Source organism: Eulemur rufifrons, chromosome 30 (assembly GCF_041146395.1).
Source record: "Eulemur rufifrons isolate Redbay chromosome 30, OSU_ERuf_1, whole genome shotgun sequence".
Taxonomy (NCBI): Eukaryota; Metazoa; Chordata; class Mammalia; order Primates; family Lemuridae; genus Eulemur; species Eulemur rufifrons.
The window spans coordinates 142,783,264-143,052,358 of record NC_091012.1 but is presented as its reverse complement, the minus strand read 5'-3'; the positions used below and the strand labels follow the sequence as shown (position 1 = coordinate 143,052,358).

Here is a 269,095-nt window from a genome sequence, read left to right as displayed (position 1 = left end):
AGGAGAAAAAGACATTCTGTAAAAAAGACGTCTGCACTCGAATGTTTATAGCAGCACCATTCACAATTGCAAAGATGTGGAAACAACCCAAGTGCCCATCAACTCATGAGTGGATTAATACAATGTGCTCTATGTACACCATGGAGTTCTACTCAGCCACAAAAACAGTGGTGATCTAGCACCTCTTGTATTATCCTGGATGGAGCTGGAGCCCATTCTACTAAGTGAAGTATCCCAAGAATGGAAAAACAAGCGCCACATGTATCCAGCATCAAACTGGTACTAACTGATCAACACTTAAGCACACATATAGGAGAGAAATTTGAAATTACCCTGACCTAGTAAACTCTTTTTTTTTTTTTTTTCTGAGACAGAGTCTTGCTCTGTTGCCCGGGCTAGAGTGCCGTGCCATCAGCCTAGCTCACAGCAACCTCCACCTCCTGGGCTCAAGCGATCCTCCTGCCTCAGCCTCCCGTGTAGCTGGGACTACAGGCATGCGCCACCATGCCCGGCTAATTTTTTCTATATATTTTTACTTGTCCAGCTAATTTCTTTCTATTTTTTAGTAGCGACGGGGGTCTCGCTCTTGCTCAGACTGATCTCAAACTCCTGAGCTTGAGCGATCCTCCCACCTCGGCCTCCCAGAGTGCTAGGATTACAAACTCTTTAAAAAAAAAAATTAAATGCACTTTCCTAGAATGGGACAATATTTGAAAAGCTGATTATGAGTTATTTTACTCCGCTAACGGAATCATCTCTCCATTGCTCTGCTACCAATTGGCACTTTCATAATGTAGAACCTTTGCAATGCGATCATAACTCAATTTTTTAAATCCTCATAATATAGAGCTTGGGGCAGAATACACTCGACCAAAGTGAGATTCTTTGCTCTCGTCCATTTTCCCTGGTGTCTATGTTTTCTTTATGTTACTAGTTTGCCTCAGCATTTAGGAATTTTTGTTTTCCTGGGATTTATGCCCGAAAAGCTCCATTCTTCTCACAGCACGTCCAGCTCTTTCAGCCAGTACCCGGCGGAGAGTGTCTGCAGCCGTCCGAGTGGGATTGTCCGAGTGGGATTGTCTGAGTGGGATTGTCCGAGTGGGATTGTTCGAGCCGGGTTCAGGCAGAGCCCGCCTTTGTCCCACGGGATCCTGCCTCTGGCTGCATTTAGATCTACGCTTTCCTTCCAGTTCCAATTTCCACAATGCGTTGTTTCCCCTTTGGAGCATTAACATTTTCTTTTTCAAGTCAGCTTTTTATGTTTGATATTTTTCCAAACAGCAGAGACTGCCGCGCACACAGCTCAGAACTCAGCTTCCCTCCGGATAAATACTGGACCTGGGACTAGACAAGGTGCAGGTGTGTGGCTTCTTCCGACTTATTGTCACACTCAGGGAATTTGTTGATTTATTTTTTTCTGCTTACGTCCTCGTGAGATGTAAAAGCCGGAAGTCACAATGAATTCAGTTCAGCCCACGTATCACCATCACCATTTGTTCTTCTCGGCCGTGTCCTCCCTACGGTCTGATGTCAACGGAAAAGGAGCCAAACTCTGTAAGATTATTTAAAGAGGTTTATTCTGAACCAAATTGGAGGACCACGACCTGGAGCCACGCCCAGGAAGCCTTGAGGAAGTGAACTGGCCATGGCTGGGTCACAGTTTGGTTTTATGCATTTCAGGGAGACAGGGGTCACAGGGAAAGTCATACATCAATACGTGGGAGGTGGACATTGGTTTGGCCCGAAAAGGTGGGACATCTCAAAGCAGGGGGCTTACAGGTTACAGGTGGGTTTAAAGATTCTTTGACTTGTAACTGGTTTAAAGACATGAAGCTTTATCTACAGGCTTGGAATGTTTTAAGATAAGGAAGTTTTTTAATGAGAGACAAGCTACTGGCCATATGTTTGTTGTGTAAACTGAGGACCTGCAGGTGTGACTGGCACAGCCTCAGCCTGTCGGTGAGTCACAAAGGATGTCCCCAAGAAGGGAGGGGCGGGATGGGGCAGGTCTGACCTCCTCCCTCATAGCCAGCAACTCAGTTTTAGGGCATCCCCTTGGCCAGAAGGAGCCCATTCAGTCACCTGGGGGGGGAGGGGAGCCTTCAGATTTTACTCTAGTTCACGCTGATAAGGCTGCCTCTCTAGCTCCGGGCTGCAGGGAAAAAAAAAAAATCAAAGACAAGGAAAATTAAACAATAATAATTATTTATTGGGCTTTAAGACACAGCCGTTTAAAAAAAGTTACCGAAAGATATAGCACGCTTATCCCATTTCCGTGACAACTATAACACAGAATAATGGTGACGGTTGCCCCAAAGGGTTGGTGTTGGCGGCTTCTCCGTAAACGCTGCAGGGAGATTTTTAGGCAGCAGAGGGGTGAGAGCATCTTCTGGTGGGCACAGGCTTCGAGGTGGCCGCTCCTCACCCTCACTTCCTAGGAGTCACGTCTTTGCAGAATTCCCTTCCACCCATGCCGGTCAGGACCTTGGACTTGTGCCAAACCAGTAAAATACAGCAGAGTTAACGGGATGTCCATGCCGTGGTGATGTCGGCAACGTCTGCGATTTCCAGCTCGCTGGCCAACCCACCCCTCTGCTGGCTCTGACGTTGCGAGCCCCAGACAACAGCCAGGGAGGACCCGAGGGTTTCGGTCTGAAAAGCCACGAGGAATCGGTTTCTGCCAACACCCCTGGGAGTGTGGAATCAGACCTTTCCATATTCTCAGAGGAGACCCCAGGCCTGCCCGAGCCCGTGAGAGACCCCGACGGAGGAACCTGCCCAGCTCACCCAGAGTCCTGAGTCACAGGAACTGTGAGATAATGAAGAAGTTTTGTTTATGCCAACAAATTCTGGACCAATTTGTTACACAGCTATGGATAACCAATGCAAAAGCAGAGGAACTTGGAGCAGAGATGGGTTTTGAAAAGAATGTCTGGTTCTTTTATTGTATATTTTTCTGTTTGTTTTTAAAGAGATTGACTCTCCCTCTGTCACCCAGACTGGAGTGCAGTGGCGTCATCACAGCTCACTGCAGCCTCCAACTCCTGGGCTCAAGTGAGCCTCCTGCCTCAGCCTCCCGAGTAGCTGGGACTACAGGTTTGCACCACTACACCTTGTAAGGTTTTAAGACCGGAGTCTAGGGGAGGGGCGGCACAGCTGAAAGTTAAAGCACCCTCCTGGGTTTCGGCACCAAATGTAAGGTTTTTTGGAGTGGCTGGCACCAGAGAAAGAAAGACGAGCAGAGTTGAGAGGGATAAGTAAAGAGGCTTTATTGGGGCGCTTCCGGGTGGGGGTAACGGGTCCCTGAGAGAGGGACCCAGGCAAGCTTCACGGGACCCACAGGACCCAGAGAAGCTGCCCCACCCAGAAGTCTGAGTGGGTTTATATAGGTTTTTAGGGCTGGGGGATGGGAGTTTCTCCGGAGGGAAGGTTTCGGCAGGAAGAGTGAGGAATTTCTTTGTTTCAGCTTTAGGGTGGGTATTGAGGAATAGGAGGGGCTTCTTCTTTTTCCATTAGGGAGTGGAGGGGTGTCCGCCAGCAGCCTTACACACCTGGCTAATTTTTTCTTTTTATTTTTTGTAGAGATGGGGTCTTGCTATGCTGCCCAGGCTGGCTTCAAACATCTGACCTCAAGTGATTCTCCCACCTCGGCTCCCCAAAGTGCTGGGATTACAGGCGTGAGTCACCTTGCTTGGCTTACTGTGTATCAGTAGAGGTCACTATAATGTGTTGGGGTGTCTGGTGTCTTATATTAAATTACGTGGCCCTAAAAAGTTCACTGCTGTACTCTCAGCTAGACTAAATCCTCCCAGAAGAGCAAAGGTTTCTCCAAGCGACCCTTGTATGCCACCAGAGGCCCACTTTGTGGGCCGCCATGCCTTATCACAAGCTAGTCAGGAGAGCTGTGCTCCAATGTGTAACATGAGACTTTAAATCAATCCCATTCTTGTTTCCTCCGTGTCTGCCTTTTAAAGCCAGGCTCCCGAAATCTCGCCTCCCTCTGGACTGCAGCCACGTGGTCTCCAGCAGACATGGCGGGAGATGCCAGCGTCAGCGAATGTCCCTGTCCTGTTGTAATGGAGCTCGCTGCCCGCGGCAGAGAGCCTGCCTGTGCCCCGCCTGCGCCCCACCTGCGCCCCACCGGCCTCTCTCACCTTCCTGCCTGGCAGACACACATCCCTCTGGAGCAGGAAGACTAACTTTCTCACCTCATTAACACTCGCGGGTGTTGTTTTGTTGTTGGCTGTGGTTGCTCAGAATAGGTGGTCTATTTTGCAAGTGGAAAAATACCATAGACACAGAGACACACACATACTCGTGGGAAAGTGCTTTAGCCATAGCTGCAGAAACATTCAGAGGTGTCAGCACGAACAGTTCCGGCCACCTGAGTCCAAATATAGCTCTTCCTATAACTCCAGAACTCAGCAAACCCCAGTCCTCTCCAGCTCGGGACACGGGCTGGGAACTCAGCTATCTTCGGGGTCGTCTGGGTCCACGCAAACTCTGTGCAGGCCCAGCAAGCAGGGGGGTCTAGTTTATTTATTAAATTAATTAATTAATTAATTTTTAAATTTCAGAGTATTACAGGGGTGCAGACACTTTGGTTAGATAAATTGCCTTTGCACCGTCTGACAAGCATGCCCACCCCCCAGACAGCACGCACCACACACATTACGTGTGGATTTACCCACCCCCTCCCACCCCCTCCCATGTGCCCGACAGCCAATGAATGTTATCACTCTATGTGCACTTAAGTGTTGATCTATTAATTCCAATTTGCTTGTGAGTACATGTGGTGCTTATTTTTCCATTCTTATGACATTTCACTGAGTAGAATGGGTTCCAACTCTATCCAGGAGAGCATAAGAGATTCTGTATCCCCATTATTTCTTATAGCTGAGTAATACTCCATGATATACATATACCACATTTTACTAATCCACTCATGTGTTGATGGGCATTTGCGTTGTGTCCACATCTTTGTGACTGTGAATTGTGCTGCTATAAACATTCGGGTGCAGGTGTCTTTTTTATAAAATGTCTTTTATTCTTTTGGGTAGATGCCCAATAATGGGATTGCTGGATCAAATGGTAGGTCTGCTTGTATATGTTTAAGGTATCTCCACATTGCTTTCCACAGGGGTTGTACTAGTTTGCAGTCCCACCAGCAGTGTATGAGTGTTCCTGTCTCTCCGCATCCACACCAACATTTATTGTTTTGGGACTTTTTGATAAAGGCCATTCTCACTGGAGTTAAGTGATATCTCATTGTGGTTTTGATTTGCATTTCCCTGATGATTAGAGATGTTGAGCATTTTTTCATATGTTTATTGGCCATTCTTCTGTCTTCTTTTGAAAAATTTCTATTCATGTCCTTTGCCCAATTTTTGATAGGGTTGTTTGATTTTTTCTTGCTGATTTTCCTGAGTTCTAAATACGTTCTAGTTATCAGTCCTTTATCAGATGTGTAGCATGTGAAAATTTTTTCCCATTCTATAGGTTGTCTATTTACTCTCGTGGTAGTTTCTTTGGCTGTGTAGAAGCTTTTTAATTTGATCAGATCCCATTTATTTATTTTTGCTGTTGCTGTGATTGCCTTTGGGGTCTTCTTCATAAATTCTTTGCCTAGGCTAATGTCTATAAGAGTCTTTCCTACATTTTCTTCTAGAATTCTAATCGTTTCACACCTAAGGTTTAAGTCTGTTATCCAGCGTGATTTGATTTTTGTGAGAGGTGAAAGCTGTGGGTCCTGTTTCAGTCTTCTACATGTGGCTATCCAGTTCTCCCAGCACCATTTATTGAATAAGAATTCTTGTCCCCACAGTATGTTTTTGTCTGCTTTGTCAAAGATTAGATGGCTATATGAGGATGGTTTTATATCTGGATTTTCTGTTCTGTTCCACTGGTCTGTGTCCCTGCACTTGTGCCAATAACATGCAGTTTTAATAACCACAGCCTTGTAGTATAGTTTGAAGTCTGGTAAATTAATACCTCCCATTTCATTTTTATTGCTTAAAATTGCTTTTGCTAAACGGGGTCTTCTCTGGTTCCATACAAAGTGTAAAATTACTTTTTCTATATCTGTGAAAAATGATGTTGGTAATTTAATAGAGATTGCATTGAATCTGTAGATCACTTTGGGTAGTATAGACATTTAAACAATGTTGCTTATTCTGATCCATGAGCATGATATGGTTTTCCACCTATTTACATGCTCTGCGATTTCCTTCCTCAGTGTTTCATGGTTCTCCCTGTAGAGGTCTTTTACCTCCTTAGTTAAATGTATTCCTAGGTACTTTATTTTCTTTGTTGCTATTGTGAAGGGTATTGAGTCTTTGATTTGGTTCTCAGTATGACTGTTATTGGCATATATGAATGCCTCTGATTTGTGTGTATTGATTTTGTATCCTGAGACTCTACTGAATTCATTTATCAGTTCTAGGAGTCTCTTGGTTGAATCCTTGGGGCTTTCTAGATATAATATCATGTCATCAGCAAAGAGTGAGAGTTTGATCTCTTCTGTCCCCATTTGGACACCCTTGATTCTGCTCTCTTGCCTGATAGCTCTCACAGGGACTTCCAGCACTATGTCAAATAGCAGTGGGAACAGTGGGCAGCCTTGTCTGGTTCCAGTTCTAAGTGGGAATGCTTTCAGTTTTTCCCCATTCAGTATGATGTTGGCTGTGGGTTTGTCATATATGGCTTGTATCATTTTTAGATAGGCCCCGTCTCTATGCCTATTTTGTTAAGCGTTCTTATCATAAAGAGTGTTGAATTTTGTCAAATCCTTTTTCTGCGTCTATTGAGAGGATCATATGGTCTTTGTTTTTGCTTCTATTTATGTGGTGAATTACATTTATAGATTTGCATATGTTGAACCATCCCTGCATCTCTGGGATGAAGCCCACTTGGTCGTGATGGATTATTTTCTTGGTGAGCATCTGGATTCGATTTGCTAGGATTTTGTTGAGAATTTTTGCATCTATATTCATGAGGAATATTGGTCTATAGTTTTCTATTTTTGTAGGACCCAGCACTTTTGACGCTAAAGGCAGAAAAGCCCCAAGGGTGGGTCCCCCTGGAGGGTGTGGGCAGAGAAATATTTACTACTTGAATTATGTACAAGAAAGCACAGCCCTTCCTTCGGATAACTTTCATCATTGAAGTAACAGGCGGTTAAGTACAGGAGGCTCTGGGGGCTTCTAAATCCACACTCAGGTCCTAGAAATGATGTAGTCGCCAAACACATTCCTTTATTTTCTCCTCCACACCACGATATTCCCGAAAGCGACGTGCAAACGATGCTGAACTCCCCGGAGCACCTCCTCCCTCGGTGAGTAATTAAATTCGGGGACTTATCACACGCTCTGAAGGTTTTAGACTTCAGCCAAGGCAAAACTGCGATAATTAGTTTTCTAATCATTTTCCTTGTCGGGACCTATCTACAACGGCAATTAGCGGGGATCGGGCGGCGCACCCAGTGATGTGGACACCGTCCAGGTAATTGAGGAGGGAGATCCGTGTTCCCCAGGAACGTGACAAAGTCCAGGAATGAGCTGGCAGTCTGGCATCGAGGTGCCCAGACACGCCAGCCCTAAGGCATCCTGGGAAACTGGAGATATTTCTCAAAACATGAAAACCACAGTGCTGAAAAGCACCTTCGCTATTGCAGCTGGAAGTGTGGCCCCTGGAAATACCACCTGGGGCGGGGGGACAGTGTGTGACCCCCGTCTGCACCTGTTGAAGCAGATTCTCTGGTGAATAGTGTCCCTGGGTGACTCCCACGCACAAAAGTATCTGAAAAGGGAGGCTCTGGAAGGATATATGTTCTGACCTGTCACGGTGTTTAGAAGATACCCATTTCTCTCCTCCTGTGGCCGTAGCCAGTCACCACCGTGTAGTGGCACAAAACAACACACATCTATTCTCTTACGGTTACGCAGTTCGGAAGGTTAAATCAGTATCGCTGGGCTGAAATCCAGGTGTTCTCGATGCTGGTTTGTTCCACGGGCTCCGGGGGAGAATCTATCTCCCCACTTTCTCCAGGTTCTGGCGGCCACACACGTTCCTCCTCCTCAAAGCCAGCAGCACAATGTCGTCCCTCCTCTGGGGTCTCTGTCCCTGTCTTCACCTCTCCTTCTCTGACTGTGAACTTCCTGCTTCTCTTTCTGCTATGAGGATGGTGCTATGTCATCAGGATGCCCAGGTAATCCGGGGCCACGCACGGCTCTCGAGATCCCTACCTTACACAACCGTGAAATTCCCACTGCCATGGAAGGTCACGTGGTCACAGACTCCAGGAATTAGGGTGAGGACATCTGTGGGACATTATTCTGTCTACCACATGGGATTAGGAGGTGGACATCTTTGGGGACATTATTTTGTCTATCACGTGGGATTAGGAGGTGGACATCTTTGAGGGGACATCATTCTTCCCACCACTAGGGGAATGAATGTTTGGTTAAGGGTCAGGGGACACAGAGCATGTGATCCCAGCTCCACCATCACACTGGACAAAGGACCTCACCTCTTGGTCTCCTACATCTGGATTGTGGGCGTGATCCACCCTGCCTCCCATCCATGATATTCTACCTTAGTTACCTGAACAGACTAAGACACTCGGCCATGTAAAATTGCTTCATAACGTCCTTAAGCTATGGCAGCAATGGCCAGACATCTCTGACTTAACTGGAAATTACAAAAATGGTCCAAAAAGTTTGATGCATCCTTCCCTGGCTCTCAGGAGCAAAGCCTTTATTTTGACCTGTCTGTCTGTCAATCTTTTCTCATTTTCAAGTCACACAGTGAACCATCTTTCTCCCTAGTATGTATTGCAATGGTAGCTTCATTAATACCCGCAGGAAGCTGGTCTTAATAAGAGAGAGTTGAGCCAGTGTGGAAGAGATTCAAGTTGGAGACAGGATGGCATTCGAAAATTCTTTCCCGAAAACAGATTATCCTCTTAAAGATACATTTCTCTGATTTATGGGAGGCAAACATCATGCACAGCATGGAATCATATTTCCCACATTGCCTCTTAGAATAGAAAGTCTATAAATTGGTGGGTCCAACAAAACAGAACTCCCAGGGCCCCAGACCAAAGTAAACAAGCCAAACTCAACCCCATCTAGCTTGGGCTCCATAGCTGTGTTCATTTATCACATCACTTATGTCTAAATTAGATTTTTTTTTTTTTCTTCCAGGGACCCAATGACTACTTAATTTATGTACCAACCAAAACGTTAAGGCTTTAATCCCAGTGAATTCCATTTCAGGTGCCAATGTTATGACACATGCAAGATATTGGAGATTGGGTGATGCATTCAGTCTAGGATGGGAGACTCAGGTTGTGGCTGGCGGGGAAAAGGGTTTAGGTCACCGGACTGCTGCATCCAAAGCTGGGTCTGCCACTGGGCTTAGAGCTTATAAGTTGCACATCTCTGTGTGCTGAGACTCTAGTTGGTGGGAATAGTCTCAGGTGGATTTATTAAAAGGGTGGTTGAGAATGACGTACATAACAATTACATCCAGTCTTTGCAAATGACCAAGGTGTAGTGGCCGTGGCGTACATCGCCTAACCTTTTCCTCGCCCAACATTGAAAGGGCTTCCTGTAGCAAGTCTTAGTTTAGGTCCTTCTAGAACATCATTCGGAGTTGAGGTTAGGCTAATTTTTTCTTCCTTTTATTTATTTATTTTTTTCTTTGAGACAGAGTCTCACTATGTTGCCTGGGCTAGAGTGCCGTGGCGTCATCATACTGCAAGCTCCAACTCCTGGGCTCAAGTGAACCTCCTGCCTCAGCCTCCTGAGTAGCTGGGACTACAGGCGTGTGCCGCCATGCCCGGCTAATTTTTCTATTTTTAGTAGAGACAGGGTCTCACTCTTGCTCAGGTTTGTCTTGAACTTCTGACCTGAAGCGATCCTCCTGCCTCGGCCTCCCAGAGTGCCGGGATTACAGGTGTCAGCCACTGCACCCAGCCTAGGCTAATTTATTTCAAGCCCAAGATCAAAAACAGCTGGGTTACCACTTTGCCGTGAGTGCTCGAGTTTGACCTCTTGATCTTCAAGTGACACAGATTCTGTCTTTGTATCTGTGCCTTTATTCACTCTTCTCCAAGATCCGCAAGGTGGTTTTGGGCAGGGAAGATAATGATGGCTTTGGGTTGGGCTTTGAATCTCTGCCTGTGTGTCATCATAACACGCTTCTACCTCACTTTGTGTTCTGTTTCCGGGTTCACTGTGCCCCCTGGGCTGCCTTGTCCGGGAATTCCCTGGAGATCTGTTACAAGGCAGGCTTCATCTCAGCAGGTTTGAGTAGGGCATGAGATTCTGCCTGTCTAGCTTTCCGGCAATGCTGTTGTTGTTGACCTGTGGACCACACCTTCTGCCTCAGCCACACAGGTGGGCGTCTATGTAAATGCACTGCAGAAAACACCTGGGGGTCTCTCTGTTGGCTTAACTCAGTATTTAGGGCTGGAACCTGGGATGGCCACGTCCCTGCAACTGCTCAGGCGCAGGTAATTTTGTTAGGGTGGAACGCTTAGTAGGTGCTCCCGGGCAGGCAGAGAAAGATTTCTCATGCAGAGATTAGGATATGTAAAAGTAAAAATTTATTTTATCTTCTTAGAGGAGAGAGAGAGAGAGAGTGAAAGAGAGAGTGGAAAGTGGTGGGGGAGGAGAGCGGGGAGACGTGGGGACAAAGAGCAAAAGTCAGAAAACAGTGATTGTATGGAGTAATTAGCAGGCAGCTGCCAGAGGTCAGGCTGTCCATCTTTCTTGTTTTCTCTGCCCCTGGAGACTTGGTTATTTCCCAAACCTAGTCAGGCTTATCCTGGGGAGTGTAATTTTGCCCCTGAGATATGATCTGGGGCAGGAAAACTGAGGTCTGGAATTTACCCCCCTGCTGTCCTTCCTGGGGCTTTTCTGGAAAACTCTGAGGCTGCAAAACAAATTCTAAAAGCAGTTTCTGGAGAAGGAAAGAGAAAGATTTACATTTCCTTCTTGTCTGTTGGGCTCTTTTCAGATGTCTGTGAAACAGCGTCTCTGCAGGGTGCCTGCCAGCTGCGGAGAGCAGAGGGTAGGGAGAGCTCGTGATGGATCTTTAGGTGTTATTAGGAAATTGCGGGATTAGGTGTTTTCCTGTTCTTTCAGCAAGGACGGCTCTCTCACATTTATCACAAGGAAGGGGAGGTGAGCACCCCAGAGGGGTCAGCTCCAACGCATCGCGACTACAAGAGACGACAGCAAGACTGGCTTCCAGGCCATACCGCGCTCTGCTGTGGCTCCTGCCTGTGTGCCGTGTATCCCTGAAGCAGAGGTGGCTTATCTGACCACGGGCAGATTAGACCAATCAAACCAGGGGGAAAAGTTATAAATGTGGTTTACTAAATGACAGGGGAAAGGAGGAGGAGCTCTTGTGAAGTCCACAAACCAATCAGCTGTGAGTGCTTTGTCGTGGAAACAGCAAATCTATTCTGCCTCCTGCAAGGGGCATTTGCCCAGAGGGTCTAGGGGCTCAGCTTTCTAAAGTGAAGTCTGGAGGTCAGTGCTTGCCGAGGCTAGAAGGTGACACTGGGATTACCTAGCATCTAGGTGTTAAAACATCACCTTTCATGTCTTTGCTGTATCTGTCTGCCTCAGTGGAATGCAAGACATAATTTCCACCAGGACAATGAGCTAGTTAAACATATGTAACTAGCACCGGTCAAAAATGCATGAAGATGGACATCCTAACTGCAAAGATACTAATAGAAAGACCTATTTTATTTTTAGAAAACACACCAGATCTTCTTCCAGGCACTGTGAAATGAACACTGTTTATAAAGCACTCCAGCCCCAGTGGAACATTTGTCAACACTGGAGTATAAAATTTATTTCTTTATTTTCCAAATTTCTAGCGCAGAAATGTGTTACGATGGTTGGAAACTGGATTGAGATTAAACAGTGAGTAATAGTTAGCATTGCAACCTGCCGTTTCCAATTTCCTGAACCATCAGGAGAACACAGGGCTTCTCTTTAGCATTATTTATGAACCATAACTTCTGCATCAATATTACAATTACACGTGGCCAGCATTTGATATATAAAGTCATGAAAACTCTTTGGAATCCAACTGGGTTTTCTTTTCTTTTCTTTTTTTTTTTTTCCTCTTCTCCCTTCTGGAACAAATAGCTAAGCAGAGAAAGGGATCCATGCACATTTCACAGAATACGTTTTCCGATCTCTCTGCATGTTGAGCTTGGTTTTCCATCCAGGGGAAGATGATTCCCCCAATGAAATGGAGAGCACAGATCTCTCTCAACCAACTTGTTCTCTTCCTTTGAATTTATTCCTTAGTAAGAAAGAATAGCCCTGTCAAGATTCTGCGGAATGATCCAGACTAAATCAATGCATTCATTCATGGGTGCATTCATTTATCTAATGAATACAGATTACCTAGACTGTGTCTGATATTGAAGTAGTCCTGCATATACACAGGTGCAAACATTTGATCTCAGAAAGTAGTAGTTGGACGGATGGATGGATGGATGGATAAATGGGTAGATGAGTAAGTGGATGAATACATAGTTGAATAGGTAGTTGGGTTGATGAATGAATTAATGGATGATGGTTGGATGGATGAGGGATGGGTGGATGGATGGATGAGTACATAGATAGTTGGATAGTTGCTTAGATGGATTGATGGATGGACAGACAATTGGATAGATGGTTGGATGGATAAGAGATGAGTGAATGGATGGATGAGTGCATAGATAGTTGGATAGTTGGTTAGATGGATTGATGGATGGATGGATGAGGGATGAGTAGATGGATGGATGAGTACATAGATAGTTGAATAGTTGCTTAGATGGATTGATGGGTGGACAGACAATTGGATAGATGGTTGGATGGATAAGAGATGAGTGAATGGATGGAGAGTGCATAGATAGTTGGATAGTTGGTTAGATGGATTGATGGATGGATGGATGAGGGATGAGTGGATGGATAGATGGGTGCATAGATAGTTGGATAGTTGGTTAGATGGGTTGATGAATGGATGGACAGTTGGATAGATGGTTGGATGGAGGGATGGATGGATAGACAATTGGATAGACGGTTGTATGGATAAGAGATGAGTGAATGGATGGATGAGTGCATAGATAGTTGGATATTTGGTTATATGGATTGATGGATGGATGGTTGGATGAGGGATAAATGAATGGATGGATGGGTGCATAGATAGTTGGATATTTGGTTAGGTGGATTGATGGATGGATAGATGGTTGGATGGAGGGATGGATGGATAGAAAGTTGAATAGATGGTTGGATGGAGGGATGGAGAGGTGGATGGATGGATAGATAGATAGTTGGAGAGATGGCTGGTTGGACGGATCATGGATGGACAAGTAGAGCAATGGTTGGATAGATAGTTACATAGATGGCTGAATGGCCAGATGGAAGATTCCCAACTCCATGGCTTAATGCCAACTCTTCTCCATCCTTCATGCTGTTTGCTGGTCCCAGGGGGGTGCAAAATGGGGTGGTCCCATGAAGTGGTCACAAGCTGGTGTGCTGTTCTCGGCAGCCCCAGGTATGAGCTGGGTTATCTTGGGCATGTGACTCAACCTCTCTGTTCCTCAGTTATCATATCTTTAAAGCAGAGCCAGCCATAGTGCCTCGCTCTCAGGATTATGTGAGAAAATCTGGGTCTCAATGGCATGGTGAGAGTTGAACAGATGATACTACAATTTAGAGAGTTATCACACAACATGGCTCTTCAAGTGTACTTGAAGATATTCTTCTTCAGTAGCTTAAAAGTTAGGTCAGGTCATTTCCCAACCGCAAACCTTGTCAACTTGTGTATCGTCTTAAAGGAAAGCGATCTCACTTTTAAATTTATGCCTCTGCCTACAAGAAGACGTGGGAGCCTGACGTTATCTGGAATAAGACGTGTCATAAAAACACAGGGAAAACGGGAAAGATAAATAACTGTACAACACGCAAGAAGAATAATGAATTATCCCTGCTCAGACCGATGAAAAAAACAAACCAAACTGCAAGTGAGGGGTGTGAGCAGTGGATACCATGTAGGTTCACAGCGTTGCTGAGGATGAGATGAAATTATGTCGAGCCTGGGGGCACCGAATGTTACACTGTGTCGAGATATATTTTTATTTAACGTGTTACAGCACAGCCCATGCTAGGTGCAAATGTTGATGCCTGAATCCATGCTTTGCTTTCCTCTCTTAGAACGGATTCCCGAAAATGAATCCCTCTGCTCTGTCACTTCCAAAGTGGAGAGTGTGTTAGCGTGTTCCCCTTCCATGTTCCCACAACTCACTCAGCTTTTGCAAAAAGGACTTGATCTTACACATTTTCTTCCTCGATGACCAGTATGGACACCGATCGATTATTAACCATGATCACTTTAACACTTTCTCTGTGCTTTGGTCCTTTCTGAAAATGTTGGCAAGAATTACTGGGTACACCATAGCCAAGGGGTGTGCAGCCCCCAAAGCGGGGCGTGTGTCATCATGGCTACTTGTGGATGAGATAATGTCTCAGCAAAGCCGCGATGACCCACACAGGACGTGGTGTAGGTACGAACTTGAGCATTTTTTCATTCCTGCCCTGAGATTAACCATCTTCCCACCTCATCCCAGATGCTGTAGAAAATCCACCTTCAACCTCTAACCGAGTCTTTTTAATTAAGAGAAAAAAAACCTCTGCCATTCAGATTTTTACACAAGGCTTTTTCTTTTTTTTTTTTTTTTCTTTTTAACATAAGATTTTAAAGAGGAGTGTAAGTTCTTATCTTGTTAGCTAGCAGTCGAGGGTAAACTTGCAGCTGTGACTTAATTAGACAACCCTGCCCGCTTCATTCAACACGGTTCACACGTGTGGTCACACGCATCTGCTTCTTCTAATTTTGTTCCTTGGTGAATTTAAAATATTCGGGGCAATGGTGACGTTATCGGTAGCATGTGTCAAGGGCTCATATGATGCCTGAGTGTTGAACACATTCTCTGTGGGTTAATATATTGATTCCCGTGGTCGTGTAGGGGAGGCAACATGTTATTACTATCTTCATTTTCCAACTTGGGCATCTCAGGGTAACAGAGGCCAAAGTAACTTGCCCGGGGTGTCTGAGCCATCCGAGCCCAAACCTGGAGTTAAGCCAAAACAACCTGATTGCCCCTTTCCCGAGGGAATGTACCCTACACTCAGAACCTTCCAACCCTGAGTCCTCTTGTCAGCAGTGTAGACATGAAACTATCCCTTGGCCAAGCTTAAGAGTGATTTTGAAAAATATAATTAAAATTGTGCTTATTAAATATGACTTTTCCAACTCTGTTCCTTAGAGCTTTCACTCTGTTCTGGGCTGGGATGAATGCTTCTCGCTCTCTCTCTTTTTTTATTTAGAGACAGGGTCTTACACTGTCGCCCAGGCTGGAGTGCAGTGGTGTGATCATAGCTCACTGCAGCCTCAAACTCCTGGGCTCAAGGGATCCTCCTGCCTCAGCCTCCCAAGTAGCTGGGACTATAGATATGCACCACCACGCCTGGCCAATTTTTCTATTTGTAGTAGAGATGGGGTCTCGCTTTTGCTCAGGCTGGTCTGCAACTCCTGGCCTCAAGTGATCCTCCCGCCTCGGCCTCCCAGAGTGCTTGGATCACAGGCGTGAGCCACCACACCTGCCCGAAAGGCTTCTCTGAATCTTACGGCAGGGATGTCTGCCTGGTGGGATGTCTCACAAATCGCATCCCTGTGCTAGGAAAACTGAGACCAGTGTCTTTGGAGCGGAGCGTCCCCCAATGTGGGGCTTGGGTGGTGGGCGGGAACCTGTCTGAGATCCTCTGACAGGTGGCGAGACCGTACCTGGTATAGGAAAATGAACTTGGAATAGCTCTGGTGTTAAAATCACCACTGAATTTTGCCAGTGCTTTTTTGTCATGGTTGTTTTAACAGAAAGTGTCCCCTTTGCACACCTATCTAGACCTTTGCCAGGTGTCTCTCTCTCTCTCTCTCATTCTGCGGACGACACCAGCCTCACGTGATAAACACGTTTTCAGCCTTGCTCATCTGTGGGAGCCGTGAATTCACTGGGCCCCGAGTGCTACTGTGACGGTCCCTTATTTTCTGGGGTTCTGTTTGCCCAAGGAGACCAAGAGCCGTACCCGCGCCACGCGGTTTCAAAAATATTTTATTTTCTGGAATAGCCATAATGTAACAGCTTTGACTTTGCTGCGTCTCCCCACTCGAGGAGGCGGAAGCCGGGACAAGAACAACACGGAGGTGCGGCACATCACACCCGCGACACGGAGGGATGGCGGCGTCGGGGAGGGCGTATAAAATGCTCACCGGGTGCACACGGACGGGACAGGGGTGGTGGGCTGCACTCTGCCGAGGACATTCACGGAGACATAGGCCGTGCGGCGCTACGCGGGGCGCACCTTCGTCTCGTTTCTCCACCCTCCGACGTCCGGCCGAGCGCAGGGAAAACCCAGCTCAGAGTCCTTCCTGGCCGCAGCGCCAGGCGACCCCACTCTCCCAGAGCGCCATGTGATCGAGAAAGTGCCTTACGCGCCGCTTACGGTTCAAAGGTGACTAACGCTAGATTCTTCTTTCTGGAATTGTTTCCTGTTTCACCTGCAAAGTCTCCAGTCTGCATTTTATGGCGCGATCCTTTCCTTCCGAGACACGACCTCGTCTCTCCGCCGCAGACCGGACAGAAATAGTTAGCGCGTGACTTGGCAACGAGGATGACCGGGAATCCCTGGCGCCTCCCCCCTGGAGTGTTTTTTCTCTGCACACGAGAGGGACCCCCTAAAGCACTGGGTGTGGCGTGTGTCGGTGCACGGCGTGGACTGCAGCTGAGAGTCGAGGGGGTCAGGCCCCGGCTGGCACCTGCCTCAACGTGGTATAATCAGAAGCTGATTCGTCCTGTGGTCCTGTCTAGCCGGTGATACGAGTGAACGCTTCCCCCGGGCGGCCCCCCGGGCGTGTGGACCCCTGCGGGTTACAGCTATGCACGCGGGGAGGGCGGATGGGGGCTTCGCGACAGAGTGGGCCAGGCAGGTGGGCGCAGATGGCTGGATGGGACCACAAGGACGCATGGAGGTTACAGATGCCAGCATGGCCCCGGAGGTGACACTGCCCATGAGTCCTGATGGCCCCGTGATGGCTTGGCAACATGAGTGACTGGGGGGGAAGATGGCCTTAATCCCGGGCCAGGCGGTCACCCCACCCTTCACCCGCGAGGTGCAGCGTGGGCGGCATGCCGGGGCCCGGGCGCCAGAGAAGGGCCGCGAGGTGACCTTCAGGGATCCCACCCTCCACGTTGGAAGTCCTGGCCGCGCCGGTGGCCCACGAAGGAGATGTCTTTGCGACTCCGCGGCTTGTACCTGGTGTGCAGGTGAGCAGAAGACTCCACGGCTGCCACAGTTCTTTGTCCAGTCAGGGGCCCTGATTACATGAAAAGAGAAGGGGAAAAAAAATAAAGAGTTAGAGACAAAAAAATTCAACAGGTGAGCGGATGAAAGGCACATCTCATTAACGCCACTGGGATAGCGCCTTGGTTCCAATATCGAGCTTCAATAACAGTGGGTAATGCCAGGACGAGGGCTTGGAAGATGCAGAGTGTGCCGGGACCCCCTCGTAGGACCAGAGAGCACCAGGTGCCAAACAGAGAGCGGCGTGTGCCGAAGGGCGGCGGGAGACAGCCGCAAAGAGTTCCCAGCAGCCAAAGCCGGAAAAACGTTAGCAAGAAAATAACTTAATATTGGATTGTAACCCAAAGCGTAAAGTAAAAACATCCACACCCACAAATGGTCGGATAAACACATACATGCAGGAGGAAGAGAGACAAATGAACCACGCAGAGGAATTCCAAGTCGTTTAGGCAGATCCGCCCCAGTCTAACCGTGAGAAAAACATGTCAGACGAATCCCAGTGGAAGGCCATCCTACGAAATACCCGAGCAGTCCTCCCCGAAACTGTCACGTGGCATGCTGGGGCACAAAGAGGCCATCCCGGAAGAGGAGTGAAATCAAAATAAGATGCACAGTTTGCTTTTTAAAAGGTGTGTGGGGGGGAGGGAGGACGCCTTGACAAAGTGCATCCACGACTAAGGTTTTGCATTCGTGGGGCATTTTTATTCTGTGTATTTCAGAACCAAGTGGAACTCAACATCCATCGGAAGCCTGAGAGGACCCTCAGCGTAGCACGGTGGGAATTCCGGGCTCCAGCCCTCTCGGGCCACCCAGAGTGGTCCAGCCGAGAAACAGAGTCTTTGGTCATGTGCACGTCTGTGCGGGGGGGTGTGGGCACGTCCCGCAGCCAGGTGGGCTCTGGCCAAATAATTCCACATTTAGAAAGCAAGTAGGTGGTTGAGAGTGAAGATGGGAGAATGACTGAGGAGACAAATGTGCGTGGGGTTCCCATAGAGTCGGGGGGAGGGATCCCACCAAACCCAGCAGGAGTGCAAATCCAGGCTCCCCAGACCCCAGTTGGAGGTGGTTCCTCTGAATTGAGACGTGTTGCAGGTGGACAACGCATGCTGGATTTGAACACTTGGTGTGAGAAAAAGGGACGTGTGCTGTCTCACTAATAACTATGTGCAACTCTAAATATACTTGTATATTCATAAGCTATCTCACTAATGACTATGTGCACAATTCTAAATACATTTGTATATTCATAAGCTATCTCACTGATAATTACATATGCAATTCTAAATATATTTGTATATTCATAAGCTATCTAATAACTATATATATAATTCTAAATATATTTGTATATTCATACGCTATCTCACTAATGACTATATATGCAACTCTAAATATACTTGTATATTCATATACTATCTGACTAATAACTATATATACAATTCTAAATATATTTGTATATTCATATGCTATCACACCAATAACTATATACACAATTCTAAATATATTTGTATATTCATAAGCTATCCCACTAATAACTATATATGCAATTCTAACATATTTGTATATTCATAAGCTATCTAATGACTATATATGCAATTCTAAATGTATTTGTATATTCATATACTATCTCACTAATAACTATATATGCAATTCTAAATATATTTGTATATTCATAAGCTATCTAATAACTATGTATGCAATTCTAAATGTATTTGTGTATTCATAAGCTATCTAATAACTATATATGCAATTTTAAATGTATTTGTATATTCATAAGCTATCTCACTAATGACTATATATGCAACTCTAAATATACTTGTATATTCATATACTATCCGAATAATAACTATATATACAATTCTAAATATATTTGTATATTCATATGCTATCTCACTAATAAGTACATGTGCAATTCTAAATGTATTTGTATATTCATAAGCTATCTAATGACTATATATGTAATTCTAAATATATTTGTATATTCATATGTTATCACACTAATAACTATATGCACAATTCTAAATATGTTTATATATTCATAAGCTATCTCACTAATAACTATATATGCAATCCTAAATGTATTTGTATATTCATATACTATCTCACCTAAAAACTATATATGCAACTCTAAATATACTTGTTTATTCATACGCTATCTCACTAATAACTATATATGCAATTCTAAATACATTTGTATATTCATATGAGATTCACTAATAACTATATACACAACTCTAAATATATTTGCATACTCATACATTATCTCACTAATAACTATATATACAATTCTAAATATATATATTCATATGCTATCTCACTAATAACTATACATGCAATTCTAAATACATTTGTATATTTTAAAATATAAATTTTAAATAAATTATATAGGTATATATATTTATGTATATATTTATAAAATATACATATCTATGTATGAGGTTTATGAATTTATGTTTTTATATATATTTTAATAAGGATGGTACATGGCTGGGTTGCAGTGGCTCATGCCTGTAATCCCAGCACTTTGGGAGGCCAAGGTGGGAGGATCACTTGAGGTTCAGGAGTTTGAGAGCATCCTGGGCAATGTAGCAAGACAAAAAAAAAAAAAATAGAAAAATTAGCCAGGCATGGTGGTGTACACCCATAGTCCCAGCTACTTGGGAGGCTGAGGCAGGAGGATCGATCCAGCCCAGGAGTTGGAGGCTGCAGTGAGCTACAATCACACTATTGCATTCCGGCCTGGGTGACAAGAGAGAGATCCTGTCCCCCCCACAAAAAAAGGAACAAATTGTGTTAATTTAGAAATACAAATACAATATAAATGTATAAATGTATTTCTATAAACATAAATAAATATCTATCAATACCTGTTGAAAAGATACTATTTTGATACAGTGATTAAACAAAGTACATTATTGACATTGATTTCACCTTTTTCATTTTACTTCCTTTGTAATATGGTTTTCAGGAAATTTAAAACTTTTTTAGTGGCTCATATTCTTCCTCTGATTATTATTTTGAGACAGGGTCTGACTCTGTCACCCAGGCTAGAGTGCAGTGGTGTCATCGTAGGTCACAGCAACCTCAAACTCTTGGGCTCAGATGATCCTCCTGCCTCAGCCTCCCAAGTAGCTGGGACTACAGGTATGCACCAACAATACGCCTGGCTAATTTTTCTATTTTTAGTAGAGATGGGGTCTTACTCTCGCTCAGGCTGGTTTTGAACTCCTGGCTCAAGCCATCCTCCTGGCACACCTGCCAAAGTGCTGGGATTACAGGCGTGAGCCACTGCACCTGGCCTCATGCTGTATTTTTATTGGATGATCTGACCCTGAAAAAATGCGGCTTCCAGGGAAAACACAAAACAAGGCCCAGACACCTTGGCGGAGCTCCAGGTGTGGCTTTGTCCACATGGCTGTGTCCTCGAGAAGCCCCAGTAGCCCCATGTGATCTGAGAACGGTGGGCCAGGTGGATGCTACTCTCACCCCCACCCCAGTGAGCACCAGGCTCCCCACCTGTGACAGAAAGTGCATGGAGACTCTTCCAAATCAGGATGTTCTGAACAGCTGGGATGGAGGCAGATCCAGGGCGTTTCTTTGCTGGGGCAACTTGGAAGTGACTAGATGGTCGTTCAGAGCTCTTGGGATGAAGCTTATGGGTGCAGGGAATCCCTTGATATTTTTGCAATGTGTATCTACCTACTGAGAAAGACTTTGCTTCATGTGAGTAACTCAGGTTTCCATCTGCCACTTCCTAAATTACTACGGTTGCTAAGAGGCCATCCTTGGGTTTGAGACCCGCACAATACAATGATGGTCACACTCTCCAGCCCCAGGGACCAGCACTGTTTAATTCAGCTTTTGCAAGGAGTCGGAGCCCTCTCAGCTCGAACCATGTGTTCCACGCTTGCAGTAGCCCTTTTCCCCACCGGTAACTCCATAAATCTTATCCTTAACAACGGATGCGTCTCCACACGTCACTGTGTCTTTCCGGGATGCTGACACCCGACAGGCGTGGGGTGATTTGAGAGGCACCAAGAGTGTTCTTTCTGCCCGGCCTTAAAGCGTAGGGGTGCCACATTCCAAAGTTGTCTGTCTCTGGCTTTAGATAAAATATATTGTTTAATTTAAAGATATGTCTAGAAATAAATATATTGCAATACATAAATGCAGATGTTGGTAAATATACAAACATGTCTCATATCTAAATGTAGTGCTCACATGTAAATGCAGATGTTTGTAAATATATAAAGAAATATGTATCATATCTAAATGTAGTGCTCACATATAAATGCAGATATTTGTAAATATATAAAGAAGTATGTATCATATCTAAATGTAGTGCTCACATATAAATGCAGATGTTTGTAAATATATAAAGAAATATGTATCATATCTAAATATAGTGCACATATATAAATGCAGATATTTGTAAATATATAAAGAAATATGTATCATATCTAAATATAGTGCACACGTATAAATGCAGATATTTGTAAATATATAAAGAAATATGTATCATATCTAAATATAGTGCACACGTATAAATGTAGATGTTTGTAAATATATAAAGAAATATGTATCATATCTAAATATAGTGCACACATATAAATGCAGATATTTGTAAATATATAAAGAAATATGTATCATATCTAAATATAGTGCACACATATAAATGCAGATATTTGTAAATATATAAAGAAATATGTATCATATCTAAATATAGTGCACACGTATAAATGCAGATATTTGTAAATATATAAAGAAATATGTATCATATTTAAATATATTGCACACATATAAATGCAGATGTTTGTAAATATATAAAGAAATATGTGACCAGTCGCCGTGGCTCACACCTGTAATCCCAGCACTCTGGGAGGCCGAGGCGGGAGGATCGCTTGAGCCAGGAGTTTCAGACCAGCCTGAGCAAGAGCGAGACCCCGTCTCTACTAAAAATAGACAAATTACCCGGGTGTGGTGGTGCACACTTGTTGTCCCAGCTACTCGGGAGGCTGAGGCAGGAGGATCATCTGAGCCCAGGAGTTGGAGGCTGCAGTGAGCTACAATGACCACTGCACTCTAGCCTGGGTGACAGAGTGAGACCCTGTCTCAAAAAAAAAAAAAAAAAAAAAAAGGCGAAAACGACGGGTTTGTTTTCAGGCCACACTGATCACGTTCAGGCGTGGTGCGGCTTATCTGCACATCTGCAGCTACGAGGAACCTTTATCGACCCTTCCCTTCTTTCTTTCCTCATGCAGCCTCGAGGCAGAATCTTGACAGCTATTAGCGGTGGACTTTGGACAGGTGCCTCACACCTTGGACAGCGTGTCCAGGACAGTGACCGTAGTGTTACCCACCTGCCAGGACTCGTGTGAGCATTAGGACGTGCGCTGTCTCACGGCGGGTTCCCCAGGGGCAGACGTGGGGGCCGGAAGTCAGCGGGGCGGCATTGACAGACCCAGGGAGGGAAGCCCGGTAAGGAAGGAGGAGGGCTCAGGTCGCATCTGCACCTCATGCATGGAAGGTTCTGGGCTGCGAAGTGTGCTGCAGAGTCTTCCACCCTGGGGCATGAACGTGTGTGTTGGTGTGTGTGAGCGTGAGCGTGCTCACGTGCGCGAGCCTGCGCTACCCTGCCTGCCGTGTCCTCCGCCCGGAGCAGAACAGGCAGTTTCTTGCTAGTTCATCTGGAGCCTCCTCTCCCACTGTTCGGAGCTCCCAGCCCCTGAGAAGCCCCTTCCCAGTCCCTCTCGGGTCCCTGCGCCGTGCGTCTGTGGCAGACAGACTTCGAGGTGGGCCTGCCTGGAGTTCCGTGGCACTCAGCCCAGACTTCCCCTACGACGCGGATCAAAATGCACCGTTCCCGTCACCTAACCTTGCCGTCTCTGCGACCTGGCGTTTGCAGCCTCAGAGAGGCATGAACCACGGTCGGCAAATATCGCAGCTGCCGGAAGGTAGCAGGATCCCCGGGGAGGTTTGCTAGATGAGTGTCAGGGGCTCGTTTGTGTCTTTCCCCAAATTCATATGTTGAGACCCTCACCGTCCTTGTGATTGTCTTTACGGAGGTATTTACGTTAAAATGAGGTCATTGATCCAGTAGGACTGGTGTCCCTATAAGCACAGGAGATGGGGACACAGACACGCACAGAGGGACGACCCCCTGAGGACACAGGGAGAAGACGGCGTCTACACGCCCAGGAGAGAGGTCTCAGGAGGAACCAGCCCTGAGACACCTGGATCTGGGGCTTCCAGCCTCCGGGACGGGAGAGAGTAAATGCCTGTGGTTTAAGCCGCCCGGCCTGTGGGACTTTGTTGCATGCAAACTATGTTTTCTCAAATGCCGTTTTTGTTGTTTTCCTCATTTTTCCACTTTCATATGACTTTGCTGCAACTGTCTGGTTTTCCTGAACATTTTCGGGTCAAGGGCTGACTCGTCCAACACATTAACACGGTGCTCTTTGGAACCTGCCACTTTGCCCAGAGTGTCATCATTATGGGATTAACCCCACGGAAGTCGTCAAAATGTAACATTAGCCATAATTACCATCACCCTGATGGAAGACAGGGGTAGGGGAGAGAGAGAGACAGACAATGAGAGAGACAGTGAGAGAGAGAGACAGAGAGATAGAGAGAAGAGAGGGAGAGACAGAAAGACAGAGAGATAGAGAGAGAGAGACAGAGAGAGACAGAGAAACAAAGAGATAGATAGATAGAGAGAGAGATTGATTCTCAGGCCTGGAGTGAGAGGGAGCCAGGCTGTAACCCCGCCGGGCCATGGCTTAGCTCTGTCACAAGGGGCTGTTTGCACAACCTCTCTGAGTGCCACTTTCCCCGTGTAAAAGGGAGACTTTTCAGATTCGATGATGCGCTTGGCTGAGTAATGTCCCCCCTGCCCAAAGATACCAGGTCCTTATTCCTGGAACCCACGAATGTAACCTTATACCAAAAGGGATTTTTAAGATGTGATTCCGTAAAGGGTCTTAAAGGTGGGGAAATGTAACCACAGGGTGGCTATGAGAGGGAGAGGGAGAGGGAGACATCAGAGGAAGACGAGGTGATGTGACAAGAGAAGCACGTGGCCTGGGGACGTGGCCGCCAGCCGGGGAACAGAGGCGGCTTCTGGAAGACAAAAGAGGCCACGCCAGGGTCTCCCTCAGAGCACCCACAAGAAGTGACATTGTCACTTTTCCCTTTTAAGGCTGGTTTCAGACCTCTGGCTCCAGCGTGGCGAGAGGATACATCGTATCACTCTAATGGCGAGAGGATACATCCCATCGCGCTAAGGGCGAGAGGACACATTGTATCACTCTAATGGCGAGAGGATACATCCCATCGCTCTAAGGGCGAGAGGACACACTGTATCGCTCTAATGGCAAGAGGACACATTGTATCGCTCTAAACCACACACGTGCGCTACTTTGTTGCAGCCGGCACAGGAGAGGAACACAGATGGCGGGATGTCACGCACACCTGGCGCAGCCGGCACCCTCTGCAACACCAGAATGCCATCAGGTGGGCAAAAGGAGTGACCAGGCGTTGGCTCATGCCACCTACATTTTTTACAATTTAGTCGTGTGTTTTCTAAGAGCATTGAATGATGTTTCAACCGAACCATCTCAGAGTTGGAGCCGCCGGTCAAATCCGGCTGAGAAGAGCGTGATGCCTCAGGCAGCGGCAACACCTGCAAATGCCCAGACTACAGGGATGAGAGGACCCCGTGAGTCTGGCCACCAAGGGGTTCCGGGCTGTGGGTTCGTGGCGGGGAGTGTGGCTTCCGAATTCCTCCTGCCTGGGGAGGGACCACTGCGGCAGGCGGCCACCGTCCTTCCCAGTGGCCCAATCTTGCTACGTCTTTCAAACCGGGGTGTTTTGTCTTTTGATAAAATATCCCATCGCATTTTCGCAAAGGAACCAGAGTCATTGCTCGTGTACCGCACTGATGTGATTAAAATAGCAAAACTGTAGCAGGTTGAACGTGCTAGCCCGACTGTTGAGTTTACACATCCTGTCTGGTGTTTCATCTTTTGTGTGGCGTCCTCAGTTTGCAAACTCGGGCAGGGGGTACAGTTTTTACTGGGCGAGACTGGTCTGTAGGTTCCCAGACAATGAAGTTTTTGCGGCAGGGGCAGCGACATCCTCCGCGCTGTGCTTGGAGGCCGCTAAATGGCGAATGGAAATGCACAACCGAGGACATGTGACGTGGGAGAAATAAAAGCCATCGTTCTGGGATCTGAGTAACAAGGAAAGCTGACATCCCAGGTGATCTCAAGGTTGGCGTTGGGTTCTCCCTTCTTTTCCTCCCTGTGTGTCCAAAAACAGAGACACAGTTGGGCCAGAAAATAGCTGAGCGAAGTTCCCCCGGCGGCGGGGGAAGCTGCGGAGGGCCAGGGAAATCTAGGCCCCGAAGCAGGTCACCAAGCTGGGACGGAAAGCGGCCTCTTTTGTAGCACACGAGACTAAATAAAACCCTGACACCTGAGGATTAGGCCTAGGGGAATTTTTTTTTTTTATTTCAGCAGAAGAATAATTATTTCCTAAATATAATTCCTTTGGTAAAAGACAGGCTCGACTCATGGCTCTGCACCCTAGAAATATCTGAAAAAAAGAAAGTCGAAGGCAATGAAGAAAAAGAACCCCTGGTCAGGGTAAACATCAGGAGCCTAATCCCTTCTTTAGCAGCGAGATTTTAGGTTGCAGGCAGCATTAGTACCCCAAGCCCTCGCCAATCTGCCTGCAGAAAAACACAAAAAAAATTAAATTAAAAAGCGACAACTGAAACAACAACAAAAAAGGGAAAAGTGTTTCGTTACAGGCACTTCTGCAATAAGGCAAAATATGTGTTTCTGGAAAATCACTGTGCTCTGCAAGAAAAACAAAAGAGGGTGTGCGAAAAACAGAGTTTGGGATCACCATGTTCAAAAACATCATCCTTGACACGTTGCCAAAAAAGATAGCACATGCAATCAGAATGGTAGCACAGTTTTTGCACGTGGGAGATGGTTAGGAAATACGTAAGTTCTAGCAGACCGTGCGGGTGGCCGTTTATCTGAAAAGGGCTCGGAGTCTGTTGGTGGGACGGGGCGTGGGAAGGGTTCCGGCCGGTCAGTTCTTGGGAAGTGGGGGAGGAGGGTTGTGTGAAATCAAAGAGAAAGTTCCGACAACGGATGTGGGTGAGTGTGACTGTCACCACACGCATGAATCCGGGTCCCTGGGAAGGTCTGAGGGGCGTGTGTGTGTGTGAGTGTGTGTGTACGTGAGTGCACTCGGCCCCGGGGCTCTGAGTGTGCACTCAACACAGGCCTCAGTTTGGCTGGGCACAGTTCTCCGTGTTCACGTAGTAATAGTATCTCTCCAAGACGAAACCACACGCAAGCAAACCCAAACACTGCCTCACCCCCCCATTACTCCCTATGGCAATCGCGTGGGAACAGATCGCAGTTGTCAAAACCAGCGTTACAGAAGAACGTGCCGTAAGGCCCCCCACCCCCACCCCCAGTTCAACTTACCGACTTTCCCATTTGGCTGCGGATGTGTTAAAGGTAACTTCCTGCGCTTGCTATAACTTTTCTTCCGTAGAAGAAAACGACGCTCGGGACCCTGCCTTGAATGTTTTTTCGAGCACTGTTTTGGACGCAAGCGTTCCCATAGCTCTTTCTGTTTCACTTTACCCATTTTATTGACATCTGAGGTCTTGGAAGTTTGCACGGAGGGCAGATAACGTCCAGTTTCCACGGTGTTGTAATTGCCACGAGACGGGCTGAAACCGGCATCAGAACACGAGCAGATGAGATAGTAAAGAGACTCTCAGTTGATACGCTCGGTTTTGATGGCCACGATATCGACGCTTCACAAACATGGGGATCACGCAGCAGTGGAGAAGGACAAACTGAGGCCCTGTGTTCAGACGGTAATTAACGAGGAGGCTTCGGGGACGCTTTGCTTTTCTCGTGTCACTCATTGCATCTGTCCATTTTCCTGGGTGATCTTTCGATGAGCATCTTGTGCGGTGCGGGCGGGGCTCACCCGGGACCTAAAGTACCGTGTTCGTGTACACAGCGCCAGGGAGGCCTGCTCGCTGCTCTGCTGAACCGCAGACAGGAGGCGGAGGCAGATGGAACGGCAGGCACAGTCTGGGCAGATGGTGACAGAGAGAAAAATGACATGAAAACAGCCATCGCTCACCCTTGCTGGCCTGGCCCCCGGAACCCCGGCGGACGGCTCTTTCATCACATCCCTGGAGACGGTTTTCACCTCCACAGAAGGAAACAACAGCACATCCCAGTGTTTTCCAGCAAAACTGTAAAATAACCATCAGCCCACGGTAGGCACCCAATAAACGCATATAGGTCTACCTCGTGGGGACTGAAAAACAAGCCTGCCTAGGAGGTGACAGAGGGGACTTTACAAGAACAGATGGCACCTGGCCTGTCCCACGCAGGTGCGTCTGACCTTTCCGCGCCGCAGGGCTGCCCGCTAGCTCAAAGGCGCCGCGCGCGCTTCCGACTATTTTTGGAGCGCTCTCAGAATCGCATCCTCCAAGCGCCTGTCTAGACCTTACCTTAGTCCCGCGCTATTTTGAGCTAAAAGCCATATTTATTAAATTGGCTTCTAAAGTCATCTCTCCAGACTTGGCTCGGAAGGAGGCTTAGGTGTTTCCAAAAATCTTGGCCTCGGCGCGGAAGGCTCCAGGCGGACGGACGCAGCGGCAGCGGCAGCAGCAAGACCCGTGTTGCTTGAAAGACGGTGGGCGCCACGTGCCTCCTCCGAAGGTAGTTCCGGAAAGAAAGCGCCAGTGTTTCGCAGACACCGGCAATGCCTTGAGACCCTCTCCGCGAAGGGGACAAATGCCCTTGTGTGTGTGCGTCCCCTGTGGCTTGTGACATTGACAGTGCAGAACTAAAAGGTCACCCTTCGTTGTCCATTCATGTTTGCTTTGAATTAGCAGTTTGCACGTTGCCAGACCAACTCTGTGTGTGTGTGCACGTGTGTGTGGGGGGCGGGGGGGAGGGAAGAGCTGATGGAAACATGATCTTTTCAGAAATGGAATCACTCAGAAAGCACAGAAGGTGTTTAGACGGTGTCACGGCACCGCTGTTCCCCTAGGATGCATTTTCATAATCTTTTTCTTACAGCCTAATGACCCAGGCCGCTGTGCACACAGCCTCCTCTTCCTCTCTCTCTTGCAACCTGCACAGACTGGGCTACAGCCCGGGCCTCCACCTGGCCCCTGCCAGGTGCATAGCCACGTCTCCCTCCGTAAATTTGATTTAGCTCGACACAGCAGAGCTCGGGATGCCACCGGGCGAATGCACAAGAACCAGGCTGGCCTTTCCTCCTCTGTCAACACCTCGGAGCTTTCTGTCATCTCCCTGCGTGCCTACGTTTGTTTTCTGGAGGCATCTGCAATGCAGGCAAGTTTAACTACGAACATCTGTGGAGTGGGGCCTGAGAAAAGGAGAAATAAAAGGATCTTCATTTCAGGGTGAGGGAGAGGGAGGCATCCGGAGGGCCGGAGAAGCGTTCCCCGGCTCTGTCTTTATTACGTGGAAAATGGCTTTGGGAGCAAGAGTGAGATTTCCCACCCGGCGCTTTTTGACCCCAGACGTCACTCGTCTCGGATTTTTAAAACATTTCCTTCTGCCCAGGAACGTTGTTTCTGGGCGAGGGAGAGTTGGAGAGGTTATGGAAATGACCTCATTGGGTATCGAACCCTGTGACCATGACGCCTTCTTCCTCGTTGACCCTCCGCCCAGCTCGCTCTGCACCTGCCTCGGGGAAGAACACACTGCCTCCTGGCAGACAGCCACCTCTGAGCGCTTCGGAGGCAGCCTGTGTCTTGCCCGCTTAATTGTGAGTTTTAGAAGTTCTCTGTCACCCAACTGACCACGCGCTTCCTTGTAATGGCCACGTATGGCTCCAAGGTACAGTGTCAGGACGTTCTGCCACCTTGACCTCAAGCTTCAGCACGGATCCAATGTGCTCACCCCGTCAACCATTCAAAAGAAGCCGAGGTTTCTAGGGAGCCCTCTTTATACCCTGGGGGACTGTCTGCTAAATTTGGGGAGGATATAGAAGCCACATAGCAAGCTTTGGGGGAGGTCTTTATGCTATACAGCAGGGGCCCCCCACCTATGGTGAGTTGTATGGTTCTTTCATTATATATTACAATGTAGCCATAGTAAAAATAAAGTTCACAATAAATGGAAAGCACTTGAATTATCCGGAAACCATTCCCCACAAGCACCCCATCCCCAATCTGTCGAAAAACTGTCTTCCATGAAAACAGTCCCTGGTGCCAAAAAGGTTGGGGACCCCTGCTATGCAGGATTCAAAGTACGATCCGTTCAGGGCGACTTTTGCACAAGCTTGTCTTTAAGGCAAATGTTTGGTTAGACTCACAAAAATATTCACAGTTTGCAAGCCATAGAGTATATTCAGATGCCGTTATAAAATAAGGGTTTTGCCTTTTACTACTGGGGAAGTCATCAGTAACTTCCAAAATACAGGAACATTCCCTGTTGAATCCACTTTTCTTTCCCATGTTGTCTGACTGATCGTCAATATTCATACAGAAATATGTCCAAAGTTTTAGAAACTGAAACCTGTGTGGGCAGTGTCTAGAAAGATATAGTTAGCAGTTATTCTGCAATCAGCTTAAGAGAACTTTAAAAAGATCATTTTTAAACCCTAATGAGAGCTGAAAATAGAAATGTGATGGGAAGCTTTTGTCGAATGCAAATGGAATGGATGTGAAACTTATACACACACACACACACACACACACACCCCACAAACACATGGGTGCCACGCGGCCACGGCTAAGAGCTTGGTAACAACTGCAGATTGACTTCTTTTCTTGTGATCTCAGGGAAGTTACATAACGTTTTCCTTCCAGCCTCGTTTTTTTTCTCTTCGGCGTAATTGGGATAATCATTATATTCATGCTGCTGTCAGGAGGATAAAATACAATGTAAATAATATCATTTAATTCCATGTCTGGTGCTTAGGGAAACACTTCATAAATATTAGGTATAATTGTTCCTTGCTCAAAAACCTGGGTCTTTCTGGGGTAATCCAACCCACTGGTGTTGGTTGCTTGCTTAGACATTTCTGTCCGCTCATATTCTTAGCAGATTTCTGAGATGATCCTTTTTGCCTGTGCAGGGTTTCCCCTAACTACATGGCAAAGAGGTATCCTTAGGGGATGCCACAGTGTTTTAGTAACTGATAAACTTCCCTTTAGGGATGAAACATCCAGATGGTCACCACGACCTAAAGACCGGCTCGGAGAAGGGCTGACCCTCAGTGAGCACGGCTGGGTCTACAGGGAAACCACGGAGAAGGGTCACGTATGTAGAGAGGAACACACCGGATCCCCGGCCGGGAGTTCCGAATGCCAAGTAGTCGCTGCCACTGACGACACTACCCTGTGACCTTGGCCGCTGTCACCTGCTTTGGTTTCTGTCCCTGAAATGGGGCTGTGGGCACTGCCCCGGCCTCTGCCCGGGGAGAGTGGGGTCGATTCACAGGGAGACGCCGCCCGGGAAGGTCTTTTGCAGATCACAAGGGGACGGTGTGGACATGACTTATTGCGATTTCATTTTGTCTAAGTGGTTCTGCTTCTCCCCTATGTCTATTTGGCGGAAAGGCGCTACCTCTATCACGGGGGGTGGGACGGCGTAGGGAGGAGGCTCCGGTTCCGCCGCACCCGTGTTAATCAGCTGTCCGCTTTGGGCCTTCCGGAACGGCTTGCCATTCGAATTCCCAGTTCCTGCGATTTTTTTTCCCAAATGGTGAGGAGGCTTTCGGCAGACTATTAAGCAGGACAGTTCATTTAATTGTTCCGTAGCGCCAATCCGGAGACGGCTAGGCTCTCATTTAGGGAATGCATTTCTCAGGAAAGGGCATAAACACTGCTACACTGGAATGGGAACGCCAGGTGAGAATAATCAAAGGGAGCCGGCGCTATTATACAAGCGCCGAGACATCAGGAGGTCTGGAGAGGGCCTCAGCTGCCTGGGTTAGGGTGAGCAGGATCAGTTGCTCACGATGAGTGTTGACTGTTTTCATGTCCCTCCCAGACACGCAGGCCTGGGACCGGCCCCCACCTCCCCACGCCTACCTGAGCGCTCGCTCACCTGAGAAAGAGGCTTCCCCTGTAGGTGTCCCGCTTTGCATCTGAGTGCCAATGGGTATGTGTTTGGCATAATTTTGGAACCGCGTGTAGGATGCGGTTGTGTACAAGCCCGGGAGGAGGGGGGTGGGGCATCTTCCTTCCGTGCAGGGGAGCAGTTTTCCAGGCACCACCTTTGCGATTTGGATAAGGAAAGCCTGTCTCCTGTTTGTGTTCCGTCAATGCTGCTTGACGCTGGGAGCACCTGCAGTGCTTCAGGAATAGGGCAGGAATATTTGTCCACGCCACTGTCCGGGAGCCTTTCAGGACGGAGCTGTGCGAACCACAGGCTTTAGGTCCTGGACCCCCGATGGGGTGGGGTGGGGGTGGAGGGCAGACTGGGGAGACGGGCTGGTTGGGGCAAGACATCCTAGGAATGACCGTGACATCTTGGGAGAGATGTCACGTCCCCACCACCCCCAGCTACAGAATTCCCTTAGAACGTTTTTCTACGGAGAACAGGGGTTGGGAGGTGGGGACGGGGGGCGGGGAGGGGGGGCGCTCCACAAATGATTCCTTATTTTCACAAATCACATTGGATGTCTTTAAGACGGGGCTGTCCTCCCCCTCCCCCCTCGCACACTGGCATCTGGGGCTATACAGTCGCCGCTGCAGAATCACTCTCGGTCTCAACCCTGATTTTTAACTACAGAAATAAACAAATAAATAAATAAAGAGAACATAAACACACGCAAAGCCCGAGCATCCCGAATCACACACCGGCTCTCTGGACATTTCCTGGGACCCAGGAGCCTCTGGATTTCGAGTCTTTTTAACCCTCGAGTGACTGGACACTGTTATTCCGAGCACTAAATGAACACAAATTACACCGAACAAGACCAGAGGTTGCCTCCGCCACGACAGCCCCGAACAGCCCTTGTCTGTCCCGGTTATCACAGGCAGGCATCCCAGCAACCGGCAGATGCATAAATTGGCAGCCTATTTAAACTGGGTGTTTTTTTTTTTTTTTTTTTCTCACAGGTTCATTTTCCAGAGAAATATTCAAAGGGAGGAGGCATTTTTCTTGCTAACCAGGCATTTATTTAAGTCACAATTGTTTCACCTTCCCAAACTTGCCTGGCGCGCTTGGTGGAAGAAGGCAAAAGCCCCATTCTTGTCACGTCTGTGTCTCTCGCTTCTGGGCCAGGGGCGAGGACACCTGGGAGGGAAGGTACGCCCCACCTCCCCGAGACTTCTGCTCCCCTGGGGGCGTCTGGAAGCCTGAGAAGGGCAACAGCCTTCCGACCGCTTTGAATTTTGTTTCCAGTTGCTCGCTGGAGGCGTCGCTTTGCGGTGCATGGCACGCGGCCCCTGGCACTACTGCTGCGCCCTGGCCAGTGAGTCCAGCCATAGTGGTTCCCCGGGGGACCTCGGCGTGGGGTCCCCGCCTCCCCAAGCAGAGAGCTGGGGACCTGGCGGCGCCTGGGAGCCCGCGTCCCACTCGGGCACTGGCCGCTGTGCGGGGGGACGGCTGAAGGCGGGAGCGCGTCTTGTCCTCCGACCCAGGGCGCCCAGGGGGTGGGACGGACCTGGAGGGGCACGGCGGGCCTGCGCCCACCCCGCTGCGCGCTCACCTGCCACCTCTCACCACCCCCTTCACCCCCAGGAGAGATCTCGAGCGCAGAGTCGACCCGGGAACAGTCCCACACGCGTCCCGCGCCCTCCCCAAAGTTGTGGCTCCCCACCCTCGCCCTGCAGAGCGGCCCCGGGAGTGCACTCACCCGATCTCCCCAGTCCATTCCTGAAGGTCAAGGCCAGGTGGCGGTGGCGGTGGCGGGCGCGCGGCGGGGCCCGGGGCGGGGGGCACTGGCGCCTAGCTGGGGGGCACCGCGAAGCCGCTCAATCCCCATGCCCGGAGCGGCGCCCCTCGGGCTGGGGGCGCCCTCAGCGTCGCGGCTCCCGGGGGCCGCCGTGCTCAGATGCCGTGGTCGCAGTCCACATCCCGGCAGATGTACCAGAGGATCACGTAGAGGATGAGGAGGATGGCGAAGATGAAGAGGGCCACCAGGATCGCCTTGGTCACCGGCGAGATGAGCGACTGCATGGCCCCGGCGGGGCGCGCAGGCGGGTGGGGGGCGCGCGGGGGCGCGGGGCGCGGCGCTCACGACCCCCGAGCGCGCCCGGAGCCCCGCGCCGGCCCCGCGCCGCATCCGCAGTGCTCCGTGCCAGGGACGGGCGCCCGCGGCTCGGCGGCGGTGGCGGCTCGGCGGCGCTGGCGGCTCGGCGGCGGCGGCGGCGGCGGCCGGCGCGCTCGGGTGCGGGGCGGCTGCGCGCGGGGCTCCGACCGCCCGGCGGCCGCTCCCCGGGGCCCCGCTCCTCGCACTCACCGGGCCCGGCGGCCGCGCGGCTGGGCGGGCGGCGCGGGGGGCGCGGGGGGCGGGAGCGCAGAAGCTGCGGCCATGGGCGAGGACGAGGAGAAGGACGGAGAGCTGGAAGAACCGGGTGAGCCGGGCAAGTCCCCGCAAACTTGGGCGGCGGCGACACAGCGGCCGCGCGGTGACAGGTGGAAGCGCCGGCCCTGCGGGGCGCAGCGCGCAGCCGTCCACGGGCGGCGGGGGGCGCGGAGGCGGCCGTGCGGCGGGAGCGCGGGAAGGCGGCGCGGGGGCGAGCGCGGGGGGAGGGGCTGCGGCGCGCGGCGGGGGTCTTCCGCCCCAGCAGGCAGGGAGGCGGGGGAGGGGAGTCCCCTCGAGCCCCCCGACCCCCTCCCAGCCGTGCCGTTCTAGCCGGCGTCTCTCCACCGCAGCTGTTGGCGTCTCCCCGTCCCTGTCTCGCGTGCCATGCCACCCCCACCCCCTCTTTGGGGGCCCCCTTTCTTTCCTCCTCCCAGCGCCCCTCTTCTGCTCTTGGTGAGCTGCGATGTTATTACAGGAGAATGGGGGGGGGGTCCTGGTTGGAGAGGCCGCCCCTCTTCTCTCTCCTTCTGCGCGCGGAATGGAACAGGGGAGGGGGTTCAGGTTGCGGCGAACTCGTCGCTGCTGCGAGGCAGGAAGGGGCTGGGAGGGGGCTGGGCCCAGGCAGCAGAAGGACTCAAAGCCCTGCTTAGGGTCAGGGCTTACATAAGGGGGAGGGGACACTCCCAGTGCCGTGAGGAAGAAGAGGGGGTGCAGACGTGCTCGGGTGAGGACGCAGGTTTCTGCCCTGCGTAGCGGAAAGTCTCCCCTGCGTGTGTCTCCCACGCTTTGCGGCTGAGCCGTGGGGCCCGGGGTATAGATGTTCTGCCCGTGGAGACGCAAGCCCCCCTTTCCTGCAGGCTGAGCTGTGTTTAGGGCTGACGCCTGGTGGGGACGCTGACACAAAACACCGAAGGTCACAGGAGCCCCAATCCATGTGCAGAGTTCTAAGGAAAGCAGGTGGTCTCCACGTAGCTGGGCGTCTTGACTCTTGACGGCTCCCTCTAAGGGACCGAGTGAGTTGGGGGTGTGGGATGAGGTGTCAGGGTCCGGCGGGGAATCTGTGATATAAGAGAACAAGGACAACCCGGCTCGCGTCACATGCAGGATACAGGCCCAGCACTCGCCGACTCCCGTGGCCCCCAACACCGGTGGCTGGGGCTGGTCCACCGCGCCAGACAGGTGTCCTCCGGTGCGCACAGTGAGGGGTGCCGGGGGAAAGGTGCATAACTGCATGGACCGTGCTGCACCCCAGTCCTGACGCCCCAGTGTTCTGGGAGGAGAAGAGCCCCAAGGTTGGAGAGACGTTGTCTGAGAGCGCAGATCTTTAGGGGCCAGGTGGCCCTGACCTTCAGAGTGAGGGACAAAGGAGAAGATATGACCTGCCCCAGGTGGGAACGGCATCGCCTTGGATGGTCCGGGGTGGATGGTTCCGCTGCTGAGTGCGGAAGCGGGGAGAATGTCCGTTGTGACATCAGGGCATTGTGCTGCTCTAGCCAGGCGGGGTGAATCGGGTGCTAATGCGGTGCTCGAATCCCTGCTCCCCATCCTCCTGCCCAAATGCCTGCTCCCCATCCTCCTGCCCAAATCCCTGCTCCCCATCCTCCTGCCCAGTGCTCCCATCCTAGTCCTGCTCTTCACGTAGGATGACCCAGGCAGGAGGGAGGATGCCCTGTTCCTTCTGAGGCCAGGAGGAAGCCCTGTGTCGGGGTCACTGACCAGGGTGGCTGGCTTTTCTGGAGTCTGCAGTCAGAGAAAGGTGTGGCGTGCAAGAGTGCAAACCAAAGAGAGTCCTTGTCGGTGACCTGACCCAGCCCAGGGGCCAGGCCCTCAGGGGTCTTCTCCTTGCCACTTGAGGGAGAGAGTCAAGTATGTGTGTGCATGCACGTGTGTGTGTGTGCATGTGTGTGTGTGCATGAGAGAGAGAGAGAGAGACAAAGTGCACGCTTGCCGTGAACTGTTGGTGTCACCCATGGAGAAAGAAGTATCTGATTGGCAGTGATGCTGTATTTTTCCCAGGGCTGCAGCTTCTAACTCTGGAATGAACCTGCCTTTCCAGCCTCTAGCTGCTCATCGGCTGAAAGAAGCAGGATAATTGAATTTATACAGTTCTACCTCTCCACGCATGAAGGGTTTCTATTCCTCAAGGGTACACTGAGGAGGAATGCCAAAGTTTCTGTTATTTTTTATTAAACTTAACTTTGTCTTAAAAAAAAAAAAATCTATCAGACATCCACAATCCAGGCAAGAGAGAGAAAGAACATTCAGGTGGGAAGGTAAAGGCAGGTGTCAGAGGAAATGTACCCCAGTTCCTTTCTCACCAAATACAGTTTGATTTTTTTTTGATGTAAGAAGATATGGAACAGAATAAGAGGCCTTGGAAATAAATCCAGACATTTACAGCCAACCGATTTTCATCAAAGGCATTGAGAACTTACTCTGGGGAAAAGACACCCTCGTCGGTAAGTGGTGCTGAGAAAACTGGATACCAGATGGAAATGAACAAAACTGGACCCCATCTCTCACCGTACATGAAAACTCAACCCCAAATGGATTAAAAGCTTAAATGTAAGACCCCAAACAACTATAAAACTATTAAAAAAACCCAAAAAACTATACGGGAAACACTTCAGGACATTGGTCTAGGCAAGAATTTTACGGATACAACTTCAAAGACAGGCAACAAAAACAAAAAATAGACCAATGGGAATATATCAAATGAAAAATCTTCTGCACAGCAAGAAACCAACAGAGAGACTAGACAACCTGTAGAATGAGAGAAGATATCTGCAAACTATTCATTCAGCAAGAGACTGATATCCAGAATATACAAGAAACTCAAGCAACTCAGCAGTAAAAAAAAATAAATAAATAATAAAACTCCACAAAACCAAGTAATCCAATTAAAGATGGTCAGAGTCTCAATAGATATTAAAAAAAAAAGACATACAAATGGCCAATAAGTATATGAAAAAATGCTCCAACTCACTACTCATCAGGGTAAATGCAAATCAAAACCACAATGAGATACTGAATATCATTTCACCCCTGTAAGAATGGCTCTATTCAAAGAGGCAAAAAAAAAAAAATAAATAAAAAAAATAAAAAAAAAAATAAATCACAAATCCTGGTGGGAATCTGGAGAAAAGGAAATTTTATGTACTGTTGGTGGGAATGTAAATTAGTGCAGCCATTATAGGAAACAGTATGGCAGCTTCTCAAAGAACTAAAAATAGAACTACCATATGATCCAGCAACCCCACTGCTGGGCATGTATCCAAAGGAAAGGAAATCAGGATATAGAAGAGACATCTGCACTCCCATGTTTATTGTAGCTCTATTCACCAAAGCCAAGATACAGCATCAAGCCAAGTGTCCATTAACAGATGAATGGATCAAGAAAATGTGGTGTGTACACACAATGGAATATTATGCAGCTGTAAAAAAGATTGACAGCTCATCATTTACAGCAACACGGATGAACCTAGAGGACATTATGTTAAGAGAAATAACTGAGGCACAGAAAGATAAATGTCCCACATCTTCACTCATAAGTGGAAGCTAAAAGTTGAGCCCCTAGATGAAGCGAGTGGAATTGTGATTATTCTTGTATATTCTGGATAATAGGGGAGAGGAGAATGGGGACAGGTTGGTCAAGCAGTACAGAATTGCAGCTACATAGGAGAAATGAGTCCTTGTGCTCCATAGCACTGCAGAGGGAGTTTAGTTAATCATGATTTTTTGCATATTTTTGCACAGTAGAACAGAGGATTTTGAATGCTTCCAGCACAAAGAAATGATAAATGCTGGATATGATAGTGACCCTGATTTGCTTGTTACACATTGTACAGATGTCTCAAAATTTCATTCTGTATCCCCAACACATGCATAGTTCAATATGCATAGTCAACTAAAAAGGGAAAGAATGTGAAATATAAGAAGATGAACTTGATTCCTGGGTTATTTTTCAGATGGCTGTCATAAAGTGTTGGGTTCTGGTTGGTCACATGTTATGCATGTATTTAATGTTTTTTTTTTTTTTTTTTTTTACCTGAAAGAGACTCTCGCTCTGTTGCCCCTGGTAGAATGTCGTGGCATCATCGTAGCTCACTGCAACCTCAAAGTCCTGGGCTCAAGCATCCTCCTGTCTCAGCCTCTTGAGTAGGTGGGACTACAGGTGTGCACCACCACACCCGGCTAATTTTTCTATTTTTAATAAAGATGGAGTCTCGCTCTTGCTTAGGCTGGTCTCTAACTCCTGGCCTCAAGTGATCCTCCCTTCCCAGCCTCCCAGAGTGCTAGGATTATAGGTGCGAGCCACCCCGCCTGGCCTTCACGTATTTAATCTAATTCCTGGAGTAGCCTTAGGGTGAAAGATAAAGTAATGGATAGAAAGGAACCCAGTGAATATTCACCTTCCCTCCCCTTAAAGCTCACAACCTGAACCTTGCTCTGGCCACAAATCCAGTCTGGTTTTTGGTACCTTCTTTTTCTGGGTTGCCTAACCTTGTCCCGACCCCCTTGGTACATGGCCCGGGCTTTCCCAACACTCCTGGGCACATCTAAAACTCTCTCTTTCAAGTCTTTTACTCAACAATCACATCTCATTTCGATTTGGTAGAATTGTTGCTGCTGCTGTTTAAACCTCCTGTCAGGTACACGTAGTTTATTTTCCTCATCCCTGAGTTACTTCGTGAACTCAATACTGCGTGGGAAGGGAATGTTTCGGTGGATACACTCTCCCTTGAGTGAATTAGTTTAGAATCAGATAAATGGTTGCTTCCTAAATCCAAACTCATCAGCTACAGACTATTCTTTCTGTGGATGTCTGGACGTTGTTCGGTCCCGGAGCTGGAGGGCTGCACAGTGGGATGGCCATCATCTATTGATCCTCTATTAGTGATCAGGGCTTCTGCTTTTGAAGCTGTGTGGCTGTGACCAAAGCATTTTATTATTGCTGAGCAGGCAATGGAAATGGAACACACAGCTCAGATCACTCAGGGTCATTTGAACTTGGGAAAGTCGGCGTAGATACACTGACGAACTATTTCTGCTTTGGTGCCGTTTCGAAACTACAAGTTTACAACCCATGAGAGGATTGTAAAGTTGGTTGAGCGAATGCAATGAGTGTTAAAAAAAAAAAAAAAAAAAAAATCAGTGGATTTTAAAATACCAGAAGGCAGTGCACACGCTAAGCCGAAGTGTGGACTTAGGAAGCCTGTGTATCGTTTGTGGGTGAGTGCATGCATGCACGAACACGTGAGCTCATTGGTGACATAAATATGGTGCATGCATTGGTGACATAAATATGTGTCGTGGCATTTGAAAAACATGATGTTGTGCAGCTGAGGCTGAAGCACAAAAGCCCATTCACTGGGGTTTGGATGGAAGAGTAAAAACACATTTTTTTTTTTTTTTTGATCAAGCAAAATGATCTAAGAATATTTCTAATGAGAGTAGACACTGGGTAAGCCCGGTGGGTTGGTTTTCATTTTAGCTCAGGGCATCATGGACAAACTCTTGGACAAGGGGACCCCACGGCCCCTGGGGCAGGCAGCTGAGGCTGGGCAAGGTCTCCCAATGAGCAAACCGCTCCGGGGTGATTAGGAGACGAGGGAAAAAGATTCCATCATTTCTGAATGTCCGGTGCAGTATCTGTGTGAAGAAGAGCCAGTCCTGGTCAGCCCCTTGGGGAATTTGGTGCGGACGCCGGGTGGACAGGCATCTCTGGGGCAGTCTATTGGAGAATTGTGTGCATTTTCTTGAATGTGCTGTGCACTTTCAGGGTGTTCTTGGAGGACATTGGGATGGGTCCAGCCTTCCATAGAGAAGATGGAACAGCTTTGCTGACAGTTTTTGGACGGCGTCTGTCTCTGGCTTGACTCGATTGCCTGAAGTAATTAAATCGCCATTGCCTCTCCCTGTTTCACTTGGAAGGCTAAAACCTAGATTTTTTTTTTTTTTTTTTTAATCAGAGGAAACGTGCCCAAATCCTTCGAGATGTTTGGGCTCCTTGGGAAGATCGCAGAGCTTGGCGCCCGGACCTGCCTCTTGGATCCAGCGTTCAAAGTGGCCCGGCCTCGGGTAGATGCTCCAGTTACCAACGTCCACGGCGCCGCTTTCCCGAAACTCGATTTGTAAACCAAATCAGGTCTGCTACCTGAATCCGGGGTCAGGTGGGATGTGTCTAGGTGTGTTCGTGGGCGGCGGTGAAGGTGGCACGGTCGTGGTGAAATTGTGGTTATTTTTCTGCTTGATAACGTTTTCCAAATTTGTTTTTAGCGAGGGCGACGCTACACGTTGAGTTGGACGAATACAGACTCGCTACGTTGTTTGGGAGAAAAATAAAACTAATGCTAAAAGCCAACAGAAGGCAGTGAACGAAAGGTGATGTTTCCATAGTAGCTGAATGTCACCTGGAGGTTCAAATAGCGTTTCATCTTCACGGCTCCTGATTCTCTTTCCTCTGCCACCTCTGTTGTCTCTGGGAGATGTCTTTTTACTATCTGTGCAAATTGTTTCCGAGATGACATGGGGCAGCGCTGTGTAAAATAGCTAATATTTCTCTGATACATGCTAGTAAACTTAAACTAATATTTTAGATGTGTAGCGCTTTTATCCAAGAACAGAAGGAACGCTAGAAAGACTTCTATTTAAAGGGAAGCAGAGGTAACCCATCTGCCTTTTAGAAAATGGGGCTCTTTTATGGGGAATCATCCCTCAAGTTCTTAGGTAACTGCTTTGCACCGAAAGACCGAGTCATTCAGAGTATTTGAAAAGTAGGAATATTAACAAATGTGCAGAGCTAATGGCAAGTTCAGACTTAACTGCATTTTTTTTTTCCTCTACTTTATTCCAGCAAGTGTAGGCTGGTGAAAAAACTAGAGAAACTATAGGACAAGGAATATTTTATTTTTTAAAATAGCAGAGAAGGGGCCGGTCAACCGTAGCTTCAGGATCATGAAAACTCCTAAACAGATGCCAACAAACTCTCATGGTGTGATTGGAACAATTATATATTTCCAGATGACTTTTTTTAAAAAAAAGGTGACTTTTTTTTAAAAAAAGTCACCTTTTTTAAAAAAAGGTGACTTTTTTTAAAAAAAAATTTTAAGCTTTGTTTTCTTTTTTATTTGGTTCATGGGGGGAAAACATGGAAATCAACACATCTGGGGAAAATAAAGTTGGCCACAAATTCTCAGTAAGGTTTTAAAATTTTGCCATCAAGTCTCTTTGTTAACTGCTGGCTTGAGAAAGTTTTGTTAAGGGCTGTAGGTTGTTTTCTGATGTGGCGGGTTCTTTAAATTCACACGTCAAATAAGTTAACATTTCTTCCTGCCTCCACGTCTTGGACGTGGAAGGAAAAGGTTGAGTGATTTCTTTGTGCGGCATTTGGAATGTAGAAAACGCTTTGGCTGATTCGAGCAAAACTGTGTAACATACACTGTTGTCATCTGGCCACACACCGGGGTGCCCGGTATAATCTGATGCTGAGACGTCCCGCTTCCTAATCCCGGGTGTCCTGCCGGTTGAATTTATATTCGCAATGAATGATTTTATAACGGGTGTGTACTAATGATATTTTATTTATCAGGCTACCGTGTGGAGAATGTGGAATTTGTTATAATTTGCCTGCAAATGTGTAGCTTGTCAATCACCATCTGACGTGAACAATGTCAGGACATGTAGAGAACCAGCTTCAATCTGTATTTTACGTATCAGCTTTGCCCTCTAACAGGTGGATGTCCTGGCCGCCCCACCACCGAGTGGGCGCCTGATAAAAATTGATGCTCTGTGTCTGAATTGTGGAAAGGAGAGGAAGAAATCTCTAATTCCAGGAGGGTTCACGTTTGTTTTTTTTAATATAGTGATTATTCAGGATGGCTCTGCAACTTGCATAAAAATGCTAAGATAGAGAAGTTAAAGGTGTCCACATTTGTGGTCAACCCCACGCCCGTCCAACATACCAGGGGGACACGCAGGTACCCCAAGAGGACCCTGTGGTTTGTCAGTTGGGTATTCACTAAGCAATTTCTGCTGTTTGTAAGGATCATACGCGTTGATGTAGGAGTTGCCGCGTGGCCGACCTCTGTGACTATCAGAGCAATGTAAGGTGAGGTGAGACTGTCCAGTGGGGGAAAACGGGGGCCCAGGTGGGATGTTTGGGTGAAAACAGGCAATCTCAGTTAGTCCCTAACCCTTTCCCGGTGTTTCCCGTGTGTTGAAACATTTTACATAAAGCCTTGCAGGTGGGTATGGACCGTGCCCCCTTTTCACAAGAGCTAGTGAGGGCAGCAGATATTAAAATCACCTGGAGAGGGTTGGAACCCATTCTATTAAGTGAAGTATCCCAAGAATGGAAAAATAAGCACCACATGTGCTCACCAGCAAATTGGTTTCCCTGATCATCACCTAACTGCACATTTGGGAATAACACCAATTGGGTGTCGGACAGAGGTGGGGGCTGGGGCGAGGGGATGGGTATATACCTACATGATGAGTGCGATGCACACTGTCTGGGGAATGGAGACGCTTGAAACTCAGACTCGGGGGGATGGGGGAGGCATGGGCAATATACATAACCTGAACTTTTGTGCCCCCACAATAAGCTGAAATAAAAAAAAATCACCTGTAGGATGTGACCACCCCCCGCCCCCATCCACTGCTGGGGGGTGGGGTGGGGGATGGAGAACGGCAGAGAGAATTCGGTGTTAATAGAGGAAGGAATATGTTCTGTCTCCGAAAAGCTTCAAGATGTGGGTCAGACACAAACGTGGTGTTTGAAACGTCCTCGTTCTCTGACACACATCTTAAATTTTCAAGCATAAAGAGCGCGATGCGGGTGCTCCCTGGGAGAATCCAAACCCTCATTATCGCAGAGAGTTTCGTATCGTCCGCGATCAGCACGCTGAGATGTTTATTCTTTCCTTACCCCGTACTGTTTGTGGGGTGCCTGCGTCCCAGGGTGTCTGCTGGGTGGTTTGGGAGACCGTAGCTTGTTTCCCTGGACGGGTGGGGGAGATCCCCTGGGCTGCTTCTGCAGGACCATCGCACCTGGGTTTGGAGGGGCAGGAGCGCTCAGGTTGGCGCTGTCTTCCAGGTGAGGGTCCTGTTTGCAGCCCGCGCCAACCTTGATTCAGCTCACACTTATGTCATCGCGCCACCTACCGGCCGTGACGGGTACTTCGGTCTTCAATAGCGGTGGCCGCTGTGTCTGGCGGGGAAGACCCAGCGGAGGTGCGCGTGCACCTGTGGCCCTGCACGTGCGTGCCGTGCACCCCGGCCACCTGTCACTCTCCAAAGGTCTGACAAGAGTGCAAACGAGGACATGCTCCCTGGAGATTGCAGAGTGTCAAAGGTGGTTCGTTCTGGGACAGTTTTCAGCGTGGAAGTTTTTCTAATTAAGTGCACTGTTTGGTGCTGTTCCATCTTGCAAGGACAGGCAGGGAAGGAGGCATGGGAAGGAGGGAAAGGAAGATGAAAAGGGGAAAGGAGAGAGAGAGAGAAGGATAGAGAAGTTAATTTCCCCCCCAAACTGAGAACAGCATCACTGCACCAGAGCGGACAGGTCCAGGCTGCCTGCTGTATTAGTCAATGAGCAATGACCTCCAGTAACACATATAAGCCTGGGAATTTCAGTAGTGTATCCTATTAAGTGATCGTCTCTCAGTTGCCAATAATTCGGACCAGGAACTGAGGATCCCCGACTAGGTGGCCGGAGCCCAGTGGGGACAGCCCCTAGTCCTGGGGAAAGGAGATGGGAATTTTGCATGCACACCTGGCTGACTCGGCCGCACCTGCCCCGGCAGGCTGGACTTTAGGCCCGTGGGTTCCCAGACGTGGCACAGATTCCTGCATCTCAAGAGCATCCAGGGATGCTGGCAGCAGGTGCAGGCGGAGCCGCAGGGGGATGGGGTGTGACTCGAGCTCTCAGCGCTGACCGTCACGGACCAATTTTTCAAATCACCTGAAAATAGAGCGTGACCCAAATTCTGGCGGGACTCTAGGGAGAGCGGGGAACCACAGTAATAGCCACGATTATACTTCCCGGCGCGGCGGAGTGTGAGAGTCACATTTAAGTCGGCTGAAATTGAAATTTAAAAGGGACAGACAGGTAACAGTTTGGTGGTTCCTCAAAAGGTTGAACACAGGCAAACCATGTGGCCTAGCCCTTCTGCCTCTGGGTATACACGCAAGAGAAAACACACAAACACCCGAAAACTTGCACATTTGCACACATGGTGTGCGATAGCGACACTATTTGCAACAGCCCCAAGGTAGAGATAACCAAAGTGTCCGTCCACAGATGAATGGATTTCAAAGAAATGTGCTATATCTGTGCAATGAAGTATTATTCGGGCACAAGAAGGAATGAAGCCGTAACGTGTGCTACAATGTGGGTGAATGTTGAAAACATACCCTAAGAATGTAGTCACAAAAGACCACATGTTATACGATTCCATTCTTAGGAAATGTTCCACATAGGTAAATCCACACAGACGGTCGTCAGGGGCCTGCTGGAGGGAGAAGGAGAAATGGGAAGAAATGCTCAATGGCTACAAAGTTTCTTTTTAGATTGTGAATGTTGCATAAGTCTGTACATATCCTGAGAAGCATCGAATTGTACACTTAAAACAGGTTGAGTTTATGGTATGCACATTATGTCTCAATAAAGTTGTTGATGAAAAATTGCAGATCAGTGATGGTTTTTGTGTACCCGACCTGGGTGAGAACCGACCCGCCCACCACCCGTGGGAAGCATAGCAGGGGGCCAGCTGCAGCCTTTGGGGTCTGGATGACATTTCTTATGTAACCGACTCAGTTTCTCATCTTTCCAAGTAAAGGAAGCTTAATAGCTCCTCCTCCTTTAGCTTTGAAGGATCTTTTCTGAGAGGCTACAGTCAGTCTTAGTTTTTATTCAGCACGATTGTATTTTATGTAGACAAGGTCGTACCTCCAAGAGGCTGTGCCTCGATGGTTGATGTGTCTAGTAACTTAACCAACCATCACCCTCTTCACACTTCCGTGGGATCCATGTCCCCACTGGTGGACGTGGGGCTTTGTTTCTGCTCGGTGTGTCTCCTTCACCCCGAAAGTGGGATTCGGATAGACAGCAAGGCAGCCCAGAGGGCACCCCGTGTCCACGGCCGGCTGGTAAGGAGTGAGCAGGAGGGAATGGAATTCAGGACACATCTGTCTTTCAGACCTGGAGGGAGCTCAGACACATTCATGGTCACTCTTACCGTGCAGATGAGAAATCTGAGCTCCAGGAAAACACAGTGCCTTGTGCAGGGTCTTGGTCTGTCTGGCGATGGGCTCGCGCCTGAGTTCTTTGACTGCTCATGCTGGTGTTGCGCAAAGGACCAGGTTATGGTCACAGCGTGCTCTTGGACAACTGTTGGCAAAGAGCATCACCTCTTCCACTGGTGTTGTAGCGAGTGAACTGGTGCCCGTGTCAAAATGCCAAATGTGTTCCCAGTCTCCCTGCCGCTTGGCTCTCAGTGGGCCTCCAAAACCGCTGCAAGTGAGAGACCACTGCACCAGCCGATTCTCACCCAGAATAACCTGCCCCGACCACAGCACCACGCACGCTGAGCATGACGTTCAGCAGGTAGAACAAGGCTCCGTGCCAATGACAGCAACGTGGGAGAAATCACTAACAACTTAAAAATCTTAAAATTGGGTTTACCCTGAGGGAAAAAAAAACATACATTTTTTTTCAGAATGTTGCTGCTCTGATGCATTGAGCAGAACTGCTGATGTATTTTTCAAGAAAGCGTTTTCATGGGGGAGAAATAAACTCATTGGTGATATTCGGAAGATCATAAATGGGGAAGTATTTGCAATTATGATTATAAAGTGGCATTTAGAGTGTAGTCACACTGACAGCGGAAGTTAATTAATAATGGCTATTATGACCATGAATTCAGTATCTTTGTGGTCATAAAGATAAACTCATAAAGTTATCAGCTATAAGAAATAATGGTGATATAGAATGTCTTATGTTCTCCTGGGTAGAGTTGGAGCCCATTCTACTAAGTGAAGTATCCCAAGGATGGACAAATAAGCACCACATGGACTCACCAGCAAATTGGTTTCACTGATCATGCATCACCTAAGAGCACATTTAGGAATAACACTAATCAGGTGTCGGGCAGATGTGGGTGGGGGAGGGGATGGGTGTATACATACATAATGAGTGCGATGCGCACTGTCCAGGGGATGGACACGCTTGACGCTCTGACTTGGGGGGTGGGGGCGCATGGGCAATATACGTAACCTAAACATTTGTACCCCCATAATATGCTGAAATTTTAAAAAAAGTATATTTTGGGTACCACCAAAAGAAAAAAAGATAAAGTTATCATAAAGATAACTCCAAGAGGTGCACATTCCAAGAACATTGTAACTACACATCTGAATCCTGGGAGGTAGGTAGAGGACTTAGACAACCATGAAGTTGATGTGCTTTGGAATCAGAACTCAAATTCAATTTTCAGGCTGTGCAACCCTGGGAAGGTCCCTCACATTCGTGGCCACAAAGTGGAGAGGAGGGACCTACTTTGTAGGGTTGAAATGAAAATAAAATAAGATCATATAAAAAGCTCAGTACCTGGTGCTTAATAACAACTCTGTAAGTGTTAGCTGTTGTTACTATTTAGATATAATTGTTCCCATAAGAAATAATAAAAGAATGGCATAATAATAGGTTTGATTCTGGCTCCCTGGCAAAAGCAATCATAATGGGTTTGATGGTGGCTCCCTAAATTAACACATGTCTATGTCTTGATGCTTAGAACTTGTGAATATTATCTTAGGTGGCAAAAGAGTGACCATAATTTTATAAGGCAAAAGACATGATTGAGTGAAGTATTTTTTTTTTCTTCTTCTTTTTTTATTTCAGAGTATCACAGGGGTGCAAACATTTTGGTTACATAAATTGCTTTTGTACTGTCGGACCAGCCTGTCCACCCCCCAGAGAATGTGCACCACACCCATTAGCTGTGAATTTACCCATCCCCTCCTCCCACTCTCACCTGCCCGACACCTGACAAATATTATTTCCATATGTGCACATGAGTGTTGATCAATTAGTACCAATTTGATGGTGAGTCCATGTGGTGCTTGTTTTTCCATTCTTGGGATACTTCACTTAGTAGAATGGGCTCCAGCTCCATCCAGGATAATACAATAGGTAATTCAGCTTTTTTGTGGCTGAGTAGAACTCCATGGTATACATAGACCACATTTTATTAATCCACTCATGGATTGTTGGGCACCTGGGTTGTTTCCACCTCTTTGCAATTGTGAATTGCGCTTCTATAAACATTCAGGTGCAGTAAGTGGAGGATCTTGAACGGGGATTATCTTTGGGTTTTCCAAATGGACCTAAATGCAATCACATGTATCATTATGAAAGAGGGGATGTTGAGAGAAACACAAAACTGTGAGAATAAATGTCTGTTTTTATAAGCCACCCAATTTATTGTACTTTGTTCCAGCAGCTAAGGAAATCCCTGCAGTGGTTGTGAATCTCATCCTTCTGGAAGCTGGTTCCATGGAAATTTTGGCCATTTCAGGGCCAACCTCTTGCAGTGTTTCCACTTGTTCCTGGAGAGAGTAAGCCCAGTGGTCCTCATTTGTTTGGTTGTGTTACTGCCCAAGTGGGTCTTGTTGCCCACAGCACAGAGAAAAGCCAGAATATGGAGACAGCAGGGGTTGCAGGGAGAAAGAATTTAATATCTCGGGGCACCAAGTGAGGAGCTAGGAGAGATTTATTTCTCAAGTCCATCTCCCTGAGAATTTGGAGTCTAGGGCTTTTAGGGATGGTTCGGTGGGAGTTAGGGAATCGGTAGTGCTGTTTGGTTGGGTTGGGGGTGAAATCGTGGGGTATAAAAATTGTCTTTTCTTTGCTGAGTCGGTTCCTGAGTGGGAGTCCCAAGACCAGGTGAGTCAGTTCCATGGTAGGGGCCGCTGCTCTGGGCGGGTCAGCCATTCCACTGGAATGCGGAGACTGGAAGACATCTCAAAGACGAGCCTTACATGTCACAGGGGTGGTGTTATCTATGGGAGCAATGAAGAAAGCTAAGAATCTTTATGGCCAGCAGCTTTGTGACTCCTGAGTCATAAGCAATTACAGGAAAGCCAGCTAGGGGACAAGGGCTGGTTATTTTTATAGCTATGCCTACACCTTTGCAGAGCTCACGCCCCCACCACATTCTCCCCTTGTGGCCCTTTATTTATTTTAGAAAGCGCAGTTTCAGCTGTTTGCATCCTTGTTCAACCCTGTCTTGATCCATCTCCTGGCCGGCATAGAAAGTGAGAAGGTAGCTCTTCCACCCTCAGCTTAGAATATGAGTCCTGGGTCAAGAGAAGTCATTTCTTAGTGGCCTCAAAGGAACTGCAGGGAGCCTGTAGGACATTTCCAAGCATGGAAAAGATCCTATGATCCAATTTACTCCAAGCCTCTGATGCCATCAGACAAGTACCTAACAACACAAGAAAGACTATCTCTGCCAATTATAAGTGGTGTTTCTTTCCTCAGATAACACACGGTTTTCTCTCTAATTGCAAGGTCATGTCCACTTGTCCTTCTGGTACTCCTGGCTACAACTCTCTTTCCCACCATGCTTGGAATTTAGAGTCTGCACTTGGTTTCCACATCCTTTTAGGCTTCCCAAAAAAATCCATTGGAATTCAGGGATCCTCTTAGCATATTCCTAAAATGATAGGGTTCTTCACGTGCCCTGCTGTTGGGTCACCTACCTTGCTTGGTGACATTGCTTGGTTCCTGACTCCGCTCCTTGTAGGTTTTGGATTGCACATCTTTGGGCCTTTTGTGCTTGCTTTTCTTCTGTTTCGGAAGAGCTGCAGTTGTGCTCTTGTAACTCTCTTCTTCCTCTGCTTCCTCCTCTACCAAGAGAGGCCACTACCCCTGACAGTTTCTGGTAGGATCTTCCATCACCACAACCTCTCTCGGCATTCTGACCTTCTCTGTCAAAAGACAAGTCCTGACTTTCATGTTTCTAGAAGATGCAAGTGTTAGAGTCTTTCTTTGTGCTGTAGAGGCAGAAGAATCCTTTTCTCTCCACCCTTTCTGGGTTCTTAGCTTGTACGCTGCATAACAAAAGACAAGAGAGGAAAACAACAAATGCAGAAGGCTATGAACATGCATACCTTGTGTATCCATGGGAGATAGCAGGAAAAAAATGGGCAAATCTCAGAGAGGGCACGTAGAATTCAAGCTTAAATGCCATTTCCGGTTGAGACAGAGAAATAAGAGTATGGAGGAAACCAGGTAAGGGGAGATGACCAGAAAAATCAGGGTGACAAGGGTGAGGTTTGTGGTGCATAGTTTAGTGAGCTCCTTCTTCATTGATAAGAGTGTCTGTGATTTAAGAGTCCTCCTTCTCTTGCTGGTACAGAGCTGGAGACATCCTTACAAATGCAAATTTCCTTTATAGGTGTAAATGTCTTACAACAAGGTAACTTCTTACTCTAAAGTGAAGCTCTTCCTGTGTCTGCTGTTTCTCCAAATAATCAGCTCAAAGGAATCCTTATGGCAGGGGCGTATTTTGGGGTGATATAGCTTGTTCTCCTACATGCTTTCAGAGATGCCCATTCTCTTGAAGTGGCAAATTCCTACAGACTCCATTGTAAAGCAAGGACATAAAGCAAATATTCTGTCCTTTCCAGTTTCAAATAAGAGTCCTGAGCAGGACATTGAAGAAAAACCACGTTTTGGTCCACACTTTTCGTAGTCCTGAAATATTCTGATTTTATTGTGAATATTGGTCACCAGATGCACTTGCCTGTTTCTTACAAAAATTAAGAGAAATGACAATCTCTCTCTGTTTAGCAAACCATTTTGAGCATCTGAGCTGAAAGAACTGCCTTAAGTATATCTTCAAAAGAATCATACGCGCACACATTTGTTTCCCGTGGAGAGACATGTAAATATTTATGTGTGCTAGGCTTTGCGAACGTTTAAATGCTGCTGGGGTTTGTTTTTCTTAAGGCTCCTCAGTCGCGTTGAGTGTGTCAAGGCGATGAGAAATACCCTCTTCCATAACTTATGTATGCTAAATACATTATCCCAGCTCCCATTCAGGGGCTCTCAGATAAAAATGCAAAATGGTGCTTTAATCTCTTCCTCTATTATTTTCCCACAAGTGTAACTTAGGGCATGGAGGCTGACTCACGGAAAATGTGAAGATTGGGTTCTACAAGGACAGTGATGATGCAGGCTGAACAGAGCTCACCACACTCCAGGCACTCTGTCGTTGGCGTCTGTCTGTATGACTTACAGTGTGATGTACCGGGCTTCCCAGAACTTAATTTACAACTAACCTTTACAATTTTTTTTTTTTTTCTGCAAACACAGAAAGTCTACATTGCAAGCGGCTGATTTGGGGGCAGAGTTAACTAGCAGACCAGCCGTCAGCCAGAGTTTGCGGAGAACTGCCTGGAACTCGAGCTCAAGGGGTGTGGGCGACCTTCCCACACGCAGAGTGAGTGCACTCAATGGAGAAACACGCTGCGTGTGCAAACTTCCTTCTTAGTCATGCAGTCATGGTGCCCCGTAGGGAAGACACTGCCAGTGTGACTTTTTAGTCATCCAACGCCTATGAAAAGTGGCTTCCCGTCAGACCTTTCCAGAAGACAGGTGTCTTAATTGTGCTTCTCCCAGAAGCGTGAAGGATTCACATGCAAAGGGTTTATGTGTGTGTGTCTGGGGGTGGGGGGGGGGGTGTGGGGTTGGTCTCAGAAAGCACCAGGAAGGTGTCAACGGAAAAGAACCCAAACTCTGTAAAATAATTTAAAGAGGTTTATTCTGAGCTGAATATGTGTGACGGTGGCCCAGAGCCACGCCCAAGAAGCCTTGAGCAAGTGGACTGGCCGTGGCTGGCTCACAGTTTGGTTTCACACATTTCAGAGAGGCAGAGGTTACAGGTAAAGCCATAAATCAATATATGGAAGGTGGACATAGGTTTGGTCTGAAAAAGTGGCACATCTCAAAGCGGGGGACTTACAGGTTATAGGTGGGTTTAAAGACTCTGACTTGTAATTGATTAAAAAAATGAAGCTTTGTCTAAAGGCTTGGGATGTTTTAAGATAAGGAAATCTGTTAATCAGAGACAAGCTACTGGCCATGTATTTGTTGTGTGAATTGAGGACGGGCAGGTGTGTCTTGCATAACCTCGGGCCTGTCAGTGAGTCACAAAGGATGTCTCCAAGAAGGGAAGGGCGTGATGAGTCCTGTCTGACCTCCCTTCTCATGGCCAGTAACTCAGCTTTAGGGCATTTCTGAGGTCACGTTGGCCAAGAGGAAGTCCATTAAATCAGCTTGGGGGCCTTCAGATTTTATTTTAGTTCACAAAGCGATGGGGAAGGAAAACAAGGAATGGAAGATATGATCAAGCCAGTGATCCCAGTGGGGTCCTGAGACTCAGAATCACCCCACACACAAGGCAAGAGAGCTGGGGTCTTCTTCTGTCATTTCCCAACAGATATTACCTGAGGCTGCTTCTGTGATGGGGGTATGCAGATGAGGGGTGTCTGCTGATTGCCCTGCACTTCTGGCCGGCTGCATGGGTGGTGTTTCAGGAATGGGATATGTAAGCAAAGTGACATAAAGAAGGAGCCAAGAAACCAAAGAATGAGGTGGACAAATTCAGTTTGTTGGTAGAAGGTTATTTAATGGGGGACTTGTGGATGGAAGCATGGTCTTGGGTGGCAGCAAGACAGATAGGTAGATCTCCACACCACTGCCCGCTCGACCCAGGGCTTAGATACCATAGACACGGTGTACACATGCTCTATATGGGATGTGCAGGATACGTTGAAGTTGACCTCCCATAAAAAGATAAGAATGTCATAACATATGTCATTGCCTGTAATTTGTACAGTAACCTCAAGTTTGTTTTGACCAAAGAACAGGATTTATGGTAAGTACCTGCTCTTACACAAGAAGCAGTAGATAAAGTAGAAATCTTAGAGGTATGAACGAAAATAAAACCTGGTATTTAACAGGCACACACCACTGCTGCCCAAGGGGGTGTTTCAACATGGACTTTGGGACCCAAGCTGGCAATGCTGCCCCCAGAACTCAAGTTCCCCTAAAGCCCCAAGACTCCCCCATGGCTTCCCAAGAAGCTCCCACAGGCTCACTGGATACCTGAGATGTAGCCATTGCAGGGTGGATTTCAGCCTGTGGGGACCCAGTAACCCTCCTCTAATATTTGCCAACAGGGACCGGATGGGTGATTGGTACTGGTGAATGGATGCTGGTTGTTCTTGGCTACCTGCTCATGGGTCACGGGAGTGGGAGGGCTGAGATTGTCCTGGGACCTGGGGAAGTGCAAGGAGGCTTTCAAGGTTTCAGCACAGGGTTGGGTCAGACCTCTATAATGAAAGGAAGGAGATTTTATTCTATTCTTTTCTTTCTTTCTTTCCCTTCCTTCCTTATATTCTTCCTTCTTCCTTCCCTCCCTCCCTTCATTCTTTCTCTCCTTCCTTCATCCTTTTCCATCCATTCCTCCCTGCCTCTCTCCCTTTCTTCCTGTTCCTCTGGTCTTTGAGAAAACAACCTTTCAAATTACCTTGTCAGTGCACCGAGACACAACTGTGGCACATGAATGCTCTGGGTTGTACAGTGTCCTTCCAAAATTCATGTCCTTCTTGAATCTCAGAATATAACCTTATATGAAAATAGGATCATTACAGATGTAATTACATTATGATGAGGTCATAATGAAGTAGGGTAGGATTTCATCCAATCACTGGTTTTCTTATAAGAAGAGGAGAAGACACAAACACAGAGGAGAAGGCCACATGAAGATGAAGGCAGAGAATGGAGAGATGTGACCTCAAGCCAAGGAACACCAGGAGGCATCAGAAGTTTGAGAGAGACCTGGAACAGATTTTACCTCTGAGCTTCCTGAAGAAATCAACCCTGCCAACACCTTGATTTCAGACTTCTGGTCTCCAGGACTGTAGGAGAGTACATTTCTGTCCTTCTAAGCCACCAATTTGTGATAATTTGTCATGGTAGCCACAGGAAATTAATATAATGATCTATCAATAATACTTACTCAGATAAATGAACAAAGTATTTGAAATTAGGAGTGTCTCAGATATCCCAAGTCACACGTGTGAAGGACAATTTGGTTTACACCAAATATTACAAGCCCTTCTCTACCTTTCTCCCACAGGGTTTTTCTTTGTGGAAGACATTGAAATGTTCCCAGTCTTAGTGTGTGACAGCTGTGTCTTCTGGTGAGGAAAGTAGACCACGCTCACCAACCCTACTATGGTTTGTCTTCTCCAAAACTCAAGATAAAGTTTGATTTTTATTGTGTTGGTGTTGGGAGGTGAGGCTTTTATGATAAGAGGGATTAATGCTTTTCTGACAAGAATGGGTGAGCTATCTCAGGAGTCCATCCCCTTTTCTCTCTTGCGTGCATGCCCTCTCTCCCCTTCCACTTTCAGGCCATATTATTAAGCAGCAGGAAACCCTCGCCAGATGCAGCCACCCGACCTTGGACTTCCCAGCCCCTAGAACCATGAGTTTGAAAACACCTCAATTTTTTATAAATTACTCAGTCTGTCGTATTCTGTTATAGCAACAGAAAACAGACTAAGACACATCATCTCCTGATACTGACCAAGATTCCACCCTGCCACAGGGGCCTGGTCTGCTCCCTACACAGCCCCAAGGGAGGGAGCAGTCTCCTCTTTGTTAAATATGGCCACAGTTGGAAACAGAGGAAGGCAGGAGAAGCCATAAACTAAATACTGAACTGAATTTCCTTTAGACAGCAGATTAGTGTTTCTCTGGTGGGTGTTCCCAGAAATTTTAAAACATTCTTTGGTAGAAAGCCTCCAAGAGTGATGCAGTTGACCACACAACCTCCCCATCTGTTAAATCCCATCTTCCTTGTCCTCAAATTCTGGCTTCCTTGCATTGCTTTTCCTAGCTGCTGATGGGGTTCAGGTAACATTATCCCCAAAGTGTGTCACCATAGCATCAGAGAAAACAACAAAAGCAGGAAGGTCATTCTCACCTTGCTCTCATTCTCCACTGAGGCAGGTCATAAAACCTAGGAAGGACTCTCTGACCTTCCCAAAACGCAGGCCATAAGACCCTCACTTGAGAGGTGACTTCCTTGTACCCAGAGGGAAGGCATGTCCTTATCTCTGAAAGCACAGGACATAGAGAAGAATCTGAACACACAAACCTTGCTAATTTCCCCCAATTCATTCCCATTAGATAATACCACCTTTGACTAAACACACTTCTCCACAACTGTCCACTCTTCAGCAAACCTAAGCATAAAAAATACCCAGTTTCCACATTTCTTTGCATCTTTATTTCTTTATGAAGGTGGCTGTGTCACATGAAACTTAAATATTAATACACATGTATGCTTTTCTCTTACTAATATGTCTTTTGTTATAGGGACCTCAGCCATGAACCTAGCGATGAATGAGAGAACATATTTCTTTTTCTCCGATACATTGCCATTAGGACAGGCCTTAGGGAGCACTGTGGGTTGCTAATTTGTTTCAAGTTCTCCATCTTTAGAATGACCCACAACAGAGCTCATCTTTGAGGCACACTGAAGCTTCATCGTGTGAATAGGTTTAGACAGAATGATATTTGAAAGGCTCAGCTGCTGAAAGGGAAGGATAACAGTGTCTCATATGATCGGGTTTTTTAAATGAACTTAAATCAGTGATGTTTCATTTGACCTGGTCCAAGCCAATATGAAATTCCATCTTTTCTCTTTACAGGGGAGCTTTGCAGAAAGGTTGGCCCCTGACTCTCTGAAGATGCATGTGGGAGATGTTTCTCCTGAATCTACAGACTCAGAGGCAGAATCTGTGGAATTTTACTGTTTCTGGAAACAATTCTAGTGTTTTGAGCCTCCCCCCAAAAGAAACCTTGCATAAAGAAAATGTGTCTAAACAAATCTGGTAGAGTGTATCCTTTTCTTGTTCCTCTCTGATAGTTTTTTTTTAGCCTACAAACATGGCAACACTGGAACCCTAGCAGCAAGTTTTATTTTTTAACTGCTTTGTTCTCTTTTATCTATTCTTGTCCTACTTCTGCTCATTATCCCCAACCATCTTCCACTAATAATGTGAATATATGATCTCTAAACCTGAATACTAGTCTCAGACCAAGCATCACTAGCGGCAAAGATTCTCAAACACTCTAGCTTGAGTTTCTGCATCGGTCACATGGGTGAATGAATGTTACCCACCTGGCCTACCCAGATGGGTGGTTGCAAAAATGTACCATAAACTGGACCTACATTAGGGATTTCCACCATTTTAGGTATAAACTAGTAAAAGGCCACTATATCTTAAATGTATTTTTCTCTGCCCCCAGTTCCTGTAACACTCTTCCCCAAACACTTGTAAATAGGGTTGCCAGCAGAGTCTTGTGTTCTAATACTTGGTTTCTGACCCTGTGTCTACAATTTCCCTATGAACCAGGAAGTGCCACAATTGTCCCTATAAATCAGGAAGTGTTGCAATGTCCCTACAACCCAAGAAGTGCAACAACCTTCCAGGAAGTTCAATTTCCATCTCTATGAACCATAGAGATAGAGCTCCTAAGACTTTGTAATTTTCTGAGTGATAGGAGCATCTGACACTGAGTTCTTAAATCCTTTAGAATGTCCTTGGTGATATGGAAAATTTTGATCTGATTAGCCAACTCTTGGCAGACTCCCACATGGTCACCAGAAAGACTAAGTCATGATTGGAACTTTCAATCCTACTCCCCCATCCTCCAGGAAGGAGAGGGGGGCTGGAAATTGAGTCAATAATTGATCATAAGTATGTGATGAAGCATCCATTAAAAATCACTAAAATACAGGGTTCAGAGCACCTCTGGGTGGGTGCACACTGGCACGTGCTGGGAGGCTGGTGCATCCCACCTTCACAGGGACAGAAGCTTCTGCACTCTAGACCCTTCCCGACATCACCATATGTAGCTCTTCATCTGTTTAGTTGGACCCTTTAAAATACCCTTTGTAATATAGTAAATCAGCAATAGCAAACAAACTGGTTTCCTGAGTCCTGTGAGCCACTCCAGAAGATTACTGAACTGAAGGAGGGAGTGAAGGGGTCCTCTGATTTGTAGCCAAGTTGAACAGAAGTTGTGGGGAAGCTGAGGACCTATTACTTGCAGTTGGGGTCTGAGGTGTGGCCAGTCTTGTGGGACTGAGCCCTTGACCTGTGGAATTTTTGCTCACTCTAGGTAGTGTCTGAATTGAACTGAATTGCAGTACACCAGCTAGTATGGCAGGATTGGCCAGTGTCAAAATAGAATCCACCCTTCTGGTCACAGATGTCTTGAGAGTGCATATAGGAAAAAAAAAAAAAAAAAACAACAGTTTACCCTATACCTCTGGTGTCAGAAGTGAAGTCTTGAGAGTGGTGTGAGTGTAAAAGAAAAAATAGTTTATTTTTCTCCTTATACATTAGGTCAGCAAGTTTGCATTAATCAATGCAAGAAAAAAGAAACAAGTAGCCCCTGACAACCATAAATTGGCCTAAGTCACACAGCTAGGCCTTGGGGTTTTCTGTTGGACATAAAAAATGTCACAGAATGCCAACATTGGACAAAGCCACTCTGACAGTGCTGAAGTGAAGAGTCCTTCCTACACAGGCTGGTTCTCAATTTCTTTCAGCTCAAAGTAATCAATGTGCCAAAGTAGAATATTTTGAGGTGACACATTCTGATCTACAGTCGTAGTTCAGGGTGGCATGTCCTGAACCCCATCAATTGGAAGGCTATAGAACATGTCAGTTCATAGAGATGGATATTGAACTTCCTGGGTCATGGGAAGGTTGTAGCACTTCCTGGTTCATAGAAAGTTGGTAGCACTTCCTGGTTCATAGAGATGGCAATTGAACTTCCTGGGTCATTGGAAGGTTGTGGCACTTCCGGTTCGCTGGAGTGTTGTAGAACTTGCTGGTTCAGAGACACATTATAGCAATCTCTGGTTCATAGTGATGTCTGTGGCATGTCCCAGTGCATTGGGAGGTAGTAGTCCTTCCTTGTTCTCAGGGAGAATTGTAGCACTCTTTGATTCTCAGGGATGGTTTTGACACTTCCCGTTTCATAAGATGGTATAGCCTGTCTTACACATTTTCATTCCAGTATTAGTGCGTTGTTTTTCTATTGACTCTTAAAAAATTGCTTTATTGAGATATAATTCACATACCATGTAATTCACCCATTTAAAGTATATAGTTCAATGGCTTTTAGTATGTTCGTAGAGTTGTGCATCCATACACACAATTTTAGAACATTTTCATTACCCACCCCTCCAAAAAAAAAAAAAAACAAAACCCAGCATCCTTTATCCAACACCCTTAATCCTGCTGTTGTTCTAGCCCTTGGCAACCACTCACTAACCTACTCCCTGTACCCACGGATATGCCTATTATGGGCATGTCAAATAAACTACAACATGTGGGTTTTGTGTCTGGCGTCTTTCACTCGGCATAACATTTTTGAGGTTCATTCATGTTGCACCGTGTATCAAAATTTCGTTCCTTTTGATGGCTGAATGATATTCTGTTGTATGGATATGCCACATTTTGCTTACCTATGCATGTGTTGATGGGCATGAGGTTGTTTCCATCATTTGACTACTATGAATAATGCCACTGTTAACGTTTGTACATACATACCTGTTTGAGTACCTGTATTCAGTTCTTTGAGCTATATACCTAGGAGTGGAATGGCTGGGCTATATGGTAACTATGTGTTTAGCCATTTGGGGAACTGCCAATGTTCTTCAAAGCAAATGCATCATAGTACCTTCCCACCAATGATTTACAAATGTTTCAATTTCCTCCCATCCTCGCCAACACTAGTCATTGTCTGCCTTTTTGATTAGAACCATCCTAGTGTGTGTTATGTGGTACCTGTGGTTTTGACTTGCATTTCCCTGATGACTATATCTGCATATTCGATTTGTAAAGAAAAGGTTAATTTTAATGTGAAAACGAAGACACTGTCAACAATTCATTCATGTTATATATGTATGCTTGTATGTATATATTCACATATATCTTTAAAAAACATAGACCCATGATATTTTCCCTAGAATTAGGGCAAGTTAAAATTTTGGCTGTTATAGTCAAGATCCAAGGCAGATAGTTGAAGTCTGATTTCTAATTTGTGGTTAAAAAAAAAAAAAAAAACCTACTAAGAACATTGCATTCTTTTCATCATGCCAGCTTTTTGGAGCTGTGCTTTGAACTGAATTTTGTATAGCTTTTTACTGTATCCCTTTTTAAACGTTTGAAGAAGCCCACCTTTCCTTGGTGCACAGCAAGTGGCCAAGAAATACACGTCACCTGCTAAGGCCAGCTCTCCAAGGGCCCTGGATGCCTGTGGAAGCATGTGAAAAAGTGAAATTGGAAAATACAAACCTTCAGAGTTGGAAATTTTCTCCTAATGTTACCAATCCAAGTATAGTCAGCCAGATCAAAAGTGCCTCTAATACTAGCAGACGTCCATCCTTATTTTATGGATGTGTAGAAGGTAGCAATCTATTCCACACTTTTTTCTGCCTTATTGAAACATTTTAGGAAGGTAAATCTCTACATCGATGACAGCTTTAAATATTTATTATAATTAGTCCTCTGAACAAACAAAGAATCATTACGCATAAGGAACATAAAAAGGGAATCTTATTCTCTATTTGGTTATGTTTCTCATAAATATTTTCTCAGGGGTATAAGATGTTCTCTTTTATATTAAAAAATATAAAGCACCTCTTGACTTCTCATTAGCCTGAGAAAATATCGTGGAGATTTTCATTCCATAAAAAATGCATACTTTCAAGAGACACTGAGCAGAGACAGCACAGTGACTAAGCGTGCTTCTGGCTGGTATGACTGGCTAATGATTGGATTTTATTTTTAAATTATTAAAATGATATGTTTAATACATGGTAAAATTCATATTCAGCATTAACTTCAGGGCATGTTAGAATTTGGGCTGGCTTAGTCATCTCTACTCTTGAAGAAAGCAATTAAATAGGATCCCCGGGCAGGGCTCACTGGAAAACAGAGATCTCACAGGGCTTCCTTGCTCCATCACCCTTGAGTTGGACTTCAGTTGTCACCTTTCAAGGATGAAAAGATGGAGAGGATGTTGAGCTAAAGACCATACAGTCACTTAAGCCATTTAAAAATCTGCTTCTAAGCAATCTCTGTTGTTCCTTTCCATCTCTGCCCTTAGGAACCTTCTTCCATCTGGTCCTCACTTACTGAGTCATTTTGACTTTTAAGTTGAGGTCAAATCTCTCCATCAGAACTGTCGGTTTTTATCAAAGAAACAAAGTCCTTCCTCCTTTGGGTCTTTGACCCTCTTTCTTGGTGTAATACCATTTTTCTGATTGTCACCTGCTGGAAACCACTTGAAGTTTTCTCCCAGAAAGTTTGTGAATTAATGTCATCCATGTTTTTTGTGGTCAATAAATTAATAAATGCAGATAGATAGGTAGACAGATATAGATAAGTGATAGATACATAGAAACATAGAATAAGATAGATAAATAACAGACATGGATGAATGGATAGAGGAATGGATGCTAGATACATAGATAGCTACATATGGGGGTGGATGGATGGATGGATGGTTAGATGGATAGATGGATGGATGGATGTGTGGATGGATGGATGAATGGATGGATGGATGGATGGGTGGATGGATGGAAGGTTGGATGGATGGAGGGTTAGATGGATGGATGAATGGATGGATGGATGGATGGGTGGATGGATGGAGGGTTAGATGGATGGATGAATGGATGGATGGATAGATGGATGGATGGATGGATGGAGGGTTAGATGGATGGATGAATGGATGGATAGATGGATGATAGATACATAGATAGGTACATAGAGGGGTGGATGGATGGATAGATAGATACACAATAGATTGATGGATAGATAAAAAGTGGTTAAAACTAAAATTAACTACAAGCCGTAGGTGCACAGAGGAGTGTATGAAATTAAGCTTCTTCTTTGGTCAATGTCTGAACTATGAGTCAGCTATTTCCTTGGCTAAATTTGAGCCTTATACAGCCTAGTTTTTTTTTCTCAGTGGGTAAAAATTCCTGTAGTGTGTATAAAACCATCCAGCCATGTGATAATTCTTCCCATTGTTGTTGAGGTAAAACAAAGAATTTTGTAAAATGGTCTCTCTCCCACCCTCCCCATGCCAGTAGAAAGCACAAGTATGTTTTACCATGGTTATTCACAAAGTCTCTGTTGCAGGAAGTTGTAAATTTTTGTGTGCACACACATATACACACCTATATGCACTCTATACATGTACACATCTATATGCACTCACACACACATATATACACACACAAACACATACACATAAATAATACATGCAGAAACACACATGCACATAAATACATATATACAGACACAAATACACATACACACAGACACACATGCACACAAACACACATGCATACAAACATGCATGCACAAATAAACAGAAAGACACATACACACACAGGTATACATTCACATACACACATATACACTGATGCATACAAAGATACACTCATACCTACCACACACAAATATATATACACATATACACAGACATACATACCAAACACACACATGCACACAGATGTACACACACACTCATGTGTATACGTGCACACAGACGTATACGTGCACACACAACTTCAGAGTCACTGGAATTTTATTACTGGGTGTCAGAGTCAACCATACAGGCCCTGAGGCAGTCACTCTTAGACCAAAATCAAAGGGGACACAAATTTAATAAAAATACCCAAGTCTCGAGAACCAGGTGATCTGGGGAAAGAGGCAACCCTTTAAGGACAGCGGATCGGAGTGACTGTCACCATTAATTTAAAATTTGGGCAGATATGGAACTTGATTTCCTGGAGCCCACGGTGTGTGGCTAATGCCTGTTCCTTAACGTCCACCTCGCCAGGGTGGATCTGCTGCGCTGGGGTGTGTGGTGGCCCCGGGAGCACAAACATAAATGTGGAGACACGTGCCCTTGGACATCAGTGTTTTGGACAATTCATCCGACCCCGCCGAGCAAGTGCTTTGGGATCAGCCCCTATAGGAAAAAATATTCCTTCCTATAAGATGCAAATGCAACAATTATTAATAATTGCTCGTGTGCGTGTGTGTGTGTGTGCGTGTGTGTGTGTGTATGTTCATATCAGGAATTCTCTGACTTTCTCACTGGGAGACACTAAAAAATCTTCCTTGATTTATGAAGGGAAAATGCAGCTGTTCACTGAGAAAGTCGCAGGTGTCACCATGTACCGGTCAGACACTGTGAAATGTTCTTAGGAGACGCCACTCAAGCCGCCGAGACCGTGACTGTTGCATTGTACTAGGCATCCCTTGCTGATGAAGTTCTACCCGCAGAGCCATTGTGAGGTTGGACATTTTGTTGAATGTTATCACAGTCCCGGGGACGGGGACGCTTTTTCCTGACTCAAGTTCGGGTCACTTCTCTAGGTTTACCGGCTGGGTGCAGCAGAGAGGGAACCCGTGTCTCCCTGCCCCCCCCCCCCCCCCCCCCCCCGCATCCTCTAATTAAATTGGCAACACAGTGGTTCCCCAGTCAGGCAGTGTTTTCTTCTTGGCTCAAGAATGAGCTCTTTCTTAGTATCCTGTAGGTCACATGATACCCCGCCAATTTTATTTATTTAAACTCTCCTCATGTGAAAGATCCCATTTTGGGAGAGTTAAACATCCCAGTTTGCGGAAGGAGGAGATGCCGTATTAAAGGAATACCCTGGGAATTGCACAGAGAAAGGAGATTGCGGGTCAGAGACTGCAAACTAGCGATGCCTCTTATGACGCTGGTCACTCGTGGGCGTGATTAGCAGAAAAGCCACACAGACCCCGGGACACGTTGTCTTACGTGGGGTTCCCCGCAGCAGCCTCTGACATGAGAATTCCACACGTCACCTTGAACCAGATGCATTAAAACAATGGAAGTTCACGCTGTCACAGTTAGTTGGTTGGAGCCCAGGAGTGTGAGACGCAGGTGTCTCGGGGCCGCGCTCCCTCCGCAGGCTCCAGGGGAGGCTCCTTCCTGCCTCTTTCAGCTCCTGGGGGCTCCAGGCGTCCCTGGGCTTGTGGCCGCGTCACTCCAGTCTCTGCCTCCGTCTCCACGTGGCTTCTCCTCTGTGTCTGCATCTTCCCTCTGTCTCTTACGGGGACACCTGTCATTGGGTTTAGAGTCCACCCTAATCCAGGATGGTGTCATCTTGAGATCCTTCACTGAATTGTGTCTGCTAAAATAAACATCGGACACGCAGAAGGCAGAGAGTTGCAGGGGGAGGGATGAGAAATTACCTTTTGGGTACAATGTACCTGACACAGGTGGTGCAAACACTGAAAGCCCAGACTTTACCACTATACAATTTATCCATGTATTAAGAAACCACTTGTGCCTCCTAAATTTATTGAAATTAAAAAAAAAAAAAAGGAAACCTAATAAATGCATGGAGACATAAAGCTAAAAAAAAATTCTGATGTGAATCTCTGAGTGCCATCTGACGTCACGTGAAACCGGACTGGAAGCCCAACTGCGTAGGCGCCATTGTCCATCCCGGCTGCTGCTGCAGGTGCTTGGAGACTCCCGCGAGCTGGGAGACTCAGTTCGCCCCTCACAGGCTACCGCAGGCTCCTCACGAACCCGGAATGCCCCGGCCGTCCCACCCTCTCAAAAGGAAGGAGCGGAGCATGGAACGGGAAAGCCGCAGGGTGCCTGCGCGGCGGGGCTCAGCTCCGACACTTCAGTCACTCCTGCAAGGCTGAGAGTGATTCTGCAAACTCGCACACACTGCCCCTGGCCATTCTCAGCCCTGCTTGCTTGACGGACTCACCCCAGGAGCTTTAAAAGTGTGGAAGCCTGGGTTACACCCGTGCCCTGGGAGTCTGGTGTATTTTGTCTCTGCCCAGCACTGCCCACAAGTGGTGTCGCCTCTCCACCTAATCCCCAGGCATGGCGTGGATGAAATTTGGGAATGACAGTCTGATTATAATTAGTACCCGGAGACAATTGAAATCTGGGCTTAATGGGGACCCAGTACAATAGGATTATATATTTGGCTAGCAATGGAGCACACACACGACATCTTCTTTTATTGTTAAGCCCATACATCATGGCTCCTATGTTCGTCCTGCTCATGGACCTTGTACAAATGCCCTTTGAAATAGAGTAGAGGGAGTTTTATCAACACATGAGTGGATTAATAAAACGTGGTCTATGTACACCATGGAGTTCTACTCAGCCACAAAAACAATGGTGATCTAGCACCTCTTGTATTATCCTGGATAGAGCTGGAGCCCATTCTACTAAGTGAAGTATCACGAGAATGGAAAAACAAGCACCACATGGACTCACCATCAAATTGGTATTAACTGATCAACACTTAAGTTCACATACGGTAGTAACATTCATCGCGTGTCAGGCAGGTGGAGGGGGAGGAGGGGATGGGTATATTCACACCTAATGGGTGTGGTGCTCATTGTCTGGCAGATGGACACACTTGAAGCTCTACCTCGGGTGGGGCAAAGGCAATATGTGTAACCTGAACATTTGTAAGCTCGTAATATGCTGAAATAAAAATATATATGTACATAAAGCAAAAAATAAATAAATAAAAATAAAATAAAATAGAGGGAGCCTTATTCCGAGTGGGCAGATGAGGAAGAACACGTTGAGAAGGTGGGTGTATTCATTTCTTTTTTGCTGCTAGCACAGATCGGCAAAGCTGAAAACAACACACGTTTATCATCTTACATTTCTGGAGGTCGGAAGTCTGAAACGGATGTCATTGGGTTAAAATCAAGGTGTTTCCAGGTGACCCTGTTTGGAGTCTCTGGGGGAGCCCATTCCTTGCCTTTTCAGGCTTCGAGAAGCCACCTGCCCTCTATGGTTGAGAGGTCCTTGTCCCATCTTGAAAGAGCATCACTCTCTCTTCCATCCTCGCAGGGTCTTTGTCTGTGGTCAAATCTCCCTCTGCTGCCCTCTTAGAAGACATTTGTGATTCTGCTGTGGTTTTATGGATAATGCAAAATCATCTCCCCGTCTGGAGGTCCTTAACTTACTCCCACCTGCCAAGTTCCCTTTGTGGTAGGAGGTGACACACTCACAGGTTCCAAGGGTCAGGACGTGGGGTTTGACTAGTTGACGGGAGGCGGAGGGAGGGTTGTCTCCCTGGAGGGGCTGGGTCCCCAAGGACTGAATTGCTGCAACAGGTGGTCACAGTGTTAGGCTGGGACGAGGAGGAAGGGGGGAACAGGCGCTGTGTCTAGGGGTGTCCACTGAGGGGCAGGTGGCTCTAGGAAATGCTCTGTCTACAACAGGAAGAACATGTTGACCAGAGGGGGCTTCCAAGGGAGAACAGATGACAAGTCCAGGGGGCTTCCAAGGACTGAACAGATGTCTGGTCTATGACACGGGGTCTCCAAGGACTGGCCAACCGGAAAGAGGCAGAAAGGCCATACGTGGAGATGTGACCAGGGCCACAAATGAGGGTCTTTGGAGCATGTGTACAAGCAAGGTGACAGCGTCCTCTAGTGACCTACCCTTATTGATATACTAAAAATCACACCCACCAGTGCCATGACAGTTTACAAATACCATGGCAACCCCAGAAATGGCCGTACAAGGTTAAAAAGGGGGAGGGTTCCCAGTGTCAAGAATTCTCTGTTCCTTTCCAAGACAAACCATGAATATTCCACCCCCCACTTAACATAAAATTAGGGGATCAGCATAAAAGGGAAAATCTTGTTAAACTCAGGGTCTCCACTCGCGGGGGTTGACCTGTCCCTTCTCCGGAATGTTCTGCGCATTAGTAAATTTGGGTACTTTGCCTGCTTGCATGCGCTTGGTCTGCTCATTCGCTCTGTCCACGAGATGCCGGTCACCGGTCTTCAGTCCTGGGGACCGAGAACCGGGAACACGGGGACCTGACGTCTGGTCCCCACACCTGACAACAGGACATTGGTGATTCCCACGAGCACGGGTTTAGCACAAGTAAGGGGAACCCTTGGGGAACCCCACTCAAGGGTCATGCATTTGGGGAGAGGCGCTGAGAGCTTCCAACCAGGAGAGGGCACTGTGTCCTTACGGAGAGGGTTGCGTCTGTCCTAGGAGACAGGATGGCGTCTAAAAGCAACTCACACTCGCGGAGAAGTTTTCAAACCTGGAGGAGGTGGAGAGAAGTGACGATACCCCCGGTTTCCTTGCAAGGGCAAATCCAAACGTGTTTTTCATTCTCCTTTGACTGCAATCTTGTGGGTCTCCTCGTCGGCTATACAGAGCGCAGAGCTTTAATAACGGGAGAATGAACGTTGCACTTCATTGCTCCAGCGGACAATGACATTAGCAGCGGCTGCAGGAGTAGGAGCAGCAGCAGCGTAGAGATCCAGAGCCAGGATCTGAGAGATGTGTGGCTGGGAGGCAGGAGGGAGCTCTCTGGGAGTGAGTGGAGAGGGCACCAGGGTCTATGAGCTTGGAAAATAGGGATGGCCCCTGGGGACACGCACAGGGACAGGTTCAAGGCTGGGGACTGACTGTGGCCTCCCTCTGTTCCCCTGCATACCACCCCATGACACACGTTCCGTTTCCCTCCTCGCTGAGCCCAAGAGGCAGCCTCAGCTCCATTGACCACAGGCCCTTTGCATGTGCTGCCTTCGCTACACGAATCTCCCCTCTGAGCCCTTCTTGTGCTATCACCCGTCTTCATCCTTCAGCTGTCAGCTCAACTGTCACCTCCCCCTCTCTGCCCCTGCCGGACACCCAGGTGTCCACTTTGGAAGCATCTAGAAGCCCTGCCTATTCATCATTGCTCTTATCACGGCACCGCTTTTAGACTTTCATACCCTGTGGGTGATTTTGTTAAACGTCTGCTTTATGCACCAGACCCTGAGCAACACAAGAGTGGGTGTCTGACCAGGGTCTGTGTGTCTGTGTATCTGCAGGCCGGGTTGGGTCCCTGGACAGTCAGGGGTGCCCTAAGCTGGACTCGCACACATAGGTGAACCTGTGCCCTGGGCGTGAGCTTGCTCTCATGGCCACATGGGTTGGCTTCGTTATTTCTTGTCAGCTAGGATGCCTTCCCCGCATGTCTCTGCGGAGCCAACACCCCCCGTCACCGCCTCATTTGGCTCCGAGAATCCTGACCGCAGGAACTAATAGTGGTGCTGATAGCTGAAGAGTGACCAGACACTCCAGAGTGTCAAGTCCAGACCGTTATCCCGGTCCTCTGACTCCTTGCTTGGAAAAATCACCAGCAGGGCCAACGTGGCAGAGTATCCCAAGGCAGGGAGCACTTTCACATGAGCAGCTCTTTAGGGTAGAACAAACTGGGTCTGTCTCTGCTAGTGGAGAGAGACAGAGAGACCGACTCACTCACTCACTCTCTGAATTCTCAGATGGTTTCCTTTCATTAGCCCAGTCCGGGGCAGGGCTCTTGGCAGGTGTAGGATGTTACCAAATGATCAACAGGTGTCCTCAGTTCCATCTGCTTATAAGAGCTCCCTCCCTGGAAGCCCACCTGGGGAGGTAAACCACAGAGCAGATTCAAGTTAATGCCATCATAACTGCCCTTAGGTTACTCCAGGCCACTTTCTAAATCCTATCATGCCTGGGCTGGGGGATTCCAGGGTTGATAAAGCATCCCCTCCTTCCCCAGGTGTAGCAGTTGCTCGGGATGGGATTAAGGGTGGGGCAACGCCAAAGGGAGTGCCCACCTTGATCCTTTTTCCCAGGTGGAGCAACCACTCGAGACAGCACCAAAGCAGGGAGCCCTTGTCCCTGGAAGACCCAGAGACCCTAACTAGCTACCTAACACAAGGACACTCGGAGAAGGTGGAAGCTACTGTGGGCATGTCCGTCCATCTGATTTACCACAGTATAAGTGATACTCTAAGTCCTGTTAGTGCAACTGTCAGAAATACCCATCACGGTTGAGGAAATCCTGCAAAATCTTAAATTATCAGATGAGGTCTGCTGCTTGTGTATGTGATGTACCAGCTGAGGGTTTCGTCCCTATTAAAACTGTTTAAATCCTGTATTTATCGCATGCAGGTATGGGCAGGTAGGGGCATATGTAGCTTGTTATTGTTGGTGCAAGGAGCCAATGATTGTCTCCAATATAGCATGTTTTGTCAACTCACGCACAGCTTCTCAATTCAGTTCCAGGTGAGTGGGAGATTTCTGCGGATGTTTTTCATGGTAAATCAGTTGGTTTACACCTTGTCTGGCTTCTTCTTCCTTTCTCTTCCCAGGAGCCCAGCACCTTGGTGCAGGTCCCTTTACCAGGCCCTACTGCCCACCAGGAAATGGACACGTCAGCGGCCTCAACCTGCACATCCACGGCTGGGAATAAGTCTTACCACAGATTGCTCTGTGGCCTCCTGTGGGGCAGGAATAAAAATTTATTACAGCAACCCCTTTGCGTGGCAGAGCCCTTGCTAGAAGGCAGGTGCTTTGCAAGTACTTCCTTAAAATCCACACCAAACCTCACAGGAAGAATGATCGCTCACACGCTACAGGTAAGGGACTTTAAAATCAGATCGGTCACCTATTCACCAAAGCACTTCTAACAAACAGCAAAGGTGAGGATTCGCATGCCAGAATTTTCCTCCTCAGTCTATGCTAGCAACCTGAACACAGCCCTGATATCCTGAGGGTGAGTTAGCCTCGGTTTCCCTTCCCGAAATCCCAGGAAGTAGCACATTGGAATTATTCAGGTCCAAAATAGGGGCGAGGAAGGGCAAACAGACAAACAAACAGAAGGTGGTCTGGAACGCTCGATAAGGCAGAGAGGTCTTACAAAATTATCTGGTTCTTTCAAGTAGAACTCGGACTGGGCTCTGTTTTCTAGATATGATTTGGCACAGTGGAAAACAGTACTTGAATCTTTAGAAGATGCAATATGTAATTTTGCAGGGCAGAGAAATGGCTTCAATCCATTTTCAGATAATAGTTATTAATAACTCACAAGGACCCAGGTCTTAATCTGTTCTGGGCTCTGAGTTAAGGGCTTTCCAAAAGTTCATTCCTGCAGTTTCTCCTAACACCCTTGTGCAGAGACCAGCAATATAGAGACTCTGTGGCCCCGAGTCCTCAAAGGAATGAGACACCAAGGAAAGCTCCTTGGAACACCTCCACAGATCTGCCCAATTCAGTGGCCCAAAGTTCCCCATCCTGCTGTTGGGACTCTGCCACCTGAAGTCATGATCATCTGGCTGCACGGCTGTGCAAGGGTGATGGCACACATGGGCTCATGGCTACCTGGATGTCTGGAGATGTCTAAGGATCCATGTGCAGGGACTGAGGGATAGTGGGAAAGAGGAGGGAGGAATGGGTAGATGGAGGAATAGATAAATGGATGAAGACATGGTTGGATGAATGGATGGATTAATGGATAGGTGGATGGGTGGATGGATGGATCGGTAAGTGAGTGAATGGATGGGTGGATGGATGGGTGGATGGGTGGATGAATGAGTGGATGGGTGAAAGGGTGGATGGAAGGACGGGTGGATAGATGGATGAATGGATGGGTAAATGGTTGGATGGATGGATAGATTGATGAATGAATGGGTAGATGGATGGACAGATGGATGGATAAATGGATGGGTGGATGGATGGATGGATGGGTGGATGCCTAGATGAATGGATGGGTGGATGAATGGATGGATGAGTGAATGGATGGGTGGATGGGTGGATGGATGAGTAGATGCGTGGATGGATGAATGGATGGGTAAATGGTTGGATGGATGGATAGATTGATAAATGAATGGGTAGATGGATGGACAGATGGATGGATAAATGGATGGGTGGATGGATGGATGGATGGATGGGGAGATGCCTAGATGAATGGATGGGTGGATGAATGGATGGATGAGTAGATGCGTGGATGGATGGATGGATGGGTGGAAGGGTGTATGGAAGCATGGGCAGATAGATGGATGAGTGAATGGGTAGATGGATGAACAGATGGGAGGATAAGTGGATGGGTGGATGGATGGTTGGGTGGATGAATTGATGGATGAATGAATGGGTAGCTGGATGGGTGGAAGAATGCACAGATGTGTAGATAGCGGGAGGATAGAAATATAGATAGATGCATGGGTGACTACAAAGAGAGAGGTAGGTTTATGAAAATGAAAGTCAGAATTTCTCTCTTTAGGTCAGCAGGGGAAAATCAAATTTCCACCCCTGGAGCCATCTTTCACTGCAGTCAGGGTGGGGTCCTCCTCCTTATCTCCCGATGTCCAGGCAAAAGCCAAGTGCAGGTGCAGACTTCTCAGCAGGAGCTCGGGCTGCCTCCCATTCTGGGTTACCTTGGCCAAACCTCTGCCCCGTCCTGGGCCTCCCTCACCGCCTTTGTCAGACTGTGGCCCTGAGGCTTCTCCTTCTCTGAGCGTGTGGTTCCCTGTGGTCCAATGAGCCTTCCAGCGAGGCCCTTCCTCTCTCTCCTTTGCTCCTCTGTCCACACTCCAGATCCCAGTTTGGGCTCAAGTTTCCTCCGTTGGGCCCCTTTGTGGAATAGCCCACACCCCACAAATGCCTTTACTCTTCATTCCATTCCCTCCTCCCTGCCAAGCAAGCCACCCCTGTGGGCAGCGGCCACTTCCCGACACAGGGATGCTTGTTCTGGGCACCCCAAGTAGGCGCTGTCTCCTGAGTGGGAACCAGCTTGGCACAGCTGACCGCAGGGCATTTTTTCAAAGAGCCATTGAAATTCTCAGTCTTTTACATCCTGTCTGCAGACACATTTACACATTCCCTCTGCCCCACCGGGCATTTCTCCCTGCCTTTCTGGTTGGGGGTTGGGAGAAGCTGTCTGTGCTGCCCACGGGGTGTACAGAGATGTCTGCTCCATGAAAGGAGAGGTCAGAGGCTTCGGGTGTCTCTTAGAAGCCAGGTACTTGGCACTGGGGGCTATGGCCAGCTGATTTTTGGAAGGATCCCAACGGAGGATGATGAGGAACTAGCCTGAAGCCCTCCCCGGAAACAGATGCCAACACCGTGCTTCTTGCACAGCCTGCAGAGCTGAGAGCCAAATAAACCTCTCTTCTCTATAAATTCTCCAGCCTCGGGTATTCCTTTATAGCAGCACAAATGGACCAAGACACTAACATAATGCAGATTAATAATGATCTCACAGGGTGTATCCTCGCTGTCGGACTCACCTGCTTTGCTATTTCAGCTGTGATCGATGTACCACTTGTCGAAGTGATGGTAAAAGGGTGATAAAACATAAATTGCTAATGAAGGGGGTCTTTAACTGTGGAGTCTCTCTTGTTAACATCCAAAATAGCCTTTTTTTCCAGAGGAACCGTGCACACCCCAGGTGGCAGATTCTACAAGTGCCCTTTGAGTAGTTTCGATTTCAGTTTACCAAGACGGAAAAATAAATTCAACTGTCTGGCAATAGTTCGGTATTTCAAGTTCTTATAATGTTACCAAAAAAATAATTTTATTTATTTATTTATTTTAAAGGCTGGTCAAGTGAACTAAAAAATAACTTAATGCAAAAAAACAAAAACAAAACAAAACAAAACAAACAAAAAAACCCAAAAAATAAAACAAAACAAAACAAAACAAAACAAAAAAACCCAAGCCCTGCTTTTCTACAGACCAGAATTCTAAGCAACTTTTAAAACCCCCATGACTGGAATGGTGATAATTATTTTAAAAAAGAAAGAGGATAATAATGTGTGACCGGGATGTGAAGAAATCTGAATGTTTCATACATTGCTGGTGGGAGGACAGAATGGTGCAGCCAATGTGGGAAATAGTTTGATGGTTCCTTAGAAAACCAAATGTACAATTACCATGTGATCCAGCCATCCTACTGCTAGGTAGATACCTAAAGATATAAAATTTCCAGAGAGAAATTTGTGCACGGAGTTTCACAGCAGTGCTATCCAAAATCCCCCAAAGGTGTCAGAAACCCAAATCTCCATCTGCCAGTGTAGAGCAAAAGGTAATGTGGTCTCTCCCCACAATGGGATATTACTTAGCCACCAAAAGGAACCCAGCACTGACATGCTACCGATGGAAGACCCTTAATCCTTGGTGAAAAAGACAGACATAAAGAGACACACACTCTGTGATTCCATTTCCATGAAATGTCCAGAACAGGCCAATCCATACAGACAGAAAGCAGATTAGGAGCTACCAAAGCCTGGGGAAGGCGGGAATGTGGGCTGATGACTTAGAAGGCATAGAGTTTCCCTTTGGGGTGGAGAGAATGTTCTGGAACGAGACGGTGGTGGTGGTTTTGCACAACATTGTGAATGTACTAAACGCCCCTGAATTGTTCATTTTCAAATGGTGAAAAGGAGGACTTTTATGTTATGGGTGTTTTACACGGGGGAATCTCAGTTGCCAAGTCAGGTGTGTGCTAGACTGAGTCCTCACAGGGCTGTGCCTTTAACTGGTAACACGCCTGGGGCAGGCTGTTTGCTCAGGGGACATTGACCTTTGACCTTGGCCTACACCTGCTGGACTGGCCACGCCCACTGTCTTCACTCTGCTGGCGCGCAGCGGTCCCCAGGGCTCCGGAACAGTCTGTGGGTTCTTGCCGTTTTCTGCTTCCCCGGAAGTGTCTCCAGGGAATCAGCTCTGACCAGAAGTCCGGGCCACCTCTCCCAAGTACAAACAGCCCTTCCACCTGTCGCCTTTGGACCTACCCGAGAGCAAGTTCCAGACCCACCCCGGGGAGCCAGGAGACGGCTGAGCCCCAAGCCAATGCCGGCTGCTATCAGCTCCTCCCAGCTCAAAGTCCTCTGAAATGCCGCTCCCTGGTCTGACTCTGCAAGGACAGACAGGCTGGGATCTGGTGCAGTTTCGTCCTGGGGCCGCTCTCTCTCCCCGTACAATACCCACCAACTAAAATCTGATGGGACAAGTCAACCCACCACGACCACCTCACATCTTTACCTGGGCCAGCCGGCCCCCCAAGGCTGAGTCTCGGTGTGTGGCTTCCACGGCGGTGTTGAGACCCAGCTCGGCCACCTGGTGCAGAGAGAGGACAGGACACAGGTGCTGGGTGCGTCCTGGGGGTGCCGTCCCCAGGAGGGGACAGTGGCTGGGCACCAAGTCGACTCCCTTCCCTCTGCACCGACGCAGAAACATCAGTACGACTCGGAGATGCTCGTTGCAAGCATGTGTCACCTGAAGGGGACGTTGGCTCCACACCCCATCCTCCCTGACTCCCCCTCCCAGCTCTGCAATGGGGGAAGATGCCGAAAATGTCCAGAGCCAGCGAACATAGAGGAATGGAGAGAAGAGATGGTGTAGGAGTTGAGAGAGAGGGAGGAGGAGGAGGGGTGAGAGGAGGATGAAGGATGACGGAGAACGATGAACGGAGGGGAAGTGAGGGAGGGGACACACCCGTTTCTCCCCAGATCCCCCGACTCTAATTTGCACTTTCTGAGAGTTGCCTGGGGGCCGCCCCTGAGTGGTGAGGTTGAGCCCGAATGGGAGGGCAGGAGTCTTCTGACGTCTGCAGAAGCTGTCCTGTTGGCTGCGTGATCACCCACCCTCACGACTCAAGGAGGAGGGTGGGAAGGTGGCCGGACCACCAACCAGGGTGAGTCCGGAAGACAGAAGATTTGCACAGACAACTGCAATGGTGCCTGCTGGCGTCAGAACCCAGAGGGGATTTTTGCTGGAATTTCCAAGAGACCGGGAGCGTGAGTGGAGATGTTTGGACGGACATCGATCTTGCAGAAATGGGTTTTGGCGGAGAGCCACGTGGCCGGCCACAGAGGGGAATTCATTCATTCCCTCATGCATTCACTCAACGAACGCAAAGTAGACACTCTCTAACTTGAATTCCCCTTCCTCGAGGGATAAATTGGAGAGGGTTGAGCTGGAGGAATTTGGAGTTGACTCAACAACGAAGCTTCCCCAAAAGGCTCCGGTGTGTCCTAGTTCCTGTGCCAAAGTCTGTGTGTGGTGCCTGCTGTCTTGGTGGAGATCACGTTGCTCTTTAGGCATTGGCAAGACGGTGCAGGGACCACATGGACACGTGTTGCTCGTAATCATTTTCCGCACAGAATGACCTACACATATTTCTGCCACGCGCCCTCTCCCGGGGCCCGACTGTGATTCCCATGGGCCTGGAGACACAAAACCAACCGTGATGCCATTGCCGACATCTTTGCGATTGATTTTATTTCAATTCTGTCTATTCATGTGCGTGGGGTCGGCACTCAACTGAGGAAGGCAGCCAAGTTCAGCTGCACCAATGATTCTGAGATCGGGTGAATTATGTCACCGTCGGTGACAAAGAGCTTTTGCAGAAAGACTCTGTTGAGCTCTGAAGGAACCCGGGTCCCCGCTGAGCTGTGCCGATGAGTCTGAGAGAGGCGTGAAATCCCAGAGGCGTGACTCCACGCAGAACGCGTTGTCACCTTGCTTTTACATGGAGGGTACAGCAATTCATACGTCGTCTGAGAGACATTTCCATCGAATCCAACCAAGTGTCCCCAGACAGGACAGGTGTGCGTTCAAATCGAGCCTGAATTCTGAAAGAAACACAGTGAAAGATCACCTTGCACTCCGTAAATGTGCTTAACGATTATTTGTTGATGAAAAATAAAATAACACTTACGTAAATAAAAGAGGGAAAAGGAAAAACAAGAACCAAAGGGAACATTTCAGAAACCAGTTTAAGGTGTAATTTCTTGTGAATCATCTCTGCTCTAAGTACCGTGTTGAAAGGGTGTCTCAGAAGAACAGAGGTGATGACACCTTCCCGCTTCTTTTTACCCGATGTTTGGGGTCTTGTTTTTTGCATTGATATTTGGGGAAAGCCCAGAGATCTATAAATAAAATTCAGGGGGTTCTATGAACTTGGATCGAACAAAGTTTACATCTCTACACCCATTTTTTTCTTTTCTTTTCTTTTCTTTTGTTTTAGACAGGGTCTCACTGTGTCCCCCAGGTTAGAGTGCAGTGGTGTCGTCATAGCTCACTGCAACCTCAACCTCCAACTCCTGGGCTCAAGTGATCCTCCTGCCTCAGCCTCCCAAGTAGCTGGGACTACAGGTGTCACCACCACACCCAGCTAATTTTTCTACTTTAGTAGACACGGGGTCTCGCTGTTGCTCAGGCTGGTCTCGAACTGCTGGCCTCAAGCGATCCTCCTATCTCGGCCTCCCAGAGTGCTGGGATTACAGGCGTGAGCCACCGTGTCTGGCCAAGTTGGCTCACTTTGAACTGAAATTTAGCATTTTTTTTTAAATGGATGTAGGCAACAGTGTCTGCCTCGTGTGTGGATTTGTCACCCACCGGAGTCACAGAGATTTTCACGTCACTGTAGAGGAGTTGCTGATGTTTTGAAAGATCCTATCTACCCGTCACCATTTCAGAGTTACAGCGTCCGTGAGACCTGCCTCCAGTGAGATGCCTTTTTTTTTTTTTTTTTGAGACAGAGTCTCACTCTGTTGCCCAGGCTAGAGTGAGTGCCGTGGCGTCAGCCTAGCTCACAGCAACCTCAAACTCCTGAGCTCAAGCGATCCTCCTGTCTCAGCCTCCCGAGTAGCTGGGACTACAGGCATGTGCCACCATGCCCGGCTAATTTTTTCTATATATATTTTTAGCTGTCCATATAATTTCTTTCTATTTTTAGTAGAGGTGGGGTCTCGCTCTTGCTCAGGCTGGTCTCGAACTCCTGAGCTCAAACGATCCGCCCACCTCGGCCTCCCAGAGTGCTAGGATTACAGGCGTGAGCCACCGCGCCCGGCCGTGAGATGCCTTAATTTAATGAATCTCTAAATGCGTCACTGCTTTTACAGGACATGAAATAAAACAATGATGCAGCCATTGCCCAGGTGAAGGAAACCGCTTCCGACAGCCGGGACTGCTCGTTCAGATTTTAAAAAGTCCTCTTTGCAGTTGGATTTTCAGCTCAGTTCATCCGGTGGAACTTGTTTGTCTGACTTTCGGAGGAGGAATAAACGTGGCGCTCTCTTGGCTGTAGAATTGTTTGTAAAATACCAGATTGATTTCCGACAGTAGATGGATCTTACATTGGGGCAGAATCACATGGCTTTGGTGGTAATAGCGTAAATTAACTTGGGCACACGTGAAAATTTGCAACTCTTTCTATATTCACTGAAAAGGGAAGGGCATTGGGGGTATAGTATGCTTCCTCGGCAATTTCTATATACCTCTCTTTTATTCTGAAATCCACTTCTACTTCCCAGTCTGGGAGAGTCATCAACGTGCCTCTGTCTCAAAGTTGGAGCTAGTCCAGAACCTTCCCGGCAGCTGCACACGACTGGGTTTGTTCCAGGCCTGACTTGAAGGGCTGACTGAAATGGATCGAAAACGGAATTGTTTTTACGAAGAGCTACTTTTCCCAGGAGCAAATACGGACGTGAAGTGTTTGGAACCCTGCTCTCCAATGGGCCGCTTTTGAGACATCAGACGTCTGCCAAACTTCTCCGGTTCTGCTTTGCATAGAATCGCCGTCAGGATCAAGAGATGTTCTCCCTTCCCTGTGACTCGCAAAGAAATTACAGGCAGAACCAGAACCAGACGATGAGACGCACAGGAACCTGTCCCGAACACATTGAGCCTCCTCTCCATTCAGGGTTCCGTTTTTGTTTTGTTTTGTTTTGTTTTTCCAAAGCCAGTCCCCGAGAACTGGCAGAGAGACAGGAATGCAGTGCTGAGCTTGATTTGCAGAAAGAGTCTCTGCCAGGAACGTCAGCATTTCACCTTTTGGAAGCATCTTTGCTCTTTGTCATTAATTTGGGGGCTGCAAATGCAACGACGATTTTCTTTATTTTGAGGATGGTCCAACGTTCTCCATTTTTCTCAGTCACTGTGGGCGTTGGGGAACGTGGCCAAGCTCATCTTTGTCTATGGAGGGAGGCCGGCAGTGGCCTGTTTTGGGGGGACACGACGGTTAGGGTTAGGGTAAGAAGACAGCATCTTCTTGTTGCTGTGGTTTGCATCCTTCTGCTCGTGCCCGAATGCTAGCCTCCGTGCTGGGGTGCAGAGCTCTGCAGGTGACTCCAGAGCTCCCCTGCGCTGAGAAGCATTGGGCTTCCCGTCTGGGCAGGAAATCAGGGTCCTGTTACTGCAGACAGGGAGGCAGCTCTGGGTGTCCGGAATACGTGTTTGCAATTCACTCTCTTCTCCTGGTGGCTTTGGTCACAGAGCGGTGCCTGAGAAGAAAGGGGACTCTAGTACAATCGAGTTTCAGGGACAGAGGCTGAGCCCAGCACACGAAGGAGGAACACAAACCGCCTCCGGGAGCAGAACGGCTGCAAATAGCCACACAGGACACACCCAATCACCAGTGACCAGTTCCTCAAACAGGAGTTCCTCAAACAGAATAAAAATACATACGTAAATAAAAGGGGTTTCTGTGAGCTCAGAACCGATTCCACAGCTCTTTGATCGATGGCGACGTCGGTGAATTACTCTTTGCAGGGACGGTGTCCGGGAGGCGTCCCTCGTCCGGGCAGTCACTGGAGAGCGAGCTGTGAGCTCATCCGTCTTTGGAGAACCCCGCCGAGGCTGGAGATGCCAACAGGTGGTGCTGGCCGGGGCCACGTGGGGAGGGCTGGTGACATGAGTCCTGAGCAGGTGACGTTAGCAAGTGTCATCTAAGGGATGAGATCAGGGAGGAGGAAGAGGTGGGTTTGTGTTTCAGAGAGTTCTCTCTGCGGGGGCCCAGGCTGGGGTTGAAGTTCAGGTTGCCGTGATGTGTCCAGAAAGCCAATGATGGGGGAAGAGAAAGTGTGAAGGTGACAAGGACAGCCTCCATCAGCCAGCTCGTTCGCAGGGGTGTGCCAGGCCCCAACCGGCCAACAAAGCCATAGCCCTAAGGAAGCTCATACCCCAGCCTGCGACAAGTGCATGAGCAGGTGCAGCTGGATACATGGCCCCGAGACACCTGCCCAGGTGGGGTCTGCATCTATAGGCGTCACCTAACACAGGCTCTGCCAACAGGTCAGCCGAGGCTTGCGGGGCTGGTGTCATGGAAACCGATTTCAGATGGTCCACACCTGAGACTGTTCCAAGCGTGGCTGGAGGGGGTGGTTTCTAACTCGGAGGCGGGACAACTGAATGATGGTGATGACTATTCGTGAGGGATCTGCCCCAGTTCCCAAACACCTCCCACCGGTGCCCCCCACCCACTGGGGGGGGTGGGGATCAAATTTCAACACGGGGCTTGGAGGGACAACATCCAAACCATAGCGATCCCCATGTGGGTGTGTGGTCCCTGGACTGGCAACTTCAGCATCCTCTGAAGATTCAGAAAGGCTCGACTGCACAACAAATGCAATGTGCTTGAATCATCCCGAAAGCATACCCAACCCTACCCACCTCCCCTCATCCGTGGAAAAACTGTCTTCTATGAAACTGGTCCCTGGTGCCAAAACGTTGGGGACCCGTGACATAGAGGCTGGAGAAAGGAAAGAAGAGAGGAATATTCTCTTGCATATGCATCCTGAGGGAAGCATTGCAGACCATCCCTTCTATGCAAAACGGAGACCCCAGGTTTGCCACCGTGGTGTTTGCTCGATGCGTGGTGCTGACGTCATTTGGGCGTTTGGCCTCCAAATCTCACGTGGGAACTTGATCTGTGGGGTCGCAAGTGGGGCCTTCTGGGGGGTGTTTGCTTCGGTTGGAAGGTCCCTGCAGCCCTCGCCGAAAGCAGATGCACCTTCTTGTACAGTCTGTAGAAACGTGAGCCAAATAAACCTCTTTTCTTTCTAAATTACCCGGTCTCAGGTATTCCTTGATAGCAACGCAAAATGCGCTAGCACGGTGCCGGTGGTCCCGTACCTGACCGACTTTCTTTCCATCGGAGCTATGGGCGTGAAGATGCGGAACAGCGCTCAGTTCTGAAGTGCGTCTTGTGTGTTCGAGGAACGTGTATGTACACGTAGGAACCGCTGCTTCCCACGGTGGCTGTGCTGGGCAGAGTAGTGAATAGAGGTAACTCAAGGTGGACTCGTCCCCATTGTAAAGTGCAAGTTAAAACCTCAGTGAGATGCCACGTGACACCTGCTGGGATGGCCAGCATCCAACAGGCACAACCTAACGGGTGTCGGCGAGAGTGTGGGGAAGAGGGCAGCCACGGGCAGGTTGGTCGAAACGTAGACTGATACACTCTCTACAGAAATCAGTATCGGAGTTCCTCAAAACGTTCAAAAAAGAGTTCCCTTATGATCCAGCGATCCCACTATGGGGTATGTATCTAAAGGAAATGAAATTGGTACGTGGAAGAGAAAACTGCACACCATGCTCATGACAGCACCATTCAAGATATGGAAACAACCTAAGTGTCCATCCGCGGATGGATGGATAAAGAACACGTGGTTTATCTGCACAATAAAACACCATTCAGCCTTGAAAAGGAAGAAAACACTGTCCTCTAGGACAACGTTGGTAAACCTCAGAGGACATTGTATTAAGTGACATAAGCCAGGCACGGAAAGACAAATACCCCATGATGTCAATTATAGGGGGAATCTTAAAAAGTTGAACTCACAGAAGCAGAGACTGGAATGGTGGGTACCATGGCCCAGGGTTTGGGGGACCAGAGAGATATTGGTCAAAGCATCAGTCCCCAACCTTTTTGGAACAATGGACCATTTTCATGGAAGACAAGTTTTCCATGACGGTGGGTTGGGGGGGATGGTTTTGGGAACTATTCAAGCACATTACATATATTGTTGCATTTCATTTCTGTTATTATTACATTGTAACATATAATGAAATCATTATACAACTCACCATATAGGTCAGGGACCCCTGGGTCAAAGAATGTAAAATTTCGATGAGACTTCAGGAATAGGTTCGAGAGCTGTAATGTTGGACCTGGTGACTGAATCTAATACCAACATATCTTGTACTTGAAAATCACAAAGAGGGTAGACTTTAAGTGTTTTAACCACAAAAACAATAAGTATGTGAGGGATTACATGCGTTAATTAGATTGATTTGGCCATTCCTTACAGATACATATTCCAAAACATCATGTTGTTGTACACCATAAATATACACAACTTTTATTTGTCAATTAAAAAAAAGAAGAAGAATGCCTCTCCTCATTGTGGTGGGCCCAGGCTAAATGTACACAGGAATGTCTCTTCAAAGCATCCCCTGCAAAGGCAAATAGCTTTTAAGATGTAAATTTGATAGCTGTCCTAAAACTTTTCAGTTCTGTCATAGTTTTTTAAAAAACTCCACAGCACAGCAGTCAACCTCGCTCACGTCTGCACCTCATTCTTTGTCTGAGCCAAATTTAGAACAGCAAGAAGGAAGGTCTGCGGAGTCCGTGGAAAACAAAAACAGCGGAAGCAAAACCCGGTGGGGAAACCCCTGCTCCAGGCAGCCTGGGGCAACGGCTTTGGTGACAGCGCCGGCCATCAGAAGTGGCCTCGACATTCCGAGACAGTGTGGGTGTGTTTTATCTGCTTCTTCTTGTAGCTTCACTGCCTGACGCGTTTGTTTTCCAGGAGTCCTGGAGCATCGAAACCAAGCCCTGCACTGTTTGCCGGGGAGGACGGACCTCACGGCATCAGCCTGTCGGAGAAGGACGCTTCCGCCGTAAAGATCAATGCACGTTTTAACACCATGTTTAGGGGACAAGAAAAACAAAAAAAAAAACACGGCGGTTTTCCCTGAGAAGCACTTACTGGTTTTATGATTTGGAAGTGGACTTTTTATGTTTTAGGGTTTATGCAGATGGGATGTCTGGTGGGGCCGTAGGATTTGAAGCTGGGGGGAGGGGGAAGGTAGCATGTGCCGGCCACGTTTTTCTCTACTTTATATACCTCTTTGCGTTCAGGAGAGCCACAGCCTCGTGGGAGAGGAAGAGAATGAGGCTGTGATGAGGGTTTGTCGCTCTGGGGCTGAGAAAGGCTGTCATCGCTCACCCCACAACATCATGGTTCTACGAGCAAGGAACAGAGCAGATGTCTTCATTCGAGTTCCTTCGATGCAGACCCTAAAATGTGACCTCCAGCAAAGCGATTTATTAAGAGAGTGAGGAAAGGGCCCAGGAGGAGGGGAGAAGCCAGGGGCTGTGGTCTGAAGTTTGTGTCCCTCCAAATTCCTAGGTTGAAATCCTCACCCCCCCCCAAGGTGATGGTGTCAGGAGGCGGAGCCTTTGGGAGCAGATGAGGTCCTGAGGGTGGAGCCTCACGGATGGGATCAGGGTCCTCATAAAAGGGACCCCAGAGAGCTCCCTCGCCCCTTCCACCACGTGAGGACACAGCGAGAAGGCGCCATCTATGAACCAGGAAGTGAGTCCCCACCAGACACAGCCTCTGCCACGCCGGGATCCTGGACTTCCAGCCTCCAGAGCTGGGAGCAATAAACGTCTGTTGTTTATAAGCCACCCAGTCTGTGGTGTTTTGTTACAGCAGCTCAAATGGACGAAGGCACCAGGCAACCATTCAAGTTCAGGCAAAGTCACAATCTCAGCCTTTGTCGGTGGGGACCCGTGGGGTGTGAGTCACACCCTGAGTTCATGAGACCCTCCCAGGCAGCTGCACCATTAGCTGATAGCTAAGGGCTGCCCGTCGGGGTCTCAAGCTCTCTGGCATGTCCAACTCTCTGCCCGTGTGGACTCGGTGGTTCCAGTGTGGCCGTGGTCTGGAGAGAGTCACAGGTCCGGCAAAGCAGGCTCCCACCGGGAAGACGGGCGCTCGGCAACGGGAGAGAGATTGGAGGGCAACCGGGCGGCTTCGGGGGAACCTCAGCAATTTTAAATTTGCTCTCCTGGAGTGACGAGAGAACCAGCTGGAAGGGTTTCCACTGCTCTGAGCATCAGTTTCCGAAAATGTTCACGACGATGGCAGCTGATTTCTTGCAGCTCAGGGCTGGGCCGGCGTCTTGCACTCAAAGCCACAGAGCAAAGACGTCAGGCATCCTACGCCGCCTGCTTTCTGTTGCGACAGATTCGCCTCCTCTGTTTCAGCGCTAGGACAACCCCAGGCCCCACGCAAACGAATGGGCATGGCTGTGTCCCTTTAAAACTTCACGCTGGGGCATTGAAATTTGAATTTAATATCGTATTCATGTCGTGAAATATCATTCTTCATTGGATTTTTCTTTTCCACCATTTAAAGACGTGAACATTCTTTGTCACTCACGGGCGGCACAGAGTGAGGTGGTGGGGTGGGATCCACGTGCGGGTCCCCGTTGGCCGACCCCTGGCATAGTGAGCAGCCCACTCTCAAGCGCACAGCCCTGCCTCGGTGTCCCTGATGGGCTCGTGCACTCAGATGTTACGTGGGCAGCCTGCTTTGGGTCGCTCATCGAGCTCAGCGCTTGCCGGGCACGAGGAAGACAACGTCGGCGAAGACACACAAACAGCAGTTCACCAGGGTATTGGGGAGGGGGAAAAATTCTCCTCCTCGTCTGAAGGTTCAGGGAAAATCACTAACCTGATGCGGATTGATTAATAGGAGAAAATGCAGAGGAAACTATTGGGTGTGTTTGCACGGGAGGCTTTAGAATGAAGTGGAGTTCGGAAGCTGATACACAGACACAACCTCAAGGTTCCGGAAAGAACGTGGGCTAAGCGTGCCCAGAAACAGGCTACGGTGGTAAATCGGATGCTAGTGGCCAGAAGGGACCGGTTATGGGGGAGAGGGAACAAGGGGCGTGGCTAGCAAGGGTGGTCTTGTCACATAGTTCAGGGTCTCCAACCTACGGCGGGTTGTATAATTGTTTCATTATATGTTACAATGTAATAAAAATGGAAATAAAGTACACAATAAATGTAATGCGCTTGTATCCTCCCGAAACCATCCTCCTGCCCCTCCCCCGCTGCGTGGAAAATTTGTCTTCCATAATTCTGGTCCCTGGTGCCACAAAGGCTGGGGACGGCCGAGATAGACGAACCTTCCCAGCTAGCAGCCATCACAGAGAATAGACGGTAAATGTCTCTTTTCAGACCTTGAAAGGTGTCAGACTCTCTGCACATTTCCTAGATCTGGGTGAGGGAAGCCCTGGCGGTTTGAATGCAGATTCTTCCCAGATCTGCAGAGGCCAACCTCCCCACCAAAGACAGCCTTGCAGGCACACTACAAAATCTGTCAACGAAATGTGTCCTGGGGGAAAATATCTTGATTTCCTTCACTCTGCTCATATTAAGTTTATGAGTTTCCTGAGCAGCTGGGACTACAGGTGTCACAACCATGCTGGACTAGTTTTTCTGTTTTTAGTAGAGACAGGGTCTCGCTCTTGCTCAGGCTGGTCTCGAACTCCTGAGCTCAAATGATCCTCCCACTTCAGCCTCCCAGAGTGCTAGGATTACAGGCGTGAGCCACCGCGCCCGGCCTTGATTTTCTTTCTAAATGTCAGTTTCTCGGTGGGTGACAGAGTGGGTTGCCTGGGTGACTCTTACAGCATCCAAGTTTTCACGAGTTCAGAAACCATCAGGGGACCTTGCTCAAATGCCAACTCTGATTGGATCTGGGACGTGGGGCCTGGGATTCTGCATGTCCACTAAGCACCCAGGGGACACTGATGCTCCCACTCAGGGGACCACATCTTGGAGACCACAGCTGCGAAGACAGCAGGGGAGGCCAGGTGGACGAGGGTCTGAACGTGGTCCACATTCAGGGAGGCTGGGAGAATAAGTTAAAAACATTGCACTTTGGGAGGCTGAGGCAGGAGGATCTCTTGAGCCCAGGAGTTCGAGACCAGCCTGGGCAGCATAGCGAGACCCCATCTCTACAACACAGAAAAATTAGCTGGCTGTGGTGGGCATGCGCCTATAATCCTGGCACTTTGGGAGGCCATGGTGGGAGGATCGCTTGAGGACAGGAGTTCGAGACCAGCCTGGGCAGCATAGCAAGACCCCATGTTTACAATACAGAAAAATTAGCTGGGTGTGGTGGGCATGTGCCTATAATCCTAGCACTTTGGGAGGCCAAGGTGGGAGGATCCTTGAGGACAGGTGTTTGAGACCTGCCTGGACAATATGTCGAGACCTCATCTCTAAAAAAAATTAAAAAATTAGCCAGGCATCATGGTGCACATCTGTAGTCATAGCTACTCAGGAGGCTGAGGCAGGAGGATGGCTTGAGTCCAGGAGGCTGCAGTGAGCTATGATGATGCCACTGCACTTCAGCCTGGGTGACAGAGCAAGACCCTATCTCAGAAAAAAGGGGAGGAGGTTAAATGATGGAGTCACCCTCCAAGAGCGATAAGAAATGGCTTTTCTGTTTCTTTTCATTCCTACTTTCCAGTGAGCTGGCCCCTAGTGGACACCATGCCGCTGTTGGCCTGTACACATTGTATTCATGTTAAGGAAGAATTGCAAAAACAAAATAAAATAAAATAAGTTCATCATGTCTGCTTGCTTTTGCCATCACTATAAATAAAGAAAATCTAGCATTTCCCCTGACTTTGCAACTGTGTTCTTCCAAGGAGTGTAACAGATGTGTGTCCCCCTTGTGGGATTTCACTGGTGGCCAACAGGCCTGCTGTGAAGTATGAAGGACACGTGATCTGTTATGTAATTGGGAGACCAAATGCGTTCCAGACGCAGAGTGACTCACAGCGGTATGAGGGCATGGCTTTTAAAATCGAATGGGTCATTAGAAAAGAAAACTTAACACAGATGTCGGTTCAAACAACAATGTATCTTGAGTAAAAGTTGCCTTTGCTTAGGAGACTTTTTAAAGTCGTTAAGTGGTTCAAAGGTTTTTCAACCTTCTTGTGTGATATGCCTCTGAGTGTTTTCAGCAGGGAGGGTCTCGAGAAACAAAAAGGAATTTCCAAGGCAGAAAAGAAAGCCTCCCGGAGTCATGGTATTCCCCATGCGCGATGATTAACAAACGTTTCCCAACCGTTGGTCCGTCAAGAATATTAAACCAGTAAACTGTGCTGTCCCAGGAGATGGCGAACCTCCTGTTTTAAATGAAATATTGAAAAACAGATTACAGGGCCAAGTCACAGGGGTGACATAGAAGGAATTTCATGAGTGGGGGTTCAATGATCCCTTAAAAAGAAATAGCACGAAAACCTGCTGTGATACAGATGTTTATGTGCCCTTAAGATTCATATATTGGAATCTTCACCGCCAAGGTGATGGTGTTGGGAGGTGGGGCTTTGGGAGGTGACGAGGTCACGAGGGTGGAGCCTCACGGATGGGATCAGTGTCCTCATAAAAGGGACCCCAGAGAGCTCCCTCGCCCCTTCCACCCTGTGAGGACACAGTGAGAAGGCGCCATGTATGAACCAGGAAGTGAGTCCCCACCAGACACAGCCTCTGCCACGCCGGGATCTTGGACTTCCAGCCTCCAGGGCTGGAAACATAAAACGTCGATGACATCTGTCCCCAGGCTTCCCTGGGGAGCTCAGGTCACAGTGACATAGGGACTGGGAGACGTCTCTCCGGAGGTGGATGGAGATGACACAGTCCTCGGGCGGCCATGGGAGCCATTGCTTTGGACAGAAGAACACGCTTGGCTTCTAGAGCTCGCAGTGGCCAGCGTGGTATTTTCAGAGACCAATTTTGTGGTTTGATTTGGCTGCAGCGTCCCAATCCTTACCCTCCCACCGTATTGGTTTTCTGTTGCTGCTTAGAAAATTATGACAGACTCAGCATCTTAAAAGTGATGCATGTTTATTTTCTTGCTGTTTCTGTGGGCCAAAGGTCCAAGCAGGGCTCAGCCGGGTGCTCTGCCTCGGGGTCTCAGCAGGCTGCAATGTGGGTGTCAGCTGGGGCTGTGTTCTTGTCAGAGGCTCCACTGGGGCAAAACCCACTTCCAAGCTTCTGGGGGTGGTTGGTGGGATTCGTTTTCTTGCAGCTGCAGGAGGGAGGCTTCCGTGTGTTGCTGGAAGAAGTTTTCAGCTCCTAGAAGTGACCTAGAGTTTTTTGTTGTGCGGGGATTCTGCAACACAGTCAGGTATTTCATGACAGATTGCTTCTTCAAAGCCAGAGAGAGAGATAGAGAGAGAGAGAGAGACACTAGAATGTTTCTGCTAATAAAACGTTTTCTGTCTCAATCAGCTCAAGCTTCTATAACAGAATACCAAACACTGAGTGGCTTATACACAGCAGGCATTTATTTCTCCCAGTCCTGGAGGCTGGAAGTCCAAGATCCCGGCGTGGCAGAGGCTGTGTCTGGTGGGGACTCCCTTCCTGGTTCATAGATGGCGCCTTCTCGCTGTGTCCTCACGTGGTGGAAGGGGCGAGGGAGCTCTCTGGGGTCCCTTTTATAAGGACAATGACCCCACCCATGAGGCTCCACCCTCAGGACCTCATCACCTCCCCAAAGACTTACTTCCTAATATCAACACCTTGAGAGCTAGGGCTTCAACATATGAATTTGGCGAGCACAGAGACCTTTAGCCCTCGACGATTCCTTATATAATGTAATGTCCTGTAATCATGGACGTGACATCTCATCAATTTTGCCACATTTGCGTGGTTAGAAGCAAGTGCCAAGTCCTGCACACACCAAAACAGAGGCAGTCATACAAAGATATGAATACTTCAGCATCCCAGAAATTCTGTGCGTGCCCAGTATCCTTTTCATAAACTCTGTGGGACTTTCCTGTTTGCCTTTACAAAATCATCCAGAATTCTACTCCGCTGCTCACACCTAAGACACTTGATTGACGGAGCACAGTCTTGAGCAGAATGACTCAAAGCAACGAGTGATGTGGTTCCCTCCCTCCTGCCTGTGACTCACCAGTGAGTCCCGCCCTCCTGCACCCAAGTGACAATGGGCGGAAAAAGGCGGGTGCGGAGAGGATACCATTAAGAACAAAGGCTGAGACTCGTTTTCACCGGACAGAATATTAGAATGTGTGGAGTCCCCCCGGCATCATTTTCCTGGGGCTCTCGTAGCAAGTGAGCGCACACCGGGTGGCTCAAAACTGGGGCTCATTCTCTCCGGGTTGTGGAAGAAAAGGGCTGAAATGAAGGTGCAGGCAGGGTGGGCTCCTTCTGGGGGCTCTAAGAGAGGATCTGTTCCACGCTGCAGCCCCCTGTCTTCTCATGTGGCCTCGGGGACCACCTGTACCTTCGGGCGTCTTGGAGAACCTCGCCTGAATCCGTATCTCCTCATTGTCAACCACCTGGTCACCCCCACCTCCGTCACCTTCCATGCCTACGTCAGTCCGGCTCTTCCATCCCGTCAGCCCCTACCTCATCACCGTCCACACACACCCCCTCCAGCTCCACCTGCCGTCCCTAAACTCTACTCCATTCGTCTCTGGGTGCTCACCGCCAGGGGCGCTTCATTGCTTGGCTTCCTGGGCAACATCACATGCTTCCCTCCCTTGTGTCTCATCTCATGAGTCAGGATTGTCCTGTCTCTTGTCCACTGTGCACGCTCCAAGGCAGCGAGGTGCTGGTGTGCCGATGGCAGGGCGTGCGTCGGCACGGGAGTGGCCGAGGGTTCGCCGCTTCCTCTTCCTCCTCGGCATGCCCCAGTCAGGACGACCCGTCTGTGTCCTTTGAGTAAAAGTGTCTGCCATTTTGGTCACACAAATGGTGAAGGTGCTTTGATAAGGCGACATGTCGGCGCCTTAGAGATCTCTGACTGTCAGGTCCAGAGTCCACCCACACTAAAGATAAACTGCTGTTTGTTTCTACCTTGTTCATCACCGGGGTGTGAGAAACGTTGGCGGAAATTGAGTGTGATTCACGGAACAGAAGGCAGAGGAAAGAAATGGCAAAAAAAAAAAAAAAAAAATGAGAACTATTTATACATGAACTGTGTCTCATCTATCTATCTATCTATCTATCATCTATCCATCCATCCATCTATCTATCCAACTATCTCTCTACCCATCTATCTATCTATCCATTTATCTATGTATCTATCTATCAATCATCTATCTATCCATCATCCATCTACCCATCCATCCATCTAACCATCTGTCTATCTATCCATCTATCTATCTATCTATGTATCTATCCATCCATCTATCCATCTATTGTATCTATCTATCTATCTATGTATCTATGCACCTATCCATCCATCCACCCATCTATCCATCTATTCTTTCTATTTATCTATCTATCCATCCATTCATCCATCTATCCATCCATCCATCTACCTATTTATCTATCTGTCTTCTATCTATCTATGCATCATCTATCTCTGTTTACCCATTAATCTATCATGAATATATTCTTGTATCTATTTCTATCAATTATATCTATCTATTATCTATCCATCCATTTATCTATCTACTGATCATCTATCTATCCATCTATCTACATCTGTCTACCTGTCAATGCATCCATCAATCTGTCTCTATTTAGCTGTCTTTATTTGTAGCACATATTTGTACTTACATATGGCATGTATCAGACACATATACACACATACATGTAAGCATGTGTGTTTGAGCATATACACACACACACACACACACACACACACACATTTTAGGGAAGGGAACCCCTGACTCGATTGGTGCACATCTGGGCGCTGACCAGACCTGGGACTGCCGTGTCCTTCCCCCATGTCAGGCTGAGTCCCAGGCTGTGGCTGGAGGCTGCAGGGAGGGCTCCTCGCAGCCAAGGCCGTCCCGGTCACGCGGTGTCTCTTAGTGGAGTTGGCCTTGGTGCGTTCCCTGCCAGTCCTCTCCACGCATCACGGTGAACAACCTCACAATCCTGAAGCGGCCTCGGCATCTAGAATTAAAGCCAGATGAGCCACACTCACTGGCCATTGCTTTGTAGCACTGCTGAAGAATGAGGTTATTTTTTTACTCGTCATCTTTTCCATTCAGTGGCATTTAAACAGGGAAAATGTTACAGTTCCGCCTGCCAGACATTTCCTGTGACTTTTGGCTGCAATATTTTTCTTCTTGTGCCTTTTCTCTCCTCCTCCTTTTCTTTCCCTCCCTACCGTCTCTTTATATTAAGAAAAACAATATTTTAGATAGAAAGACTATTTCAAACAGATGTATACATTAAAACAAAAAAAGCTCAATTTTCTAAGAGTAGCTTGTGCTACACTGATGCCAACGCACAGAAGCAAAAAGCGATTTCTGTCAATGGTCACAATGAGAGATAAAGTTGCACCTTTGCATGTGAAAACTCCAGGCTCCTTGAAAACTGTGCAAATGTTGAAACCTCTGGTGAAGAACACAGCCCCCCAGACTCATCTCTGTCTGTGCTCATGTGCTTTTTTGGAAATAACTCGGAATGAGGTAACTCGGAATGAGGTCTGTTCTCTGTTGGAGTTATGTTTTATCCATTCACATACTTGTTTTTTCTTACCCCATATATCCCAAGACACATTCAAGAAAGGTTTCAGAAGAAACAGTCTTAGTTTGTTTAAACAAATAGCGATATTCTAGGAATCTGGGCTAGAAATTAATGCTTTTTACAGTTGCCTATTTTCAAGAGTTGAATTTTCCTGGCCCAGGATAGCTCATTGGAGGAAAACCCAGTTTGGGGAACTTTCCAGCATTTGTCCTGTGACTGTCAAGGCTGCCCAGCCCTTGCCCCGTGACCTGGCATGGATGGTCTTTGTGATGAGTCTCTAGCCTTGGGCTGTACGTCCTTTTCCCAACCGGCCACACCCACCCCCTGCCCCGGCCGGGGGTCTGTAGGGACCACATCAGAGGCTCCTGGGCTTCTGAACAACGTTGCCCAGTCTTGTGGGGGGAAGTGAGATGGGGCCAAAGACCTGTATTGGAGTAAGGTCCCCCCAAATTTGTGTCTGCCAGGAATCTCAGAATGTCACCTTATGTGGAAATAGGGTCTTTGCAGATGCAATTAAGTGAAGGATCTTGAGATGACATCATTGTGCATTAGGTGGGCCCTAAATGCAGTGACAGTGTCCTCCTAAGGGACAGCAGAGGAGACACAGACGCAGAGAAGAAGCCACGTGGAGACGGAGGCAGAGGCTGGAGTGACGCGGCCACAAGCCCAGGGACGCCTGGAGCCCCCAGGAGCTGGAAGAGGCAGGAAGGAGCCTCCCCTGGAGCCTGCGGAGGGAGCGCGGCCCCGAGACACCTGTGTCTCACACTCCTGGGCTCCGGGACTGGGAGAGGATAAATCTCTGTTGTTTTAGGTCCCCAGTTTAGGGTCATTTGTTATGGCAGCCCCAGGACACTCATATAGACCCCTGGTCCCTTCTGGGACCCTCAGGTTGTGGCACGAGCTCCCCGGGCCACAGCTCCTGACTCTGAGCCCAGGCCCCGTCAGCTGCTCCAGCTCAGCTCTCAACAGCCCAAGAAGCAGCCTGGGGTCTGGGGGCGTCCACATCCGGCTTCCCCATCCCTGGGTAGCTCCATGCAGCCCTGCGTACCTGGACGCCGACGGATGGAATCATTTGCTCCCTGCAGTCTGGGCTGGTCTCTTGTCCTTCCAGGCCTGCGTTCGTTCATTTCTCAAACACTCCCTGGTGCAGGCCGGTTTTGTGGGGCCATTTTACGTCCACCTTCATCTGTGTGACCCAATAAACAAACCGCACCTGGCAGCTTAAAGCAACCCCAGGGAATGTATGTCCTTCTCCCCATTCAAGGCAATGCGGCATGTGTACATCATGAAGCACTGCTCAGCCACAAGAAACAATGGAGATCTAGCACCTCTTGTATTATCCTGGATGGAGCTGGAGCCCATTCTACTAAGTGAAGTGTCACAAGAATGGAAAAACAAGCACCACATGGACTCACCATCAAATTGGTATTAATTGATCAACACTTATGGAGATAACACTCATCGGAAATCAATCAGGTGGGAGGGGGAGGAGGGGATGGGTATATTCACACCTAACGGGTACGATGCACACTGTCTGGGGGATGGACACACTTACAACTTTGACTCGATGGTACAAAAGCAATTTATGTAATCAAAACTTTTGTACCTCCATAATATTCTGAAATTTAAGAAAATAATAAATTTCTCTATATAAAGAAAAAAATCCCTGGACACGAGGCACAGGTTTTCCGGTGATGTGTGATTTGGAGCAGCAAGACCCTTCAGCATAAACCTACAAGGGCTCCTGAACCCCTGGCATGGAAGACTTGGCATGGTGAACATTCTAGACATTGGGTAGGTATTTCTCCCAGACTTTAGTCTAGAATTGCTATTCCATAAAGTTTTTTGGATTCGCTGATTAATTATAAGTCTGTTCGTGTGTGTTGGAGACGGCAAAGAGGTGTAGAATTCAAGCTGCTCGAACTGACGACAACTTATGAAGGTCTGGGGTCTTGTTAAAAGAAATGTGGCAATGTTGGTGCCCTGGTTTAGATGTTGTTCTCCAGCATGATGTAAAACAGCGGTCCCCAACCTTTTCAGCAGCAGGGACCATTTTCGTGGAAGAAAATTTTTCCACAGACTGGGGCTGGTTTGGGGATGATTCAAGTGCATTCCATTTATGGTGCACTGTTTTCTATTATTATTGCATTGTAATATATAATGAAACAATATATAATGAAATGTATACATTGTAATATACAATGAAACAATATATAATGAAATTTATACACTGTAATAAACCACGAAACAATGTGTAATGAAATGTATACACTGTAATATACAATGAAACAATGCGTAATGAAACGTATACACTGTAATATACAACAAAACAATGTATAATGAAACGTATACACTGTAATATACAACAAAACAATGTATAATGAAACGTATACACTGTAATATATAATAAAACAATGTATAATGAAACGTATACATTGTAGTATAATGAAACATATACAGTGCAATATATACCGAAACAATGTATACATTGTAATATGTAAGGAAACAATGTATAATGAAATGCATACACTGTAATATATAATGAACCGATATATAATGAAATGTATACATTGTAATATATAATGAAACAACTCACCATAGATTGGGTGCCCCTGATGTAAAATGAAGCTGAATATATATAATGAAACATACACACTGTAATAAACAACAAAACAATGTGTAATGAAATGTATACACTGTAATATACAATGAAACAATGTATAATGAGACATACACATTGTAGTATAATGAAACATATACATTGTAATATATAAGGAAACAATGTATAATGAAATGTATACATTGTAATATATAAGGAAACGATATATAATGAAATGCATACATTGTAATATATAATGAAACAACTCATCATAGGTTGGGCGCCCCTGATGTAAAATGAAGCTGAATTAAGGGTACCTGGGGCTCTAGATACTGACCTTGCATTCATGCAACTTCCAGGGAGTCTATAATTATTTAAAAATGCAAGGTAAAAAAAAAACAATCACAATTTGTAAAAATCATACTGGAAACAGTTGGGAAAAGGGGCATATCTTACATTTCTTGCTACGTTTCTTGCTACATTCCGAAATCTAAAATTCCTTTCTGAATTGTGAAATAACCATGTCCGGAACCAAAAAGGATCCCATCTCCATCTCCGAAGCAGACTTCCAAGGACTCCCCGCCAACGGAATTTTATTGTGCCAAGTGGCAAAACCTCCTAGCTTCTTTGAAATCAGGGTTAATCGTTTACTAGAATCCATCATGAGATTAAAGGGATGGGTGTGTAGAATGCACACACACACACACGTGCATTGATCGAAGTGCTGTTTATCTATTTGCGCACGAACAGCACATGCAAGTAGGATGTCCAGGTGTCAGCGATCTGGACCCAGAGTGGAAGATACAGGTTCAAAAATGACCTCTGTCTATTTCCATTTACGAGTCCCTTGCCTTGGGTTTGCTTCCTTGTTTTTTATAACAGGGATGGTAAGAAGGCCCCCCTGAGAGGAAGAGGAAGGGTGGAGGGTGTGCAGCGCGTTGTGAATGTGGCGGGCTACACTGAGCAAGCCTAAGACGCTCGTGCAACAGAAGGAAGGAAATGAGTGGTTTATCACCCAAGCGGCTCCTCGCTGGACCCTGTTGTACTCCTGACTGCTCATACGTGACGAACCAAGGCCAACCTGGGGGCTGCTTCTCCAGTCTTGGAAGAAGATTTAAGACCAACCACAGAACAGTCGGTTTCACGTCCGTCTGCAAGACATGATGAAATATGGAAATAAAAGCCACAGAGACGGTTCACGGTGCTGAGCCCAGCGCATGTGTGCACTTCCCTTTCTCCAGACATTTAGAGACAACTGCAGACTCCCGGAGGACGGCTTTATCTCATGTTCCTTAAGGTGCCCAGAGCAGCCTTGAGGACTTTGTAAATTCTCATTAAGGTCTGTTTGGGGAAGAAGCAGCAAGGGTTTGGGCAGTGTACACACCCGTCAGCTGTTTCTTTTTTTTTCTTTTTAGCACTGGGGAATATGTATTAAAGCACAGATTATGAAATACAAGTATACAAGACATGTCCTTGTTATATAAACATAAGGGCGTGTAAGGTATGGTGTCCATGAAGACAAAGGATACCTGAAGGAAAAGGTAAGTCACCCACACAGTTTTATATGCCACATGTCAATGACTCATACAGACAAAGGTGAAATAATCACATAGTACCGGGCTTGTCAGGAGAGTCCTAGGGAAGGGCTGGGACTTGTGTTGACCTTGGTCAGAAACCTGCATCCTCTACCACAGGGACTGAAGACGGACAGTGTGACACATGGGCAAAGAGAATAAACGTTTGAACATGTAGTACAGAATGTAACCAGTTTGAACATGTAGTACAGAATGTAACCAGTTTGAACATGTAGTACAGAATGTAACCAGTTTGAACATGTAGTACAGAATGTAACCAGTAGAATAGTTACACTGACACAGAAGGTTTTCTTCTAACATCAAACAGCATCTCACACTTGCTCTCATAATTTTATTTCTCTTTTTTTTTTCCCATTTTAAAATTTCAGGGTATTACAGGGGTACACGTGTTTTAGGGACATGAATTGCTTTTGTGCCATTTGAATCAAAGTTATAAGTGTGCCCATTCTCCAGACAGTGTGCATTGTACCTGTTAGGTGTGAATTTACCCCTCCCCTCCTCCCCCTCCCACCTGCTTGGTTTCCATTGAATGTTACTTCCATATGTGCTCATACGTGTTGATCAGTTAGTACCAATTTGATGGTGAGCACATGACGTGCTTGTTTTTCCATTCTTGTGATACTTCACTTAGAAGAACGGGCTCCAGCTCCATCCAGGATAACACAAGAGGTGCTAGATCACCATTGTTTTTGTGGCTGAGTAGAACTCCATGGTGTACATAGACCACATTGTATTCATCCACCCATGGATTGGTGGGCACTTGGGTTGTTTCCACATCTTTGCCATTGTGAATTGTGCTGCTATAAACATTTGAACCAAATGCCTTTTAAAATATTAATTCTACACTGCATGTTAATATATCCTAGGTTTTTTTTTTTTTTTTCTTCACTGAAAAGGATGGTCCCTAGTTTGATCCGGATGAGAAACCACCCCAAAGCGGGATGGTTTAAAACAATAGCCCATCAGTTCACTCATGACTGAGCGGCTGGGCTGTTCGGGCTTGGCCCGGCGAGGCAGCTCTGCTGTCAGATGGACTCAGTCATGACTCAGTGGTCAGCGGCCGGGCGGCCGGGGAAGGGTTGGTTTGGATGACTAAGCCGGGGCAGCCTGGCTGGGCTCTGGTGATCTCTCGGCCTTTAGCGGGACGGCCCGGATATGTGCACACACGGCGCTCAGGCAGGTTTCCAAGACGGGGCCGGAGTGCAAACAGAGTCTAAAGGCACAAGCTCAGCAACGTTGACGTTACGTCCACTGTATTCCACCGGCCAGAGCAAGGGACAGCCCCGGCGAAGATTTCAGGAGCAGATACAGGATTCCACCTGTTAAGCAGGGAACTTACCTTGGCCACGGTGCAAACAATCTTTATATCATACAGGGAGCCCTAAAACACACCCGATGCCTGAAAACGGCGCCGTCCAACCTCGCAGGGGAGGGCCCCAACAGCTACGGTGACATCAGCTCTGTCTAGCGTAAGCTTCACCCTTCAGAGTTTCTAAGGGAGACAGGTGGTGACATGTGCATCAGCGAATCCTCCCGAATGGGAGCTTTCGAATAATGGATTTGGGCTTGTTTAACGCGAAACTTGTGGGACCCCAGAGACGAGGAAGATGCTACAAAAGTGTCTGAGACCAGAGACGGTGTGGGAGGGTCGCCACACTCCCTGAGCCCTCAGAGGGAAACCTTTGCGGGTGGGGGACAGTTCTACTGTGTTTCCTGAGACGCTTGCTAAACTCCTACTGCCCACGAGGCACGTCAGAGCGAAACACCTGCTCTCGTAGCTGACTCACGACTCACAGGGTAGAAGGATCTTCTCAGCAACACTGTCCTCCTGGTGCTAACCAGCTAGAACCCCAGCTGTGACATGCACCACGCCCTGCCTCACTGCTTTGGCAAGTTCTAAAAAAAATCTAGAATAACTGGCAGTGCCGTGCGGGAATTTTATTTTCTGGGACAAGAAGAAAATATTCTAAAATGCCAGAAAGATGGGAGAAAAAAACTACAGGGTCTTTATGGTCTCACACTCTTTGATTTGCTTATAAAAATAACTCTGATCTGAACAATAGTAGTAATAAATTCTCGTCTTCCAGAAGTCTTGGTGACTGGTCTCCTCCCGTCCATCCCGACAAGCAGATCTCTGCTTAACGCTCTGGGAATCTCTCTGGACAGGCACAGGCACCTTGCAGATTCTGCCCTGTTCCTCTTGGCCTCCGAGTGGCTGCGTGTATTCATCAGGGTTCCCCAGGGAAACAGAAACAATAGGCCATTTGCAAGAAGGCTGATGAGGAGAGATCGGCTCGTGTGATTCTACAGGCTGGGGAGTCTGACGATCTGCAATGGGAAAGTTGGAGACCCAGGAGGGCCAACGTGGGAGGGCAGGAGAGGATGGATGTCTCAGTCCAGGAGAGGCAGCAAACTTTCTTTCTGTCCACTTTTCTGTTCTTTTCAGGCCGTCATTGGATTCTGTGATGCCCACCCACGTTGGTGAGAACAATCTCTCTACTCAGTCTGCATATTCACATGGGAATCTCTTCTGACGCTTTCATGGACACTCCCAGAAAGTGTGTGTTACCAGCTACACGGGCAACCCTCAGCCTGGTCAAGTTAACACAGAAAACTAACCAACACTCCACACTAATTCACCCTGCAGAGCCAGCTTTCTGAACCGGATCTCCGCCTGCCGTGGTCCCCCTTAGATTCTTTCTGGGGTTCCCCGTGGCCTTGGGCATTAAGTGGGCTGTACCTGGTAAGACACGCAAGGTTGGTCCCCGTCTGGTGCCAGGTTACCTACCCAGGGTCCCCTCCTAAACCTCTTCCTACTCATGCATGTCCTGGCTGTATTCCCACCACCTCTGTGTCTTTGCTCATGCAGAGTGTCCTGCTCATACCCTGGAATGCATCTCTGTACATTCTTGGTCCAGAAAACTCCTACATGCTCTACAAAACCCAGCTGCAATGCAGTCTTTAGAGAAACATTTCTGAATCATCCAACATGGTCTTTACGTTTCTCCCCTTCCCTCCCATAGCATGTGATATGTTCATCGTCAGAAGAACACATCACATGGTATAAAATATATCAATTTTTTGCTAACCCTCAATGGACCTGTTGGGCTATTTGATGAGAAGAAAAGGAACTTTGCATGCTCTTTGCATGCTCAGCAACTGGGATAAAATCTGCAATGCTCTCTTGACTAAATAAATATTTACTGGATAAAGGAACGTAATTTTCACATGGTTTTATGTTACGGTGCTTAAATACGCTTGAGCCAGCTCTGTGGCTATGATGCCTATATTGTAGTGAGAATAGATTATATTTCCCCAAAATGGCCACAGTGATACATACGTCTTTCCCACACTCTCTTCCAAAGCTTTGCCATTCTTCATCAAGATTCTTCATCCTTTGAAACTGGGCTAGTATCTCCGACTGCTTTGGAGAACGACCTCTTGCAGAGGGGATACCGTGTGATTTGGAAGCTGGCATAGAAAGCCACCATGACTTTCACCTGATTATCTCTCTCTCCTTTTGACATTCTTCTTTCAGATCCAGCCGCCATGCTGTGAGGAAGCCCAAGCTGTCCACACAGAGGGGCCATGTGTAGGTGTTCTGCATACGGTCTCACCAACCCAATCAGCTATGGCTGATTTTGTGAGTCCGCAACCTGTACAGCTGAATTGGTGCTCAGAAGGGGACCCCATGCTTGGTTTAATATTCTGATGCCGCCATCTTGAAATTCTTAATAAAGTGTGGGCAAAGGGACCCCATATTTTCATTCTGCAGTGGTCCCCATAGATTATATGCCTGATCTAGGTCTCAGTCAGCAGCCAACCTCAAACATCAGAAATGTGAGTGGGCAAGCCTTCAGCGACTTCAGCCCCCAGATTTCTGGCAAAGCACAAGAAACATTGGCTAAGCCCCATGCACAGAACAGATTTATGAGCAAAATACGTGCAGTGACTCTCTGAAAACACTGAGTTTTGGGGTAGTTTGTTACACACAGTAATTGAAACAATTGCTCCTTTTATAATTCAAATGTATGTTAGCTTTTGCCATGGGCCATTTTCACATGTATACATGTATTGTGTGTGTGTGTGTGTGTGTGTGTGCATGTTTAGGCAAAAGACAAGAGAATTAGGAGCTCCGTTATCGCATAGACTTTTGTGGCAAGCTCCCTCTTGCTTTGCATACATTCAGTTGAGCAGTCAAGCTTCCGAAGTGCCCAGTGAAAATGTCAGGCTCTCAGCCAGGTACTGAGATATTAAAAGCAAAACTGAGACGGATCACAGCCTACTGGGTGACTCGGATAAACACACATCAACAGGCATGAATTGAAACAGCTCTTCCACCACGCTCTGTGTTTCGGGACACCCTGGGACGAGTCGTTCTGATTCAACGCCATGAGCATCGCGGCCAATCTGTGTCACCAACGAGTTGCAACCTCAGGTCTTGGATCCTGTTCTAACTGCCCACGTAGTTCTCACCCACAAGCTTGTTTGTCCATCTCAGCAGACTTAGAGGCAGACAGGATTCAGGTTTCAAATGCAGGATTCTGGGAAGTGGACTCTGTCTTGACTCTGAGCCAGACGAAGGGTGAGCTCTATCAACAAAGTAGCTGTTTGTGTCTTATACGCAGCTTCCCTGCGCCTTAATTTCTGCAGAAGACCCAACCTCGGTTATAGTTACAAGGAAAATAAAAGACACACACACAAAGCCCACACATCCATTTGGCCAAATTAAGTAAATTGGCTTTTTAAAAATGGTTTGGACCACTGACCGGCACAAACCGTGAAGTTGCCAATGCATCAACTCCGGGCTACAACACACTCTTTTTTTTTTCCCCCCTTAGGGAACTTTTATTTATTGCATTGCAAATTTCCAAGCCTTGGACAGAATTTCTCTTTATCGGAGGCTGCTGCAAACTCACTGAGGAAAATGCCAGTGGTTTAGAGACGGTCAGGAAGGAATGTGGGACACATGGCCTGGACGCAGAGTCGCAGAGTTCTTGGTTTTAATCCCAGCCCATCGCTGAGGAGTTCTATGGCCCTGGGCCATCTCCTCAGCAGCAGAGGTGGGTTCATGAGTTCAAAGTTTCCCAATGTGTGTATACTTGGGACGTTATATTAATGACACAATACAAAATGGCAGGTAAGGGACTTACTTGTTTGTTCATCCATTTCTCCACTGCACTTACCCACACACCCACCCCTCCATCCATCCATCCATTCACTCCACCATCTGTCCATCCATTCATCCATATATCCATCCATCTATTCATCTGTCAACCTATCCATCCATCCATTTATCCATTTATCCAACTACCCACCTGTCCATCCATTCATCTACCCACCCACCCATCCATCCATTCATCCATCTACCCATCTGTCAATCCATTCATCCACCCAGCCATCTGTCCATCCATTTATCCATCCATCTATTCATCTGTCTACCTATCCATCCATCCATTTATCCATTTATCCAACTACCCATCTGTCCATCCATTCATCCACTCAACCATCTGTCCATCCATCCATCCATCCATTCATCCACTCCACTATCTTGTCAATCCATTCATTCATCCATCCATTCATCCACCCAGCCATCTGTCCATCCATTCATCCATTTATCCATCTATCTAGTTGTCTGTCCACCTATTTATCCATTCATCCAACCACCCATCTATCCATTTATCCACCTACTCATCCATACATTTATCTATCCATCCATCCACCCATGCATTCATCTATCCATCCACCCACTCATCCATCCATCTTTCCATCCATCCATCCATCCATCCACCTACCCACCCATCCATCCATTCATTTACATATACATGCACCCATCTATATCTTTATCCATCCATCCATCCAGTTAGCCCTCAGTTCGTCCACCTATCTTTCCACCCATCTGTCCATCCACCCTTCCACTGACTCAGGAACTTTCATTTGAGCCTCTGTACAACCAGGACTATGTGTGGTCCTAATACACATCTTAACTGTTCGGGGTGCCCACAAGGACCTCACAGTAGGTCTCTACCATAAATTGGGCCCTAGTAATGGAGAGCAGAAATAAAAGTGATTTAAGTAAGACTGAAACAGACCTCACTTTAGAAAAAGGTGAGATGAAAACTTACTCCTCTGTCCCATAAAGGGAGTCAAGAGAGTCAGTCTGAAGCTGGTACAGCCTCACCAGCCACCCTGGCTCCTTTGCTCCCTATATACTACCATTGTTAGAGTGTGCAGAGTGTGGCCTCTGGCCTCTAGCCTCCAGGTGGCCTCCTGCTCCAAGCTAGCTGCTGCAACTCCAGACATCACCTCATTATTCCAAGCAGGTAAAAGATAAAGCAGGGAAAGATAAAAGTGGTCTTTGGCAGGCATCTGTCTCCTTTTGTAAGGAACTTCTCAGAAGTTTCACCTGCTAACTTTTGCTTATGTTCATGTTATCAACCAGAACTTAGTCTTTTTGGTCACATCTACCTACATAGGAGACTGAGCATATAGCGTTTTAGCTGGCACATTGCTGACATCTATAGCATCAAGGTCGCTTGCTATGAAATAAAGAAGAAAGGACACAGGGTGGGCAATGTTTAGTCTTACAGGTGCATGAGATGGATGGATGGATGGATGGATGGACAGATGGGTGGATGGACAGGGGTGTATATGGAAATGCTATATTGGGCTGACATAACAAAACACCACAGACTGGTGGCTTACACAGCAGAAATTTATTTTCTCACGGTGCTGGAACCTGGGGTGTCCCAGATTAATGTCCTGTTGATTCAGTTCCTGCTGATGGCTCTCTTCCGAGCTTGCTGTGCCTTCAATGGCAGAGAGAGAGAGAGAAAACTCTCTGGCATCTCCTGTTACAAGGGTACTAATTCTTTTCGATCAGGGTTCTACCCACATGACCTCATTTAACCTTAATCATGACCATATTGAAAATATAGTCAGGGCTTCAATGTAACGATTTTGGAGGTGGACACAACTCCGTGAATAGCATGTATGTATGTGTGTGCATGTGTGTGTGTCTGTGTATTCTTGAGTGACAAAGAAAATGATAAGAACCTTCATTATCTAAATGCTTAGCCTTTTGTAGGGAGCTAATTTCTGTGTTGCATGCATTCAATTGAGTCACGAAGCTTCTAAGAGGTTGCCTGTCTGCGTTGGGCTCTCAACCACGTGCCCAGATGAGATTGCTCAGCAGCTTACTGGGAGCCGCAGGTAAACACAGATAAACAGAAATAAATAAATGCAAATCAAGGGCTCGTAGGCATAAACTCTTGCTGCTCTGAGAAGCTCAGCCATGGTCGTGAGAGTTCACGGTTGTGTCCCACGGTGCATATGCTCGGAGAGCTTTGTTGAACGAGCCAGTGCACGAAGGAATCCCCGAGAAGCAAACATCCAAGGAACCCGGGGAGACAGGCTGGGGGAGATCGTGCAGGAGCTGAGCAGGTGGGGACACACACGGGGAAAACACATGGGGTGGGCTTTGCCCTGGAGGATGCAGCTGCCAAAATGTCTGGTGCTGGACAGCCCTGAACGTCAAAACCTCAAGCTTGGAAAAAGGCACCAGAGTTAACCTTGACTCCAGGTAACACTGCACCAGAGATATACGCACACATCAGACTGCAAGTCTATCAACTTTGACTGTGACTATCCAAGAAGAAGAGTCTAGACATTTTGAGGAAGTCTGATGCCTGTGATTTGGGGTGACCAGGGGGCTGAGAACACCCAGCCACCTACCTGTGCCTCTCTTCATCCACTTACCCATCCACTGCACTCCTCTCTGAGTGGCGTTTGCAAGATTTTGCCACAGTGAAGTTACTCCTTTCCCCCCCTTTTTTAATACCATCACATGCTTTTTGGAAGACATGGGGAGTTGTGTTCCTTGTCCTTGAGAGCTGCAGTATAGACATTAACTACTTGGGATTATTCCGCATGGGACATTTGTACCTTTTTTGTATGTATTTATTTAAACAATGTTCTGGATGCGTAGAGCTGGTTGTGCAGTCAAAGCCACCAGCCTTTTTCCATGGGGCTGTCCCCCTGTATTGCTTTTGGTCACTGCTCGAGCTGTGGTGACCTCTCCTGTCTCCCAATGGTTTTCCCAGAACACACGGCCAGCACATCTCGGAATGCCAGCCCTTCCAAGAGTGCATCACGCAGGGAAAGCTATGCTCCGGCTCCTTGGTCTGGCTTCCAACTACTTTTTTGGAAGGTTATTGGGCGCCGTCTCACCTTCTGCACTCAAAGTCTAGCCCTGGGCACAGGTGAAATTCTTCCTTCCTGCTCGAGAGCTGTCTCTGAGCTTTAGTGGTTGAATCTATGAACTTGATACAACCCATGATATCTCTCTATTTCCCTGGGGGCTTTTTGGTCTCCTCATGCTCTTAGCTCCTCTCAGTCAAGGTCCGGTGGGGTAAGGGGAGGTGGGGAAGGAAAAAAAAACATATAAAGTGATTTTTTGGGGGTGCAAAAATGCTTTTTTTTGGTGAAAAGGTTATTTTTTTAAAAATCAAAATGTATATTTCTTGTTCTATCAATACTGATATTAAGACACAGTTCTTGGCTAAACCTTAATAGGTATCATTTCACCGGCTGATTAGAACCTGCTTAGGTGAAAGGGAACCTGACCATGCTTTCCTGGGTGTGCAGGAGCCAGGGGGGTCTGTTGGGGAACAGGGTCTACCTCTGCCTGTCGGCAAGGCCTCACCTGCACAGGTGGCCTGTGCACGCCTCAACCTGGAGGGGCCTGTGGAGACATCCTACAGCTCCAGCTGCAGATGTAACCCCCGTGTCCTGTGGGGTCCTCACCCCTGTGTGTCAGGGGCTAAACTGTGCCCTCCAAGTTCATATATCGAAGCCCTGACCCCCAGGACCTCAGACTGGGGCTGTGTTTGGAGACGGGTCTTCAAAGAGGTGATTCAGGTAAACTGAGGCACTGGGGTGGGCCTTGACCCAACAGGACCGGTGTCCTTATAAGCAGAGGAGAGGAGGACACAGACGCACACAGAGGGACAACCCCGTGAGGACACAGGGAGAAGACGGCGTCTACACGCCCAGGAGAGAGGCCTCAGGGGGAACCAGCCCTGAGACACCTGGATCTGGGGCTTCCAGCCTCCAGGATGTGAGAGGATAAACATCTGTGGTTTAAGTCCCAGTGTGTGGGGCTTGGCCACGGCAGGGCACAGTTGACTACACCGTGGGACGTAGGACAAGAGGAAGTGACGGTGCTCCTCACTGATGGCAGCTTGGTCAGCACTGACCACGGTGCAGGAATCTCTGGGAGGCAACGACAGCCTGGCCGGGGCCTCGGTTCCAGCTCCAAGACTCTGATTTTCTTCCCCACCAACCCCTTCCCTTCATGGCTGAAAGGAGACGCCACCCTGACTCCCCCACACTGGAGGGAATTGTAGGGTCCCAGCTGCAGAGAGCAGAGCCAAGTCAAAACCCGCCAAAGATAACCCAGGGAGAGAACAAGAGATTGTGCCGTCCCACGGAGAAATCAGGACACAGCCGCTTCCCCCAAATGGCACAACGCAGAGAACAACAGCCAAGAAGAACGAGCAATGTGGACCCCAAACAAGCGGGAGGCACAGGGGAGACCCTCCTCCTTGGCCCCGGAACAGACTCCCCCAAATCATTACTGAGAAAGAGGGAGGAAGGGGTGGGGCAGCTTCCCCGGGAAGAGGAACAGGACAGTGAGCGTCATGGAACTCGGAAAGGATTCCAGGGTTTCTCTCCAGGTGTCTTTTCCACCCCTCATCGGGAGTGGTGACCATGTCTCCCCACTCCCCGGGACTTCCCTCTCTGTTCCTGGAGTCCCATGCTCTGGGTTGGGAAGTTGGTTTTTCACGCCTGCTCCGGGCTCTGCAGTTGTGCATTTAGACACATTTCCCAGGTCAGTAAACAAAGCCCCGCCGGCAAGAACCAACAGGTCCTCCCTGGAAAGTGGGAGGAGACAGACACCAGTCTGTAAGGGTGCACGTGTGTGTGTGTGTGTGTGTGTGTATGTGTGTGTATGAGCACGCATGCACAAAGAATATACTCATATGCTGTCTGTGCACGGAGTATACATATATAAGCGGTTTGCAGAGCTCACTATGAATAGTCCAAAGTGAGATGGATTAATCCTTAAAAACAAGAGAGAGTGAGGGTCCCAGCCAAGACTATGGGTGACCAAGGGTTAGGCAGAAACACACACAATTACCACTTGGGGCCACTGAGAATGGCCAGACTTGGGTCATTTCCTGAGGTCCCACTGGTAAAACGCTCAGAAAGGAAGGAACTGCCCCAGCGCTGAATTTGACACCACTTCCCTCACCCTAGTGCTCGGCCTTAAAAGATGCTTCCTACGGCATTTGGATACGACGCAGGAGGCTTTGCAATTAATTTAATTTTCATTCTGGAAGTTAGAGCTCCTTGAAGCCGGTTTTGAAGTGTCTGCAGAATATTATGGAAATTAGTATTTTGAGCCAAGGGAAGGTAGCACTTAAAAAAAAAAAAAGAAAAAAGGCCAGAAGGCATCCAAATGAATTAGGAACAGAAGTCTTCCAAATGCCTCTCTGCATGAAAATAAATAAAGAAGCCTCAAAGCCTGGCATCTGGAGAGCGATGATGCAGTTATTACGGCTGATGGTAGCAACCTGTGCCCTCCGTGATGAAATGCACCCAGACTCCAGACTCTTCTGGAACATTACGGACGCGCAGTGCAGGGAAGGTTCAGCTGCAGTGCGGACCAACTTGAGAGGCAGGAGAGGAGACAGGTAGGGCCTTTCTTTTGGAGCTAATAGAAAGGAACTGAGACATTCACAGGGAGGGAGCGGGCTTTGGAGTTTGAGTTGGCACGAAGCCCCTGGTTTCTGCGCTTTCTGCTTCATCCTAGGCTGACTTACCTCACGGTGCCAAAGTGGCTGCAGCAGCTCCACCATCCCCTTAGCCCACAAGAGGAGCCCCTGAGGTCGCCCTGTTTGCCCTCACATTCTAGGGTCCACGCATTCTATGGGCCCCAACCCAAGACTGCAGCCAGGGATAAAGAAAGTGCTCACTGGCAGAGAATCAGAGGGAAGGAAACACATAGGGGAAGGGGCCAAGGCTGAGCAGGCAACCGAGGTTAACCACAAGAGTGAACCCCTCCAAGGCAGTGTTTCCATGAAAAACGGTTGCATTATCCTCGTGCTTCTGAAGCGCAGTTGTGCTGCTGGGCTTCTGCTGGCCAAGACAAGGAAAAAGCCTCCTCCTGCATTCAGGTGTGCGTGGTCAGACTGCTGCCTTAGTAAGACAGACATCATTCAGATGGCTGAGGGGGGCGCTGGGGGGCAGGGGAGCACGGCCAGCCCCTTGGGTGTGGCCTCTGTCTGTCCCAGGGGCGCAGGTGGCCTGTGGGGGTTGGGGGTGGGGGAAGAAGAAGACAGGTGTTGGCTGGCAGGGGTAGGAATTGCCCAACAGATAGGTTGGGGTGTGGGGTGCAGAACACAGGAATATTCAGGGATGTTTATCAGGCTGTAACCAGGCTGAAACGCTGTTCCACTACCCTGGAGGCAAATGGATAGAATTTTAGGCTAATATGCGTGAACTAAAATAAAATTTTAAGGCTCAGCCCCCGCCCCCCACTGGCTGATTAAATGGACCCCCTTGTGGCCAAAGGAATATCCTAAAACTAAACCGCCTGCCACGAGGAAGGAGGTCAGACCTGCCTCATCAAGCCCCCCTCCCTTCCTGGGGACATCCTCTGTAACCCATTGACAGCCCTAAGGGTGTACAAGACACACCTGCAGGTCCTCGGTTTACACAACAAATTCACGTCCGGTGGCTCATCTCTGATAGACACCTCCTGTGTTAAAACATTCCAAGCCTTTAGACAAAGCTTCACGTCTTTAACCAATTACAAGCCACAGAATCTTTCAACCCACCTATAACCTATAAGCCCCTGCTTCCAGATGTCCCACCTTTTCGGGCCAAACCAATGTCTGCCTCCCACGTATTGATTTATGACTTTATCTATAACCCCTGTCTCCCTGAAATGTATAAAACCAAACTCTGACCTAGCCACGGCCAGTCCACTTGCTCAAGGCTTCCTGGGCGTCGCTCCGGGTCATGGTCCTCAACTTTGGCGCAGAGTAAATCTCTTTAAAATTATTTTACAGAGTTTGGCTTTTTTTTTTTTTTCCTCCGTTGACATATGTTAATACAAAATATAGTGCAGTCAGGGGCAAAGGACAGCTGTACCGCAGCTGTGGCCAGGGGTGGGGGCGGGGGTCTAGAATCAGAGCCCACTAGGGGGCGAGTCGCCCAAGGACCCGGACCAGGGGGGGCCTGGCGCCCGGATAGGGGTGGGCGGTGTGTCCCTGGTGTCCCCACTGTGACCACGAGTCCCCACTCGCCCCCACCCTGGCCCCAGGGCCTGCAGGGAGAAGCTGCCTCGGGAGGGGCAGGTCCTTGGTCCGGTGCAGATGGGAGGTCCGCGCCGGCCGGGCCTCAAAGCCCCCCAGCCGGTTAGCAGCGCGGAGGGGCCCCCACTTTTCCGAGACGGGGAAGTTTCATTGGATCCCCGTTAGAGGTGGAGAGGGGTTTCTAGGGGCGGACGGGGAGGGGCCCACAGCTTTCCTGGAAGCGAAGCGGTTTCACTTCTGGACAGGTAGGGGCCGCCTTGGGGGTCTGTAGAGAGGGGGGGCCCACACTTTCCCGAGAATGTTGGGGGGTTTCACTTTGCTCCCTGTTGGCGCCGCCCTGGGGGACCCGTGAGGGCCGAGTGGGGAGGGCGGCCTACACTTTCCCGAGAAGGGAGGGGGTTTCCGTCGCTCGCCGCCTGCGCCGCCCGCCGGGGCGACCCGGGTCCCGCCGGGCTCCCGCGTTCCGAGCTCCCGGAGGCCGCGCGGGGCGGGGACGGCCGCGGGCGCGCGGGCGCAGCAGGGGCGGGGCCGCACCTCCCCCGCCGCCGCCCCCAGCCCCGGCTCCGCCCCGCCCGGTGGGGGGGTTTGTCCCGCCGCCGCCGCCCGCGCGCACCACTCTGGGGACTGTCCCTCCGTGACACCGCGCGCACCATGGCGCGCTGGGCCGCCCTCGCGCTGCTGCTCCTCGGCCTGCTTGGCGCTCTGGTGGCCGCCCCGGGTGAGCCGATGACCGGGCCGGGTTGTGTGGGTGGGGCGGGGGCAAAAGGGGCTCGCGGGCCGGGCCTGGGGATCCGCGTCCGGACGCGCGCGCCGGGAGCGCGGGGGGCGCACCGCCGCGGGGAGGCAATGGCGCGCCGGGGACCCCGGGCTCTGCTGCCCGCGGCTCCGGCGGGACGCGCTGTGCCTGCGGGTGGCCAACGCCCCGCGGAGGCGGCCCTGCTCTCCTCCAACTGTCTTCCTGGGCCGGCTTGGACGCATTCCAGACTGGAACTGTCAGCGTTTGTGCCGATCGTCACAAACTTTTAAAGTAGGAGAGGCCTGGAGGACAGGTGGCCTCCGACCACCGCTGTCCCCAACTCTGGTGACTTTCTTTCGGTTCTCCGCCCCCTCGCTGCTCCCCTCACCTCCCGATGTCCGCCCCACTCCCAGGGATCCAGGACCTCGGTCTTTGTTAGGCGCGCGCGGGCCGCCCGGAGCCGCGCCCTGCGTCCCCGGCCTAAATTTGGAATCGCTGCGAGCCGGCGGGGAGGGGAAAGAAAAGTTAGAAAAACACTCGGGGCCTTGAAAACGTTCAAAAACTACTTGGCGCGTCCGTGCCACGGGTATGCGGGGCGCCAGGCCCGAGTCAACGCAGACGCGGTACAGAGAGGCGTGTTCGTAACCGACTGTCAGTCAGCGTGGTGCGGTGGCGAATTCGGAAAACGCAGCGGGGGGGGGGGGGTATCAAGAGAAGGAAAATCCCCCGTCACCCCCACACGCCCCATGGCGAACCCGGACTATTTATTTCTGGTGGTTACTACAACTGTGTTTTTAAAGGAACAAACAAAACAAAACAAAACAAAAAACCCCCAGCTGCGTGTGGTATGTTCTGTTACTTTTTCCACTGACGGATGCAATTTTTGCTCCTTAATATGGGCAGGGTGTTAAGCCGGCTGCCGGGCAGCGGGTGGTCTCAGATCTGGCCTTATTGGGGGGCGGAGTAGGCATGAGGAGCGCGCACGCCCAGCTCTGGGGAGGGCGGACAAGGCCCGGTTTGGGGCCCTTCAATTTCCTGCTCGTGTTAATAGTCTCGGGTTCAGCCCAGAGCTTCGGTTAGGAGCCTGGCCCTGTATTTTTTTTTTTTTTTTTTTCAGGGAGGATTTGCACACTTTTAAAACGTGTTCCTGGAATCTTAGAAATTGGTACACGATGGAGAAAACGAAGTGTGCTCCCTGGGAAAACCTTGGAGGAATTTATAGCCGTGGGGGAGGGCCCACATGGGGCTTCCTGTCTCCCCTTTCCTTCCTAAATGTCCTTCCTTCTCTCTCTGGCCAGCTGCCACCTGGACTTCATTTCCTCCTAGGGGTTCCCCTGTAGGCTTATGTCACTGGCATTTGTTCCGGTGACACCTGCCGAAAGGGTTGTCCATGTGTCTGCCTGGTTGTGCGTTCATGCATCCTTCGTGCATTTATTTCTTCCTGTAGACCTACTGTGTGCCTGGCGCCAGAGAAACACATTCGAGGTGGCTGTGGTCTCCCAAGGCTTTAGTCTCTTGGGGAAGGGGGACAGGATACAGGGCAGGGAGCACCATCACTGTGCCCTCACCAAAGAGCTCAGGGAGCGCCCGGTGGTAACTCTTGGTGAACGTGAGGGCCCCCGGCTGGGGTTTGAAAGTCTGGGATTTCCGATTTGTAGGCAGGCCTGGGGTTCCACCTCACTGGGGAGGGGGACTTGGACCGGCCCCAAACAAGCCACTTCACTATTTTTAAACCCACAGCAGCCTTAGCCTGGCTGGAGCCGCCTGATCTGGGCACAGGCCGTGCCGAGGACTGCAGCATTGTGGATGTGTTCAGTCGGCTGGCACCGTGGCTGCGTCCGGGGGTGCGTGGGGCGGGGTGGCTTTACCAGGGAAGTTTACTTTCCTATAGACTCTGCCTGTGTTTGCCTCCGTTTCTATTCTAGCTACAAAAGCTCCTTGAGTCCTGCATGGGCCTTTCACTCTAGTGCCAACAGCACTGGCCTGATTTCAGAATTTTGGGGACCCAGGGCCCTGTGTTCACAGGTATGTTCAGAAATTCCTGTGGGTGCAGGTGTGGCGTAGTGCGGGCTGGAGGCAGAGAGGGTGGCGGCCAAACACACTGTCGCTCCACATCCTATACGGCGCAGCATGTCCCCACCCCAAGCAAGGACTTAGTCTGGTTCCAAATGCCAACAGCGTGAAGGGTGGAAAACCCCGAGTCTTTGGTATTTGTAGAGGCTGCGCTGATTCAGCCCTCTTGTTCCTGTTAGCAGAATCCCGTCCCGCACTGCAAAGCAGCACAGATTCGTGGAGTCTTGAGAAACGGCTGCAGGGTGCTGGCGCCAGGGTTGTGCACTTAGCCACGGGCAAAGGCGGTGTTGGCCCGCCAGGCAGCGGCCTGTGTTCTCTGGAAAACTCCAAACACCTACACGAACTGACATCTGTTGAATACCAGGTCTCTCCGGGATTCCCTTGCCCCCAAACGTGGGCTTGATTTATTTATTTTTTTCAGTTTCTTGATAGCTGTGGTCTCCTGCCCTCCGTGGGTGTCTGTGAAAGTTGTTGGTAGCCATTTCTGCCGACAGGGCGCAGGAAGTGGGTTTTATTGTTCCAGCCTGTTTGGCTCTGATAAAAGTTAATTGCTTTTCATTGAACTGCTTGCTTTGGCTCTTTCTCTTTTCTTTGTTTATCAAGCGTTAACACCTGGTGACATTAAAATACATGACTTTGTTTGTTTGTATATTTGCAAAGCACTTTCTTCCTGAAGATTATATATTCCTGGTTGCATGTTGTAATTTAGAAAGAAATGCAGCTAATGGAATATTTTCACCCGTTCCTCGTTTAGGAATCGTGATGGGATTTGGGGGATACTGTCTGGAATTTTTTTCTGACTCAGATATGTGTTTCCCTGATGGAGGGAGACTTTCCTACCACCCTCAGGAAGCTCACAGGATTTAATTCTGCTGAGATTTTTTTTTTTTTTTTCCAATCACACTTTTAGGGGAAAAGAATCACATGTTATTTGTGATGTGTAGACGTGGTCAAGAAATAACGCTGAGGTGTCTTTGGGAGTGTTGAGGAGGAGAAATATATATATATATTTTTTCTCAACTCTCTGGAGGTTTTAGTTTGCGGGGCTCCCTGTAACCAAAGACAGAAGAACACAGGAAAACAGAGGGAAGTGTATTAACATGTGTATTTTACATACACAGGGTGGGCACCCGGAGAGTGAGTAGTTCTCAAGCAAGAAGTGGCTTGGAATTCCACCTTCTTGAGTATCTACAACAAAAAGCAGGCCATGTTTAGAGAAGTGATAAGATAAAAGAAAAGGACTTTGAATCTCCAAGGGAGGCTAGGCAGGCAGGCGAAGGTAATTATATAGCAGACAAAGGCTGGTTAGTGACACTGGCTGATATAACACCCTCTGGGACCATCTCCAGGCCCTTAAAGTCCAGAGCTGCCTCCACTGGTTAACCTTCGCTGGGCGGCGTGGTTGCAAAATAGTAACTAACCAAAATTTCTCTTTGTGTCTGTGTAACTAATAGTGTCTTCTCACATCTCTGGGGACCAGAAGGGCTTCCTCTGCTCGAATTTCCTGTTGGGTGCTCTCTGCCTGGGTCTGTGCCAGTGTGGGGCGATGGCTGGGTTGGGCGCTAGAGTGACTCAGTGTACCCGGCATTCCTCCTCCGCTCTCACTAGTCGCGCCATTAAAACTTCCCCTGGACGGGAAACCAGAAACTTCCTTTTTATTCTGTTTCCCCTGAGTTAGATTCAAACCAGTGTTGCTCAAAGGGGCTGTGGATTTAGCGTGCGGCGGGCAGCGTGGAAAACAAGAAAACGGGGTAGATGAGAGCAGGAAGCAGCCGCAGTTTGCAAGAAGGCCTTGCTCAGTAACCATCGTCGGGCTGAGCTTTTGTTCTGTCCCCGCTGCCTGGTGGGGCTGCGAGGTAGAAAATGTGTTTATTGCTGTGTGTGGCAGTTGGACGAGCCCGAAAGCCGTGAAAACCCCTTACGATCACGACGTGGCTTTTCCAACTTCAAGTGACATCATGCACCTTAAGGTGACAGATCACCTGCTCATCTTTGGAGAGAAAAATCACTGCTACAAGAGTGCTTTTTTTTTTTTTTTTAATTTCCAAATAGCAATTAAGTTTCATTGGTTAACAGTCCTTCTTGAGGAGGGAGTGGACGTGCCGGGCCAGAGCTGTTGCATTCCAGAGAGTGCCAGGCATTACTCATCCGAGATAACTAACGCAGCCCCAGAACCTTGAAGATTCTGTTTGTTTCTCCTCTTCCCAGCGATGATCTAATTGCACCCTGCAAAGCATTGATCCGGGAGGAGGGGACACCGCCCGGAAAATGCGTGCATTTCAGAAACACGGTGGACCTGAGCAGCCTGTGGACAGAGGATAAACACATGAGGTTGTGTTTAGGGCAGATGGACTTGAAGGCATGTAGATTTTAGAAATAAATACTGCCGGCACCCAGATATCGCCGGTCAGCTTCTCTTGCTGCTGGCGGCAGTTGTCTTCCTCGGGGAGACATGGGCTTGGTTGTAATTATGAGATAACACGGTGCTTTTTTTTGACATAGTCAGGACAGAATGTATCTCACCGGATGAAGGGACACACACCGTGGGGACAATTGTCAGGGGTTTAAGGCGGGGTGGTTGGACTAGGAAGGGTTTGGGTCTGAGTGTGCAGGAGATGCGTATGAACAGCTGTGTTCCCCGGGGACCCCAAGAGACAGCGATGACAGTGGAGCCCGCTGTGTTCAGGTCTTCGCTCAGGACGGGATGGCATCTTGTCAACAGACACGGCCGAGAGCTGCCACAGCCTGTCTCCGCTGGTCTCCCGTTGGACACGTGTGTTGCCTCGTTGCTCTAGCAAGTGGCTGGACGCAGGTCATGAGCGGATCGCCGGGCAGGCGCCGGGTTTCAGATTCTACGTTCCAGCAAGAGGAGGAGCTGGTGCAGAGCCAGGCGGGGAAATTGGGAGGTAGGAATGGCAGGGAGGAAGATTAGCCTCAGCTGGGGTGTGATTTGCAGGAGCAAAGCTTCTCTAACCGCTTCCTGAGGACCTGGACCTCCTCCCCCAAGTCTCTCCCCAGGCTCAGCTTAGGTCGGAAATCACTCATTGAGCATCCATGGCATCTGGCATGCTCCCCATCCTAAACATCTCATGATTTTTCTCTTTAGGCCACATCTCCCCTCCTTTATTTCTATCTTTTATGATAGGACCGTTTTTCCAGGACTCTCAAACCGAAGCGTCACCTTCCACTCCTGCCAGCTCCTTCTTCTCACGTCTGATCCATTAATAAGTTGTGTTAATTTCCCCAAATCATTCTCAACCCCGGCTGCTTTCTGCATTTCAGCTTTGTTTTTTTGAGATCCATGCCCCCACCGTGGGCAGCTGTCCCAGACGAATGCAAGAGCCCTGAACTGGAACTCCTTGGGGCATTTTGGGGAGGCCCAGAGACCCCCTTTCTCTGTCTAAGATTATTTTTTTTTTAATGCAGAAGAGAAAATACATAAAATTGCAAAGGAAACGAATTATATTACCGGAGCCCAGGCTAAAACCACACCACGATCAGCACTGCCCATCCGCCCTTTGTTCCTGATTCCCGGATGATGGTTCCAAACACACAACTGGTCCAGTGACCCTTCCGAGGGTCTGAGCTGCAGCCCCACTGCAGGGTCCCCCGGGAGCTTGGAAACATCACACCTGCCCAGGTTCACCTGCACACTCTGGTTTATAGCGCTAGGGGCTGCATCTGCATCAGGGCTTTAAGAAGCCCCCGAGAAGGTCTTCATGTGTGGCGGGGTGTCAAGCGTCATTGAACTTTGGATTCACCAGACTTTCTGTTCTTGTTTCCCCCTCCCTGGGCTTTCCCACGACTCCTTCACTGAACGTTCATGTCTGTGCCGTGGATACGTCTTGCAGGGGGAGCTCCTTCTGTTATCGGCTGAACCTTAAGATCTTTCTTTGATAGATGGAGATGCTGAGCTTGGAGACAACAGGGGCTTACAGCGCCCATGGAGTCAGCTCAGGGGACGATGCGGGTGGTGACAGGTCCTGTTGCTGGGGTGTCGGGGCTGCTGGGGCTGCTGGGCTCAGGGGTTGGCAGCTGCACGTGTAGGTAGCACAGAGCTCTCCAAGTGTGGCCTTGTGGAGCCCGAGGGGTGGCTGACTTCACCACTAGGGTGGCGTGCTGCGGAGGGAGATGTCCTCTATCAGCAACAGTCAGCTCGATAGGGAAGAGGAGTCCCCTGAGTCCTGGCTGTGAACTTGTCTCAGAGCCGTCCCTGAGGCCTCTCCACATCCTCACTGTTTCCATGTTCCAGTTGTCCATGTGTCCTCCCGTCCAAGTAAGCACCCACTCATGCACCCATCCACCCACCCACCCATCCACCCATCCTTCTATTAGTTCATTCACCCAGTCATCCATCCATCCATCCACCCACCCATCCACCCATCCATCCATTAGTTCATCCACCCACTCATCCATCATCCATCCATCCATCCGTTAGTTCATTCACCCACTCATCCATCCATCCACCCATCTACCCACCCACCCGTCCACTCATCCTTCTATTGGTTCATTCACCCTGTCATCCATCCACCCACCCACCCATCCACTCATCCTTCCATTAGTTTATTCACCCACTAATCCATCCATCCATCTGCCCACCCACCCAGCCAACCATTAGTTCATACACACACTCATCTATCCATCCATTCATCCATCCATCCATCCCCCCACTCACCCACTCATCCACCCACATACCCACCCACCCACTCACCCATCCATCCATCCATTAGTTCATTCACCCACTCATCCATCCACCCACCCACCCACCTAGCTATCCATTCATTCAATTCATCCACCCACTCATCCATCCATCTATCCATGTATCCACCCACCCACTCCTCACTGTTTCATGCTCTGGTTGTCCGTGCATCCTCCCATCCAAGTAACCACTCACTCGTCCATCTATCCATCCACCCACCCACCCATCCGTCCATTAGTTCATTCACCCACTCATCCATCTACCCATCCATCCACCCACCCATCCATCCACTCATCCATCCACCCACCCATCAATTTCTCCATCCATCCATCCATCTATTCATTGACCTATCCATTCTCCTTTCCATCCATCCACCCATCATCCATCCATCCACCCACCCCCCATCCATTCACTGGTTCATCCACCCACCCCCCATCCACCTATCCATCCATCCATCAATCCATCTACCCATCCATCCATCCACCTATCGCCTGACCTGGCCACTAGCTCTCTCATGCACCCCTTCAGCCAGCATAGGTTGAATTTGAGAGGTATCTGTGTTCTCTGTGCTGTTTTGGGGGGCACAAAAAAGACATACCTGGTCCCTGTCCTCTATTCTCTGCCGGGGAAGTAACAACCAGCGCATCACTTTTGCCATACAGGCGCCATTGTGGATGAAAGTCCTGGATGCTCAGTGGGTAGAGGGCAGAGACCACACTCCCCCAGAGTCTCAAAAAGGGCCTCACACAGGAGGGGTCCTCCCTGGGGCCCTGAGGTTCCATGAGTGAGCAGAGGAAGCCGGATGTAGAAGAGAGGGGAGGGTGTCGGCTGGTGGAGGAGCAGGGGTCGCTGCGGTTCATTTCGGGCTGCAGCAGCTGCGGGGGCCAGGGGATGGGCAGCCCGGTTAGCACTGAGGAGCAGTGTGGATTTAAACTCCTGAAGGGTTTCGCTCCCATGGCTGCACAGTGACACAGGGCTACAGAAGACCCCTCTGTGCTCGGCAGCAGGGAGAACGGGTGGGCGGGGCCCAGGCTGTCGCAGAGCTGGGCAAGTCAGCAGGGAAGGGAAGAGGAGAGAGACAAGCTGGGTTAAGGAGAATTAAGGGAGTAACAATCTACAGCGTGGGCCTGCAGAGTCGGCCATGCATTTGCATCAAAATGAGTCAAAAACATGTATTCGATAAGGTGTCTTTAAACAGTAACCCACATAAAAAAAAAAACTTATGCAGGTGATTGGTTGATGAAACGGTGAGCAGAGGCTCTTAGAAGCAGCGGTTCAGTATTCACTAATTCAGTATTCACTAATTCAGTATTCACTAATTCAGTGTTCGCTAATTCAGTATTCACTAATTCAGTGTTCGCTAATTCAGTGTTCCTGGAGACTTTATAGAATGTAACTACTTTGAATAAAGGAGACTGTAATTAATAAACAGAGCTGTTAAGTATGGGTTTTTTGTTTTGTTTTGTTTTTGTTTTTGTTTTCTTTTGTGGGTATGCTTAACACTAGAGATGCCTGGGCCCTACCTCCAGAGTTTCTGATTTAACTGGCCTGGGTGTCGGGACTTATGAAAATCCCGAGGGTGAGTCTTAATCTGCTGCTGGAGTTCAGAGCGGGGGTCTGTAGCCACACTTCTCAAACCGTGATGTGCTTACCAATCGCCTTTTGTAATGTTTGTGAAGTGCTTCGGGCTGGGCAGGGAGAGGTGATGATGGAGGGCTTCCTGGAGGCGGGGACTTTCTCCCAGGGTTTTGAGGGATGAATAGGAGTTTTCTACGCTTGGAAAGAAAGGATAAGCATTCATGGCCAGGTAGAGGATCCAAGCAGAGGGCTGAGGAACGCAGAGAGGCCCAAACTCTGTGACCCCAAGTCAATACTTTGGACATTTTTGGGCATGCACAGAACAGCAAAAAAACTGAGTTGCCCAATAGCACATATTCTCAGCTGCCATCTTGTTTGACTCATGCTGTACACAAGAGTCCTTGTCGAGGTCCATTGAGTGCTCTGCTTTTTTGCATTTTTGTACTTTGTGTTAGTGATTTCACTGTTTCAAAGGGCCTCACACATAGTGCTGAAGGTTTGATGCATCTTAGTCAGAAAATACCCATGTTCGATGAACTTTGCCTGGGTATGAGTTATATAGCATTATTGTCTTCAAGTTAATGTGAATGAGTCAAAAATATGCATTCTATAAGGTGTCTTTCAGCAGTAACCCACATATAACAAGCGTATGTAGGTGATTGGTGGATGAAACTGTGCCCAGCAGCTCTGGAAACCTAACCTTGTATTTCCCTAGGAGCAGAGGTTCAATAGTCACTAATTCAGGTATTCACTAATCCAGTATTTGCTAATTCAGTGTTCCCGGAGATTTTATGGAACCTAACTACTTTGTTATGTAGAGACTGTAATTAACAAACAGAGCTGTTAAGTGTGGATTTTTTTTTTGGTTTTCTTTGTTTGTTTGTTTGTTTTTGGCCTTGGCATTGTTTTACAGAGACACACAGGCCTTCATGAGCTGCTAACGTTGGGACCGTCTGAGGGGTCATTTTGTGCAAGCCCAAATCTGCCACACAGCGAGCAGTTTGGAAGGAGCTCAGCTGGGGAGCCTGGCTGGAAGTGAGTCCCCGGAGCCAGGTCCTGGGGTTTGCATATGCATTACTACTCCTGGGGGAGGCGTGATGACTGTTTTCCTGTAGAAAGCGGGTTGGGACCAGCCCCTGCACGCAGCAGCAGGGAGGGGAACAGGGAACAGGAAGTCCTGGGCAGCTCTGCCCCGGCATCCTCTGAGCATCGAAATTCTTCAATTCTGCCTTGCGTCAGCACAGTTAACATCACCCTGCAGCTTGTTAAAAATGTAGGCTAGGCCGGGCGCGGTGGCTCACGCCTGTAATCCTAGCACTCTGGGAGGCCGAGGTGGGCAGATCGTTTGAGCTCAGGAGTTCGAGACCAGCCTGAGCAAGAGTGAGACCCCATCTCTACTAAAAATAGAAAGAAATTATATGGACAGCTAAAAATATATATAGAAAAAATTAGCCGGGCATGGTGGCGCATGCCTGTAGTCCCAGCTACTCGGGAGGCTGAGGCAGGAGGATCGCTTGAGCTCAGGAGTTTGAGGTTGCTGTGAGCTAGGCTGACGCCACGGCACTCACTCTAGCCTGGGCAACAGAGTGAGACTCTGTCTCAAAAAAAAAAATAAATAAATAAAAAATAAAAAAAAAAAATGTAGGCTCTCGGGCCCCGCCCCAGACCCCAGAATCAGAGCCTTAGGGGCTGAGCCCCAAAAATGTGTTTCCACGAGCCCCTCGGGATGTGTGAGGCCTGCCGAGCCCAGCGCACTCGGTCACTCCATTCTCAGGGCTCCTCCAAAGCTTGGCGTAGGTCCAGGGAGGATGTTCCCAGAGTTAGAGCACAAGAAAGAAAAAAAAAAAGAAAGAAAGAAAATTTGCCCCTCATCATCACCAAATGCATTGTGAAGTTACTCAAAAGAGCCAGGTATGAATACATCATCTCTGCACCATAGCGCTGTCGTCCCGGTTAGGATGAAGCTGAGATGCCTCCGTGCACCTAAAGCCCCATCAGATGAGGGTTAGTTTAACAACCTGCATGTGAGTTTGAAGCTAAGCAGACAGAATAGCGTGCAACTGTCGCCGTCACTGCAAAGCCCATTCGGGTCCACGGTAGACGAGCAAAGACTCTTTCGAGAGCCTGGTGGCCGCCGCCCGTTAATTTCGAAGCTACTCATGGGGTCAACAGACTACGTTGGCTTCAGCAGTTACATTTCACGTCTAGGGTGTTCTGTTAACTTAGGCTTCCTTGGCCTTGCGTATAATCTAGCAAATTGTAGTTTCTGCACCAAATTATTCAGCAGGTGATGATGCATTTGCTTGTTTATGCAAAGCCAGCTGGACCCAGGACTAGAGCATTTCTGAAACTATTATGATGCTAAAGATCTAGAAGCTGGGTTTTTTTTTTTTTTTTTAGAGAAATTATTTATGTTTTTAATCGACAGACACAAATTGTACATACTTCGGGTGTGCCACCTGATGGTTTGATCCCCGTCCCCCTTGGGGAATGGTTTTGAACTTAGGCGTTATCTCACAGGCTTATGGTTTTGGGGCTGTGTGTGGTGAAAACCCTTCCGCGTTGACTCTCCTGGCGACAATGTATCCGAGCATGTGACACATTGTTGTTTAACTGCAATCATCGTGTTGTGCAATGGATCTCCTCAGCCCACTCCTCCTGCCTAAGTGAAACTTTGTATCCCGTTGGGGATCGACATCTGCCCGGTTGTTAAATTACACATCTTGAAAAAGAGGAAATACATATCTGAAGCAATTCATTTTTAGGGGCAGAAAAATAAGAGCCTTTAAAATATTTACATAAAATGAAATAAATCTTCAGAGCCCTCCACACGGGAGAGCTTCGGGCCCCACGTCCACTGTTGCGGTCCTGGGCTCTCTTTGTATTTACCGGTGTCTCTCTGTTGGGGACCCCACCTGAGCCCCCTACAAACCTCGAATGCAAGGTTTCAGGGCAGGCCGTGCACCTGACTTTTTGTCCCCCACATCCCTTTGCCTGGTGTCCAAGGACTCAGTCCGCATGGAGCAGGGAGCACACGCGTGTCTCCTCAGCCTCCTCCGGGTTGGTTTCCGTGATGTCCTGAAACTTTGTGTTTTTAGTGGGGTTTGAAAAAAGGCTCGGAAAACCAGCAGGAGCAGGTGAGGAAGTGACAAGCTGTGAGCAGATGTCCCTACACCTTGCAATGATGCCTGCGTGGGACGTCCCCGCTCTGCCATTGACAAGCAGGGACAGTGAGGCCAGTCGTGGGGCCTCTGTTTCTCCCCCTGCCTTAATGAAATGTCAAGATCAACTTGATTATTAATATCTAGAACTCTCCAGGCACATGTAATAGAAATCACTCCGTAAACGACACCGCTGGCTACTGTTATTACTATGCAATTATACGTTAATGTCATTATGAAATTCTGAGAGTCTGAGGAATCTTCCACCTGCCTCATTTTTATTTTCGTGTGAAACCCCCGTGAGCTGTCACGATGGCATTTCAGGGAACTCAGATTCCGGCTCTCGCTGCGTGTCACGGTTGAGTGTGTTGGTGACAGGCTCAGTGCCGTGTGCGCCTTTCCCAGGAGCTCAGCCTCCCCATGTGGCCGTCAGGAATCCCCTCCTGGTACTCATCTTGTTGTTCAAGCTGCCCGGCCGCTGTGAATAGGAAAACGCTGTTTGAATCAGAAGAAAGTATCTTGTGCGGGTGACTCACGCCGGCCGTCCCTCTGTCCTTGTCCGGATGAGTCAGCGTCCTGTCCCCGAAACATCTGGAGCTCGTTTGGGCGGGTTGGAAACCGCAGAGGTGGTGGGGGCTGCTGCCGAGGGCGTGGTCTCTTTGCAAGTTTGCAGGAAGCTGGACGTGGAGCGTGTGCAATGCAGGCACCCACCATGGGCACCCGAGTCCTCCGCCAGGCTGCTCCTTCCTGTGGGCGCAGTTGCAGCCCCTGAAGTGCAGGGTTTGAAGGTGTTTTCTCACCAGCTGTCAGCCCCACGTGGCAGACCCAGGAGCAAAGAGGGATGGATGGGTTCCGCTGGGAGCCCGTGCGTCCCCTGCCCACCAGCTCAGGGAGTGTGATGCATTGGAAACAGTCGTGGCATGGGAATGCAGCAGTGGATTGCATTAGGAGATGAGTCGATTCATTTAGAGAGATCGGTTTACTGACAGCCGTGAGCATTCATTGGGTTTGCTTCCCCAGGGGGCCCCCCGGCATGATGCATTTTCACGCCTCTGCACACACCCAGCAGATTCACCCCAGTGGTGTCTGCAGCCCAGAAAGCCGCAGGGAGTCAACGCCCGATGGTGGGTAGATTAAGGGCGTCCACCTCTGTGTGAAACCGAGAGCCGCCACCTCCCCTGCCTCCTTGCTTGGTGTGGGGCGGAGTTTGGGGAGCAGCCCTAGGTATTAGCCACCTGGATTTTGTAGTCACCCGAGAAGCAAGCGAACGGTGAGAGTTGGGTATGGAGTCCAGGCAGGAGGAGTCTTTGGAGGCAGGGGACGGACAGAGAGATGGCGTCTGAGGTTGAAGGCCCCAAGGTTGGATCAGTGCAGCTGAAACAGCTTGGGGATGTCGCTCATGTGGTTTCCTCATCCCTTGGGGATCCTGGAGTGAGGCCAGCACGGAGGTAAGGCAGGAAGATGAGCTCTCAGTGCAGGGGCGAGGGGCGAGGGGCGTTCTCCAGGGGTCGGAGCTGGGGGCTGAGGGGGGACAGCCATGCAGTGGCTGGAGGGTCTGTGCCCTCCTCTCCTTCTCGGTTTGTGGAACGGACGTTACGACGAGCTTTGGCCCTTGTCAAAGTCCGTGTGGCCTCTGGGAGGGCAGGGGGGGGGCGGGGTGAGGAGGAAGCTTCTCTGGGAGACCTGGTTCTAGGTCGGCGGCTGTGACCAGGATGGGAAGTCAGGTGGAAGAGAAGTGGGTGGGTGGCTCTAGGGTGGTGGAGGAGGCGGGGAAGGACAGGCTGGGCTGGTGGAAGTGGCCGGCCCTGGACACGGTGCTAGAGATCAGACAGACACATGTGCACACATATACATGCACACAGGCAATGCACACATGTGCACACACATATACACATTCATACAATGCACGCGCACATGTACACACATGAACACATGCAATGCACACGTATATACACATTCATGCAGAATACTAACATACATGCACACAGACATGAACTCATGCAGTGCACACAGGCACACATACATATTCATTCAGCACACATGCATACACATAGGCACACATACACGTTCATGCAATGCACATGCACAGATGTATGCACACACATGCAGACACACGAGCACATGCATGCAATGCATACACACATGCGCATTTGCACACATATGCATACCTACAGTGTTCATGCATGCACACATGCATATATATGAACGCATGCAATGCACACATAGGCACACACATACACATTCATGCGATGCACACAGACATGTATGCATGCACACACCTGTGAACACATGAGCACATGCATGAATATGCAGGCAATGTGTACATACATGCACATTTGCACACATGAGCACATCTGCACATGCACACAGTCAGCGCATTGGAAACGTCCATCCCGGCCACGTTTCGTGGCTGGCATCCAAAGAGCATGGGTGCAGCTGATGAAGCCAGTGGCTGCCCACAAAGCAGCGTGGACCCAAAGCTGCAGGGCAGGGGGAGGGAGTGAGCACACCTGGGTGGGCAGAGGCCCCCTCTGGGGTCCGGGGCTGGAGGCAGGAACTGAGGCAGAGCTGGGAGAGCGCTCTTTGGAAGGAGTGCACCCGGTGTTGGACGGCTTCCACCTGGTGGAGGTGTCCAGGTCACACTGTGTTTTCCCGTGTTCTGTGACTTTGCACCTGAGATGCCCTTTCCATGGAGATACAGGCCCGTCCTGGTGCTTGGGCTGCGTGGTCCACGTCGAGCAGGTGGGAGAGTGGAGGGAGGGTGAAGGGGGCCCCTTCCTCACGCCAGAGCCCTCGTGGCTTCTGCTGGGAGCTTGGGGGAGTCAGAGAAGGAGACAACACCCCTGTGTTGGAAAATGCATCTCGCCTGCTTTCCTGTTTTCACAGTATTTCCTGAATCTGGGGAGGGATGAGTCACTTTCAAGGGACCATTCTGTTTTGCTTTGTTTTGTTTCGTTGCTTGGGTGATTGCCTCTGTGATCCTCTTCTCTTTATGAGGGTGAAAGTACAGAAATTAGAAGGGTTACATGTAAAAAGAAAAAAAAAAATCCCTGCATTTACTTTCACACGTGTGGGTTGTTTTGTGGCTGCTGGGTTTTCTATTTAGCCTTCACGGCTTCTTACGAAGTCCTGCTTGTTTCCTGAAGAGTCCAGTACGCACTTGGGGATTTCACCGACTCTTTGTGCTGGGGAACTTTGCTTTGATTTGCCAGAAATGTCCCTAAGGTTTAAAAGTTGTCCCTGTGGCTGAGGGAGGTGACCTCTGAGAGAGCTCCCAAGCCCCATCCCTTCCAGGGATCAGAGTGTTGTAGGAATTGAAGCAGGTGTGGGTCGATTCGGTCTCTGCCTGGGTATCTGTCCAACAGGTGTGAGCTCAGTGTGTCGAGGAGATGCCTGCACGCTTGTTTATTGCAACACTATTCACAGTAGCCAAGATAGGCGTCAACCTGTGTCCATGGGCAGGTGGATGGGTAACACAAATGCGTTACATGCACACAGTGGAGTACTATTCGGCCGTAAAAAAAAGAATGAAATCCTGTCATTTGCAACAACATAGATGAAGCAGAGAACATGATGCCAAGTGACACAAGCCAGGCACAGAAAGACATATTCTGCATGATCTCCCTTCCCTGTGGAGTCTGACAAAGTCAAAGTTGCAGAAGCAGAGGGTAGGAGGAGGTGACCAGGGCGTGGGGAAGATGGGCAGGTGTCGGTCCGAGGACATGAAAGTTCGGTTAGACAGGAGGAGTAAGTGCAAGAGGTGTTGTGTGCTCATGGTGAGTGTGGTTAGCAGCCTTGTGTTGCACGCTGCAACACGGCTAAGAGGGTCGATTTTAAGTGTTTGCACCACAAACAAATATGTGGGGGGGGGGGAAGGAAATAAAGAAAAAAAATAATAAAACCTCCAAAAGTACAGCTACCGATTTCTATGTATGTATGTCCCTGTGTGCATGCATGTGCCCGGTGGGGTGTTCAGAATCAATTCCATCCCCACCTGCAACCCCACAGAAATCTTCCACGTGCTGGGGGAAGAGTTGTAATTGGATCTGTTCTGTCCGGCCTGCGTTTGGGTGTAGAAACAGCCGTTTCAGGGCTCTGAGGTTGTGAAAACAGCCCCACGGTGGTTGCTGGGGTGGGGTCCCACAAAGGACCCCCACACAGAGACACACACACACCCCTACACCCACACATATGCACGTACAAAATGTACCTACACACAAAGCATACCTACACGCAAAACATGCCTACACACATCTGCACATAAAACATACCTACACATGCACACACAGAGCCACGAATACATATGCCTACACATCGGCACACACAGTCCCAAGCATACCTACATGCATGCACACATACATATGTGCATGTGCCTTCCTACATACGTGCACAGTTTGCACACGCACACACAGCAGCATAGCCCTGCCCGCCAGACATCCCATAGGAGTGAACACATTCCAGTGCCCACATGGTTCCTGCGGGGTCTTTGTGGAGCCCTAACCCCCCAGCACTTCCTGAGACCTGCGGGGCACAGTGTTCCCTTTGGTTTCTCGGAACCGAGATGCTGACTTTGAGCGATTATCTTCCCGACCCTCCCTAACGCTCCCTGCAGCCAACCACACCGTCCCAGCCGACTCCTCCAAGATCGCCTTTATTTTGCGTTCCTTCAATCCGTTGGAGACAGCCACACGGAAATTGTTTTAATTTAAAAATGTAGACACGGGATAGGAAAATCAGTAATCGATAACGACAGTTTCCTCATTCTCTGGGATCCCACGAGATTTTGTTTTTTAAAAACAATTATGTGAGGCTGGGCACGGTGGCTCACGCCTGTCATCCCAGCACTCTGGAAGGCCGAGGTGGGTGGATCGCTCGAGGTCAGGAGTTCGAGACCAGCCTGAGCAAGAGCGAGACCCCCGTCTCTACTAAAAATAGAAAGAAATTATCTGGCCAACTAAAAATATATATAGAAAAAATTAGCCAGGTGTGGTGGTGCATGTCTGTAGTCCCAGCTACTCGGGAGGCTGAGGCAGGAGGATCGCTTGAGCCCAGGAGTTTGAGGTTGCTGTGAGCGAGGCTGACGCCACGGCACTCTAGCCCGGGTGACAGAGTGAGACTCTGTCTCAAAAATAAATAAATAAATAAATAAAAACAATTATGTGTTTTTCTAGGCTGTATGGTGTTTCTATAAGAGGTATATTTTGGTTTGTAATTACAGAAGAGTTGCTAAGAAAAAGGAAGTTTTATTCCACATGGGTTTTTTTTTTTCTCCAATATATATTGGAAATTCTTATTAATCTGTTTTGAAAGATCTGCTTTTTCAGAACAAGGCACGTACCAAATGATCGTGTTTTCCCTCATTTTTAATTTCTACTAAACTCGAAGGTCAGCATTTATTTAAAACGTAGGCTAACGTCGTCTTACTTTCAGGCACGCAAGTGAATCTTTAGGATGAGAAGAGAAATCACAGCACATTATAAATGTTTTAAAGCCGCTCTTTTAAATCCCACAGATATCACAAACTCAGAAAAATATCATACCATTTTTTTATTCTTCATAATTCTCCAATTTACCTTCACCTTTCCTTATTTCTAATCTGACTCTCTTTTTTCCCTCTCAGGTGAAGATTTCGACTTGTCTGATGCCCTCGGTGGTAAGCAATGATATCATTTTTTAAACTACCATAAGTATGTTATCGTCACGCAGTTGATACCGACACGCCTGAGATGTTTTGGGTTCGGTTCCACAGTAAGACAGGAAAGCGAGTCTCACACCGTTCGTTTTTGGTTTCCCAGTGCATAGAAAAGTTATGTTTTCAATTTACTATTGTCTGTTAAGTATGAGGTAGCATTATGTCTAAGAAAGCAAAATGCATGCGTTCATTACTTAAAAGATATTCTGTTGCTAAAAAGTGCTGCACATGGTGTTGGGAGAAATGGTGCCCATAGACTCGCTGGACACGAGGTTGCTACAAACCTTCAATCTGCAAAGAAACATAGTATCTGGGAAGCGCAGTAAATCAAACTGCAATAGGATGAGGTATGTCTGTGTACTGAAGCACGCGTCATTATGGTCACCGGGCTAATCTATGGTGCCGTCGTCGTTAGGGTAAATCAACCCTCCCCAGTGGAATAATTCACATTTGTGCCAGGCGCTTGGGGAAGGTGCTGATGGGGTGAACACGCCCCAGTTCGTGGAGGGATGACTCCATGTCCCCACGCCGCACCCCCCCTCCTGCCTTCCCGCCTGTCTCCCTCCCCTCAGCCAAAGCTCATGCTGAAATTCCGTCTTATTCCGGCTTAGGATCACCTTCCCCTTGTGATTTTTTTTCCTACGGCTACCACAATAAGGCACCAGTAACGGGGTGACTTAAACCACAGAGATTCACCCTCCCTGAGTCCCGGAGCCCAGGAGTGTGAGACGCAGGTGTCTCGGGGCCGCGCTCCCTCCACAGGCTCCAGGGGAGGCTCCTTCCTGCCTCTTCCGGCTCCTGGGGGCTCCAGGCGTCCCTGGGCTTGTGGCCGCGTCACTCTAGTCTCTGCCTCCATCTCCACGTGGCTTCTCCTCTGCGTCTGTGTCCCCTCTGCTGTCTCTTAGGAGGACACCTGTCATTGGGTTTAGGGACCTCCCTCATCCAGGATGGTCTCATCTAAAGATCTTTCACTAATTGCATCTGCAAAGACCCTATTTCCAAATAATGTCCCATATTGAGGTTCCGGGTGGATGTGGGTTTTGGAGGGACGCTCTTCAACTCAGGAACCCTTTCTTAATTATTTCTTTAACTCAGTGAAGGAGATAATCTTTTCCCCAACCATCTACCCCGTCTTGGCCAGTGGGAACAGGCGCTTCCTGTCGTGGGAGGCGTCCTTGGTCTGGCACTGTCAGCCTGGTTGGCTTCCATTCCCAGAGAGGGCATCTCAGGAGGGTCTTGGGGAGTCAGGAATGTGTTTCACATAAGAAAGATGAACCCCATTTCTGCCGTGGGTCCATCATCCCTCCTCATGCCTGGATCTCGGGCTCTCCACATTCAGTTTTTGTGCTAAACCTCCCGTTCTCCTGGCTTCATGGTGGATCTTTGACTCCTAGCCCCATTCGGCGTCAGGGGGTGGGGAAGGGGTTCCGGGTCTCACTGAAGACCCCGGGCCCTGTGCCTGTTGCTGTGGATCCTTCTGGGCTGAAGAGTCGTCCTACACACCTCGCCCAGCGTCCGGGCTGGGGAGGACAAATGATGCTGAAAACATTCTCCAGCTATTTCTAAGGAAATGCAACATCCTTAACAAGTAAAGAGGGTTGGGGCTCTTTCCCCAGCTGAGGGTCTTCCTGACAGAATTGTCTTTCTTCTTTAGATAATGGAGAGAAGAAACCCACTCCGCCCCCGAAAAAGCCCAGTTCTGGTAAGAAGCAAATGCTCCTGCTATGCAAAGAGAGAGAGAGGAAATCACGGGTGCCTGACAGCAGGGCAGGGCTCAGACGCCTAGACGGGAAAGATGAGTCATTTGAAGGCTCTGGGTCTGCTCGGGTTAACCTTTGAACTGTGTCGTGATGGTGACAGTCTCCTGCTGGGACCCCTGGGAGAGAATTGGTTGCTGATGCTTCTGGGGTCTTTTGACAACATCTCTGTGTCCTTTTACTGTGACGGTCTGAGCTGGTCTGGCTTGGGATGTTCACTCCCTGGGAGGGAAAATGTTCAGGGCTCCCCAAATAACCCGTGGGTGGCGCGTATCTCAGCCCGAGGACATGCGTGCCATGTGCTCTGGTGCCACCCCTGCAAATAAAAGTCAGGAATAAGGGACAAATCGCGGAATCCCCCAAGCATCACACCAGTTGGCGTATAGACTCACAGAGCAAAAGTGGTGGCCAAAGTGACGTCATCACTGTCTTATCTCAACATGGTCTGATTTTTTTTTTTTTTTTTTTAAACCTCTAACAGCTCTGTTGAGTTATTGGTCTTCCTCGGTAGGGTTTCAGCTCAGATCGCAGTTTTCTGTCCCTCCCTCTTAGGGTCTACCCCGGAGAGATCGTCGGGGACTTCTTGGCAGGGAATGAAGACAACACAGGATGTGGCATGCGGTGTTTTCTCTGTCCGTTTGCAAGGTCCTTTCCCCGTTCGCTCGGAACTTTAGTAGTAACGATGCCTTTCCCTCCTCTAGGGGACGATTTCAACTTAGAGGATGCCCTGGGTGGTGGAGGACACAGTGAGTAACTCCTTTAAATCTCCTGTATTGCTGCCTTGCCAACACCGAATTATTAGCTGTGACTGAACTGTGATCATTTCAAAGAGACTTATCTCTTGGGAATGGTGACTGGGGCCCATTTTTGCTGTGGAAACCGAGGGAATAGGTATATTGTTGCTGGTTGGTTGGTTTTGTGTGTGTGTGTGTTTTTTTTTTTTTTTTTTGTCGTTATTGTTTGGTTTTTGGATTTTTTGTTTTTTTTTCTCCAGCCTGCTTGCTTTTGCTTTTAAAACTCTCACAGTCTTTGGAATGATGTCAGGCAATTGGGACTACCCTTGCCCGGGACTGGCTTCCTAGGCAGGTGGGATCTGAAATCACGCAGGGCTCCCTGCTTACAAGGAGACCGTATCCGTTTAGTACAAGTTGCTGCCTCCCGGGAAATTCTTCATACAGTTTGAACAGCGGGTCCTGCATTTGCATTTCGCGTGGGGCATTCTGGGAATTCTGTAGCTGCTGTGCACACCTGCTTTGCTTTCTATGGGAAAGTGCTTGAAGTTAAGGGCTGTAGCTGGAGGGTGATGGGAAGACGTTGGCGGGAGGCTGCATGGACGGCTGTCCCTTCCGTGACAAAAGATGATCCCCAATTCCTGACGGTGCAGTAAACTGCCTGTGCGCAAACGAATGTTTCATTCTCTTTACTGCAAAATACTCACAATTGCAATTCTCATCTTTTGACAAACAGATGACCCGGCACCACCTAACCCACCCAAGCCCAGGCCGAATCCGAACCCCAACCAACCCGGTTCCAGCGGTAAGAGCCTCCAAGCCCAACCCCCCACCCTGTGGGTTCTTTGTAGGTTGTTCTTTGTACAATCATGTCCTTGTCAGCCTAGAGGAGGTGATTTCAGATTGGCATTGCTCACTGCTCACCCCCTGTGTAGGTAGTTCCAGCGTTTGGGTACCTGGAAAAACGGAACATTCAAAAATGTTTTGGGTTTGGATTTGCTGATTCTACTTCCAAGGTTTTATGGAACTTCTAAATAAACCGAATATGAGATTTTTGAATAATAGACTTGATAGGGAGGAAAATATCTGCTTGTGTATTCCCTGCAGAGAAGCTGGTGCTTTTTTTTTTTTTTTTTTTTTTTTTTTACCTTTTTTGCCCTTGACTATTTAAATCAGCTTTTCCCACACATCACATTTGAATCTTTTACAATTCTGCAAGTTTTTTCCTTGGGATTTCATTTCTCAATGTGCCTGTTTTGTCTTGGCAATTTTTTAAAAAATTTCTTTAAATGTATTTTTAAAGTGTTTTTCCCGTTTTATTTATTTCTCCGAATACATTTTTATGTTCACTGTTTTTGTGTTTATTTCTATAATATATGGAGGATTTTTGTACACTCTTCCTGACTGCCCATTTAATGATAAATCCCTATTAAATTTCAATTGTTTTCGCTTCCTTTCTTAGCTTTTCAAAGAAGACAGTGATGCTATTTGCAAATGATTTTTTAAAATTTCCTGTTTTTCCATTTATACTTTGTCTTTGCAGTTTTTTTTTTTTTTTTTTGTTTTTTTTTTTTGTTGAGACAGAGTCTCACTTTGTTGCCCAGGCTAGAGTGAGTGCCGTGGCGTCAGCTTAGCTCACAGCAACCTCAGACTCCTCGGCTTAAGCGATCCTACTGCCTCAGCCTCCCGAGTAGCTGGGACTACAGGCATGCGCCACTATGCCCGGCTAATTTTTTTTTTTTTTCTATATAGATTTTTAGTTGTCCATATAATGTCTTTCTATTTTTAGTAGAGACGGGGTCTCGCTCAGGCTGGTCTCGAACTCCTGACCTTGAGCAATCCACCCGCCTCGGCCTCCCAGAGTGCTAGGATTACAGGCGTGAGCCACCGCGCCCGGCCCAGTTTGTTTTTTTATTTAAAAAAATTTCGGATTTTTGCATTGCTTTTGCTAGAAAACCCAGGACAACTTCAAATCGCATGAAGAGAACAGAAATTTTTCAAGCCTGACTTTAAGGCAAAAGCCCCAAAAGATTCACCTTTCAATAAGACATTGCCTTTTTTTTTTTTTTTTAAAGGCAGCTATTATTTCAGGAAGCATCTCACTATTCTAGTTTACTTTTTTTTCCTAAACAGGAATAAACATTAAGTTTCTTCAGGTGCATGAATCATCCATAGAGATGGCCCTTTTCTTTTAACTCGTGCGTGAGACAATTTATACTGAAAGATGCCTTTATATAAAATATGTCCTTGCACTCATGGAGTAAACTCTAGTCATAGTAGGTTTTCATAAACCGATGGATTAAAATTGATATGCATCAGTTAGCTACTGCTGTGTAACAAACCATCTGCAAATCCAGTGGCTTCATACTTTTTTAAAAAATTATTCTTAATGAGTCTAGGGTGGCTCAGATGAAATGCGATCTTTCCTGTGTCAGTGGTCAGCTGGTGGGTCTTCCGGGGTTGGGTTGTCTGGGGTGGTCTTTGCTGGGATGACGGGGGTCTTCCGCAAGTGTCTGTTCCATCTGTCTACCGGCTTAAGGCGGCATGTTCTCACAGGGCAAGAGCTCAGCCCCGACAGAAGCTGTGTTGAAATATGATTTGTATCACATTTTCTCATATCGCAGCAGCAAACTAAGTCACCTGGCTGGGTCTGGAGTCGAGGGGTGGTCAGAACATTCCACCCCCAACAGGCAGGTGAAAAATTAGGGTTGTTGGTGCAATGACTTTGCACCAGGTAGTATTTTATTTAGGATTGTTGTATTATATTTACCAGAAAGAAGGATTGGTGTGAATTTTCCATTTCTTTTAGTGTTATCTTTGTCAGGTTTAGTATTAATGGTAGGAGGGGTTTTTTTTGTTTTTTTTTTTTGTAAAACTAATTTTAAGAGATTTGAACTAGAATGGCAATGAATTGCAATTGTATTTCTGAAAGATTCCTGAAGTGGTACCCTTGTTGGGTCCTTTTAGATCTGCTTTGGAGTCTAACGTTGTTGCTTATTTTGTTTTGTTTTTCACTCTAAGACAACGAGGCCCTCCCAGAAAGTTCCAATATGACAGGTGACACTGTGTTTTCCTTTCCATAGGTGACATTTCAGATCATGATCTTGATCATGGACTTCCAGGCAGAGATGACACAGGTACCCCCATCCTCTGTTTCTGCTTGTGACTCCATCTTGTAACGTCCACTTGCTCTGCACAAGCACAGCAGGGTCTGTGAAATCACAGACAGATGTTTGCAAATCTCCTGGGAGCTGTGTGATTTGCTGATGTGAAAAGCAAAGCTTGCCCCGTAGAGGCTCGGTCCCTGGGAGCCGAGGTCAGGGCAGGGGGGGGTCTGCCCTCCTTCCCCGTGGGGTGAGGGGCGGGAGGCCGGCGCTTCTCGGCTCTCTCCTCACCCACCCACTCACCTTTTTCCCCTGTGGATTATGAGGTTTATTTTATATTATTTAATGCATGTAGATATCAAAGCCCTGAGAATGAAGTGGTGTGACTTGACCAAGGGACCCTAGCTGGCAACATGAAAATTGAAAAATGGAGTTTCTATCCCGTCTATATAATTTTAGATCGGAGTACTGCTCAAACAAGTATATAAATACAAACAATAAGTATATATCAAAATATATACTCATAATGAGACTATATCATACACAGTAGTTACTTATGCTATATGTAGATATATGTTTACTATATAGTTGAATAATATTCCTCTATAGCTGTGTGACATGCAGCCCATATACTGTAACAGGCAGGACCCCAGCTCTACAGCTGTGTGACATGCACCCCATATAGTGTAACAGGCAGCAGCCCAGCTCTATAGCTGTGTGACATGCACCCCATATAGTGTAACAGGCAGCAGCCCAGCTCTATAGCTGTGTGACATGCACCCCATATAGTGTAACAGGCAGCAGCCCAGATCTATCGCTGTGTAACATGCACCCCATATACTGTAACAGGCAGGACCCCAGCTCTATAGCTGTGTAACATGCAGCCCATATAGTGTAACAGGCAGCAGCCCAGCTCTATAGCTGTGTAACATGCACCCCATATAGTGTAACAGGCAGCACCCCAGCTCTATAGCTGTGTAACATACACCCCATATAGTGTAACAGGCAGCAGCCCAGCTCTATAGCTGTGTAACATGCACCCCATATAGTGTAACAGGCAGCACCCCAGCTCTATAGCTGTGTAACATACACCCCATATAGTGTAACAGGCAGCACCCCAGCTCTGTAGCTGTGTAACATGCACCCCATATAGTGTAACAGGCGGCAGCCCAGCTCTGTAGCTGTGTGACATGCACCCCATATAGTGTAACAGGCAGCAGCCCAGCTCTATAGCTGTGTGACATACACCCCATATAGTGTAACAGGCAGCACCCCAGCTCTATAGCTGTGTAACATGCACCCCATATAGTGTAACAGGCAGCAGCCCAGCTCTATAGCTGTGTGACATGCACCCCATATAGTGTAACAGGCAGCAGCCCAGCTCTATAGCTGTGTGACATGCACCCCATATAGTGTAACAGGCAGCACCCCAGCTCTGTAACTGTGTAACATGCACCCCATATAGTGTAACAGGCAGCAGCCCAGCTCTATAGCTGTGTGACATGCACCCCATATAGTGTAACAGGCAGCAGCCCAGCTCTATAGCTGTGTAACATGCACCCCATATAGTGTAACAGGCAGCACCCCAGCTCTATAGCTGTGTAACATGCACCCCATATAGTGTAACAGGCAGCAGCCCAGCTATGTAGCTGTGTGACATGCACCCCATATAGTGTAACAGGCAGCAGCCCAGCTCTGTAGCTGTGTGACATGCACCCCATATAGTGTAACAGGCAGCAGCCCAGCTCTATAGCTGTGTGACATGCACCCCATATAGTGTAACAGGCGGCAGCCCAGCTCTGTAGCTGTGTGACATGCACCCCATATAGTGTAACAGGCAGCAGCCCAGCTCTGTAGCTGTGTGACATGCACCCCATATAGTGTAACAGGCAGCACCCCAGCTCTGTAGCTGTGTAACATGCACCCCATATAGTGTAACAGGCAGCAGCCCAGCTCTATAGCTGTGTGACATGCACCGCATATAGTGTAACAGGCAGCAGTCCAGCTCTATAGCTGTGTGACATACACCCCATATAGTGTAACAGGCAGCACCCCAGCTCTATAGCTGTGTGACATGCACCCCATATAGTGTAACAGGCAGCAGCCCAGCTCTATAGCTGTGTAACATGCACCCCATAGAGTGTAACAGGCAGCAGCCCAGCTCTGTAGCTGTGTAACATGCACCCCATATAGTGTAACAGGCAGCAGCCCAGCTCTATAGCTGTGTGACATGCACCCCATATAGTGTAACAGGCAGCAGCCCAGCTCTATAGCTGTGTGACATGCACCCCATATAGTGTAACAGGCAGCACCCCAGCTCTATAGCTGTGTGACATGCAGCCCATATAGTGTAACAGGCAGCAGCCCAGCTCTATAGCTGTGTGACATGCACCCCATATAGTGTAACAGGCAGCAGCCCAGCTCTGTAGCTGTGTAACATGCACCCCATATAGTGTAACAGGCAGCACCCCAGCTCTATAGCTGTGTAACATGCACCCCATATAGTGTAACAGGCAGCAACCCAGCTCTATAGCTGTGTGACATGCACCCCATATAGTGTAACAGGCAGCAGCCCAGCTCTATAGCTGTGTGACATGCACCGCATATAGTGTAACAGGCAGCACCCCAGCTCTGTAGCTGTGTAACATGCACCGCATATAGTGTAACAGGCAGCACCCCAGCTCTGTAGCTGTGTGACATGCACCCCATATAGTGTAACAGGCAGCAGCCCAGCTCTATAGCTGTGTGACATGCACCCCATATAGTGTAACAGGCAGCAGCCCAGCTCTATAGCTGTGTGACATGCACCCCATATAGTGTAACAGGCAGCAGCCCAGCTCTATAGCTGTGTGACATGCACCCCATATAGTGTAACAGGCAGCACCCCAGCTCTGTAGCTGTGTAACATGCACCCCATATAGTGTAACAGGCAGCAGCCCAGGTCTATAGCTGTGTGACATGCACCCCATATAGTGTAACAGGCAGCAGCCCAGCTCTGTAGCTGTGTGACATGCACCCCATATAGTGTAACAGGCAGCACCCCAGCTCTGTAGCTGTGTAACATGCACCCCATATAGTGTAACAGGCGGTAGCCCAGCTCTATAGCTGTGTAACATGCACCCCATATAGTGTAACAGGCAGCACCCCAGCTCTATAGCTGTGTGACATGCACCCCATATAGTGTAACAGGCAGCAGCCCAGCTCTATAGCTGTGTAACATGCACCCCATATAGTGTAACAGGCAGCACCCCAGCTCTGTAGCTGTGTGACATGCACCCCATATAGTGTAACAGGCAGCAGCCCAGCTCTATAGCTGTGTGACATGCACCCGATATAGTGTAACAGGCAGCACCCCAGCTCTGTAGCTGTGTAACATGCACCCCATATAGTGTAACAGGCAGCACCCCAGCTCTATAGCTGTGTAACATGCACCCCATATAGTGTAACAGGCAGCACCCCAGCTCTGTAGCTGTGTAACATACACCCCATATAGTGTAACAGGCAGTAGCCCAGCTCTATAGCTGTGTGACATGCACCCCATATAGTGTAACAGGCAGCAGTCCAGCTCTGTAGCTGTGTGACATGCACCCCATATAGTGTAACAGGCAGCAGCCCAGCTCTGTAGCTGTGTAACATGCACCCCATATAGTGTAACAGGCAGCAGCCCAGCTCTATAGCTGTGTGACATGCACCCCATATAGTGTAAGAGGCGGCAGCCCAGCTCTATAGCTGTGTAACATGCACCCCATATAGTGTAACAGGCAGCAGCCCAGCTCTATAGCTGTGTAACATGCACCCCATATAGTGTAACAGGCAGCAGCCCAGCTCTGTAGCTGTGTAACATGCACCCCATATAGTGTAACAGGCAGCAGCCCAGCTCTGTAGCTGTGTAACATGCACCCCATATAGTGTAACAGGCAGCACCCCAGCTCTTTAGCTGTGTAACATGCACCCCATATAGTGTAACAGGCAGCAGCCCAGCTCTGTAGCTGTGTAACATACACCCCATATAGTGTAACAGGCAGCACCCCAGCTCTGTAGCTGTGTGACATGCAGCCCATATAGTGTAACAGGCAGCAGCCCAGCTCTATAGCTGTGTGACATGCACCCCATATAGTGTAACAGGCAGCAGCCCAGCTCTATAGCTGTGTGACATGTACCCCATATAGTGTAACAGGCAGCAGCCCAGCTCTGTAGCTGTGTAACATGCACCCCATATAGTGTAACAGGCAGCAGCCCAGCTCTGTAGCTGTGTAACATGCACCCCATATAGTGTAACAGGCAGCAGCCCAGCTCTATAGCTGTGTAACATGCACCGCATATAGTGTAACAGGCAGCACCCCAGCTCTGTAGCTGTGTAACATGCACCGCATATAGTGTAACAGGCAGCACCCCAGCTCTGTAGCTGTGTAACATGCACCCCATATAGTGTAACAGGCAGCAGCCCAGCTCTGTAGCTGTGTAACATGCACCCCATATAGTGTAACAGGCAGCACCCCAGCTCTTTAGCTGTGTAACATGCACCCCATATAGTGTAACAGGCAGCAGCCCAGCTCTGTAGCTGTGTAACATACACCCCATATAGTGTAACAGGCAGCACCCCAGCTCTGTAGCTGTGTGACATGCAGCCCATATAGTGTAACAGGCAGCAGCCCAGCTCTATAGCTGTGTGACATGCACCCCATATAGTGTAACAGGCAGCAGCCCAGCTCTATAGCTGTGTGACATGTACCCCATATAGTGTAACAGGCAGCAGCCCAGCTCTGTAGCTGTGTAACATGCACCCCATATAGTGTAACAGGCAGCACCCCAGCTCTGTAGCTGTGTAACATGCACCCCATATAGTGTAACAGGCAGCAGCCCAGCTCTATAGCTGTGTAACATGCACCGCATATAGTGTAACAGGCAGCACCCCAGCTCTGTAGCTGTGTAACATGCACCGCATATAGTGTAACAGGCAGCACCCCAGCTCTGTAGCTGTGTAACATGCAGCCCATATAGTGTAACAGGCAGCAGCCCAGCTCTATAGCTGTGTGACATGCACCCCATATAGTGTAACAGGCAGCAGCCCAGCTCTGTAGCTGTGTAACATGCACCCCATATAGTGTAACAGGCAGCACCCCAGCTCTATAGCTGTGTAACATGCACCCCATATAGTGTAACAGGGAGCAACCCAGCTCTATAGCTGTGTGACATGCACCCCATATAGTGTAACAGGCAGCAGCCCAGCTCTATAGCTGTGTGACATGCACCGCATATAGTGTAACAGGCAGCACCCCAGCTCTGTAGCTGTGTAACATGCACCGCATATAGTGTAACAGGCAGCACCCCAGCTCTGTAGCTGTGTGACATGCACCCCATATAGTGTAACAGGCAGCAGCCCAGCTCTATAGCTGTGTGACATGCACCCCATATAGTGTAACAGGCAGCAGCCCAGCTCTATAGCTGTGTGACATGCACCCCATATAGTGTAACAGGCAGCAGCCCAGCTCTATAGCTGTGTGACATGCACCCCATATAGTGTAACAGGCAGCACCCCAGCTCTGTAGCTGTGTAACATGCACCCCATATAGTGTAACAGGCAGCAGCCCAGGTCTATAGCTGTGTGACATGCACCCCATATAGTGTAACAGGCAGCAGCCCAGCTCTATAGCTGTGTGACATGCACCCGATATAGTGTAACAGGCAGCACCCCAGCTCTGTAGCTGTGTAACATGCACCCCATATAGTGTAACAGGCAGCACCCCAGCTCTATAGCTGTGTAACATGCACCCCATATAGTGTAACAGGCAGCACCCCAGCTCTGTAGCTGTGTAACATACACCCCATATAGTGTAACAGGCAGTAGCCCAGCTCTATAGCTGTGTGACATGCACCCCATATAGTGTAACAGGCAGCAGTCCAGCTCTGTAGCTGTGTGACATGCACCCCATATAGTGTAACAGGCAGCAGCCCAGCTCTGTAGCTGTGTAACATGCACCCCATATAGTGTAACAGGCAGCAGCCCAGCTCTATAGCTGTGTGACATGCACCCCATATAGTGTAAGAGGCGGCAGCCCAGCTCTATAGCTGTGTAACATGCACCCCATATAGTGTAACAGGCAGCAGCCCAGCTCTATAGCTGTGTAACATGCACCCCATATAGTGTAACAGGCAGCAGCCCAGCTCTGTAGCTGTGTAACATGCACCCCATATAGTGTAACAGGCAGCAGCCCAGCTCTGTAGCTGTGTAACATGCACCCCATATAGTGTAACAGGCAGCACCCCAGCTCTTTAGCTGTGTAACATGCACCCCATATAGTGTAACAGGCAGCAGCCCAGCTCTGTAGCTGTGTAACATACACCCCATATAGTGTAACAGGCAGCACCCCAGCTCTGTAGCTGTGTGACATGCAGCCCATATAGTGTAACAGGCAGCAGCCCAGCTCTATAGCTGTGTGACATGCACCCCATATAGTGTAACAGGCAGCAGCCCAGCTCTATAGCTGTGTGACATGTACCCCATATAGTGTAACAGGCAGCAGCCCAGCTCTGTAGCTGTGTAACATGCACCCCATATAGTGTAACAGGCAGGAGCCCAGCTCTGTAGCTGTGTAACATGCACCCCATATAGTGTAACAGGCAGCAGCCCAGCTCTATAGCTGTGTAACATGCACCGCATATAGTGTAACAGGCAGCACCCCAGCTCTGTAGCTGTGTAACATGCACCGCATATAGTGTAACAGGCAGCACCCCAGCTCTCTAGCTGTGTAACATGCACCCCATATAGTGTAACAGGCAGCAGCCCAGCTCTGTAGCTGTGTAACATGCACCCCATATAGTGTAACAGGCAGCACCCCAGCTCTTTAGCTGTGTAACATGCACCCCATATAGTGTAACAGGCAGCAGCCCAGCTCTGTAGCTGTGTAACATACACCCCATATAGTGTAACAGGCAGCACCCCAGCTCTGTAGCTGTGTGACATGCAGCCCATATAGTGTAACAGGCAGCAGCCCAGCTCTATAGCTGTGTGACATGCACCCCATATAGTGTAACAGGCAGCAGCCCAGCTCTATAGCTGTGTGACATGTACCCCATATAGTGTAACAGGCAGCAGCCCAGCTCTGTAGCTGTGTAACATGCACCCCATATAGTGTAACAGGCAGCAGCCCAGCTCTGTAGCTGTGTAACATGCACCCCATATAGTGTAACAGGCAGCAGCCCAGCTCTATAGCTGTGTAACATGCACCGCATATAGTGTAACAGGCAGCACCCCAGCTCTGTAGCTGTGTAACATGCACCGCATATAGTGTAACAGGCAGCACCCCAGCTCTGTAGCTGTGTAACATGCAGCCCATATAGTGTAACAGGCAGCAGCCCAGCTCTATAGCTGTGTGACATGCACCCCATATAGTGTAACAGGCAGCAGCCCAGCTCTGTAGCTGTGTAACATGCACCCCATATAGTGTAACAGGCAGCACCCCAGCTCTATAGCTGTGTAACATGCACCCCATATAGTGTAACAGGCAGCAACCCAGCTCTATAGCTGTGTGACATGCACCCCATATAGTGTAACAGGCAGCAGCCCAGCTCTATAGCTGTGTGACATGCACCGCATATAGTGTAACAGGCAGCACCCCAGCTCTGTAGCTGTGTAACATGCACCGCATATAGTGTAACAGGCAGCACCCCAGCTCTGTAGCTGTGTGACATGCACCCCATATAGTGTAACAGGCAGCAGCCCAGCTCTATAGCTGTGTGACATGCACCCCATATAGTGTAACAGGCAGCAGCCCAGCTCTATAGCTGTGTGACATGCACCCCATATAGTGTAACAGGCAGCAGCCCAGCTCTATAGCTGTGTGACATGCACCCCATATAGTGTAACAGGCAGCACCCCAGCTCTGTAGCTGTGTAACATGCACCCCATATAGTGTAACAGGCAGCAGCCCAGGTCTATAGCTGTGTGACATGCACCCCATATAGTGTAACAGGCAGCAGCCCAGCTCTGTAGCTGTGTGACATGCACCCCATATAGTGTAACAGGCAGCACCCCAGCTCTGTAGCTGTGTAACATGCACCCCATATAGTGTAACAGGCGGTAGCCCAGCTCTATAGCTGTGTAACATGCACCCCATATAGTGTAACAGGCAGCACCCCAGCTCTATAGCTGTGTGACATGCACCCCATATAGTGTAACAGGCAGCAGCCCAGCTCTATAGCTGTGTAACATGCACCCCATATAGTGTAACAGGCAGCACCCCAGCTCTGTAGCTGTGTGACATGCACCCCATATAGTGTAACAGGCAGCAGCCCAGCTCTATAGCTGTGTGACATGCACCCGATATAGTGTAACAGGCAGCACCCCAGCTCTGTAGCTGTGTAACATGCACCCCATATAGTGTAACAGGCAGCACCCCAGCTCTATAGCTGTGTAACATGCACCCCATATAGTGTAACAGGCAGCACCCCAGCTCTGTAGCTGTGTAACATACACCCCATATAGTGTAACAGGCAGTAGCCCAGCTCTATAGCTGTGTGACATGCACCCCATATAGTGTAACAGGCAGCAGTCCAGCTCTGTAGCTGTGTGACATGCACCCCATATAGTGTAACAGGCAGCAGCCCAGCTCTGTAGCTGTGTAACATGCACCCCATATAGTGTAACAGGCAGCAGCCCAGCTCTATAGCTGTGTGACATGCACCCCATATAGTGTAAGAGGCGGCAGCCCAGCTCTATAGCTGTGTAACATGCACCCCATATAGTGTAACAGGCAGCAGCCCAGCTCTATAGCTGTGTAACATGCACCCCATATAGTGTAACAGGCAGCAGCCCAGCTCTGTAGCTGTGTAACATGCACCCCATATAGTGTAACAGGCAGCAGCCCAGCTCTGTAGCTGTGTAACATGCACCCCATATAGTGTAACAGGCAGCACCCCAGCTCTTTAGCTGTGTAACATGCACCCCATATAGTGTAACAGGCAGCAGCCCAGCTCTGTAGCTGTGTAACATACACCCCATATAGTGTAACAGGCAGCACCCCAGCTCTGTAGCTGTGTGACATGCAGCCCATATAGTGTAACAGGCAGCAGCCCAGCTCTATAGCTGTGTGACATGCACCCCATATAGTGTAACAGGCAGCAGCCCAGCTCTATAGCTGTGTGACATGTACCCCATATAGTGTAACAGGCAGCAGCCCAGCTCTGTAGCTGTGTAACATGCACCCCATATAGTGTAACAGGCAGCAGCCCAGCTCTGTAGCTGTGTAACATGCACCCCATATAGTGTAACAGGCAGCAGCCCAGCTCTATAGCTGTGTAACATGCACCGCATATAGTGTAACAGGCAGCACCCCAGCTCTGTAGCTGTGTAACATGCACCGCATATAGTGTAACAGGCAGCACCCCAGCTCTGTAGCTGTGTAACATGCACCCCATATAGTGTAACAGGCAGCAGCCCAGCTCTGTAGCTGTGTAACATGCACCCCATATAGTGTAACAGGCAGCACCCCAGCTCTTTAGCTGTGTAACATGCACCCCATATAGTGTAACAGGCAGCAGCCCAGCTCTGTAGCTGTGTAACATACACCCCATATAGTGTAACAGGCAGCACCCCAGCTCTGTAGCTGTGTGACATGCAGCCCATATAGTGTAACAGGCAGCAGCCCAGCTCTATAGCTGTGTGACATGCACCCCATATAGTGTAACAGGCAGCAGCCCAGCTCTATAGCTGTGTGACATGTACCCCATATAGTGTAACAGGCAGCAGCCCAGCTCTGTAGCTGTGTAACATGCACCCCATATAGTGTAACAGGCAGCAGCCCAGCTCTGTAGCTGTGTAACATGCACCCCATATAGTGTAACAGGCAGCAGCCCAGCTCTATAGCTGTGTAACATGCACCGCATATAGTGTAACAGGCAGCACCCCAGCTCTGTAGCTGTGTAACATGCACCGCATATAGTGTAACAGGCAGCACCCCAGCTCTGTAGCTGTGTAACATGCACCCCATATAGTGTAACAGGCAGCAGCCCAGCTCTATAGCTGTGTGACATGCACCCCATATAGTGTAACAGGCAGCACCCCAGCTCTATAGCTGTGTGACATGCACCCCATATAGTGTAACAGGCAGCAGCCCAGCTCTATAGCTGTGTGACATGCACCCCATATAGTGTAACAGGCAGCACCCCAGCTCTGTAGCTGTGTAACATGCACCCCATATAGTGTAACAGGCAGCAGCCCAGCTCTATAGCTGTGTGACATGCACCCCATATAGTGTAACAGGCGGCAGCCCAGCTCTGTAGCTGTGTGACATGCACCCCATATAGTGTAACAGGCAGCACCCCAGCTCTGTAGCTGTGTAACATGCACCCCATATAGTGTAACAGGCAGCAGCCCAGCTCTATAGCTGTGTGACATGCACCCCATATAGTGTAACAGGCAGCAGCCCAGCTCTATAGCTGTGTGACATGCACCCCATATAGTGTAACAGGCAGCAGCCCAGCTCTGTAGCTGTGTGACATGCACCCCATATAGTGTAACAGGCAGTAGCCCAGCTCTATAGCTGTGTGACATGCACCCCATATAGTGTAAGAGGCGGCAGCCCAGCTCTATAGCTGTGTAACATGCACCCCATATAGTGTAACAGGCAGCAGCCCAGCTCTATAGCTGTGTAACATGCACCCCATATAGTGTAACAGGCAGCAGCCCAGCTCTGTAGCTGTGTAACATGCACCCCGTATAGTGTAACAGGCTGCACCCCAGCTCTGTAGCTGTGTAACATGCACCCCATATAGTGTAACAGGCAGCAGCCCAGCTCTATAGCTGTGTGACATGCACCGCATATAGTGTAACAGGCAGCACCCCAGCTCTGTAGCTGTGTAACATGCACCCCATATAGTGTAACAGGCAGCACCCCAGCTCTGTAGCTTTGTAACATGCACCCCATATAGTGTAACAGGCAGCAGCCCAGCTCTATAGCTGTGTGACATGCACCCCATATAGTGTAACAGGCAGCACCCCAGCTCTGTAGCTGTGTAACATGCACCGCATATAGTGTAACAGGCAGCACCCCAGCTCTGTAGCTGTGTAACATGCACCCCATATAGTGTAACAGGCAGCAGCCCAGCTCTATAGCTGTGTGACATGCACCCCATATAGTGTAACAGGCAGCAGCCCAGCTCTATAGCTGTGTGACATGCACCCCATATAGTGTAACAGGCAGCAGCCCAGCTCTGTAGCTGTGTGACATGCACCCCATATAGTGTAACAGGCAGTAGCCCAGCTCTATAGCTGTGTGACATGCACCCCATATAGTGTAACAGGCAGCAGCCCAGCTCTATAGCTGTGTAACATGCACCCCATATAGTGTAACAGGCAGCAGTCCAGCTCTATAGCTGTGTGACATGCACCCCATATAGTGTAACAGGCAGCAGTCCAGCTCTATAGCTGTGTGACATGCAGCCCATATAGTGTAACAGGCAGCAGTCCAGCTCTATAGCTGTGTGACATGCACCCCATATAGTGTAACAGGCAGCAGTCCAGCTCTATAGCTGTGTGACATGCACCCCATATAGTGTAACAGGCAGCAGCCCAGCTCTATAGCTGTGTGACATGCACCCCGTATAGTGTAACAGGCAGCAGCCCAGCTCTGTAGCTGTGTAACATGCACCCCATATAGTGTAACAGGCAGCAGCCCAGCTCTATAGCTGTGTAACATACACCCCATATAGTGTAACAGGAAGCAGCCCAGCTCTGTAGCTGTGTAACATGCACCCTATATAGTGTAACAGGCAGCAGCCCAGCTCTATAGCTGTGTAACATACACCCCATATAGTGTAACAGGCAGCAGCCCAGCTCTATAGCTGTGTGACATGCACCCCATATAGTGTAACAGGCAGCAGTCCAGCTCTGTAGCTGTGTGACATGCACCCCATATAGTGTAACAGGCAGCAGCCCAGCTCTGTAGCTGTGTAACATGCACCCCATATAGTGTAACAGGCAGCAGCCCAGCTCTATAGCTGTGTAACATGCACCCCATATAGTGTAACAGGCAGCAGCCCAGCTCTATAGCTGTGTGACATGTACCCCATATAATGTAACAGGCAGCAGCCCAGCTCTGTAGCTGTGTAACATGCACCCCATATAGTGTAACAGGCAGCAGCCCAGCTCTATAGCTGTGTAACATGCACCTCATATAGTGTAACAGGCAGCAGTCCAGCTCTATAGCTGTGTGACATACACCCCATATAGTGTAACAGGCAGCACCCCAGCTCTGTAGCTGTGTAACATGCACCCCATATAGTGTAACAGGCAGCAGCCCAGCTCTATAGCTGTGTAACATGCACCCCATATAGTGTAACAGGCAGCAGCCCAGCTCTATAGCTGTGTAACATGCACCCCATATAGTGTAACAGGCAGCACCCCAGCTCTGTAGCTGTGTAACATGCAGCCCATATAGTGTAACAGGCAGCAGCCCAGCTCTATAGCTGTGTAACATGAGGTGCCTGTGTGGACACAGTGTAACGATACACAGAAGCTGACTGTTGATGTTAAGGAAACAACCTAAAGGCTCTGAGATGTCTACAGCTTACTGAGGACTGGACCTGGTTGTTGAAAAATCGTTTGATTATTATACAAGCATTGGCTTTACACCATGTATAAACCTCTATCGATAGTGGGTTTTGGTGTGAAATTTTAAAAAAGGCAAAGGTGGTTTTGACGCTGCCTCTCTTAGCCTTGGAGGAAGTCTGAGAAAAGGATACACCCAGCGGTGACCACCGGCAGGAGAGTGGCAGAGAGGACAGGACGTGTGTGGGATCCCTCTGTAGCTATCGGCAGGGTCTGCAGGGGGCTCCAGGGTCCCAGCTGGGATTCCACCCCTGTCCTCCCAGAGGGGACAGACTCCCTGGGTCTCCTGCCCACTTTGGGAGGCTGGTCTGAGCTGGGAGCTGAGCCTTGTTTCCCTGTGAATTGGACCCACACAGAGGGGGCGGTCCCCGCTCGATAATTGCATAGGAGCCCTCAGTAGCAAAGTGACCTCCTCGGTTCTGTGGCCATTCTGCGAAGGTGGCTCCGTAAGCCCGGCTCCCAGGGAGTTCAAACTTGCCGTGAATTTTTCCTTTACCGAGAATCTTCCTGGTGCAACTTGTCATCCGGTCTTGCTTTTTCTCTTGCAGGAGGTGGTGGTGGCGGTGGTGGTGGAAGCCACAGGAATGAGGAGGAACAGGGTACGTGCCATCTGGTGTCTGCTGTCTTGTTGGCCACCTGCCCAGAGCCCCCACTGGTGATGACTGATGGATTGATAATGATTGATCAGTGATGGTTGGAGGTGTCAATGTGGACACCCTCCCTGGGTTCCAAGAGTCCGTGTGCTCTTGACATCAAAGTGCCAGTGATTCATCTCGTTTTTTTCCTTTTTGTAGGAACAAGAAAATAGTGATTTAAAAAATTCTCTTAAAAATTAAAAGAAACCAGGAGAGAGAAAGACAGAGAGACGGAGATGAGAGAGAGAAAGAGGAAGGAAAAGAATGAGACGAGAAGGGCAAGGACGGTAGCTGCGTATTTTAGTATCTCGTGTCCCTAAAATTTGCAAGGACTCTGCTTCTAGCAGAATCCCTGCTTCTAAAGCAACTCCCTTAACAAAGGAGTTTCTTTTATTGTTATCTATTTTTCTTTCAGATTCTTGCATGCATACAAATGTTTCGGTTACCTGGATTGCTTTTGTACTGCTGGAGTCAGAGTTATAAATGCGATATTTCTTTGGCCAGAGATTTGAATACCTATTTGCTGTTTTAGTGAGTGTCAAAACGTGGATTCCTAAAATGTGTGATGCGTGTTCACGGACAAAGAAACATGACCAGCCTCCCCATGTTTTATGTATTTATTATTTTGTGGATGCAGTTCTTGGCTTTTTAAGCTTTCTCGGAAGGAAGTAATAATGTGCCGGTCGTCCTCACCTAGGACGGCGTGGTCATTTGAAAGTCTATACCGTAAGAAAATGTGTGTCCGGCACGATTATTTAGAGCTGTCGTTCTTGGACTTCCCATATAGAGTTCATGTTTAATAAATCCCTTTGTCAGGGAGGGATGGTTAGGTTCTGGCAATTGTGTCCTCGATTTTACGAGTATGTCAGTAGATGACGTTTCTTCCACGATGAATGTAGAAAATCAAGTCCATGTATATTGCAGACAGTGTCATCGGAGCAGGGGTATTTAAGAGAGAGAGAGGTTTCTTTTGCCTCCACCCCATAGGGGTATTTTTGTTCCGTGCACCCTGCAAAGCTGGGTGTCCACAGGAAAGCCAGCCCATCTGGGGAGGGTGTGGTCGGAAGGCTGAATATTCACCGGGTGTGGCTTGGACATGAGGACCCCGGCAAACTGGTTTCCTTTCTGGGTGTCACTTCTAGGGGTTAGTTCTGGGAATGCCACGTGGTTGGCCTTTCTGGTCGTGCACAGGGTCTCGAGCTGTGCCCGGGAGGAAGCGCGTGCAGCTCAGGGGAGCCGGCTATGGTGGTCGAGGCCTCTTGCTGCTTCCCCGGGGTGGGACGTGGGCTGAGGCCGCACAGCTGGAACCTCTCCGGGACCGTCCTGTGTGCTCCTGCGGGGGCAACTCCTCATACCTGCCCTTAGATTTCGAGCTCTGTCTTTCTCTCTCTCTTTGTTTCTGTGTTGCTTCTGCTAAGTTTCTCCTCTTCCCTGGCTGCCTGCCACGTCCATGCAGCCGGACACATGCTGGGAGACCTTCCGTTACTTTTCCCTGGAATTGTGCAATGCCCGGGGTCCTCCCCTTGGAAAACAGGGGACCTTGATGATCTCAAACCGATCGTCTCTGTCCGCCGCCTGCCCCGCGGGTGTCTCAGTGTTGATGTCCTGTGCTTTCCCCCTGCAGCGGACACCCCCGGCGTGATCCCTGGGATCGTGGGGGCCGTGGTGGTCGCCGTGGCCGGAGCCATCTCCAGCTTCATTGCGTATCAGAAGAAGAAGCTATGCTTCAAAGAGAACGGTAAGGAAGGCGCTTCTCCTGGGGGGCGTGGCTGGCTTGAAAACGGCGCTGCGTTGAAAAGGCAGGCTGGCGCGTGACACGTGCACGGTGGCTGGTGGCCCCTTGAGTCGCTCAGGCTCTGGCATCAGAGCGCCTGGCTCCAGACCTGGCGCTGCTCCGCCTTGTGTTCTGTCGTGTGGACGTTTGCGAGTGACTCAGCGCCCCAGTGCTCGGATGTCGTGTCTAGAATGTAACAAACGGGTGGTGCCAACGCTGAAGAATTGTGAGGGCCGGAGGTGGCCGGGTGGGGAGAGCCTCCCCGGGTCCCCCCAGAAAGCAGGAATGTCAGATGCATTCACTGTGACGGTTTATTCATGGTGTGTCAGATGCATTCACCGTACAGTTTATTCATACTTATGCACAATCCCCGCCGCACACGTCATCGTGAGGGTGGCAGCCACGCCGAGCTTTGCTGCGGTATCTTCTCCAATCCAACCCGGGAGAGAGTTAAAACCAAAACCGAGCACGGCCGACTCTCTGTGTGCTAGAACCAAACACCCACAGGTGCCCGGGGACCCAGGAACGTCCTCGGATGGGATGTAGCGTTGAAAAGGGAATTTGGAGGATGACACACTCCATCCTCCACCGATATCCCAGCTCTGCCACCGGGCTTTTGGGGACCTCAGTCCTGAAAGGTCCCTGAATTATTTACAACTTGCTCTGACGTCTGTAAGTCCTGCTCTTTTGAACACAGCTAAGGTTCGTGCATCTCTGCAATGTCCCATTTAGGGCTTCCCTTCTCTGAGGCATGAGTAACCGGCGTGGTTTGCAGAGCTCTCACCCAGCCTGGCCTTGGAGGAGCCTCCCTGGGGCTCCCAAGTTGCCGGGTGTCTGAACATGTCACCCTACCTGTGACTTTAAGTCCTTATTCATACTTGGTCCACTGACCTCACATTCCCCTCGCCCCCACACAAAGCGTTGCTTTCCTGGGAGATTTAAATAGATGCTGGTGGAGACGCAGTTAGACGGTAGGGGTGGAGTTTACCCTAAATCTTCCATCATTGCAGAATTTGACATCAGCAGACATTATTTATAGCTTGAAATTGAGCGTCCTAAACAACTTTGGAATCCAGAGCTGGGGTTTACATCCCTCCTCTTGCTGCGGAGTTTCCTGCGGCACACGGGCCTCCCACCTGGCAGGTGCTCGGGACATGGTGGTTGGGTGATCACATGATCAGCGTTGAGCGGTGCTCACAGAGACAGATGCCCGCGTCCAAGGAGATGCCCAAGAAAGACCTGCAGGTAGAACCAAGGGGGAAAAACAACACAAAACACCTTTTCCCATCCCATTTTTTATTTTCCTGAGGCCGTTTAACTCCCAGCATGGCATGCAACGGGGAGAGGAGGAAGACCTGTCTGTCAGGAAGGGATGCACAATGTTTTAGGTATTTTATTTAAAACTCTCTAGGTCTTTTTAGACTCCCAGGCAATGTTGAGTGATCTCTAATGAAAGAGAAGTCTCAGCCCTATAATTTCCTGAGAGTCTCTGGGGTCGACCCACATTGCATTCTGGAGTCGCAAAGCATTTTTATCCCTTCGTACGTGGGATTTGTGAACCCGTAGGATCTGGGGGTGCTACTCGATATTCATCTCCCGAGACAAAGTTGCAAGAGCGCCCGCGAGTCTTAGCGGACTTGGCTTTGTCAAAACTTTGGAAATAGAATTGGGAAAAGGGAAAGCAGACAATGGCTGTATATTTTATCTCTTCCCGGCACTGGGGTTGGTCTTGGGTTTGCAGTATTCTCTGCCTCCATTGCAGGGGGTGCGGGGGTGGGCATGAAACAGGAGAGCTCTCACTCGTTGGCAATAGTTTCCTTACATTGTTTCAAAAAATAAACACATCTTTCCTGAAGAATTAGCTTAGGGAGGTCCAGGATTCAACTCGTGCTACTGAAGAGGTTGTCTACAATCTTTTATTCTTCTGAGGCCAAATTAACAGAAGGTCCAACTTTAAATCTCAGTTTGCCTTCTAGTGTTCACGGCATTCGTTGTCTAGATCTTCTGTAAAGGCACAACGTGAAAAGGACAAACAAATAAACTAACATAAAATAAGAAATAAATAAAATAAAATATAAAAATATATTATAATTATCATTTAATTTAATTATATATTGCTCATGCACAAAATATTTAATTTAATTATACATTACATCTGAGATATTTAATTTAATTGTATATTATTTACATAAAAAACATAGAGCATATTAATATAATTATGATATATAAATAAATTAGGTAAATAAATAAAATGAAATAAACAAAATAAAAATATAAAAATATTATAATTATCTTATTTATATATAAAATATTTAATTTAATTATATATTATTTATATATAAAATATATAACATATTAATATAATTATGATATACAATACAATAAATTAAATTAATCAATCAAATGGCATAAACAAAATAAAATATGATTATAATTATTTTATTTATATATTATTTATATAATTAATTATAATCAATAACTATATTAATAATTAATTTATTGATTAATAATTATGTAACATAAAATGTAAATTATGAATATATGTGATGTATAATTATAATGAATATGTAAATATATAATTATAGTAATTGTAATATATAAATACAATTGTAACAAAATTATAATATGGACATGATTATACATGATATATAATATAATTAAATATAATTAGTAACTATAACATGTAAATAAAATTACAATATATAAATTAAATAACGTAATAAAATAAATGAATTTATTTTAAAAATAAATAAAATGAATACAATAACATCAAATAAATAAAATATAATAAAGTAAAGTAAAAGAAAATAAAATGTTAGCAGGCTGGCACTTCAGATTTGCGTAATTAGGCACTTTGGTCTGCAGCCATCTAAACGCCGGATGCTAACGCAGAAGGAAAACCAGGCGTTATCCTGCAAACACCAAGAACCCAACTCTTTTAAAAGAGCTTCTCTCTGCCACTCCTCTCACGCACATTTGGGTTTTTACACCCGTGATGGGTGTCAGAGAGTTGGACGGTTTGTCTCAGCGCCGTGGCTTCCTGAGCAGCGATGGCACTGACACGTGGGACCGCAGCGTGGGGGACACAAAGGTGTCAGAGCCCCGGCGTGTGCGTGGGCTGCTGCACGGGGCCGACTTCTGTCACCGTGATTTTAACACGTGCAAACCCAGAGGTCTCTCTCGGTGAGCTTGGAGAGTTCACGGGAAGGATGTGTGTGCCGCACGCCACCGTCCCTGAGCAAACCGTGCACAGTGTCGGGGAACCCTCACTCTGCAAGAGCAGCCGTGTGTATGTATGGAGAGAGCCTGGTTTTCCAGGCCTAGGTCGTTGTGTTGAAATTTGTGGTGTCTGTTAAGTTTGCATCAAAATTAGTCTCGGGCAGGTGGGTGGGGGCAGGCGAGGGTCTCCAGCACGAGGGGCCTTGATCCAACGCCTCCTGTCTCGCCGAGCGTTTGCTGAAAAGCTCTCAGGGTGCCGTGTTGAGCTCACGCACTAACATCCGTGGCGCAGTGCACAGCTCTGGCTCTCGCTTCTGCAGGGGGATTTGTGGCGCCGGAGCTGTCCTTGGTTTCCACCCATGTGTTGCGCGGGGGCCTGTCTCGGCGGCTGCTCCCGTGGGCTCAGGGGCGGCGTCTTGTGTGTGTGTGTGTGTGTGTGTGTGTGTGTGTGTTGGCTTCAAGGAAGTACATTGGGCCACTAACTACATGGAGCTTTGGGTTGTCTGCACTTGGTGTCAACCGTGGTGTGACCTTCTGCGTGTGGTGGCAGATCCTTGTGCTCTCGGACCCACGGCCGGCTGTGAACCAGGGTCCTGGGCTGACTGCAGGTTTCAGGTTTAGGTGGCTGACTCATTCATGCTCCTTCTCCTCCCTCCTTCCCTTCTTCCCTCCTTACTTCCCTCCCTCCTTCCTTCCCTCCCTCTTTTCCTCCCTCCTTCCTTCCTTGCCTCCCTCCCTCCATCCTTCCCTCCTTCCTTCCTTCCTTCCCTCCTTCCTTCTCCTCCCTCCTTCCCTTCTTCCTTCCCTCCTTCCTTCCCTCCTTCCTTCCCTCCCTCCTTCCCTCCTTCCTTCCTTCCTTCCTTCCCTCCCTCCTTCCCTCCCTCCTTCCTTCCTTCCCTCTTTCCTTCCTTCCCTCTCTCCTTCCCTCCTTCCTTCCTTCCTTCCCTCCCTCCTTCCCTCCTTCCTTCCTTCCTTCCTTCTCCTCCCTCCTTCCCTCCTTCCTTCCTTCCCTCCTTCCTTCCTTCCTTCCCTCCTTCCCTCCCTCCTTCCCTCCTTCCTTCCTTCCTTCCCTCCCTCCTTCCCTCCCTCCTTCCTTCCCTCCCTCCTTCCTTCCTTCCCTCCCTCCTTCCCTCCCTCCTTCCTTCCTTCCCTCCCTCCTTCCCTCCCTCCTTCCCTCCCTCCTTCCCTTCCCTCCCTCCTTCCCTCCCTCCTTCCCTCCCTCCTTCCCTCCCTCCTTCCTTCCTTCTCTCCCTCCTTCCCTCCTTCCTTCCTTCCCTCCTTCCTTCCTTCCTTCCCTCCCTCCTGCCCTCCCTCCTTCCTTCCTTCCTTCTCTCCCTCCTTCCCTCCATCCTGCCCTCGTTCCCTCCCTCCTTCCCTCCCTCCTTCCCTCCCTCCTTCCTTCCCTCTCTCCTTCCTTCCCTCCCTCCTTCCTTCCCTCCTTCCCTCCCTCCTTCCCTCCCTCCTTCCCTCCTTCCCTCCCTCCCTCCTTCCTTCCTTCCCTCCCTCCTGCCCTCCCTCCTTCCTTCCTTCCTTCTCTCCCTCCTTCCCTCCATCCTGCCCTCGTTCCCTCCCTCCTTCCCTCCCTCCTTCCCTCCTTCCTTCCTTCCCTCCTTCCTTCCCTCCTTCCTTCCTTCCCTCCTTCCTGCCCTCCTTCCTTCCTTCCCTCCCTCCTTCCCTCCCTCCTTCCCTCCTTCCTGCCCTCCCTCCTTCCTTCCTCCCTCCTTCCCTCCTTCCTTCCCTCCTTCCTTCCCTCCTACCCTCCCTCTTTCCCTCGTTCCCTCCCTCCTTCCCTCCCTCCTTCCTTCCCTCCCTCCTTCCCTCCTTCCTTCCTTCCTTCCCTCCCTCCTTCCCTCCTTCCTTCCTTCCCTCCCTCCTTCCTTCCCTCCCTCCTTCCTTCCGTCCCTCCTTCCCTCCTTCCTTCCTTCCCTCCCTCCTTCCCTCCTTCCTTCCTTCCCTCCCTCCTTCCTTCCCTCCTTCCTTCCTTCCCTCCTTCCTTCCTTCCCTCCTTCCTTCCTTCCCTCCCTCCTTCCTTCCTTCCCTCCCTCCTTCCCTCCTTCCTTCCTTCCCTCCCTCCCTCCTTCCTTCCCTCCTTCCCTCCCCCCTTCCCTCTGCTTCCCCTGCCGCCCCCCCTGTCCGAGCCCCGTCTCTCCCTGTGCGCCCTGAGCATGGCTTTCTAACCCTCCCCGCCGCTGCCCGGGGCCCCCGCACACACACATCCAAAGCGGACCTGTCCCAAGTTCACTTTTTCATTACTGTTTTCCTTCTCTTTTTCAACCCTGCGTTCCAGATGCCTAGAAGACCTAGGGGTGAGCGGAGAGCCCTGTGCGTGCCGAGAGCGTCCCGACCGCTAACCGTTTATCTCCCAAGACGCAGCCCCTGCACCTGCCGCTGGCCCCCCTCCTGCTGGCGGGCACCACCGGGACGCGGTCCCCTCGCCGCACACGCCTCGCCTCCAGTCCCGCGTGCCTTGGCCCTCCTCGGTGCACGGAGGCTCCTTACATTAAATCATGTTACATTGCGTTATAGCACCGCACAGCTGGCCTCGGAAAATGCAGAGAAATGCAGACGTTTTCTTGTAAACTGAAATGCAACATAAAGAAACAGGCTGGGCAGCCTCCCTGTATTAATGACGTTTGTCCGCACGGACTCCATCCCTGACCAGGGCACGAGCCCCAAGGCCACCTCTCCCCTGGGCGTCCTGGGGCACGCCCGACCTCACGAGGGTGTCGCCTTCCGGGACAGGAAGGTGGAAAGACAGACCCCCCGCTGGGATGCATGCTGCATTTCTCAGTCCTTTCCGGAGAGCAGCAGGTCTCCGCTCTGCCTCTCAGCTCTTGGTGCAAATAGTTACGCGCCTCCGTTCGCGGGGGAAATATAGACGTAGAAGTGTAGGAATAGCCCCGGGTCTCAGGATCTGCTCACTGTAAGGTCTGCTCGGAACGGGTGGGTGGTCAGATGTTCCTCACACCTGAGCAAGGAGTCCCGGGTCCTCCTGACATGTGAGCCTCACACCTTCCCCTCCTGCCCTTCCCAGGGCCAGCGTCCTGCTCTTGGGCACAGTCCTCTTTCTTTAACTTCTCTTGTTTCCTATTTTTTTTTCTTATTTCTTTATTCTTAGTTCTTTTCCTTATTGCTTCCTTTTTTCCTTATTTCTTTTCTTTCTTTTACTTTTCTTTTATCTTTTTCTTATTTCTTTATTCTTATTTTACTTCTTTCTTTTTTTTTCTTTTTTTCTTATTTCTTTTCTTTCTTTTACTTTTCTTATTTGGCCTTATTTCTTTTCTTTTGTTATTTCTTTTACTTGTTTCATTTTTCTCATTTTTTCTTATTTCTTTTTTTTTTGTGCCCTTGCCTTTTTCTTATTTCTTGTCTTCCTTTTTTCTGTCTTTCATTTATTTTTTCTTTGTTCTTATTCCTTTTACTTATTATTTTTTCTTATTTCTTTTACTTTTCTCATTTTTTTCTTATTTATTTTTCTTTATGCTTATTTCCTCTACGTATTACTTATTCATTTTTTCTTATTTCTTTTCTTTTCTTTTCTTTCTTTCTTTCTTTTTTTTTTTTTTTTTAGGCAGAGTCTCGCTCTGCTGCCCGGGCTAGAGTGCTCTGGCGTTAGCCTAGCTCATAGCAACCTCAAACTCCTGGGCTCAAGCGATCCTCCTGCCTCAGCCTCCCGAGTAGCTGGGACTAAAGTCATATGCCACCATGCCCGGCTAATTTTGTCTCTATATTTTTAATTGTCCAGCTAGTTTCTTTTTATTTTTTAGTAGAGACGGGGTCTCGCTCTTGCTCAGGCTGGTCTCAAACTCTTGAGCTCAAATGATCCTCCCACCTCGGCCTCCCAGAGTGCTAGGATTACAGGCGTGAGCCACCATGCCCGGCTCATTTTTTCTTATTTCTTTCCTTTCTTTTTTATTTCTTTTACTTTTCTTATTTCTTATTTTTCTTTTTTCTTTATTATTTCTTTTACTTGTTGCATCTTTTTTTTTCTTACGTCTTTCCTTTTTTATTTCTTTTACTTTTCTTTTTTGTTACTTTCTCTTTTGGTTCTTATTCCCTTTAGTTTTCTTATTTCCACCTCTAGCAGAAATGAAGCATAACCTCTCTGGCGGCGGGGTGGCGGTTCGGGTTAGGACAGGCAATTTCATCGTGACTAGAGCCCTAAACACGGTCCCCTGGGGGGGGAGGGTCCCCTCTCCTTCCCTCAGAGCTCACTGTCAAGTATCTTTCTCTTTGAAGGATGTGTCTGAAGGTTTCTCAGTTCTGACCCAAAGAAGCCTGTTCCCAGCAATCCCAGGACTACGTCTGAGTCGAACCCGTGTGTGTGTGTGTGTGTGTGTGTGTGCGCGTCCCGAAACGTCAGCCCTAACTCTGCTCAAAGAGCAGAGGCTGCTGGTCAGTGGTCCCCAGGTGTGGGCTACAGATTGGTCCCAAGTGCCTGTTACACAAATGTGTGTGTGTGTGTGTGTGTGTGTCTGTGTGTTCACGGAGTGCAGACACCCGTTCCAGCCCCCATGGCTTTGCTGGACTGTTCCAACAGCTACAGATGCTTATTGCCCTTTAAAAAATCCCTGAGAATTGCTTTAAGTTGGATTCTGAGACTCGGTGCGCTGGGACCTGTAAGTTTTGATGGCAGGGTGACCCAGGGGTTGGGGGGTGGATGGTGCATCCCAAGGAACCCGTTCTCCTCCTGAGGGGTCCAGGGTGTTGGAACTCTTGCCCCAACTAGTTTTGCTCTTGTGATACTTTCTTGTTTTCTGTGGACTTTTTTTCTCCCACTTTAAAAGTAGCCAGATTTTTTTTTATAATGTTTCATAGCATTAAGAGTAAAAATAGTATCTTTTTGCCTTTTTATTTTAGGCAGTTGCTTCCCCTGCGCACCACCCCCCCCTTTGGTAGGAATATATTCTTTCACCTCTGAAATGAATGCAGATTTCAACTTTCTTACCCGTGTTTACAGTCTTCTGCCCGCAGGACAAATGACATCTGTGATTGACATTTTCACAGACCTTTCTGAACACTCTCCTCTTTAGATAGTTCTCTCTCTCTCTCTTTCTTTTTTTTAAAAATCTTACAACCGTGGCGTCTTCACGCAGACGTTATGCAGTGGTCGGGGGGAGAGCGGTTTCCAATCACGGAATTCGTTTAGTGCACATTTCGTGCGACTGTACCATGCACACATACGCGTTTTTCGAACCATAGACGGCCGAGGTTTTACACATATGAAAGTCTCGGGAGCAGGCAATGAATCACCACCAATTCCACGAGCGTGTGCTGGTTCCTTTCGTGTCGCCAGCCTGCAGCTCACGGGCTCCTTCCTAACCACGCTGGAAAGAAATAAATGTATTTTATCTGTGCATCTCCTATGCGTTTTGAATTCTGTTGGCTCAGGCTGTGTGTCGGAAGAAAAGCTACTCCCACCGCATTTGGGGAGATCACTGTGTTTGCATCCAGGGCATGTTTGAAAAATTGTAAAAGAGAAATGTGGAAATAAAAACAAGATACGACGTGGGGCAGGGGCGGGGGGATGCTGGGTGAACAAGCCCACCAGGCTACACGACGGCCCCTTGGTCCTCCTGTCCCCCGATGACCAGGGCAGCCCTTAGTGGTCTCAAACTCCACCCCCTCCTCCAACCCCACTTTCTGGGCAAGATGCTGGATTCAGGGTGGAAGAGGGGAAAAAATATCCCTTTTCAGTTCTAGGCGCTGAAAAGATGCTAATCTGCAGAGATTCCGTTCATGTATTGTTATTATTTATTTTTTGATGAGTTTGGGGGGCAGACAGACAGAAGTCAGCATCTTGTGTTCACAGATGAAGCATCTTTATTAACAGGGGGGTCTCCGCGTGTACGAATGTCCGTGTTTAAGGAGAAGAAAGCAACTGTTAAAATAAAGAGAAAGAAAACTGGATTCTCCTAATACCTGGGCCACGTGTGGAAAAATGCCAGCCAAGTCCTCACTTGTGACCGACCGTTGGGACAGCGTTAGATAGACATGGTGTCCCCAGAGGGTCTTGGGTTTCAGGATTGAGACCTCTGGTCCCAGAGCTAGGAGCGTCATCCTTAGGAACCCCCGAATGTGTTTCACGGAGGGTGATCTCTGCCGTACTGAGTCTCTCTGCGTCTTTTTTTTCTCGTTTCCAGCGGAGCAAGGCGAGGTCGACCTGCAGAACCATCGGAACACCAACGCAGAGCCGGCCGGTAAGGACGGGGTGGACGGGGGGAGGGCTTCCATTGTCTTCCTTTCACCCGCACACCCTGCGTTAGGGTTCGCGTTAGGGTTAGCATTAAGGGTTAAGGGTTAGGGGTAGCGTTAAGGGTTAAGGGTTAGGGTTACTAAGAATGTCTTGCCCACACCCTCAAGTGTAGTTTTCTGGCGTTAAACATGTCCCTTTATGTCTTGTTGCTTTTGAGGGGATTCCTTTAGGAGACAACATATAAACTCCCCGGGGCTTGGGTCTTCAAACAAGACCTAAATATGCCTACGTCTCTCTTGAACACAATATTGATTAAAAACTGCGTTTCTTTATTTGTTTTATTTATTTGCAAGGTGGAAACCTACTCGAGTCCCCAAGAGAGGAAACATGTATTTAATAGGACAGCTGTGTTGCACCCCGATGGGTTTTTAGTGAAATGTTCAAAACTATTTTGAACTCTAAAAAAAAAATAGACTTATACGGAAACTCTAGTTGAGTGCCACTTTCAAACAGGGAAAGATGTTTAAAACGAGTGATTGTCTTCAATCTAGGAGGGAGATTTTTTTAACCTTTATCACATTGCATTGTGAAGGTGTCTGGCTTCATGGCCAACATGCTGGTATTTATCTATGGATGGGGTCCTGTCTCCTCAAAGGTTTGGTCTTCCCGGCACCAAATTTCGAGGCAAAATCTCATTGTCCTTAATTCTCTTGTCCAAAGCCCACCTTCTCCCTCCAAAATAGTTTTAGGGCTGTCACGCAAAATAAAGTTCTAAAACGTAACGTGAATGAAGCAGAAAATCTCAGGCCCACCTTGCTGTCAATTAATTTTAAAAATCACATTATTCCATTTAGAAAATTTATTCTGACATTCAGTCAATTGTAGATATTTGTTAGTGTCTCCGAGAAGTCTTTAATAGAAAGCGCCTTCTGTTTGTTTTCTTTCCCGGTTTCCTGCGGTAACCATTTTTTTCTAGCTGGGTACAGGATCATTCAGGGAAATTTACTGAGTTGGTTGTTTTAGATTTCGGGTTTTGCTTTTTCGGCAGTGAGTTTTGAGCTCCGTTATCTTGTACAGAAATAGAGCGCCCGCACTCCTGCAGTGTTTAAGAAGCGTGTCCGTGTGTCTGTTTGGGGAACCAGGAATGACTTTCGTTTCTCTCTGCTGTTGACAGTTCAACGCACTCTTTTAGAGAAATAGAAGATGATCGTCCGCGAAAGCAGCCCAGCCGTGCGAAACAGGATCCTAACACCTGCCCGAGGCTCCTCCCAGAAAAAACACCTGCCGGCGGGCAGAGATAGTGAGGCCTTCTGTAGATTCTCCGTGTTAACCTTGAGATGCGCTTTGCCTCTTGCCTCCGGGCAGGTGATGTTTACTAACGATGAGTTTTACATCCCAGTGGGGACTTGTGCCGCATTCTCCACGGCTCTTGGGGTGGGGAGGGGTTCCCGTGTGATGTGAAAACCTGACCGTGACCGAGTCCCCCCCGCAATTCAAATATCAGCCCCACCGAGGTACCCCGACCCCGAACTCTGAGCCGTTCACAGACCACGCGTACCTTGAACACGTCCGAAACTTCCATGACAGCGTTCACCTTTTATTTTTTTATTAAATATAAGGGAAGCCTTCCATCGCTTTTCCTGAAGATCTCTTGCATTTGTGAGGAGATATATATATTTTTTTCACATCAGGCTAATAAAAAGAAATTTAGAAACCACATATTTTTTTTTTTACGTAAATGCTTTGCCCCGGCATGGATTTTAAAGAAGGCTGCAGAAATTAGCGGGAAGGGCTCTAAGTTCCCTTTCCTGGGGCTCGAAGACAAATTATCAACCTAAGTGCTAGTTCTTTATTTCTGAGATTTTTGTTTTGGGCCCTTTTTTATTTTATTTTTTTACATCTGTCTTGCCACGTGGGGACAGATACTCCTCTACATCTAGATACTCTGTTCTATCCAGATACTCTGTTCCATCCAGATATTCCCTGTATCCAGATACTGCCCATATCCAGATACTCTCCTCCATCCAGATACTCTCCTCCATCCAGATACTCTCCTCCATCCAGATACTCTCCTCCATTCAGATACTCCCCATATCCAGATACTCCCTGTATCCGGACATGCCTCTGCATCCAGGTTCTCCCTGGATTCTCTCCAGCACCCAGATACTCCCCCGTGTTCTCTTGGGTTTCATATGGGTCGAATGCCACAAATTTGTTAGCAGTTCGTATAGTCTTTACACGGGTTGAACTATTTTGACATGAGAGCTGGGCTTAACACGGGGGTAAAACTGCTTTGTGGCCGAGGATATCCTCATACACTTTGTGACGGTGTGGAGTCAACTGAAAGAGGATCCTCTCTCTCCCCTGCCATCCATGATGCCGTTTCCCCATTTAGGGCAAGGAATGCCTACCTTGCCGGGCTTCCCCCGCCGGGTGTCTTTCTCTACAAGCTTGGCCGGGGCTCCCACTGCAGTTTGGGCTCATCTTAGAAAGCACGAAAGCCCTGGTATTCCAAATGGGATTGATGCCATTCTTTAACTCACCTCCGCTGAAAAATGAGGACGTCTTCAGTGTGTCCCCCACGCGGCACGGGCGGGCTCACCTAAAGCTCTTAAAATCGTTCTCGGGAGAAAAGCAGTTTCACGGGGACGCTTCATCTCGTCCCTGGTAACGGCGTTAAGAGCTGCCGCCCATTGTGGAAGTGGAGTTTCACGTGAATGTCTCCACACGCAAAGGTAGGGTGTTGCCATATCTCTGTGAGCTCCCGGCACAAATGGCCTCACCTGGGGAAACAGGTGGGGTGGAGGGGTTGGTCACGCATTCCGGGTCTTCCCTGCTTCCGAGCTCAGAAACCTGGGCAGCAAGTTCAGGGATGGGCACCTGACCGGTCCCCAAGACATCCAGGATACAATGCCTTCCCACGCCCCCTGGCATTCTTGAGACCGATGGGCACAGTCACCTGGCTCTTTTTGGCACTGGAGATCTTCCTTCTGACTTTGACACCGCTAAAAACTTTGAGTTTGTGAAAGTAGGTGGGAAAAATGATGGGCACCCTTGGCATTTATTTATCTTATCCATGCATTGCTTATTCGTTCAACAAACACCTGTTGGATGCCACCAGGGGGCCCTTGCACAGTGAGCAACATGTGCCTCCTTACAGAGCTAGAGAATGGGGCCCCTGTCCTCTCAAAGTCATCGCCGAGGATTGTCTTTGAGGTCCGATTCTGCATACCGACTTGCTTTGTATTAACAAAAAGATACATAAAATCTTTAATCATTCTGTGAATAACATCGACATTTTTCTAAGTGCTGTAATTCTATCCACAGAAATGGCTCATTCCTCAAAAAAGCAGAATAGTAAAAACATGGTTTTCTAAGTACGTCAGATTATGGCTCACTTACAAATAAATCTATCCTTTTAAGAAATAAGATGTCAACGAGCCTTATTTCTTAGGGGAGGGGGTGGATGTCTATCTTTGCTGGTCATTTTAATTCCACACGGACATAAAAATAAATAGGTGACTATCAGAAGTGGATGTTTTGAAAAATCGAGTTTAAATGATGTGGCTTGTTGGATCATCAATTATTGCGGCAAAAAACAACTCCTTGTTTCCTCTTTGGGAACTTTTGTATAAAGAAAACAGTCCAGTGGTTCTGAGAGGGAAGGCATAAAGAAATTTATGTGAGAGCTAACAGGAGACAGAACAAAACACTCCATACATTTTTTGCATACTAATGTTACATAGTTTTCCCTACGGTTATTGTTAGTATCAGAGCCCATCTCTAACTTCTTAAAGAAAAAAGTGACCTCCTTCACTATAGGTTTTTTTTGTGACTTATTCCACAAGTATGCACTGAGCTTCCACCTGGGGCAGCGTCGGGGAACAGAAAGATTTCACCGGAAAGTCGTGCATGGGTCCTTAAGGTGTTTAAATGCCATTGCATAGATCTCAGCAAAGGCCTGGCTTCTAATTCTTCCGCATTCTCCAAGACTACACAGAACCTTCTCATCCGTCTTAGGTCCTGTCATCATTATTTTACTTTACCTATTATTTTCAAGTATTCTCATTTTGTCAAATAATTTTTTAAAAAACGATTAGCTTCGTCATTTCCCAAGCGTTAAGTGATGACTTTCTTCCGTCTGTTTTATTGGGATTAATAATTTGCCACCTGCCGTCCCCACAGACACGACTTCTTGAGTTGAACGTTTATCCGTTTATTTTCATTCTTTCGTGTTTAAAACTATAAATGCGCAAGGCTCTAAGTTTTCCTCTGAGCACTGCTCAGAGCATTCCTTCTTTCTAATCACAGTTATTTTCTAATGTTTGGCGTTTCCTGTCAACCCAGCGTTAAAAGGTTTTAAAACGTCTCTGTGATATTTTTGCATAATTCCCTAGTTTTTTAAAATCAATTCCCGATTTTATTGCCATGTTGCGGGAACAGACTCTTGTTTGTCTTGTTTCTGTTTTTTGTTCATTTTTTAACAGTTTCTCGAAGCTCACTTTGAAGTCCGCTTGTGACTTTTGGGAGCGTCCCTTGAGTGCTGAAAAGGAGGTGTATTCTCGCTTTTTAAGGGATCAAGGTTGTGAAAATTAAGATCTGTTTTGCCTCCTCAAACAGCTTTCTCTGCGAATCCCCCACATTTGATCCGTGGAGGTTCGGAGAGGTGATGTCAAATGTTTTCCCCAAAGCGCTTCTGTCTCTGGAGCCTGCGTTTGTTACCGCTGGGCACCCTGCCTCCTCCGACCCCCCCATCCAGCTGTGGCAAAGTGACGTGGCCCCTTCGTGCCCTGGGGTCACTCAGCAAGACAGATGTCACCAGGACTCGGGGGACCACACCGCTTGGATGTCGTCGGCAAACTGCAACGCACCTGTGAGACACACCTACCCCCTGCATGTGTTTGTACAGCCCTCACGCTAAAGATGGGTTTATATGTCTAAATAATTTTTATACATTAAAGAACAGTGATAGTTTGTGATGCATAAAAAGTACGTGAAACTCCGATTTCAACACCCGTAAATAACATGTGCTTGGCACACACAGACACACGGCCACTGGTTTACGTATCGCAGGGGACCCTGTGTGGTTTGCAAAGATGGATGTATTTACTGCCTGGGCTTATACAGAAAAGTTTACCTACTCTCACCTTAGTATCCCTAAAATTCTTTTTTTTTTTTTTTAATTTATTATTTTTATTTACTTATTTATTTTTTTGAGACAGAGTCTTGCTCTGTTGCCCGGGCTAGAGTGCCGTGGCCTCATCACAGCTCACAGCAACCTCAGACTCCTGGACTCAAGCGATCCTCCTGCCTCAGCCTCCCGAGTCACTGGGACTACAGGCATGCGCCACCACGCCCCGCTAATTTTTTTTTCCTCTATGTATTTTTAGCTGTCCAGATCATTTCTTTCTATTTTTAGTAGAGACGGGGTCTTGCTCTTGCTCAGGCTGGTCTCGAACTCCTGACCTTGAGTGATCCTCCCGCCTCGGCCTCCCAGAGTGCTAGGATGACAGGCGTGAGCCACCGCGCCCGGCCCCCTAAAATTCTTAAAACGTGACGGAAATGTTAGCAACTATTTTGCACCTTCATTTGACACGCAAGGATTTTCTGAATTGAAACGTTTTAACCTAACAATTTCTGCTGCTCGAGAAACTGTTTTTTATCTATGGAGGTGAAATTCACATATCCTAAAATTAACCATTTTTTAAACTGAACAGTTCAGGAGCATTTCGTACATCCACAGTGTTGTGTGGCCACCACCTCCATCTGGGTGTGAGACGGTTTCATCCCCACAAAAAGGAGACCTCGCTAAGCTGCCATGGCAAAGTGCCACAATGGGTCACTCAGGGGCTAAAACCGGCGGTCCCCAGCCTTTTTGGCACCAGGGAGTGTTTTCATGGAAGACAATTTTTCCACGGACTGAGAAGGGTTGGGGATGGTTTTGGGATGATTCAAGTGCATTCCATTTATTGTGCACTTTATGTCTGTTATTATTACATTGTAACATGTAATGAAACAATTATACAACTGTTACACATTGGAGACCCCTGGCTTAAACGACAGATGTTCATCCTCTCACAGTTCTGGAAGCTACAAGTCTGAGATCAAAGTGTCGGCACAGCCCACCTCATTCCAGCACGAACTCATTTTTAACTAATCACACCTACAATGACCCCAGTTCCAAATAAAGTTACATTCCAAGGAGGTGGAGGTTAGGACCTCAATATATCTATTTCAGGGGCATAACTTAACCCATAATAACCTTTCCCACCTCCCCATATCCCCTGACAACCACCGGTCTGTTGTCTGTCCCTGCGCATTTGCCTATTTGGGGCATTTTATAGAAAAGGAATCCTACACTGTGCGGTCTTTTGTGTCTGGCTTTTTTTCTTCTTTTTTTTTTTTTACTGGGCATGATATTCTCGAGGTTCATCCCTGTTGTAGCAGGTGTGAGAGCAGCCTTCCTTTTCCTGGTGGGGGAACTTCGAAGGAAGCAACTTTCTAAGACCACCTGCAGCCCTGGGCTGTCCAGTGACACGCACACACACGCACACACACACACACCTGTGTGCCCTGCAACTTCACCCGTCTACAGAACAGCTTTATAAAGATGCTACGCAGTAAACGAATCCAAAATGCCAGACAGACAACATAAATACATGCAGCATTTTCGGGCTCTAAGACCCGTATAAAGAAAAGTTCAAGGTGTGTTTCTCCTTTCGGGTCAGGTGGGCATGAATCCAGTTTCTCCAGGAGGTTTAGCAAACTGCTTTGATAACCAGGACTGTTTTCCCCATTTCTCAGGCATTTATTCCACTTCTCAGAGGAGTTGAAAGCTTTTTGCACATTGGTTATCCTTCCCTACCGTGTTGGGATAGGGGGCTTGGAAGGGTCCACCCATAAGCCGGTGGGGATGAATTAGACGCCATCACTGATCTGTAGTGGGAAAAAATAATAACCGCTGTGAACACAGGATTAGTCAGTGGGCTCAGCTCTCAGGCCCAAACTCCAGGGCCATTTCAACCAGAAGATCCCAATTTTGGTAGTTACGTAAAATGCCTCAGACTTAAATAATACATGTGCTTTCTCTTTGTGGAATCTCTTTCTCTCTCTCTCTCTCTTTTTTTTTTCTTCTTCTTTTTTTATTCTTTCTTTTTTTTGGAGAAAGGACTCAAAATAAAACAGAGGGAAAAAATCTTCCAGAGTCAAACTTAGATGCCACATACAGTTCAGCCCGTCGAGGAGAACTGACAGGTAGTTTGGAAAGGACCTTGGAGTTCATCTCCAATCCTATTCAAGAAGTATAGAATTTTGTCCCAATCCAAATCCTCTCTGGAGGAGAAAAACATAACCAACCACTGAAAAATTATCTGCACATAATTCAGTACAATGGCATTGATGAATAAGATATATCGTGTATATCCTAGCAACACTGACACTCCTATGATAAGTGTCGCTTTGAAGACCGGGTGGGGCTTACTTCTGTGCTAGAAGAAAAATGCTTTTGCAAAGATGTCCACGTCCTAATCCCATGTGGGAGACAGAATAATGTCCCCAAAGATGTCCTCATTCTAATCCCATGTGGTAGACAGAGTAATGTCCCCAAAGATGTCCACGTCCTAATCCCATGTGGCAGACAGAATAATGTCCCCAAAGATGTCCACGTCCTAATCCCATGTGGGAGACAGAATAATGTCCCCAAAGATGTCCACATCCTAATCCCCTGTGCTATAAGAATAATGTCCCCATAGATGGCCACATCCTAATCCCATGTGGTAGACAGAATAATGTCCCCAAAGATGTCCACGTCCTAATCTCTGAAGCCTGTGAATAGGTGACCTTTCATGGCAAAACAGACTTTGTGAATTTGATTGAGCTGAAGATCTTGAGATGTCAAAATGATTCTGGATTATCAGGGAAGCGGTAGAGTGCGCCCCCCACATCCTAGAATATTACACTGCCAGGGGCTGGTTTCACTGTCCGTGTTTGTCTCTTCCCTGCAAACATCTCTTTGTGCTTCATCAATGCACACCTGGCACCCAGCACTTAGATGGCCCGGAAGAGGTGTGCGTGCAATGTTTGTTGAGTGAATGCATGAACTCATTTGATGTTGCACACACAGGAAGCAAAAAACCCCGGAATTTACAAGTCCGGAGCTTCCGACCACCTCCAAGGCGGCTCCGGTGAGAGACACAAAGCGGCAGGTGTCACCCGCGTCTCTTGCTCTGCTGTGGCTACTCACTTTGCTCTGCCACCTAGGAAGATAACTGGCCGTGAGAGGTGCTTTGAAGTCACACTTTGTTGCTTGCCAGAGCGGAAGAGTTCAACTTAGGTCTATACACTGCGCTGTGGGTTAGCCCAGCTCTGAGCACCACGGCCCTATTGCCGCCCTGCAGGGGGCAGCTTAGGAGGGACCACAGGTGAGCAGCATCTTACCTGGCTTTAGGGCTGGTGCCTTTGAACCTGTGGGCTCCCACGCCCACAGTGGGCAGAGCTGCCGAGCGGGTGTGGCGGCTTCCCCAAGCCCGGGGTGCTCGTTGGTGCTCGTTAACTTCTCGGGTTTGCCACCCTCTGTGCGGGTGTGCGTTGGCAGGGGCCGCCCAGGGAGGCTGAGCCGGGGACGTCGCTGGGCGTGCACCCACTTGTCCCACGGGTTCCTGGCGGTGGAGTTTGCAATCCCAGCTTGGGGCCCATTTGTTTTTGGCAGAGAGACGGCTGTTGGGCTCATAGTTTCCGCTGGAAGGCATCGCCTCTGTTCCTTCCAGGCTGGGAGAGCAGAAGTCAACAGCAGGAGGGCGGGGTGGTGGCCGGGTCTCCCAAACCCGCCGGGCTGGGGCCGCGGCCGCTGCGGAGCTGTCGTCAGGGAGCAAAACATGGAGATGCGGTGGGGACTCCCCTGTCTGGCCTTCCTGTGTTTTCTGATGCCCGCGAGAGGTAAGAGGCGTCTGGCTTTGAGGGAGAGAGCTGTGTGGGCGTCGGCTGTACTGCTGTTGCTTTAAAAAATAAACAACTCCTTCCGAAGGAGTTTCTGTAAAGCAGAAGGCTATTAGGAAAGAGACAGAACCATGGATGGCTGAGAGAGGAGAAGAACCGGCGGGTGCCCCAATGTGGGGTCTGGGAATTAGATCCAGAAAGGCAGGAGACCAGCTAACAGCCCCTAGATAGTCGCTGTGTTTTCCAGTTTTGATCTGTGTGTCTCGTGCAATTCAAAAGTGGCCTCTCCTACGCCACGATTATAAGGGAGACTGGGTGTGTGCGGCATTTACATGATGTCTTTCTGATTTTAAAAAGCAGTTCTGATGGTTTCCATATGGTCAAAACAGAGTTGGAAGAACTTCACCCCGTGGGACGGCTTACCGGAGGCTGGGTTTGCCTGGAGGGCAGCGTTGGTTTGGATTTTTAAGACTTTTCCCAAATGTCGTGGCTCCTTCTTGCAAATTAAAATCATCTCGAGTGGCTTATGCTCAAAACTTCCACACGAACTGGCAGGCTTTCTCTGCCGGACTCCCGGGATGGAGGCTTTTGTGCTCCTTGGCAGGACCTCGTTAAGGAACTATAATGAGCTCGTGCAGTGTAGGATTTGTACGGCAATTGCGTTTCTTGGGTCATTTTGATGCTGTGATTTCAGACGAGGGAGTACACAAGGGAATCTTAGGAAGGAAGAGTGTCGCTGCTGGGAGTTAGAAGATTGCATGCAGATGTCTCTGTGGTGGCATTTCCTGTTTATCCCGTTTAAGGACGTGGATGCCATTAATGCAGGAGTGGGTTGTTTGTGGGTGGAGGCGATGTTGGTATAGATTCGGGTGCTCAGAGCTCAGGATCTGCAGTGACACTTTTGTAATATTCTGTGTTTCTTTAGACATCATGGCCCATGCGGTAGCTCCTGTTTGCAGGGAGATATTGGTCCCTAAATTGACCCAGGGTGGAAGTAGCAGATGCAGAAACATTCAGCAGTAAATCTCCCCTCCCAGGAAAGGACTTCCAAGAGCTCATTCTCCTTCGTGTCCATTGCAATCAGAGCCCGAGGTTAACCATATCCCCTTGGGCAAATGCGTAGCACACAGACAGTTCCCAACTTACGATGCGTTGGTTTAGATTTTTCTACTTTATGCTAGTATGAAAAAGAAACGGCATTCTATAAAAAACATATCTGCACTCGAATGTTCATAGCAGCACAATTCACAATTGCAAAGATGTGGAAATAACCCAAGTGCCCATCGATGCATGAGTGGACTAATAAAATGTGGTCTATGTACACCATGGAGTTCTACTCAGCCGCCAAAAACAATGGTGATCTAGCACCTCTTGTATTATCCTGGGTGGGGCTGGCGCCCATTCTACTCAGTGAAGTATCCCAAGAATGGAAAAACAAGCACCACACGTACTCACCATCCAATTGGAACTAATCGATCAACACTTAGGTGCACATATAGTAGTAACATTCATCGGGTGTCGGGCAGGTGGGAGGGGGAGGAGGGGATGGGTAAACTCACACCTAACAGGTGCAATGCACACTGTCTGGGGGATGGGCACAGTACAAAAGCAATTTATGTAACCAAATCGTTTGTATCCCTGTAATATTCTGAAATTTAAAAAAATAGATAAATTTGTGTTAAAAAATAAAATAGAAATGAAAGTATGAAAAAAAAAAGATATGCCTTCAGTAGAAACCATACAACCATCTGGTTTTCATTTTCAGTACAGCAGTCAGGAAATCACATGAGATGCTGAGGACTCTACAATAAAAGAGGCTTGTGTTGGATGCTTGTGCCCATTAGCTAGAAACTAATGCGAGTGCTCTGAGCTGTTTAACGCAGGTGAGGCTAAGCTACGGTGCCTGGTGGGTTAGGTGCGTTCAACGCATTTTCATCTTACGGTATTTGCCACCTGGGAGGGTGGGCGCTCAGCCCCATCATTAAGTCCAAGCGTGTCTTTATTCAACCCTTGATGGATTATTGGATGTCAGGTTCTCTCGGCAAGCTGTTCAGTTCATTGTAAATTTATGGAGACCTTAGTTGTTCGTGTAGCAAACATACTTCACCAGAGAAAAAAATGAGCTGTCATTGGTCGGTGGTCACTACGGGACAGGAGCGCTTCCTACACGCTGTGCACGCGTTAACTTAGCTGGTTCTCACCCATCCTTAGGATGCGGGTGCCATGCTGGACCGGTGTATAGATGGGTAAACTGAGGCACCGACAGGTTCAATCCTGGTGGCCACCCTGGTGGCGAGATGGAGAGACCGGATTCAGAGCCAGGCAGCTGGCTCCGGCGTCTGAGCTGTAGCTGACTTTTTAGCAGCACAGGGTGGGCGACACCATCCCCTTGGACAGAGGAGGGATTTGCGAGGAAAGGCTGGTCTTTCCTCTACCTCTGGGAAGACTTCCGTGAACAGCCTGCTTCAGACTGACTCCTGTCTTCCGAAAGTCAGAACTGTCCCGTCTTCAAGCACCCTAGGCAAGGTTTGAGGAGGGACAAAAAAAAAAAAAAAAAAAAAAAAGTAAAGTCTGCGTCAGGGTGTTCTGTGAAATTAAGATGTACACACAGTGGCTGAGTGTGTCTCACCCGAGTTGCAGGTAATTAATTCAATGTCTGGATGACCCCCTAACATCACCAACCATCCCTGCTGGAGATGGAACAAGTTCACGAGATTCCCAAAACATTCTGCACAGGTGGTGAGATGGTTGCTACACAGGCTTTAAGAACACAGGCTGGGTACAGTGGCTCATGCCTAAAATCCCAGCACTTTGGGAGGCTAAGGTGGGAGGATTGCTTGAGGCCAGAAGTTTGAGGCCAGCCTGGGCAGCATAGCAAGACCCCATCTTTACAAAAAAATAAAAATATTAGCCAGGCGTGGTGGACCTGTAGTCCCAGCTACTCGGGAGGCTGAGGCAGGAGAATCGCTTGAGCCCAGGAGTTTGAGGCAGCTATGAGCTATGATCACACCACTGCACTCCAGCCCCATCTCTAAAAACAGACAAATGAAAAAAACCAACCAAACAAACAAAAGAAAACAGGGCATTGTTGTGGTTAACATCATATAAATCATTATTATAATTATTCAATTATTAGTACAAAATGAGATATAATATTAATATGATTATATTCCTTTAAAAAAACCAGAAGTTTACAGTGTGGTGCCCTGTCTTCGCACTGTATTTAATTAGTATTCACCATCAAATCCAGGCAGGCTTGAAGGAACATGAGCCAGACGCAGGTCCTCTGAAGGCTGATAAAGCCAAGGATGAAAATGCCAAAGGGCTTCATACAAAGTGTGGTTGATTAAGGGGGGGGGGAAAAAAAAAGAAAAAGATGTGGTTTGCTGGAGGAAGTAAGGTGTAGCATTAGATAGGCCAGTAGGGTGACTGCACTTTACAATAATCTATTGTCGACTTCACAATAGCTAAAAGAGAAGATTGGGAACGGTTGTAACGTTTAAAAAAAGATAAATATCTACAGTGGTGAGTGTCCCAAGTACACTGATTTGATCTTTACAAATTATATGCATGTATTAAGTTATCACATGTATGTTGAATCTATGTATACTATACATCAAGTTTAAAAATTAAAAAAAAATTGTATATGTCTACAAGATATACTGGCTCCAACATTCTCTTCCACAAGTACTGTACATTATTCCCTTATCAGACACAACCAGAAATGTGTGTGCATTTGTATAGAACTGCATTTCTGTGTACAGACTAAAAATGAAACAATAAAAACAACAGTCATGTTCTTCATAGGTCTGAGCAGTAGCACATGATGTTTCTGGCACGTCCTTGTTGCATGAAGATAAGTCAGGGGCTATGTCAAGTATTTTTCATGAATTGCTGCACCCAGCTGTCTCAGGCTGTGTGGGCTACTTCTGAGAAGCGCGATGCGGGGAGATTGCGATGCTTGCCTAAGGCGGTGAGCCGGACCGCAGCTGGGCACAGGACTCCAACGCACGCCAGCCTCACCATGCATGTCTCAGCTGAGCTTCTCTTGCTTTTGCCTCCTTCCTCATCCCCCATCTCCCCGCCAAGCATCCTTTGATCTAACAAATTTGTGGGCGTGGAAATAAAGCCACACATGGGTCATTTACCTGCCCGGCAACTTAGTGCAGTGGTTCTTAACCTTTGATGTGCAGGGAATCACCCTGGAGGGAGCTGGCATTAAAAGCACCACCCCGATCTCCACCCTTGGAGATCCTCATGCAGCAGGTGTGGGTGGGGCATTTGGGAGCTCGGAGACCTGCATTTTAGGAAGCACCCCAGCTGGTGCCCAGCTGGAATCAGGGCTCCTTTGAGAGAGGATGACTCTGCGTCCAGGCATCTGGTTTATGGTCAGGCTGAGTCTCATGGATTCTTGCCAAAGGGGTGGTGACTCTGTAGTTCCAGATCCAACCTGTGCCAGCCCAGAGGGATACCCCCTAGGGAGAGATGCTACAGTCCACACATTCTCAACCAGCGATAGTCTTGGTCCCCAGGGACACATGGCGATATCTGTAGTCTTTTGGTTGTCACAATGGGGAGCTTTTGATTGTCACTACTGTCATCAAGTGGGTGGAGCCAGGGATGCTCCTCCACACTGTGCAGTGCACAAGACAGACCCATCGCAAGGAATGAGCCAGCCTCAGATGTTAGATGTCAATGGGGCAAGCTTGAGAAATCCTGCCTTAGCATGAGGGACTGTCTGTCTATACCTGTCCATCTGTCAACTATCTATCTATCTTTCTAGCTCTACCATCATCTATGTATTCATCTATTATCTGTCTGTCCATCATCTACCTATCCATCAATCTATATGATTATCTATTATATTTATTTATCATCTCGCATTTATCTATCATCATCTATCTATATCTACCATTATTTCTCTTATGTATTTAGCTATCATCTATTTATGTATCTATCCATCACCTATCTATTCATCATCTATCTATCAATCATCTATCTATCCATCTTATCAATCAAGAAAGTGATATTTATTTTAAAGAACTGGCTCATGTGATTTTGGGGGCTGGCAAGTCTGAAATCTGTAGAACAGGCCAGCAGGTGGAAACTCAGGTACGATTTCTATGCTTATGTCTTGAAGTAGAATTCCTTCTTCTATGGGAAACTCAGTCTTTGCTCTTAACCCCTTCAACTGATTGGATGAGGCCCAGCCACGTGGCAGAAGCTCATTCCTTTCACTTAAAGTCAACCCATTGTCGATGTTCATCACATCCATGAAATACCTTCTTAGCACCATCCAGACAGGCGTTTGACTGAACAACTGGGTGCCACAGGCTGGCCAAGGGGGCACAGCACATTCACATCACAGTCTACACGGCCTACACAGTTTTCCTTTTGTCACACTGACTGCCCGAGAGGCTGACCTTGTAGGTGATTCAAAGGAAACTGGAGTATTCCAAGCTCTCTCTGCCTTTCTGCTATCATGATTTGTACACCCATCTATCTATATCTACCATTATCTATGTATGTATGTATCACTTATTATTTCTTTATCCATTATCTACTTATCTATCCATCTATCTATCATCCATCTATCCATATATCCATTCATCTATCCATCTATCTATGCATCTGTCCATCTATCCATCCATCCATCCATTTAGTATCCATATATTCATCCATCCATCTATCTGTGCATCCATCCATCTATACATCCATCCATTCATTTAGTATCCATCTATCCATCCATCCATCTATCCATCCATCCATCTATCCATCCATCTATCGGTCCATCTATCTATGCATCCATCCATCTATCCATCCATCCATCCATTTACTATCCATCTATCCATCCATCCATCTATTTAGTATCCATCTATCCATCTATCCATCCATCTATCCATCCATCCATCCATTTAGTATCCATATATCCATCCATCCATCTATCTGTCTATCTATCTGTGCATCCATCCATCTATCCATCCATCCATCCATCCATTCATCTATCCATCCATTCATCTATCCATCTATCTATCTGTGCATCCATCCATCTGTCCATCCATCCATTCATTTAGTATCCATTTATCCATCCATCCATCTATCCATCCATCTATCGGTCCATCTATCTGTGCATCCATCCATCTATCCATCCGTCCATCCATTTAGTATCCATCTATCCATCTGTATATCTATCCATCCATCAATCTATCTATAATCCATCCATCCATCTATCCATCCATCTGTGCATACATCTATCTATCTGTCTGTCTATCTATCCATCCATCTATTCATGTATACATGTATCTATCTATCTATCTATCTATCATCCTCATCATCTATGTACTTCTCTATCATAGATATATAGATGATGGATAGAGAGATGAATGATGGATGACAGGTACATACACAGAGAGACAATTATAGATAGATGGTGGATAGATTACGACAGCATCACCCAGGCCCAGGCACCTGTATCCTCAGAGATATTTCCTTGTTTGTTGCTGATGCAGTGCTTGAGACGGAGCCAGCACTATTAAAATATTTTTGTTGCTACATTTTCCCCATTACCAGGAGGTGCAGCCTTGGAGGGGCTCCCTGTGGGGTGAACACGGCTGCTATGGAAATTGCTCAATATTTGAGAGAGGAGTTCGGTGCGTGCAAAGCACTTTGTTCTTCCTGCAAAGTGAATTCTGCTGAGGGTTCAAATGACCCCCAACAAACAAGAGCATCACCAAGACTTTTTTTTTTTTAATTGTAATTTTTTTATTTTTTTTCATCTTATTGTTATGGGGGATACAGAATTGCAGGTTACATACGTTGCCCATGTACCGCCTTTTCCCCCAAGTCGGAGCTCCAGGCGTGTCCGTTCCCCAGACAGTGTGCGTTGCACCCTTTTTTTTTTAAAAAAAAAAAAGCAAGATAGTGCATTTCACCCAAAGAACATTCTCTTAAAATTAGATAAACACACCCATTTCTTGGTGTGAGTGTGTTATCCATGTTAGAGAATTCAGACATCATCCAGATAAAATGCTGATGTCCCAAGGAGGTGGGTGGGAAACCGGTGGAGAGAGGATGGATGCAGAATGGGGTGGGGGTGGAAATGCAGATTCCTGGGCCCAGTCCCTTTCCTTGAACGGGGGGGATGGAGTGCTTCGGCAGTTCTCCTGTGGTTGTCCTGAGCCTTGAATGTTGGGGAGCCCCTGGCCTAGGGCTGCCTCTCTCCCCACTGCTCTGGTTTTCTGAATCTCCCGGGGAGCGTCCAAAGCCCCCACCCAGACACCAAAAGCAGCCCTGCTGGTTTCTAAGGCTCCGGGCAGAACACCCCAGCAGAGACCCCCTGGCCTCTAGGGAGAGGTGAGACTGAACTCGCCATCTCTGGGGGTCTTGCAGGGCTCCCTTGGGAATCATCAGTGTCCTATGGCTGTTTAAGCCTCATCTGAAGATGGTTTCGATGGTTTCCTTTTGCGAAAGAGCAAAAGCCCCTTCCCCACACAAGATGCCTTGGGGAGTTGGCAAGTGACCATGCCAGGGTACGTCAAGCAAAGAGTGGAACTGCCACTTTTTGGTGTTTCCTGGAGTCTCTCCCAGGGTCCCTCTGGGGCTGGACCAAGTGGCATCGACTTGGAATATGTACAGGCTCCATGCTCAGAGCTCCCCGCTCTGGGTTCAAGGTCTCCGTCTGCCCTTCTGTCTTTGAGAGGCTGCCTGGGGCCCTTCTCTTGTGGCAAGTCTCCGGCCCCCAGTAACCGAGGCTCCTGTTCTCCTGGGATGGAAACCCCTACGGTCCCGGCTGGGCAGGGATTTGGGTCTCCCAGCAGGTGCAAGGAATGAGGATTACTGTCCCCAAGGATTAAGGATGTTTCCCTCGTTCCCATCATGAACTCCTCAAAGCAGGGTCTGTAGACCAGCAGCACCAGCAGCCGCTAGGGACTGGTGGGCAATGCAGGCTCAGGCCCCGCCCAGACCTACATACGGGCTGATTCTTTAGGGTTTGCAAGGCGTTGAGGCAGAAGACCCCAGGCTGACAGACAGCTCTTGTGTGGACCGAGTATGCCACGAGCTTCTTGTCTTCAAACACATCTTCCAAAGGAGCCCCTTCCTTGGCGACTTCCAGAATTGCTACTCAACGTCTGGGTGGCTTTCTGGTGATGACGATTGCTCCTTGCAGAAAGACCTCTGGGTTTCGGAAGCGCTTTCTCTAAACTGTCTCGCCCACCCCTCTCCATAATACTGCGTGTTCGACAGAATTAAGATCATCCCAACTTCGCCAATGCCGAAAGGGAGGCGTAGATTAAGGAAGGGTGTTGCGGAGGGCACGGGCCAGGCAGGTGACGGAGCTGCCATGGAAGTGTCTCTCTAAATTCCCAAACCTGGCCTCTCTCTGCCCCACTCAGCTGTCCAATGTCACTTGCATTGTAGTCACACGTGTCTCATGATTTAAATCTGTTATGAGCTGAGTTATATCTCTGTCCAAATTCATAAGTTGAAGTCCTAAACCCGAGGACCTCAGACTGTGGCTGTGTTTGGAGACAGGTCTTTAAAGAGGTGATTAAGGTAAACTGAGGTCACTAGGGTGGGCCCTGATCCAACAGGATTGGTGTCCTTATAAGCAGAGGAGATGAGGACACAGACACGCACAGAGGGACGACCCCGTGAGGACACAGGGAGAAGACGGCGTCTACATGCCCAGGAGAGAAGACTCAGGTGGGACCAGCCCTGAGACACCTGGATCTGGGACTTCCAGCCTCCAGGACGTGACAGGATAAATGTCAGTGGTTTAAGCTGCCCGGTCTCTGGGGCTCTGTTACGGCCGCCCGAGCTGACTAGTACAGAGTCTCTGAGCTGCGAAGTGAGGTCCACGTGTCTGCGGCCTCGGTGTCCCCTGGGAGCTGATGAGAAGCACCAGGTCTGAGGCAGCCAGACCCGCTGAAGGGCAGTGTCGTGTCACCGTGTCCTGGGGCTTCCACGTGCACAGCTCACTTTGGGAAACACCGCCATGGCCTCCTTGGATGGGCTGTGGCATTTTTCTCAAGATTGAACGCCCCCAGAGATGTCCTGCTTCCTGTGATGAGTGACCGTCCCCTGCTACCTTGTGACGAAACGCTTCTCCTGCTGGTGACACCATCCACTCTGGTGTGCAGAGGGCTGCCACCTGCCACTCCACAATCCAGTCACTGGGAAGCCAAGCCCTGGGACAACGGGGTTGACCTTCTGGTATGGGGCGTCCCGGAGTCCCTGGATGGTCACGTTGAGGTTTGGAAGATGAGACTCCAGCTCTCTCTCTCTTTTTTTTTTTTATTTTTTTTTGAGACAGAGTCTCACTGTGTTGCCCAGGCTAGAGTGAGTGCCGTGGCGTCAGCCTCGCTCACAGCAACCTCAATCTCCTGAGCTCAAGGGATCCTCCTGTCTCAGCCTCCCGAGTAGCTGGGACTACAGGCATGCACCACCATGCCCGGCTAATTTTTTCTATATATATTTTTAGCTGTCCATATAATTTCTTTCTATTTTTAGTAGAGATGGGGTCTCGCTCTTGCTCAGGCTGGTCTCGAACTCCTGAGCTCAAACGATCCGCCCACCTCGGCCTCCCAGAGTGCTAGGATTACAGGCGTGAGCCACCTCGCCCGGCCTCCAGCTCTCTCTTGAGTAGGGTTTTCTGTCCTGCTGGAAACAGAAACTTCATGTGAAATTAGAAAACACGATGAATTTCATCTTACAGATGCTCCCGGAGGAGGAAGTGGAACCCCGCCACCCACAAACCGAGACCCGCCGGGAACAAGACTCCCATTAGAGCATGCGCCTCCTTTTCACTTCTTTTAGTCTCATTTTATTTTCTTATTTTTTAATTTAATTAATTTATTAATTTATTTTGAGACAGAGTCTCATTCTGTCACCCAGGCTGCAGTGCCGTGGTGTCATCACAGCTCACAGCAGCCTCAAACTCCTGGGCTCAGGCGATCCTCCTGCCTCAGCCTCCTGAGGAGCTGGGACTACAGGTGTGAGACACTGCGCCTGGCCTTATTTTATTTTTTTAGAGACAGGGTCTTCCTTTGTTGCCCTAGGTGGAATGCAATACTGTCATCATAGCTCACAGCAGCCTCAAACTCCTGAGCTGAAGCGATCCTCCCGCCTCAGCCTCCCAGGTAGCTGGGACTACAGGCATGTACCACCACACCTGGCTAATTTTTTTTTTTTTTTTTTTTTTTTTAGTTTTTGTAGAGATGGGGTCTTGCTATGTTGCCCTGGCTGGTCCCGAACTCCTCAGGCTCCCAAAGCACTGGGATTCCAGGCATGAGCCACTGTCCCCAGCCTGGGCCATCATACACTTTCTGTACATATTTTTTTAAAACAGTTGAACTAGAGTCCAAGAGGAACGTTAGGATTTTCTTGAAGGCTGTCAAGATCTGCTCCCCTTGGGGTCTCTGCGCTCGGTACAATCCCAGAGCCGTGTCCTCAGCGGGATTCCTGCAGGGTGAAAGAGTCACGTAGACTTAAACCTCGCAAAGTGGCTTTCGCGGCAGCAGCTGACCCCGAAGGGTTGGTTTACAGGAACCCACACTGCAGAGGAAACCGGTAAAATCCTCTGTAAAGAAAGGGAGAGGAGGTGCCTTCCAGGGCAGCTGTTTCTCGAGAGAACACAGATAAGAGGATATCGGTCTGACCAGTAAAACAGGAGCATGTCTGCATTTAATCGTGGAGTTCCGTGTCCTGGGATGGACGTGGTAGATTCAAGGCAGCGGTGTCTAAATTCTGCTGTGATCGCTGGAGTTGGGGGTCAGGTATTTAGATAGTCTCTGCGTCTTGTCTTTTCTTCTTCTCTCTCTCTCTTTTTTTTTTTTTCCTCTTTCTTTTCAGAGCCTGCCCGGGGCTGACTTTCTCCTTTAGAAAGAAGCAAATAACTCAGGGGGAAGTGGGTTTCTTCCTCGCATCTCTTTGGCAGGGTAGTAGAACCAGGTGTGAGGCGATTGTCACCAATCAGCACTGACTTTCGCGTTGGTTGTGTGCTGATTATTCTAATTATGCTGCCATTCTTCGTTTTGCAAAACTGCCGCGTGTCCTATTGACTTAGGGGTCTGATAGATGCATGGAATTTAAAAAGAAAAATCTCCAATAGGAACCGTCTTTAAATCTTGCAGGGATGGAATTCAAACCCAGGAGGAGTTCGATCACTGCAGGCTACAGAATTCCTTTAAGTGCTGCTTAATGTTGCATTTTTCTTAAGACCCCTGAGGACAGCTTTTGGGGAGGTGGGGGGGCTCACGTATGAGGCTTAACCCTCCCACTCACAGACACGAGCCATTTAAACCCACTTCCCCCGGATGCCAGCAAGGGACAATCCCTGACGCTTCCAGAACTAAATAAAGTTGCTTTCTTCGCGGGGCTTTAGAGATGCCATAACACGAGGCTTTGATTAAAAGCCGCTGAGCTTGCAAAGAAAAAGCAAAACACATTGGAAACAGGTCTCGCGTGTGGATGCCCTGTTTTATGTCCTCGGTGGATGAGAAGCCCAGGGCAAGCAATCATCTCACAAACACCCCTCGGCTCTGAGATCGGGGTGCCAGGATTAGCACTGTGGTCTCTCAGCCCCGGCTACCCGCTTACAGCGCAGGGACACCTGCTGGCTGCTGGGCCTGCCGTGGCTCCTCGGCAGAGGAGAGGGGACCCCGCCCCGGCCATTTCCTGCCCTGCCTGCAGGACTGGAGCTGGCTGAGCTCCCGGCCGCGTGACGCTGGCTGGAGTCCTGGGTGAGATGGCCACCGCCCCGCGTGTGTGAGTCATGCTTGCTGCAATCCCTGCCTGGCCTGCAAACCCTGAACCCAAGCAAAGCATGCGAGCACTGGGCTCCACTGGCTCTGTGCCACACTCCCCAATTCCTGGTGTCCCCCAGGATCACCTAAGTGACTCAAGGCTGAAGGAGGCTGTGGGGGCAGCTGGCCTGTGGCTGCAGGCTGAGGTCAGCAGTCAGGGCTGCTGCCCAGCGTCACTGTGCAATGGCGTTTCCGGAAGGCCGGGTCGGGGAGACACAGCCCCCACACGGAGGCCTTCGGTTATCTGGGGCAATGCCTGGGAGTGGCCGGGCGGGCGCACAGGTCGGAGGAGATGTCACCGTGGTTGCTCGTGACATGGCTGGGATCTGTGGAGGTGCACGGTAGAGAAAGTCACCTGTCAACTGTGCAGGGAGGCTGGCATCTGAGTTCCTGACATGGGTGCGTAGCTGAGACAGATGTTTCTCGACTAGAACCGGTGTCCCTGGGAGACAGAGAGAGACGTCTCGGGAATGCAGGAGGCTGAGGCCGCCTCCCGTTCCGTCCTGAGCAGGCTGGACCATGGTGGCTGGAGCGGCAAGGTGGGACCTGGTGTTCTCTTTGAAGACGTGCCCACAGGGGACCCTGGCTGCAGAGAGGGTGGAACAAAAGGGACGTGGGGCCTGCCAGAGTTGACAGAAATGAGAAACGGCTCTCTAGGGTTCGACCTCCAATTGCACCAACAGCCAGTGTCTCGGTGCAGCCTGGGCTCAGTCCTGCTTCCCTCTGGTGTTGGTCACTTTGTCCCAGCTCGGGGGGCTCCTGCCTGGGGTTGGACCTTCTCCTCTGCAGAGGCCCTGGCTTGACCTCGGAAAGCAGCCCCCAGAGCCTGTGTAGGTGGCACCCTGGTGGAGGCCACACCAGGGGCTGTGCAAACCCACACTGGAGTCCTATAAAGCCCCCGGAGCAGACGACACCCAGGCGGACATTCATCCATTGGGAGGAGAAGCAGCTCTGAAGGCTCACCCGACTCTCGCTGAGGATGCCCAGGGGTCTGAGTGCAAATTCTGACTCCGCCCTGCCTTGCCCTAGACCTCCCGGAACCTCAGGCTCCTCCTCTGGGAAATATGTGTGTGAGGAATACCGGCGTCCCTGTGGTGGGCGGAAGGATGGGATGCTCAGGTACCTGGCGTTGCAGGGATGCCAATGTTCTCTGCGCTCTGCTACTCAGACAATTGGGCTAACTGCTTTTGGACCTGTCAGGGATCTCGGCTTATGGACACAGCCTTGTTTTGGTTGTTTGTTTTGTTTTGAGACAGGATCTTGCTGTGTCACCGGGCTAGAGTACAGTGGTGTCATTATAGCTCACTGCAGCCTCCAACTCCTGGCCTCGGGTGATCCTCCTGCCTCAGCCTCCCGAGTAGCTGGGACTACAGGTGCATGCCACCACACCAGGCTAATTTTTGTATTTTTTTGTAGAGATGGGGTCTCGCTCCTGCGAGAAAAATTGCATCCTCTTAATTTTTCTGTTTTAGTAGAGACGGGGTCTGGCTCTTGCTCAGGCTGGTCGTGAGCTCCTGAGCTCGAGCAGTCCTCCCGCCTCGGCCTCCCAGAGTGCTGGGATTACAGGTGTGAGCCACCGCGCCCGGCCCCACAGCTTGGTTTTTTGACTGTGTATCTGTCAGGGCAGGTTAGCTGCTGTAACAAACAGCCCCCATATAAGGAAAAGCTTATTTCTTGTGTGTGCTGTGGCCAGCTGGGGTGGCCAAGGTGTGCTGTGCTTTGTGGAGCCTCTAACGGATTCACGACCCTCCCGCTGTTCTGCCCTACCTGCTCCTAGCGACAGCATGTGTGTTCACGTATGGGGAAGTGCTAAGGCCACCAACACGCATAGCCCTGAGCCATGACTGGCACAGTCCAGGGGAGCAGTTGGTACACTTAGAGATGCTTCCTTCCAGGTTCCCTGACCACAGACGATGGGCCGTGCAGCGTGGACAGCCTCGCTCTCCCCTCGTGGTCTGCAAGCCACCGGGAACGTATGGGCATAAGCCCCACAGACGACCTCTATTCCATAAAGTCAAATATACAGACACACAGCACGAAACAGTGTCTACAAGGGGCCAGGTGGGGACAGAGTGATCAAAGTCAAAAGATACAAAGTAGCGGATGTGTAGGACGAACACGTCTGGAGATCTCATAAAAGATATAACTGCAATTAATAATATTGCTTTATATTTGGGATTTTTGCTAAATAGACTGTTGAGTCTTGCTACACACACACAAAAAAATAGATGACAGATATGTTAATTTGTGTCACTATAGTAACCACTTTACTGTCTGTATGTATCTATATAAATTTTGTGAATATGTGTATCAGAACATCATAGCGTATACCTTAAGTAATATACACAATAAAATTTAGTTTTTAACACATTGACTGTCACAGTAGAGAAAAAATAGTTTTCCTTGGGGTCACAGTGTTTTATTACGCAAGTAGAATAAAAACACTGAAAACAAAAAGATCCTTTCTAATCTAATAAAAAAATTGACATTTTTTTTCCTGCTTTCTGCAAGTGAGTTATATGCAATTTGAAAAATAGTTTTTTCGGCTCCCAAGGTGAAGAGATGTGTGAGTTACATATGCTTCGTGAGGCCCCGGGCTCAAAAGTAGCGTGAGTTAAATACAACTCACGTGGCAGTTAGTGTGTTGGAAAGGACCCAAGGAGAACCTTTTTTACAAAGAAAATCTGTAGGCAAAGTGCAGTACAGGGGCAGCATATTTTACTCGGTAGTCTTGCAAAGACATGTGTTATTAACCATGAACTAATCGTGTTCTTCCTTGACGTATATCAGCAAGAAACACAAAGCAAAATTTAATCTTATGCTAATAGAGTCCAAGCATGGCACATCATATTACCTGCCAAGTAGTTTAGGTACTTTATTAGTGAGGGCAGATGAATATAATAAGTTGTATTGAATTAAAAGAAAATTCATTGTGAAAATTTAATCTATGGGACTTGGGGACAGAAATGAGGTAGGCAGGAATATGGTAGAAGTTTCTGGGGTAAGGATAAGGTTCTACGTCTGCAGAGGCATTTGGGTTATGCCAGTGTAAGCACTTGTCAAAACTCAGTGTGTATATGCTGATCTGTGGGTTTGACTGTGCATAAATTTAACTTCAAAAAAACGTAAAGGCCAGACACGCTGGGTCATGCCTGTAATCCGAGCACTCTGGGAGGGGGAGGCAGGGGGATCGCTTGAGGTCAGGAATTCGAGACCAGCCTGAGCAAGAGCGAGGCCCCGTCTCTGCAAAAAAATAGAAAAATTAGCTGGGTGTTGTGGTGTGCACCTGTAGTCCCGGGTACTGGGGAGGTTGAGGCAGGAGGATCATTTGAGCCCTGGAGTTGGAGGCTGCAGTGAGCTACAATGAGGCCACTGCACTCTAGCCTGGGCGACCCAGCGAGAGCTTGTCTAAAGATTAAACTAAACTAAAATAAAAAATAGGAGAAAAGGCGTGGAAATTTATTTCACATGCACACATGGGAGCCTTCGGACCCAAGCTCTCAAGGGGGTGCGGGAGCTTACATACCGTCTTGAAGTTGCAGGAAAAATGTGAGCTCCGAGCATGGCTAAGAAACAGGTGAAGTAGGTAAATCAGGTTTTGGTGACAAGACAGGTTATGGGGGGAGGGACTGGGAGACGTGGCTGGCAAAGGAGCCTTGTCACAGACATGACCCCCCCGCTCCAGGTCTTGTTATGTACGTGAAACCCGCCAGGTAGCAGCCCCCAGAGAGAATTGGTGGTAAATGTCTCTTTTCGAAGTTTTAAATGTGTCGGACTCTCAGTTCCTGTTTCCTAGATCCGGACAAGGGGAGAGCTGGCTGCATTAATATCCATTTTTTAAGAGATGTTAAGTTTTACCCACCCAAGATGCCTTTGCAGGGCCACTTGTGTCTGGTGGTGATGCTCTGGTACCATCTCAAAATATGTCAAAGAAACACATCTTGGCGTAAAATGCTTTGACCTCCTTTGCCATCCATACACGTTTGCAGAACACACGGATTCATGTGTTTCCCGAAACACACTCCTGTTTGGCTTGGTAGCTAGAGGCCGCGGAGATTCTAGAAACACCCTTCCTTCCTTCTGCTCTCTAAGAGAGAGTTGAGCTTTCCACCGTGGTGCGACTAACGCCCTGTTTGCTCCCAACAGGTCAACGAGATTTCGACCTGGCCGATGCCCTCGATGACCCTGGTAAGCGCTGAAATCTTATCGCTAGCAGCATCCGCTTCCGGTTGCTTTGGGGTTGGATCGAGCCCGTATTCGGAATTTCCTGGTGTCGGGGGGTGGGGGGGGGGGTCTCTGTTCGTCCCTGGAGGCGGCCCTCTGCACAGCCTCTACAAGGTCTCAGTGCCAAAGTCCCCTGCGGTGCGGGGCCAGGACTCATTCCTTGTTGGGTCTGTGTCACCCAAGCTCGTGGTCCGGGGATACTCTGGAGGCTTTTGCTTTTTTAAAACTTCAGTGTCTGTGTGTCACTGTCTCATGCCTGGACCGCAGTGTCTGAGCAGATTGCAACGTCCCCTCACAGAGCACGTAGGATGCTCTTCCTCTCACGGGGGACTCCGGCCACCTCTGCTCATGGGGCTGCCGCTTTCTCCTTCAAGTTCACGAACAACCCGAAATCCTACCCTGTCTCTGTTGTCACCACTCCAGGTTCAGTTGGGACCTTTCTGGCTACCCAGAAAGCTGGACATGTGGCTCTTTGGCGCCTGTACAGCCAGGGGTGGCCCCCACCTGTCTGGAACGTTCTCTGCTAACCTATCCACACTGGGGCTGTCCACCTGGCCCTGGGGCACACTTGTTTGGCGTGGCTTTTAACGCTACTTTTCTTTTTTCTGGAAACAAAACAGAGTTCGTGCTCTTATCACTTCACTTTTATTACATTGCCACTGCCTCTTCATTGTTCATTAGGGCGTAAATGGCCTTTTTTTTTTAATTTCAGCTCATTATGGGGGTACAGAAGTTCAGGTTATATATATTGCCCATGCCCCCCCGTCCCCCCGAGTCTGAGCTTCAAGCGTGTCCATTCCCCAGACAGTGCGTATTGCACTCATCATGTAGGTATGCACCCATCCCCTCCCCCCACCCCCACCTCTGTCCGACACCCGATTGGTGTTATTTCCAAATGTGCACTTAGGTGATGATCAGGGAAACCAGTTTGCTGGTGAGTGAAACGTCTGTGCTTATTGAATTTATTGTCTGTTTTTGTTCGCAGAACCCACCAAGAAGCCAAACTCAGGTGAGTGACTCTTTGGCTGGGCCCAGAGGAGGCAATGCCTTTACACGGATGTTTTTGGAGGGATGAGTGAGGATGATTTATAGGGTTATGGGCTGCTTAGTAGACGTTTAAAGCAAATCATCATCGTCAGAGAAATGCAAATTAAAAGCACAATGAGACATGACTTCACACCCGCCAGGGTGGCTATAATCAAAATATGAAAAATGGTAAGTGTTGGAAAGGACACGAATAAATTGGAATTCTTTGGAAATGCAAAAGGGTGCAGCCCCTGTGGAAAATGGTTCGGCAGCTCTTCGAAAAGTTAAAGATGGAATCTCGGTGCGACCAGCCATTCTGGTTCTAGGTGTGTACACAAAAGCACTGAAAACAGGTCTTCCAAGAAAAACTTGCACACAAATTTTCACAGCAGCACTATTTGTTATAGTCAAAACGTGGAAACAACCCAAATGTTCACCAACTGATCAACAGATAAACAAAATGTGGAGTCTACCCAGACGACAGGATATTATTCAGCCTTAAGGACAATTGAATGAAGGGCCGATATTTGCTACAAAGTAGTTGACCCTCAAAAACATGTGGGAGAAGGTACATGCAAAACACCACGCATAGCGTATGTTTCCATTTATGTGGCATTTCAAGAATAGGCAACTCCATTGCCTTTTTGATATCTATTCTTGCTATGGAGGAGTCAGCTTCGAGCCCAGGAGTTATTTCTTTTTATTTAACTTGTAAAGAGTTAACATGTTCCTCCCCAAATAACTAGATGGACATCACATGTTCCCCACCCAGCAGGAGGGCAAGAGGTTCTTACGAGAGCATCACATGTCCGGGCAAACCATGTCCATCCGCCCCTCGAGGGGGATGGGAATTCCAAAGTGTGTTGCTTGCCAGGGGCTGGGGGCAGGGGGGTACCAGGTGTGCATTCAGGGTGATGAAAATGTCCTGGGATTAGATAGAAGTGGTGGTTGTACAACACTGTGAATATACTAAATGCCCCTGAAATGTTCGCTTTAAAATGGTTAATTATATGGGATTCCCACCTCAACTTAATTTTTTTTAAATTTCAGAATATAGGGGGGTACAAAGGCTGTGGCCACATAAATTGCCTTTGCACCACCCCAGTCAGAGCTACAACCTTGACCATCCCCCAGACCGTGTGGACCGCACCCAATAGGTGTGAATTTACCCATCCCATCCTCCCCGCTCCCACCTGCCCAACACCCAATGAATGTTACTACTCTATGTGCACTTAAGTATTGATCAGTTAGTACCAATCTGATGGTGAGTCCACATGGTGCTTGTTTTTCCATCTTGTGATACCTCGCTTAGTAGAATGGGCTCCAGCTCCATCCAGGATAATACAAGAGGCGCTAGATCACCATTGTTTCTTATAGCTGAGTAGAACTCCATGGTGTACATGTACCACATTTTATTAATCCACTCATGGATTGGTGGGCACTTGGGTTGTTTCTGCATCTTTGCAATTGTGAATTATGCTGCTATAAACATTCAGGTACAGATGTCTTTTTTATAGAATGTCTTTTGTTCTTTTGGGTAGATGCCCAGTAATGGGATTGCTGGATCCAATGGCAGTTCTACTTGTAGCTCTGTGAGGTATCTCCATATTGCTTTCCACAGAGGTTGCACTAGTTCGCAGTCCCACCAGCAATTCCTCAGTGCACACCTGAGGTCGATGGTGACCTTCACGTGAATAATTGTTCTCCTGTGTTACATCTGCCATTGGTGGCCAGAGAGCCACAGGATTCTCTCCCGATGACAAGGTCATGGATAAAGTTCATCTTCCTTCTTGTGTGCTCCTTAGAGAAATGGCCGATTCCAGGGCTGGTGGCAGGGTGGGTCCAAGATATACCTGGAATATCTCTTTATGTCGGACAGTAAGGGCGTGCTCCAGAAATGCCTGTGGTCCCAGCTACTTGGGAGGCTGAGGCGGGAGGATCGCTTGACCTCAGGAGTTTGAGATTGCTGTGAGCTGTGATGAGGCCATGGCACTTCAGCCTGGGCAACAGAGCGAGACCGTGTCTCAAAAGTAAGTAAAAAAATAAACAAATAAATAAACAAATTGATTACTAAACAGAGGTCAGGAAGGAGTAGAAAGAAAGAAAAGAAGAAAGAAAAAATAATAAAATAATAGGAATAGAGCATTATGAGTTAGATGTAAAATGATTTAACGAATGTGTTAAAAGACAGAGGTTAGGCACGGCAATTTAAAGTCAGTTATATGCCATTTGCAAGAGAAGCGTTTGAAATGCAATGCCCCAGAGAAGGTGCAAATAATCAGCCAGAAAAAGACGCACAAGGCAAGTGCTCTTGAAGAGAAAGCGGGATCATGGCAGCCACGTCAGACAAATAAGCTTTGAGGTAGCAGCCCCGGCTGCGAAGGAAGAGTTACTACTTAGCAATCAGCCAGCCAGTCGCGGAAGGATGAAGCAATCGCTCCCCCCACCTCCCCACCCCGTGCACCTCAAGTAAGTTGAAAGTGGAAATTGAAAAATCCATGTGTGAGATTTTGAAAAGCCCTTTGCCAGAAATATCAGGGCTGGCAGATGGAAATATCATGAAGAATAAAGATATGAATAACTGAATGAAAAAGCTGATTTAATAGAAATTTATAATCCCTGCACCGACAAAGACAGACTATGCACCACATTTATGCACCCATGGTATGTTAACAAGACTGAGAGTACAAACAGTCCACAGATACCATGTATTTACACAGATACATTGGTTCTATCAACAAAATAGAGAGAAACATACAAATCAAAAAGACATACAGTTGCACAGGATTTGGATGATCAGAATTCTCATTTCATGTCTATCATGTTTGTCCAAGCACAGCCTTCTTGTATTTTAATTCATTTAATGTTGAATTGAAACACAAGAACTAGTATTTTGCAGGAACATTTCTGTCTATGAGGTTTTCTTATCCCTCAGTGTCCCCATCAAAGGTGTACACTATTCTGAATTTTGTGGGGATTATTCCCTTCCTTCCTTGCCTCCTTCCCTCCCTCCATCCTTCCTTCCCTCTTTCCTTCCTCCTTTCTTCCTCCTCCCTTCCTTCCTTTCCTCCTTCCTTTTTTTCTTTCTTTCTCTCTTACGTGTGTGTGCTTAAGCAGTATATTCTTCAATTGTTACTGTTTTGGGCCCCCTTGGCTCAGTAGTACGCACTACCATAGGATAATAGCACAATGTAATAATAAGGACAGCCTGGCATTTGTACAGGAACAGACAAATATTTGAGGGGTAGATCAAATAGAAAGACCCAGAAGCAGCTGTGGACAAATGGGAATCCGGCATGGGGCAGGGGTGGCATTGGATGTCTGCGGAGGAGAGAGACGTTGCTCAGACCAGAGAGGCAGAAGCTGAGGCATCTGTTTGGAGGAAAAAAAAAAAAAAAACAACCAAAAAATGAAAGTGACACAAAATACACAGGAAACTACTTCAGGAAGAGTAACAACATAAATGTCAAAAACAAACGTGAATTTGTTTCTGAACTTGGAGTAGGGAAGAAGTTCCCAAACAAGAACTAAACAGTGTGGACCATGAAAGACTGACAAATTCAATGACATGAAAATCAAGTACATGTGTTCATCCAACATGCACACAAAAGGAAAAACAGAAGTACAAACTAGGAAAGGATATTTGCAGTCTAGAAAAAGAAATGTCATATACACACTAATATTAGTAAAGATGAAAAAAAAATCACAGGATAATTTTAATAGAAGCTGAGACACAAGTCTTTAAAATGTGACAATCATGTATGATAAAATACTTGGCCAAACATAAATAACAGGGAGTATCATTAATGTGATCTAGGGTACCAGAAAAGCAAGCCGGCATACGCAACCGGAATCTCACACACACACACACACACACACACACACAGATAAATTGTATTGACAGGAGGTATTGCCTTTAAAGTCAGTAAGACGACAATGCTCTTGGCTTCGTTGCCTCTGTAGTCAGAACAAAAGAAAGATGAGCTCTAGGAACAGAAGGGAAAACACGGATTTATTCACAGGCTACACGACCGTTTCATCCGAAAGCGAATCTCCAGACACCGTTTGAACTAACAGAGAATTCGGGAATGGTGCAGGATACAACACGCGTGCACAAAAGCCAGTAACATTTCTACACACCCAGACAAACCTATTTCAAAATGTAATTCTAAAAAGAGCCCATTCACGGTTGTAACAAAATCCCTAATGTATGTACTACAAGGTCTAACAAAAGAGCACAAGATCAGTGCGGAAAGTGTTATAAAACTTTACCAGAGATACAAGGGAAGAGCCAACTGCATGGAGGTTCACGAATCCCTAACTCTCGTGCTAACCCAACCCCTAACCCCAACCCTGACCCTCTGCAACCGTGGGGGCATGAACACTATAAACAGGTCAGTTCACAAGTTATAAATTCAATGCACTTCCACCCAAAATCCAAACAATTTTTGATGGAATCTGAGCACTTCTACAATCTGATGGAGGACAAAAATAGTCAAGACATTTTTGAAAATTAAAAAGGAATGTCTATACGTGGGGTGTGATTGCTCTAATAAACACTGAGATTTCTTGTACAGCTCGGAGACAGACACATAGAGCTGTGGCTCGGGAAGCCTTGGAAGTGGATTTTGACTCAACTGTGTCTTGGTGACAGAGAGATGTCATATCTACAAAAAAAAAAAAAAAAATGAGGGAAGAAAGCAATGCCCGTAGGCAGGCCTGGGGCAATTGTCTGTTCTTACAGAACCTCAACCTCATGCCACCCTTAAAAGTAACACCTGAAGGGATTACAAACCCAAATGTAAAAGGGGAACATTTGAATTTTTTTTGGAAAAATAGAGGAAGAATGTCTCATGACCTTAGAGTTATAAGGGTTTTCTTCAATAAGGTACAAAAACCACAACTTTTGAAAATGGATAAATTAGAACATGTCTAAATTTTTTTTAAATAATTATAATATAAAAGTCTTAAGTACAGGGTCTCCGAAGTCAGATTAGCTGCTGGCTACTTGCCAATCATACAACCGGTGAAGGTTGAAAAGACAAATTATGGTTGTCCTTTGATATCCATGTGGCATTGGTTCCAGGATCCGTCAGAGACTGAAATCTGTGGTTGTTCAAGTGTGTAATACAAAATGACTTAGTATCTGCATATAACCTATGCACATCCTCCCATACCGTTTAAATCAAGGCTAGGTTAGTTACAATACTTGATACAATAGAAATGCTATGCAAATAGTTGGTGCATTGTATTGTTCTTATCTGTAGTATTTGTTATTGCCGTGTTACTGTTTATTGCTTGTTTATTTCTTTAATATATTCCAAACTCGGTTGGACACATCTATGTTTGCAGAACCCATAGTTACTGAGGGCCAACGGTGTAGAGAGAGCTCCTACCAAAAAGACAGACAGCTAAGGAAAGGGTGCAGGAGAGGTTCTCTTCCAGGCAGCAGGAAAGACAGGGACTCACACAGTTGGCCGACAGAGCTAAGACAAAAAGTGCTCAAGGTCTCAGGCATTCAAAGAAAGGACAATTTGAACCACAGTTCAAATGTCAACCAATGTAAGCAACTGGGCTTTAGAAAGAAAGAAAGAGAAAAAGAGAGAGAGAGAGAGAGAAAGAAGGAAGGAAGGAAGGAAGGAAGGAGGGAAGGAGGGAGGGAATGAGGGAAGGAGGGAAGGAGAGAGAGGGAAGGAAGGGAAAAGAAGTCCAACTAAATGTCTGGCAATACTGGTAAGGATTTGAGAAAACCCAAGATCTGACCACTTGCCATGGGGATTTATATAACCCGGTGAGAAGACTTGAAGGGACATTTAGGGACATTTGAATATGAGCACGTGTCCCCTGTGACTCTACTTCCAGGACATGCTCAGCAAAAACTCACCTGTGCGCCAGGAGAAAGCAGGGCAAGGTGGTGGCGACGTGGTCTGTAAAAGAAAAAAGGATAAGAAAGGTTCATCAATTAGATCATCTTGGGAGACTCGGACAATGCAGCTGTTGATGCGAATGAATTAGCATCGGTGTGAATATACCCGAAAAACATAACAGGCAGTTTAAAAGAACAGGCAGATTAAAGAAACCTAGCGTAAGACAACATTGACGTCCATTTAAACATGCACCAAAGAAAACTATCTGTTGATTATGGACACATACTTGTGCAGTAAAGTATTTTTTGTAATCATTTAGAGAGTACCCCCTATAAATTAATGATTTGGTCTTTCTCTGGGAAAGAGTTTGGTGAAACAGTGATTACTATTTTGCAAAGAGAAAATAGCTGCAAATAAATTCAAATACAATCTCTGCTTATGAGGGTGCACTGTTTTCCTGATTTTTAGAATTTGAAAGGTAAGCTGGGTGTAATAATTCACGCCTGTAATCCTAGCACTCTGGGAGGCCGAGGTGGGATGATCGCTTGAGGTTAAGAGTTCAAGACCAGCCTGAGCAAGAGTGAGACCCCGTCTCTACTAAAAATAGAAAAATTAGCCGGGTGTAGTGGTGCATGCCTGTAGTCCCAGCTACTCGGGAGGCTGAGGCAGGAGGATCGCAGTTGGAGGCTGCAGTGAGCTATGAGGATGCCACTGCCCTCTACCCAGGATGATAGAGTGACACTCTGTCTCAACATAAATAAATAAGTAAACAAAAATAAAAATGGAAAGCTGATCCTTATTAATGTAAGCTGGTAGTGCCTAAAAGGGTAGGAAGGAGAAGAGTTTAGAGGTGAGAGCACTTTGAAACTACAGTGGAATGTCTGGCACCATCTCAGGTACCAGGGCTATTGGTGAGTTTATCCTGTAACAATTCTCTATAGATTTCTTTCAGGATTATCTGTCAGCCTCAGGGCAGGCAGCTACGCTAGCTTCTTGCCATGGAAACCAGTCTCTAGGAGTAAAAATGGGAGTTTTTTTTTTTTTTTTAAGCTGTAGGTTTTGAGGTTCTAGCAGCGAAGTGATTTTTAGCCAGACGACAGGTCACCTGTTAACACACCTGGAGCCGCAAATGTGAACCAAGTGAAAAAATGATGATCCCATCGACGTGTTTGTTTTGCTGACTGCTCCTAAGTAAGGCAAAGGGCATTTTATTTTCCTAACACAACGATGTCATTTTCCCCACAGATATCTACCCAAAGCCGAAACCCCCACCGTACCACCCGCAGCCCGGGAACCCTGACCACGGTGGAAGTAAGAGCTGAGTCTGAGCCTCTGTCCAAATCCGGTTTGATGACCGACGTTTGCCTTTTATTGGTTGCTTTGGAAATGCTTGTGCCGTAGCTCCGTCGCAGGGAACCCAGGTCCCTTCCCAACCGGTAGGCAGGTAGCAAAAAAGTGGGAGGCACACAAACAATTTCATTTTCCCTTTTCTCTGACACCTGCAACCCACTGCAGTGGCCACAGAGGACGCTGTCCCTTGTCAAATCGGGCGGAGGGACAAGTGATATTTCTGACTCGTTTACAGGACTTCAAATCACGTTGCTTTTCCCGTTCACGAAAAGCCCCTGCGCTGTGCATTTGACGTCATTTCGCCTCAAGTTCTCTATTGTGTCAAAATTGGGCAGACATCCCCTTCCATGCATTTAGTACATTCACCATTTAAAAAAAAATAATAAAAGCAATAAAGTTCTCAGCAATTCAACAGCCCTAAAAGCTTACCATTTGGCCAGATAGAGCATGCATGAAGCTGGCTGAGTCACGAGGGCTTCTGGAAGCTTCTTGCAAGCTCGTTCTGGCTTTGAACTCTGCACAGCCCAACAACATATTATTATGTTCCTCCACGACGCCTCCAGATGGACACAAACTCATCTCCTCCACCAAGGGGTCTTTAAAAATAGAGGCTAAGCCCAGTGGAGATGATGCCTAATTGAACAGCAACACCTGATACTGTCTGCATTAGTTCAGGGACAGGTAAGTCACCAGCTAATCTTTCTTTGTTGTCTGTTGTGCAATATTAACGTCCTGACACCAAAAACAACGTTTTCTGCTAATATTTCCTCCCAGCCTTTTAAAAACAGCTGTTCCCCGGATTGTGGCTTTTGTGCAAAGCATGCCTAGGTATTGCACACGGGAAGTGCTTCTTGCTCTCCTATCCCCGGGACACGCTGGGTTAAGCCCGGTGCTGTGGGCCGTCCTCCCAGAGCATTTGTCAGAACTTATCATAAAGTCCTGGCTGAGTCATCCGAGGCTCTGGGGTGAATCAGGAACCCCAGGGGAAGCCAGGTGGAGAGAGGAGAGGCGCAACCTGGGGGGGTGACCGCCTGGGACTTGGGGGCTGATTTCTGACTCACCCAGATAAGGAGGAACATCAGTGTCCGTGTTCACGCCGTGCTTAAACCCAGCCACGTGATGCCTTTAACGTGCAAGTCGTGAATTATTCATTTACACTGAGCGTGAGACCCTGGAGTATTTGCCGCGGCAGAAGAGCAAACTCAACCGACACACCCCGGGAGGAGGAAACATGAAGCGTCTCAGAAGTGAATTATTGGGACTGCAGTCAACCGGCAGAAATTCCCCCGAAACCATGTGCTTGGCCCAGGCCAGCCCGGGCTCCTGGATGTGGAGGTTGAGAAGGAAGAAAGAAGAGTCCCAGAGAGCAGTCTGAAAAGTCCCTCTGAGATGGTGTTCTGGAACATTCTCTTGGACCACGAAGGCAACCACTGGTGGGCAACCTGGAAGAAGACGTTCCCACAGATGGGATGTTCTGGGTCTTTCTTTGTTCTGTTTCTCTGTCTCCCCGTAGTGACTTGACAGACAGCTGTTGGGTTTGTAGGAAGCCACCATGCTCCCGGCGGACACTCTGGGATGGCTCCGGGCATCCTTGAAACCCGGCGGTCTCGTTCCCGTAGAATTAGATCCAGGGGAACCCGAGGTTCTCTTCCGCCCGTGCCTTCTTGGATTTGGTTGGTTTTTCTTTGGCTTCTATGTATGGAAGCCGCCACAGCACTTTGCAGCCCCGCTGTGTGCTTGGTCTGCGCTGGCCCGTTTGCGAGACCCCAGGGTGGTTCTCCGATTCTCTGGTCTGACACCTGCAGTTCATGGTCAGGTTCTTAGGAAGGTGACGCGGAGAGAGTGTCAGGTGTGGGGACCAGGTGTCAGATCCGTGTTCCCTGATTCTAGGTTCCCAGCACCGAAGAATGGTGACTGGTACCGCGTGGACAGAGCAAATGAGCAGACCAAGCAGATGCAAGCAGGCAAAGCGCCCCAGTTTATTAAAGCATAGAACATTCCAGAGAAGGAACGGGTCAACCCCCACGAGTGGAGGAGACCCTGAGTTTAACAACATTTTCCCTAATTTTATGTTAACTGTGGGGGGGGTGGAATATTCATGGTTTTTCTTGGAAAATGGTGTGGAATTCCTGGAACTGGGAGCCCTCCCCATTTGTAACCTTGTAAGGCAATTTCCGGGGTTGCCATGGTTATTTGTAAACTGTCATGGTGCGGGTGGGTGTGATTTTGACTGTGTTAATGAGGGAAGGTCACTTGAGGACGCTGCACCTTGCTTGTACACACGCTCCAGAGACGCTCTTGTGGCCTTGGTCGTATCTCCACGTTGTGGCCTTTCTGCCTCTTTCCAGTCCTTGGGGACCCCCTGTCGTAGACGAAACATATCTTCCGTCCTGGGGAGCCCCCTAGACACGTCATCTGTTCCTCCTTGGAAGCCCCCTCTGGTCAGCTTGTTCCTCCTGTCGTAGACGGAGCATCTCCTAGAGCCACCTGCCCCTCAGTGGACACCCCTAGACACAGCACCTGTCCCCTTCCTCCTCGTCCCAGCCTAACAAGAGGAACCAGTTCTGTTTGACACAGGCTGTTGTGGGCTAGACTGTGCCTCCCTCCAAATTCATATATTACAGTCCTCACCCCCAGGACCTCACACTGTGACCTCATTTGGAGACGGATCATTACGGAGGTAATTAAGGTAAACTGAGGCACTAGGGTGGGCCCTGATCCAACAGGACCGGTGTCCTTATAAGCAGAGGAGATGAGGACACAGACACGCACAGGGGGACGACCCCGTGAGGACACAGGGAGAAGACGGCGTCTACACGCCCAGGAGAGAGGCCTCAGGAGGAACCAGCCCTGAGACACCTGGATCTGGGACTTCCAGCCTCCAGGACGGGAGAGAATAAACGTTCGTGTTCAAGCTGCCCGGTCTGTGGGACTCTGCTATGCCAGCCTGAAACTCAGGAAGCTGGAGCACTGATGCTAGACCTGGATTTCTAGTGCCCTGAAGAAGGAGTTTAAATCCCTGAAATTTTTTGCCCTGAATGAGAGCAACCTCACTCTTAATGTCATGCAAATGAGCACCTGCCAGGTAGTGTGAGTGCTGGCACCAGGGGTATGAAGTTGGTACAGAAAATACAGTTTCCAGCCGAGACACAGAGGCGCTGGTGTAGGCTGGTGTGTGAAGAGCTTGCGTGGATTCTCTCATCTCTGCTGTTCAAACGGGGCTAAAGGACATCCAAGCTGAGACAGGAGGCACGAGGTGATGCTTTGCCAGATGACAAGTGGCTTCTTCAGACATTTACGGAGCACAGAAAGTCACAGACAGGCAGCAGGAGCAAGATCCGGCAGGGCGAGTAGCGTGTGCTAAGGTCCTGGGGCAGGAAGCTCGTGCGTGCGTGGTGAGCTTCAGGGATGCGTAAAGGTCATTGCGACGCAAGTTTAAAAAAAAATTCTAATGAGAGGGATGTATCCAAGCAAGGTGGAAATAAAACACCCTGTCAAAAGGTCAGGTGCTCTCGTCCGAATATTGGTGACTCAGCTCTGTCAACAGTCCTAGCATTTGCAGTATCCCTAAACGTCGGAACGCGCACGGCAAAGCTTCTGACCTGTTCATTTCAGAGATCTGTGGTCGTCTTGCCGTAAGAACCAGGTGGAGAGATTCCAGGCACAAACATGACAGTGGTTTTTTAAATGTTATGCTTTGAAGGGTTCATGTAAACGTTGGCTATGTAAACTAAAATAAAGTCTTAAGTCTTCCGCCCACTGGCTGGCTGAGTGGCCCCTTCCTGGCCAAGGGGACGCCCTAAAACTGAGTTCCTGGCCATGAGGAGGGAGGTCAGACCTGCCTGTTCGTGCCCCTCCCTTCTTGGGGACATCTTTTGTGACTCACTGACAGGCTGAGGCTGTGCTAGTCACTCCTGCAGGTCCTCAATTCACACAGCAAATATGTGGCCAGTGGCTTGTCTCTGATTAACAGAGCTCCTTATCTTGACTTAAAACATTCCAAGCCTGTAGACAAAGCTTCATGTCTTTAAACCAATTACAAGTCAAAGAATCTTTAAACCCACCTATCACCTGTAAGCCCCCCACTTCGAGATGTCCCACCTTTTCAGGCCAAACCAATGTCCACCTTCCACGTATTGATGTATGACTTTCCCTGTGACCCCTGTCTCTCTAAAATGTATAAAACCAAACTCTGACCCAGCCACAGCCAGTCTACTTGCTCAAGGCTTCCTGGGTGTGGCTCTGGGTCGTGGTCCTCAAATTTGGCTCAGAATAAACCTCCTTAAAATTATTTTACAGAGTTTGACATCTTTTCCATTGACAGCTACGTGATTTAAAGGCTGGACAAAAGCTATGGGAAGTGACTGTAAATAAACAGTTCCATCTTTTTTTGTATTTGGATATTCTTATTTATAGACGGTTCCTACCTGGAAGAAGTCATTATTTTCCTGAAATCACTGTGTTGTTTTCCGACAGATATCTACCCAAGGCCGAAGCCACCCGCTTACCCACAGCCTGGCAATTCTGACCATGGTGGAGGTAATGGGTGTTTAAGATCCATTTCAAAAGTGTTTGGGTGCAATTTATCATTTGATGACTTAAAATTCTAATCTCCGTATGGGTCATGAGAAATCAAGCAGGTGCCGGGGGAGAGGGGATGGGTAAATTCACTCCTAACAGGTGCAATGCACACTGTCTGGGGGATGGGCAAGCTTATAACTTTGACCCAAATGGTACAAAAGCAATTGATATAACCAAAACATGTGTATCCCCATAATATTCTGAAATAAAGGGAAAAAAAAAGTTTAAACATGCGAGTCATTAAAATATGCTGAACCATATGGAATTGCCAATTTTGACTCTTTTTAACCTACAAAAGCAACAATTTCATACGGCTTAAAGAAGTACTTGTTAATACATCCTATTATTAAAATGCGACTCGCCTATTTGTTTAAAATCAATCTATATGTCGCTTATAAGGGACCTACATTTTCTGAAGATGATAAAGATAAAATGAAGGGATGGGTATTGAAGGAAAAAAAATTCTAGTCTCCATGGTGAAAGACCAACTGGTTTTGAAAGGCACAGAGATTGTCCAGTATCCCAGCGAGGTTCAGATATTTTTCTACGTGCCTCGTGGAGGAGAGAGGGGTATGTGAGGTGGGCAGGTAGCTAAGGGCTTGCTAGGGAGGATGGATGGACAGGGAACAGATTGAGCTGTGCATTAACCCGAGAGACACGTGTCACGTTTTAAAGGAATTGGGCCAGGTGTGGCTGCATTCTTGATCTTTCCCTGCAATGTATTGAGATAACAGGGAGACGAATGAAAGTCAGTTGTCCCCTTTGACCTTTGGATCAGGTCAGTGTGGCTTAGGGTTAGGGTGCAGACCGAGGGGAAGCCCCCTGCCATGCTCCGTTGATCTCGAGGGTCCTGCAATTCAAAATATTCTTTCTACCAAGGAGTCATATTTTGGGGTGACATTTCCTAAGCTCCTTCCTTCTCCCCTGTCTGGAACTTTCCTAGAAGTTTCACTTGTTCAACTCCATGGAGAGAGAGACCAGGTTAGTCGTCAAGGAACACGAGACACAAGAACTTAGATTCTTGGAATCTAAGGAACAGATCCAAGCCCATGTGCCCCACATCCCAGGAAACCGTCTCCCCTTATTGGAAATAGGTCCCCATGAATCGGACGGAGAATATTTATCTGTGATGGACACTTACTAAAAGGCAAGATCCACTTCAGAAGTGCTTAGAGGTCATTTACTGTGTGTGACGACTCAAAATTCTAATGTCCGCGGTGAAGGACCAACTGCTTGTGCAGTGCACGGAAATTATTTTGCAAGGACTGGATCAGAACCTGGGCATTCCGTTAAGTCCCTGCCTTTTGCCTTTTATACATTTAGTAACCCCCGTGGTGTGCTTCTCACTCTCAGGGTGACAGAGGTCCCCCTGGATTTCTTAGAGACGTCCAAGGATGAAATGATTCATGTGTGGACGGAACAGGAAAGACAAGAGTCCAGGACTTGATGATGGGTCTCAGGAACCATGAGAAAGAGGTCATCTTGGTTGTCATTCTGGTTCCACATAGCTCGGTCTGAAACACACGCCCCTTGCAAGGCAGGGGCAGGTGAACGCGGCCACCGGCACTTTGTCAGGGCAGCGAAAGATGATTTAGGAAGGGAGGCTGGGAGCCAGCGCTGGTAGATTGTTGAGAAAGCTCTCACAGGGTGGATTCTGAGGGTGTCGGGACACCCCTTCTCGTGGGGGCATCTTTGGTGTGTGGGGAGGAAGCGGGGGGACTCACGTGTTAGCAGGCACTGAGCAGGGAGGAATGCTTGGATGCGTGCAGTATCCATCAGGGAAGGTGCTCTCAAAGGCCCTGAGCAGGGAACAATGCTTGGACACGTGCAGTATCTCTCAGGGATGGTGCTCTCAAAGGCCCTGAGCAGGGAGGAATGCTTGGACGCGTGCAGTATCTATCAGGGAAGGTGTTCTCAAAGGCTCTGAGCAGGGAGGAATGCCTGGACGGCTGCAGTATCTCTCAGGGACGGTGTTCTCAAAGGCCCCGAGCAGGGGGGAATGCTTGGACACGTGCAGTATCTATCAGGGATGGTGCTCTCAAAGGCCCTGAGCAGGGAGGAATGCTTGGACACGTGCAGTATCCATCAGGGACGGTGCTCTCAAAGGCCCTGAGCAGGGAGGAATGCTTGGACATGTACAGTATCTATCAGGGATGGTGCTCTCAAAGGCCCTGAGCAGGGAGGAATGCTTGGACACGTGCAGTATCTATCAGGGATGGTGCTCTCAAAGGCCCTGAGCCCTAGGTGCCTGGGGGGTCCGGGGAAGGAGTGAGGGGCGGTGCATTCCAACTTCAAGGGGGACCCGTCCGGGCGGCGCAAGGATACCAGGTCGTAAGTGTCACCCCAGCTTGGGCTCAGCCCCCAGGAAGGCTTTGAGCAGGAATAACGCCAGGAGACTCACAGACGCCCACAACGTGAGACCCCTCTGCATGTGGTCTGAGCCCGGCACACGCTCCCTGCGGGCACTAGTGACTTGGTTCCCGGTGCCCATGGGCACCCCAGAGAGAGCCCGCTGGTGTCAGAATCCTCTTGTCCATAAACTGCCCAAGTATCCCCGACAGGGACAGGGGCTCGAAGGGGCCCTTTGGGGAGGATGTGTCAGGAGTTACGTGCTCTGCCCGGCAGGTTACTTCAACGACGTGGACCGAGACGACGGACGCTACCCGCCCCGGCCGAAGCCCAAGCCGCCTGCAGGTAGGGCCAGGCTGCTCGGGGACGGACCCCTGGATTTGCCCGGAGAGGGTGGGCGAGAGGACTGAGGTCTCGGGGGAGGGACGCCCAGCCTCGGGGCAACGCCGGCCGTGGTGGACGCGGATGGGGACAGAGGGGGCTCCATGCACTGTCTGTGGGGCTTGGGGTGTGCGCACCTGTGCACCCCGCGAGGTTTACGCGGTGGACGGAACCTGGAAAGAGAACAGATGAAGCTTGGAATTCCACGGCAAAACTGTGGTCGTTTCTGTAGAGACTTGTGTACGTGTGGGCGTGTGTGTATATCAATGTGTGTATAGACGTGTGTTTGTATATGCATGCTGAGAAATCTCTGTGTGTGTATAGAACACATAAACTGCCCTGTGAGTTGTCTTTAACTCATGGCAGTTTTGAGCCCGGGGCCTCGTGAAGCGTATGTAACTCACAGGCCGCGTGAACTGTTTTCCAAGCTGCATATGACTCACACATAGAAAACAATAAAACATAACAAATTTTCATTAAATTAGGATTGTTTTGTTTTTGAAGTGTTTATTCTATTTTTGTAATAAAACACTGTGGCCCCAAGGAAAAACATTTTTTTTTCTAGTGTAACGGTCAATGTGTTGAAACTTTCTATATAGCTTTATATTTATGTGTGTGTGTGTATATATATATATATATACTTTGTAATATATGTGTATACATACATTTATATATGATGCGTAGATTTTTTTTGTGTGTATATCAGCATACACATACCTATGTATATACCTTTGCATGTGTATACATGCAACTTTATGTGTACATATATATGTATTTATATATTTCTTTATATATGTCCATTCCTGCCTTTATATATGCATATATATACCTTTATATATGTGTATATCTTTTGTATAATATGTGTATATACATACTTTTATATATATTGTACTTTTATGTATGGTGTATATGTGTTTATGTTTATATGAATATGTTTCATATATACATATATAAATATGCTTATATATATTTTATGAGTGTATACAAATACATATACCTTTATATATACTTAGGTATATATCTTTATATGCATATATTTCTTTAGGTATGTACCTATCTACCTTTATATATGTATATATCTTTAAACATTTATGTATACATTTATATATGTATATACTTTTGTATGTGTGTATATTTATATATGCACATATGTATGTATCTTTATACATATATATGAATGTATTTATATATATACCTTTATATATGTATATATTTTTATATGTGTATATGCCTGCCTTACATATATACACATGTGTTTCTATCCTGTATATATGTATGCACATATGTCTTTAAATATTTTTATATGTCATTATATATACGTGTATATTATGCATTTATAGATGTATGTGTATTTCTTTGTGTATGTGTGTGTGTGTGTATAAGTCCCTTTATATATAAATGTATGTATACCTTTAGGTATATGCGTGTACATCTACAGCTTTATATCTTTAAATACACAGAGAGACGTATATAATAAACTTTTAACATGAAGTTTTCTCTCCAGTTGGAAGGCGAATGGCTACAGAGAGTCCTTTATAAACAGAGGAAAGCACGGGAAACATGATACAAATGCACGCTTGTTGGGCTGGACGGTGTAACACTCTCAGCCTAATTTCCAAGCATGTGAGGTTCGAGTCTATTCAGTTCCGCAGTTTTATTGCAGACGAGGTGCAGGGCTTGTCCCCAAACCGCACAAAGTGGGGTGATCCGGACAAGCAGATCGTGTCCAGTAATGTTTTCTGAAGTGTTTACTTGCAAAGAATAAATAGCTTTGTGTTAGAGCTTATTACAATAACGATCACTAAAAAACAAACAAAAAGCAACTGGTTCTTAATGAGGAGAAACTGAGAATATGTATGATTGAGGACGAGCTCTGGGGCGTCCTTCTGCCGGGGGAAGTTCTGCCTTGGGCTGGCCTGTCCCGGTGAAGTTTGCTCCGGGGGAGCAGCGTGGGTGCCTTAGTGTGGAGCCATGGGGGTAGATGTTTGTTCCATGAAGGGGAAAATATTTGGATCGAGCTGCAGCTCAGTCCCGGAGGGAGTTTTTCCCACAGGGAGATGGGATGGGGCCACCTTGGCCATCCCATGGGCTGCTCTTTGGGGCTGTCCTGGGGGTGACTTGCTGTCGTCCCAGTGAGCCGGACAGACTGACGCCTGCCGGAACCCCTCAACTGCACCTTCTCTGCCCAACAGGAGGCGGCGGCGGTGGTGGCTACGGTGGTGGCGGCGGCTACGGTGGTGGCGGCGGCTACGGCGGCGGCGGCGGTGGCGGCGGCGGCGGCGGCTACGGTGGTGGCGGTGGCTACCCCAATGATGACAGCTCCGGCAGCTCATACGGTACCCCCAAATTCGGGCACATGGTGGTGGGAGGCCGGGCAGGAGGGGTGGTATTTCCAGGGGTCCTACTTGTCCACCTCGTGCCTTGTACCTGGGGCGTCCGGTGACTGGTCTCTCTGCTGCTGTCTGGTCTTCTGAGAACTGCTCTGAGCTGGGTCGTCCTGTGTCTGTCCCCAAGAGGCCAGGTGCAGCCACACACACACACACACCTTTGCTTAGGTAGAAACCAACAGCAGAGAACCCCAAGGCTAACTAGACAGAGACCACGCAACAAATTGCAAATTCTGCGGGAGTGCAGCTCACTTCCTTCGTTCAGAAAAAAAGTACGTTGGCGATTACGCCCGGAATTAAAGCACAGGAACCACAAACAGGTTCTTCCCTTGGTAGAGACCTTCTCAAATAGACCAGAGCACCTCGAAGCCCTCAGATATCCTCCCGCCCTGGAATCCCTTTCGTTGAGAGCAAACTGTGGATTAAAAAAAGGAACAACAGCCGCCAAACACGCTAAGCATCGATTTTAAACCGTTCTCTTGGTTGTCACGTCTGCCTTTGGTTAAGAGCTTTGACCACCTTCTGTAAACTGAGTCACTGTCTCTTTGGTTCAAACTAGCGTTTGTCCGGAGCGTTTGTGATGCAGGAAGTCCTTTTGCCGACTGTGGCCTCGTTAGTTTTGGTTGCCTCTGACGCGGGTGTTGTCACGAGCTCAGTTTTGCAAAACGCGACACTCACGTGCGCACTTAGAGGGACGGGCATGTGTGGCCCTGCAGGGCAGACAAGCGTCAGGGTGGGAGATAGCTGTTACCCGGCGTCAAGAACTGTGCACGGAGCATGCTACTGTGAGATGTCCCCACGTCCCTGCAGCCCGGCAATGAGGGAACTTTAACCCCGCTCGGGATTCTCTGATAATTCTCCCCCGGCGAGGAGGCTTCCGAGCGTGTTCTTTTGTTCTTTGCAGTATTCATGAGTTAGGAGGAAATGACTCAGTCCAAGGTTTTCTCGGAAGCCCAGATACTCTGCTGTTTTCCCAGGAAATTGGGTTCGCCCTGCTTTTCCTGAAGGGGAAGTGGGGGGGATGTCAGGCTCTTCCGGGTGGATCAAAGCTCACCGGGCAGATGCTGTTGTCTCCCTGGGGCAAAACGGCTGCAAAACCTCACTGCTCACGGGCAGGTTCAGGGGCCAGGGCAGACAGCAGCTGGGCAGAGCTCATCTGCGTCTCAGGGGCCATAGTCCAGATTTGAGGGGCATAGAGGCTCATTTTCAAGTCTGGTTTTTGAAAAGACCATTCTGCTCCTTTCTCTGCTGGGACCCCAGCCGCCTTCCCCGGGGCTGCAGCAAGGTGTGGCCCCGTGAGTCACCCAGCTCCTCCCCAAAGGTGCCAGAACGTGTTTGGCGTGTTCCTGCTGCGTGCAGAGCAGCCGGGGCAGAGGGCTGAGCTCACGTGGCAGAGGAGGGTGGGCCTAAGTCTGTCCTACCGCCTGAAAGGGGTTTCTCCTCTCTCCTTGGTGTGTAGACACCGTCTTCTCCCTGTGTCCTCATGTGGTTGTCCCTCTGTGTGTGTCTGTGTCCTCATCTCCTCTGCTTATTTACTTTTTTTTTTTTTTTTTTTTTTGAGATGGAGTCTCACTCTGTTGCCCTGGGTAGAGTGCAGTGGCGTCATCATTAGCTCACTGCAGCCTCAAACTCCTGGGCTCAAGTGATCCTCCTGCCTCAGCCTCCCGAGTAGCTGGGACTACAGGTGCCACCACCACGCCCAGCTAATTTTTTCTATTTTTAGTAGAGACAGGGTCTCACTCTTGTTTAGGCTGGTCTCCAACTCCTGGCCTCAAGTGATCCTCCCACCTTGGCCTCCTAGAGTGTTAGGATTATATGTGTGAGCCACTGCGCCTGGACTCTAATCTCCTCTTCTTAGAAGGACACCAGTCCTGTTGGATCAGGGCCCACCCTAGTGACCTCAGTTTCCCTTAATCACCTCTTTAAGGACTCATCTCCAAACACAGCCACAGTCTGAGGTGCGGGGATCAGGGCTTCTTTTTTTTTGAGACACAGTCTCGTTCTGTTGCCCAGGCTAGAGTGAGTGCCGTGGCGTCAGCCTCGCTCACAGCAACCTCCAACTCCTGGGCTCAAGCAATCCTCCTGCCTCAGCCTCCCGAGTAGCTGGGACTACAGGCATGCTCCACCATGCCCGGCTAATTTTTTCTATATAGATTTTTAGCTGTCCAAATCATTTCTTTCTATTTTTAGTAGAGACAGGGTCTCACTCTCGCTCAGGCTCAGGGCTTCAATATATCAATTTGAGCAGACATAATTCAGCCCATAATACCCACCATCCCCTTAAAAGAGCCATTTTATGAAATTACTCCTCCATATTTAAATAATACCCACATAAATGATCCCACTTCAGAATCCGCACCAAGTGTTTTATTTTTTCCATCCCAAATCTGTCTTTAAAAATTGCTCTGAGACACGAGAAGGAAGCATAGAGATCTCTCATTTGATTCTTATAGGCTGTAGCCACCACTCATGGCCTGTGTGTCTGTGGGATTCTCTCTCTCTGCCAACACTGGACGTGGTTTCCTTTTGACTTCAGAGGAAATACGTTTGCACGTCTAAGCCAGGCTCCCAGCCCCTCGGGGATGTTCACCTAGCGCACCTGCAAGGCAGCAGCAGTCTCTGTGGGTCACAGGACACCTGTGCTTCCTCCCCGCCATGGGGACGCCCCGTTGGAATCTCTGCAGCCTGTAGGGGGGTCTTGCTTCAGGGTTGCTGACCCGCTGTCCTCTGCGAGGTTATGGAGACCTCCCGCGCGACGTCTTGTGTCTGATGGCCTCCTTTCTGTCCTGCAGGAAGAGGTGGCTATAGACCCAAGTCTCCTTACAGCAATACTTATGGTAAAGGACGTATGTCTCGCACGCTGTGTGAGGGACGGCGCTGCTACCGCAGGGACCTAACACGCTGTGTGGGCGCTGTCGGGAAGCTGGTGCTATTGTCCGTGCATGGGAACTGACTGACCACCCCCTCCCCCATGCGTGTGTCCGTCCGTCGTCAGTGACTTGCATGTCACGCAGCCTTAGTTTCTTGAAAGGAACTATGGCCCATGTGTGTGTGTGTGTGCATCTGTGTCTGCACACAGGTCTGTCTCTGTGTTGGGTGTATATGCCTGTGTGCATGCGTGCACATGTGTGTGGATTTTGCATAATTATGTGCACATGTGGAGTGCTGTGTGCATGTACATGTTTATGTGTGTGCATGTTTGTATGTGTGTGCATGTGGGTTATGCATGTGTGCACATTTGTGCTAGTGTTGCATGTATGTGCATGTTTCCCATGTGTGCATTTGCATGCATACATGTAGCTGTGTGCAGGCACACACGTGTGTGTGTGTGGATTTCCATATGTGTGCATGTGTGCACATGGACTGTGTATATACATGCATGTGAGCAAGTATGCACATAAAACATGGATGCATTTGTGCATGTGTGCACATTTGTATGTGTGTGTATGCATTTACATGTACACATGTGAAGGAGCATGTGTGCATGCATGTCAACATGTGAACGTGCATGTGTGCTCATGTGAGCTTGTGTTGCATGTGTATATTGCATGTGTGTCCACACACATCTGTGTATGTGCCTGTGTTGAACATATGTGTGCATGTATATGAATGTGTGCATTGTGTGTTGCATTTGCATTTACATGTTGCATGTGTGTGAGTGTGCATGTGGGTCTATGCATGCATGTGTTCTTCATGTGCCTGTCTGCCTGTGTGTGCACATGCATGTGCGTGTGTGTTGCATGTGTAAGTGTGCATGCATGCATGCCTGTGAGTATGTGCATGCATGTGTCCTCTTCATGTGGTTGTCTGCCTGTGTGTGCTGCGTGAGTATATGCACATGTGTGTATAATCCCCAACTCTGAAACGAAAGCTGCCTCCCTCCTCCCTGTAGGTCCCCGTGCCCCCGTCCCCGTCAGACGTGGCATGCGCCCGCACATTGCTGCTTCCCTGTGCTGCCTGCCTCTCCTGCCTCCCCAGCGAGAACGCAAATGCTGTGAAAACACAGATTGTGGTGTGCTGTGCTCATCCTCAGGATGCCTGGCAGCAGAAGGCGTTCAGCGAGTCCTGCTCAGTAAACTCACGAATGTGTCCTTTTCCCCTTGCAGGTGGAGACGGACATTCCACTTACGGCAACCCCCAAGGTAATGACTGACTCAGCCGCCCCCACCTTTAGCAAGCGCGTGCTGTGCGCCACTCTGGGGGAGAGGACCGTGCAGGCTTGTCTGATCCCAACCTCACGACTTCCATGGAGCACTTCTAGTGTGTGTGCGTGTAACGAACCTTCTGAATGAGGATGTCTGACGTTCGGGGTAGGATTGACGAGAGTTCAGAGAGAGGGGAGGCAAGGATTGGTTTCCTCTCTAGAAGATGCTGCTGAGCTTTCCGAGTGAGGCTTTGAGTGATGGCTGGGGTCCTCAGACCTCTCCAGGTACCGCAATGACGCTGCTGTCTGTGACCAGCACACAAGGCTGGCCGGGTGAGGAGGCGGTGGAGTCCGCACTTCATACAAGCTTCGTGGGAAAGAGCCTGCCCCATTCACATGTATGTGAAGAATGGATCTGAGGCTGCTAAGACTCCAGGAGACCGGCTTTAAGGACAGTTCATCTGGGAGGGAGATGATCAGACCAGCTGAGTTAAAGTCCAGGCAGGGGAGGTAGACAGAAGAGGTCAGTGTGGAGGGCCAAGCTGATAGTGAGAATTGATCGCACTTGTATTGATTTGTATGGGATGGCACAGAGGAAAGAGGTGTGTATCAGTCAGCTATGCTGCATAACAAAAGACCCTGAAACTTAGTTGCTGGAAACAACAATAATTTATTGCAATCGCAATTGTGTGAGTCATCAATTTGGGCTGAAACCATCCATTCTGATGGCCTCTGAACTCACTTCCTTGTCTGGGGTGAGCTGCAGGTCTGGCCGGCCACGTTGGCGATGTGGGCTGGGTCTTCTCGTGTATCTGAGGCCATAGGTGGGACAGATGAGCTCAGCTTCCTGTGGGCTTTCACGTCCCTGCAGGAGGCCAGGGCAGGATTCTAAGAAGATGAAGACAAGGGTGTCCTGGCTTAGAAATGACACAGCTTCACTTCTGCCACCTTGTGTTGGCCGAAGCCTAGATTCTTAGGATGAAGACGTGGACCCTTCTCTCCATGGGGAATGCCACCAAGCCACACTGCAGAGAGTGTGGACACAGGGAGGGGAAGAATAGAAGGCAATTTCCCCCAGGAGGCAGGGGGAGGCGGCACGGTCAGACGGAGGGCAGATTCTTGTGCTCTGTGACGAGGCTTTTCCACCTGACACGGCAGACTCATCTGTGGTGCAGCCTCACATCCCTCACCTCGGCCACGCCAGGTATTGGCCCAGGTGTTCGACCCAGCCTGACATAAGGCATGCAGTGGAGGCGGCGGGGGGATATTGCAACTGGAAACAATGATTTCATTTCTTCTTCCTTTTCTTGGAAGTTGTGTTATATCAAGGTCTCCCTCCTTGGTTCTTTGTGCAGGGGTCACCAAAGCTTTGTAATAATTTTGCCTTGGAAGTTTCAACGATACATTGTATCTGGTGTGTGCTTGTATCCAAAGCCCCAGCGGGCCTCGGAAAGCAGGTCTACCTGGCAATTTTTTATGGGGAGAAAAAAAAATATATGTGTATATAGATAGATAGATAGATAGGGGATGGGCAAATGTTTCACATCTAAAAGAGTGCAAATCAATCAAATTCAACAAATGAACAAAATGTCAAGTGTCTCTGCTGTGCAAAGCCTTGCCTTGGATGTCCTGGATAGGTAAGATGTGGTTAAGAAGCTTCATATTTTGTGAAAACAGAATCATTTTCTAAAGGTTTTTTTTTTCTTTTTCCTTTTTTCTTTCCTTTCTTTCCTTTCTTTCCTTTCTTTTTTTTTTTTTCTTTGCTCTTTTTCCCTTTTTTCCAGTGGATACAGAGTGGGTGGGGATGTGATGGGGAAGTTATTTTAAACAAACGGGTTTTCCTGCTGGTTGAGTTTTTCTCAGATGAGCTTGCTTTCTTCCAACACCCACAGGCAACATGGTAGCCAGGATTGTGTCTCCCATTGTGTCCGTGGTGGTGGTGACCTTGCTGGGGGCGGCTGCCAGCTACTTCAAGTTAAACAGGAGGAGAAATTGCCTCAGGACCAATGGCAAGTGTTGCTCAAATAATTTTTTCCCCCTAGTTATAAAACCTGATTTAAAAAAAAACCACTTTCTGGTATATTCCACTAGCTATGTTATTTCTGGTTAAGTCCAATATAGATACTTTATGTAATGAGTGATTTTAAATTGGGATTTTAATATGGACACATGGAAGATTGAGAGAAACTAACACATGAGTTTTAACAAAGAATGCTTATCCATTTTACTTATATTTTAACTGTTTCTTTCTGACCTGCAAGATTTGGTTTGGCTGCCAAGGGTCTTAAATTACTAACGTAGACTGGAAGATTATAAGCATGGGGGTTGCATTCGGCTAGCCCAGTATGGTTCTACTTTGTTTTGTTTCTGGTGAAATTGTAACCACAGCTGAGTCAGGAAAAATACCTGGGTGGAACATGAAACTTTTGCACAGTGCTCATTCCTAAAGAAAACTACAAAAGCTCAAAATGATAAGCCTTTGTCTGAATTTAGAGACAAAACCCAGGCACTAGGGAGAAAAGGGAGGTGTGCACCATGGCTTCCCAGCTTAATATGGGGTCTTGGCTCCTGGGTTAGAGCAAAGGATGCCCTAAAGACATTTCTGAAACAATCGTCAGAGAATGGAGAGGATGTTTCATTGAAGACAAACAGTGACTCACATTTTTACCTCATGGTCTCTGGAGGTTTGGTTCTCAGACCACCCATGTCAGAATCTGTGTAGGGTTTGCCAGGGGGAGGCCTCCACCCCACACTTCTGTTATGTCCCTGGGGGAAACCAGAAATGGAAGCCTATTCCCGTCGTCTTTTCTTTAGGACGGGTGTTTGACCTCAAAATCCTAAAACCTGCCCTTGAGCTCCCTCTGCTGGCCAATGGGTGGTACTAACCAGCATCCTTTTGGGGTGAACTTCCGTCTACACAACTCTCCTACCCTGAAAGTTTGGTGGGGGGAGGGGGACTGAGTTTCTGAAAAACAGCCTTAATGCCCTGGCAACATGAGGTATCATGAAAAAGATACCACGTGTTAATTTCAGTGGCATCTGTTTGTAAACATTCGTTAAGCCAGAGCTGGAATGGAGTGAGAGAGAGAGAGAGAGAGAGAGACACACACACACACACACACACACACACGGGTGTCCCCTGGGACAAAATACAAAGGTGGCTTGGTAGGGGGGAAGGGTGCATCGACAAACTCAGTAATTGAGACTAATAATATTTTATTGCAATATTTAAAAAAGAAAATCAATTCAGCAAACTACAGCCTGCAGGCCAGCTGCCTGTTCGTGTAAATTAAACTTTTATTGGAACAGGGGCTGGTTGAGTTTCCAAAACAGGTGGGGTTTCTAAAACGTGGATCATGCCCTCCTAGTTTATCTGAAGTGGAGGCACATTTTTGTTAAAGCCATGTAGTGTGGTGGTGTTTTGTTTTTTTTTTTTTTTTGACAGAGCCTTGCTCTGTTACCCAGGCTAGAGTGCTGTGGCGTCAGCAACCTCAAACTCCTGGTCTCAAGTGATCCTCCTGCCTCAGCCTCCCAAGTAGCTGGGACTACAGGCATGTGCCACCATGCCTGGCTAATTTTTTTCTATATATTTTTAGTTGTCTAGCTAATTTCTTTCTATTTTTTTAGTAGAGACACATCTCGCTCTTGTTCAGGCCTGGTCTCGAACTCCTGACCTTGAGCGATCCTCCCGCCTCGGCCTCCCACAGTGCTAGGATTACAGGCGTGAGCCACCGTGCCCGGCCGTGATGTAGTGTCTTGAAGCTCTTCTGTGCCCTGTGGCTTGTGCCCTGATGCATGCTCTGTATTCTTCCCCCATTATAGTTCAGTGAGAGCTTCACCAAGTGTCTCCAAGCATGGAGTTTATCTTCCCTTCCCTTAAAGTTCCTGAGCTCAGAGGGAGGAAGATGCAGACGGGGTGATACAGCCTTAGAGGAACCTCTTCAAGGTGCAAAATGACCTCTGTGTGCATCCTGGGTCTGTGTCAACTCGCTGATTGTAAAACCTGTCTGCCATCTAGGAAATATGTGCACGGCAGGCCCATGTAGGGTTTGGTGTCTACAGGGGATCAGGGACCCTGTGAACTCAACTCTAGGGTCCCAGGCTCATGTTGAGGGACCCCAGCTGTCTGCCCCCAACCCCAAGCTAGGTTAGGAATGTTATATCTCTCCTAAAGGATGATGTACATGATACCCTGTCTACATCTCAGGAACTGTGGTGCAGTGCACGACCTGTGGAACTATATGCCCAGTGCTGAAGCTTGACCACCTTTTTGGGACACAGTTATGGAAACAGAGGAGACACATAGACGGCAGAAAATGTCTGTCACTTAAAGTGGACATTTGAGCATCATGCTTTGCTTTTATTTTGCAAAATGGAGCAAATAGCATCACCCATTTCAGAGGTTATAAAGACCTATGAGACCATATTTATTAATAAAAAAGTGGTTTAGGCTAAGCATGGTGGCTCACTCCTGTAATCCCAGCACTCTGGGAGGCCAGGCTGAGGCAGGAGGATCACTTGAGGTCAGGAGTTCAAGACCAGCCTGAGCAAGAGCAAGACCCCATCTCTACAAAAAATAGGAAAATTAGCCAGGCATGGTGGCTTGTGCCTGTGGTCCCAGCTACTCTGGAGGCTGAGGCTTGAGCCCAGGAGTTTGAGGTTGCTGTGAGCTGTGATGACGCCACTGCACTCTAGCCTGAGTGACAGAGCAAAACCCTGACTCATAAATAAATAAAAATTAAAATATAAAAATTAAAAAGGGATTCATACAAATATTCATGTTAACCAAAAAGAGAATTACTCAATTCATTTAACATGGTCTAACAGTTAAACAAATGGCAAATCATAAAAAACAAATGTTTTAAAAACTAATATTTTCCCCAGATATGACTTTTTAAGTTGAATTTTTTATATTAACAGATAATAATTATATGTATTCATGGAGCACATAGTGATATTGCAATGTGTATAATTGTACCGTGATCAGATCACGGTAATTAGCATAGCCGTCACCTCAAACATGTATCATTTCTTTGTGTGGGGAACATTCAAGATCCTCCTTCTAAGCTATTTGAAACTATGTAACATTATTGTTAACTGTAGTCATCCTACAGTGGTGTAGAACACTAGACCTTATTCCCCCTATCTAGCTGTAATTTTGTATCCTTTAAGAAATTTCCCTCTTCTCTGTTACCTTTATCCTTCCTAGCCTCTATTATCCTCTGTTGTACTCTTTACTTCTATGAGATAAACATTTTTAGCTTCCAGATATGGCATTTTTAACAGTTGGTTAATACTTGGTTTTTGGTTTTTTTTTTTTTTTTTTTGGTCCTACCTATGACTTTCTGCTTCTAACCTTCCCTTTCAGAACCAGCAAATGTCTGAAGACATCCAGATCCCTTGATCCCTGTGAGAAAAACTCAACCAAGACAAGAACCCCATTTATTCTTGGCATAATCTGCCATCCTGATGCGCGTTCTCTTCTGTGTGAAGTAGGTATGCTGCCTCCCAAAGAATTCCCAATCCCCTGGATGCATTGTGGTCATAAACGTATATCAGACGGCTGGATCTCGTGCTGGAAAAAGATGGCTTGATCTGTCGGTTCATTCGTGTATGTGCACAGAGAAACTCCAGCCCTCTGCCCTGAGCTCTTCAACTACCTCATGGGGCAATGACACGCTCATATCTAACCCTGTTGATGTTGCAAGGCACGGTGGCAGCGGGAAGACACGGCATCTCGGTGGGGGAGGGGATGTCATCAGATTCTGGGAGATGAAGATATTGGAGGTTGCGAAGAAGCTGTGGGCGGAAGAATCTTGCCCTGCACTGAATTCTTCAGGGATGTCAAGAGTGAGCACTGAAGTCCAAAGTGATCGAGCGTTCACCGTTGCAAATGAAGTGAGAATGAATTGTTCCAACACCCACAACACAGTTGGCCCATCCGTTCCGCTTTCCTGAGTCTGCACACACGATTATTGTCACCCACAGAAAATAAGGCTGGCTTTTGACATTTTAAGTGCAAATTTACCGAAGTTAAAAACCATCTAGGGGAAATCAGTCTTGGGATACTTTTTCCTAGGAAATCGTACGGTTTTGCTAGGTTTTTGGAGAAGAGGAGACAGAAATAGTGGTTTTCAGATGTTGAGCCTTGTCATAGTATTTTTAGTCTTTGATGCTCTTTAGGTACCAGTTCCTAAGGCAACGGCTTCCTTCGTTCATACTTTCCTTCGTTCATACTTCTATTCACCAAAGTAGAAAATCTTAAATTCTTAGCCATCTGAAAAGTATGCTAGCTTTTTTGCCTCTTTTTTAGAAATAATTTTGGGGAGAGGGAAAAGGAGGGTTTGGGCATATCGGTATACTTTGGTTTAAGTAAAGGTTAATGTTTATGTAACTTTTAGACTTTGCCCTAAATATCTTAACCAAAGATTAAGACATTTTATTGCACTCTGGAGCTCATATAGACGGAGACAAGAGGAAATCCTAAATATGCATGTTTTGCGCTCACCATTATGAATTGGGGTCTCCAAGGAGAAAAAGTAGAAGTAGAAAATGCTTCCAAGAGCAAACAGAAAAAATCCCTTAAAATTAATAATCCAGATTAGACATCTCAGAATTGCATGTCTCCTATCATGGATTGACCTATCATTTAAGCCATTTGAAAACAGTTTTGTATTTCCTATTTCAATACGTCTGTCCATGACACTTCTCAATCCTTTTAAGAGGTTTCCTGGGAGTGGTGACGCCCAGTGTCGGATTACCATTTTCTGTATAGCAGTTTCAGTCTGAGCTTAAGTGAGTTCTTGTTAACGAGCATGCGTGTTTTTGTGTGCACACACACACTCACACATGCACCTATTCAGGCATACCTAGATGGAATCTAAGCATTTTGTAATGTCTAATCCATCCCATTTTCTGCAACTGCCATAACCCTATTTTTACTCATTTAAAATAAATGTAAAAAGAAACTGGTTTGGGTTGTTCTGTCATGTGTCCTATATTTCACTTATCAAATTTTATGAAACAGTGGTAGTAAGTGGCCCAGAAATCATGAACCTACATAGCTTCGCATGATATCCAATAAATCCCTTTCTATGCTCAAGACAGACAATGACCCTCTAAAACAGGCGTAGTTACAGAATTATGAGCTAAAACTCACCTGGAGGACAAGAGCAAAGCATGTTTAATGTTCAGTATGCTTAAAAATATTTGATACTGTGCAGTTATCGGGGGGTAAGAGGTAAAAAACTAAAAAAAAAAAAGGAAATTAAAAAAATATTTGAATATGATCTCTTAGGGAACCTCTCTTTGAAGGACGATGGGAGCCACTTCTAGGACGTCCTTCCCCTGCTGGAAAGATGAGAAAAGTTGTGATAAAATGCAATTTCCATACATTGTAGAGAAGGAAATGATAACACTGAATGCACAGTGGACCCTGAACAACGTGGATTTGAACTACGCAGTTTCACTTCTATGTGGATTCTCTTTCACCTCTGTCATGCCTGAGACAGAAAACAAACCCCTCCTCTTCCTCCTCAGCCTACTCAACATGAAGATGACGAGGATGAAGACCTTTACGATGGTCCACTTCCACTGAATGAAGAGTAACTACATTTTCCCTTCCTTATGATTTTCTTAATAACATTTTCTGTAGCTTACTTGATTGTAAGAATACAGGATGTAACACACAGAACGTACCAAATACGTGTCAATGGACCGTTGATAGTATCAGTCAGGCTTCCTGCCAACAGTAGGCTATTAGTAGTTAAGATTTGCTGGGGGTTTTAGTTGTTTGTGGATTTTCGACTGTGGGGGTCAGAGCCCCTAACCCCTGCATTGTTCAAGTGTCAACGACATAAGTAAAAAGTCACACTCACCTCCTCTTTGTGGGAACTGGAATTGGATGTGCCTTGTGGGCAATGGATAGACACCTTCATGTTGGACTGGAACAGGAAGGGTAAAGAGGGAGACACCAAGTGTGCGTGGGCTGTATTTTTATTTCTGCTTCCCTGCACAGACTTAAAAATAACATTTTTTTTTTTTTTTTGCCCACATATAAGCCAATATATGCAGGTTGCTCCAGTTGTAGATGGTCATGCCGCTTCACCTTTGACTCCTAAAATTGGAAGATTAAACTACATACGTGTGCACACACACACACACACACACACGCAGATTATTAATATACTGCTATGGGTTGAATTATGTCCCTCAAATTCATATGCTGAAGTCTTAACCCCCAGTATTCCAGAATGTGACCTTATTTGGAAATAGGGTCATTGCAGATGTAACTAGGTAATTAGGATGAGTCATACTGGAGTAGCGTGCATTTCCTAATCAAATGTGCCTGCTGTCCTTATAAGAAGAGGGGGTTTGGATACCCGCGGGCTTACAAGGAGAATGCCATGGCAAGACTGGGGGGATGTTGCCACAAGCCCAGGAGCCACCCCATGCCAGCAGCTAAACCTGAGACAGATCCTCCCCGAGAGCCTTCAGAGGGAGCGTGGCACCGCCCACACCTTGGTTTGGGACTTCCAGCCCCCAGAACTGTGAAACGATAAATCAATTTCTGTTGTTTAGGCAACTCAGTTTGAGATACTTTGCTACGGTAGCCCTGGGAACTAAGATATACATTAATACATGCTGGGTACATGTGTTTTCCTAATTTGAAATAACTGTGAAAGGTGTTTAGCTTTCCCATAGAGGTACTAGTTACCGATGCATCAGTTATAGTTAAACCCTGGGCTCCAAGGCTCAATTCCTGGGTTCACATACTGGTGTCTCTATTTCAGGCTGTGCAACCTTAGGCATGTTGCACAACCTCTCTGAGCCATGGTTATCTAATTTAAAGAAAAAATAAACGACGTTTATCGTAAGCAGATCTGTCTCTCTAAGCTGTGTTGAGGATATATAAGTTAACACGGGAGAAGCATTCCAAGTAGTGTCTGGTAGGCAGTAAGGGCTGCATCGAGGTTGGGAAAAAAAATTAAAATAAGCTTTTCTGTTCATGTGCATAAAATCAAGCTCATTGAAATATATAGGGCATTTCTTAGAACAGGTTCAAAAGTTGAGACCATGAAATCAAAACGGCAGAACGTAACTAAAAACACGGAGCGCTAGAGGACGCAGGCTGTCTGTTCCAAACCCTTCTTCCTGTCTTCATAGCTTCAGTAGTGCTGTACGTGGCTTCTGTAGTTCCCAGTTGAACTACATTTCCCAGCAGCCCTTGCATTAGGTGAAGTCATGTGACTGAGCTCGGGCCAATGGTGAGCCACCTCCATTTCTGAAGTTGTCCGATCCTTTAATCATTTAGCAAAAAATCATCTCACATGAGGTGCACCAAGGCCAGTCTGTCTTGCTTTGGGGGAGGAAATGCTCTGCCCAGATCCAGTGAGTATGATGTAGGAATCTTCGTCCTGTGGTCCTTGCATGGACAAGAAAAAAAAAATGGAAGAAAAATTTAAATTTAAAATGTTGAAGAGGGGCAGTCTGGTTACCTGCAGAATTCCTCAGAGCCCTCTAGCAGCCTCTGGACCTGCCCGCCCCTTTATGTGACCATCAGGGACACTGAAAATCAGGGCTTTTTGAAATTTTTAATTTTAAATTCCTCCCCAATTTGTTTTTCTTCTGATGCAGGTATTTTCATAAGTTATCCAAGTCCCCAAGTCTTCTCATCAAGCCCCCAAACATCATGAACTTTGCCCTCTCAGGATAATTGCTAAAACTCAACAGTTTCCTCTGATTTTCCTGGAAGAATTTTTTGCTTGAATTCTGTAGGCTTCCAGTTCCTCACGTACTTCTTTTCATCTGTGTTGGAAAGATTCTTTGAGGGATTTTTTCTTTTTCCCCCAGGGTAGATTAACCTTAAATTTAATATTCGGTGACCATTCATCATATTGGAGGGAGGTTGATTTACGAATAACTTTATGTTTCTGGTGATATTTTGGAATTTGACTTGTAAGTTGGTTGGTTGTTTGCTTTTTTTCCTGACTGCAGTAAAACATGCTCATTTTGGAGACTTTTTATATAATCTGTTTGTGCATCTGTTATTTTACACTCTGGAGTGTAGATTTGGTGGCTTTTTCTTCCAGAGATTTTAAAGACCCATTCACTTTATTAACTACAGGAATCAGTTTCTTCAAACCTCCTTTTGGCCGGGTGCGGTGGCTCACACCTGTAATCCTAGCACTCTGGGAGGCCGAGGTGGGTGGATCGCTCGAGGTCAGGAGTTCGAGACCAGCCTGAGCAAGAGCGAGACTCCGTCTCTACTAAAAATAGAAAGAGATTATCTGGCCAACTAAAAATATATATAGAAAAAGTTAGCTGGGCATGGTGGCACATGCCTTTAGTCCCAGCTACTCAGGAGGCTGAAGCAGGAGGATTGCTTAAGCCCAGGAGTTTGAGGTTGCTGTGAGCTAGGCTGACGCCACAGCACTCACTCTAGCCCAGGCAACAAAAACAAGACTCTGTCTCAAAAAAAAAAAAAAAAAAACCAACCAACCAAACAAAAAAACTCCTTCTGATGTATTTCCTAGGGAGTCTCTCTCTTCTGATGCATTTGTCTTGAATTCCAAGGTTGCACCATCTATATCATCTTCTCCAAGAACACCAGCCCGATCTCTGTCCTCAACAAGTGTTTTGTAACATTTTTTGTTTGTCTGTTCATTAATTCACACACCCTCCTTTGCATCTTTTACCTTGCTGTGAAAGCAGATTTTTGCCTCCCTGAAAATGGGAATTTTCCTCCTCACAATCATCTTTTATTGTCTTCTTACGTGAGACAACCATTCGTCAATCTTAAAGGTCTTTCTATTTTACGCATTGACAGATGTCACCTTGACATGTCTTGTGACCCGGCTAACGGATTTCAGATATCAACTATTTCAAAATAATGATGGGACCTTTCTCAATCATGCACAGATGTGGCTCTGCTCATTTTAACTGTCCTTCTCGAGGATTCAAATTCTAAAGTCGTCAGCAGCGAGCCATGCAATTCTTTCCACCAAAAGCGTGAAATGGTTTTCCGTATATGTTAATCTACGCTTGAATTTCTTTCTTTTCAGTTAAGCTCCTTCGGATGGTCAGAAGTGTCAGTTGAGCGAGTCATTTGAAGTTAATGACTAACCTTGGAAAATTGGTGGCTTGGGCATCAATTTCAAGAAAATTACTCAGTTCTTCGTTTTGCTCATAAACTTGTGATGAGACGCTAGTTTTGGAAAGCTGTCCTGCTTTGGTACGAATGGAAGAAGGCTAGATTCTGACTTTACTTTCTACCAGGAAGCTGAACACAGGCACGCACGGGAAGCTTGGCTTTGCTGAAATTCACCATTCTGACATCGGACTCAGACCTAGAGCGGATTTTTAATGCCATCTGATAGATCTAAAATACATCTCCCAAGGGTACCATGCAAAAGTGGCATTTTTCTGTCTCTTTGACCTCTTTGGTCCAAATCACAGGGTTGACAGTTTTCCTACAGATGGATACAGTGAGGGCTTCCAGGTATAAAAAGACATTCGGGTCCAGGTGACAATGGCTTAATGAGTCCACTGATGTCACTAGACACACGTTTTGCATGTGGACTTGTTAAAGAGTTCAGATTATTATTATTGTATTTTTTTTTTTCTGTGCAGAAGGCATGTTTTGTGGTAAGGGCTACGGATTTTATTTCATTTGATAACTTTTCCATGCAAAGGAGACCTTCAGGCTGTAGAGGAAAGAATTATTAGGGTGCACAAGTCCAAATGGCAAAATAGTTCCTTAGATTAGCTAATAAGGGCTCTTAGGGTATCTTGTAGTTCGAATGACTTTCAAGCTTTAATCACTAAGTTTTATATGTAAAGGGAAAGTATATATTTTTATTCTGTATGTATTCATATATACATATATATATATATATATGTATGTAGGTGTAGCTCCTGTTTCAAAAAATATATAGTACGTAAGAACTGTGAGGCCTTAGAGTTTCAGCAATTTCTTTTTTTCAATATATATAAATCTCAGGTCTATAGTCTTAAAAATCTTTTAAAATAAACTGCACAAAAATTTCACAACATCCAGTATTCAGAATAAAAAAGCGGGAGTACTGGATATTAATTTTCACTAAATTTAATAATTAAAGTACTAAAAAAATTTACAACAGAGTGATAATACTAAAATTTACCTATCCTCAAGAATCTCTTAAAGCTAGATTTTTGTAACACTGGACGAGCCTACAAACTTTTTAAGATTGATGACTTTAAATTAAATTGTCTTCCATTTCACTTGATTTTAGAAATAAACAGTTTACACTTTGAAAACAAACAATAATTTGTTACTTCACCCAGACAACGATAAATAAATTGATCAAAATGTAGCAATTTAGAAAGTTAATGAAATAAGTGATGTTGTACTTAGGAAGACCCAATGGCAGTGAGAGTAACGGTGATAATAATATTTACTTATTTCTTTTATTTCAGTAGGAAAATATTTAAAGTAACTTTTTTTTAACAATTTACATATTTACACATGTACACATAAAAACGGACGTCACTGATAATAAGTTGTTTGTAAAGATAAAATTGGAGATCCAGGGAGGCCTGGAGAGGGGTCGTGTATTACAGCCCCTACCATGTGCCCCTCAGGGCCTGGTGTCTGCAATCGAAACAGTAACCTCAGAACTCAGGAGATGAACCCAGAGAGTCTCTGGAGAGCACTTAGATATCAGTTCAGCCGCTGCTCATTTGTGGTGCTCTGTAAAACTAGCTTTGCCTTTTCTATCTCAGTAAAAAAATGTGCAACCATCACTATCTGGTAGCATGGTGTAGCCCCATGGGAATCTCTGAATTGTGCATTCAGAGAAGGGTCACCATTGGCTGTGACTTTTTTTTAAACATACAGGTTAGTCTTGGTGGTGTTATTCAATGCCCTTCCTGCTTTGTTCAGACATAGAAAGGCTCCCACTATAACTTCTGAATTAGTGCACACAAGCTAGCACATGAACTGCAGAACGGAGCGTGCACTGCTGCAGAGAGGCTCACTCGCCCTGAGGGTGAGGAGAGAGGAGGAGGGGTGAGGAAGAGAGGCGGGGTTGCAGGGGCAGCCCTCCCCCGCTGAACGCCCACCTGAAGTCCATGCGCCTAAGAGAAAGGGATTGGCTTGTGCAGTCTCCCCCAGCGGGACAGTTTCACACCATGCCATATTCTTGTTGGTGACACTGATGCATTTGGCTGGCTTGGGATGAACTCACCCTAACCCACACCATCCCCGTGAGCCACACCTTCTACCTAAGCCACGTCCCGCCCCTAAACCACTCCTTACGCCTAAGCCACTCCATCCCCCGCAGTTCCAAATATAGATCGGATGCATTCCCTGGGTTCCAGCCAGCCACTGGCACATTTTTGCTTGGCAGCTGTCTCCCCAGCCCGCAATCCTCCTCCTCCTCCCCTCGCTAAGCAGCACTCTGTCAGACGTGACTGCTTGTCCGTGAATAGCTGGGGAGGCACACAGGGTGCGTGGAAACACAGAGTCCCATGTTCCCTCAGCGGAAAACAAAAGCAGGCCTTGAACCTGACAAGCAGAGAACAATGTATCCCACAGCAGGGCTGGGGGGAAGCTGGGGGGACAAAATGTGACACCGCCCACTTTTGCGGGAGACCAAAAAGCAGAGTCACAGGGACTATTTCAAACCCAGCCCCCCGGACCCCCACGGGCACTGTCTCACCCACCTCCTCTGCTCCAATCTTTCTCTGTATCCAATACTAACTTCCAACACACAATAGACGGTCGCCTTCTACTGTTTATCTTCCGGCTGCACCCTCTGCTACAATGTAAACTTTTAAAAAAGCAGAAACCTGTGCTAGACTCCTAGACCTGTGACTGGCACGTAGTAGCTGCTCAGTGAACATTTATTAAACCAACGAATTGAAAACCTATATCCCCCCAATAATATCATCTCCGCTGCACAAACCTCTTGACATTTTCTGCAAATGGCTCCAGAGGAAAGTCCATACTCAGTTTGGCGATTGTCACACACCTGTTCTTGGGAACACAGAGGACAGAGAGCCTTACCCCAAATGCACCCACGGCGGAGTCTGCCCAGTGCCAACCTCTCTGTGGCTTCCTGGAGACCAACGCAAACAGGAACGGCAGCCCGGCAACCCCACGGCGAGATGCTGCCTCTGGGTTTAAAAATGGACCTACTCTTTCGCTCGGGAATCAGGAGAATTGCCTTGTGGCTTACTGCCCCGTGCCCTGATTTCTGAGCACAAAGTCAAAATAGAAAAGGGAGAAATGACAGGTCGGGAGGGGAGGGGTGACTGTGTAGGGCTCTGCATGGTGCAAGACCTCCAGAAGTCTGTGCCGGGAGACCGAGGCAGACACAGCCTCCTGCGCACCCTGCAGGTTCTCTTTAAACATGTCTCTGCAGTCTCAGGACCTCCTCCTCTCTGGCTGCTCAACGCTTTCCTTTTCTTTCTTTCTGTATTATATTTCAGAGTCTGACACGGGCACAAACGCTTTGATCACATAAATTGCCTTTGCACTGCCCGAGTCAGAGCTACAAGCGTGCCCATCCCCCAGACAGCATGCACCGCACCCATTAGGTGTGAATAGACCCATCCCCTCCTCCCCCCGCACCTGCCTGCCACCTGGTGAATGCTATTACTATATGTGCACTTAAATGTTGATCAGTTAATACCAATTTGATGGTGAGCACATGTGGTGCTTGTTTTTCCATTCTTGGGATGCTTCACTTAGTAGAATGGGCTCCAGCGCCATCCAGGATAACACAAGAGGTGCTAGATCACCATTGTTTTCTGTGGCTGAGTAGAACTGCATGGTGTACATAGACCACATTTTATTAATCCACTCATGTACTGATGGGCAGTTGGGCTGTTTCCACATCTTTGCAATTGTGAATGGTGCTGCTGTAAACATTCGAGTGCAGATGTCTTTTTTATAGAATGTGTTTTTTTCCTTTGGGTAGATGCCCAGTAGTGGGATTGCTGGATCAAATGGTAGTTCTACTTTTATTTCTTTGAGGTATCTCCATACTACTTTCCACAGAGGTTGTACTAGTTTGCAGTCCCACCGGCAGTGTGTGAGTGTTCCTGTCTCTCCACATGCACACCAGCACTTGTTGTTTCAGGACTTTCTTTTTTTTTTTTTTTTTGAGACAGAGTCTCACTCTGTTGCCCAGGCTAGAGTGCCGTGGCATCAGCCTCGCTCACAGCAACCTCCAACTCCTGGGCTTAAGCAATGCTTCTGCCTCAGCCTTCCAAGTAGCTGAGACTACAGGCATGCACTACCATGCCCGGCTAATTTTTTCTATACATATTTTTAGTTGTCCAGATAATTTCTTTCTATTTTTTAGTGGAGATGGGGGTCTCGTTCTTGCTCGGGCTGGTCTCGAACTCCTGACCTTGAGTGATCCTCCCGCCTCAGCCTCCCAGAGTGCTAGGATTACAGGCGTGAGCCACCGCGCCCAGCCAGGACTTTTTGATAAAAGCCATTCTCATTGGAGTTAGGTGATATCTCATTGTGGTTTTGATTTGCACTTCCCCGATGGTTAGAGATGTTGAGCATTTTTTCATATGTTTTTGTTGGCCCAGATCTTTTCGATCTCTACTAAATCCCCGCCCCAGCCATCCTGGCTTTGGCGGCCCCCTGCCCACTGTCCCCAGTGCTCAGAAATCAAAGCGGTGCCCCTGAAGTACAGCCTGGCCTTAGGAACTCCTGCAGCCCTGCTGTGCACAGGGGCTGGGCCGAGACTCGGATTTCTGATTTGGGGAGTGCAGGTCCAGGAGGGCTGGAGCGTGTGCCCTGCCCAGTCTTCCCAGGAATGTGGATGCTGTTCATGCAGGGCTAACCTTGCATGTCTCACTCAGAATTCAAAAGTTTGGGCGAGGGCTCCCAGCAAATCACAGCGTGGGGCTTGGTTTTGGAGACCCCTGTCCCAGCGAGGAGCGGGGTGCTACCGGCATCGGGTGGGTGGAGCCTGCGGGCGCCACTCGACACCCTGCAGTGCACAGGACAGGCCCCCAAACGGAGTCATCCAGCCCGAAAAATATCCACAGCGCAGAGGCTGAGAAAGCCTGGCAGGGACGAAGGAAAACACTCACTGGTGTAACTTAAATGTTTGCACATCCTTGCTACAGAACAGGAAAGCTCCGGCTGCTTTGTTTTCTTATTTTAGAGTGTGCATTAAAAACATCCCAGGGAAATAGCAGCCCAAATTTTTGCTCTTTTGGGGACGGTGCCCGGGGATGGTTTTTGGTTGTCACCCTGGGGGGTGGGTGCTGCTGGCATCTGGTGGGTGGGGCCCAGGGACGCTGGTGGACACTCCGCAGAGCACAGATTGACCTCACAGCAAAGACCTAAGGTGTCAAGGAGCAAGACTCCAGGATGGAGCCGGGTGCAACCCGCCCTTTGCTCCTGGTAAGACGCCCAGGGTAGAGGCTGCTTGAGGGGGGCTGAAGCTCCTTGGAGTGAGGTGGGCAGCAGTCCCTGCCTGGGCACCCCCGAAATGAGCTCCTGGACAGACAGTCCGGCCCCACACCGTGTTCACGGGGTTTCATCTTTCATTGCTCTTTGCAAAGACCCCAGAATGAGCACTGAAGACCCCGAGGGACAGCTGTGGGGGGGGAAATGCCCCCATATGTTTTCCTGGGGCCTGACAGAGGGCTCTGCTTGGGACGGTCCCAAGTTCCCTTCTACCCAGAAGGCTGCCTCTTGCCCCAGAGCAGGGTTTCTCAACGGGGGATGACGTTGCCCCCGGGGGCCATTGGGCAAGGGCTGGAGACGTTTCTGGCTGTGCCAACTGGGTGAGCGGGTGCAGCTGGCTGGTATCTGGGGGGTGGGGACGTGGGGGCGAGGCTCCACACCCCACTGTGCACGGGACCCCCCAACACAGAGAATCCAGCCTGGAAGTTCATCCCCAGTGGCACGGTGGGAAACCTGCTGGTGTGTAACATCCATCGAACCCCACGAAAGGGGACAGGTTGGGAATCTCAGCCTCCTGCACGGTCCAGGAGGCAGCATATGTCTGGGCCGTTTCTAAATGGATCTCATTGTCAGAACGCTCTCGTGAGACCCTCGCCCCGTGGGAGGGCCCTCGGTCACCTAGGCCAGCAGCACAGCGCTCCACAGTTTGCTCAGTGGAGCAGCAAGGAGTCAGGACAAGCCACGTGGAAAGACATGGCCAACCCCATAGCACGTGGGCGTGCAGACATCTGGCAACTATTGGATCCGACAAGCAGACAAGCACAGACGTTGGGGAACGTCTCCCCTGCCTTGGATAAGAACTGACTGTTCCGTGAGTGGCCGCCTTCAACCCCATACTTTTCCCCTTTTAGGTTGCTACCCTGGGAATGGAAAACTGGGGTACCCCCCCTGCAGAGGGGGATCCCCCAGACATTTCTCAGCTCCTGTGGACTTCACTGACGGTTCGGAGGCTAAAAAGATGCAAAGGAGCAACCTCCATGGAAAACAGCGTGGAGATTCCTCAAAGAACTACCACTCTGTCCAGCCATCCCACTACTGGGGATCTACCCCAAAGAAAAGACATCCATATATTAAAAACCACCCATACACTAGTATGTTTGTCACAGCACGATTCCCAATAGCTAAGTCGTGGAAGCAACCTAGGTGTCCATCCAGGGAGGACTGGATAAAGACAATGTGGTGTATGTACGCCGTGGAGTACTGCTCAGCTGTCAAAAAGGAATGAAACCCTGTCTTTTGTGGCAACGTGGGTAGAGTGGAGGTCACTACCTTGAGTGAGATACCTCAGAAACACAAAGCCCAATACGGCAGGGTCTCACTCGTAAGCGGGAACCACAGTGCGTGCACGTGGACACAGAGTGCGGAGTAATAGTCACTGGCGACTCGGAACGGTGGGAGCTTGGGAGGGGCACGAGGGCTGAGAAATTACTTAATGGATACAATGTATGTTGTTCTGGTGACGGCTACACTAAAAGCCATGACTTGTTACAAAGTTTCACTTGTGCCCCATACATTTATACAAACAAATAAAGCTGAGTACGTGAACCCGTTTAATATAAATGAACACAGAAAGAAACGTGTCGTGATGACACATACAGGGAAAGACACGTGCCTTGCAGAGGCCTGACACGTCCCGCAGACAGCACACAGAGCCCCAGGGGTGATAAATCCCTGCACATGGCGTGACAGAGATGGTCTCTGTCATTTTATTAACAGTCTCAGACTCTTCCATACGGTGGAGATAAAACCACCGGGGCTGCCCTGCCCAAGCTGATTTGGGGACAGCCCTCAGCACAGACCCCATCGACGACCCTCGTGGAGTCACCCATCAGGATGGCCGGGCTGTGGGCTGCATTGCATTCCACCGACAGGCACAGCCGTGGTCTGGGGACCCTCCAAGCCCCGTCTCCTCCGAGGAAAGTTGGGCCTGACCGTGTTTTAACACCTTGATGGCCACGTTAAAAAGAAAATTGTTTTTCCTTGGGGCCACGTGTTTTATTACAAACACAGAATGAATAGAATAAATAGAAATTGGAAACAAAACGATCCTTTCTAATTTAATGGAAAACGTGTGATTTTTCATAGTTTTCTGTGCGTGAGTTCTATGCAACGCAATCCATGTTTTCAGAATAAAACTGTCAACATTCATCGTCACAATAAAGACATCCACAAGGGGAAGAGACATAAGCTCTGTGAGGCCATGAGTTGAATACAACTCATGTGACGGTTAAAGTGTTAAACATGGAAAGCCCCTGTTCCCCACGATGTCTTGGGGGGAGTTATTGGAACGGGGGTTCAGAGGAAATCCAGCCCAGCCCTGCTCTCGGGGAGCCGTGTTCTTTGGACATATCCCAGCCTGGTGGATGACATACGGCCTTCACGCCTTCCTGCACAGGTGGTTAAGGAAGCTTAACCTCTTGGATTTCCTCACGGACATTTAAAAAATCTCTTCTCTCACAGGGGTGGACCTGCTGGGGCAGTGGGATGGTTTAGCAGGGAGGTGACCCTCTGTGGTGTATCTCTCTTCCCCAAATGACATTTGCAGAACCCTCAGCCAGTGTGTGTATGTGTGCATGTGTGTGTGTGCATGTGTGTGTGTGCACACGGGGTGGGGGGCTCCTGAACCGCAAACCTTCTGCTAACATACGGCCCCTGGACACCTGAGCCCACAGCAAAGTCCAAAACGAGCTGAGAGTTCCAGAAATCATTGCCACCCACCAGTTCTTCAACTCTCCTTCCACACCTGCCGAGGTTGCCTCCTCCTTGAGGAACTGCCTGGCCGCTCTGGCCAACTCCTCTCCCCCTCTATGACTGTCCATGGCTCACGTGTCCCCTGCCCAGTGTGCAGCACTGGCTTCCACGCTGCATCTTTCTGTCTCTGCAAATGTCTGTTCAAGCCAGGTGCGGTGGCTCACGCCTGTAATCCCAGCACTCTGGGAGGCCGAGGTGGGAGGATCGCTTGAGCTCAGGAGTTCGAGACCGGCCTGAGCAAGAGCGAGACCCCGTCTCTCCTAAAAACAGAAAAATTACACCCCACCCCCTGTCCCAGCTACTTGGGAGGCAGAGGCAGGAGGATGGCTTGAGCCCAGGAGTTTGACGTTGCTGTGAGCTAGGCTGACGCCACAGCTCTCTAGCCAGGGCAACAGAGCCAGACTCTGTCTCAAAAAATAAACAAGCAAATGTCTTCTGAAGATGCCAGAAGTCCCTTGTGCCCTTTGTCCCCTCTCCTCCTTCTCTCTGTATGTGAAACTGCACTCACGGGGCATCCAGATGTTTCTTGTGACCCTTGCCTGGTCCAAACCCAGTGTCACTGGAGCAAGCCTCCTAGCACCGCGTAATTCTTCTCCTTGGTGATTTCTCTGCCCGAGCTGGAGGTCTGAAGGGCTCTAACCAAGCCAGGGGCACACGAACTCAGAAAGCTCAGGGGTGGCTGGTGTTCACCTGAATCCATTAGGTCACCCATTGATTCACACATGCACGCATTCACATGCTCATTTATTCGTGCCACGCATGCACTCATACACGGGACGCATGCATTTATTTACATGCATGCAATGCATGCGTTTACATGTATGTATTACATTTACATACATGCAATGCACACATGCATTCGTTTCATGCACTCATATGCATACACTTACACATTCGTGTATGCGTCCATTCATTCACCCGGGCACGGATTCGCTGGTCCGTGCATTCATCCCCCGCTCACAGAGCCACGCCTTCACTCAGCGCGCGCTCACTGGGTTTTGCAGACTCGGCATCCATTCATGCGTATACTTACAAATTCATTCACGCCTGCAGCGGCTGCGCCCCGCGTGCACCTCATGCAATCACACGCGACCGCATTCATGCCTCATGAATGCAGACAGCGACCCCCCGCCCCGGTCCCGCATTCAGGCACTCGAGCATCGTTCGATCTCGCCTAGCGTTCACTCACGCACACGTGTGTTCGCTCTTCCTTGAAGGCACGCGCGCGCGCGCACAGCCGGTCGCTCACTCGCCTCTCGATTCACCGGCTGAGGCCGGATCTCTCATTTACTCTCTTTTCCTCTCGCATTCACTCACGCACGCACACACGCGCCCCTGTTTTCCTCTCTCACGCATGCATTCGATAATTTCGCCGCTTACCGCACCCCCCACCGCCCCCCCCCAGGCGATTTCCAGCGCGGCCTCCACCCCGGCTGCGCGCTGGCCTTGGGCCCGGGCCCTTGAAGCCACGGCAAACATTTACTTTGGGGCTGGCTGATTAAAGGTTAAATGTCCAAACCTAGAAACCGCGAGCTGCCGGATTCCGCGGGGAGGGGGCCGGGCGGGCGCGGGGCGGGGCGCGGGCCCTGGGGCGGCCCGGGTGCCTGCCCGGCTCGGCCTCTCTCCCCGGCGGCCCGGGCTCGCGCGCGGGGGCTGCAGCGCGGCGGCGGCGGCGGCGGGGACCCGGGCCCGCGGCCACCGGGCGCAGGCGGGGCCGGGCTTCCGGAGAGGGGCCAATCGCGGGCCGCGGGGCCTCCAGCGCCGACCGGGGGCAGAGGCTGCGGGAGCGCCGAGGAGGTGTGTTGGGGGCTGCAGGGAGCCGGAGGGCTGGAGGCGGGGGCGCAGGCCCGGGGCTGAGGCTGCCGGAGCGCGGAGGAGGTGCGGGGCCTGGGGGAGGGGCGAGGCTGGGGAGTTGCGGGGAGCTGGGGCGGGGGCCCGGGGTTGATCAGGCAACGCCGGCCCAGGGTGGGGACAGAGGATACCCGGGACTCGAAGGAGGTGCGGGGCGCGGCAGGGTCTTGGGGGGCAGGGCAGAGGCTGCCGCGGAGCGCGGGGGAAGAGGTGCAGGGCGTGGGGGTGGCGGGGGTGGCCGGGGCGCAGGTGCCACGGGGTACGTAAGGGGCCGGGGGAACGCCGGCGGGGGCTGCCGCCGAGGGTGTCAGGAACGCCGCGCTGCCGCCCGCAGGCCTGAAGTCCCCACGGGTCCGCGCGAGACGGCGGCGCCTCTGCTCTGCGGGCGCGTGGCCTGGACGATCTGCCCACTGCGCCTGGGCGCACGCCGGCCCCCTGCGCCCAGCGACTCGGACCATGTCGGGTGAGTACGCCAAGGCCCCCTGGGTTCAGCCTGCCTGAGCCCAGTGTCTCGGGTGACGCTGGTCTGCGCTGGGGAGACCCCGCCGCCCCCCAGCCCCCGACTCTGACGGCACAATTGTGCCTACCCCGGCGTCTCCCACTCACTGTCTGGGCCGAGTCTTCCCTTAGCGGTGGGGGTGGGGGACTGGCGCCTCGCGCTGGTGGAGACCAGGGAGGGTCCCGGCAGCTGGGAGGGGGGTTATTTATAGCACGTGAAGGGAGGGCAGGGATTTCTCCATTTTCCTTCTGTAGACTGTGGGCCTGCAACTTTCAATGGACTGTCTGAGATTCTTACTGCCTGGGAGACGCACGGAAAGAAGTCTGTACCCCTAAGACGCCCCTAAAACTCTGGGGAGACAGCGCTTTTCAGTCTCCAGAGTTCAGACCGTGGGCTTAATTTCTTTCTTTCCTCCCCCCCCCCCCCCAATAAAGATCCTGTGTTGATTCCCCACCAGGCAGGTGGGCCCACAGGGGCTACAGGCAAGGCCTGGCCACGCTGCCTTGGGACTGCAGATTGGGACAGTTGGCTGCAGAGTGTGATGATACATTGTAACCCCAACCCACGGGAAAGGCAGTCGTCCTGCTTTTTTATTTTATTTTTTAATCATTAAGGCACCGTCTTTTCATACCAGACCACACTCCATCATTCATGAGTGCGTTTAAAAACAAACAAACAAAACAGATGACTTTTGTTATTCGGAGGAGGGACTTGGTCATTTCCCTGAGCTGTGACTGTCCGGTTTTCCCCCATTCCGGCCTTCGGAAGGAGAATCGTCCGGGCAGGGGTAGGAAGGGCTGTTTGGAGGAGGTGTGCTGTAAAGATTCTGCTCCGAGGCACCGCAGAAAAGATTCTCTGTTTTAGGGACAGCTTTGGAGCTCTGTAAAGGGAAAACCGCATGCTTCCCCGGGGCCGCTAGGGTCTGTATAATGGCAGCATTCACGGCGGACAGGCGGACACATCTTGATCAGCCTTGGAATGTGCTAGAAGGGGAGATTCAGCTCTCTGCAGAAAACAAAAAGCACCTTTGAGTAGAGAGAAAGGGCCAAGGGGGAAGCCACCAATGTCATTTCGGGGGGCGGTTGGGAGCTGGGTTCAGTGCAGGGAAGCAGGCAGGCCACGGATGGGTGGAAATAAGCATTTCTGGCAGACGTTATGAAATTCTCAGCCACTGCAGTCGCCAGGCTGGACGTGATTCTGTGAGAATGTCTGCTTTCTTGGCTCGGAGCTGGAGCACGGCGACAGATTTTCTTCCGTTTATCCACTCTGGAGGCTGATGCGAAACGTCGCCACCCTGGCAACATGATAAGTGCAGACTCCCTCGTTCCGTGCGGTGGCGTTGGGTAATTGGGGATGTCCCTTGATGCCACGGCAAAACTTGATCACGGGTAGTTTCTTCAAGATAAGGAAGTATGGAAGCTAAACACCGACCAGTCCATTTTTCGTCCTTTGGTGCGTTAAAGCACTGGCCTGTCTTTGCACTTTAGATAGATTTTGCAACATCCCGCATGGGCCCGCGGTGGCCAACTTTCAGGGGTGCAGCTTTTTTAACCAGAGTGAGATTTCGAGTGCTGGGACCCTTGTTGCTGGAGAGAGAGAGATCTTGTGTCCACTGGAGCCGTCTTGTCTTTGTGTTAGTGTGATCAGTAATCCCCCTGCACCCCCGTCTCTCTCTCTCCTCCCCATCAATCAGGAAGCTTTTGGAAAAAGTCACCTGTCCTCGTGAACTCTGATGCTCGTCTATCTGCGGGAGACCTTCTTCCCTCTCTACACCTCAGCCATCTGGGGTCCCCAAGACCTCCTGGATGATGTGTGTCACTTGGGGACCACAAAATTATGCCTGGTCTCAGGGACTCATGGCCTCTGCGTGTTTTAGACAATGGTGTTTCTCCTGTAGACGTTGCCAATGTGCCCAAACTGAGTGGGTGGGAAACATGAAATGGTTGAACATGTCACTTTTCTAGTCTCTAGTTTTATGACCCTTCCACGGTGGCCGATTTTACCAACAATGACCGAAGCCTCTTTGAGCTAAGTAAGTGTCAGTTTCCACAGCCACAATCCAGGGGTGTCTCTGAGCATTGAAAGGATAAATGAGTAAGTAGAAAATGATCTAGTGAGATATTTTTCATGCCTTTGTGTGACTATCCAGTTATTAATAGAAATACTTTAATGCTTTTTTTAGGAATATCCAACCAAAAAAAAAAAAAAAATCAACTTCTCCCGTAGCTCTGCTGGGATTTCCCCCCCCCCTTTGAGAAGGATCTAATTCAAATTGCTTAAATATAAAATAGATGATTATGCTGATGGAAATGTAGCTCCGTAGGAGAAGGAGGTTTCCCAGCCTGCACAGGGCTGTTGAATGTGAGATTAAGCCTTCAGGGGTCACTGGGCCCAGCACTAGTGCCCCAGCTTCCTGAGTTTCAGGCTGGCATAGCAGAGTCCCACAGACTGGGCAGCTTGAACAACAGACATTTATTCTCTCACGTCCTGGAGGCTGGAAGTCCCAGATCCAGGTGTCTCAGGGCTGGTTCCTCCGGAGGCCTCTCTCTTAGGCGTGTGGACGCCATCTTCTCCCTGTGTCCTCACGGGGTCGTCCCTCTGTGCGTGTCTGTGTCCTCATCTCCTCTGCTTATAAGGACAGCAGTCCTTTTGGATCAGGGCCCACCCTAGTGACCTCAGTTTACCTTAATCATCTCTTTAAAGACCCATCTCCAATTACAGCCACTTTCTGAGATGCTGGGGGCCAGGACTTTGGCATGGGAATTTTGGGAGGGGTCATACTAAGCCCACAGCACCTGTCAGTCGTAATGGGTCCATCACGACCTCATGAAGAGCTACAACCCCATTGCACACGGTTACTCGTTGTTGATGACTTTGGCATTTTTTGCTGTGTCTTCCCCCAGTTCATTGCTTTGGGCCAATGTAGCTAGCTCTTCTTCCTCTCTGGACAGCCAGAGGGATGTTTCTACAATGCAAATGAGACCCTCTTACAGGGCTTGGGACCCTCAAAGAGCTCCTGATAGCTTGGGGGATAAAAGAAAAATTCTGAATGTCTCTTTCACGGTCCTCCACCCCCGACCCTGTGTCTGCGCATCCATCCTTGTTCTCGGGCTCCAGCTAAGCTGGGAGGATTTGTCCTGCGCGGATGCTGCATCCGACCACTGATCTCCACCCCTCGCCTCAGCTCACGTACTTTTCTTTGGCAAGTTGCCTCATCTGTCCTTGCTTTCTTATTTTTAGTTTCGTTTATTGTTTGAGGCAGGAGGGAGTCGTTCCTTTGAGGGCTTTTGTGGGCTTTGGAGTCAGAGGGGACACTTTCTTAAATCATAAAACCCTGGTGGTTTTTTTTTTTTCCGGGATTGAAGTGCATTTCAGAGTTGGGATGGGCATTCGTGATGAGAAATGTGCACAGTGCATCTAGACATTCCTGGATGGATGGGAGTGGTATTGATTCTTATTTATTGATCCATTGGTGGGTTGATTGATAAGTTCTTCCTGGGCTTTTAGCCCTGTGCTTTCGTTCTCCTTTCAGAACTTCTGCTGACCAGAGCACTTCCTTTCCTAGGGCAAGTGCCTTGTGGTGTTGAAACCATTGATGCCTTAGGGCTGCCGTTCCTCACTGGGCTGCAGGCTTCTGAGAATGGAGACTGTACCTTGTCCGCCCTGGGACTTGGCACCTTGCACAGAGCTGCATGCAGGAGAGATGCCTGGCAGAGCAGTTGCAGACTGGGTTTAAGTAATGTCCCCCCTAAATCTTATGTCCCCTGAGAACCCGTGAAATGGAGGTTATTTGGAAATAGGGTCTTTGCAGATGTACTTAGTTAAGGATCTCAAGGTGAGATTGTTTTGAACTTAGGGTGGACCGTAGAGCCAACAGCATGTGTCTTTATAAGAAGAGGAGACACAGACACACACGGAGACAAGGCCGTGACAAAACACAGGCAGAGGCTGGAGTGATGTGGCTGCGCTCCAAGGGACAATTGGAGCCCCCATAGCTGGAAGAGGGAAGGAAGGGTTTGCAGGAAAATCTCCAGGAGATGGGTGGTCTTTACAGCAGCCACCACATGCCTGGGAGGAGAAGAAATTCCAGGAGAATAAGGGGCTGATAGCATCCCTTAAGGATGTTTTTGAGAACCCAGAGGTGTCTGGTTGGACATGGGGCCCAAGCGTTCGGGACTCAAAATGCCCAGCAGTATGGACTGGACTTTAATTTGCAGCCATTGGGGACACCCTTGGCAATGGGTTGGTTTTCAGGGCAGCTGATGACATCAGCATGTGTCGGGGAGAGAGGATGTTGTCGTAAGGACAGAGGAGACAGATAACTGGGGTCAGAATCTGCAGGGTGGAACAGAGGATGCTAAGGAGGTGGACGCTCAGCATAGTCGGTGGGAAGACCCATTTTATATGTGTTCTGTCATGCCTGTCCGTTAAGACCTCAGGCCTGCTTTGCAAGGTCAGAAGCTTGGATTGGAGACGGGTGCGTCCCTCCTTTCTGGGTCGGCAGGACAGATACTCTGCCAAGCTCGTTCTTATAGGACCAACCATCTTGGTAGCATGGTCTGACCTCAGACTCCTGTTTCTGGAGGAAAATCTAAGAGCCTGGCCTTTGGAGTGTGACTTGGGCCTCCTTCTCAGACTCAAGCTGAGCACAGGGACATCGATTCCTCTGAGCGTTTCGATAGTAGAGACAGAACAGTCGGCCCAGGAGGAAATCTTGAACTGAAGCCCACCCCTCTGGGGTTGTTTTCTCTTTTGTCTGTATTGTTATAGATAAAAGAGAAAACAATATAAATAGATTGTTTATATTTTCTAAACGATGAGCTTCTTTTCCTTGCTACTCTTTAATTAATCGTCTTTAAACAACGTTAATCAGATTTCAACAATCTGTAAATTGGAGCTTATATAAAAGTTAGAATGCAGCCAATGAAGACTAAAAATTGTAAATAGCACTCTGTTTTCAGTTCAACATTATGTTGAGTATGATTCCCTTCATAATGTGTACATATCTCTATACACACGTTATAATATATATAATCTTGATTTATCTTAGTTTTTACTTTGCCATCTACCTTAGCAGATAAAAATATATATAATTAAATTAAATGAATGCAAGCCCATATTCCGTATGGAACACATACTCAAGTACCTGCCTAAGAAATAGTGTTTGATCAATGAATGTGCAGAGGCTGCGCTATTTGGTCTGGGTATAAAATTTGTGTGTGGTCAATGAATGTGCCAGGGCTGTGCTCTTTGGTGTGGGTACAAAATTTTAGGATGAAGACCGTTTTGGTCAGAACCTAGGTGTGATGCTTTGCCTTAGTAGACACTGCTGATGATAAAAAGTCTGACCTTCATCCTTTGTAGGATTGGCCTGTATTTTTTATTTTTTTTTGGAGCTTTCAGGGTGTTGTTCTTAGTTTTGGTATTTTGAAATTCCATAAAGAATATTCGCAAGATGAGGACTGTTGTTTATTCTGCACACTGTGTGAGCTTTTTAAAATCTGAAGACTTTGACTTTCTGCTGTTAAGATTTCCTGTTTAATTTCTTTGAAAACTTTTCTTTCTTCTGCTTTTTCCCCCCCTCTTCTCTCATTCCAGAAGCCATGCTGGTGAACCTCCTGCATTAATCCTGTACATTTTGATCTCTCTCAGAACTGTCATTTGTTGTTTTAGTCTACTTTCTGAGAGATTTCCTCAGTGACATTTTCCAAACCTTCTGTGATACCATTTTCCTGTCAGTAAATCCTATTTTTAATTTCTAAGAGCTATTTCGTATTTGTGGACTGTTCTTTATCTCTAGCGTTTGATTCTTGGTTTAAAGATGTATATTTTTTCACCCAGTCTCTTGGTAGAATGCTGATCACTGCAGTTGGAGTTTTTAAATGTCTGTTGTTTATTTATTCCTTGAATTTCTGTTCCCAGGAATGTCTTGTGCTTCTGGAGTTCTTCCCACCCCACCCTGCAGGTTTTCAGTTCTCCCTTCTCTGTGAAAGGTCTTTTTCAACTATCTGCTGATCCTTTACATCTACGTGTTTAAAAATGAGCAATGCCAGTCGAGCTCTGCCTACAGGCAAAGGTAGCCGACTTGTCTGAATCTGTCAAGGTTATGTTACAGGTTAGGAATTCCACTTCCTCGTGGTGGTGAATTTTCATTTCCTTTAGAGTAGATCTTATCATCTTTTTTTTTTTTTTTTTCCTCCTGGGAATGGGCATATATGACTTTGGAGAATGCTGCACAATTTCCGGGAATTCCCCAGTCTCCAGCCTCTTGTCCGCTGCTGTTCTTGGGATGTGGGTCCAAGCCGGGTGGACGCAGATGATCTGGGCTGGTCATCTTGCTGGGCCTGCAGGGGGGGGGTTGTGGGGGGGACTCCTTCTACATTGCTGAGAGCTGCCTTCCGCCCTCTGCAGCCAGAGGTCTGCAGAAAGCTTTTGCGGACTGAGGGTCCCCTCCTGCCTTGCTGGTGGCCTGGGGGCGCACACGGGCATTCCTCGGCACACTTTGTAGTTCATTCTCCTTTTATCTCAGGGGCAGGGGAGGGGACATCGGGAGCCTCCCAACCTCTATCTTTCCTTGGAAGATTCTCCTTTCACATTTTAATCATGAATCTGCGTTGGTCAAAGCAAGGATGGACCTTGAAAACGTCATGTCAGACAGGAAAGCCCACAGAGCGTTTGATCCCACTGATGTGAAATGTCCGGAACTGGCAGAAAGCGGACTCGTGGTTGCCAGGGGCTGGGGAGAGGGGAGAATGGGGTGTGACTGCTAACAGGTATGGGGTCTTCTTATGGGGTGTTGGAAATGTTCTGGAACTAGATGCAAGGGGTAGTTGCAGCAACATGCTACGTGAAATCAGTGCCATCGAATTGTTTACTTTGACATGGTGCATTTGGTGTTGTGTGCCATTTCTGTTAACGTTTTTAAAAGTTTGCATGGAAAGACAGCTCCCTAAGGGAGTCCTGTCTTGAGGTGTAGGAAGGCTCACTGTGCTTTTCAGAAACACGTTCACACTTAGGCTTTCACACCACGGTTTCCACTTGGTGACTCTTTCTGCCCCCACCACCCTCCTTTTAAGGTATGAGTCAGAGAAGCCCCAGGAAGGCTGGAGATCTGGCTCTGTTTGGGGTGTTGTCTGATTTTCGGGGTCCAGGACGAAGCTCAGACAGCATTGTTGCCTCGACTGGCTCTGGGTTTGCTGACACTGATCCGGAATGTCCGCTTTCTCTGGGATCGCTCTCCTCTGCTTACAGACAGAAGAGCAACAGACGAATGAATTGGGCTCTCGACAGCTGCGCCTGTTCTCGGGAAGCAACTTCGACCAGAGCTCAGGCATTTGGAAATACCCAAATGAATCATAATCACCATTATTATCTTTGTAAACCCAGTCATTCCACCAAAGAAACCCTGTAAACTGACACGTGATGATGATGTGGAGATAAATATGTAATCTATAGACTGTATCTAGGTGGATGATACATATAATAAATAGATAAATACATAGTTACATAGAGATGGATCATAATAGATGATGGATAGATGACAGATGTTCGATAGATTATAGACAGGTAGATAATTGATAGATGATATATAGATAATAGATAGATTATGAGTGGAGAGATGATAGCCAGGTAGCTTATCAATATGTAGATGGTAGATATACAGATAATTAATAGATGATAGGTAGATATAGATGAATGGATAGATGGATAGATGGATGATAGATACATACATCATGGATTGCTAGATAGTTTCTCTCCTACTGAGATGTTCGGAAACTGAGAACATTTTGGTGGATGAAACAATATAGTTCCTACTTCCCTCTCCATGGCCACCTCTTATGTCCTTGAGTCGATGTCATTTAAACAATTGGTGTATGCAGAATTTAACACATCAACTGCCATGTGAGTTGTATTTAACTCACGCTGCTTTTGAGCCCGGGGCCTCATGAAGCGTATGTAACTCACACGTCTCTTCCCCTTGGGAGCCGTGTGGTGCGCAGGCAGCTCACGCTGATGCACCGTAACATACGTGTTACGTGATGTGTGGCCCCGGGCAAAACCCTGCAGTTGGTTCATGCAAATCTTCCTTCCTTAAAGCGTTCTTTCTTCCTGTGTTTTGTTGTGTTTTGCTTTGTTCGAATGAAAGGGTGCGTGTGTGACGTGTCACCTGGGAGTGTTTTGAAATACCACATCGTGTGCTCCGTAGAATTCGTGACCCTTGAGAGAGGACGGGAGGTGCCCACAGGCTCCATCCTCCCCCGAGTCCCCCGGGGAATGTAACTCTGATGTTTTTGTCGATTTTTGCAGTGGTCGACCAGGCCTTTGTCACGCTGGCCACCAATGACATCTACTGCCAGGGCGCCCTGGTGCTGGGGCAGTCGCTGAGGACCCACAGGCTGACCAGGAGGCTGGTGGTGCTGATCACGCCGCAGGTGTCCGGCCCGCTCAGGTAAGACCTGCAGGTGCCACCTGGGCCTCACTCTGTCCTGCCCCGGGCAGAAGGAAGGTCCCCTGTATTTTACGAGGTCTGAGGAAGTGTCCTCATGACTGACCACCTTCCTTTATAAGCCTGGACACCCTCGTGGCGGGCGCCTGACACTTGCAAAGTACTTTCACATCACGATGAAAGCGGAGACACCTGTCATGGTGTGGGATCCACTTCAAAACACTTTAAAAAATAATATTGTGTGTGGTTACTGTTCATTCCCTCAACTATGGAAACTCAAAAGTCAAGTTTTTTTCTGAATGAGGAAGGAAAAAAAAAAAAAGCGTTGAAAAGCAACTGGTCATTCAACTCAGTTGACAGTGACAGAACTTCACCTCCAGGAGGGTAGCATGTTCCAAGGAAAAGAGCCAGTTTCTGTTTTCTGTTGGTTCTATGTCTTTCTGTTAAAGCTTTTCCATAAAATGTGAATGTGTGTAAGTATCTCTGGGTGGCTGTGCATGGGTGTTCTGTTGTCCCGTTGACTGGATGTCTAGGTCTGAGGTAGAGTTCTTTGTTTCTCTTGATTTCTTTTTTTTTTTTTTTTGAGACAGAGTCTGGCTCTGTCACCCAGGCTGGAGTACAGTGGTGTCATCATAGCTCACTGCAGCCTCCAACTCCTGGGCTCAAGCCATCCTCCTGCCTTAGCCTGCTGACTAGCTGGGACTACAGGCGTGCACTACCACCCCCGGCTAATTTTCTATTTATAGTAGAAACAGGGTCTCCCTCTTGCTCAGGCTGGTCTTGAACTCCCGAGTTCAAGCAATCCTCCTGCCTCAGCCTCCCAGAGTACTGGGATTACAGGCGTGAGCCACCACGGCCGGCTGCAAATATTTTTATTTTTTATTTTTTTTGAGACAGAGTCTCACTCTGTTGCCCGGGCTAGAGTGCCCAGGCATCAGCCTAGCTCACAGCAGCCTCAAACTCCTGGGCTCACGCAATCCTCTTGCCTCAGCCTCTCGAGTAGCTGGGACTACAGGCATGTGCCACCATGCCAGGCTAATTTTTTCTATGTATATTTTTAGTTGTCCATATAATTTCTTCCTATTTTTAGTAGAGACGGAGTCTCCCTCTTGCTCAGGCTGGTCTTGAACTCCTGAGCTCAAGCGATCCTCCCGCCTCGGCCTCCCAGAGTGCTGGGATTACAGGCGTGAGCCATCATGGCCGGCTGCAGATATTTTTTGAATGAGCAGCTATTTCATATTTTACAGTCTGAGAAATATATGTCAATGCGTGAAGGACTGTCTCTTGATTTGCATGCAAAGGAGTGGCTGGATGTAGGGCACTCAGCCGGGGACGGAGGGGATGCCAGCCAGGCAGAACGGGAAGCATGGTAGAGAGTGTGTGTGTGTGTGTGTGTGTGTCTGTGTGAGACAGATCTAGGGCATCCGCCCAGGTGCCAAGGACAGAACTTTCCACATCGACCATGTCCCCTGGGCCCCCAGAGCTGGGATAGCCCGATGGCGATGCCAATGGCCGGCCCTTGGGTGGCACCAGGATAAACGCTGACATATGCTCTCTCATTTACAACTGGGGACCCCTGTGGGGCTGCATGCTGTCCTTGCATGTTTTCCAAGACCCCCTGCACAGGCGTAGGGGAGCTGGGACTCAGTCCTCACCAGATCTCCTATGCTGCGACGTTACACTTTTGCACCTGCTCCCGGTGACGAGAGGTAGTGAGTTCTAACAGCGTCAGACCCTGTTAAGCTGGGGAGGGTGTGAGGGTTGGCAGAAGCAGGGTGGAGGCGTGGGCGTGGAGGGCATGGAGGGGAGCCCGGCGTGAGCTCTAGGAAAGCTGGGCTTATTTCCTCAGAAGGTGACAAGGAAACTGTGTCCTAAATCTCAGGGATTTAGGATCCGGGGGCTGCATGTTGCCTGGCTGGAAATCACCGCGTAGGGTTTGCATGGGAGACTCATGAGCACCTCCATACTGAGATGCGTAAGGATGTCTACGCGTCCACGCGGACACATTGGCACACAGACACTCAAGTCCCTCGGCGCTCCTGTTCTGTAGAGCAGATCCCGCGTGAATGCCTGGCACAGGGAGGTTCCAGTTGGTACAGAGACACGAGAGAGCTTTGCAGGAATCTCGTGCATTTCGATAGCTCACTCGGGCAATGATTTCTCTCATTCGGATGCTCCCAGGTCGACCAACGGCACCGCGGTTCGGCCGCACAAGGGAACAGCTGTACTCCTGTTAAGAAGAAGAGGAAATAGGATGTTCTTCTCTTTTATTCTTTTTCTAATAAAGAGAATTCTCTTGAAGGTGGTGGATATGAGGACACGTGGGGAAGTTGGGGTTAGCGATAGAAGCGTAGCATTTGGAGTTGCTCCGTGCAGTTTAAAACTCTGTCCAGACTGTGAGCCCGGGGAAGGTGTTTGGGTCCTGACTTGTCTACAAGGGTGAAAAGACCACTGGCCGTAATTGCGGGGCGAGGCGCAGATAACACATAGAAGGAAAAGAAAATGCAGGGAGCATCATATTGTTTTCTGACTATGAGAATTCAGGCAAGAGGCATTAGATGATAAAGTGTAAAATTCACATCTTAGGTTTACTACTCCTTTATATAACGATCATTGCATATCAGTCACCATTATGTAAAGCATAGAAACAACATCTATGATATATACAGAGGAAAAGAGACGAATGCAGACGCAGCAGTATTTTTTAAAATCTTTCTAGTCCTTAAAGCAAATTACAAATAAATTCATCTGATGAATAATGCATAAGGCTTCCCTTAAATGATATACATTATGTAAACAATGATCTCTTCTCTCATCAACCATGAACCACTTAGGTAAATTGATTTTATCCTAATGAGACAAGGAGGCATTTCATATGTCACTTGAAGTGGGCATTGAACGTCATCTCCTTTAACTATGGTATGATAAATCTAGACATTGATAGCTACACTAAAAAGGGAACAAGCAAATTTAAAAACCCACCCCCTCAGACATTTTAAACAAGAAGCACTTTCCTAAATTACTTGTTCAGGGAACCGATGAAAGCTTAAATTGTATATGGTCTAAGAAACTCACTACAGTCTGAATGCTACCTATACAACCAAAGAGGGTAGCCAAAGTGCTGTCAGAAAGAAAAACTTAAATGGGTGAAGAAATTACCCAGTTCAAATATTTTTTAAAATTAACCGAGAAAAAAATACTGCATAAACCAAAGAGTAGGAAAAAATTCATAAAGGAAAAAAAACCCAAAACTAATACTTGGGAATAAGACAAAAATCCAAGTGTTGAGTTATTTTAAAGTAAATCTTTGTTTGGAGAAAACATAATTGTATAAAGTTAAAATTACAGAGTAGTCATTTGGATGATCATGAAAGTAAATACTATTTAGAACCTTTTGCTAATCGTATTGGAAGTGCTAAAGGCAGGCTTGATCTGTGCTCTGATGTTGGTCCAACAATGGCCAATGTCGACATCAGCAGAAATAGAAAACTTTTGCTGACCCATAATCATGGGAGAAATTAAGAATATTTTCAGAGCTTTTTCTTGTAGGAAGGCCCTGTGTCTGGGCCATGTTAAGGGAACTTCTGTTACATCGACTATGATGAATGACTTCCCATGCTCTATAAACAATCTCAGAGCCGAACAAGATCAATGTGTTCACATCTGTTGAGAAACTATCATAATCTTAAAAGCTTGAAATCTGAAACTTGATGTGTGAGTTTGTGTTTTCGTTCGAATAAAAAAAAAAAAAACCCAAATACAGAATACTAACTAGGCAACTCGAGCCCTATCGTAAAGAAGCAAATAGTGCTTACTCTAAGACAGCAAAGATAGTTTATTACTTAAACAATGTATCAGTGTAATTCGTCACATTAATATGTTAGAGGAAGGCAAGGGTATGATGTTTTTAATATAAAAATTGAACATATAACAAAATGGATTCCAGATAAGATTATAAGTCTAAAGGTAGACGTTTAAAGTTTAGAAAAATCTTGGAAGAGAACAGATCAAGGTTTCTCAGCCCCGGCACTGCTAACATTTGGGCCGGGTGGCTCTGTGGGGGACGTCCTGTGCCCGGTGGGGTGTGGAGCCCCGTCCCTGGGCCCCGCCCAGCAGCTGCCAGTAGGATTACCCTCTCCCGGCAGTTGCTACAGCCCAAAATATCTCCAGACGTTCCTATCGGCGGATGTCTTGTTCATCTGAACTCTGGAAATACCATTTTAAATTAAACAAACAAAAAAAGGAGGCGGGGGCTGCTGTCGGTCAGAACTATTCTGTGTAAAAGGTAAACGAATTGAGGAACACAGCAAATTGAGGTATTTATAATGGAAAGGTTGGTGATTGTCTATTTTTTTTTTTTTTTTTGAGACAGAGTCTCGCTCTGTTGCCCAGGCTAGAGTGAGTGCCGTGGCGTCAGCCTAGCTCACAGCAACCTCAAACTCCTGGGCTCAAGCGATCCTCCTGTCTCAGCCTCCCGAGTAGCTGGGACTACAGGCATGCGCCACCATGCCCGGCTAATTTTTTGTATATATATATTTTAGTTGTCTATATAATTTCTTTCTATTTTTAGTAGAGACGGGGTCTCACTCTTCCTCAGGCTGGTCTCGAACTCCTGACCTCGAGCGATCCACCCGCCTCGGCCTCCCAGAGTGCTAGGATTACAGGCGTGAGCCACCACGCCCGGCCGTGATTGTCTATTGTGTGCAAAGAACTCCTGCAAACACTCGTCAGGTTTGCATGGCTTGTCTCTGCACAGAGGAAGCAAAGAAAGGTGGACATATAGAGTAATGGGTATTGAGCAGGAATAATCGATACTTATTTTGCTTTCTCAAAAAAACGAAAGTCACGTCAAGTCAGCAGGAATATTCTTAGGAATGTTTATAATCAGTTAGGTTGGCAAATAGGTTGTTAAACATTGGCGTCTTTGGAGCAGAGCTTCAACGTAGACACCAAGTGCTGGGATTAGACTTCAGCACAATTGGCTGTGCCTCATTCTCTTAACAATACTTCAGGTTCATTGATCCTTGCGTTGTATTTTTCTCTTGCCTAAAATATAAGCCCTTCAGGGCTTCCTGAAGACAAAGAAAAAAGAAGATACGTTTGGCCATAGTGCACATTATCCCGTGTTCAAGCCAGTGCTTTGAAGACTGCGGTGGGCCAGGGTTGGGAGGAATGAGTGACCATGTGGGTGGACACTTGTCCCTGTGGGGACCGCTCTGTGGTCCACCTCCTGTGTTTGCAGCAGTTAGATTCTTTTAAAGAACTGTCCTCTCAAAGCCAAAAGGGAAAATGTAGATGAGTCTCTCACGGATTCTTGTCTCTTTGGGGTCGGTGAAAGTGATCAACATATATTTGTTTAAGTCTTTAAGTTCTACTCAAAATGAATTTCTTTTAGTGTTTTTTTTTTGTTGTTGTTGTTTGTTTGTTTGTTTTTGATACAGAGTCTCACCCTGTCACCCAGGCTAGAGTGCAGTGGTGTGACCATAACTCACAGCAACCTCAAACTCCTGGGCTCAAGCCATCCTCCTGCCTCAGCCTCCCGAGTAGCTGGGACTACAGACTCACACTACCACATCCTGCTAATTTTTCTATTTTTTAGTAGAGACGGGGTCTCGCTCTTGCTCAGGCTGGTCTCGAACTCCTGAGCTCAAGCAATCCTCCTGCCTCGGCCTCCCAGAGTGCTGGGATTACAGGCGTGAGCCACCACGACCGGCAAATTGGAATTCTTTTGTAAGGTCAACTTGCCATTTTTTTTCCTTAAAGAAGGAAATACTCGACCTTCTTTCCCATTTATTTGTTTATTTGTTTATTTATTTGTTATATCATTGCAGACTTGTGAATATTTATTTCATACTTTGGGCTTACTGTTTATTTTGCTGATCAAACATTCTTTCTGCTTTGACAATCAGGAGTCTCTCCTAGTTGGCCCCCAGCATTGTTTGGACATGCCCCCATCATTTTTCTAGAACTTGCTTACTTTTTTTCTTTTGTCATCCCAAGATGTTCCAGGCTAGGATGAAATAGAATTTAAGCAACAGCAGATAAGTAAATGGAACAGAGGCGAATTTCATTTTGATCCAAAGTATAGTCTTTCAAGATCTGAGTGTCAAACTTGTAGGCAACTAACAATGCAGGTTTTGAACACGTAAAGTCAAAACCGGTTGAGATTGGACATCCGGACGTCTGTGGGTTACTGCTTGCTCAGTGTTCACTCCTCTCTGCTCATGCATGTCACAGAGGGAAGCTACCTTCCCAAGAGACGGCCCAAGTCAGTCCATCTTAGCACAGTTGTGTTCAGTGTGTCGTGTCTTTCGAGCATGCTTATGTTTTGGAGCGTGAGCGGGAAGTGTGCACGGCTCCCAGACAACGTGGAACATACAGACGGCAGTGAGCGTCGTGGGGAATTAGATTCCAGTTCCACGTTTGTGAGCCGCAAAGGAGCGCCCTGTTGAAGGAGTAGGTGGCTGTGTGCTAAGCGTTCACCTGCTGTCCCACTACCTGGCACCTGTGTTTTCCAGGGTCATCCTGTCGAAGGTGTTCCACGAGGTCATTGAAGTGAATCTGATCGACAGTGAGGACTACGTCCACCTGGCCTTTCTGAAGAGACCCGAGCTCGGGGTCACCCTCACCAAGCTGCACTGCTGGAGGCTCACGCAGTACAGCAAGTGTGTCTTCCTGGACGCGGACACCCTGGTGAGTACAGAGGAACAGGTAAAATGCACCGCTGTCTCTAACGCAGATGTTCCGTCCGTCGGAATCAGATATAACACACCTCTGAGCACCGTACTGGACCCTGCTGAGGACAGTAATGGATTTGAAGACGTGTCTCTACCCCAGGAGCTGTTTATAATCACATTATTTCACCTACACAAAATAGAATAATTAGGGGAAAAAATTATTTTTAAGACAGGAGTCTCACTTTGTCACCCTGGGCTGGAGTGCAGTGGTGTCGTCATAGCTCACAGCAACCTCAAACTCCTGGGCTCAAGGGATCCTCCTGCCTCAGCCTCCCGAGTAGCTGGGACTACAAGTGTGCACCACGCCTGGCTAATTTTTCTATTTTTAGGAGAGACACGGGTCTCACTCTTGCTCAGGCTGGTCTTAAACTCCTGACTCCAGGCGATCCTCCTGCCTCAGCCTCCCAGAGCACTGAGATTACAGGCGTGAGCCACTGCGCCCAACCAATAATTAGAAAACATTTTTTGTCTTGATTATGTATTGAACTTTATGGTCCTGATTGGACTAGTAAACCTGTCCTTTTAATCAATGTCATCCCCCAAGTGTCATTTAGGGTGGTGACTCACAGGGTAGAAATCCGTGATGGTCACTTTCAGACACCCATTGGAAAACCAAAATGGGAAATGAAGTTGGAGGGCTAGCAGTCAGATCGGGATAGCCTGGGTTCAACAAAAGTAGCTCCATAGAAAGAGGAAGACAAGAATGATTGAGGAATCAGAATAATGGCTTTTTTCCCCCGCCAAAAGGAGCACCATTTAGGAAGTCGATGTGTGTTGGAAGGAATTGCAATTAGTAGTCAAGCTCTCCAAGGAGACTGATTACTCTGTACTGAGTTGCAAACCTCTCCCTTCACGGGTTCCCATGGTTTCCTTGGCTGGAGATGTGGGGATATGCAGTTAACAGAATTGCATGGAGGATCTTAGAACCCTGGAGAAAATGACTTAATTTCAGAAAGCCTGACTCCAACCACTGCGAATACACGGCAGAGCAGTCTTTGTCGCAAACGTTTCTCCTCTCAGCGTAATCCTAAAAGCGTTAAGAGAGTCCCTCCTCACAACCGGGAACAGGTTTGCACGCACCAAACCTTTCTTTCCTCTGGCCCAACCTGTTGCGCTCTTCGGTGGCATGCAGGCAGTGAGCGATGCTTGTCTGAGTGTTCTCTGTGTTTGGCTACACCAGGTCCTGTCCAACATCGATGAGCTGTTTGACCGGGGAGAGTTTTCCGCGGCCTCTGATCCCGGGTGGCCGGATTGCTTCAACAGCGGGGTGTTTGTCTTCCAGCCATCTCTGGAAACCCATCAGCGCCTGCTGCAACACGCCACCGAACATGGTAGCTTCGATGGTAAGACTGGGGCGTCTGGAAATTCGGGGGAGAGGACGGGGCTGTTGGCGATACCCACATCCTTGCCCCGGCCCATTTGCCCTGTAATCCCAGCACTCTGGGAGGCCGAGGCGGGAGGATCGCTTGAGGTCAGGAGTTCATGACCAGCGTGCGCAAGAGTGAGACCCCGTCTCTACTGAAAATAGAAAAATTAGCCAGGCGTGGCATGCACCTGTAGTCCCAGCTACTCGGGAGGCTGAGGCAGGAGGATCGCTTGAGCCCAGGAGTTGGAGGCTGCGGTGAGCTGTGATGATGCCATTGCACTCTAGCTGGGGCAGCAGAGCAAGACCCTGTCTCAAAAAAAAAAAAAAATTAAGAATTTTATAAGTAAATATGCATCTGAGAGAACCATCAGAAGTATCCTTGATGAGTTAGAGAGAATGGCTCCACGGTGCCAACCATATATAGAACAGGTGCGCAAACCTTTCTCGAAAGGGCCAGATATTGTTAACCGCTGTCGGTGTTGCGAGCCACGTGGTCTGTCTTGCAAATACTCAGGGCTGCAGATGTAGCGTGGAATCAGCCACTGACGATATACAGCCAAGCATCGCTTAACGGTGGGGATTCATTCTGAGAAATGCGTTGTTGGGTGATTATATCGTAGTGTGAACATCCCAAGAGTCCTTACCCAAGCCTAGATGGTGCAGCCTCCTAAACAGTGGGAAACACATTATCCGTACCGGGTAGAATTCATGCAATCTTATCATTGACGTTTTTGGATTATCAGTGGGGAATTTTTGCAGAGAACGCACGCTTACTTTTATCGATAGCTTGGGTTACCAGTCAGTTTTGAGAACAGAGAGAATGCGTTAGCTGGCGGAGAGAAAAAAAATGGAAGTGGTGAGCCCGAAGGCAAGCGTTTAGGTTAAGCCCTGTAGACACGTCCTGCGTTCTTTGAGTGGACTGCATCGTGCTTCATGAACCTCCTTTTGCGTTTGCCGATTCTGCAGGGGCAGACCAAGGCCTGCTGAACAGTTTCTTCAGTAACTGGTCCACGGCGGACATCGGCAAGCACTTGCCGTTCGTCTATAACTTGAGTAGCAACACCGCGTACACCTACAGCCCCGCCTTCAAACAGTGAGTCCTGCACCGCGGCCAACGCGGCTGGGTCTGCCGCACTCTCTCCTCTCTCTCTGAATATATATCAGCCGTTGGGAAGGTGGAAAAAAAAAAAAAAACACTGGGCAATTTTTATCATTGTGTGAACATCCTAAATGTCCCTTCTGCAAGCCTAGATGGTGTATCCTACTAAACGGGGGGAGACACATTCTCACTGCCAGGTAGAATTCATTGGGGAGTGAGTGGTACACTTCCGAGACAACATGCACTCTTATCATTAATGTTTTGGACTATCGGTGGAGAGTGGTATACATATCTGTATCATCCCTTGGTTGCTTCAATTGCTGTAGGTGGTAGGTAGTCAAGGGTTCATGCCAGGGCTCCCCAAGTCTTGTCCCAGGGGGGTTCCTTGCAACTCTTCCAAGTGTCTCCAAAGTCAAAACTGCTCAAAAAAAAAAAAAAAAAAAAAAGAATTACAAGATATGATTTCCCTTTTCACCATTATTGTATCATGAGCGTATGATGAGATTTTACAGACACTGCAGAGTGTGTGACTGACACAATGTCCTGCACATGATCAAAGAGATGAGTTGTCTCCTCTTAACTCAGGGGAAGCCATGCCTCTCATAATATGCTTTGTGGAAACATAGTTTTTCGAGCGTGAAAAAATATGAAATTTATGTTAATGTCTCATGCGTTGAATTTGTTTAATGAATTGATAATTAGATTTTCTAACTTCTCAATTATGATCACTGTTATGGTAACTATGGGTAGATAAAAGCTACATGAACACAGCTTTTTTTTTTTTTTGCCCATAGAGATGGGGTCTCACTGTGTTGTCCAGGCTGGTCTCGAACTCCTGGCCTCAAGCGATCCTCCCTCCTCGGCCTCCCAATGTGCTGGGATTATAGGCGTGAGCCACTGTGCCCCACCATGAATAAAGCTCTTGGGTCCCTCAATAATATTTAAGGCCGTCAAAGACGGTCAGAGAATGAAAATCTTTGAAATTCACTGTGATAAGGGACATTTCCTTTATAAATGAAAAAAGAAAATCTCAGAATAATCTTGGAGATGATTAGTTCCAGCGTGTATGTTCTCCACTTGGCCGTATTGTCCTCAAGGAGACAGAAATGGATTCTCAAGGAGCGAAAAACGTGTGATTTTTCAATGTATGATCACAGATGTGATATACAGATCATAGAGATATAGCATTAAAATTTCATGGGCTGACGATTAAAGGAAAAAAATGTCTAAAAAGGCACCTAGAAAGGGGTACCTTTTTGTGGTTGAACAACAAACAAGATTGAGGAGGAAAATTCAGAATCTTGTTTAAAAAAACACCAATTATCTGGTTTGCTGCTTGCATTATCTGCTGCAAAACCTATTTTTTTGTCTTTAGCATATTTTAAGGTTATGACGATTTGAGTTGCTGAACTGTCTTTGAAAGACTGATTTAGTCCTCCAGTTTAGGGGGAAGAACTCAATGGGTTATGATTAGGTTTCTGGGTAGATAGAAAATGAAATAGCTGCCAACCATGACTTTTCTAAAAAAAATTATGTATTTATTTTTAATATTGACAATGATCATTATTTTTACTTAAACACCAAGTAATAATTATGGTAAAGGAATGGTTATAAGATTTGGTAATGTTGAAAGTTGTACAGTTGTCAATAGAAGACATACAATGATTCCCTTTAAAATTCAGATCTCTGGGCCGGGTGCAGTGGCTCGTGCCTGTAATCCCAGCACTTTGGGAGGCTGAGGAGGGAGGATCACTTGAGGCTAGGAGTTGGAGACCAGCCTGAGGAAAGAGCCAGACCCTATCTCTACTAAAAATAGAAAAAAATTAGCCCAGCAAATAAAAATAGAAGAAATTAGCTGGGCGTGCATGCCTATAGTCCCAGCTACTGGGGAGGCTGAGGCAGGAGGATCACTTGAGCCCAGGAGTTGGAGGTTGCTGTGAGCTAGGCTGATGCCATGGCACTCTAGCCTAGGCAACAGAGCAAGACTCTGTCTCAAAAAAAAAAAAAAAGAAAAGAAAAAAAAAGAAAAAAAAATGTATATATATATATAAACAATTCAGGTCTCTTGATGATTATATTTTGGTTTTTGCACCAAGAGTTCATTAAGATCATGCTACCTGCTGTCATCCATGAACTCTCTCAGCAATAGCTTGTGTATTTCTTCCACATTGGCAGATCTTGAATTTAAAAATTTATTTTTGTGCAGAGTAACTGCAAATCAAACGAATGGTGATTACGTTATCGTCAGTAACTAGATAGGTTGCAGCCAGTCCTTGCCCGAGGCTGCGTTTGAGGGGTCCCGTGGTGGTCGGACGCTTCCTGGGTGTCTTTTATCACTTCCGACTAGAAATTCTTTTTGTTTTAAAATTATCACTCTATTTCATCCAGTCTATGCAAAGAGGTTATCATTTCAACATGTCATTACTATGAAAATTATTAATGTAATATTTTACTTTTTCTTAGTAACTATTTTATTTTATTTTTCCCCCCCCCCAGGGAAATGCAGATTATTTTTTGTAGATACAAAGTTGAATGTATTGTTACATGCATTTCCGGTAGAATACATTCAGGGCGTCCAGGTAGAAATTCTAATCCCTTCTGTTTCCTTCTTTCCCAGGTTCGGGTCTGGCGCAAAGGTGGTCCACTTTCTGGGGTCCACGAAGCCCTGGAACTACAAGTACAACCCACAGACCGGCTCGGTGTCGGAGCAGAGCTTGGGCTTGGGCAGCCAGCACCAGGCTTCCTTCCTCAACCTCTGGTGGGAGACCTACCGGAGCAGCGTGCTACCCCTTTACGAAAGCGTCCGCGCCGCGGAGACACCCATGTCCCCTGGACACGCAGTAAGTGGGGGATTCCTTTTATCACCTTGACTGCCACGCTAGAAAAACAGACAAACAAACAAGAAAAACAATTTTCCATGGGGCCACAGTGTATCATTCAAACAAAACGATCCTTTCTAATGTGTTACTTTGTATTGTTTTCTGTACCTGAGTTCTATGCAATGCAATCTACGTTGTCAGAATTAAATTGCCAGTATTCACTGTGACCATAAGAACATCAGCAAGTAAGATTTTCTCCGAGCAAATGCAGGGTTTTGCTTCACGTGGCTCCGGCCTCAAAACTAGCGTGAGTTAAATACAACTCGCGTGGCAGTCGGTGTGTTAAAACCTGTAGTTGTAGGCAAGGATGACCTCCCCACGACCAACACCCATGGTGGGTTTGTTTCCTTCAAATTCACCCCTTTTGTTTCTTAGTATATATTTCGTGCCGATGGATGCTAAAGTGGAAGGCAGCTTTTTTTTTTTTTTTTTTGAGACAGAGTCTCACTCTGTTGCCCAGGCTAGAGTGAGTGCCGTGGCGTCAGCCTAGCTCACAGCAACCTCAAACTCCTGGGCTTAAGCGATCCTTCTGCCTCAGCCTCCCAAGTAGCTGGGACTACAGGCATGCACCACCATGCCCGGCTAATTTTTTTTTTTCTATATATATTTCAGTTGGCCAGATAATTTCTTTCTATTTTTAGTAGAGACGGGGTCTCGCTCTTGCTCAGGCTGGTCTCAAACTCCTGACCTTGAGCGATCCACCCGCCTTGGCTTCCCAGAGTGCTAGGATTACAGGCGTGAGCCACCGCGCCCGGCCTTTTTATTTTAATGTTTTTTTTCTCAAATAGAGAATGTTTAATGAGTAGAGATGTTCTGTGATGTGTAGAACTGACGGGTGAATAGCTGATTTAAATTAGCCTTCCTCATTACAGTAAGAGCCACTCCTGGATAAGTGGCCAGCCGTAACTGATTACGACGTCGTTCGGGTGGATGTTTTTTTTCCTTTCAACCATCATTCATTTGAGATAGCAATCGGAGGAAGTGTCTGCAGAGGGTTGTAAAATTGATTTGATTGACACCAATTTGATTTCTTAAAAACATAATGACAGCCCCTAAGCGTACTAAGTAGTTCTGTTTCTGTAGTCTGTGGCATCTGCCTTGCAAAAAACTGTTTGAAATTACATACCAGGAAATCTTTTATTCTTATTTATTTATTTATTTATTGAGACAGAGTCTTACTCTGTCGCCTGGCTAGAGTGCGATGGCATCATTGTAGCTCACAGCAACCTCAAAGTCCTGGGCTCAAGCCATCCTCCTGCCTCAGCCTCCTGAGCGGCTGGGACTACAGGTGCATGCCATGGCACCTGGCTAATTTTTCTATTTTTAGTAGACACAGGGTCTCACTCTTGCTCAGGCTGGTCTCTAACTCCTGACTTCAAGTGATCCTCCCGCCTCAGCCTCCCAGAGTGCTGGGATCACAGGCGTGAGCCACCGCACCCAGCCTCAATTTTTTTTTTTTTTTCAATGTACGCTTTACTACTATAATGCAATCAGGTATCAGCAAATGCATTGCTTGGGGAATCGAAAAGAATGCATATTTTATTTTTTTACGATGGTATTTTTTTTATTTGGGTGGAGCTAGGTGCTACTTTTTCAAGGACTGAGAAAATCGTCCCTGCTCGTTTGGCCGGAGTGGATAGGGGTTTGCTCCTATTGAGGTCGCAGACATCGAGTGGCTGCTTGTTTTCCCCTGAACACTGGGTTGGGCAGAGGGGAACGTTTAGCCGTAGCGTGATGTCGGTGTGAGAAAGCAAACATGGAGAACAGGCATCTCATGGGAGCAGAATGCAGGGCTGGGAGCCCCGGCTACACCCAGACAGGATGGGTCCGGGGGCCCTGCGGGTGGCAGGTGAGCTCATGAGACGTGGGGGACACCCATTCCTCGCTGTTCATTCTTTGGTGCAGGTTGGCATTGGTGGTGTTGGGGAGCCGTGCGCAACTTCAACACCCAGTGCCGGGGTGCCGGGCGCAAATTCAGCCCCGGGAGCTGACCAGCTGTGTCCTGCTCTGGGCCCTCCGGAGCCAACCATGAAAGTGGATGAGCCCCCACCTGTCCCCGAAGGAAGCCGTTCGGAAGATGTGAGTACCTGCGTTCCACACAGGTGCGCTGGGGAAGCCGTGGCTGGTCCCCAAGGAGACCGCGGAGAGAGCGGCTTCCCAGGCTCCCTGGGGAGGGACGGGCCAGTTTGCTCCAGGCTGGGGACACCGGCGTTCATTAATAATTAGATGGAGGCAGACCGAGTAAAGCCCCTGGTTGAAAGACGTCCGTGCCCCGATCCCCGGAACCTGCGACTGTTACATTATGTGTCAGAGCGGCTTTGCAGAAGCGGATAAATTATGCATCTTAAGGCAGGGAGATGGTGCTGGATGGTCTGGGTGGGGCTTAAGGCGTCACGAGGGTTTTATAGGAAGGAGGCAGGAGGATTAGCATCTGAGGAGAGGAGAGGCTGAGACAGGTGAATGTTGGCAGACACGGCCGTGTCTGGTGAGGCTGGATCTGTCAGAATTTTGTCCTCAGAGAAGAAAACAGATCAAAGCTCACCTTCCATGGAAAACATAGAATCTTTGAAGCTGTCGTTTCTCCGGACCCGACGTCTGGGCGGATGCTTTGGAATCATGTCCTGTGCTTAACCTGGTTTTACATGCTCACACTCGTCATAGTGACAAACCAGTTTCTCGCTGGAATTATTTTGAGGTCCTACGTGGGGATGGGTTTGGGGCTGGGCTGAAGGGAAGACATCCTTTTCTGTGTGTGTCACGCAGCTCTGGGACAGCAGCTTCTTGTTGAGCATGAACAAGTGACGTGCACACGTGGGCACACATTTCTACGGAATGCACCGTATGTTATACTGTGATACGGAACAAATTATGTCGGGCAACTTTACGTGTTAATAATTTTTGAGTGGTTTCGCGTCGACCCAAACATGTTGGATCTTTCTTTTTTTATTTTTTTATTTATTTATTTTTTTGAGACAGTCTCACTCTCTTGCCAGGGCTAGAGTGCCGTGGTGTCAGCCTCGCTCACAGCAACCTCAAACTCCTGGGCTCAAGCGATCCTCCTGCCTCAGCCTCCCGAGTAGCTGGGACTACAGGCATGCGCCACCATGCCCAGCTAATTTTTTTTTCTATATATTTAATTTTAGCTGTCTAGATGATTTCTTTCTATTTTTAGTAGAGACAGGGTCTTATTCTTGCTCAGGCTGCTCTCGAACTCCTGACCTTGAGCGATCCTCCCACCTCGGCCTCCCAGAGTGCTAGGATTACAGGCGTGAGCCACCGCGCCCGGCCTCATGTTGGATCTTAAGATGCTCAGATTTGGACACAAGAAACGGAAGTGGAATAAGATGGATTTTTCCTAGTTTTTTGTTCCTCCCGATGTTTATTGAAAATAAACTTCCTTGGTCTGGTCCCCGACATGCCTCGTATGAGTAAAATCAAAGGCATCCGCTTGTTCCAGTCCACGTGTGATTGGCTTAGTGCTTACATGATGTGTAAAACCACCAGAAATCCTGCTAAGCCGCCCCTGTAATGGAATGTTTAAGGAAAATCAATATTCACTTTAAAGGTTTAGCAGACGACTAGACTCTATCGAGTAACCCTCAGAAGAATGTTTCCAAGCCATCATTCTAATCCCCGGTTACCGAATAATTTTAAACTTATTCTGTCACTGACTGGTGTCTGTTAGTGTTTTTCAGACTGTGACCCAAGCTTTGTCTGAATAAGACTCATTCAAAGACATTCTATAAAAAAGACACCTGCACTTGAATGTTTATAGCAACACAATTCACAATTGCAAAGATGCGGAAACAACCCAAGTGCCCATCAATGCATGAGTGGATTAATACAATGTGGTCTATGGACACCATGGAGTTCTACTCAGCCACAAAAAACAATGGTGATCTAGCACCTCTTGTATTATCCTGGATGGAGCTGGAGCCCATTCTACTAAGGGAAGTACCCTAAGAATGGAAAAACAAGCTCCACATGTGCTCACCATCAGATTGGTACTAATGGATCAACACTTTTGTGCACATATTGGAAGTAACATTCATCATATGTTGGGCAGGTGGGAGGGGAGGAGGGGATGGGTCTATTCACACCTAATGGGTGTGGTGCGCACTGTCTGGGGGATGGGCACGCTTGTCAGGTGCTGCAAAGACAATTTATGTAACCAAAGCATTGGGACACCTGGAATACTGTGAAATAAAAAATAAAGATAAAATAAAATAAACATGACACTGATAAAGTGAGAGAAGGAGCCTTCAGCCCTGCAAGAGCCAGCAGGTGTGTCGTGCAGGGCAAGGCCGGCGGAGAGATCGGGCCGGCATCAGACTCGGGTGAAGGTGGCGGAAGAATGGGTGCCCCTTTGCAATATCCTCCAGCAGGGAAGAAACAAATGGGGACGGAGAGCTCAGGTTTCCAGGGAAACCACTGGGGGTAAACAGAAGCCGTTGAAATGCAGATGTTCCTCAATTTAAGATTGGATCACATCCCAATAAACTCCATCGTAAGTTGAAAATATCATTAACGCTGCACGAAAAGTCCAGACTTCACCACTATGCAATATATCCATGTAGCAAAACTGCACTGTACCCACTAAATCTATAAAAAAAAAAATCATTAAGTAAAAAATGCATTGAAGGCCAAGTGTGGTGGCTCACACCTGTAATGCCAGCAGTCTGGGAGGCTGAGGCGGGAGGATCGCTTGAGCTCAGGAGTTTGAGACCAGCCTGAGCAAGAGCGAGACCCCGTCTCTACTAAAAATAGAAAGAAATTATCTGGACAACTAAAAATGTATAGAAAAAATTAGCCGGGCATGGTGGCGCATGCCTGTAGTCCCAGCTACTCGGGAGGCTGAGGCGGGAGGATGGATTGAGCCCAAGAGTTGGAGGCTGCAGTGAGCTGTGATGATGCCACTACATTCCAGCTGAGTGACAGAGTCAGACCCTGTCTCAAAAAAAAAAAAAAAAAAAAAAAAAAAAATTATCTATGGCCTGTATATTTTATGATGAGACTATTTCTCTAAAAACAAAAAAGTCATCACACTTTCAAAAAGGAGAGATGCCATTTGTCCAGTGTCAGATATTCGGTCTGCCCTGCGTATCTGTGGGTTCTGCACCTGTGGGCTCAACCAACCGAGGATTGAAAATTTGGGGGAAGAGAATTGCATCTATGGTGCACATGTATAGACTTTTTTTTTCCTTGTCATTATTTTGCAGACAATATAGTATAACAGCCATTCACATTCATGTAGCATTTACGTGGTGTTAGATAGTATAAGTTACGCAGAGATGATCTAAAGTACACGGAGGAATATTCGTAGGTTCTATGCAAATGCTACGTTTTATATCAGGGACTTGAGCATCCGTGAATTTTGGTATCTGTGGGGTTCCTGGAACTGATCTCCCATGGATATGACTGTATTTCATTAATTCACCCCGCAGGTGGTCTTTGAAATAAATCATGCGGCTACACTGCCACCTAATGGCCATTTATTGAGTTACTAACTCTGGGTTTTTTAATTTTGGGGCGCTGACACCCAGACCAAAAAAAAAAAAAAAAAAAGGAGGGGGTTATTTTTGTAAATCCTGATCACTGTATAAAAGCTGGTCTGAATCCTGCAGTCTTTATTCTACTTTATAACTACTTTGGTATAAATAATGATGTCAGTGTCGACGGCTAGTTCTGTGTTTTTCAGAGAAAAGCCGAATTTTTCATATGTAGAGAGATATATACACATTAATATATTTAGGAAAAAATGTGTAATTTAGTGTCTTCTCGGCCAAGTGTTTCATCCTATAGTATCTTCGGTAGGGAAATGTAGTTAATTAAAAGACGAGGGCTGCCCTTTATTTTTGAAAGCTTACCAGTTGTTTTTTCTCTCGTTCCTAGTGCATTTTTATGTATTTTAGTTTTGATACACCTTTTTTGTTGAAGTATGTCCTATGTATCAAAAAAATGCGCACACAATAAGTGTACATCTTACTGAATTTTTACAGTGCAAAAGCTGGTTATAGTCACAGTCCAGATATAGAAAGTCCTCCTAAAAGAACCTTTTGTCACCTCCCAGTCACCAGGAAATGATGTCAGTCGCCTACCATAGCTTCGCTTTTGAGCTCTGCGTTCAGGGGCTTGTGCAGTGCGTACCTTTAGCGTCTGGTCTCTCCTCTTTGGCAAGACATGTATGTGAGATCCACGTGTCTTGCAGAATGAATCAGTAGCTCCCTCGTCCTCAGGGGCTGCATATAGAACGTATTGATGAATTCTACCCTTATTGCATGCTTTATAGGTTTGGCCAGTGCGAATAACACTGCCAGGAACATTCTTGTGCAGGTATTTTGTTGCTTTCGTGTGTACGTTTTTTGTACGGGTTATACCTAATGGTGGCATTGCCACATCAAAGGGTATGTGATTGTAGTTTTAGTAGATTCTGCCGAAGGTTTTCAAAGGGGTTGCACTGCAGGGGGGGGATACGGGACTTCCTATTGCTCCGAATCCTCACCTGCATTGTAGAGTGTCACTGAGCATGTCAGACATCTCATGCTGGTTTTATTTTTTTTATTTTATTTTTATTTTTGGAGACAGAGTCTCACTCTGTTGCCTGGGCTAGAGTGCCGTGGCGTCAGCCTCGCTCACAGCAACCTCCAACTCCTGGGCTCCAGCGATCCTCCTGCCTCAGCCTCCCGAGTAGCTGGGACTACAGGCATGCACCACCATGCCCAGCTAATTTTTTTCTGTATATATTTTTAGTTGTCCAGATAATTTCTTTCTATTTTTAGTAGAGACGGAGTCTCGCTCTTGCTCAGGCTGGTCTCGAACTCCTGTTATGCTCGTTTTAATTTGCATGTATGAGATGGTTAATGAAGCCTGGCTTATTTTTAGTGTGCTTTTTAGGTATTTGGATACCCTCATTTTGAAGTGCTCATTCTAAGATTTTTGAGCATTTTTTTCTCCTGTGTTTTCCTTCATCTTTTTTTTTTTTTAAAGGTAAAATCGTCAAACCCATATGGAGTAACTATTGAATTCCCCTCCACTACTTACTTTTTCATTCCCTAAATGGTATCCTTTGATGAACAGAAGCTCCTAGTTTAGACTGGTTCTTATTTCCTTTCTAATTAATAGGTTTTATTTACTGTTTAACAAAACCTGTCCCTAAACCAAGGTTGCGATGATACCCACCTGGGATATCTTATGCAAGTTTTATTGTTTCTATCGTTTATGTTTGTTTTAGTTCATTTGGGCTGTTGTAACAAAACACCACAGACTGGGCAGCTTATAAACAACAGATATTTATTTACTGCTCCCAGCTCTGGAGGCTGGAAGTCCAAGATCCTGGCGTGGCAGAGGCTGTGTCTGGTGGGGACTCACTTCCTGGTTCATAGATGGCGCCTTCTCACTGTGTCCTCACATGGTGGAAGGGGCGAGGGAGCTCTCTGGGTCCTTTCTTGACAAAACCATTTCTCCACTATTGTGTCATGCTTTCATTGTTTTCAATCAAGGGCCGGAATGTGGGTGGATCTATTTTTTTGATTCTCTTATCTATTTCCTTGTTTGATTTTTCCCTTCTTGTATCAGTGTCATACTGCCACGATCACCATGGTGTTGAAATAAGTCTCACTACTGGTAGTGCAAATCCTTCAACTCTGTTCTTTCCCTGTTCCTTTGGGCCCCTTTAAATTTCTGTATGAATATGAAAATCAGCTTGAAAAATGTCTTTCTAAATTAGAAAAACGAACTTCTGGGATTATATTGAACCTGTAAATCAGGTTAAGGAGGATTAATATCTCCAATTTATTAAGTCTTCCAGTCTGTGAACTTGGGGCATTTCTATACTTATCTAGACATTCTTTAATTTCTCTCAGTAATGTCAATTTTTTTTGGTAGCAGTCTTGCATATATTCTGCTAGTCCCATTTTTAGTTTTTGAGGCTATTATAAATAGCATCATTTTAAAAATTAATTTTCCTGCTGTTTGATACACAATATAGAGAAATACATTTGAGTTTTGAATCCAGCAACTTCGCTAAATGTTTGCATATTAATAATTCTGAGATGCTGCCTGGATTCTTTTGGCTACTCTATGTGCAAAATTACATCATCTGCAAGTGAAAAACCGATAATTTCTTAAAATCTTAAACATACACCTACTCTGTGATTTAGCCATTCTGCTCTTAAATATTTACTCAAGGGAAATGCAAACATACGCCCGTACAAAGACAAATACCCATTTTATTTGTATTCTAATAACCCCAAACTGGAAACAACCCAATTGTCCATCACCCAGTGGATATATGAGCAAATTATGGTGTTTTCCTACCATGGAATTAAAAGGACCTTTGCAATTTAAAGGACTAAACTATTAACACACACAACAACACTAATACATCACAAAAATAATTATGCTGAATGAGTGAAGCCAGACAAAGGATAATGTATAATGTATGATTCCATTTATACAAAATTCTGGATAATGTCAAATAATCCATAGTGGTAGAAAAGAGATTAGTGGTTCCCTGGGAATGGGCACAGAGATTATTAAAGGGACACTAGGAGACTTTTGAGGGTGGTGGATATGTTTGCTGTCTTGGTTGTAGTGACACTTTCATAGGGGAATACCTATCTCAAAATTGGAAAATTTGCACAATTTGAATATGTGCAAATTTTTGTCTGTAAATTATACCCCAAGAAAGCTGTTAATGAAGCAAAACTAATTTAAAGTCACTGTGTATTTTTGGCGGATTGATCTTATTGCTGTAAAATGTTTCTCTTTATCACTGCTAAAGTTTGTTTTAACTCTTTCTTTTGATTAATGTTCATATGGTATGTCTTGTTCCATATGATTACTTTAAATGTTTCCATTTATTATACCAAAGCTGAGACTCTTTGAGAAGCTTAAAGTTGGGTTTTGTTTCCCATTTTATCTACTCAAATACCTTTTGCCTTTAATGTGGGGTAGTTTGTTGACATCTAATATAATTACTGGCATATTTATGTTTAAATCTATCTCTTGGTTTACTACTTATTGTCACCTGGTTTAAGGACCTTTTTCTCTTTTATTGTGTTCCCTTGGATTAATTATGTAATTTTAGTTATTCTGTTTTTACCTTTATTTATACATTAGTTTTGTATTTCTATGATTTTTTAAAAATATAGTTACCTGAAAATTACAATATTCATTCTGAACTTCTTTTTTTTTTTTTTTTTTTTGAGACAGAGTCTCACTCTGTTGCCCAGGCTAGAGTGAGTGCCGTGGCGTCAGCCTAGCTCACAGCAACCTCAAACTCCTGAGCCCAAGGGATCCTCCTGTCTCAGCCTCCCGAGTAGCTGGGACTACAGGCATGCACCACCATGCCCGGCTAATTTTTTCTATATATGTTTTTAGCTGTCTATATAATTTCTTTCTATTTTTAGTAGAGATGGGGTCTCGCTCTTGCTCAGGCTGGTCTCGAACTCCTGAGCTCAAACGATCCGCCCACCTCGGCCTCCCAGAGTGCTAGGATTACAGGCGTGAGCCACCGCGCCCGGCCCATTCTGAACTTCTTATCATCTAATAAATTTAGTACTTTTTCCCACTTCCTGGCCATAGAAGAATTCCAGAAGGCTTTGACTCTGTTTATTTCTGTATGACGTTTTGTGCTCTTGTCTTGTATTCTAATCCTGTAGCTATTTCACACATTTGGTGCTCACTGCATTTGATTTTTATGCCATGTTTTGTCTTCTCTTCTTCTTGTCATCAGTAATAATTTTCTTCTCCTCAAAGAACTCCCTTTATTACTTTAGTTTGGGGCTACTGCTGAAAAGTTATCTCAGAACGTATATCTGAAAATCCTTTTTTTTTTTTAAAGCCTTCATTTTGGACCATACTTTACTGACTGTAAAATTCTTTTTTGTCACTTATTTTCAGTGGCACGCTGAAGGTGTAATTTCAAATCTTCTGACTTCCATTATTTCTCCAAGAATTTAGTTGCCAGTCTAATGTTTGTATATTTGAGTGTAATATGTCTTTTTTACTCTAGCTGCTTTTAAATTTTTTCTCTTGGCTTTTGGATTTTTTGTATTAGCTATGATAATGGTGTGGGTTTTTTATTCTTGTATTTATCCTGCTTGGGGTTTACAGCAATTCTCAAAAGTATATTACTTCTACCTCTTTTCTCTTTCTCTCTCTCTCTCTTCCCACTTCGCTCCCTTCCTCCCCTATGTTTTTGTAATTCCAATTTATTACAGTAGAACTTTCCACTGTATCCCATATATCTATGTTACAACTTTCTGCATTTTCCGCCAATCTATCTTTCCACGCTTCAGTCTACTGACCCATCTTCCAGTTAACTGATCTTCTCTTTCACCATGTCTAATCAGTCATTAAACCACATCCAGAGCCCTTAGTCTCTGTTATTGTGTTTTTAATTCAAATAAACATCAGATTTTCGTGAGTGGGGTTCCAATATCACATTGAAATTCTGTATCTTTTCCTTCATCTCATTTAAAGTATTTCTCACATTTAATTCATGTCTGATAGATTATATATCTGGGTTTCCTGCGGATTTTGTTTTGTTTCTTTTATTCCATTTGGTCTTGATATTCACTCATTTGGTCTTGTATGAATATTATGTTTTTCAATTGAAAGCTAGACATTGTGTGTGAAAAAAAAATGCAAAGATAATTTGAAGGTCTGAATCATAATATCATCACCTAGAGAGGATGTTCTCTTTCCAGGCAGGAAGTTTTTATTGAGGTGGTTTGTCTAGGCCCCATCTAAGTTTGAGCTGAAGGGCAGCTTCAGCGTTTATGAGGACTACTCTATGTCTTTTTTTTTTTCTTTTTCTTTTTTTTATTTCAGGACATTACGGGGGTACAAATGTTTAGGTTCCATATATTGCCTCTGCCCTGCCAGAGTCAGGACTACTCTATTTCTGATGCTCCCATCAGTAAAGTCCCGAAAGAAAGCTCGTGGTGTTTACCACGCTTCATTCTTGATATCTTCTCATTTGGAATTCCTCAGCCTCTTAGCACAGCTCAACACACCTTTCCAGCCTTTTGTTTGCCTTGAGCAGAAACACAGAACCCAATGTCAGGCTCACCTTTCCTAGTCATCTCTGATATCTTGACTCTTCATTTTTTTCTGCCTTGGTGGCACTCTGATGTGTTTTAAAAATTATATGTGTGTGTGTGTGTGTGTGTGTGTATGTGTGTATATATACATATATATATATATATATATATTTTTTTTTTTTTTTTTTTGTCCAACCTTTTTCGTTGTCCTTGGCAGGAGACTTAGTATAGAACAAGCAGCTTCTCCAATTGCCGAAGGTTGAAAAATCTCACGTCAGTTCCTGAACTGATTTGTGTATTTATATTTTTAGCATTTACACTTCCGGCACTGATAACTTTCACAACTTTGTAGCCCGTAACACACGGGGCTGCTTCCTTCTTATTCACGCTAAATTTATCTCCTTGGGTGATGGCTGAGAGCATTCTGTGTTCTGTGCGTGTCTGTTCCGCTAGTCCGGCTTAGTGGTGTCCGCTCTCAGCTGTCATCTTCCCAGGCTGCAGTGGGTGCTTATGAAGCTTCTCTGCGAACCTCAGCCTCTCTCTCCGACGAGCCAAGAATTCATTTTGGGATCATCTCCAATTTCAGATTCTCCCCTCTCAAGGTGACCCAGTCTTGAGTCAGGCTTTTAGGGGATGAATCCGTAGAATAGTTGTTACCTGAGGATAAAAGTAAACGCAGATTGTAAAAAAGTCACATTTTATATTCATGAATTCACAGGCTTGCCAAAAATGATCTTAAAAGTCAACTTGGCACCGTGCTATTGTTATAGTCTCATCTAGAATTTCTCTCTGCGTGGTACATAAAGAAGGAAGTCTCTGCTTGTTACTAGGAAGAATAACGGGGGTGTTTATTTACAATTTTGTTTTTTTTGTTTTTATTTCAGTTGTGAACATTAATTGTTTGTAAGCAAGCCCGTGGGTCTTGATTAGAAGTATTAGCAGGAGTTGACTGAATGTCCCTTCCCGGTTAAGTTAAATGGGTGAGATTACAACACATCTGCAGAAGGCAGGCTGGAAAGTTGTGTCATTATTTCATCCTTTGTAATCACGCATAAAACCCTGACTTATATCCCTTCCAAGGAAGGATTACATTTCCTGATTGGCCCCAAGGAATTTTATTTCTGTGTCCTTTGTTGAGAGAAATTAGGTGACAGAATGACACTGACATTTTCCCTAAGCTGATTCAACTAATCCTTTTTTGAGCACTTACTCTGTTTGCCCGGGTTAAATGCTTCATTTGGGCTTCACGACAAATTCCTGTGCCACATGTTCCTAAAGAAAGTGAGACTTAGAGAGGATAGGTAATGTCTCCAGGTCCCTGACCCCACAGGTGTCAGCATTGGAATCTAGGGTGTCCCTCTACCAACTCTGATTGGAGAAAGTATTAATTTTTATGGGAGTCATGTGTTTGTGATGCTAATACAGTTACGTCATTCATCATTTCTTCCCAAGTTTTTTTTTTAGTGTTTTGCAGACCCTGGAGACATAGGATGTGTTAATGGTGTATACTGCACACGCATTACAAGCAAGGTTTCACAGTCAGAGAGGTGTGTGCTGAAATCCCGCTCTCTCACTTGCTAGCTCTGGTATGTTGGACAAGGACCTCTGCAAATTAGACTTTTGCAGCAGCAAGGGGAAGGATCAAACTCTCTCCCTCTTAGGGCTGTCAGGATTAAAAGGAGTAATGCTAAGAAGCTTATGAGTGGCTGGGCATGGTCGCTCACTCCTGTAATCCTAACACTCTGGAAGGCTGAGGTGGGAGGATCACTTGAGCTTAGGAGTTGAGATCTAACCCTGTATGCCCTCAAGAATTCTGCAGCGTGCTTGTGGTGAGAAACCACAGGATATGAACATTCTCTTCCCTCTGTCACAGACACTGATTAGGTTAACTGCTTTGGACCTTTTAGGGACCTCATCTTGTGGACACAGGCTTGTTTTTTTTGACCTTGTATTTCTCAGGGCAGGTTAGCTGCTGTAACAAACAGCCCTCAGATAAGGAAAACTTTGTTTTGTGTGTGTGTTGCAGCCAGCTGGGATGGCCAAGGTGTGCTCTGGTCCATGCGGTCTCTAAGGGATCCAGGACCCTCCACGTGTTTGGTTCTACCTTCTTCTAGGACGGCCCTTCTAAGCTGAGACTCCTTGGGAGGATTACGCCCTCCAGGCTGAAGGCAGCCATTGTGCCTAATGTGTTAGGTTGTCTCCTCTGCACCTAGGGCAGTGTTAGCTCTGTGCCATCCTTGGGAGAGTTGAGAAAAGAGTCACCTAATTCATTTTCAGTAGACTTTTATTTCCTTGTGGGATGCATTTAAGATAGCATAGAGGGATCTTGGTCTTCGCCTGACTGGTAGAAGAGAGAGTCGAAAAAGCACATTCATGCTATCCGCCCAGTCTGGAGGTGACGCATATCACATCTGGTCAACCCACTTGGTGACAATACGTCATATAACCCTGCCTGGGTGCAAGGAGGCTGCAAACTGCAGCGAGGTTTGAGCCTGAGAAGAAAAAGAAGAAGTGGAGATAGGTATTAGTGAGCACGTCACTCTGCCCAAGACCTCTAGTCATCAAGCCGGATGTGCGTCACGGAGACAGAAGAAAAATAGGTTGGATATTTTCGATGAAGCTGCATTTATTTGCGTGAAGGTTTAACCTAACTTGTCTTTGCTCTTTTTCTTTATGACAGATGATAGGTTGCCCTGAAATTGAGACCTCTCCCGGGATAACGCGTGATCCACTGTCACCACCCTCCCCTCAATTTGCAGACCTCACAGAGACTCAGACTGCCTCGGTATACCTCATTTATTCTATTTTCACACATCCAGCTCTCTTACTGCTTGTTACTTTAGGGTGTCTATGTCCATGACATACCAAAGAGGGCACCATATGTTTTTTATTCCTCCCATATGAATAGTTTATGAATGGTTCTTTTAGCCTGGAGTAAGTTGTACCATGATTAGTCTATTTTTCTCTTATCCACTCAGAGAAGGAATCTGGTTGGCTGTTCAAACTTATTTCCCTCTTCGTTATTGTATACCTGTTGGTTATTTGTTCATTCTCTTCCACCATGCTTTAACAAGGATTAGAAAACAGGTACAACATCAAGATGGCATCTCTGTCTCCCTTAATTAAAAAAAAAAATGTGCTAGGAATTTTTACCCATGTCTAAAATCAGTATTTAAAGAGTATCAATTTTATTTTAATTCCCTTTTTTCCCCTCTAAGTTTACCCTTATGAATCTGAGCTTCTTAATTACCACATATGATCAGAAGATGGACTCTATAGACACCGTTTTTTTTAGTGAGAGACTAACTTAGTAAAATGCTTTTCTGTAGGCCATTGGTACAAACTAATCGAATCCCTCTCTGAAAAGTTACTCACAGAAGAACTTGTAGCATCTCATCTTGTATAAGACACTGTGGGTCGCCCGTGAAACTCAAGGAGATGTAGAGTTCAGCTTGTTTTGCCTTCCCAGAAAAGAGTGTTGAGGGGCAGCCCTCTTGTTTGACCTGATTTTGCCCAAGATAAAGTGTTCCCTGTCACTTAGGTTAAGACTACAGTTCCCCGCAGCCTACTGCAGACTAACGATGGAATGGTTGTGTTTCTAGCACCCTGCAAATAAGGCTGAAAGGGGCCCATACGAGAAGACCTTGGAAGCAAGCCACGAGCCCCCTGCTGAGTTCACCAGGGACCCCAGTCCCCAGGACGCTTTGGAGGTGGTATCCAAACCCTTCCCTTGTCTGACACTCCTGACAGAGCCCCGTGGCCCCCACTGCGGCCAGCCACCTGCTCGCATGAGCTGTTACCTTTATGTTCAACCTCATTCTGTTTAGATAAAAGTCTGCCTGCCTGTCCTCGTACTTCCGATCCACCTGTCTTCTGTCTCGTGTTTGTCTGGGATGGTTGGTGGACTCCCTTTCCTGTCTTCAACTCTGGTCTTCGTGTTCTTTCTCTCTTTCAAAGCTGTTCTGCAAAAGTTCATTTATGGGAAGCAGAGGGGCTATGGAAATTAACACACAACAATCCACTTTCTGAAATGAAGAAAACAGAAGCTGGAAAATTTGGGGGATAAATGTTCGAATGCAAATCGAACATGCAAATGATTTCTTCTTTAAGGATGAAAGATGCGTTCTTTCTGTTCCTTCCTCTTGCAGATGTTCTCATCTTAAATTGCATTAACGCATTTAACGCAAGTAATTGGCAGCTTTTTCTTTTTCTAAGCTTGACCTAATAACGCCTTTTGGTCTTTAAGTAATGGTAAGTATAGCTCTAGAGCTAGGTGTTGGGGGTCGACTGAGGGTTAGTGATGCACATGTATTTAGAGTGTGACCTAGTGTCTTATAAATATTTTCATTCACTAAATGCTTGCGCCAGCACTCACCCTTGGAGAAAATGTGAATCCTTTTTCTCATTGTTACCTGGTAAATCTCGTAAATGCCAAATGCAGTATTTTGAATTTATTTCTAGAGCTGTTAGTGTCAGTGTTTCTTCTGAAACTCCACTTGTGCTAACATGTGAGTGTATCCCTTCAGCGGGACGGGCACTTGCATAAGGATTCTGAAATTCTAGGAGTCGGATCTGTGGATATTAATGGGTGGCACAGGCCTGAGGTTGGGCAGACCTACCTTTGGCAGCTCAGCCATGTGATAGGTTTGGGATCTCAGGGGAGTTCGCTGCCTTCTCTGAGCATCCAGGACATGGAGACTGGATTACCCACCTCAAAGAGGGGTGATAGATTAGCAACTGCCTGACTCAGAAACATTTCAGTCATTTCTTTGCTAACTGGGGGCACTTTGACCTTCTCCTCCCATGTGTCTCCACTGTCCTACAGAGGATCCTTATATAGCATCTTGTATAATACCCCACTTCATTCAATCAAAGGTGTTTATTGTTTGCTGGGATACTCATCTCTTGTTAACACGAAAGTTGCAATCACTGTGCAGTTTGGTCCTGCAAACTAGTATGGAGTGGGACACCATGGGTCCTGCTAATTCCAGAAGGATTTAATCCTCAGGAACTTCATAGATATAAATCTAAGTGCTCTTTGAGGAGAGAAATGCTAAGATACCCCGGAGTGGACTTTTTTTTTTTTTTTTAATTCTTGCTACCTCTTTGACTAATAGTGTGGCTGATTTTGAATAAAATGCATGAGACTGAGTATAGAAAACAGAACCTTATGTGCAAAACCCTGTAAAAATACTGTGATAAATAACTAGAAGAGAAAATACCATATGCCCAAGTGGCATAAAGACTATAATTCATCTTTTTGTGTATCTGTCGCTATGTATCATCTATCTACCTATATGTCTCAATCAGCTCTGTGTTTATCTCTGTGTCTGTCATCTACCTATCAATCCATCTAGTCTCTATCCATCCATCCATCCATCTCGGTAGGCAGATGCTATATACATGTGTGCATGTCTGTTATTGTTACTACTCATAAAAATTTAAAGAAGTCCTTTATACTACCCACAAAATTTTAAAAGTCTTTTTCTAGTTCTCGGTAAGAAGCATTGAAGCAGAAGTATTTATTATTTCCATTGACCCATCTGACTCTCAGACAAAAGTAAGGTGTGCATGTGTGTCTGTTTGAATTGACACACTTGTGTATTTATATATTTTCTCATATTTACCCCTTAAGAAGACAGAAACTGTGCCATCAAAAGCAGAAAATTACTTGAATTATTAATGAAATGCTTTTGCCAACCAGTCCTAATTACTACGGGCTTTATTTACATGAGGTGAACATTTTCCTCATGCAACCTATTTTGGTTATTTATGGTAATACAAACCATAGTGGTGTTGGTGCGTGGGAAGTATTGCATCAGTAATGTGTGTGTGTGTGTGTGTGTGTGTGTGTGAAATGGTTTAGAAATTAAAACAATTCTTGGGAAAAAGGGAACACAATTACATTTTATAAAATTTCAAAAAAAAAAAAAAACTTTAAGCAAAAAAAATCTATGCCTGTTCTGTTAAATCTAGAGTGTATTTAGTTCAGAAGAAACACATATGCAATTACATTTTATAAAATTTCAAAAAAAAACTTTAAGCAAAAAAATCTATGCATGTTCTGTTAAATCTAGAGTGTATTTAGTTCAGAAGAAACACATATGCAATTACATTTTATAAAATTTCAAAAAAAAAAACTTTAAGCAAAAAAAATCTATGCATGTTCTGTTAAATCTAGAGTGTATTTAGTTCAGAGGAAACACGTATGCAATTACATTTTATAAAATTTCAAAAAAACTTCAAGCAAAAAAAAATCTATGCATGTTCTGTTAAATCTAGAGTGCATTTAGTTCAGAGGAAACACGTATGCAATTACATTTTATAAAATTTCAAAAAAACTTCAAGCAAAAAAAATCTATGCCTGTTCTATTAAATCTAGAGTGTATCTAGTTCAGAAGAAACACATATGCAATTACATTTAATAAAATTTCAAAAAAAAAGAAAACTTTAAGCAAAAATAATCTATGCATGTTCTGTTAAATCTAGAGTGTATTTATTTCGGAAGAAACGTGGTAAGGATCAGTTCTGTCTCCTGGAGACCTGAGAGGCGTCTTTTAGCAGAGCCTTGCAGTGCAGGGATGGGACAGTCTCTCCCTTGGTGACACACAGGTTCCAACGCCGTGTGCTGTTGACGTGTCTCCCCCAGGTGGACCTGGCCGTCTCGGTTTCCGAGATTTCCATCGAGGAGAAGGTGAAGGCGCTGAGTCCCGAGGAGGAGAGGAGGAAGTGGGAAGAAGGCCACATCGACTACATGGGCAAGGACGCCTTCGCCCGCATCCAGGAGAAGCTGGACCGCTTCCTGCAGTGAAGCCCGTGCACCCGCCATGCGCGGGGTGTGCTGAGACTGCACTCCGGTGGCTGTGCAGTCCTGTTCCTGTTCCCTGGACGTCTCCTGTAATCCCCTCAAGGGGAGACGCTGTGAATCCACGTGCCTCTGTTTGTGGTTAACCAACTCGAGTGCCTCACATGAATTCCTAGCTTGCCGCTCTCCCGCTGGGGCAAGCCAGCCATGGCTTCTGGGCTTTCCCCAGAGGTCAGCGCTTGTTTGAGCCTTGTCGGCAAGAGAGAGCGGGAATAAAGCTTTAGTGGACCCTTGGTGGTGGTCTCTGCTCTTGCTCGAGGGATGTCTGCCTAGAAGTCGGTGGAGGTGTCTTGTGCAGGCAGTACCTGGTGCCTCCCAGATAGCGTCCAACCTCACTGCAGATTTCCTTCTGTCCCTAAGCTGATGACACTAGTGTACATATTTCAAGAATGAAAGGCTTGTTTTCTTCAGGGCTAGACGATTAGATGTCTTGAGTTTGTCATTTAGATTTTGCAAAGGATATCTCAGAAAGCCCATAGCTGCTGTCTTGCTGCTTTAAATCCTGACTTCCCAGTGCTGTTGTCAGAAATCCTAGTGGGGACGTACCAGGGACGTTTGGGAGAAAGATTTCAGGTGGCTTTGGGGGGATGTCTTCTCTTCTAGACTCATTTACTTCCTGGTTTAGAAGAATTGAGGGTTCACCTGGAATGATTTATGGCAACGACTTTCTTGCAGTAACAGGACCTAGAGCTACTCTGTGCTCCAGGACAAAATGAGTTTGCAGTCAGTCACTCTTGAGTGTTCTCGGGTTGGTGTCTGACGCCCTACCTCAGTTCTCAATAGCTTATTGAATCACTGTTCTCTTCAAAGCCATGTCAGCTCAGATCTCTCGGGAGAATTCTCAGTTTTATGAGGCAGGACGCTTTATTCCACGAGAAACCCTGCTCTTCAGAAATATCCTCATTTAATGCATGAACAAAATACGCCGTGTGTCTCCCTGGGTGGTGGTTAGTGGCCACGACAGTTATCGTTAAAAGCGAGCGTCGTCATCAAGAGAGGAAAAAAGGCAGTTTGGGGAACATTGGAGAGGTTTATTTATCACGCACGTACTGTGGAAAAAGCAAAGCGTGAATTAGAGACAGAATTGGAAGGCGCTGGGAGGGCTGCGTCCTAGAGTGTTTTGGTTTGGTGGATAAGGGTGTTTAGTTTTATGTCACCTGAAACAGGTTAGCTTTGAGGGTATAGGCATCTGGGAGCATTTATGGCATTGTTTGTGGCGTTTGCTTGTCCAAGGCGTGGGATACGGAGACATTGTTTCTCTTTCTGTCTGGGTGGTTAGAAGCTGCAGTCTTGCTTGGCAGTGTGCGTGTGGTGTTTCAGGGGTTAGTTTATAACAAAATAGCCATACAGATATGACTTCAGGTGAGTCGGGAATCAAGCATCAGGGTGACACCGTACGATGTTCAGGGGAAAAAAGGTCCGGTGTGCCGTGCTGCGGTGTTGAGCTAACGGGGAAAGGAGAAGCGTGTGTCTAACGGACTGGAGAGGGTGCATTCTGGAAAACGAGTATTTGGGGCCATCGCTGCTTCTCTGCAGACGAGGACTCATGTTGGTGGGCAACAGTTTGCTGGCTCCAGGTGTGAGTTCAATATGCAATTCTGCTATGCATTCTGGGGTGTCATCGTCACACGTGGACGAACGCTAATGCATTTAAATTAAAATTTTTAAAAACATGGTGTGAGCTCCTTGTGCTGTGTAGTATGCGCGTGTCTCGAGAAACCGGAATCATATTTGACTTACGTGGAACAGAGGGGAGGGAAGGTGGCTGCCTTTTCCAGCAATAAATGTATTTATTTTTAATTTAAAAAATGTTTAATTGACACTTAATCATTGTGCAGATTTATGGGGTCCACGGTGACGTTTCGATGTGTGCAATGTGCAGTGATCGGACCAGGGTAATTGGCTTCTCCGTCGTCTCAAACCTTCATCATTTCCTCGCGGTGAGAACATTCCACGTCCTCCTTCTAGCTGTTTGAAACTATGTATTATTGTTAGCTATAATCATCCTACAGTGCTATGCAAACTGGAACTGCTCAAAAAATATTAATGTTATAGAAGTAAAAAGTAGAACGGAGGATAGTAGAGGCAGGGAAGGGTGGTAGGAGGGACAGAGAGAGATCTGTTAAAGGAACACAAAATTACAGCGAGGCAGAAGGAATACAATTTCAACAATAAATTTAAGGCCGGGCGCGGTGGCTCACGCCTGTAATCCTAGCACTCTGGGAGGCCGAGGCGGGTGGATCGATCAAGGTCAGGAGTTCGAGACCAGCCTGAGCAAGAGCGAGACCCTGTCTCTACTAAAAATAGAAAAAAATTATATGGACAACTAAAAATATATATATAGAAAAATTAGCCGGGCATAGTGGCGCATGCCTGTAGTCCCAGCTACTCGGGAGGCTGAGGCAGGAGAATCGCTTGAGCCCAGGAGTTTGAGGTTGCTGTGAGCTAGGCTGACGCCACGGCACTCACTCTAGCCTGGGCAACAGAGTGAGACTCTGTCTCAAAAAAAAAAAAAAAAAAAAAACAATAAATTTAAGTTATTAAATGGATTTTTCAGAATTGCTGGTCACAAATGCGCAAAATTGTTTATTTGTTACTCTTTGAAATCTCCTAAGGTCTCTTTAGGGAAGCTACCCGTTTTCTGAGCCTTCTCAAATTCATCCATTGATGGTTCATTTATTCATCGCACACCTATAGAATTCTCTCTGTATACCAGGCACTGTTATATATGATACATCAATATCTGAGAAACTTGAGAATATTTCGATGACTTCTAAAACATCCATATATGGGATATAAAGCAATATTCTTATCCGAATAATGCCAATACTATGATCAGTGCCGCACAGTGTCAGGAATTCAGAATGATACAAAGTGTGTCCCTGAGAGATGGGATTTGAGCTGGATTATCACCAAGTGTTTCAGTGTTTATAAAAAAGTCTCGCCGGGCGCGGTGGCTCACACCTGTAATCCTAGCACTCTGGGAGGCCGAGGCGGGAGAATCACTTGAGCTCAGGAGTTCCAGACCAGCCTGAGCAAGAGCGAGACCCCGTCTCTACTAAAAATAGAAAGAAATTAGCCGGACAACTAAAAGTATATAGAAAAATTAGCCAGGCATGGTGGCGCATGCCTGTAGTCCCAGCTACTCGGGAGGCTGAGGCAGGAGGATCGCTTGAGCCCAGGAGTTGGAGGTTGCTGTGAGCTAGGCTGATGCCACGGCACTCTAGCCCGGGTAACAGAGTGACACTCTATCTCAAAAAAAAAAAAAAGTTTCAGTGTTCTAGAAATATGATGAGATTATTTGGGGGCAGATGGAAAAGACACAGGAAGAAAAGCATATCTAGGTGTATTGGCTTGGCACAGGGTGGATTAAGGCACATAGATCCACAAGAACAAATGACTGTATTGTTGTTGGCTGATACTTGAGTTCATATGAGAATCCCTCGCGTGGATGTGCTTTGGTGTGGGACTGCAGTGGGAAGCAGAAAGGGGTTTCTTTCCACCACCACTCTTGAACTAGGAAAAGCCACCCAGTTATCCTCCCAGATGTCATAGACCTCTGCTCCCTAGAGGACAGTGCCATTGTTTTAGATTAGAGTCGTCCTAGAGGTTAGGGTTAGGGTTAGGGTTAGGGTTATGTTTAAAAACTGGATGTCTTAGATACCAGTTCTAGCCACGATCCTAACGAATAAGGTTGTCTTTTTTTCCTCGGCACACACAACACCTGTTGGAGCACATTTGTGCGACTCTGAGTCTACCTAATGTGTGAAATTATACTTTGCTGGTGAAACGCATGTTTCACTCAGGATTGTAGCATCATTGGACGATTCGTACCTGGGTTAAGCCGTGTGCTGCTAAATGGTGATCCGTGAGTCTATCACTGCTGCCGCAGTCACTGCTGGACACTCGAGTGTACAAAAGACGCTTTCTGTTCTTCCTTCCCTTCCTGGCATGCTCTTGTTCTTGAGTATGACTACGATGTTTGATTATTCAATATCTAAAAATTGATCTAATTTTTTCTGTGTTCCAATTGACTCAAATTTAGCAATAGGACTCCCTCTCAGCAGATGCTTAGGACTGTGAACAGACCTCATTAGACTTTGACAGCTGCCTTGCTTCCTGGCAAAATGAAATTCCCCACAAGCCTCCTATACCTTCTCTGCTCCCACCTGGGATCAGACATGCATTTCTTCAAGGTTTTGCTTCCTTTTTTCTAATGGTGCTGTTCTAAATGGGCTTCACGCCTCACTGGAGGAGACACAGCCAGTACCTCGGAGAACACGGTTCTGAAACATCCTTGCAACAAATAAACAGAAAGCTTCCATGCCCTCATGACTTAGCTATAAATTAGACATTATAATAGTACCTACTCAGGGGATTTTTCTGAGAATAAAATGAGACCATAAACAGAAAGCACATGGCACAAATGCTGTACCATGTAAGCAAGCAAACATCAGCTGTTGTTCTCACGATCAGCACCTTAATGACATCTTTGCACGTATTGGCATTCATTTGCATTTCAAAAAGTACCAAGAAGGTAAAAGAAAAATGCTGTTTACTTGCTCAAGGTGTACAGAAATGTTTTAAAATTCAGCAAATATTAATCAGCGTGGTAGACGCCTGTATTCTACGTGAATACGTGGTCGAGGAGAAGGAGTAGAGGCATCCAAGTAGAGCAAAGGGCTTGTTTCTGCAGGTCTGCGTCAGAGAGCACCTGTGCACAGGAAAGTTGCTCAAAAGTTCTGAAACTGACTGTACTTGTCCCCGAGGCCACGTCAGGAGAACGAGGACAAGTGGTTTGAGGAGAAGGAAAGAGGAGTTTATTAATTTGCTGGCAAAAGAAGAGGATGGAACAGTCCTGTCTAAAATGTTATTATGCTAATAAACAAATACAGAGCTTTTAAAAGGCAGGTTTTCAGCTTTCAGCTCTATTCTGATCTGTCCCATTTTTTTTCAGGGTTAGGGTTAGGCTTAGCCTCCTACCCAGCCCAGTGAGGGTCCCATTCCTTCTTTTAACACATTGACTGTCGCACGAGCCATCCTCTCGGTTACATCACTGAGGCGTGGCAGGATCAGACGTTTATGGGCCGAGGAGAAGGGAAGGGTGCACATCCTTGTAGACTGGTCCGGGATGCACCTTTCTTCATCTTCAGCTGCTGCAAACCCTGGGGTTGTATCAGGTGGAGATTGCTTTGTTTTCTCCTTATGCCGTTTGGTTGGGACTCTCGGCGCAATCCCTTCCCGGCAACTCTCAGAACAGTTTTTTTGCAATTCTTACAATATTGTCAAAGTTGAGGGAAGGGGGGTGGGGAAAAAGAAGGGGAAAATGGAGAAAAGAATAGAAAAGGGAGCAAGAGTTGAAGCCAGAGAAACTGAGGTCTCTCTCTCTCTCTCTCTCTCTGTTTTATTGTGGCAAAAAAAACAGAGCATTCCATTTACCGTCTTAAGCAGTTTTTTTTTTTTTAATTTCAACATATTATGGGGGTACTATATAAGTTTAGGTTACACATATTGCCCTTGCCCGGTAGTGTCGAGTATATTCATGTCATTGTGAAGCAGATCTCCAAAACTTTTTCATCTTGCAAAACCAACTCTGGACCCGTTAAACTCTAACTCCGCCTCCCTTAGCCTTTGGCAACTTTTACTTTTCCATTTCCTGTTGTTACTGAAAGCTCGGCACTTGTCCTTGAGGCCACACCAGAAGAACAAGAACAAGTGGTTTCAGGGGAAGGAAAGAGAAGTTTATTACTTTGTCGGCAAATGAAGAGGATGGAGACTCCTGTCTGAAACGCCATCATCCTCATAATAAGCAGAAATGCAGAGCTTTTAAAGCGTGACCAGCCCACGTGACCAGCCCACAGCACATGTGACCGGCCCATAGGCCACGTGACCAGCCAAGTGCACAGCCCACAGCCCACGTGACCAGTCAGCTCACGTGACCAGCCACGTGACCAGCCCACAGCCCACACGACCAGTCCATAGCCCACATGACTGGCCACATGACCAGCCTACAGCCCACGTGACCATCACAAAGCCCACGTGACTGGCCACATGACCAGCCTACAGCCCACGTGACCATCACAAAGCCCACGTGACTGGCCACATGACCAGCCCACAGCCCACGTGACCAGCCTACCGCCCACGTGACCTGCCACATGACCAGCACAGTCCACGTGACCAGCCCACATGACCAGCCCACAGCCTACATGACCAGCTCACATGACCAGCCCACAGGCCATGTGACCAGCCACGTGACCAGCCCATAGCCCATGTGACTGTCACAAAGCCCACGTGACCAGCCTACGTGACCAGCCACGTGATCATCCCACAGCCCATGGACGGGTTCTCAGCTTCAGGAAATTGCAGTTCTACTACAGTTGATGATTCTGATTGTCCCATCTCCTCTGAAGACAATCCCGTGACCTCCGCCCAGGATGTCCCTTTACCAGGTCAGAGCTGAGCCATCTCCTTTTCACAAATCACAAAAGACTTACCCTGCCCCTCCCCACCACCGGCCTGAGGTAGGGATGCACGCTTTAGTTCTCAAAAACGAGTGAAGGATGTTTTAAAGACACAGGAAATGTTTTTTTTTGTTTTTTTTTTTCCAAGCCATTCACTCTTTTTCACTGCTTCTGTGATTTTTAATGGGGTTTCCTTGTATATTTTTACAGCAGTCCCTGGAGGAAAGCCTCCTACCCCATGACTATTCCCACTCCATCTTTTAACACACTGACTGCCACACTAGAAAAAAAAAAAATTTCCCCCAGGGCCACGGTGCTTTCTTAAAACAAAACAATCCTTTCTAATTTGTTACGTTTTTATTGTCTTCTGTGCATGAGTTCTAGGCAAATCAATCCACACTTTTAGAATTAAATTGTCAATATTCATTGGAACAATGAGAACATCAACAAGTAAGATTTTCGTGAACCAACTGCAAGGTTTTGCTTCATGAGGCCCCAGGCTCGAAACTAGCCTGAGTTAAATACAACTCCCTTGGCAGCCGGTGTGTTAAACAATTCTGATCTTATAAAATGCAACGAAAAGTTCACTTTAAATCTCAGGTCCTTATTGTTCTCCGTGTGGAGAATAAAGCTAATGATTTATCACAGTCCACAGGGAGCTCTTGAAAGCTAAGACCAAGAAATGTTCCCTCTGGAGGCAGCTCCTAGGGCCCCCTTGTTTCCACCAACCAGGGACGTTGGCTAAGTTTCCTTTCCTCCCTGTCCCCACCTTCTCTGCTTCTACCGCTTGGTGTTTACCTTCCTCCCAGAACGTTCTACAAAGACTTGGTGACTCTCCTGCAATGTCCCACCTCCCGGCTGTGGCAGGAAGTGACTTCAGGTGCTTCCTCTTTTAAGGATTCTACAATGGTCCATAGCCTGAGGAGGCAAAACTCAGAGGATTCCCAATGGTCCATAGCCTGAGGAGGCAAAACTCAGGGATGGAAAATCCACATCGCGATGTCAGGTTTGGTGATCTCGTCCTGTGTTCTCGGTTCTTGCTGTGCCCTTGGCTGGAGGTTGACCAGACACACCAAGTACGGCAAGCACGAGGTGACATTTATTGAGGGGGAGCAAGGTAGGATTATAGAGCAAGCGCAAGCTACAGGTTTACAGAGCTAGACACCTACGCTACGCCACAGATGATGACCGGACCCCGTTTCATAGCAAGAGAGACCTCTTGGCCAAGGGCACCCCAGAAATACCCTAACACTGAGTGGCTGGGCATGAAAAGGGAGGTCAGACAGGCCTGGTCACGCCCCCTCCCTTCTTGGAGATGTCCTTTGTAACTCATTGACAGGCCTAAGCCTGTGCAAGACAAAGGTTAAACCACACCTGCAAGTCCTCAGTTTACCCAATAGATCTTGGGAGTCCATGTCCTGTGGCTCATCTCTGATTAACACACTTCCTTAACTGAAAGCCTTCCAAGCCTTTAGGCAAAGCTTCAGTGCATTCGGTTAGCTGTGAGTGCTTAAGATTTTATTTTAGTTCACATGATACACACTTTTAGTTAAGGACGGATATTTCAGAACTATTCAAGGCAATGTTCTACATAAGAAATCACGTTAAGTCACTGTGCATTCATTTGTTGCTTTTGCCATGATATAAACACATTACACATTTATCTGAATATTTTATAATGAGTATATTGAAGCATGGTAGAGGGAGTTATCTCCTATAGAAGTCAGGAAATAAGACCTGGATTAATAAAATAAAAGCTGGATTAATAAAATAAAATACTCTATTAACAGGGCAGGAATACAGTGTTAGAAACGGCTGACAATATTGAGAATTGCTTTGGAATTATAATCATGCTTAGAATCATGAAATGTTATAAGCCTTTAGATGCTCTTCCTTTACCTTTGATCCTAGTTTCTGTTCTTTTTGCAAGCTGTTTACGAGGGAAAGCAAAAATGACAAAATCTGCAGGAGAGAGAAAGGAAAAAAGAATTTATTGGAGAAAGAAAGAGGCTGAGTAGGAGAAATGAAAGGAAAGAGAAGGAAAATAAGAAGAGATGCAATGGAAAAGAACTTTGTAAGGTGGTGAACATTGCAAGTAAAATGAGAAAAAGACAAAAGCCATTTCGTGAATTGCAGACCTCAGGCAGCACACAGAAGAAAACTTTAGCACCAGGGCAAAGTTATTGCAGGTGAAGATTTTGTTCTTGGCTGGCATCGGTTCCTGGCTTGCAGAGCAAAAGACCAGTTATAACTTAACCTGGAGAATACTTTATGCCACAAAGGGTGTATTTTTGAGTACAGACGTGTGTATCGTTTCAGAAACAATTTCCTAAACTCGATCAGATTGTTATTTTGTATTGATCACCTGACTGCTATAGCTGTCATGCGCCATATCAGTGAAACCCAAAACTTAATCTGTGTCCGTGTTAGACACGGCCCTTGGGAAATGATTAGAATTTTCCCAATGGACTTACCCACCTGGATTTATAGAACTAAAAGTGCAGTAAAAGGTAATACAGAAGACACACTAATTCCTTGGTCTATGATCTTAAAAATCAAGTTAAACTTTGCTTAGAACTTGGAGGGTCCATAGCTCAATCCATTCTTGAGCTCCTGAGAGATCTGTGAGCACCAGGCGGGGGGTGGCAGCTCTCTTTCCAGGACTGGGGAAGGATGGTTGAAAGAAGACAGGGCTGGGATTACCTCCCTTCCCATCCTCCC

General features: G+C 47.5%; 3 protein-coding genes across 4 annotated transcripts; all 3 read left to right on the top strand.

Moving 5' to 3' along the window:
• Positions 1-105,482: 105,482 nt before the first annotated feature.
• CD99 (CD99 molecule (Xg blood group)) lies at positions 105,483-156,209 on the top strand. 2 transcript variants are annotated; one of them, XM_069464524.1, is made up of 10 exons: positions 105,483-105,601; positions 122,751-122,783; positions 124,477-124,524; positions 125,281-125,325; positions 126,047-126,115; positions 128,394-128,447; positions 141,570-141,620; positions 143,281-143,394; positions 152,793-152,849; positions 154,020-156,209. In XM_069464524.1, the coding sequence occupies exons 1-10, from the start codon at positions 105,535-105,537 to the stop codon at positions 154,043-154,045; spliced, it is 564 nt and encodes a 187-aa protein (XP_069320625.1). In that variant the 5' UTR covers positions 105,483-105,534; the 3' UTR covers positions 154,046-156,209. The 2 variants fall into 2 exon arrangements, with proteins under 2 accessions (XP_069320625.1, XP_069320626.1); XM_069464525.1 differs by lacking the exons at positions 152,793-152,849; positions 154,020-156,209 and adding an exon at positions 148,937-149,684.
• A 5,509-nt stretch (positions 156,210-161,718) lies between these two features.
• Positions 161,719-220,587, top strand: XG (Xg glycoprotein (Xg blood group)). The gene is made up of 11 exons (XM_069464323.1): positions 161,719-161,779; positions 177,730-177,771; positions 178,793-178,816; positions 185,946-186,011; positions 190,527-190,589; positions 193,257-193,325; positions 195,557-195,697; positions 198,541-198,585; positions 199,855-199,890; positions 201,785-201,901; positions 220,529-220,587. Exons 1-11 carry the CDS (start codon positions 161,719-161,721, stop codon positions 220,585-220,587), a joined length of 723 nt encoding a protein of 240 aa, XP_069320424.1.
• A 181-nt stretch (positions 220,588-220,768) lies between these two features.
• Positions 220,769-261,933, top strand: GYG2 (glycogenin 2). The gene is made up of 11 exons (XM_069463098.1): positions 220,769-220,920; positions 221,309-221,437; positions 229,781-229,922; positions 236,438-236,612; positions 237,837-237,999; positions 238,989-239,115; positions 241,739-241,961; positions 243,906-244,079; positions 255,729-255,833; positions 256,651-256,758; positions 259,698-261,933. Exons 2-11 carry the CDS (start codon positions 221,431-221,433, stop codon positions 259,857-259,859), a joined length of 1,386 nt encoding a protein of 461 aa, XP_069319199.1. The 5' UTR covers positions 220,769-220,920; positions 221,309-221,430; the 3' UTR covers positions 259,860-261,933.
• The last annotated feature ends 7,162 nt before the right edge of the window (positions 261,934-269,095 follow it).

Bases quoted from the DNA above. Each gene is read 5' to 3' on its own strand.
- XG (XM_069464323.1), top strand. From the start codon at position 161,719: ATGGAGATGCGGTGGGGACTCCCCTGTCTGGCCTTCCTGTGTTTTCTG. The intron at 161,780-177,729 runs GTAAGAGGCGTC...TGCTCCCAACAG, and splicing joins TTTTCTGATGCCCGCGAGAG to GTCAACGAGATTTCGACCTG. The intron at 190,590-193,256 runs GTAATGGGTGTT...TCTGCCCGGCAG, and splicing joins CAATTCTGACCATGGTGGAG to GTTACTTCAACGACGTGGAC.
- CD99 (XM_069464524.1), top strand. From the start codon at position 105,535: ATGGCGCGCTGGGCCGCCCTCGCGCTGCTGCTCCTCGGCCTGCTTGGC. The intron at 124,525-125,280 runs GTAAGAAGCAAA...TCCCTCCTCTAG, and splicing joins CCCGAAAAAGCCCAGTTCTG to GGGACGATTTCAACTTAGAG. The intron at 152,850-154,019 runs GTAAGGACGGGG...TGCTGTTGACAG, and splicing joins CACCAACGCAGAGCCGGCCG to TTCAACGCACTCTTTTAGAG.
- GYG2 (XM_069463098.1), top strand. The intron at 244,080-255,728 runs GTGAGTACCTGC...TCTTTATGACAG, and splicing joins AAGGAAGCCGTTCGGAAGAT to ATGATAGGTTGCCCTGAAAT. The intron at 255,834-256,650 runs GTATACCTCATT...TTGTGTTTCTAG, and splicing joins CAGAGACTCAGACTGCCTCG to CACCCTGCAAATAAGGCTGA.